The sequence below is a fragment of the Eurosta solidaginis genome, chromosome 2 (genome assembly GCF_040869045.1).
Source record: "Eurosta solidaginis isolate ZX-2024a chromosome 2, ASM4086904v1, whole genome shotgun sequence".
NCBI classification, from domain to species: domain Eukaryota; kingdom Metazoa; phylum Arthropoda; class Insecta; order Diptera; family Tephritidae; genus Eurosta; species Eurosta solidaginis.
In genome coordinates this window covers 279332803-279621160 of record NC_090320.1, presented here as the reverse complement: position 1 = coordinate 279621160, position 288358 = coordinate 279332803, and the positions used below count along the sequence as shown (strand labels likewise).

The following is a 288358-nucleotide window of genomic DNA, read 5'->3' as shown; positions in this document are numbered from 1 at the left end:
AGTGCTCTTTGAAAGTTAACTTAGAGTCAACGTGCATTTCTAAGTATTTTAGATAATTCTTTGAGGTGATTTGATGATCCCCAATAGTTAAGACGAACTCGTTCGCCGACCGTTTGTAGTTTACTAAGACCAGTTCTGTCTTTTGGCTAGCCAAATCCAGTCCCGTATTGGCCAGCCATTCCTTTATTCTTCCTACGGCGAATATTGTGCCTAGTTGCATATGTATATATGTATGTATGTATTTATGTATTCATAAACCCTCTCGAACCTCTAAGGTGCGTAACTTCACGCATATCCTTTTCACGCTTTCCACCTACTTGTTCATAACCATTCATTAGGTCAATGCTCAATGTGTTAGAATGACGAAGCGTGTGAATTTGATTAATTATGAAATTTCATGCAACAACTGGCCCATTGTGTGGTTTCCAGTTAAAATGAGAAAATGCAAACAATTGGAATAAGGATTATAAATGCATTTAGGAAACGTTATATATGCATCTATGTGAATAAATAAGGTACGTCCATATGTAAGTATATAACAAAATAGGAAACTCAATTAATAATGAAGAATAATTTTTATTAACTCTAACGCCACCGCGGAAATTCTAAAAAAAGTAATGAGAGGAAAACAAGTAAGGAAGGCTAAGTTCGGGTGTAACCGAACATTACGTACTCAGCTGAGAGCTTTGGAGACAAAATAAGGGAAAATCACCATGTAGGAAAATGAACCTAGGGTAACCCTGGAATGTGTTTGTAGGACATGCGTTTCAAATGAAAGGTAATAAAGAGTATTTTAAAAGAGAGTGGGCCATAGTTTTATAGGTGGACGCCTTTTCGAGATATCGCTATAAAGGTAGACCAGGGGTGGCTCTAGAATGTGTTTGTAGGATATGGGAATCAAACTAAAATGAGAGTTTTAAAAGAGAGTGGCCCTTAGTTGTATATGTGAAGGCGTTTTCGAGATATCGACCAAAATGTGGACAAGGGTGACCCAGAACATCATCTGTCGGGTACCGCTAATTTATTTGTATATGTAATACCACGAACAGTATTACTGCCATGATTCCAAAGGCTTTTCATTTCGCCCTGCAGAACTTTTTCATTTTCTTCTACTTAATATGGCGTGGTCATAGTCGGATGTCGTCCATTTTTAATACCAAGATAAAGTGAGTTTAGATAAGTACGTGAACTAAGTTTAGTAAAGATATAACGATTTTGCTCAAGTTATCGTGTTAACAGCCGAGCGGAAGGACAGACGGTCGACTGTGTATAAAAACTGGGCGTGGCTTCAACCGATTTCGCACATTTTCACAGAAAACAGTTATAGTCATAGAAGCTATGCCCTTACAAACTTTCACAAGGATTGGTAAATTTTTGTTCGACTTGTGGCATTAAAAGTATTCTAGACAAATTAAATGAAAAAGGGCGGATCCACGCCTATTTGAAATTTTCTTTTATTTTTGTATTTGCTTGCACCATATAATTACTGGAGTTGAATGTTGACATAACTTAGTTAGGTATATACTGTAACAATATTAAATTTTTTGTTAAAATTTGACTCCAAAAAATATTTTTTTTAAAGTGGGCGTGTTCGTTATCCGATTTTGCTAATTTTTATTTACAACACTTATAGGAATAGGAGTACGTTCCTGCCACATTTCATCATGATATCTTTTAAAAGTGGGCGGTGCCATGCCCACTGTCCTAAATTTTACCAATTTTCTACTCTGCGTCTTAAGGTCAACCCACCTAACAAGTTTCATCGCTTTATCCGTCTTTGGTAATGAATTATCGCACTTTTTCGGTTTTTCGAAATTTCCATATCGAAAAGGTGGGCGTTGTTATAGTCCGATTTTGTTTCATTTTAAATAGCGATCTGAGATGAGTGCCCAGCAACCTACATACCAAATTTTATCAAGATAGCTCCAAATTTACTCAAGTTATCGAGTCGGCCACCGTGGTGTGATGGTAGCGTGCTCCGCCTACCACACCGCCTGCCCTGGGTTCACACCCCGGGCAAAGCAACATCAAAATTTTAGAAATAAGGTTTTTCAATTAGAAGAAAATTTGTCTAAACGGGGTCGCCCCTCGGCAGTGTTTGACAAGCGCTCCGGTTGTATTTCTGCCATGAAAAGCTCTCAGTGAAAACTCATCTGCCTTGCAGATGCCGTTCGGAGTCGGCATAAAATTTGTAGGGAAAATCAAGAGGAGGACGACGCAAATTGGAAGAGAAGCTCGGCCTTAGATCTCTTCGGAGGCTAGCGCGCCTTACATTTATTTTTTATTTTTATCGTGTTAACGGACAGACGGACGGACGGACATGGCTAAATAAATTTTTTTTTTTCGTCCAAATCATTTTGATATATAGAAGTCTATATCTATCTCGATTAGTTTATGCCGTTACGGGGTACCGTTATGCGAACAAAATTAATATACTCTGTGAGCTCTGCTCCGATAAGAATGAAGAAGTGAGAAGAATTGGGAGTAAACAAATTTGTAAAAAAACATTTGAGTTTTCGACACAACATATCCAGGTCGAACCAGAATATTGAAAGTCTCAAGGGATTTTTATGTAAGATCCTTCAAACGTGAATGTGTTAGACTAAAATAGAGGAAAGGAGAGATTCGTCTGTTTCGGATTGCTCTGTTTTGCCAGGTAAAAGTACCAATCAAACCTCCTCGGTGATCGGGTTGTGCGCTGAGCTTTGGAGCCGCCGCATAAAACCAAACTCCAATGAAGAGCAACAACAAGCCTCTGATAAAAAGACAATGCTTACAGATGACGACCATTGCAAACGTTTAAAGGACTATGATTTGAGGGCATGCACCTGAAATCTCCGTTTCCTTAATGGGATTGATGCAGATTCCCGGCTGGTTGATGCCTTCGTGAAGTCAAAAGCTGACTTCATTGCCGTCCATGAAAGATTTTGTGTCGGATTCGTGGTGGGAGAGAGACTTCGTTTCCAAGTACTGTAGTTCACACATATGGACGAACGTCTCACCGCTCTCTGATTAAAAGCGAATTTTTTTAAAAATCATTCATTTACACCCATGCACGGACGGAGGAGAAGAAGGAGATGAAAGATGCATTATATGAACGCTTTTATCGCATGTACAAAAGCATAAAATACGAGTTGACGACTTTAACACTAGTATGGGCAGAGCAAGTGTTTTTGGCCCCTCGGTCGGAAAGTTCAGCCCCCACAATGAAACCTCTTATATTGGTCTGAGGCTTCTCGACTTCGTCGGTGCTCGAAACATGGTCATATCCAGCACGAGGTGAATTGGTAAAAATATTAATCAATGGAAATACAAGCTGTCACATCGGCCACGTTGTGATAGATGGACGGTCTACCTTCAGTGTTTTAGATGTGTGCACGATTTGAAGACCTAACATCGACTCGGATAAGAATCTCGTTGTAGCCAAACTACGTACCCGCTTCTGCGCAGCTAAAGTAAGAAACAAATATACAAAGAAAGCTAGACGTCGAATAGCTGCAACCGGAACATACGTTCAGTGATTTCGCAACTCGACTGGCAAGTGCTCTCTGAGAGCAAAACTCAACCCAATGGAATTTAGAAGCAGTGGAAGCATATCTCTAAAGAACTTCCTATCGCCGCCGAGGAAAAAATTGGTTACCGGCGACCACGAAAAAAGAAATGGAACAATGAAGAGAGCCGCGTTGCAACGAAAGAAAGGACGCTACCTTCAGGGCTACGTTAAAATAAAACGCAATAAGAATAATACTTAATTGCAGAGTATTTCGGTTTCAACAATTTGCTACCAAAAAGTACTTACTATTTTGTCGCATTTCCTTATCGGTCGCCCAATTCGAGGCGGTCGTTTTGCAAGGCAATTAATTGTAGCCTAATTTTGAACAAACAAAAACTGGTATAAAAAGATGCAAATGTATAGATTTAGACATGTATATACATATATGCTTTAGTGATGTTCATTTCCGAGTTTTTTAAGGATCCGGGTTTGAAAAATTTGGTTATAAGAGGTGCATTCGAAGCTGAAAGGCAGACGAAGGAAAGCGAAAGAGTGGTGATAAAGCAACAACAGAAAGTATTGAATGGGAACTAAGCCATACGGAAGTAACTCTAGCTTTCACGGTGAGTTCAAAACAGTCGACTGTGCAATCCAACAGATGACAACCGACAGGTGGAGATCAGTAGCAAGATAGATTCGAGCTTCATGATCAAGATATTGAGGGATGAAATGTCGAAGCAGCTATCATCTCTTAATTCGTCTGCGTGGTACGATTGGGCTCAGTTGATATGATGCACACCAACGCGACTTTTAGATGGCTAAAGCAAGGTATTGCAAATCTCCTAAGGCAAGTCAAAAGCGCACAGTATACCGACAAAGGATTAGAAGGTACATCGTGTATCTCTGACTACGGATTGAGTAATACGTCCTCCAATGAAAAATGTTGGATCAGCATACTACATAGGTAAAACTAAACAAATTTCCTCTGTGCAGGACCGAATTTTCTTATCTGTCAGGAAAATTCACGGAGACGGTAAAAATTCAAATGCTTTGGAGTCTAAGAATATATTCCACTGCGCTTCTATTGGCATCTTAGAGGCTTTCGATAACACGACACATCCAGCTGGGAGGGACAACTTAATCAATTGTGGCAAACAGGGGATGCCTTCAAGGCATCTCTCCTTTTTTGTGGACTCTAGTCTTATATGACCTCTTTCAGTTACTGAAATCAAATGGATTTTTCATACACGGGTATGCAGATCACTGAGCAACCTGCATCACAGGGATTCACGAGGAAACAATAACCAATTGCCCTGCGCATCATGAAAGGATTCTCTATCAATCCCAACAATCCCAACTGGCCTTGTTCCTTTTACGTAGAAAGTTTCTGGATGGCACCGAAATCCCATTTATAATGGAATAAAATAACAAGGGTTACAATGTACAGAATCCTCACGTCGAATGCTGAACTAGATACTACCTTAAACAAAGCAACATGAGCTTTCTTTCCTTCCACTCGACTCTATGGAAAGATGCGGGATATTTCCCAAAATAAAATATACTGGACATTTAATACCGTTGTAATAGTAACCTATGTTTCTGTAGGGCAGGCCACGCAAACAACAGCTGCAACAAAACTAGGCAAACTGCATCGGCTAGATTGGGATAACGGGTGCGATGAGAACGTCCTAACTGATGCGCTTAACGCCTTAGCAGGATTCCTATTTCCCTATTTTAATTTAAAAAGAGGCAAGACTTGCTGCACTTAGACTTTAAAATATCTCTGAGCTAAAGAGCGGAAACATGACAGGGCATATGAAAGTAATAAGAAAATTCATAGAAAATCCCATGTTGCAACCACGTAATGCTACGTTCAGAATCTCACGGAATTTTATGGTGTACATTGTGGCGGAACTCTTTGGGAAACAGGGAATCCATATACGGACGCTAACCTCAGAGCTCCGGGTCACCGGTGGATTCAAATTTGATGACGGAAAATGGGAGCTGGCGTCTATGAGCCCAAATTCAAGAAATCAACACCAATGGGATGCTACCTCACCATTTTTCAGGCAGAAATCCATGCAATAGAAGTTTGCGGTAGAGCATATATACGAAGAGGATTATCCTCGAGAAGTATCCTCATTATCAGTCAGCCTTACGTCCTTTGCAGTCTTACACAATTATTTCTAAGCTAGTAGATGAATGCATTGAATACTTAATTGGTTTGGGAGCCAAAAATAGGGCTTTATTAGGATTGGTTCCCTGTCATCAGGGACATGAAGGTAATAAACAGGCAGACTATCCAGCCAAGCAGAGTACTTTGGCAGCATTGGCTCTGGACTCACAGAAATGTGGACCCATTCATAGAAGAACACACTAGGGAAACCATTAGTAACTAAGAAACGAAGATGTTAAGACGACACTGAATTAAGTGCCCAGGGCATATATAGGCCAAATTATTCACGCTCTCAGTTACGAGAGTATCAGCCAAACTCATTTAACAACGAGGATCTATGAAATCTTACTTGGTACTATACGGGATACCGTAATCTAAGATATCATCTAAGTAAGGTAAATCCAACCGTTAGAGAAATCTATAGCTTTTGTGAGCTAAGGGATGAAACGCCGGTTCAAAATCTCTGTGAATGCGTCGCTAAGGTAAACAGAGACTCTCCCATCTAGATGGCGTGACTCTTAATCCCTTAGTGACATGGAGAGTTATTTAAATACATTACAAGCCTGCACACACACACAGTAATAGGCTGAAATCTTAAGCACAATAAATCTAAATAAAGGTTGTAGTGCATATATACTGAATAAGTCTGTAGTGTTGCCAGGAGTTTGTTTTAACGACCAAACTGAAAAACCCTATCAAAAACTAGGACCTATGTTATAATATAACTCCGTCCTCTTGCCAAATACCAGAAGCTTCCTAGGACTTAAGCAACTTGCTGCTTCTAGATCTGACAGCTGTATCACTACTAATAGCTGGAGTCTTAGCCTGGCAAGCGCAGGGCACAAGCACAAAACGTGATCGATCGTTTCCTCCGAAAACCCGCACTTCCTACATTTGTTATCACCGACCAAGCCTAATTTAAAGGCATGTGATGCCAGAAGGCAGTGTGCAATCAGATGATGATGGAAGCAACTTTGTTAGTCCAAGGTTGTAAGACGTACACATAATCTTCGACACTTTACAGCCCCGCGCTTTAACCCACGCCTTTCCTGCTTGGTCGATCATGTGCACCTCTCGCCTTCGCTTGATCTCGCCCAGTCTAATTGGGACGTCTACGGAGCAAGCTTCAAGGGATGCACCCTTTTTAGCTAGTTCATCCGCTTTTTCATTCCCATCTATTCCCATATGATCTGGGACTCAATATAAATGTATGCTTCTCCCTGTCCCGATTCTCTCCAGGGACTGCTTACACTCTAACACGCATTTAGATGCGCGAGATTATTGCCTTAATTGCTGTTTGACTGTCAATATAAAAGTTAACACGATTGCAGCTTATACTGTTTTCACACAGAAACTTAATTATCTCATTTCACCTGCTACTGAAATCGTAAATTTTTTGGTTTCACACAGAAGTAACTGCTCGATTAGTATGAAGGATGAGACAGACAATCATGGCGGAACGATACAAGGTGGGAGCATGGTGACATATCTACAAACAAAAAAAATTCCATGTACTTGTAAATTCGATGGACAAATGTCAAAATCGTACTGCGCCGGTAGTTGATGTATCAAATCAAATAAAAAAGGTTATAATCAGCTGTTCGATGCGGCCACCTTGTATCGTTCCGCCATGCAGACAATGACATTTGCTTTGAAAACTACACTCAGAGAAAAAATCGTTCTAAAACGAACGAAACAAGTTCAAAATTAAGAACATTCGTTGACAAAAGTCTGTTAAGTACGTTTTTTCTTAACTTGTGACCGATGGGCTTGTTTTAAGAACAGTTTTTCCAAGCACACCGTTCGTATTTTATGACCACTTTGGTATTGATGTGTGAACCTTCTGTGCTCATTTCAAGCACTACTTGGGCTTGATTTAGGATTTTTCGTTCTCACGCTTCGAGAACGATTTGGGGCCGATTTAACATTTTTCGGTCTCAATTTAAGAACGGTTCGTGCTTGATCTTTGATGGGAGGGAAAGTATTTTTTTACATATATTTATTTAATTTTTATTAATAATAATAATTTTGTCATAAATAAAGAATATTTACAACAAAAAAATTGTTATTAAAATTCAAAAGTTTAAGAAAAAATGCATAATAAGCATTTTCTCATACATTTCTCTTATTGAGAAATTATTCTTATTTAAAGATGTAATCTGCATATATACTTAAAACATTTCATAACAAGTTATAGAATTACCTGTGGATATGTGAATGTAACTGAACGAAAAATAAGAGTTAAAAAAATAGAACAAAAAAAAATTGTTTTAAAAAATTCAGAGTTTGGCGGTGATCGAACTCGCGCAACACGATCGCAAGCGCAACATCATAGCCGCTGGGCCACTACAACTGCTTGATAGCTGGTGCCAAATGGTGTATTTAACATTGTAGTGCACACGAATTGTACCGTTTTTTTTTCTTGGGCTTGATTTAAGAACATCGTTCTCATTAATAGAACATTTGTTCATATTTTAAGACCGGCCGTTCTTTTTTCAAGAAAATGGTGTCAGTTCAAGAACAAGGTTGTTGTTTTAAGAACAGGTCGTTCGTTTTTCAAGAACAAAAAAGTAAGAACATGAAAAGCTTGAGTTGAGTCCGGTGGTGCTGGATTTTAGAACGGCGTTTTTCTCTGAGTGTAAGAAGCAAAAACGGAAGCGGAACGCTGCCAACAGAGTTGCATTGTGCTTTTGACTTCATTAGGGATTCGATTAGCTACTAATGAAATAATAATAGATTCCAATTTTGTAGGGGAGATTGAGCTCAATAAGCGTCTTAATGTAGAAAACTGCCTTCATTATTCAATAAGCCGTCTGTGTGAAAACAGTATTAGGCTATTCTCTTCCAGGGTTTCTACTACTTTGGTTACGGCTACTATTTCCGCTTGGAAAACGCTACAGTAATCCGGCAGCCTGTGGGATCTGTTTATTTCCGGATCAGCACAGTATAACGCAGACCCTACTCCTTCCACTACTTTGGAACCATATGTGTACACATGTATCGCCTCGTGCGCCATTTGAGCACCCTTGCGCCAACCGTCCACCCCTATTGTGGTCTTAAGATCGCCCTCGAAAACGGTGGTGAACTTTTTCTTTGATTTTTCGGTAATCACGTTTGGATCTTTTGCGGAAGTCGTTGCCTTGCTTTAGAACCCTCTTACGGTTTCTGTGTAACCTACTACCGTGGGTTTTTCAAAGTAACGGGTTACCCCGGCTCTGGTTATGTGCATCACCAATATCACGCCCCTTAACTTTGACGTATGTAAGTATATGACTCCGTTGCGTTGTGTGGCTCACAAGCACATAAAATAAATAAACAAAAAAAAAAAAAACAAAAAAATATTTACATACATAAATTTTAATGATATTAGAAAATGTAATGGAAAAAGAGAAGGAAAATATTTCAATGCTTGCGATTGGCTGTCAGTAGTGCTGTGTTGAAAAAAACTAACTCAAACTACTGGTGGCATATTTTACCTGCCTGACAGCAATGGCGGGCATCTTGAAGAAATTTTACCTACCACCAGCACCACCAGCACCTCCACAAACCATCAACACCACCAACGCAATTGATGTTTGACTTCAACCGGTTTTTTTTGCTTTATTCCTTGCCTCAAAGTACTCTCTGTACATTTGGTTGTTTGTATGTATGTTGTTGTTGGTATCACCCTTAACTCTCCAGCAACCTGCACATGCAGACAGTCGATGATCTTGGCAAAAGATCGACGTGTTTCGTCAGTTATGAAGTTGCAGCAAGACGGATAGCACAACATACGCAACGAATTGAGTTCGTTTCGCAAATTTGCAAATTTTTATTCGCCCGTCAATCTTATTTTTATTTTAGTGCTTAATAAACAAACAAAAAATCATAAACAATGCAAAAAAATATTTCATTAAAAAGTGCTAAGTCGTGTTTAAAAATTGTTGTCTCTATAAAGTGTAATAAATAAAATTTAAACTTTTGGACAAAAAAAAAAATTTTATAAATTTGTTGCTAATTAGCAAATCTTAGTGAATTGAAAACACATTTTTGAGATCAAGTTGGAAACTAAGCATAAAATGACTGTAACTGCATTTGCTGCCGCAATGCATAGACCCTTCTTCAATGGCTATACCACAATGCAAGGTAAGGAAAATGTATGTACTAGACAATTTTTAACAAATTAAAAAAAAAAAATTATTAAATAAATTATAAATTAAAAATTGCTTCAAATAAACTCATACAAATAGACAACATTGATTAATTCGTTGTAGTTCTCTTGTGTTATTGTAGTACTTGCTGTTTCAACAGGGGTGGACCATAGTGAGAGGGGTGTTAGAGGCGTTGGTTCCACATTACAATTCAAGAGATGGTTGGTCTCATGTGGGGATAAATGTCCTCTAATGTGAGTTCAAGGGAACTTGCTGTTTCAACAGGGGTGGACCATAGTGAGAGAGCTGTTAGAGGCGTTGGTTCCACATTACAATTCAAGAGATGGTTGGTGTCATGTGGGGAAACATTGCAAGCAGGGCATACATTTAGTATTTCCGGGTTGATTCTGGATAGGTAAGAGTTTAACCTGTTACACTACCTATACTAGATCGAAGTTGAGCTAGAGTGACACGTTTCCCTAGCGAGAGTGAGTTCCTCTTCTGCTAGTTCTGGGTATTTTTCTATATTAAGTACTGGATTCGCCGGGCAATACCCGGCATAGAGTTCCGACGCTTGTTTGTGGATATCACTGAGGACCTGATTGTGCTTTTTAGCTTCATACAGTTGTGTCCTCTGGAGCCGTATTTCCTCATAATGCTTATGGAGATGATCCCTTAAACCCCTGGGAGGTGTAGCCTCATCAATCAGATGTCTGTTGGGATGCCCAGGTTTCTGGGTATTCAATAGAAACTGTTTGTTCAGCATTTCATTTCGCTCCTTTATGGGGAGTACTTTCACCTCATTGTGTAGGTGGTGTTCGGGGGACGTAAGAAGACAGCCCGTAGCGGTTTTGAGGGCAGTATTTTGGCAGGCCTGTATTTTCTTCCAGTGCGTAACCTTTAGGCTTGGCGACCATATCGGGGACGCGTAGCATGCAATCGAACGGTTAATTGTTTTGTAAGCTGCAATGAGGGTTTCTTTATCTTTATCCCAAGTGCTGTCGGCAAGAAGTTTTAGGATAGTCTTTTATAGAAGTTTTTGATGTGACGAATATTGATATACTCTTGAAACGATAAGCGACAGTTGGGATGAGTTTATTATTATTTAATATTAATTAACATATTTCAAATTGCTAAAATCTCATTCTTTCATAATTGGGCTCTAAATCGCCTATATAATTTTGGCTATATCTCAATAAAGCTTGCCTGTCCTTTCCGCACGTTAACCGCCGTCAATAAGAAATACAAATAAAGCCCAAGTCATCCTCGATTGGTATGACGTCTAAGCCGGTGCAGTTTCATTCATTATTGTTATTATAAGCCTTTAGATCTATTGTGCTTAACCTTTCAGCCCATTACTGTATGTGGAGGCTTTTATTGTATTTAGGTAACTCTCCATATCATGAAGGGATTCAGAGTAACGCCACCTAGTTGGGGGAGTTTCTGCTTTGCCAGAGCGACGCATTCTCAGAGAATGTGAACCGGCGTTTCATCCTCTAGCTCATAAAAGCGTTAGGTTCCTGCATATAATAGATTTAACTTACATACCTTGGTGTTATAGCAGACTACCCTGTCCAGTTTACCACCCAGTGAGAGTTTGTAGATTCTCTCTGCTTAGATTAAAGAAATTGGCTTATAGTATCGTTGCTGGGAGCATAAACAACTAGACGTGTCTTTGGCCTGGGCAGTCTATTCTAATGTTGTCTGAACTGTTTTGCTTGCAAGTTATCTATGGTTTCCCTAGTGTGTACCTTTGAGAGTTCACAGAAGGGCTCTGGGCCAAAGAACGATGCTATATAACCGGGCTCACTAGTTAATCGGCCTGTTCATTCCCTTCATGTCCCTGATGCCCGGGAACTCTACATAAAAAACCTTGTTTTTGGTTCCCAGATAATTAATGATTGAAATGCATTCATACACTAGCTTAGAAGCAATTTTGTAACACTGCAAGGCACGTAAGGCTGCCTGGCTGTCTGACATAATGAAGATACTCATCGAGCATAAGCCTCTTCGTAGACATTCTCTACCGCAAACTTCTATTGCATGGAAATTCTGCTTGAAAAATGTTGGGGTATCATCCCATTAGTAACGATTTCTTCAAGTTCGGCCCATAAATACCAGCTCCCGTTTTTCTGTCATCAAACTTCGATCCATCCGCGAACCAGACCTCTGAATTAGTAGTATATGGATTCCCTGTTTCACAAAGAATTCTGGACACAAAGAATGGACACCTTAATATTCCGTGAGATTCTAAGAGTAAGAGCTATTGCATCACGTAGTTGCAAAACGAGAGTTCCTATAAAATGTCTTATTACTTTCATATTCCCTATCATGCTTCCGCTCTTTAGCTGAGAGATATTTTGTAGTCTTAGTGCTACCTCCTCGTCTATTTGAATAAATAGATAGATATGTTGTGAGGTTAAGCACTGCGACCTATTGGTCTATTTTGCCCTCTATTAGAATATGGAAGGGTGGTATTTCTACTTAAGCACTAAGCGCATCAGCAGGGGACATTCTCATCGCACCCGTTATGCCAATACAAGCTATACGATGCAATTAGCTTAGTTTTGTTATTGCTGTTCTTTGCATGGTATTCGCCCACAAAGCGTAGGAGAGCATTGGCTTCACAACAGTATTAAATCTAGATATTTTGCTTCCATTTAAACTCTGATTTCGGTGCCACCCAATAATGGCTATGGGTATAGAAAGTTATCTTCTCCGGATAAAAGGCTATACTAGGACAGTTTTATTAGGATTGATAGACAATTCTTTCGTATCACACCACCTTTCTAGGATGCGCAATGCTTCTTGCATTTTTAAATTTAGAAACATGAAAATTTAAAAATGCCATATCTCAACGAAGCATTTGAGCAAACTCAACGCCATTTGAAAGAAGAAGACTTGTATTTAAATATGCCATCCTTTAATTTTGGTGAAGGAAAACATCTGCAAGGCTACATAACCTCAAATATGGGCAAAAACGGTGTTTTTGCACTTTTAGGTTAGGATATCTCGAAAACCAGAGTTGCTGGAGCAATTTTGAGGCCAGATTTCGATTCATCGCATCAAAATCATTCGAAAATATATAGTGCGGTTTCTGGGTCTGAGATGCTGTCGGTCTGTGTCAAATCCACTGGTTTTCAGAACTGCAAGTCGGTAACTGACTAAGGTCCACAAGAGAGGTTACCGAAATTGACTCAGCTGTCCCTCACACTACAATTGCTTGGCCTTGGTTAGCATTATTGCTGAATTTTTTTTCGACCAAGGTCTGTTATTTAATCATAATCCTGTTTGGTTTGTGCCATACCTCGTCCCATATCATTAAAGGAATAACCAAGGCTCAATATTTTCTCAACGCTTAGTGCATCGGATAACATAACTTTTATTAAAATTACGACGGCTAACCAATTCTTTGTTAACTCCTCATGTTTCCTTGGCTACCAAAACATCCTCTCAACAAAACAGCATGTTGGCTCATGCGCTGGCTCGCTTTCTTGCTAGTTTAAGATTTTGTCTCACCTATTAAAACCATTAACAGTCACAGTTAGCAGAGTTTCAGTGCTGAGTGTGATCGATCTTTGTGTGAGCTTGTACCGTTCCAAAACAGTATTTCACTACCAACTTTCGTAGAAGTCAATTGTTATCTTTTGGTTTTGTTTTTGTCATAAACGCTTGTAGTCATTCAAAAATGACTAAGCGAGGGCGTGCGCATACGCACTAAATACTAAAAATCTACTTGATGGGTCTATTTTACCTGATTTAGTATTTGCTGTTTGAAACAATCTTGAGCATATCTATGTATCCAGTAGAAGCATTCCTGCAGTTTTTCGCGCAATTGGGAAATTTGTTTTTATTACATACTGTGCTTTTGTTGTGAGTTCCAACAATTATTCTTAAGGTTTTTTTTTAATGTGCACTCAGATATAAAGTCATGGACAGCGAAATGGCACTATTCTCTAACAAAAAAAAAAAAAAAAAAAAAAAAAAAAACAAGTAAGGAAGGCTAAGTTCGGGTGTAACCGAACATTACATACTCAGCCGAGAGCTTTGGAGCAAAAATAAGGGAAAATCACCATGTAGGAAAATGGACCTAGGGTAACCCTGGAATGTGTTTGTCTTACATTGGCATCAAATGGAATGTAATAAAGAGTATTTTAAAAGGGAGTGGGCCATAGTTCTATAGGTGGACGCCTTTTCGAGAAATCGCCATAAAGATGGACCAGGGGTGACTCTAGAATGTGTTTTATGATATGTGTATCAAATTAAAGGTATTAATGAGGGTTTTAAAAGGGGGTGACCCTTAGTTGTATATGTGAAGGCGTTTTCGAGATAGCGACCTAGGACCAGGGTGACCCAGAACATCATCTGTCGGGTACCGCCAATTTATTTATATATGTAATACCACGAACAGTATTCCTGCCAAGACTCCAAGGGCTTTTGATTTCGCCCTGCAGAACTTTTTCATTTTCTTCTACTTAATATGGTACCCATTTTATAAAGTTTTTTCTAAAGTTATATTTTGCGTCAAAAAACCAATCTAATCACAATGTTTCATCCCTTTTTTCGTATTTGGTATAGAATTATGGCATGTTTTTCATTTTTTGAAATTTTCGATATCAAAAAAATGGGCGTGGTCATAGTCGGATTTCGCCCATTTTTAATACAAAGATAAAGTGAGCTCAGATAAATACGTGAACTAAGTTTAGTAAAGATATATCGATTTTTGCTCAAGTTATTGTGTTAAAGGCCGAGCGGAAGGATAGACGGTCGACTGTGTATTAAAACTGGGCTTGGCATCAACCGATTTCACCCGTTTTCACAGAAATAAGTTATTGTCCTAGAATCTAAGCCCCTACAAAATTTCACAAGTATTGGTAAATTTTTGTTCGACTTATGGCATTAAAAGTATCCTAGACAAATAAAACGAAAAAGGGCGGAGCCACGCCAATTTTAAAATTTTCTTTTATTTTTGTATTTTGTAGCACTATATCGTTACTGGAGTTGAATGTTGGCACAATTTACTTATATACTCGAAAGATATTCAATTTTTTGTTAAAATTTGACTTTTGCTAATTTTTATTTTTATTTATTTGACTTTTAAAGTTATTTTTTTTTTAAAATGGGCGTGTTCGTTATCCGATTTTGCTAATTTTTATTTAGCATATACATATATATTAATAGGAGTAACGCTCCTGTCAAATTTCATCATGATATCTTCAACGACTGCCAAATAACAGCTTGAACAACTTTTAAATTGCCTTCTTTTAAAAGTGGGCGGTATCACGCCCATTGTCCAAAATTTTACTAATTTTCTACTTCATCCAAGTTTCATCGCTTTATCCGTCTCTGGTAATGAATTATCACACTTTTTCGGTTTTTCGAAATTTTCGATATCGAAAAAGTCGGCGTGGTTATAGTCCTTTTTCGTTCATTTGAAATAGCGAGCTGAGATGAGGGCCCAGGAGCTTACATACCAAATTTCATTAAGATACCTCCAAAGTTTACTCAAGTTGTCATGTTTACGGACAGACGGACGGACGGACATGGCTAAATGAATTTCTTTTTTCGCCCAGATCGTTTTGATATATAGAAATCTATATCTATCTCGATTAGTTTATGCCGTTGCTGGGTGTCGTTATGCGAACAAAATTAATATACTCTGTGATCTCTGCTCAGCTGAGTATAATAAGCAAAATTTTCATGATCCATTTTTAAGTTCTGTTGTATTACCAAAACCAAAATTCGTTACAGAATAAACAGAAACTTTAAAATTAAAAAAAATTTTTTGTATCTCAAATTAGTTCCGCGATGATCCTGAAAACATTCCCAAATTCAAATATAATTCCAAAATCATCCAAAGACTATTCTGAAGCTATCCCAAAATGGGCCCCAAATCACCCAAAATTAGTATCAAAATGAAGCTGAAAAATTCCTGAAACGCTCCCAAAAAAAAAATCGCAAAATTACTCCGAAACTGTCCCTAAGCATTCACGAAATCATTTAACAAAACCAAAGCAATCTCAAATTTGTCCCGAAAGCATCCCCAAATAATCACAAAATGAAACCAAATACAATCCTAAAATGGCCTCGAAGCTATCCCAAAAATATCCCGAAATGAAACCCAAAAACAATTCTTAAACGGTCTCGAAGTAATCCAGAAAGAGCCCCAGTCATTGTAGTATTAGACGTAAAACTATTGCGAAAACGATCACCAAAATTATGCCGAAAGCATTCAATCAATGACACCGAAACGGTCCCATACTCTCATTCCTCAAAACAAGCACGATACAGTACCGAAGCTGTTGCGGTATATATAGGAGTTTTCGGGAATAAGGGAGGTATTCATGATAGAGCGTTAGTAGGAAAGGGAGAGGGGCCGGAGGTAGAAAGAGTGGGAGATTATATGGGAATGGAAGGCTTAACAAAGAAAGGAAGGAGGAGAATGTGTAGAATATGGCAAAAAAGATGGAAAAATGGGAGGAAAATAGGCGAGATTCTCTAAGATTTTTAACACATGCAAGGCAAATAGAGTGCAAGAGAAGGATAGTAAGCGCGAATGAAAGAAAAGGGTGGCAGAAGAAAATGAACTGAGAGATGGTGAGTGAGAATAAGAGGAAATGTGGGAGTAGAGAAAGTTAAGAGCGGACATTTTATTACAAATATCTCATACAACCGATTCTACAGATAAGGGGACGATTTTCGTCAATATTCTTAGTAGGACGGCGACATCAGAAAAACTTACTAGTAAAACATTAAACATCCACCATACGCAAAATTAAGACTGATATGGATTAAGGTGCAGAGTGCTCGTCTTCGATCTGAAAAACACAATTAAGTTACAGCTAAGTTGCATTTATGAAGGGTATAAGACCTTCGGCACGACGCAAACGAACTGAATCTCTGTACAGTCGAACTGTCCGGGCGAGGGGATAACCCTCTCGTTCCCAAATCGTGACTTCATTTCTTTATCGTACTCTACTGACACTACCTGGACCGTTGTAAAGCTTCCAAGTCTGCAATGCGCGAATTTAATTTGTATATTCTGTATTAGTGCGGGCCGTATTGGCTGGGTAGTTGGAAAGCCCTAGTTTCCAATCCATGAACTAACTACTTTGCCTGAAGATATAGAAGTTGAAGTACTTTCAGGTGAACTTATTTCTGTCGACAATCAGAGTGTCTAATCCAAAATATTTCAGACCAAGTATATTCCAGTTCTTATTAGCAAACTTGAAGGCTGGTACTAAATTTTTTTCAATCCGTATCTATGCGTACTAGGTTAGATTTGTTCTGACAGCTTTTATTACTATTCATAATCGGCGTCGTAATTATTCGCCACTAGTCGTGATCAGCCCAACAGCGTGATCCGTACGTTTGGAAAGGTCCGCGGTCTCTGATTTGCACCAGTTCTTAAACATCATATAATAACACAGCTCATCATAGATTGGCCAAAACTGCGAACTACGTCGTCCGTGGTCTGGTAGGTTTGAAATTAGGGTAGCAGCGAAAGAGCTCGCTCAGTAGCATTTACTGAGTGCTGACAGTATGCTGGAACTAGGTTCTCATGTTTTCAACAAAATACTAGCAATGACCAGTCTTTTCGTGTTTGAATCGATGTAGGTAGTGACCAAGTCAACCAAATAAATCTGGGTGTGATCTATTTATCTTTTGACATATATTTTTATTTTTATATATTGGAGACATCCCATTCAGACAGCGTATGAAGATTTGCCTTCAATCGATTACTGAAAAAACTATGCATCGCTAGCAGCATTGAGACATGGTTTTAGAAGATTAATTAGGTATAAACCCGCTACCACCAGTGCAGCATCGTAGGAGACTATGTCGAGTCCAGAACACATTTGAATTGTACACAAAGTTGCGCTTTAGTAAACATTTACTTAATCCCGTCGCCTTCCCTATTACGGATCCAAAACAATAGGTTCTATTTCTGCCTGTGACCGAAAGCTCCACACGGCTTGTAGAAGCGGAGACTTAAGTGTCGAGATTAAGAATGGACAACCAGAAGGTCAGTTAAACTACATTGAAAGTGCGCTTCAAATACTCTTCCCCAGGACTCTGCCACGTAGTAGAAAGGGTCACGCTATTTGGAAAATTTTATAGAGATTTTAATGCTAAACTTAAAACTAAAAGCATAACTATTGCTTAGATCATAGCTGTCTGTAATAGCACATATGCTTCGAAAATGCCTAACATTGCCATAAGTTTTAAAAAATTTCCCAAATTTTTCCTCTTTCACAGATGCCGGTCAAGGACGCGTTAATCAATTAGGTGGAGTATTCATCAATGGACGCCCATTACCCAATAATATACGCTTGAAAATCGTCGAAATGGCTGCCGAGGGAATACGACCATGCGTTATATCGCGACAGTTACGTGTCTCACACGGTTGTGTTTCAAAGATACTTAATCGCTATCAAGAGACCGGCTCTATACGGCCGGGGGTAATTGGAGGCTCAAAACCGCGCATAGCAACACCAGAAATCGAGAACCGCATAGAAGAGTATAAACGTCAAAATCCGAGTATTTTCTCATGGGAAATACGTGATAAATTGATTCGTGATGGCATTTGCGATCGCACTACAGCACCCTCCGTCTCGGCGATATCGCGTTTGGTACGTGGACGTGATGCACCATCCGACGAGGAAGGACAAAAAACCAACTCAAGCTCTGAACATTCACACAAACCATCCGATGAGGATGCTTCCGATTGTGAAAGTGAACCTGGTATCGCTTTGAAACGTAAGCAACGACGCAGTCGCACCACATTCACGGCAATGCAGTTGGAAGAGTTGGAACGTTCTTTTGAGCGCACACAATACCCAGATATTTATACACGCGAAGAATTAGCGCAACGCACAAATTTGTCAGAAGCTCGTATACAGGTGTGGTTTAGTAATAGACGTGCACGCTTACGCAAGCAAAACACTTCGGGACCAACAACGTCGGGTGGCAGCGGTACTAATGGTTTAACCGGTGGTTATGCGCCACTTCCGCCAGTGGCAGCGGCTGCTGCTGCAGTTGCAAATAACTATGCTGCAGCAGCTGCTGCTGCTGGCATGATGCCGCCGGTGTCGTCAGAAGCTACCGCAATGGCTGCAGCTTATCAGCAGCAAGTCTACGATTTTTATGCCGGACATCCCACAGCACCACCGCCGTTAGCCACGAATCTAACACCAAGTTCGGCTGCTGTAGCAGCAAGTGCGGGTGCAGTGATAACTCCACCACATCAGTTTTACAGTTCGAACGGTGCTGGGTATACTTTACCAACGGCGCATAGCTTACTGGGCGCTAATGCGGGTGCGAATGACGCTCATCAGCAACATAGCGATGATATTGGCGCGTCACTGCATGCACAATATCAAACGATGTCGCCGCTAATGCGCCACAACAACGGCAGTAATATGCACACATGCCAAAGTAGCACTAATAACAACAACAACGCCAACAATCACAATCTCACCTACACACCTGACTCTGTTACAGACTCATCGCCGCCACAGTTGCTTACACAAAGTGATGAAAGTCCCAATGCATCATCAGTCTCACCAACTTTTAGCGCTACGAACATTAATAACGGCGTACAATTACCACCTACCCCTAATAGCTTAACAGCAGTCATTGCTAGCGGTGAGCACAACAGTGTAAGCAACAACAACAACAGCAGTAGCGCTTCAAATCATACTACCAACGATCTTGATGAATTACAGAGTACACTGAAATCAGAGCCACAACAACAAATGCAAGATCTCTATACCAGCTGGAATGCCACAATGACACATCACAATGAATCTGCAACGATGTCTTCGATTGGCGCTACACGACCCAATGCACCGCTCTCACCCGAAGATTCATTGAACTCGAGCTCATCACACCTAACAGATGCGGCAGGTTATAATAGCGCCACTAGCTCTTCCGCGGCGCATATGATGTTTCATCATCAACGCGCTGACTTTACCACACATCACAATCACCCACAATATGCTGCACCCTCATCTTTTCATACACCAACAGCGCATCCACATGCACATCATCATGTTACTGCAGCTGCACAATACGCGTCATCACATTTGAGTTACCATCATCATCATGGTTCATCGGCGGCGGGGAATATGAGCTCTGCGTCAGCTGGCAGCTCGGCACATTTTATGCAGCAAAATTTTGCTAGTACAGGTTTTAGTACACCATCCAAGATGAACTATCCCACTGTGCCGCAGCCATTCTATCATTCGTGGTACTAAGTGAATGTAGGCGGGCGAAAATCCAATTTTATTATTTCGATATCATTGGTTTGGTTTCTTTGAGCACCTGGAGTGCTTGAAATGAGTTGACAGTTGACTGGAACAGCTGATAGATAGCTTTGCCCTGCGACTGCTGAGAGCTATTTTTGAGAGAACATATCGACTGATGGGTGGAATATCACACTATCTCTGTTGTCGCTTCTAAAATATCCTATCTCAGAAAAATCTTGAAAAACGTCCTGATTCAGAACTTGTTTGAAGAAAACCCTTTTCAAAAACGCATGATTTGTTTAAAAAACGCCCTAACCAGCATATGCTCAATACATTTCGAGCTGAGATAGGGCGTTTATGGTCAAAACTCTGAGGTTGGACGTTCTTCAACGGATAGCGATAGGGGGTTCTTGAAACAATTTCTGATAAGGAGAGTTTTTAAAGAAATTTCTAAAAGATAGCAGTTGATGTAACGTATGTAATTCTAATTCAGGTTATTATGAGGCTTTTTTTTATTAGAAATAGGAATTGAAATAAATTGTCATTAAAGTAAGTAAATAAACGAAGTTATGGTAAAAAGAAAATTGTATACCCAAAGCATATTTAATTTTTGCTATGAATAATTTGACGACTGTTTCTATTCGCGGTAAGATTTCAGCGATTCCATACAAGTTTATAGCAAATCCAGTTCAGCCCAATTCGCAGTACAGAATGGCCACTACAAAGGACTTTGCGTCGCGTTTTACAGACATTCTGCTGTACCAATGCGGTGCGTGGAAAATATTAAGAAGAAGCAATCAGCTGATGGGATAATACCATCTTGTACCGAATTCGCCTTTGTATAAAATTTTCCGGGTTTTATTCTTGCCAAGGTGGCAAAGCGAATTCAACCAATTTGCCGTGCAGAAGAATGTCAAGCCAAAACAAAATTTTTATTGATTTAGATTAACTAATATATTCGAGTACAAGGCATTGTATGGGATGTAATCAAGAAGAAGCAATCAGCTGTTGGGATAACAACACCTGGTACCAAGGCGAATTCAGTACCAGGTGTTGTTATCCCAATAAGCGCAAAACAAACTGCCATATAAGCTAATATTTTCCAGTAAGTTTTATCCTTTTTGTATATTCTAAATATGAAAATGCACTTAAACGTAATCTATTTAGACTTTTAAATTTATTTTCGTTTAGTGATATTAATTTTTAATGAGTTTGGAAATATAATTTGAAATTTAACTTAAGTCGCCGTACGGGGTTGCCAGATAGATTTAACTGCACATTTGTCTGCAAAACAAAAGTGCAGCGCCAAATCTAGCAGAACTTCTGCACACATGTATATTTTGGGCTTTGGGCACAATTAGCCAAAATCAGACAGATTATATCAAGTCGAATACATAAATAAAAAAATTGTGCGATTTTTTAGATATTTAACAATTGGTAAATTGATAAGGTCTTGAAGAATCAAGTTCAGACTATAACATTCTGAATTCAAATTACCTATGTACATTAGACTGGGTCGGTTTATCAACCGATATCGCGCCATCGATTTTTCGATAGGATTTGGGCTCAGGAAAAAAAGTTCCACTACGCATACCTAAAAAAATTATTTTCCAGCCTGCGAAATTTAATTTTGTTGACTTTTTTTCGACTTTGATTTTTAAGGTTTTTTTTTATGACCTACTAAAAAAATTTTCATTTCGTTGTAAAATTTTCATGTATACCCTGTCCGATTCAAAAATGTCCGCTAAAAAGTTTGGCGATAACATTTTTTGAAAAAAAAAAAAAAAAAATACATATGAAAATTTTTTTAGTAGGTCATGAAAACAATTTTAAAAATTGAAGTCGAAAAAAAGTTGAAAAAATTAAATTTCGCAGGCTCGAAAATTATTTTTTTGGGTATTCGTAGTGGAACTTTTTTTCCTGAGGTTAACTTTCGTCCATACAAATCGACCCACCCTAATGTAATATATATGCACCTGGTCTAGCGCATTATCCACATCATAAGAAAACGCTCAAGAGAAATTTCGTATACACATTTTTTTTGTCTGAAAAGTAGTAGCAGCCAATTAATTTTCTACATTTCCTTTATCTCATCTCTAAAGTCAGACTCAGCAATGAATTAGAAGCAAATTTGTAAAAATAAACATTGTATGCGAAAAATTTGTGCATTTGTGCTCAAATTGAATTGAAACTCATAAATACATTCGCTGTTAGCCCTGACGGCGTTCTTACACGGTCGTTACTTCAGAAATAATGAGGCGCACATATATTTTTGTTGGCGGAACCAGGGTCTCCCTGTGCACGTTTGCTAAAAAATCTTTAGAAAAATGCAGCAGAAAGCGTATGAGTTTTCTTGAGAGGTGGATACTACTTGACAAACGAAATTTGTGTTGCGCATTTCTCGAGTGTTTTTTGTATGGAATTTTTCATTTTTTGCGATGCGGATACCGCACTTATACAAAATTTAAATATGTATATTAGAAATTAGAATTAGTATAAATAGCGTTTAATTGTAAATAAATGTTTATAAAAATAAGAAACGAAATAAAAGTCTCTAAGCTTTATTCTCTTGAACTTTGCACGTTTAATAAATTAATATATTTAATAAATAAATATCTGAAATAATATTTTGTTTTCATCTTCTTAATTAGTGTTTAAATTCAGAGAGTTTAGGTTCGTAAGAACTGGAAGACCTCGCATAGACTAAATTTGTTCAAAGTGTTACCAGAATCGATTTGACAACCAAATGGAAACCCTATTCAGTACCATAACTTATTCATAATTTTTTTGAGGAGCTCCCTGAAGAAGATATGAGCAGTACAGAAACACGTAGAAAGATGAAAGCTTACAAATATTGCCACACAAAAAAACAGAACTGAAATAATATGACTTATGTTATAAAATGTGTCCGCCTTCTTTGCAAATACCTATTATGAGCTTTCTAGGACTAAACATACCTGCCAAGCATGGATAACACTGTGCTGCGAGGCGCAATTGCGTTAAACCCATACCCAGCGCAAGCGCAAAGCGAGAATAGGACAATAGATTCAAATTTTGCAACTCACAAAATGGCACTCCGTCAATAGTGAAACAAGAAATGACTACACTATCGATGAGTTGCTAAAAAAGAGTTGTTATTAGTTAACAGCGCTAGCAGCGATGTTGCGCTGGAGCTTGGCGCTAACACCACAAATTGCTTATTACTTGCTGAAGTGCAGATCAGAATGATCCTATTTTAGTTTAGTATTTAACGTTAAGCTAATCGTTTATCAAAAAATTTCCACCGTTTCCGTTGAAACACTTCGAAATATTATCGATAAAGAAATTATCAAGATAAATTGTATCTCGTTTTTAACAGAAACGAAAAGCCTTCGTTAACGTTAAAAACGTTAACAAAAACGTGATACTTTATGTTTGAACTGTGCTGGCAATGCTATAGCCATGGTGAAGCCGTAAGGTGGTTACAGCGAGCGGACATACACACACAAACTCCATGTAATTTGTTTGTGTAGTTCGTTGGTGGTAATGTCAAAAATACTATGAGAAATGTTCGTACTGTCAAAATTCATGAGAAAAGTTGCAATCAGCTTGGCTAATGCTTTCACCTTTAATGACTCCGCCATTAATCAGCTTTGCCAGCATAGTTTGAAATTAATAATCAACATAACGATTTGATTTCGTTTTGTTATGGCAGAAAACGAAACAAAATCATTTAGTTAATTTGACGTTCTTAACGTTAATAAACGAAACGAAATGACTTTGTTTCGTTTATTAACGTTAATTATCTTAACGAAATGATATCGGTTCGTTGGTTAAGTATGCCTGGTTTGTACATACATATGTCTACCTGGTATGATTCCGCAACGGGATACCTATGTATGTTACCCACTGTCCGTCAGTAGTGACAAATTAAAAGGAATACCGTGCAAAAACTTTAAAGACAGATCCTGGTGTTTAAAATAATGTATAGCACGTACATTTTTTTATTATGTGCTAGATGACCGGGGTTGTGTAAGGCTCCGCCGCACATGCAACCAAAACTATGCAGACCGCATCAGCAGTTAAAAGGAACCTAAATCTTTTTGTACTCAGCGTGCTTTGCACACAGAGTATATTAACTTTGATGGGATAACGGTTGGTTTTACAGGTATAAAGGAAAGGATATAGACTTCCATATATCAAAATCATTAGTATCGAAAAAAAATTTGATTGGGCCATGTCCGTCCGCATGTCCGTCCGTTTGTCCGTCTGTCCGTTAGCACGATAACTTGAGTAAATTTTGAGGTATCTTGATGAAATTTGGTATGTAGGTTCCTGGGCATCTCAAATCGCTAATTAAAATGACCGATATCGGACTATAACCACGGCCACTTTTTCGATATCGAAAATTTCGAAAAACCGAAAAAATGCGATAATTCATTGCCAAAGACGTATAAAGCGATTAAACATGGTGGGTGGGTTGAACTTGTGACGCAGAATAGAAAATTTGTAAACTTTTGGACAATCGGCTTGGCACCGCCCGATTTTAAAAGAAGGTATTTTAAAAGTTTTGGAAGCTGTAATTTGGCAGTCGTTGAAGGTTACATGATGAAATTTGGCAGGAACGTTACTCCGGTTACTATATCTGTTCTAAATAAAAACTAGCAAAATCGGATGAAGAACATGCCCACTTTTTAAAAAAAAAATTTTAAAAGTCAAATTTTAACAAAAAATTGAATATCTTTACTGTATATAAGTAAATTATGTCAACATTCAACTCCAGTAATGATATGGTGCAACAAAATACAAAAATAAAATAAAATTTCAAAATGGGCGTGGCTCCGTCCTTTTTCATTTAGTTTGTCTAGAATACTTTTAATGCCATAAGTCGAAAAAAAATTTACCAATCCTTCTGAAATTTGGTAGGGGCATAGATTCTATGACGATAACTGTTTTCCGTGAAATGGGCGAAATCAGTTGAAGCCACGCCCAGTTTTTATACACAGTCGACCGTCTGTCCTTCCGCTCTGCCGTTAACACGATAACTTGAGCAAAAACCGATATATCTTTACTAGACTTAGTCCACGTACTTATCTGAACTCATTTTATCTTGGTATAAAAAATGGGCGAAATCCGACTATGACCACGCCCACGGTATCGAAAATTACGAAAAATGAAAAAATGCCAATATTCTATACCAAATACGAAAAAAGGGATGAAACATGGTAATTGGTTTGGTTTATTGACGCAAAATATAACTTTAGAAAAAACTTTGTAAAATGGGTGTGACACCTACCATATTCAGTAGAACAAAATGAAAAAGTTCTGCAGAGCGAAATCAAAAGCCCTTAGAATCTTGGCAGGAATACTTTTCTTGGTATTACATATATAAATAAATTAGCGGTACTCGACAGATGATGTTCTGGGTCAACTTGGTCCACATTTTGGTCGATAATTCGAAAACGCCTTCACATATAAAACTACGGGCCACTCCCTTTTAAACCCCTCATTAACGCCTTTAATTTGATATCCATATCGCACAAACACATTCTTGAGTCACCCCTGGTCCACCTTTATGGCGATATCCCGAAATGGCGTCCACCTACAGAACTATGGCCCACTCCCTTTTAAAATATTCTTTATTACCTTCCATTTGATACCCATGTCATACAAACACATTCCAGGGTTACCCTAGGTTCATTTTCCTACATGGTGATTTTCCCTTATTTCGTCTCCAAAGATCTCAGCTGAGTATGTAATGTTCGGTTACACCCGAACTTAGCCTTCCTTACTGGTTATTATTATGAAATGTAGACCTTTTTTCCGCTGAGTAGTTTTTTAGTGTTTGACGGAGACTTGCATAACCTCGGGTAACTAGTACATACTAGACTGGGTCGATTTATTAACCTATATCGCGCCATCGATTTTTCGATAGGATTTAGGCTCAGGAAAAAAAGTTCCAATAAGTATACCCAAAAAAATAATTTTTGAGCCTGCAAAATTTCAACGATTTTTTCGATTTTTTATGCATTTTTTCATTTTCAAGGCTCCAAATCATTTTTTATGTATTTTTTTCGTGTCAATTGGCAAATGCGAATTTGGTAAATGCAGTTTTAAAAAAAATTTCTTTTATGGAGATTTAGAAGAATTTTCAAGATATTTCTTTGAATATTTTTGCAAATGTTTACATTTACGTATTAGGGATAAACGATACTAGTAAATACAGGTAGGTATCGATACTTTTGATCCGATACCAAACAAATTTGTAGTCCATACTTTTGTACCGAGTACTGAGTAGGTATCCGAAAAAAGTAGTTGTATCGAAATAGCTCTGGTTGGGCTCAATAAAGGCTAAGCGATTTCTTTACAGAATACTTTTCCGATATGGCCCGGCTTTACATTATGCAAACTTCGTGTAGCAAGATACACATACGCCATACATTGAACTCATCTGTCATGCTAAGCAACACAGCAAAGCATTCTAGTTAAAATCCCTTGTAAAAGTAAAGGGCCTGGCAAAGTTGACATAGTCAAAACCACATTCTTACTTATCCATATCAATTGGCATCAGTTATTGGCGCCTTAAGCTAAAAATCGTATAATTTTCATAAAAATGAAGAAAACGCAAAAAATTACAAACATAAACAAAAAAAAAAAACAAGTAAGGAAGGCAAAGTTCGGGTGTAACCGAACATTATATACTCAGTTGAGAGCTGTGGAGACAAAGTAAGGGAAATCACCATGTTGTAAAAGGAACCTAGGTTAACCCTGGAATGTGTTTGTATGACATGTGTATCAAATGGAAGGTATTAAAGAGTATTTTAAGAGGAAGTGGGCCATAGATCTATAGATGGACGCCATTTAGGGATATCGCCATAAAGGTGGACCAGGCCTGACTCGAGAATTTTTTTGTACGATATGGGTATCAAATGAAATGTGTTAATGATAATTTTAAAAGGGAGTGGGCCTAAGTTCTATAGGTGGACGTCTTTTCGAGATATCGCCTTAAAGGTGGACCAGGGGTGACTCTAGAATTTATTTTGTACGATATGGGTATCAAATAAAAGGTATTAATGAGTATTTTAAAAGAGCGTGGACCTAAGTTCTATAGATGGACGCCTTTTCGAGATATCGCCATAAAGATGGACCAGGAGTGACTCTAGAATTTGTTTGTACGATATGAGTATCAAATGAAAGGTGTTAATGAGTATTTTAAGAGGGCGTTGGCCTTAGTTCTATATGTGGACGCCTTTTCGAGATATCGCCATAAACGTGGACCAGGGGTGACTATAGAATTTGTTTGTACTATATGGGTATCAAATGAAAGGTGTTAATGAGTATTTTAAAAGGGAGTCGGCCTTAGTTCTATAGGTGGACGCCTTTTCGGGATATCGCCATAAACATGTACCAGGGGTGACTCTAGAATGCGTTTGTACAATATGGGTATCAAATGAAAGGTGCTAATGAGTATTTTAAAAGGGTGTGGGCCTTAGTTCTCTAGGTGGACGCCGTTTCGAGATATCGCCATAAAGGTGGACCAGGGGTAACTCTAGAATTTGTTTGTACGATATGGGTATCAAATGAAAGGTGTTAATGAGTATTTTAAAAGGGCGTGGGTCTTAGTTCTATAGGTGAACGCCTTTTCGAGATATCTCCATAAAGGTAGACCAGGGGTGACTCTAGAATTTGTTTGTACGATATGGGTATCAAATGAAAGGTGTTAATGAGTATTTTAAAAGGCAGTGGGCCTTAGTTCTATAGGTGGATGCCTTTTCGAGATATCGCCATAAAGGTGGACCAGGGGTGACTCTAGAATTTGTTTGTACGATATGGGTATCAAATGAAAGGTGTTAATGAGTATTTTAAAAGGGTGTGGGCCTTAGTTCTATAGGTGGACGCCTTTTCGAGATATCGCCATAAAGGTGGGCCAGGGGTGAATCTACAATTTGTTTGTACTATATGGGTGTCAAATGAAAGGTGTTAATTAGTATTTTAAAAGGGCGTGGGCCTTAGTTCTATAGGTGGATGCCTTTTCGAGATATCGACATAAAGGTAGACCAGGGGTGACTCTAAAATTTGTTTGTACGATATGGGTATCAAATGAAAGGTGTTAATGAGTATTTTAAAAGGCGGTGGGCCTTAGTTCTATAGGTGGATGCCTTTTCGAGATATCGCCATAAAGGTGGGCCAGGGGTGACTCTAGAACTTTTGCGTACGATATGGATATCAAATGAAAGGTGTTAATGAGTATTTTAAAAGGGTGTGGGCCTTAGTTCTATAGGTGGACGCCTTTTCGAGATATCGCCATAAAGGTGGACCAGGGGTGACTCTACAATTTGTTTGTACGATATGGGTGTCAAATGAAAGGTGTTAATGAGTATTTTAAAAAGGCGTGGGCCTTAGTTCTATAGGTGGACGCCTTTTCGAGATATCGACATAAAGGTGGACCAGGGGTGACTCTAGAATTTGTTTGTACGATATGGGTATCAAATGAAAGGTGTTAATGAGTATTTTAAAAATGAGTGGGCCTTAGTTCTATATGTGAATGCCTTTTCGAGATATCGCCATAAACGTGGATCAGGGGTGACTCTAGAATGTGTTTGTACGATATGGGTATCAAATTAAAGGTATTAATGAGGGTTTTAAAAGGGAGTGGCCCTTAGTTGTATATGTGAAGGCGTTTTCGAGATATCTACAAAAATGTGGACCAGGGTGATCCAGAACATCATCTGTCGGGTACCGCTAGTTTATTTATATATGTAATACCACGTACAGTATTCCTTCCAAGATTCCAAGGGCTTTTGATTTCGCCCTGCAAAACTTTTTCATTTTCTTCTACTTAATATGGTAGGTGTCACACCCATTTTTCCAAGTTTTTTTCTAAAGTTATATTTTGCGTCAATAGACCATTACAATTACCATGTTTCATAAATTTTTTCGTATTTGGTATATAATTATGGCATTTTTTTCATTTTTCGTAATTTTCGATATCGAAAAAGTGGGCGTGGTCATAGTCGGATTTCGGCAATTTTTTACACCAATACAAAGTGAGTTCAGATAAATACGTGAACTGAGTTTAGTAAGGATATATCAATTTTTGCTCAAGTTATCGTGTTAACGGCCGAGCGGAAGGACAGACGGTCGACTGTGTATAAAAACTGGGCGTGGCTTCAACCGATTTCGGCCTTTTTCACATAAAACAGTTACCGTCCTAGAAGCTAAACCTCTACCAAATTTCACAAGGATTGGTTAATTTTTGTTCGACTTATGGCATTACAAGCATCCTAGACAAATTAAATGAAAAAGGGCGCCACGCCCATTTTGAAATTTTCTTTTATTTTTGTATTTTGTTGCACCATATCATTACTAGAGTTGAATGTTGGCATAATTTACTTATATGCTGTAAAGGTATAACTTTTCTTTTAAAATTTGAATTAAAAAAAAAAAAATTTTTAAAAAGTGGGCGTGTTCGTTCTCCGATTTTGCTAATTTTTATTGAGCAGACATAAAGTAATAAGAGTAACGTTCCTGCCAAATTTCATCATGATATCTTCAACCAATGCCAAATTACAGCTTGCAAAACTTCTAAATTACCTTCATTTAAAAGTGGGCGGTGCCACGCCCATTGTCCAAAATTTTACTAGTTTTATATTCTGCGTCATAAGCTCAACTCACGTACCAAGTTTCATCGCTTAATGCGTGTTTGGTAATGAATTATCGCACTTTTTCGATTTTTCGAAATTTTCGATATCGAAAAAGTGGGCGTGGTTATTGTCCGATATCGTTCATTTTAAATAGCGATCTGAGATGAGTGCCCAGGAACCTACGTACCAAATTTCATCAAGATACCTCAAAATTTACTCAAGTTATCGTGTTAACGGGCGGACGACGGACGGACGGACATGGCTAAATCGAATTTTTTTTCGATATTGATGATTTTGATATATGGAAGTCTATATCTATCTCGATTCCTTTATACCTCTACAACCAACCGTTATGCAATCAAAGTTAATATACTCTGTGAGCTCTGCTCAACTGAGTATAAAAACAAGTAAGGAAGGTTAAGTTCGGGTGTAACCGAACATTACATACTCAGTTGAGAGCTATGGTGACAACATAAGGGAAAATAACCATGTAGGAAAATGAACCGAGGGAAACCCTGGAATGTGTATCAAATGAAAGGCATTAAAGAGTATTTTATGAGGGAGTGGCCATAGTTCTATAGGTGGACGCCATTTAGGGATATAGCCATAAAGGTGGATCAGGGTTGACTCTAGAATGCGTTTGTACGATATGGGTATCAAATGAAATGTGTTAATGATAATTTTAAAAGGGAGTGGGCCTAAGTTCTATAGGTGGACGCCTTTTCGAGATATCGCCATAAAGGTGGACCAGGGGTGACTCTAGAATTTATTTTGTACGATATGGGTATCAAATGAAAGGTATTAATGAGTATTTTAAAAGGGAGCGGTGGTTGTTATTATAGGTGGTCGCATTTTCGAGATATCGCCATAAAGGTGGACCAGGGGTGACCCTAGAATTTGTTTGTACAATATGGGTATCAAAAGAAAGGTGTTAATGAGTATTTTAAAAGGGAGTAATCCTTAGTTCCATAGGTGGACGCCGTTTCGAGATATCGCCATAAAGGTGGACCAGGGGTGACTCTAGAATATGTTTGTACGATATGGGTATCAAATTAAAGGTATTAATGAGGGTTTTAAAAGTGAGCGGTGGTTGTTATATAGGTGGTCGCATTTTCGAGATATCGCCATAAAGGTGGACCAGGGGTGACCCTAGAATTTGTTTGTACAATATGGGTATCAAAAGAAAGGTGTTAATGAGTAGTTTAAAAGGGAGTAATCCTTAGTTCCATAGGTGGACGCCGTTTCGAGATATCGCCATAAAGGTGGACCAGGGGTGACCCTAGAATTTGTTTGTACAATATGGGTATCAAAAGAAAGGTTTTAATGAGTATTTTAAAAGGGAGTAATCCTTAGTTCCATAGGTGGACGCCGTTTCGAGATATCGCCATAAAGGTGGACCAGGGGTGACTCTAGAATATGTTTGTACGATATGGGTATCAAATTAAAGGTATTAATGAGGGTTTTAAAAGGGAGCGGTGGTTGTTATATAGGTGATCGCATTTTCGAGATATCGCCATAAAGGTGGACCAGGGGTGACCCTAGAATTTGTTTGTACAATATGGGTATCAAAAGAAAGGTGTTAATGAGTATTTTAAAAGAGAGTAATCCTTAGTTCCATAAGTGGACGCCGTTTCGAGATATCGCCATAAAGGTGGACCAGGGGTGACCCTAGAATTTATTTGTACGATATGGGTATCAAAAGAAAGGTGTTAATGAGTATTTTAAAAGGGAGTAATCCTTAGTTCCATAGGTGGACGCCGTTTCGAGATATCGCCATAAAGGTGGATCAGGGGTGACCCTAGAATTTGTTTGCACGATATGGGTATCAAATGAAATGGGTTAATGAGCATTTTAAAAGGGAGTGGGGCTTAGTTCTATAGGTGGACTTTCGAGATATCGCCATAAAGGTGGACCAGGGGTGACTCTAGAATGAGTTTGTACGATATGGGTATCAAATTGTACGATATGGGTATTAATGAGAGTTTTAAAAGGGAGTGGTGTGAAGGCGTTTTCCAGATATCGACCAAAATGTGGACCAGGGTGACCCAGAACATCATCTGTTGGATACCGCTAATTTAAAAAAAAAATAAATAAATGTAAGGCGCGATAACCTCCGAAGAGATCTAAGGCCGAGCTTCTCTTCCAATTTGCGTCGTGCTCCTCTTGATTTTTCCCTACAAATTGGCCGGACGGGACCTACATGTTTTATGCCGACTCCGAACGGCATCTGCAAGGCAGGTGAGTTTTCACTGAGAGCTTTTCATGGCAGAAATACAATCGGAGCGCTTGCCAGACACTGCCGAGGGGCGACCCCGCTTAGAAAAATTTTCTTCTAATTGAAAAATCTTATTTCTAAAATTTTGATGTTGCTTTGCCCGGGAGTTGAACCCAGGGCATACGGTGTGATAGGCGGAGCACGCTACCATCACACCACGGTGACCGCTAATTTATTTATATAAATAATACCTGCCAAGATTTTAAGGGTTTTTTATTTCGCCCTGCAAAACTTTTTCATTTTCTTCTACTTAATATGGTAGGTGTCACAACCATTTTATAAAGTTTTTTCTAAAGTTATATTTCGCGTCAATAAAACAATCCAATTACCTTACCATGTTTCATCCCTTTTTTCGTATTTGGTATAAAATTATGGCATTTTTTCATTTTTCGTAATTTTCGATATCGAAAAAGTGGGCGTGGTCATAGTCGGATTTCGTTCATTTTTCATACCAAGATAAAGTGAGTTCAAGTAAGCACGTTAACTAAGTTCATTAAAGATATGTAGATTTTTGCTCAAGTTATCGTGTTAACGGCCATGAGGAAGGACAGACGGTCGACTGTGTATAAAAACTGGGCGTGGCATCAACCGATTTCGCCCATTTTCACAGAAAACAGTTAATGTCATAAAATCTATGCCCCTACCAAATTTCAAAAGGATTGGTTAATTTTTGTTCGACTTATGGCGTTAAAAGTATCCTAGACAAATTAAATGAAAAAGGGCGGAGCCACGCCCATTTTGAAATTTTCTTTTATTTTTGTATTTTGTTGCACCATATTATTGCTGGAGTTGAATGTTGACATAATTTACTTATATACTGTAAAGATATTAAATTTTTTGTTAAAATTTTACTTAAAAAAATTTTTTTTTTTAAAGTGGGCGTGGTCCTTCTCCGATTTTGCTAATTTTTATTAAGCGAACATATAGTAAGAGGAGTCACGTTCCTGCCAAATTTTATCATGATATCTTCAACGACTGCCAAATTACAGCTTGCAAAAGTTTTAAATTACCTTCCTTTAAAAGTGGGCGGTGCCACGCCCATTGTCCAAGATTTTGCTAATTTTCTTTTCCGCGTCATAAGTTCAACTCATCTACCAAGTTTCGTCGCTTTAGCTGTCTTTTGTAATGAATTATAGCACTTTTTCGGTTTTTCGAAATTTTCGATATCGAAAAAGTTGGCGTGGTTATAGTCCGATATCGTTCATTTTAAATAGCGATCTGAGATGAGTGCTCAGGAACCTACATACCAAATTTCATCAAGATACCTCAAAATTTACTCAAGTTATCGTGTTAACGGACGGACGGACGGACGGACGGACATGGCTCAATCAAATTTTTTTTCGATCCTGATTATTTTGATATATGGAAGTCTATATCTATCTCGATTCCTTTATATATGTACAACCAACCGTTATCCAATCAAACTCAATATACTCTGTGAGCTCTGCTCAACTGAGTATAATAAGTCTCTTAGTCAAAACGTATCCAAAACAATAAATAAAATCTACAAAGAGTTAATAAATTTTCCAACTCAAATATTTTTAGGTTATGAATATGGCGAAAAACCAAAAACGAATTGGTTGGCTTTGATATGGTTATGGCTTTAGCGTTATGGTATGGCACCATTAATCGATTACTTACATTGATTTCCAGAAGGTTGGTTCGATCAGCTGTTTTATATGGTTATGGTTAAGGCCCGGTTTGTCAATACAGTTCAACTCAGTTTGTCAGTTAAACTACGCTCAAACTTAATCTGCAGTTTTTCAGTATACTTTAACTGAAGTTTAAGCTGAGCTTAAGCGGCCAATCAGGCAGGTTTTAACTCTAGTTAACATATTGGTGATTTGCGTTCGTTCGAAATGGCGTCGAATATACCCAACAAGCATTTGGGCTTGAGTACCATTAGAGGTCATGTTGATAACTAGCATACTTCTAAAATCTCAAGAGTTGCTAAGAAACAGTGAATAAACTTGAGAATCATTGTGTACTCAGCAAAAGAGGGAATTTTTTATAAAGCGAAAAATGCTATTAAGTTGAAAAAATAATAGTTCCCACCCAACTTGTGGTCCTTTGACTGGACTCAAGTGTAAGATCCCAATACTACAGTATTTTCACGAAAATAAAATAAAATATATATAATTTATTTTTGATAAATTACGCTTCATTACTGCTATCAGGTGTTTATTTTTCAAAATAAATAGCTGTTGGCTTTGATGGTACCACCTTGGAGATTATTTTTCAACTTCACCTCAACTCGATATCCAATTTAGGATATCAACTGAAGAAACGTGTTGAATATTCATTTGAGAACTGTACATTTCTCAAAATCTCTCAAAGCTGGGATAATAATTATGAAAATGCTAAAGTCGTTGGAGATCAAGTTGAGAACTATAAATTTTCCAAAAATTCTCAAAGGTTGGATAGTGATTGGGGAATGAAGTTTTATATCAACTTGAGAACTATCTTGTTCAAGAATAACTAGATAATGATGTTGGACATGACCTCTGGAACTAGATATATATATCGCTGGAGAAAGCAAAATCCAGCTGTTGCCGTATCTATAAATTATCTAGATAATAAAAAACCAATGTTGCCGTACAAAAAAGCCTACCCTAAAGACGGCCTTAAACTGTGACTGAAAAACTTCTCAGTAGTTTAACTGGAGTTTAAATTTGACTAGAGTTTAAGCAAACTTAGTTTAAGCTTAGCTTAACCAACTACACTGAAAGAAATGGTGCCAGTAAAATCAACAAATCGGTTTTGTTGTTCCTGACTCTTGATTCTGTGAAACTGATCGAATTATGTTTAATTCGACCGAGTTCTTTATCAAGCGAACAAATTAGTATAGTCATTTCAACAGAAGAGAAATTGTCGCTCTTAAGTTAACAAAATTCTGTAAAATTGACAGATTCCTGATCAATCTAACTGATTTTTTTGTTAACACAACTGCACTCACTGGTCATTCCAAAAGGGATCAACACTCAATACATGAGCAAATTTCAAAGAGAATTTTACGCTCACTGCGCTCTCTACTTTGTACTTATGTATGCTGTGTACTAAATGTATGCACATATTTACGTATGTATATAGCGGCCGCCGTGGTGTGATGGTAGCGTGCTCCGCCTACCACACCGAAGACCCTGGGTTCACACCCGGGCAAAGCAACATAAAAATTTTAGAAATAATGTTTTTCAATTAGAAGAAAATTTTCATAAGCGGGGTCGCGCCTCGGCACTGTTCGGTAAGCACTCCGAGTGTATTTCTGCCATGAAACCATCTCAGTGAAAGCTCATCTGCCTTGCAAATGCCGCAACATAGGTACTTTCGTACAAAGCTATCGCAACAACTTTTTTTGTTCATTTGACTACTAGAACGGCCAATTACGAATCAACGATTTGTGCGCAGTTGATTCAACATCTTGTTGCGATGGATAAAAATTGAGAGAAATTTCGGTTGAATTGACCCGTATTTCGGTTGATTTTACCAGTCTTTTTCTTTCTGTGTACTGAAAAACCAGGCCTAAGTCACCATTAACTGGCCCTTTAAGCTCATTGAATACGTGCACCCCACTGAAAAGTTGAGCACCTTGACTGGAAACCCACGGTCGTGATAGCAACACAATTTAAATTTGATGTTGCTTTGTCCAGGGCTCGAAGCCAGGTATCTTCGGTGTGGTAGGCGGAGCACGCTACCACCACACCACGCCGGCCATCATAACTATAGCGAAATATCATATACTATTTGCCCTTATTTTAATAGTTTTTTTTTCCTTTTTTCCTCGAACCTAACCTCATAACTACCACAAAACAAACCAAACTTTTCAAATCTACCAAATAACAAAAACTAATAAAACGGTAGCATATAAACATGATTTGCAAAATTTATCTCTTTTTGCAAATTTTGATACTTTCAAACCCTAAAATAGATCATCTTTTGTGATATGGAACTCGCTGAGCGTTTAAGGCGCCAGATTGGATAAAAGACAGAGTTAAAATGTAAGTAAATTTGCACTGTCAACTAACTTATCCTAGTAAAACCTCAAAGTCAATATTTATTTAAGTGGTGAAATTGGAAATCTTTTCCAAAAATCAAAAGTCGTTCTTAGCTGTGCACAAGTGGTGCTATTGCTCCCAGGAATTGTGCGCAGCAGTAGCAGTAACATCACCAACCCACGCACATCCAACGCTGCTAATAAGTGCCAATTCTGTTTAAATACAAATCGTTTTACCTACAAGATTTTTTTTGTGTTTCTTCCTTCATTGGAAAAATAAAATAAAATACGAAAAGGTCATTGTAGATATAAATCAAATCTTAAGACATTTTTATACAATAGAGGTGTACTTAGAGCGTATTTATGTTGTTATTGTTGTTGTATACATGTACCTACTCTATTATTAAGAATGTTGTTTACAAAGTGTGAACATTTAGAATTGCTCAATTAGCAGATAATGAATCAATTACATTAAAATCGTTGAGATAAATATTTTAGGGATTAGAAAATTCACACTTTTCATTGGCCTTTTTTATAGGTTTTATTTGAACAGCGAGTTTTTAGGATTTATTTTAGGTTAGGTAGAATTGGCTGGTCCGTGAGGACCTCACATAGACTGAATGAGTTCAGGAAGTTTGCCAAACAACCAAACTCAAAAAATTTATGAGAAATCAGGACCTAATATCTATTATGAAATTTGTAACTTCATCCTCTTAGCAGATATAAGAATATTTCTAGAACCCATGGCCTTGTTGCAGTTGCTTGCGCTATATGTATATTTGGTCATTAGGTATGCAGGTGGAATGTGCGGAATGGCATGCAACGCTGCTGTCGGGGTACTTTCCAGGGATATCGTTATATTAGTTATTAACAGGGGCGGATTAACAAGTAAGCAGAATAGGCAGTTGCCTGGGGCTCCCGATTTTAGGGGGCCCCGAAAAGTGAAAAAGACTTCTAAAAATTTCTTACAAACATAAAATTCTAGAGAGTGAAAGAAAAATATAATCAGAACTGAAGATAAATTATCCTCAAATAAATAAAACTCAATCTACCGCATTCAAAAGGCGACGACCGATGAACTAGACAAGGTTCCTAAAAAGGACATTTCCGACACATTTGACAAATTGTATGAGCGTGCAAAGAAGTGTGTCGAAGTGAAAGGAGAGTATATTGAATAATAAAAGCGAATTATTTCAAAATGTACACTGGTTGTTTTTATTTTGAAAAATTTCGGTTATTTTTGGAACAGAGAGCGTAGAAGCCTTCAAGCGGAAATTTCAACTAGAATGATGAATGTGTGAATGATTAATGATGGATAACAAATAAATGAATAACAAATTTGGAGATTTCCTCATATATTGCACCTTCTGCTAAGGTTCGTATGGCTGAACTCTCGAATAAATAACTCCAATATTCAGTATTGTAATATGGTCTTTATTTGGTCTACTTTGGGACAATTATACTTCAATGTCGCGTACTTGACAAAAGCGTAGTTAAATCAAACTGATTACTGATTCCTCAGCTTGCGCTGCTTTTACGCTCTCGGTTTTCTCGTTCACCTATCTCTCCTAAGGTCTAGTAATTTCGCGAACAATTGTAAGGCATGCTTGGTTACTAGCTGTATACATGTATATTTGTAGTTTATGCGTGTGTATGTGTGAGTAACTATTTTGGCTGATGACTCCATGTGCGTGCGTGAGATATCTTTTCACTTCAAGCGGCTGGTTATATTTGTGGAATGTTCTTCGGTGACTTGTACATAAGTGTCGGTGCTTGCTGTGTTTTGTTGTTGCGATTATTACTAACAGCTTATCCAAATAAAAAGAATCAAAGTTGCTGGAAGAGCTACAATGCGACAAGAGCGACTCGAGGTGTTAGGTATACTTTGCACTGAGTCAGATTTATTGAACAAAATCGAAATTTTTGATATAATTGATGAATTTGCCGAAAACAAATACAGAAAGCGACATGTTTAAGATGTCGATAGTGATTTTATTGATATTATTACATTGTGACAATCAAATTTTTATTAAAGATATAAGTTTGTATTTTTTAATCGCAAAAAGAAGGGAACGCACGTGAAAAAACGGCCCCCAAATTGATGGTTGCCTAGGGCCCCGTTGAGGGTTAATGCGGCCCTGGTTATTAATAACACTGTTTGACACAGGTTCTGTTGCAGGCGACTTTATGCATGATTCTTAAAGTACTTTGTACCCTAATCACAAATGTAGAAGCCGATTTTTCCTATCAGGTCCAGTAGTAATCAGCTAACATATGCGCGTTCAAGTGTCATTGATATCGCTCTTCCATAGTGCGGAACTCCTGGGGAAAACGCTTGCCTTGCTCCTCACTGAGATCGGAAAACGTTCCAGATGGCTATGTAGAAAGGGCATTTTGGTAATATGCACTTGGACTATATGCTCAGAGAAGTTAGGTAGCTTCCTGTTTCCTAAAAAGTTTTTTGCTGTCCAAGCGAATTCGTCGCATGCATATTTTTCAGCCGCTTCATGCGCCCAGTGAACTCTGGATCACAAATTAATATCTAAGCTGTGGGCCATGGAAAATATAAGCTTTCACCTTTTCAGAACTCAGTTTTGGTAATGATTTAGAAATGTATTTGAAATATTCACTACTTTTTTCTAAGGCCTTTTCATATTGTTTCATAAGACCCAATATTATATTATATTAAGTACTAGCCCAATTATAATATTATCTAGTCAGCGAAGTCCTTGGGCTTTATTCGCTGCACTATCGTCATGTCCCGAAATGCCCGAGCTCATCATTATACCTCCTTCGATACTTGCCATTGGCAACACGGACAGGACCATCGGAGATCTCTTCTCTCAAACACTCCAAGATCCATCGCATATTCTCCCTGCACCGTCCATGACTCCGAGCCATACACCAGGACAGATATGATGAGCGAGATGTAGAGCCTTGTTTTTGTTCGTCGAGAGAGGACTTCGCTTCTCAACTTTTGCCTGCTCCGTCCAAAATGGCACTTGTTGTCAAGAGTTATGCTCTGTTTGATTTTTAAGCTGATATTATTTTTGCTATTAACGCTGGTTCCCAAGTAGCCTAAATCCTTCATAGTGTCGAATTTATATTCGTCAATAGTGACGTGGCTTCCAATGTGCGAATGCGCCGATTCCTTCTTGGATGACAGCAAGTACTACGTCTTGTTCTCATTTACCACAAGACACACCTTTTTTACTTCTTGACCTCATGACCTTATATTTCCTACTAAATAATACTATATAGGGGATTTCCCAGTTAGTGGATAACTCTACGCCAGATTCCCAGGCGTATACATCCCGAAATGCCCGATCCATCACAGAGCTGATTTTGGATAGACATCTACCGCTTATGTTTTATTGGTCCTCTGTCAAACCGTCTAAGAAATTGGTTATTGACGTGCGTCCACGGCATTGGTGATAGTACCCAACCTGCAGTATTTCTTTGTTTGAGGATTTTGTGGTCATCGTTTTGCAGCTTAACATGGACCCGATCCAATTTGTTAGGGACATATGTACTTCAATCGAGTTGAAACAGTCGATGAATGCTCATCTCAAGGCATTGTTGAAAGCCAAGGCAATATCCAGAAAAACACCTATGGCATATTTCAGTTGTACCAGAGCTTTCTCTAAATATTTATGACTACCCCATGCAATGCACTATCATCCTACTTGCCTTTGGTGTAAGCATTAGACTGGGTCGATTTATTAACCGATAGGATTTGGGCCCAGGAAATAAAGTTCCACTACGCATACCCAAAAAAAAATTTTTCGAGCCTGGGAAATTTAATTTTTTTGGCTTTTTTCGATTTTGATTTTTAAGGTTTTTTTTTAATTTTCGAGCCTTCGAAATGTAATTTTTGTGACTTTTTTCGAGTTTGATTTTTAAGGTTTTTTTCATGACCTACTAAAAAATGTTTCATTTCATTGTAACATTTTCATGTATACCCTGTCCGACCCAAAAATTTCGCTAAAAACGTTGTCGTTATATATATTTTTTTTTTCAAAAAACTGTTATCGGCAACGTTTTTAGCGGACATTTTTCTGTCCGACAGGGTATACATATGAAAATTTTTTTAGTAGGTCATGAAAAAAACCTTAAAAATCAAAGTCGAAAAAAAGACAAAAAAAATTAAATTTCCCAGGCTCGAAAATTATTTTTGGGGTATGCGTAGTGGAACTTTTTTTCTTGAGCCCAAATCCTATCGAAAAATCTATGGCGCGATATCGGTTAACTTTCGTCCATACATATCGACCCACCCTAGTAAGCATGTTGTGCTGAGTTGATAATGCCATAGATCCCGCATTAAAAACTGAGAGAGCACAAAAATCATAGTTGGCTGGGAAATAAATGTTTTCGGCGTGACGTCACGCTTTTGACAACATATTTCATTACTGACGCAGTGTTCAGACTTTATTCCAATCGGAGTATTTTGCTCCACTCTTACCTCCTATTAATAAATAGTATTACTACCTAATATCTTTTGGTTGAAGTTTTCATAACATACGTATGAAAAGTTGATTGTTTACAAGTGACGATTAGATGGAGTGACGCGAAATCATTGTTCGTTGTTAAGACATGTTTGTCATATATTACTTACAGTTTTTGTATTTTTTTCGTACGGAATGAGAATGGAAGGCGTAAAATGTAAGCAAAATATGTGTCCGGACGCGATCTGTAAAGTCTACTAAAATTCAACATACAGCACTTATTGAAGTTTTATATAAAAATGAAGTACGTTGAGTCAGTGAGGTCAGCTAACCCTGTTTTGCGACCCAATTTCTCTCTCCCAACTCAGTGAAAGTCGTCTCTTTCCTCTGTTTACAAACTGCCGTTCATCCGCATAACATGACCTAGCTAGCGAAGCTTTCTGTTTTTATTCGATGCACTATCGTCATATCTGCGAAAAGCTCATATAGCCTATCATTATACTTTCTTCAATACTCGCCGTCGACATCACGGATAGGACTATAAATCTTCCAAAGAACTTTTCCCTCGAATACTCCAAGAGCCATCTCATCTTCTCTCGACACCTTCCATGATTCCGAGCCATGCATCAGGACAGGTATGATGAGTGACTTGTAGAGCGAGAATTTTGTTCGTCGAGAGAACACTTTATTTTCAATTGCTTAAGTTTTTTTTCTCCGTTTGATTTCTAGGGCGACATTGTTTTTGCTTTTAATGCTGCTTCCCAAATAGACGAAATCCTTCACAGTCTTGAATTCATATCCGTCAACAGTGACGTGGCTAAAAAGGCCACGATAACAGAAAGTACTTCGTCACATTTAGTGCAAGACCCACATTTTTTGCTTCTTTATCTTATACCAACTTTTCGCCTCCGTGTTTGAACAGCCCGGCAGTTGTCCCGTCATTACTTGGCACCTTGTGATTTTTTAGCCGTGATGGATGCCGGAGCGTGTTTCTCATCATCGGCGATCGGGGTATCGGTTTCGTCTTCCCCACACTCTGTACGTCAGCTACCAGGTCGCCATTATCGTTCCTACAGGAATCTGCCCCGGTCTTCATACCTTTTGTCATTAAAAGAGCATGAAATATGTATGGTAGAGCGATAAATATCGGGAGATAGAGCCCACTTTTCTTCTAGAATGGGGTGTGCTTATGGGAGCATTAATTAGTCATCCTCCACGTTTTAGGCCTACTCCATGTGCATCTGATAAGGCAGATAACTTTTTTGCTGAGAAACATTTCATGGAAAAAGCACAATCGAAGGGTTTGCCAAGCCACCAAATCCATTTGATGTTAGTTGTTCGGCCCCTTTCAAAAAGGAAGAAAAAATATACTCCGAAAATTTAATGTTTTCTCCGGCGTAGTCGTTTACTCAGGTAATAATTTTAAATACTCCAAATACTGGTAGTGAAATATGAGAGAAATGTAATAAATCGAAAAACTTCAAAAGCGCTACGTCATCAAACTTTTTTTTCAAACTCGATTAAAAGTACAACAATTCCGGAATGCGAGATCTTGGCTCATTTGTTTATGTGATAATGCTCCGTTAATATTCGATTTTATATAAACATCTTTAAATCTCTCTAGAGGTTTGAGCAGAAAGCAGTTATGTAAGGAAATTAAAAATTTTATTCAACCGCATTTTGATAATTAACCATTTAAAATTTCTTCAAAAATAATTAAAAATGCATTTACTGCAAACACAGCAAAATTGGCAACAACAGCGCATCCCAGTTTTCCAATATTCATGCTTCTTCAACAATTTAGCTCATACTGCTACTGGATTTTGTTTTCCAAAAAAAAAAGTTAGTTTGTTAGTTTCTTCGATTTATTTTTTATCGTAATTATGTGTCTTAAATCGACTTGGTAATTAATGAATTGTCTATTATGTATGTATGTATACGCATCCCTAAAGCATGCTGAGATTAAGTACCGTCTATCACTAATGGACACAAGTACACACTTACATATATTAACAACAAATATAATTCGTAATACATTGTTTAGGCGGTTACAGCAGATCAGATTGGGCTTGTAAGGTAGCAAAATGCGCCCACTGTGCTTAGACCATAGGCCAAACGCAGTAAAACTCGAGTAAAGCTTGCAATTGTAATGTTTTAGTATTTTGTTTTATATCTCTGTTGTTGTTTCTTTTTCATTTATTCCTCAAGCTCGAGCAAGCTCAGTGGGGCAGTTAATAAGTCGCCGCATCATAAATAATCAGTGGTCAGTTAATTTTCGGTAGCGTAAAAAAATTAACAACAAAAAAATTTAATGTTAGTACGAAAATAAAAATTGTTATTCTTCTCCCGATGATTAATAATGATGCGTGAGAGTGTGCTTATTGTTCCAGAGCGTGGCGTGATCGAGCTTTTCTTCTTTTATGTTTTTAAACCGCTATTCGGAGGTGTTTTACATTGTAAATTGAATAACCGATGCAAAATTTGATACGAATTCATATTTTATGTTTGAAAAAATAAAAAAATAAAAATATGCAGAGGAGTGCCAGTCTGTCTACTTATTGGTTAAACTAATGAAGCTCCTCTAAAAAAATTTTTAAATTTAAAAATTTAACTCAAACTTGGAAATTATACGCCCATATTCTAAACTGGTAACAACATTCTTCTAACCCGTTACGAAAGTAACAAACAATTTCTGATTGCGGATAATAACGTTGCCAATAAAACCCCCTTCACAACATTGGTTAAACCCTTATTAGAGTATGGCTGAATAGTCTGGAACCCGCGTTTTCAAGTCCACACAGACAGGCTCAGAGCCGGATTAACAAGTAGGCAGAATAGGCAGTTGCCTGAGGTTCCCGATTTTAGGGGGCCTCCGAAAAATGGAAAAGACTTCTAAAATTTTCTTACAAACATAAAATTCTAGAGAGTGAAAGAAAAATATAATCAGAACTGAAAATAAACTTTACTCAAATAAATAAAACTCAATTGACCGCATTCAAAAGGCGACGACCGACGAACTAGGCAATGTTCCTAAAAAGGACATTTCCAACTAATTTGACAAATTTTATTAGCGTGCAAAGAAGCGTATCGAAGTGAAAGGAGAGTATATTGAATAATAAAAAAGAATTATCTCAAAATGTACACTGGCTGTTTTTATTTTAAAAAATTTCGGTTATTTTTGGAACAGGGGTGTAGAAGCCTTCAACTCTATTTTGACTGCTATGCGTTCAGTGAGTAAAGGGCCAATTAATGGTGACTTACCATAACCAGATAAAACAGCTGATCGAACCAACCTTATGTAAATCAATGTTATCGATTAATGGTGCCATACCATAACACTAACGCCATAACCATACCATAGTCAACCAATTGGTTTTTGGCTTCTCGCCATATCTATAACCTAAAAATATTTGAGTTGGAGAATTGAATAACTTTTTGTAGATTTTAGTCATTGTTTTGGATACGTTATGACTAAGAGACTTATTTTTTGTGGAATATGTTTGTAATATTTTGTGTTTTCTTCATTTCTATGATATTTTCACGATTTTTAGGTTAAGGCACCACTAATCGATCTCGTTGGAGATGGTTATGGATATGGCGTTAGGGTTAAGGAAGTTTAATTGGCACTTAAGTCATTGCAAAGTGAAATAGCAGATTTCCAAACGTGTTCTTTTTTGTACGGATCGTTAGAAGAGAGCTTAGTTTCATTTCGCGAAAAGTTCAATGAAAAAACAAAACAATTATTACCTGGTGTAGGTTATACAGAAATCGTAAAACGTACTCGTCTTAGAAAAAAACAACCTAATGACGGAAATACTCGAGAAGTAGAATTTTCGCCTCGCGATGATTTTAGGTTAAACGGTTTCTTCGAAATCATCGACAATCTTTACAGTGAAAGTATATGGAAGTTCAGAGATATTTGCATTTCTCATCAACGATTTCAAGCCCATTTCTTCTGAACGAAGTGAACTTTAGTGTTCCCTCTCGAACTACGAAACACTACAAACATCTTCTTTTAAAATAATGTTGAATGAATTTCGAACTCAGCGAACCTTTCCCGTGTTTGTGCCAATATTATAAAAAATCACTCAAACACAGTAGATAGGTCGCACTCCCTTTTTAAACGGTTTCATTTAGTTTGACTTGACAGGCTGCACGGCCGTTGTGAACGAATTTTGTAATTAAAATGTATGTAACTTTCCTATAAGCTACAAGCTTGAAACTTGGAATATAGTTGAGAACCCGATGACAATGCAATAATATGAAAAAAATCGTATTTGTAGACTGATTTGGCTTATATTTGGAACACATAATACATACATGAATAGAAAGCGACATATGAAAAAAATCGGCGCCAGGTGGCGCAAGAATCGAGATATTCAAAAAAATCGTATTTGTGGTCTGATAAGGCTCATATTTGGAACACATATTACATACATGAATAGAAAGCAACATATGGAAAAAAATCGCCACCAGGTGGCGCCAACATCGACATATTAAAAGAAATCGTATTTTTTGTCGGATTTGGCTCATACTTGGAACACATATTACATACAGAAATAGAAATCACTTCATGAAAAAAAATCCCGCTAGGTGTGGCAAGGATCGAGGTATTAAAAATACTCGTATTTGTGGTCCGATTTGGCTCATATTTAGAACAGGTATTCCAGACGGTCCGGTAGAAGTGACATCCAAATATTTTGGAGTTCGAGGAGGGACAAACATACGTGGCGCCGAGTAGAGTATTTGGAAGGATTATGTGACCTAGATTGTAACAAAATGTCAGGAAAGAGCCTTTGTAATAAAGAGTCACTAAATGAACTAAATAGAATGAGAAATAATAGGCAATTAAATAAAGACCAAAAACTTGAAAATAAAATAATTAAAAAAAATTTTAAGTTAAACGGTTTTATTGAAAACAATATTTACATGAAGTAATAATAATACCAAAAGGTAGAAAATAATTAGGTAGGTCCTAGGTACTAGTCATCACACTCCTCCTCAATCTAGAGCGGGTTGGGCTCGAAATCCAAGAACACAAAATCCCCAAATCAAAATCCCCAAATTCAAAATCCCCAAACACAAAATCCCCAAATACGAAATCCCCAAACTCAAAATCCCCAATTTCACATTTCTTACATTTGATTTATTTCATTGCAGTTCCAAACAAAAGTTTTTTGTTTTTATTAATTAACAACACATATCTAACATAAAAATAACATATTATGATTAAAGGATACAGAATTCAAGTTAATTAAAACGAATTTAACAAGAAAGTAAAATATTATTTGCAACAGCTCGTAAATAATTAATTTTATCTAGTTTGGTACGATTTTTTACAATATTTTTTATTTTTTGCGACGTTTCAAATTTTTTTTTTTACAGGTATTTCTATTCCTGACTGGAGCTTTTCCAAATTTGTCTTTATTAAAATCATTTCTTTTCCCAGCTCTCGTATTATTGCGTACAGACCACAACAGTTCTTTCTGCCAACAATAACTTTAAGTCTTCGGTGCCAGGCCTCTATGGAGTTTTCGGTCCGTGGAAAGTTTTCTTTGAAGGTATCTGCTACACTCCAAAACTCAGGATCATATTTCGGATTGCTAGATCCGGGTTTTCCGGTTAAATAGTTAACCCTAAACCAAGCACCAATTTTTTTAAAGTCATAATCTTCAGTATTAGGAACCAGCTCTTTAAAATACACCAACACCTCCTCTGTAGGTACAAATGCCAGGCTTTTTAGCATACTGAAATTGCAATCATTCCCATATTTTCGAGTTAATCTCTCTTTTTGTGTGCGTCTCCACATTATCTGGCCAAAGTGAAATAAACAGCCTTTGTACTTCGCATCAGGAAAATATTCCTTTGCAGCAGATGCTATAGTTTTTTCAAAATCGGAAATAATTCTAGTGGGATTTAAGCATATATTTTTTGAAGCAGCCAAGAAATATAACCGATGAAAAAACTCTTCGTATGCTTGCTTTGATTTTTTGCTCATTAAGCAAAAAATTAGGGGCACAAACTGACCATCGATTAGGCCTTGAATTGTGAAAAGCTGTCGGAATATAGTTGGCACCACATAAAATGTACAAACCATTACCCAGCACTGCGAACTACCCAAGGCTGTTAATGAGTACGTTGTACCCAATATTATGGTTTTCTCATCACCGAAACAGCATTCACTTAAAAAAAATGGTTCACCTTCTAAATTTCTTAATTCTTCGGGTATGTTTATGTCTTGCAAACTAATTGGCTCGCTACATACGCCATGCAATTTTCGAATACGTCGCACTTTAAGCTTTCGTGCTCGTTTTGAAGGAAGGTACACCCTACACTCTGGCTCACAATTTACTACAGTTTCCCCTTATGATTTGGGAAGGTTGAAGTCCTGAAGAACTGGCCAATTCTTTTAATTTAGCGTTGGCATTTGTCGTGGCCAAATGAAAGCTTCAGGGATCGTGAGAGTGTTCGGTGGCGCTTTTTTTAATTGCATGTTCTTGATTATTCCATGATGTCACTACCACACTTTTACACAATAGAGACTTCCTTTCCGCACACGACCAACAATATTGCTCTTTATTTCTGGAATGCAGATGGAAAGTATATCCATCAACAAATAACAAATCTTTCCCTTTGTTGGACTTTTGTATTTTGATTTCCATTTTATTTATTAATTAAAAAGTTTTTTCAAGCACTAATTGCTAACACACGCACAAGCGAAGGATACTCGTATAATACTTCAAATGTAACTATTTTTTTTTAAATATGTATGCACACATTCATGCATATGTTCAAAGTTGACTATGATCTTTCTATTTCCTAAACAGCAAGTTCAGAAAGAAATTTTGAAACACCGGCTTCGCAATCCCCAGTATTTCTGTGCAGAGCCCCCTTTTGAGGAGGTGGCCCACGGCCATGCTTCATAAAAATAACCCTTAGCCGATCCAACTCCGGCTACGCGATCCCCAGTATTTCCGTATTAAAAAACCTTTCTGCGTACGGCCACGCTTATAAAAAATAACCGTGGGCTACGCCATGCCAATTCCGGACGTGTGCACTAACCGTGGCTACCGCCACGGTGACGTCCTTCTGCGTAGTACCCCCTTCTGCGTAGGCCTTCGGACGGGCTTCATAAAAATAACTCTTGGCCGATCCGACACTGGCTACGCGATCCCCAGTATTTCTGTTCTACGTAGGCGGCCCATGACCGCGCTTACAAAAAATAACCCACGGCCGATCCTACACTGGAAGGATTCGGTATTTGGGGATTATGCACTTGGGGATTTTGAATTTGGGGATTTTGTGTTTGGGGATTTTGAATTTGGGGATATTTTTTGGGGGGAATTTTGTGTTTGGGGATTTTGTTTTTGGGGATTTTGAGCCTCTCCCACCTAGGGCGTTGATCAGACAATTAAATAAAAGCGTTGGACGCGTGAAATTTCTATAAATTCTTATTAGGGTCCTGTTAGTCTTATATATGACTATAAATAGAAATTTGATAGTAAGTATTGTTTTCAATAAAACCGTTGAACTTAAAATTTTTTTTTAATACATTTTTTTTTCAAGTTTTTAGTCTTTATTTAATTGCCTATTATTTCTCATTCTATTTAGTTCATTTAGTAACTCTTTGTTAGAAGGACTCTTTCCTGACAATTTGTTGCAATCTAAGTCCTCAATACATAATCCTTACAAAGACTTTACTCGACTCTGCGCCATGTATGCTCCAAAATATTTTGATGCCACTTCTACCGGACTATATGTAATATTTGTTCCAAGTATGAGCTAAATCGGACATCATAGGTCGCTTTCTATTCATGTATGTGTGTATTATGTTTTCCAGATTTGGACCAAATCGGATCAAAAATACGATTTTTTGAAATATTTCGATCCATGTGCCACCTATCGGATTTTTTTCTTATTATTGCATTGCCATCGGGTTCTGAGCTATATTCCAAGTTTCAAGCTTGTATTTTGTCGGGAAGTTACTTAAGTTTTAATTACAAAATTCGTTCACAACGGCCGTGCGGCCGGCTGGCCTGTCAAGTCAAGCTAATTAAAACCGTTTAAAAAACTATCCGGCCAAAAGAGGAGTCTGCCTAATTGAAGTGTCCGTTAGGAGAGGTTTCTCTGTAGTTGGTTTGATTGCAGGCTAGCTATAAGTATGTACAATACAACTTCATATCTAAAAAACAACTCTAGCCAGAAACAGTTATCCTTGACTTAGAGACTTTCAGAAATTTCAACGCAAATCTATTGTTCGAAAGGTTTGCTTTCATAAACAGAGGATAATCTACTGTTCAATACATTAAACACATGTTGTAAACATACATGAAGGCAAACCCATATATAAAACAATAAATAATAATAACAATAACATTCAGTTGTTGTAAAGATAAGCGAAGGTATGAACTTAGTACGTAGGGAGACAATTTACCTAGTAATATCAGTCATATAAGCCTTTGGTCACATATATTTGTATGTTAGTATGTATGCAATCCGTTGAGTTGACGTGATGAACTGTCGCCATACAGTAGAATATCCTTTCGTACTTTTGACTATCTGCTGTTTGTATTTGTTTTATGTTAATTGACCTTATTTTTTCTGAACAATTATTTGGGTAAATGTTGGATTTAGTTTGTAAACGCCCATTTTCAGAGATTAATTCTACTATGCAGCGGCTTAGGTTTGGTCCTGTTTACTAGCAGAGCACGAGGGGTATTAGGAGGTTGTAGTTCGAATATAGAATTGAATCTTTTCGTTCGGTTGAACGCTTTATACTGCCAACTCTGTAAACTTTTTTTTTCTTGGACGTACTGCCTTCAAGTGGCGCAATGAAACTAGGCTAATCCTGTTCATGAGTGCACAATCCGTAGGGCCGTGGTTTGGTATAGCGTCATAAGGAGGGAAAGGCGATTAAAGAGCTACATGGCTAGGCTACGTTGAAAGGAGGACAAGAAGTCTACTAGATAGATCTAGTACCGATACCCATAAACTTAAAGCGGTATGCACCGTCCATTGCGCTTTAGGCATGCATACATAAAAGATGGATTACCGCACAATGAACGGCTGTAGAAGTTGTAAAGACGTAACTGCAAAAGAGAATGTTGAGCATTTTCTCTCTAAATGCCTGGCGTTTGGTAGAATGTTAAAAAGCCTTCGAAATCCCCTTATTGAAGAATCTGTGCTGATTTTCGGGACTAGGGATTCCAAATATTTTTGATTTTATAAACAACTCGGACTGGTTGTCATATACACAAGTATATCCCAAAACGGCTTTACATTAGCTAATTGTATGACCAGGGTCGTAGCTTTATACCTACCTGCCTACTGACTGACTTCACCTGTCTGGTTTTATTGCACCATGGCTCAACCAAAATTTGAACAAATTTGAACATTTTATTTTGTTTATTCTTTGATTTCTTTTTGTTCTTAGATGGATTTTTAAATATTAAATTGCGCAAAAACTAAAAAAAAAGGACGCCCAGAAAAAAGGTTATATCTTTTAAGTGCATTTATCATGGTACCACAAAAAAATACATTCTCATAGCCAGATCTCCCTATCTCTCTCGACTTCATATCATTTCAGCCATGTTTGATAGTTTTGAGAAAATTATATTTATCAATTTGAGAACTTCTCGAAATCTCATATTTAAAACGCGCTTTTTCATTTCGAGAACACCCCCAACGATTATTTGACAACAATGAAAAGAATCTGAAAATAATCTCAAATTGAGATTGAAAAAACAAAAAATGTTTATTGGGTATGCATTAGAGATATATGTACGCCAGCGATAAACGCCGCCGCCGATTTTCGTCATTTATCGCACGGCGCCGCCGAATATAAAAATATCGGCGCGGCGGCGGCAGCGTTCGGCGCGTTACTAGCCGTGTTTTTTAACACGCGCGTATACGTTTCGTTTGCGCGTGTTAAAAAACGCCTATCTTCGCTTAGATAATGCTTAGGAGACCCATCTAGCGGCTGTGGTAAAACAACTAGCTACAGCAACAGGGTGTAGCGAAAAGCGGAGACGCAACGCTCTGATGGCCATAGGGTATAACATATAGCTGAATCAGTTGCGATGAATTGTGGACACACATATAATACATAGAATTAGTGTACAGGGTGAAACAAAGACACATATTTCAGTTACATCTGAGTATAATGCGTATTGAAATTTAGTAGGACAAAATTTATGCGCAGCAATTTCAGAGGTGTATTTATAGTTTGTCTCTTAGCAGTCAATATAAAGTTTAAGCGTAAACGGATATACGCGTGTTAAAAAACACGGCTACTATATTTTCTACTCATTTACGATTGTCTGTGATCGAAAGGGGTATCAAGGGATGCGCGTCACTGCCAGTTATGAAAATCTAATTGCGAAATTTAACACTTTCTAACCGTTCAAAAGTTATTTGAGAAAACAGGCGTTTTCAATGCCAGCTTAAGACTGCATCACCGAATTCACCAAATTATTAAAACAAAACACTACACAAAGAGTTATATAATACATTTATGTGCTCACTTCGCACAATTTTTACAAAAAATTAATAAAGAACAATGAATTTAAATAAAATTGTCGTCAATTTGTTAAAAAAGCAAGTTACCCGAAAAAGGTGCCGATTTTTTCAAAAATTCTTTATCCCGATTGGCTAAAAAGAATAAGTGAAATCAGTGATGTAAAATCCATTAGTAGGCTCCAAGGGTTTAAATACTCCTTTGAAATGATTCTCAACTAATACTTAAGTCGAAGATATATACACGTTTGAGAAGGGTTTAAAAATACCTTTACTTACTTAATTATAAATATCGTCTCAAACGCCAATTTGGATTTTCACACTTCATCAATCAACACCCAAATCTCCCGGTTTGACATTCCCCAAAGTTGGCGGTCAAATCCCCTACTAGTCGTTGGAGTGAATCACATTGGATATAGCCTATCAACCATGTTTAAATATCACCTACACGTTACGGCTCCTGTTACAAATGTGAATACGAAGGCACATATTTTAATGAGGTTAGGCTTTGTCCATCGGTAGAACACTTTTGTGTAGCTAGGCAGCCTAACGCGACAAAACCATACGTCAGAAAGTTTTCGGAGCTAATTTTAGGAAAGTGACGTCGACGAAAGTGTGAGTTCAAAGTCGCAGTGCTATAGATTCTGTGCTGGCATATGGTATAAGGGCCAGTATGCGTGGTAGCGACTGCTATTGTTCGCACGTCGGGAATTGTAGCTCTTAGAAATAGCCGCAAAAACTGAAGACGCTCTTTGGCGCGATCAACAATAAGCCAGCATTGATGCTAATCGTTAAAACTGTGCCACGAGAGTCGAGACTATTAGTAGAATAATTGATAGCAACCGTAAATCGCCTTTGTGTGTGACCAGCATGGAGCCACAAATGATTTAAAGAAATCGTGCCGACGACGAGTATAAAAAGTTGGGCCAGATCATCTCCTTCGTTCAAACTACGCTGCAAAGGTGTGACCATTTTAAGTATTTCTCCCTCCCTCCGCAAGAAGTTACTCCTGAAATTTTTTGAATGAGTAGTGCGATTTCGAGCCAAACCCCCGAATATTTTCGAAATGGCCGAAACGTCGATTTCCTTAAATACATATTAGCAAAACATTTCCAAATATTATTTTTTTAAATTTTCATTTAAATTACAAGCCTTTCAGATACTCGTCCACAACTTTATGATATTGTGGCGAATTTTTACATCACTAACTGATACTCACATCACTAAGGCTATTAAATAAAGGCACACCAACAATAAAACAAGCTGCCACTTCTGTGTAAGTAAACAGTTTAGCCGTCATTTACTCACATACATACAAGGCAACGGACAGATACGCACAAACACTTATAATCATCAGCCGAGGTGGTGCTCACATGTACACACGCATATGGCTATATGAGAGACTATAAACTACAAATATACATGTACATATGTGGCTGGTAACCAGGCATGAGATTCTCGAAGTTACTAGACCTTACGAAAAATGGGTGAACGAGGCAACAGAGAGTATAAAAGCAGCAAAAGCTGAGTAGTCAGTGATCAGTTTGATTTAAGCACGCTATTGGGCGCGAAGTATAAGTGTTATTGTGAGGTACTTTCAAAGTAGTCTAATAAAGACCATTTTGCATTATTGAATATTGGAGTTATTTATGGGCAATATGTTTCCATATTCATTAGTTGTGGAAAATGTGATACTCTGAAGTACAGCCCCACCGCCGGTATATAATAGAGCCTACGCCGCCGCCGCCGTCGATAAAGTGATCGGCGTAAACCTCTAGTATGCATGAGTTCTCTCATTGAGTATTCGAGTAGAGGTAAAAAAAAGGTAACGGCTCATAGTTACCTCTTTGCCACACGCTGAGACTTTAATGGCACAAACGACATGCACTCGCCATGTTGTACCCAAACAGTTTCCAGGCGCTGTTTCAAAACATTTCGGTTTGCAGCAGTCGCTATCTTCACATTCAACGTTTTTTTTTTCTTATTCCATTCCTGCGATTCTATGCGTATTTATTATATGTGCTTATGTACATTACAATGTCCTTGTATACTTGGGCATTATTTATTTTATTTTGTGTCTTTCTTTCGTCGGTCTTGGTTTTGTCTTTGTCACATTGTTGCTATTCACTTAAGATGTGAAATTAAATTGTGAGGATGAGAATGACAAGGCCATTGCGATCATTAACAGATGATCGATACAGTAACAGTAAGCGCATGCCGTGCAACCCAATTGACGAAGGTCACAGACACAGTTGGTGTTAACAACAGAATTGTCAACACTCAAAAAACACCCACTGACTTGTCGGTCGAAACGACTTTTTTTGCACATTCTAGCATATTTATGAGCAAATGTTTGGACTGATCCTCGTATCGTATACACATCCTATCGCAATATTGTTCTATTAACACCAACCATTTTATACTCTTCGCCTGATTTTGGATTTGTATCCGGTGGTCAATTTACTCTGCTTTTTTGTTTTTGTTTGCTTTATTTGTTTGCCGCTAACTCAGTTAGATTTCCATTTAACAGGTCGTAGGTTCATTTGAGATTTTCGATTTTGAATTACTCTAATCGATTATAAATGCTTAGTGGGATTGATCGTTTTTCACTGGATTCGCTGTGATCTGCTAGTGGAGCGTTATTGTGGTATGTTTCTGTTTGGGCGTTATTTTCAGCTTCCTTATGGATAGTAAAATAAAAGATTTAAGTTCTTGTGAAGTAAAAGGTAGAAGTACATAGATTTCCGTGCAGTTGGATACGCTGTTGGGCGGGATGGTTTCGAAATTTAATTTGAAATGGTTGATAAGAATGTTATGTGGTTTCCACTGAAATTTTATTCGGTATTTAGATGACATGAAATTAAGAAAAACAAGTAAGGCAGGCTAAGTTCGAGTGTAACCGAACATTACATACTCAGCTGAGAGCTTTGGAGGCAAAATAAGGGAAAATCACCATGTAGGAAAATGAACCTAGGGTAACCCTGGAATGTGTTTATATGACATGGGTATCAAATGGAAGGTATTAAAGAGTATTTTAGAAAGGAGTGCGCCATAGCTCTATAGGTGGACGCCTTTTCGAGATATCACCATAAAGGTGCACCGGGGGTGACTCTAGAATGTGTTTGTACGATATGGGTATCAAATTAAAGGTATTGAGGGTTTTAAAAGGGAGTGGCCCTCAGTTGTATATGTGAAGGCGTATTCGAGATATCGACCAAAATGTGGATCAGGGTGACCCAGAACATCATCTGTCGGGTATCACTAATTATTTATATGTGATCCGGCCTATGAAAAGGTGGCTTATAACTCAAAAAATAATTTGCGAAAAAGAGCAGTTAACACCACGAACAGTATTCCTGCCATGATTCCAAGGGCTTTTGATAGGTGACACACCCATTTTACAAAGTTTTTTCTAAAGTTATATTTTGCGTCAAAAAACCAATCCAAACACCACGTTTCATCCCTTTTTTCGTTTTTGGTATTGAATTATGGCATTTTTTCATTTTTCGAAATTTTCAATTTAGGAAAAGTGGGCGTGGTCATAGTCGGATGTCACCCATTTTTAATATCAAGGTAAAGTGAGTTCAGATAAGTACGTGGTCTAAGTTTAGTAAAGATATGTCGATTTTTGCTCAAGTTATCGTTTTAACGGCCAAGAGGAAAGACAGACGGTCGATTGTGTATAAAAACTGGGCGTGGCTTCAACCGATTTCGCCCATTTTGACGGAAAAAAGTTACCGGCGTATAAACTATACTCTTACCAAATTTCACAGGTATTGGTACATTTTTATTCGACTTATGGCATTAAAAGTATTCTAAACAAATTAAATGAAAAAGGACGGAGCCACGCCCATTTCGAAATTTTCTTTTATTTTTGTATTTTGTTGCACCATATCATTACTGGAGTTGAGTGTTGACATGATTTACTTATATACTGTAAAGATATTAAATTTTTTGTTAAATTTGGACTTTAAAAACTCTATGACGATAACTGTTTTCTGTGAAAATGGGCGAAATCGATTGAAGCCACGCCCAGTTTTTATACACAGTGGACCGTCTGTCCTTCCGCTCGGCCGTTAACACGATAACTTGAGCAAAAATCGACATATCTTTACTAAACTTAGACCACGTACTTATCTGAACTCACTTTAACCTGATATTAAAAAAGGGCGACATCCGACTATGACCACGCCCACTTTTCCTATATTGAAAATTTCGAAAAATGAAAAAATGCCATAAGTCAATACCAAATACGAAAAAAGGGATAAAACGTGATGTTTGGATTGGTTTTTTGACGCAAAATATAACTTTAGAAAAACTTTGTAAAATGGGTGTGTCACCTACCATATTAATTAGAAGAAAATGTTCTACAGGGCGAAATCAAAAGCCCTTGGAATCTTGGCAGGAATACTGTTCGTGGTGTGACATATATAAATAAATTAGCGGTACCCGACAAATGATGTTCTGGGTCACCCTGGTGCAAATTTGGTCGATATATCGAAAACGCCTTCACATATACAACTAAGGGCCACTCCCTTTTAAAACCCTCATTAATACCGTTAATTTGATACCCATATCGTACAAACACATTTTCGAGTCACCCCTGGTCCACCTTTATGGCGATATCTCGAAAAGGCGTTCACCTATAGAACTAAAACCCACTCCATTTTAAAATACTCTTTAATACCTTCTATTTTATACCCATGTCATACAAACACATTCCAGGGTTACCCTAGGTTCATTTTTCGACATGGTAATTTTCCCTTATTTTGCCTCGAAAGCTCTCAGCTGAGTATGTAATGTTCGGTTACACCCGAACTTAGCCTTCCTTACTTGTTTTTATTTAGCACACATATATTAATAGGAGCAACGCTCCTGTCAAATTTCATCATGATATCTTCAACGACTGCCAAATTACAGCTTGCAAAACTTTTAAATTACCTTCTTTTAAAAGTGGGCGGTGCCACGCCCACTGTCCAACATTTTAATAATTTTCTATTCTGCGTCATAAGGTCAACATACCTACCAAGTTTCATCGCTTTATCCGTCTTTGGTAATGAATTTTCGCACTTTTTCGGTTTTTCGAAATTTTCGATATCGAAAAAGTGGGCTTGGTTATAGTTCGATTTCGTTCATTTTTAATAGCGATCTGAGATGAGTGCCCTTACGTACAAGATTTCATCAAGATACCTCAAAATTTACTCAAGTTATCGTGTTTACGGACGGACGGGCGGACGGACATGGCTAAATGAATTTCTTTTTTTGCCCAGATCATTTTGATATATAGAAGTCTATATCAATCTCGATTAGTTTATGCCGTTACAGGGTAACGTGATGCGAACAAAATTAATATACTCTGTGAGCTTTGCTCAGATGAGTATAAAAATAGTTTTCTTTCAACGATTTTTTCGGTCAGTTGTCAGAGGAATTTGAAGTCCAGCGGAGAATCACTTTTGTTCAATCACTCTTGCTAATAAATGCTACTTTGGACTCGATAGGCAAATGGAAAAGAGTGCTTTCTCGGCAAACGAAAATCATGCTCTATAAGTCACTTATCGTACGCGTCCTGATAGATAGGTGGCTCTGGGAGTGTTCGAAAGAAAAGTTCAAAAAAAAAAAAAATGTATGGACCTCTACGCGTTGTCCACGGCGAGTACCGAAGAAAATTTAGTTATGAGCTGTACTAGCTTTGCACAGACGACGTTAACATAGTCCAGCGAATTAAAACACATCGGATATGGTGGTTAGGCTATGTTTGGCTCATATGAGACGCGAAAAAATGCCTTTAGGAATAAATTCATCTCTGACTCACACTTTTTTGGCCATCGTACCCACGATTTTTTGTTACTGAGCATCTGGGTATGATGAACTCGATGTACGCTCTACACAATACCTGGCTAGATCCCTGCGTTCCCTCAATATTGTTATGTAAACATAACTTTAATTGTATAGCCTACAAGCTCACCTTTACGGTACTACATTAAAGATGATACGACTGAAAACAATTTGCGCTGGGCCTGGCCACCCTCTGTGTGATTATAATGAGTAATTGTGGTAGGAGTGTTCGCGTCCTGCCCTTGCGACGTCAAGTTTCCGGCTACTAGAAGCGGTATAGTTATCACATCAGGCGCGGTCCTAGAAAACTTCTGGTGTTTGTTAAGATGACGGAGATGTTTTGTGACATTAACCCTCGTTACCCGTTTTTGTGAGGAATGGTAACGTGTCGGGGTTCAAGAGGTTGATAAGCGCAATACAAAGCTTTATAGCTTCAAAGCTTCCGCAACCCAACTGTCAACCTCACCTATGCGAGGGGGTAAGGTTAGGTTACAAATATGAATGTATCATATACATGTTTAGCAGGCGAGGCTCTGGCGACCCCAATTTCCCCATGGAACTAGGGGGGGGGGGGGGGGGAGGGCGGTCTGACCTCTAAGGTTTAATGTGGTCATATATGTAAATCATTCCCGAGATTGTCGGAATAGTACCTTAATGGTGCTTTGGTACCGCAACGTACCGAATCTATAGCCAGAAAACGACCATCAACATCGATACCACTTCCCAAAGCCTTCGGGAGTATCTTTATCGTTAATACACCAACAACAACAACATTAACATGATAACGTGTCTCTTTACAAACATTTTCACTTTTCCCCAAACAGTTTGGCGAGCACGATGCTAGACGCTGGGTTTCCACCCAGCTACCGCTGGCTCGATTCTCGAATGCGTTGTCGCACACCAAACTTTAAATGGTTTGCCTGCTGGACCCTATTGTAAACTGGATAAGGACGGCTCTGCGGTGCAGAATGATAAGCGCTAAACTGGGGGCTAGTGAGGTCACGGCATATCCGTGGAAAGTGGCCCCTCAGGGCGGAGTCTTATCACCACTGCTCTGGCTTTGCGTTATAGACAACATACTTCGTAAACTCAACAGGGATGAGGTTAAAGTGGTGGCCTACGTGGATGACGTAGTAATACTGGTATCTGGTCTGTGTCCCAATGTGATTAGTGGGATTATGCAGGGATCACTGAGGAAGCTGAGCAGTTGGGCGGAGATCGCCGGACTAAGCGTTAACCCCTCAAAGACATAACTAATGCTATTCACCACTAGGACGAAAGTCCCAATTTTGAACCTTCCCACTCTTGATGGCTAGGAGTTGTATCTTTCTAATAGGGCCAAATACCTAGGAGTCTTTTTAACACAAAAACTGAACTGGAGGCTTAACTCAGAGTACAGAGTCAAACGAGTCTACGGGGCTATGTATGCATGCAAAGGAATGCTAGGTAAAAAGTGGGGTCGGAGGCCAGACCTCTTGGCATGGATGTATAAGGCAGTTATTCGACCAATTCTGATATATGGGGCACTCGTATGGTGGAAGGCGGTAGAGGTGAAATACATAATTAACAAGCTAGGGAAAGTTCAACGATCTGCCTGCGGAGCGATCACGGGGGCAATTAGGTTGTGCCCCTCGGAAGCTTTAAACGTGATATGTAATGTTTCCCCGGTAGATCTCTTTATCAAGTAAACGGCATCTCAAGGGGCCCTAAAGCTTCGGGAGTTGGGCCTTTGGAGGGAGCGTACAGACGGGCACCGCCGTATCCTGCTCAATATTAACGACTCCCGCATCTTGTCAAAAACGGACTACATATGTCCAAGGAAAGTCTTCGACCCAAACTACACAATTCTCTTCCCCACAAGGAAAGATTGGAAAGATGGGGGATCACTCAGATATTCGACATCTCGGTTTTCACCGACGGATCTAAAATGGCTTGCGGAGTCGGAGCGGGAGTATTTGCGACTGTCCCGCCCACGTCCTTATATATGCTGCTTCCCGACTCGGCAAGCGTGTTTCAAGCTGAGATTTTCGCTATCCAAGAGGCGTGTAAAGCGTTAATGGATATCAATGGTAACGGTAACAGGGTAGCCATTTTCTCCGATAGCCAGACGGTTCTTGGGGCCCTCGGGTCAAAGGCGATATCATCCAACCTGGTTGGGTAGTGTAAGGAGAACGTCATGATTCTGGCGAGCCGGAAGATCGTTACCCTGATATATGTGCCGGAGCATCGAAACATACAGGGTAACGAGATAGCGGATGAGCTGACACGGCGTGGAGCGGCTCTTGAGCGAAGGAGGTCTTTGCACCCCTGGGATTCATCAAGAGTCGCATCTCCCAGCACTGTCAACCAGTGTGAGGCCAACAATAGGTGGAATCGGCTGCGGACCTGTAGAGTTTCCAAGAGCATGTGGCCATTATATAACGAAAAACGATCTGTAGCTGTCCTTAAGGTGAACAGAAGGGATATTTCCAGAGCAGTTGCGGTGCTCACGGGGCAATGGAAACGGATGGGACTGGAACACAATACCTCCTGTCGCAGCTGCAAGCGTCCCGAGGCGGAGGAAACGGTTGAGCATCTGCTGTGCGAATGCCCAGCACACTGTCGAAGCAGAATAAAGTTTCTTGGAAAGCCCTTTTTCGAAAGCCTCCCAGAACTCAAGGATGTTAGGCCGGGAGAGCTTCTTAAATTTATAAACTCCACGGGATGGATATAGGGGACGGGGTTTCCCTGAGGCGTGTGAAAATGTTTATCAGTCTTCTTGCAACACCTTTTCATTGGTTGACTCACGAGTTTGTGGTATCAAAACGGCGCATGAGCGCTAATTGAAGACAGTTGGGACTCACCACTCCAACCAACCCTTAAAAACACTGATACCGCACCAAATAAATTAATGTTTCTTCTCTATCGAAGTTACTTTCTGAACTATTCTCATATTGAGGTGATGCTTTCGCGTTACAATTGACTATTCTCATTTTCATATGACGCATTCGGAATTACACCTCATGATTTCTCATTACCAACTGACTGTTTTAATTTAACGCTCTCTCGTTTACAAATGCCTCTTCTCATATCGAAGTGAAACCTTCGTATTTACATATCACGCTTTCCAATTTACAGTTGATTAGTCTTATTTACAACTGAGAAATCTTATTTCCAAATGAGACTTTCTCACTTACAACCGGAAATGTAGGTAAACCTAACCTTATTGTAGTAGGAGGATCGGATCGATACCATTTTAATGAAAAGAAACAAAATTAAAACTATGTATTAGAAAATGTATTTTTAGGTAACACCCTAACATAGAACAAAAATTAATATAGAAATTAATAAATTCAAACATAACCCACTAACTGATGAAAATGTTCCTTTGTGTCGCTCCTGTAATAGCGATGTGTATTGGCGATAGCGCGACTACCATTATGGACACGTCTCCGGCCGATTTCAACGCTAATGATTTTCTATTGCGTCAAAAAGCCCAAGAGTCCAATAGTTATTCGTACAAACATTTTTAGTTTATCTACGCCCAATGCCTCAACTGTGGTCAGTCGGTTAACTTTACTTATAATTTACGTATAATTATAAAAATAAATACATATACATATATTTGTTTTAGGGTCGTGTCGAATAAAAAATATTGCCGTAGAAGCGGAAATTGGCATATTCGGGAATTTTAAATATTGTGGCGAATGTTGACATCACTAGGCTGTTAGTAAATAATCACGCAACAATAAAAACATGAAGCAGCCACTCTTATATACATGTACACCTTAAAGCTAGCAACACATAAACTTCAATTATACATGTACCAAGCAGGAGATTCTAGAAGGTGAAACGTCTAGACCTTTGGAGAAATATGCAGACGAGGCAACAGCACCGTAAGCTGAGGAATCAGTTATCAGTTTGATTTAAATACGCAGTTGGTTGTGAAGTATAAAGGGCCAATTAAACTTCCTTAACCCTAACGCCATAGTCGTAACCATACCATACCCATAACCATCTGCAATGTGATCGATTAATGGTGCCTTAACCTAAAAATCGTGAAAATTTCATAAAAATGAAGAAAACGCAAAAAATTACAAAAATATTCCACAAAAAATAAGTCTCTTAGTCATAATGTATCCAAAACAAAGAATAAAATCTACAAAAAATTATTAAATTCACCAACTCAAATATTTTTAGGTTACGGATATGAAAACCAATTGGTTGGCTATGATATGGTTATGGCTTTAGCGTTAAGACCACCATTAATCGATTACTTTGATTTCCATAAGGTTGGTTCGATCAGTTGTTTTATCTGGTTATGGATAAATCACCATTAATTGGCCATTAAGAGTTATTGTGTAGTACTCTCAAAGTAGTCTAATAAAGACCATTTTGCATTTCAGAATAAATAGCAGAAATTTTATACAAATGTTTGAAAGACTTATAACCAAAAATGGTATTTTGCCAGCCTGGTAGCCTTGGAAACTTTGATTTTCCCTTGTATTATATTCGATGCCAAGCGCGCGTCACTGATATGATGTTATTGGATTCCTCCAGTTCCTTTACAGTGGCAACCTCTTTCGTTGTTCAAATCTTAGCGCTGCAGTGTTGACCGACCTTCGTCGTTATTATATGTCCAAGGTAATCATTTCCATATCGGTATACAACATATGTATGCCCCACCTTCTTGTTTATTTGGTGGACGTAGTGCTGACTCTCCTCCATAGGTTGAGACATGCTAAGTAGCTTCCAATTTCGTTTCGGTGTATTCGAGTTCCGTCGCTGCAGAGAGAGCAATTCAAATCGTTGTGCCTTACCATTGTAGATTCAAAACACTCCCTCTAGCCATATCTATATGTCGATATTGTTGCGCCCTATCAACTTAACCCCATTGTATCACCCCGTTGAATCGCAAAATGGAGTCGGTTTACTTGGCAGGCACTTTTCTACAGATATTCACCTTTCGGTAGATGGCTGTCCAAAGAGATTGCAATGATGAGTTAGCACCACAGTAGGAGACCACTTCGCCAAAACATTCATTCTTTCGAGGAGAGCCAGATTCATAGTCTCTCCGCCAGATCCGAAATCTTGATTTTACTTCTCTTTGGTTTATCACCCACTTCGTCCGTTCTTAAATTTTTGGGGAGTTTTATCGATGTTTTTGGTACTTTGCCATATAATGATCTGGTGCGTTCCAGAAAATATCAACTTAAAGTACCAGCCCAACGATCTCGAACATAATTTGATATGACCGCGAAACCTGACATTATCACCGACTAATCATCGGCGACCTTATTTACAACATGGACGTCCCAAATGTCGACCATTTGGAACATCCACGTCAATGGCAACACGCTACCGACTGACTTACACCACAAAATAGTGGGTGTGACGTTTGATCAGAATTTAAATTTTGTTGAGCATGCAGCCGCAATTGTACCGAAAATTCAGAGGCGTAATAACATCCTCAAATCTCTTGCTGGCAGTACTTGGGGAAAAGATAAAGAAACGCTCATTACAACTTGCAAACCAATTAGCCAACCGATTGCATGCTGCGCATCCCCAACCAAGCAGTTCCTGTTGAATACCCAGAAACCTGGGCATCCCAACAGACATCTGATTGATGAGCCAACACCGCCTAGGGGCTTAAGGAGTCATCTCCGTAAGCATTATGAGGAAATACGGCACCTGAGAACCCAGCCGTATGAAGCCAAAAAACACAAGCAGGTCCTCGTAAACTCCACCAACAGTCGTCGGACCTCCATGCCAGGAATTGCCCGGTGAATCCTGTACTCAAAGAACAATACCCTAAACTTTCAGAAGAGGAACGCATACTCCCTTGGGAAACGCGAGTCACTCTAGCTCAACTTCAATCTGGATACTGCAACAGGTTAAAATCTTACCTATCCAGAATCAACCCCGACATACAAAACATATGTCCTGCTTGTAACGGATCCCCACATAACACCAAACATCTCTTCAACTGTATTGTGGAAGCAACGCCTCTAACTAACACACCTCTCATTATGGTCCGCCCCTGTTGAAACAGCAAGTTTCCTTGGACTCCCGTTAGAGGATATTGATGACAATTTGTGATCGATCACACCTATTGGATGGGGCGAAGCACTGCTACAACAACAACAATCGTCTTGGTAATCTAACGCCGTCCTGCGAGGTCTCAAGAGCCTTGTCTGCTAAATAATAGAGAAGTTGCTGAAAGTTGGATTGGTGAATCTATAAAATGCGCTGGCAAACCCTTGAAAGTGTTGACCTACACAACACTTTGAACTCCCTTTGCCGGGTATAGATCCGGCACGTTCCCGTTATAAGCACCATTAAGGTACTAGCCCGACCATCTCAGGGAACGATTAATATTACCACATTTAACCTTCAGCAAAAAAAAAAAGATTTTATATTTATGTTAAATACAAGTCCTTTTTTATCTTGTATACCAAGTAAATCCGGACTCTGGATACCTATCGCACATCCGGTACAACCCTAATTCGTATGCTAGGTCATTGGATGGTCGTTGCATTGGGACGGCTCCTTTATTACGGACTGACGCCTAGCGTGACGATCGCAATTGCCTTTAAATGTATTGTTGTTATTGTTGTTTGTTTGTTTGATTGTGTGGCGCTCAACGGTTACGGTTACGCTTTTACGCCAAAATAAAAAAAATAATAATAAATAATAATCAACAAGAAGAGGTTAAATACATATGTATGTAAATAACTCACAAAAACTACACATGCAAGGTGTACAAAAACAATAAAAACATATTCCATTTTGAACGCTGAACTTTGTTGCGGCAATGTTATCTTAAAACAAAATAGAACTCGGGTTTGGTATGTGGGAGTAGGGCAAATGGCATACGTGTTGTAAGAATCTTGAACAATACAAGGGATATACATATGTATGTTAGTATGTAAGCAGTTGCATGGGCGTATGAAGGGGTTTGTTTTAAGTTAATTTTATTTCGCTTATGAAGTATATGCTTATTTTTTTAACTCGTTGCCAACTAGCTTCCCAAGAAGTAGCGCAAGAAGCACCCTCCCTAGAGGTTTGCGCTTTGTCGATGTTTTTTTGCAGTTGTTCTCCCTGAGTGGGAAATGTGTGTCGAGAAGCACCTCGACAGACTCTTCACTACTACGCGCCCATTCCTCGCTCTCTTTTATTATCAGTTCCTGGACTACGCCTACCCTTGATGGGAATTTCCTCAAGCTTGTAGACCTGATATGTACCTATAGCACAGTTGATAACCTCTTTTAGACTACTCTGGAGCTATCGTCACCTGCCCACACATTGTGAAACGCATTCGCTCTACCTGGCTTTTGAACTCTTCTGATGAAGCTTGCACTTTGTGGGCGCTCACTCTTCCCTGCGCTTTCGCGAACTTCTCGGCGAATTCGCGCGCATTGAGTCCAGACACCTTTTTTTTTAGCTGAAAAATATAGTTCCTGTTTCAGCGTCACATCGAAAAAAACCTCTTCCAGTGTCAGGAGTAGCCGACGTTACTTTATTTTGTTGGAGGTTTTGATATACGACTCGCAGCATAGATGCAATGTGTATCCCCCATCAATGCAATTTTTCTCCCCTTCTTCTAGCGCATTACTACTTCTCTTTGCGAGACTCAGATTAATACAACCCATGCTCCAGGACATTATACCCAATATCTGCGTACAACATATCTTCCGCCTTCTTGATAATCTGGAGCTTTTAGTGCTTATCTCCTCTGTGGTTTTAGATACTCGAAGTTTCTTGCAATTACGTCCGGTCTATTTGAGTTATGCAAGGGACCTATAATTTGACCTTTGATATAGTGGCGATCAACGCTCTGCCCACCACCTCAAATCAAATAAAAAAAATTACTCCAAAGAGATTTAAGCCGAGCTTCTCTTCCAATATCTGTCGTGCTCCTTCTTAATTTTTCCAACAAATTGGCGGGACGGGGCCTACCTGTTATATATTGACTCAAAACGGCAGCTGAATGGCAGATGAATTTTGCCGCCATAATCATTAGCCATTTCAAGTTCTCGTTATTGGTGCACCATATTTGTTTGTCCCATATCATTAAGATAATAACACTTGGGCGCTACCTTTCTTCACGCTTTGGTAAAAGTCTGCTCATAAAGATTGCTGCGATCTTTTAACGCCACAGTTAAGTACTGGTTCAGCGCTTCATTCATATTTTTGTGAATAACTGGGTTAGCTCCCTTGGAAATCAATGAGTATGCTGGAGTAACAACGTCACCTACCTTTAGCTTATCAACTTCGTCTTTTCTTGGCATACTACCACCAGTTTTCATCCATTTCTACTTAACAGCCTTAGAGGAACATGGCATCATGGTCCCGCGACTGGCATGGATCCCCCCACAGTCCAATGTAGAAGAATTATTCTCCGTTTAATTTCTAAGCTGGGCTCTGTTTTCGCTGTTTCCCAGATAGACGAAGTTATATCCGTCAACAGTGACGTGGCTGCCAACGCGCTAATGGGCGGATTCTTCCTTAGATGACAGCAAGTACTTCGCCTCGCCCTCACTGCAGCACCCACTTTTTTGTCTCTTTTTCTAAACTCACGGCGCGTTTGTTAAGGCAATTATAGCAATATCATCAGCTTTCGACAGTAATTGTACGTTCTTATAATAGATTTTGCCATTACGTATTACTTTTGCTGCTAGAATTATCTTCTCTAGCATTCGGTTAGAGAAATCGTAAGAAAGAGAGTCACCTTGTCTGAAGCCTCATTTTTGTTTTGAATCGCTCGGAGAGATCCTTCCCAATTCTTACGGAACTTGCAGTTTTGTTCCCCTCCCCTTTCTGCTTTTTGAAAGCAGACTAATGGTCTTCAACCCATCGCTGCCTCTTCTATCCACCACAATCCGTTCACAGAATCGAGTACATTGGTGGTGGTAAATTGCTTCTTTGCTAAGGCGTGAGTGGAGCACCTTGGACGGATATAATTTACATTCCAAAGAATATTTGCGAAAAATTATGAACATATTCTGGGATTCTGAGTTCATTCTCCGAAATAAAGCGAAAATTGCTACTCTCTACTCATAAGAGAGGCTGTCAAAATTATGTTGTTGTTGTTGTTGTTGTAGCGATAAGGTTACTCCCCGAAGGCTTTGGGGAGTGTTATCGATGTGATGGTCCTTTGCCACAGCACCATTAAGGTGCTAGCCCGGCCATCTCGGGAACGATGGCCACATTAAACCTTCAGGCCATCCCTCCCTCCCCACCCCCAAGTTCCATGAGGCGCTTGGGGTCGCCAGAGCCTCATTTGTTAGTGAAACGGTATTCGCCGCTCGAAGGTGAGGTTGACAATTGAGTTGGAGAAGCTATATATTGCGCTACACAACCCCTTGAATCCCTCAAATTATGTCATATATATCAACTCTTTCCCAACCCTTGGTGGACGTTTGACTACGCCCCTATAGTACCTATGCATATTCGTATGTATGAACCGGTATGTATTTACTAAATTGGCAACCTGAGCAAATACTAGTTGTAGGCTCAAGAAATTTGTTTTGAACCGAAATATCGTTGGCAGGTAATAACTTTTTTTATATTCTAATTAGCTCTATACATATTTTTTTTATAGTTTTTATACGTTTCATCATGGGCAGTAGGTATATTAGCGTTTAGTTGGCGCAAACGGTCGACGACGAGGTAAAATAAAATATTGCATGCCATGCAATCAAAGGAGTAACGAACGACATTGCCCGATATTTAAGAACTAAAATACGTTGAAAGGCTAAGTACATGTTGTACTTATGTAAATACTTTGTTGCATGACGACGTCGTACATGTACCTATGTTATGTACCTTGATTTGCACACTGTAGCAGGCATTTCTCCTTCACCTCAGTTGGCAAGGACTTTTGTATTGTACGACTGAAATGATATGTATGTTCGGCGAAAATGGAAACGGGTGCTTATTTAGTGTATGAATAACATATTCATGAGTTTACCGGCATTCCCGCGGCCGCCGGGTTGGCAAATGTGCATCTGATCTGATTTTGTTACTGAGGCTGAAATATTTAAGGGCTAATTAAACTTCCTAACGCCATAGTCATAACCATATTTTTACTTATCCATATCAAATTGACATCAGTTATTGGTGCCTTAACCTAAAAATCGTGAAAATTTTATAAAAATGAAGAAAACGCAAAAATTATAAACACATACCACAAAAAATAAGTCTCTTAGTCAAAACGTATCCAAAACAATAAATAAAATCTACAAAAAGTTAATAAATTCTCCAACTCAAATATTTTTAGGTTATGGATATGGCGAAAAACCAGAAACCAATTGGTTGGCTATGATATGGTTATGGCTTTAGCGTTATGGTATGGCACCATTAATCGATTACATTGATTTCCATAAGGTTGGTTCGATCAGCTGTTTTATCTGGTTATGGATAAGTCACCATTAATTGGCCCTTTAACTACCGGCTGACTGCAACGGCATTTACCACTCGTTCTCAATCACGATTACATATACCCTGCAAAAATTGTTGGATTACGTGTTCCATTTTCTTCATGTTGGAGTACTCTAACAATACTCCTTTGCAATGCGTTTGCGGGTCACCATTAGCCGATCATTGCTCGTTTTTTAACGACCGTGATCACAACACGATGACGATCGAACAGAGTTGCCAAAAGTAAAATATTGCATACAAATAACTGATAATAAAATTTTACTTTGGCAACTCTGATAAAATGCAACAGCGCACTGGTTTTATGTATACATGCTATAGTATAGAGAAATATTAGTTTATTTATTCATGCAAATGCTAAATGACATAACAATATTCGTAGTGTAAAATATAAGAGTTGTATTGCCCCTCTTCATTTACTTTCATTTTAAATTAAATTCACTCCGATAATTCTTTCCGACAACACAATTCCTCTTTAGTACTTTGGCATATGATCCTCTGTGGGTGCTCCATGGAGTACTACAGTGAAAGTACTTTGGAATGTACTCTCACGTATGTACTCTATGGAATACTCACAAACAAAGCGAGAGTGGGATTACCTACTCCTCTCCTAGGACATCGCAATGTTAATTGGAGCACATTTTTTGTATGAATACAGATTAGATTTGGAGCAGTCCTATACTCCCAAAGGAGTATTCCTTACATTATTTATAGAGTACTCGCGTTTTTTGAAGGGTAACAGTTCCCTAAAGCGATATTTAATGACCACTCTTTAAATAACTAAGGGGTTACTTTACCTTCAAATTAAGCCATTTTACAAAGCGCTAGGTTATCTAGTTCAAAAGGGTAACATTTTTTTCCAGAAAAGAAGCGCCTTAAATTCATAACACGTCAGTAACAAATCAATAACATGCTGATAACAATTACTTTTTGTATTTAAAAATTAATTTTTCCGAAATTTTTCTTAAATGGTTCCAACATAGTACCGCATTAGTTACCGAATAGTCGCTAACATCCCGAAATTTTCCCCTATTATGAAACAAATTCGATCTTCGACTGTGTTCGAAAGAGCTGATCGAAGGAATTTTCATTCGGTATAGTGAGACCAGTGTTATTGTTGGATAATTCGATAAATTCAACCGTTCAGAAAAGCACGTTCCCATCAGCTGTCAAATAAAATAAAAGTTAAATTATTTCCCAGCAAAACACAGTTTCTAACGTTAGAGAAATATTGTAATTTTACATTAGAATTCTAATGTAGTCTCTAATACATTTCGAACCGAGGTTAGAGAACTAGGTTAGAATTCGAATGTGAAACGATTCGAATAACACTAGAAATGCGATGTTATGATTATTATTGTCACATTTATCGATTATTTGCACGATATGATCATTCATTTTTAGTGTTATACAAACAAAACAAGTAAGGAAGGCTAAGTTCGGGTGTAACCAAACATTACATACTCAGCTGAGAGCTTTGGAGATAAAATAAGGGAAAATCACCATTTAACATTTGTATGACATGTGTATCAAATGAAAGGTGTTAATGATTATTTAAAACGTAGTGGGCCTTAGTTCTATAGGTGGACGCCTTTTCGAGATATCGCAATAAGGGTGGACCAGGGGTGACTCTAGAATGTGTTTTTACGATATGGGTATCAAATTAAAGTTATTAATGAGGGTTTAAAAGGGAGTAGCCCTTAGTTGTATATGTGAAGGCGTTTTCGAGATATCGACCAAAATGTGGACCAGTGTGACCCAGAACATCTTCTGTCGGGTACCGCTAATTTATTTATATAAGTCATACCACGAACAGTATTCCTGCCAAGATTCCAAGGGCTTTTGATTTCGCCCTGCAGAACTTTTTCATTTTCTTCCACTTAATATGGTAGGTGTCACACCCATTTTACAAAGTTTTTCCTAAAGTTATATTTTGCGTCAATAAACCAATCCAATTACCACGTTTCATCTCTTTTTTCATATTTGGTACAGAATTATGGCATTTTTATCATTTTTCGTAATTTTCGATATCGGAAAAGTGGGCGTGGTCATAGTCGGATTTCGGCCATATTTTATACCAAGATAAAGTGACTTCAGATAAGTATTTGAACTTCGTTTAGTTAAGATATATCGTTTTTTGCGCAAGTTATCGTGTTAACGGCCGAGCGGAAGGACAGACGGTCGACTGTGTATAAAAACTGAGCGTGGCTTCAACCGATTTCGCCCATTTTCACAGAAAACAGTTATCGTCATAGAATCTATGTCCCTACCAAATTTCACAATGATTGGTAATTTGACGTTAGAATTCGATTAGAATTCTAACCCTTTTCTCAATATCGAGAACTAAGTCCCCTTTTTGTCGAGAATGCTATAATCCGCGACAGTTTCGCAAATCGTCTTCTAACCTTCTACCTTAGATAAATACATTAGAATTCGAGTCTTCTAATCGTTTTCTAACCTAAATGTTTGTTGGGTTATTATGAAGAAAAAAGCTTAAGTACTGGAACTAGCCAGACTCTTTAATCTACTCTCTTTGGTAAAATACAATTTTTGCTGTTTGGGTTTTAATGGAAATCAGACAGTATAAAAGGCAGCAACAGTACCCTGCAAAAATCGTTGGATCATGTGGTCCACTGGAGTACTTACCATTATACTCCACTGTAATGCAGCAATGGACCAACTCATGTTTCTACACGAACATATTGTAAGCCGATCATTGCTCGTTTTTAACGATTGCAATCACTACACGATGTTTATTGAACTGTGGGTACTCCATGGATTACTCTGATGTAATGCGGAGCTGGAGTATATGGTCCAGTCCTAGGACATCGCAATGTTAATTGGACCATATTTTTTGTATGAATTGTGGTTAATTTTGGAGCACTCGCTTGGTCCATAGCGAGTACTCCATACATGCATGCATTGAGTACTCGCGATTTTTGCAGGGTAGAGGCACGACAATCAGTTTGATTTAAGACGCTATGTGGCGAGCAATAGTAGTGTTATTGTGAAGTACTTTAATAAAGGCCATTTTGCATTATTGAATAGTGGATTTATTTATTCAACATTTTAGTGAAAGAGTCGAACGTTAGCAAAAGGTTGCAAATAAGAGGAATTACACTAAATTCGTTACAATATCTAAAACCAGTCCAACACCAAAATCATTTCGACAGCATTTTTGATAGCTTAGGGGTACAGCCTGCCCTCGAAAGCGTTTGCGGAAATGGTCCTTAATTTTGTTTAGTAATGAGCAAAATGCTTCCTTTCAAATCTGAAAATAACTTCATTTGAAGCTCATCATTTGTCACTTAAACGTTTTCTTACTTGGTGCTTGGTAGTTCCAATGTTCCATGTTTTCCGTATTCGCGATATGTCAATCACCAACATTTTCGCCATTATAAAATATATTTCATATCATATAATATCTTATAATAACAAAATCAATTTTGCAAATGCTTAAATTTCCGCCACAAATTGATCAGCTGTTCATTTATCTGTCAAATCATCACTTACTGAGGTTGGCAACACCAATTCAATTTCAACTGAAATAAGTTGTAATTCGTAATACCAAACAGGAGTTGAGTTGTCTGAAAGTTGAGTTGTTTTAATTACAACCCAACTAAGTTGAGTTGTATACCGTAATAGAGGCATAAACTTCATAGTGACCATAGAAGCGTACATGGAGTTGCTATCCAGTAAAGATGAATGGCTGTAACAATGCACAAGAGCCAAGTCTATTCCAACCATTTTGAAAATGGCAACAATTCTCAGATTTTGCGCTAGGGATTGTCTGAACTGAGTATCGGGTACGAGAATGCACTCGAAATTTTTTCCACCAGCTCCTTTCTGCAAGTTACTTTTGTTATAAACGGATTTTGTCCAATTTTTGAAATATGTAAGTCTTCCGAGCAGAGCCCACTTTATCGATGAAACTTGGTAGGTGCGTGGACCTTATGAAGAAAAATAGAAAATTAGTAAAATTTTGGACAATGGGCGTGGCACCGCCCACTTTTTAAAGGTAATTTAAAAGTTTTGCAAGCTGTAATTTCGCAGTCGTTGAAGATATCATGATGAAATTTGGCAGGCACCTTCCTTCTATTACTATATGTGTGCTAAATAAAAATTAGCAAAATCCGGTGACGAACACGCCCACTTTAAAAAAAATTTTTTTTAAGTCAAATTTTAACAAAAAATTTAATATCTTTACAGTATATAAGTAAATTATATCAACATTCAACTCCAGTATTGATATGGTGCAACAAAATACAAAATAAAAGAAAATTTCAAAATGGGCGTGGCTCCGCCCTTTTTCATTTAATTCGTCTAGAATACTTTTAAGGCCATAAGTCGAACAAAAATTTACCAATCCTTGTGAAAAATCGGTTGAAGCCACGTCCAGTTTTTATACACAGTCGACCGTCTGTCCTTCCGCTGGCCGTTAACACGATAACTTGAGCACAAATCGATATATCTTTACTAAACTTAGTTCACGTACTTATCTGAACTCACTTTATCTTGGTATAAAAAATGGCCGAAATCCGACTATGACCATGCCCACTTTTAGATATCGAAAATTACGAAAAATGAAGAAAATGCCATAATTCTGTACCAAAAATGAAAAAGGAGATGAAACGTGGTAATTGGATTGGTTTATTGACGCAAAATATAACTTTAGAAAAAACTTTCTAAAATGGGTGTGACACCTACCATATTAAGTAGAAGAAAATGAAAAGTTCTGGAGGTCGAAATCAAAAGCCCTTGGAATCTTGGCAGGAATACCGTTCGTGGTATGACATATATAAATAAATTAGCGGTACCCGACAGATGATTTTCTGGGTCACACTGGTCCACATTTTGGTCAATATCTCGAAAACGCCTTCATATATACAACTAAGGGCCACTCCCTTTTAAACCCTCATTAATAACTTTAATTTGATACCCATATCGTAAAAACACATTCTAGAGTCACCCCTGGTCCACCCTTATTGCGATATCTCGAAAAGGCGTCCACCTATAGAACTAAGGCCCACTACGTTTTAAATAATCATTAACACATTTCATTTGATACCCATATCGTACAAACGCATTCTAGATTCACCTCTGGTCCACCTTTATGGCGATATCCCGAAATGGCGTCCACCTATAGAACTATGGCCCACTCTCTTTTAAAATACTCTTTAATACCTTCCATTTGATACACATGTCACACAAACACATTACAGGTTTACCCTAGGTTCATTTTCTCTTATTTTGTCTCCAAAGCTCTCAGCTGAGTATGTAATGTTCGGTTACACCCGAACTTAGCCTTCCTTACTTGTTTTTATTTAACTTTGTTATTATGTTACTTTGAACTTTGTAATTTTAATATGTCTTACAATATTTTAGTTTGATTTTGCTATTTTAAAAAATTTTCATTATTATTCAATTTTGCATCGTGAAAATATAACATTTGCTTTTAAATAATTTTTATGTGGATATTAATTTTAATAAAAATAAAGCATCCTACACTATATACGATTAATACAAATAGTTTGAAATTACTATTAGGTAGCATAAAAGTCGAAGATAAACACAAAAAACTTACGCTTCAAACAATTTTCTTGTAATTCGATACAGGGTCGTCAACAAATTTCTATTCGCTTCAAAATCAGATACACAACGAAAATTTCGACAGAGATTAGATGTCATAATACCTATTTCAAATTCGATTTTCGTTCTTCGATAGCCAGCGAAGATAGAAGATCGAAAAATGCTCATAATTGGGGCCAATGGCGCCGGAATAATTCCACGCTGCAAATAATCCCGAAAAGTTTACTGACCCTTTCCTAAAACAATCACGAAAAACAGGAAAATAGTCCCGGAACGCTCCCAGGTCTGGAAATTATCAAAAAATTAACCACGAACACTCCAGCAATGATTTGAAAATGTTCATATAGATAGTACCTGCAGAGAATTTGTACTGAATTTGTGATTTGTACTCAGTACAAATTCTCTGGTTTTTCGGTCGTAAAATGAAAGTTTTAAAAAACCTCAGTCAGCCACGGCGATTTTTTCGAAGCCATCATTGCGATTTACTGTGATAAATCAATCAATCAATCGCTGTAAAATAATCCGGGGTGGACGTGAGCTTAGCATCTGCTAAGCGACCATATATGTATACGATAAGCGAGAGCACAATGGCTACTTCGTCAAAATCAAGGACAGTTCTTTTAGTTTGATTTCGATGGTCGTACACTAAAGAAGTGTCGCACGCATGCTTAAAACAGAGTACCAAAGAGTGCGTGTGACACGTGTTAACCATTCAAGCATTGAAATCATTGTAAATTTTACCAAGTAGCGCAACTAACAGCTGATCGGTGAAAATTCGCACATCCACACGCACAGTTCTCGACTCAGTTCCAAAAAAAAACTTTAGATTATTTAATTCAAATTTTAAAGTGAGATACTCCTTATAAATTTATGTATACAGAATATATATGGCGTTTTTGTTGTTATTAAAACAATAGTTTTATTTATATTATAGTTGTTATCATTTTTTTTTTAACTTTGAAAAAACTCCGAACACCATTCCTTCATTATATGACATTCGACTGCCTAGTCCACTGCCTTCCACTCTATTCGCAACAAAACCTCTACTTAAGCTGCCAAACTATATAGTAAACAATGATTGAAATCAAACTAAATAAATAATTGAATTTGCTTCCGTGCTCGCTACGCGTTCGTGTTTACAAACACATTCTCAATTTGGTAACCGTGTAAATATAGTGGTGCCCACCGCTGGAAATAATCTTCGTGAGAGAAATATTTGCCAACTCTAATGCTTTCCAGTTGTAAATGTATGTATGAAACGTCGATATTTGAGGCATGAGTTGGATTTATGTATGCATGCCAGTATAAATGCATGTTTATTTCTTTTTAACACGTTCAGTTTCTCACGGAGAATGCATACTCCATATTACACCCTTTGTACTACTTCTGTATGCATTTACTGGTATTAATGCTGAATGCATACAAAAACTGTAGAAAAACATGTATACATCCACATGTATGTTTCATCTATCATCACTATCTTACATACTTTTTTATACATTTAGCATACATACCTCGGTGCACTACAATAACGCCGAAAGTTCGGGTGGTCGGATGTCTGTCGGTTCTTTAAATTTTCAAGATAAAACTACGTAACTCAATTTTCCCTATTTTAATTACAAATATATCATACCCTACATACATATTTACAGTTATAATCACAACCTCCGTTTCTTAATCCTCTATCACAATGAGCTTTTATTTGGGGAGTTGTTAAAATGTAGCCGAATGGCAACGTCTCCATTTGCAGGACGCCGCCGCGTTCGTCGCTGCATCATTTCGGTTATGACCACAATGCGGACACGGCTCATCAGGTGGCTTTTTCCAACGTACAAAATATGTTTTATAAACCACTGCATGTATCTTTGATTTCGGTTTCGACCCCCTTGGACGTTTGAAGAGCCAATTAAAAATAGCACTACGCCTTTTAATCTTCTTCTTCTCCTTGTTATCGCTGAAAGATGGAGGCTTATCTTTGGCTATGTAAGAAGTCTCATCATTCATCCAAGCGGTATGTTGCTCTAACGTAACTATTTCATGGAGTGAAGTTTGCAGTGGAGCTCGAATCACAGTATGAGGCTCAAGTTTGTTTGGTGAGTGCAAGGGCGTACCAAAAACTTCTGCATCTATTTGATTATTACTTAGTTTGACTGCTGGAACTGTTACTTGGGAGTGGCGTTCGGATTTCAAGCGTAAATCGAGTGCTCCAACAACATCAGCTTTGCTCGGTTGGATTGTTATAACTTGACCAGGAAGTTTTTGTTTCCAAAACCTACCAAAGAGCTTTGTATGCCCTTCAAATACTTCGGGTTTTTCATTTAAACGCCAGCAATGCGCAAGTGGACATTTCAAGAGTGAACGTGTTTTATTCGCGTTGCCGCTGTCAAAAGATTCCGCGGACCTCATTGTTGTCAATGACGCTGCTGGTAATATGCGTCGATTTCTTTGGCATGGAAAGCAACGAAAAAACTCTCTACGCGCTTGCCTATCACCCGCAGCAGTTATTGTACTGCTCTCCTCTTCCATTATCGGTTCCATGTGCAGGTCGCGGTCCTTACGAATTTCTGGAACTTTCACCAAAATATAATGATCATTAACTAAGCAAATTTCGGATATACGTTGTGGCCTTTGATTGTACGTATTGTTGAAAAAATCGGTAACATTGCCGCTTTGATAAGCAATAAAATCGCCACGTGCCAAGAGATCCTCTGGCAAACGATAAAAGCTTTGGTTGGGAGCTAACGTCGCATCGGGCGGTGTGTTTAAAGTGGAGTAACTAGAGCTACTCAAAATGTGCGATGTGTAACTTGGCTCCAGGCTCTCATTGGTATCTTCTCGACGCATTGTTGGCCAAGTCTTGCACTCTTCGTCTTCACATCTCCGTTTCGGCTCATCGCTTCGGATTTCTCGGAAATGTATATGTCTCTCGCGTGTTGAATTGGTAGGAGCTGATGATACGAGTCGATATTTTTGTTTATTTGGCTGCATTGACATTTTTTGCTGAAAAAATAAATTGAAAGTTTGCTATAAAATAAAAATGATAGAAAAATAGAGAATAATAATAGGGTGAGTTTGTGCTTAGCTGCAAAAAAATTAAAGGATTTCTTATAGCTCTTATTTACACCAACTATCTGAGGTTGGCCTTTGTCCCAAACTTTTCGAACATTTTAACCTTCGAAAGGCGGTAAAACATTTTCACTTGCACAGGGTGCCTTTATTCACAACAAAGCAACTTTCACCAATGTTCTACCAGCGGCTCAAAAAAAATTGACAATGGGTACGCCACAGGTTGGTACTATTTCAACTTAGCTCGCTTAGCAAACGGAGGACGGACGCTGTCTCATAGAGGGTAGGGAGACCCTTCTGTCCGTATTTGGATGGCAGACGGTCTGTCGGAATCATTGGTTTCATTGCGAAGTATACTTTGTAATTGGCTTTCTTAAAGGTCACTGGAAACTAGGAGTCCATGAGGTATGTTTCAACATACTGGAAACCCCATTCTGCAACAGCTGTCTGGAAGATGATGAGCTGGATACCGTCGCTAAGCAGCAATTCTCAAATTAATTAGTTAAGGCCCTCCAAATAGCCGTAATGAGCTTCTCCTAGCGGAATATGTATCTCTCAAACAAACCAACATTAAAACCACAAACCCATATATTTTTATAAATTTCCACAGCCCCGTGCTTTAGCAATAAAAAACAAGTAAAGACGGGACTGTCTTCGGATGTGCCGAAGACTGCATACCTTTCATGAATGGGGATGAACAATAATCTTATCCCGTTCGTAATCTCCAAATAATCGGATGTATAAGATAAGAAATATATAGTGAAAAGTTGTATATACCTAAACGATGTTTAAGATAAATATAAAATAAAAAATGGCAAAAACCCCTTATCTGAACGATCGGAATGGGATATATATTATATATAGCTCCGATCGAAATGATTTTTACAGGAAATCTTCTATGATATATTAGAATATATCACCAAGTTTCACGTTTTTATATTCGAAACTAAGGGAGAAATGGCCAAAAATCTTTCTATCTGAACGATCGGATATACTATATACATATAGCTCCGATCAAAGTGATTTTTTCAGGAAATCTTCTATGATATATTAGAATAAATATCACCAAGTTTAACGTTTTTATATTGGAAATTAAGGGAGAAATTGCCAAACATCTTTCTAACTGAACAATCGGTTGTATGGGATATATACTATATATAGCTCCGATCAAACTGATTTTCCAAAAAATGTTCTATGATATATTAAAAACTATATCACCAAGTTTCACGTTTACACTTTCTAAATTAAGGGAGAAATTGCCAAAAATCTTTCCATCTGAACGATCGGTTGTATGGGATATATATTATATATATCTCCGATCGAAATGATTTTTTCATGAAATCTTCTATGATATATTAGAATAAATATCACCAAGTTTAACGTTTTTATATTGGAAATTAAGGGAGAAATTTCCAAAAATCTTTCTATCTGAACGATCGGTTGTATGGTATATATACTATATATAGCTCCGATGAAAGTGATTTTTTCAGGATATCTTCTAAGGTATATTAGAATATATATCGCCGAGTGTCACGTTTATACTTTGTAAATTGCGGCTGGAATGACCAAAATCGTTTTATCTGAACGATCGGTTGTATGGGAGATATATGTTATAGTGGTCCGATCCTACCGGATCCGACAAATGTCTAATATAATACAAAAATACATCCTTGTGCCAAATTTCATTGAGATATCTCAAAATTTTAGGGACTAGTTTGCGTTCAAACAGACAGACGGACGGACAGACGGACATGGCTATATCAACTCAGTTCGTCGCCCTGATCAATTCGGTATACTTAATGGTGAGTCTATCTTCTATATTTTTCAAAGTTACAAACATCGGACCAAATTTAATATACCATTTCATGTTCATGAAAGGTATAAAAATAAAGGCATCGTCCGCCATTGAATAGCTGCAATGAGGTGGGCGGTCTTGTTCTGAACAGATACATTTCTCTTTAGTTGTTCAATGTAAAATTAACAGGTTTAACACGTTTCGCCATTGAAAGAGGAGGAGTTCTAAAACTAAACACATTCACGCTTCTAAAAATACATCAATTCATTCATTACTTATATTAGGGATGAAAGTTCCGGGACGCGATCTTTTTTAAGTCTCGAAAATCCTGGGATGCTGTTAATATCCGTGTTTTTTTTTATACGCGTATACGTTTCGTTTAAAAAAAAAAAAATGTAAGGCGCGATAACCTCCGAAGAGATCTAAGGCCGAGCTTCTCTTCCAATGTGCGTCGTGCTCCTCTTGATTTGTCCCTACAAATTGGCCGGACGGGACCTACATGTTTTATGCCGACTCCGAACGGCATCTGCAAGTCAGATGAGTTTTCACTGAGAGCCTTTCATGGCAGAAACACAATCGGAACGCTTGCCAGACACTGCCGAGGGACGACCCCGCTTAGAAAAATTTTCTTCTAATTGAAAAATTTTATTTCTAAAATTTTGATGTTGCTTTGCCCGGGAGTTGAACCCAGGGCATACGGTGTGATAGGCGGAGCACGCTACCATCACACCACGGTGGCCGCCAACGTTACGTTTCGTTTGCGCGTGAAAAAAACGCCTATCCTCGCTTAGATAATGCTTAGGAGACCCATCTAGCGGCAGTGGTTAAACAACTAGCTACAGCACAGGGTGTACCGAAAAGTGGAGACTCGGTGTATAACATATAGCTGAATCAGTTGTGATAAATAGTGGACGCGCATAGAATTAGTGCAGAGGGTGAAACATACACACATATTTCAGTTACATCTGAGTATAATGCGTATTGAAATTTAGTAGTACTAATTTTATGCGTAGCAATTTCAGAGGTGTATTTAAAGTTTGTCGCTTAGCAGTCCATATAAAGTTTATGCGTAAACGTATATAGATGTGAAAAAAACACAGCTAATTTAATACTGGGATCTTCGGGATTTGTGACGTTTTATGGAATATAAGAAATGTAGGCAGCATTGATTCACGTTTAACAAGTTAAGCTGCTGCAAAATAATGAATGTCTAAATCCCGGTACTGATCCTGGGATTGTAATAAGTACATCCCGAAAATCCCTTGGTTTTAAAATAGAAAAAATACACATCCCTAATGAATATTTTATCTGTGCTCATTGCATATTGAATATGCAGTGCATTTCAGATAAAACTCAACTCAATACCACGCCTACAATTATAAAACACTCGAAGAAAAATTAAAATAAAATTGTAAATCTGTAACATACTTATAGGCGCACACATGCTGCACTGCTTACAATCCAATAACAATTTGCATGTAAAATCTTGCGATTCTCCATGTTTCCGCAAATTTATATTAACTTAACATGTCGCAAGACGTTACAGAAAATTCTCTTAAGCGGAAGTTACCCACGAACGGACGTAGAAAAAACATGTCAGCAGACACGACCTATCTTATGAATGTGCAATGTAAACGAAAACTCACCGACGTGCAACGCCCGTACGTACGTAGCCCGGAACGTAGAAATCAAAACAATTTTAATTTTTTCCGTAAGAACGTGTCAGCTGATCGCTCCCTTACTAGACAGAGTTGCCTAGTAAACTTTTGTGCGCTAATTTTTGACCGCCCTGCAAAAATCGCGAGTACTCCATGACTGCATGTATGGAGTACTCGCTATGGACCAACCGAGTGCTCCAAAATTAAGCACAATTCATACAAAAAATATGGTCCAATTAACATTGCGATGTTCTAGGACTGGACCATATACTCCGCATTACATCAGAGTAATCCATGGAGTACCCACAGTCCAATAAACATCGTGTAGTGATTACAATCGTTAAAAACGAGCAATGATCGGCTTACAATATGTTTGTGTAGAAACATGAGTTGGTCCATTGCTGCATTACAGTGGAGTATAATGGTAAGTACTTCAGTGGACCACATGATCCAACGATTTTTGCAGGGCGTTTGCAGTTTTATGCAAAAAGACCTAATTAAAGTTTGAAAAATTGTGAAAATAATTCGAAATATTTATGTGAAAGTGCAGCTTATAAATATGCAATCTATTTGTATTTATTTTATATTATTTTCAGCCTTTTACAAAATCAAAAATTAAAATGGAAAAAGTTGATGTTTCCATAAGCATGCATGCAAACTGGTCAATGGCAACAGTGCTTTGCTCTAAACAATACACACCCAAATATGTTATGACGCAGTGACCAGTACGTTTTTGTATCTATTTATTAGGCGTATGGGCCTTATCACACATTTATGTGTTTTGATTTGCCTGCGTTTGCATTAGATAAGCATTTCGTCGCTGCGCTCACAAAAACAGTTATGTGGTTTTTCAGTAACTTTTCAGGAGGTCAAAAAAACTTATTTCTGGTGTCCATTTGCAAAATTTTGCAAATGTCGTATTTTTGGAATATTCTTTGGAAAGTATGTTATTGATGTGTGAAGGAAAAAATCATGTTTTTTAACCCATTACGACTTGATAAATATTTGCGCCGTTTTATAGCACATAGCTGCTTTCAAACACGATTCAAATTTGCTTATGGCGGTAGGGAAATGTATGAAATTTTTGCCGTATTTCCTAATAATGCTTACGGAGATGACCCCTTAAGCCACAGGGAGGTGTAGCTTCATCAATCAGATGTTTGTTGGGTTGCCCAGGTTTCTGGGTATTCAACAGAAACTGTTTGTTTAGCATTTCATTTCTCTCCCTAATAGGGAGTACCCTCGCCTCATTGTGTACGTGGTGTTTTGCGGACAGAATTTTGGCAGGCCTGTATTTTCTTCCAGTGAGTATAACCTTTAGGCTTGGCGACCATATCGCGAACGCGTAGCATGCAATCGGCCGGCCAATTGCTTTGTAAGTAGCGTTCGCTAGTGTCGAGCAGAGGGTGAGAAGAAAACGGGGCGGGACTGATGCTCGGAATTGCTACCGACTCTACTAAGGAGATTGTACTTATGAGGAGGAACGGCCGTATGAGCTGGTGGCTCCGTAGGGCGCGAGAAGCAGCAGGCACTTGTTGTGTCTTGCTGAGCAGTGAGGCTGCTAGCAGGTAGTGGGGGCGCTAAGGCGCAGACTACGGGACGCCCTTGGGCGTGAACAGCAAGGAGCCACAAAAGATGTATAAAAGTTACGAGGACGTCGGGTTTTGGGGTCTAGCCCAGAACATCCTGTCCGATTCAACCATCCCTTGCACGTGACACACTGACAAGAGTGTGACCGTCCTAAAAATATTCTTTTCCGGCAGATGCAGCAAAACCATTTCTCTGGGCCGGGGTCAGGTACAGGTCCCGGATTGAATTCGATACCCTCTCGGAGCAGGAGAATATAGCGCAGTCCCGCTGCAAGAATCTGCTGGGAGGATGAAAATTTGTAGGAGGGACGCAACAAGTTAAATGGAATTACACTGAAATGACAGCCCTTGGTCGGGAAAAATTCCGAGTAGCTCCGGCTTATAGAACCGGCTGCCTTGGAAAGCGAGATGGTTTGTAATTATTTTTACATTGAAATCAAAGGACTTTCGCTAGCGATAAAAAAAAAATTATAAGCAAGTAAGTACATAACCGTTTTTCAGAGTACTTCTAGTACTACGAGCACATAGCTGTTTTCGATCACTTCTAAACCAAAAGAGATATAAAAAAAACGGCATATGCAGAAATGTGGGCTCTATGTAGTGATAATAAAATTTGCAATAAAAAAAAATTAAAAAAAAAAACACATAACTGTTTTCGTTAGCGCAGCGACGATTTTCTAATTTAGGTTAAATAGTTCTTTATTAAGAAAGGCGAGTCTGAAATATCGAAATTGATGTAGTGCTTGTTGAAATCCAGACACAAACAACGAGAAGCTTCGTGCATTTCAAAATTAGATCTGCATGTACTCAGGAAGAGTGGTTGAAAATGTCTAGATTGCCTCATAGGGACATTAATCTTTATCTTACTAAGTAAAAATGGGCTATTCACAATCCCTCCCAATAATTTCACCATGAAAAATACACACAACATTTCCCTGCGGTTCTCAAGGGAAGGAAGGTTAATAAGCTTCAACCGGCTATTATAGAATGGAAGGTTCCTTGTTGGATCCCACGATAAGTGACTTAACGCAAAAAGCAGGAACTGTTTTTGAACCGATTTCAGCTTGTCACGATAAATCTCATACCGTGGGTTCCAAACAATTGGCGCGTATTATAGTATCGGTCGAACTAAGGCAGTAACGAGTGCTTTTGTGACGTAATGGTCCATAAATTCGTTTGACCATCGTTTAATGAAAGCTAACACACCTCTAGATCGAGTCACACAAGTTTCAATATGATATTTGAAGTCTAGTTTGGGGTCCATTGTGACACCGAGATCGATGAAGGTAGTAACTTGCTCAAGCTGGTAGTGACCTATCGAATAATTATGTACTTTTAGCTCCAAAAATTCCGGTTTAGCCCCTAGCTCTTTTTTTGGCCCTCTTCAAAATGTCTGCCGCTAAATCTCTTTCGACAATACGTATTGTGAAATTTGTAATGTATTTTATGTGTGTCGAAGTTTTATTTTATTTGTTTCGTTATATATGATGTTGCAACTCGGTATTCAACTGCTAGCAAAAATTTTAATCGATGAACTGTGTCATGAGGTTGCATATTTGCTTTCCAGATTGTGCAACAGCATAGTGTCACCTTCTAACAGTTTCGACCATTTAACTTTAGATTATAGTACATTTTTGCCTCCCTACCATATTTTCATTATACCTTTGAAGAATATATACGAATTAAAAATTAAGATAAATTTATAGACGAATTCATTGAAAGAAAGATACGTAATATATGTCGCGACTACATAATTAAATTAATAAAGTGTTTAAGAAAACGCTTGCCGCACAATATAGAAACGCTTAGCAAAATAGATTTCTTTTCAGTTGAAAGCACATTGAGAATTGTAAAACCTCAAAGGTTTCCATATTTCACAAATGAAAAACAAGTATAGCACTGATGGAATAACGATATTACAAATGCAGTGGAAAAATATCTATCTCCAAAATTGGAAAAATGTAACTTCAACATTAAGTTTTTGGTTTGAATTTAAACAGTATAATTCCAAAAGCTTGTCGATTTTGTCCTGCCACTAAGTAATGCTGAAGTTGCAAGAACGTTTTCAAACATGTGTTTGATTAAAAGCAAACAGAAATAATATGAGTTTAGTTATGTTGAGTTCGCTTCTGACAATAAGAAGTGATCTTAACGAATGGAAGGTATTAAAGAGTATTTTAAAAGGGAGTGGGCCATAGTTCTATAGGTGGACGCCATTTACAGATATCGCCATAAAGGTGGACCAGGGGTGAATCTAGAATTTATTTTGTAAGATATGGGTATCAAATGAAAGGTGTTAATGAGTATTTTAAAAGGGAGTGTGCCTTAGTTCTATTGGTGGACGCCTTTTCGAGATATCGCCATAAAGGTGGACCAGGGGTGGCTATAATGTGTTTGTACGATATGGGTATCAAATAAATGTATTAATGAGTATTTTAAAAGGGAGTAGCCCTAAGTTGTATATGTGAAGGCGTTTTCGAGATCGACCAAAATGTTGTCCAGGGTGACCCAGAACATCATCTGTCGGGTACCGCTAATTTATTTATATATGTAATACCACGAACAGTATTCCTGCCAAGATTCCAAGGGATTTTGATTTCGCCCTGCAGAACTTTTTCATTTTCTTCTACTTAATATGGTCGGTGTCACACCCATTTTACAAAGTTTTTTCTAAAGTTATATTTTGCGTCAATAAACCAATCCAATTACCATGTTTCATTCCTTTTTTCATTTTTCGTAATTTCGGATTTCGCCCATTTTTAATACCAAAGATATAACATTTTTTGTTAAAATTCGACTTTAAAAAACATTTTTTTAAATGGGGGTGGTCGTTCTCCGATTTTGCAAATTTTTATTAAGCATACATATAGAAATAGGAGTAATGTTTCTGCCGAACTTCGTCATGATATCTTCAACGACTGCCAGATTACAGCTTGCAAAACTTTTAAATTACCTTCTTTTAAAAGTTTGCGGTGCCACGCCCACTGTCCAAAATTTTACTAATTTTCTATTCTGCGTCATAAGTTCAACTCACCTACCAAATTTCATCGCTTTATCAGTCTTCGGTAATGAATTATCGCACTTTTTCGGTTTTTCGAAATTTTCGATATCGAAAAAGTGGGCGTGGTTGTAGTCCGATATCATTCATTTTAAATAGCAATCTGAGATAAGTTCCCGGGAACCTACATACCAAATTTAATCAAGAAACCTCAAAATTTACTCAAGTTATCGTGTTAACGGGCGGACGGACATGGCTCAATCAAATTTTTTTTCGAAACTGATGATTTTGATATATGGAAGTCTATATCTATCTCGATTCCTTTATACCTGTACAACCAACCGTTATCCAATCAAATATACTCTGTGAGCTATGTTTAACTGAGTATAAAACAAGTCAGGAAGGCTAAGTTCGGGTGTAACCGAACATTACATACTCAGTTGAGAGCTATGGAGACAAAATAAGGGAAAATCACCTTGTAGCAAAATGAACATAGGGTAACCATGGAATGTGTTTGTATGACATGCGTATCAAATGGCAGGTATTAAAGAGTATTTTAAGAGGTAATGGGCCATAGTTCTATAGGTGGACACCTTTTCGAGATATCGCCATAAAGGTGGACCAGGGGTGACTCTGGAATTTGTTTGTACGATATGGGTATCAAATGAAAGGTGTTAATGAGTATTTTAAAAGTGGGTGGGCCTTAGTTCTATGGGTGGACGCCTTTTCGAGATATCGCCATAAAGGTGGACCAGGGATGACTCTAGAATGCGTTTGTAGAATATGGGTATCAAACGAAAGGTGTTAATGAGTATTTTAAAAGGGAGTGGGCCTTAGTTCTATGGGTGGACGCCATAAAGGTGGGCCAGGGATGACTCTAGAATGCGTTTGTAGAATATGGGTATCAAACGAAAGGTGTTAATGAGTATTTTAAAAGGGAGTGGGCCTTAGTTCTATGGGTGGACGCCTTTTCGAGATATCGATATAAAGGTGGACCAGGGGTGACTCTAGAATTTGTTTGTACGATATGGGTATCAAATGAAAGGTGTTAATGAGTATTTTAAAAGGGAGTGGGCCTTAGTTCTATAGGTGGACGCTTTTTCGAGATATCGCCATAAAGGTGGACCAGGGGTGACTTTAAAATTTTTTTACGATGTGGGTATCAAATGAAAGGTGTTAAAGAGTGTGTTAAAAGGGAGTGGGCCTTAATTCTATAGGTGGACGCCTTTTCGGGATATCGCCATAAAGGTGGACCAGGGGTGACTCTATAATGTGTTTGTACAATATGGGTGTCAAATTAAAGGTATTAATAAGAATTTTAAAAGGGAGTGGTGGTAGTTGTATATGTGAAGGCGTTTTCGAGATATCGACCAAAATGTGGACCAGGGTGACCCAGAACATCATCTGTCGGTACCGCTAATTTATTTATATATGTAATACCACGAACAGTATTCCTGCCTTGATTCCAAAGGCTTTTGATTTCGCCCTGCAGAACTCTTTCATTTTCTTCTACTTAATATGGTAGGTGTCTCACCTATTTTACAAAGTTTTTTTCTGCGTCAATAAACCAATCTAATTACCATGTTTCAACCCTTTTTTCGTATTTGGTATAGAATTATGGCACTTTTTTCATTTTTCGTAATTTTCAATATCGAAAAAGTGGGCGTGGTCATAGTCAGATTTCGGCCATTTTTTATACCAATAGAAAGTGAGTTCAGATAATTATGTGAACTGAGTTTAGTAAAGGTATATCGATTTTTGCTCAAATTATCGTGTTAATGGCCGAGCGGAAGGACAGACGGTCGACTGTGTATAAAAACTGGGCGTGGCTTCAACCGATTTCGCCTTTTTTCACAGAAAACAGTTATCGTCCTAGAATCTATGCCGCTACCAAATTTCACAAGGATTGGTAAATTTTTGTTCGACTTATGGCATTAAATGTATCCTAGACAAATCAAATGAAAAAGGGCGGAGCCACGCCCATTTTGAAATTTTCTTTTATTTTTGTATTTTGTTGCACCATGTCATTACTGGAGTTGATGTTGACATCATTTACTTATATACTGTAAAGATATTAAATTTTTTGTAAAAATTTCACTTTAAAAAAAATTTTTTTTTTAAAAGTGGGCGTGGTTGTTCTCCGATTTTGCTAATTTTTATTAGGCATACATATAGTACTAGGAGTAACGCTCCTGCCAAATTTCATTATGATATCTTCAACGACTGCCAAATTACAGCCTGCAAAACTTCTAAATTTCCTTCTTTTAAAAGTGGGCGGTGCCACGCCCAATGTCCAAAATTTTACTTAATTTCTATTCTGCGTCATAAGTTCAACCCACCTACCAAGCTTCATCGCTTTATCCCTCTTTGGTAATGAATTATCGCAATTTTTCAATTTTTCGAAATTTTAAATATCGAAAAAGTGGGCGTGGTTATAGTCCGATATCTTTCATTTTAAATAGCGATCTGAGACGAGCGCCCAAGAACCTACATACCAAATTTCGTCAAGATAGCTCAAAATTTACTCAAGTTATCGTGTTAACGGGCAGATGGACGGACGGACGGACGGACATGGCTTAATCAAATTTTTTTTCGATACTGATGATTTTGATATATGGAAGTATATATCTATCTCGATTCCTTTATAACTGTACAACCAACCGTTATCCAATCAAAGTTAATATACTCTGTGAGCTCTGCTCAACTGAGTATAAACAGTGTTATTTATGTATCTCTCTTGTACCTTATGTTTATACTCAGTTGAGCAGAGCTCACAGAGTATATTAACTTTGATTGGATAACGGTTGGTTGTACAGGTATAAAGGAATCGAGATAGATATAGACTTCCATATATCAAAATCATCAGGACCGAAAAAAAAATTGATTGAGCCATGTCCGTCCGTCCGTCCGTCCCTTAACACGATAACTTGAGTAAAGTTTGAGGTATCTTGATGAAATTTGGTACTCATCTCAGATCGCTATTTAAAATGAACGATATCGGACTATAACCACGCCCACTTTTTCGATATCGAAAATTTCGAAAAACAGAAAAAGTGCGATAATTCATTGCCAAAAACAGATAATGGACAATGGGCGTGGCACCGCCCACTTTTAAAAGAAAGCAATTTAAAATTTTTGCAAGCTGTAATTTGGCAGTCGTTGAAGATATCATGATGAAATTCGGCAGGAACGTTATTCCTAGTACTATATTTATGCTTAATAAAAATGAGCAAAATCGGAGAAGGAACACGCCCACTTTTAAAAAAATTTTTTTAAAGTAAAATTTTAACAAAAAATTTAATATCTTTACAGTATATAAGTAAATTATGTCATCATTCAACTCCAGTAATGATATGGTGCAACAAAATACAAAAATAAAAGAAAATTTCAAAATGGGCGTGGCTCCGCCCTTTTCATTTAATTTGTCTAGGATACTTTTAATGCCATATGTCGAACAAAACATTACCAATCCTTGTGAAATTTGGTAGAGGCTTAGATTCTAGGACGGTAACTGTTTTCTGTGAAATAGGGCGAAATCGGTTGAAGCCACGCCCAGTTTTTATACACAGTCGACCGTCTGTCCTTCCGCTCGGCCGTTACCACGATAACTTGAGCAAAAATCGATATATCTCTACTAAACTCAGTTCACGTACTTATCTGAACTCACTTTATATTGGTGTAAAAAATGGCCGAAATCCGACTATGACCACGCCCACTTTTTCGATATCGAAAATTACTAAAAATGAAAAAAATGCCATAATAATATACCAAATACGAGAAGAGGGATGAAACATGGTAATTGGATTGGTTTATTGACGCGAAATATAACTTTAGAAAAAACTTTGTAAAATAGGTGTGACACCTACCATATTAAGTAGAAGAAAATGAAAAAGTTTTGCAGAGCGAAATCAAAAGCCCTTGGAATCTTGGAAGGATATTTGTTCGTGGTATTACATATATAAATAAATTAGCGGTACGCGACAGATGATGTTCTGGGTCACCCTGGTCCACATTTTGTTCGAAATCTCGAAAACGCCTTCATATATACAACTACCACCACTCCCTATTCAAACCCTCATTAATACCTTTAGTTTGATACCCGTATCGTACAAACAAATTATAGAGTCACCCTGGTCCACCTTTCTGGCGATATCTCGAAAAGGTGTCCACCTATAGAACTAAGGCCCACTCCCTTTTAAAATACTCATTAGCACCTTTCGTTTGATACCCATATCGTACAAAAAAATTCTAGTCACCCCTGGTCTACCTTTATGGCGATATCTCGAAAAGGCGTTCACCTATAGAACTAAGGCCCACTTCCTTTTAGAATACTTACTAACACCTTTCATTTGATACCCATATCGTACAAACAAATTCTAGAGTCAGCCCTGGTCCACCTCTATGGCGATATCTCGAAAAGGCGTCCACACATAGAAATAAGGCCCACTTCGTTTTAAAATACTCATCAACACCTTTCATTTGATACCCATATCGTACAAACAAATTATAGAGTCACCCGTGGTCCACCTTTATGGCGATATCTCGAAAAGGCGTCCACCTATAGAACTAAGGCCCACGCCCTTTTAAAATACTCATTAAGACCTTTCATTTGATACCCATATTGTACAAACGCATTCTGGAGTCACCCCTGGTCCACGTTTATGGTGATATCCCGAAAAGGCGTCCACCCATAGAACTAAGGCCCACACCCTTTAAAAATACTCATTAACACCTTTCGTTTGATACCCATATTGTACAAACACATTCTAGAGTCACCCCTAGAGAGTCACATTCTAGAGTCACCTCCCCCCAGCGGGTTAGGGGATCAGAATATATCCGCGGTAGGTATGCCTGTCGTAAGAGGCGACTAAAATACCAGATTCAAGGGGCTGTGTAGCGCAACCCTTCAGGTTGCCAGCGCAATATATAGCTTCTCCAAACCCAATTATCAACCTCACCTATCCGCGGCGAATCCTGTTTCACTAACAGACAAGGCTCTGGCGACCCCAAGCTCCTCATGGAACTTGGGGGTAGGGAGGGAGGGAATGGCCTGAAGGTTTAATGTGGCCACATAAGTCGTTCCCGAGATGGTCGGGCTAGTACCTTAATGATGCTATGGTACCGGAGCGTACCGGATTTGTATCCGGCAAAGGACCATCACATCGATGACACTCCCCAAAGCCTTCGGGGAGCAACTTTATCGCTACAACAACAACAACAACAGAGTCACCCCTGGTCCACCTTTATGGGGATATATCGAAAAGGTGTCCACATATAGAACTAAGGCCCACGCCCTTTAAAAATACTCATTAACACCTTTCGTTTGATACTCGTATCGTACAAAATAAATTCTAGAGTCACCCCTGGTCCACCTTTATGGCGATATCTCGAAAAGGCGTCCACCTATAGAACTAAGGCCCACGCCCTTTTAAAATACTCATTAAGACCTTTCATTTGATACCCATATTGTACAAACGCATTCTGGAGTCACCCCTGGTCCACGTTTATGGTGATATCCCGAAAAGGCGTCCACCCATAGAACTAAGGCCCACACCCTTTAAAAATACTCATTAACACCTTTCGTTTGATACCCATATTGTACAAACACATTCTAGAGTCACCCCTAGAGAGTCACATTCTAGAGTCACCTCCCCCCAGCGGGTTAGGGGATCAGAATATATCCGCGGTAGGTATGCCTGTCGTAAGAGGCGACTAAAATACCAGATTCAAGGGGCTGTGTAGCGCAACCCTTCAGGTTGCCAGCGCAATATATAGCTTCTCCAAACCCAATTATCAACCTCACCTATCCGCGGCGAATCCTGTTTCACTAACAGACAAGGCTCTGGCGACCCCAAGCTCCTCATGGAACTTGGGGGTAGGGAGGGAGGGAATGGCCTGAAGGTTTAATGTGGCCACATAAGTCGTTCCCGAGATGGTCGGGCTAGTACCTTAATGATGCTATGGTACCGGAGCGTACCGGATTTGTATCCGGCAAAGGACCATCACATCGATGACACTCCCCAAAGCCTTCGGGGAGCAACTTTATCGCTACAACAACAACAACAACAGAGTCACCCCTGGTCCACCTTTATGGGGATATATCGAAAAGGTGTCCACCTATAGAACTTAGGCCCACTCCCTTTTAAAATTATCATTAACACCATTCATTTGATACCCATATTGTACAAAATAAATTCTAGATTCACCCCTGGCCCACCTTTATGGCGATATCTCGAAAAGGCGTCCACCTATAGAACTTAGGCCCACGCCCTTTTAAAATTATCATTAACACCTTTCGTTTGATACTCGTATCGTACAAACAAATTCTAGAGTCACCCCTGGTCCACCTTTATGGCGATATCTCGAAAAGGCGCCCACCTATAGAACTTAGGCCCACTCCCTTTTAAAATTATCATTAACACCTTTCATTTGATACCCATATTGTACAAAATAAATTCTAGAGTCACCCCTGTCCCACCTTTATGGCGACATCTCGAAAAGGCGTCCACCTATAGAACTTAGGCCCACTCCCTTTTAAAATTATCATTAACACCATTCATTTGATACCCATATCGTACAAAATAAATTCTAGAGTTACCCCTGGCTCACCTTTATGGCGATATCTCGAAAAGGCGTCCACCTACAGAACTAAGGCCCACGCCCTTTAAAAATACTCATTAACACCTTTCATTTGATACCCATATCGTACAAACAAATTATAGAGTCACCCGTGGTCCACCTTTATGGCGATATATCGAAAAGGAGTCCACCTATAGAACTAAGGCCCACGCCCTTTTAAAATACTCATTAACACCTTTCATTTTATACCCATATTGTACAAACGCATTCTAGAGTCACCCCTGGTCCACGTTTATGGTGATATCCCGAAAAGGCGTCCACCCATAGAACTAAGGCCCACGCCCTTTAAAAATACTCATTAACACCTTTCGTTTGATACCCATATTGTACAAACACATTCTAGAGTCAACCCTGGTCCATCTTTATGGCGATATCTTGAAAAGGCGTCCATCTATAGAACTTAGGCCCACACCCTTTTAAAATACTCATTAATACCTTTCATTTGATACACATGTCATACAAACACATTCCAGGGTTACCCTAGGTTCTTTTTACAACATTGTGATTTTCCCTTACTTTGCCTCCAGAGCTCTCAACTGAGTATGTAATGTTCGGTTGCACCCGAACTTAGCCTTCCTTACTTGTTTTTTTAGTTTACTGTACCTTTTATTTGAAATAAATGTGAAAACTTACATTGAACAAGTAAGGAAGGTTAAGTTCGGGTGCAACCGAACATTACATACTCAGTTGAGACCTATGGTGCCAGCATAATAATATACATGGTATATTGAACCGAACCTGGAAAATGAACCGAGGGAAACCCTGGAATGTGTTTGTATGACATGTGTATCAAACGAAAGGCATTAAAGAGTATTTTATGAGGGAGTGGGCCACAGTTCTATAGGTGGACGCCATTTAGGGATACCGCCATAAAGGTTGATCAGGGTTGACTCTAGAATTTGTTTGTACCATATGGGTATCAAATGAAAAGTGTTAATGAGTATTTTAAAAGGGAGGAATTTTTAGTTCCATAGGTGGACGCCGTTTCGAGATATCTCCATAAAGGTGGACCAGGGGTGACCCTAGAATTTGTTTGTACAATATGGGTATCAAGAAAAAAAAAGGTGATAATGAGTATTTTAAAATGGAGTGATCCTTAGTTCTATAGGTGGACGCCGTTTCGAGATATCGCCATAAAGGTGGACCGGAGTGACCCTAGAATTTGTTTGTACAATATGGCTATCAAATTAAAGGTATTAATGAAGGTTTTAAAAGGGAGTGGTGGTAGTTGTATAGGTGGTCGCCTTTTCGAGATATCGCCATAAAGGTGGACCAGTGGTGACTCTAGAATACGTTTGTACAATATGGGTATCAAATGAAAGGTGTTAATGAGTATTTTTAAAAGGGAGTCGGCCTTCGTTCTATAGGTGGTCACCTCTTCGAGATATCGCCATAAAGGTGGACCAGGGGTGACTCTAGAATATGTTTGTACGATATGGGTATCAAATGAAAGTGTTAATGAGTATTTTAAAAGGGCGTGGGGCTTAGTTCTATAGGTGGACGCCTTTTTGAGATATCGCCATAAAGGTGGACCAGGGGTGACTCTAGAATGTGTGACTCTAGAAAGCTGAACATTTCTTATGAACATTGATATTGAATCGCGTTCGTGCTATTTTTTTAAGGGTATGCAGAGTTGTATTTACGGATTTGGGGTTGAAGGACCATGGAGGGTTGTTGGGAACTACACTTTTTCTTAAATTTGATGGTATATCTATTTTTTCACTTAGACTGATAATTCGGCCTATAGCTGGTTGAAATTTGGGGATACTCTTTCTTTTTTTTAAGTTGCTAGACATCCCACAAAGTGGGTTATCTTGCCCGGGTATAAGAGTTTTAAAAAAGTTTGGCTGTGCTTGGTCTCTTTGATTTGTAAAATTATGAATGCCTGACTCAAAATATAAATTTCCGACGGGTGTAGAATGTAACGCACCCATTGTAGCTCTGATTGCCCCGTTTAGAATTACTTTAACTTTATTTGTAACATGGTTAGGTGCGTAACCATACATGAAAATTCCATAAGTAATTCTGGGTATAATGAGGGCTTTAACTACTGCTAATATAGATTGGGTATCGGAGTTGAACTTAGGTGTAGGAAGACATTTTACGATATGTAGTCGCGAGACTAAGGACGTGTTAAGATAATTGGTGTGAGAATTCCAAATGTATCTATTTTTAAAGATTATTTCTAAAATTTTGATTTCCTTGCAGGGTGTAATGTTTATATTTTGGGACAACACAGTGCAATGGTAGTTTCGTTTACGACAGATGTGGATGTACTTACTTTTTGCTTGGGATAGTTTTGCGCCTGAGTACTCGCACCATACCGATACGTCTTGGAGAATATTGTTCAAGTCGATTATAGGGCACTTTTCTTTCTTTGCGTTTATTATAATGTTGAAATCATCAGCATAAGCACAGAAATCAATTTCTTTGTGTAAAGTAATTATCGAGCAAAGTTTTTCGAATGCGATAAGGAACAGAATAACCGACAGTGGCGATCCTTGCGGAATGCCATTGTTTATTGCCCAGAAATCTGAAAGGTGGTTTCCTACTCGTGTTACGATCTAGCGATTATACATGAAGTTAATGATGTAATGGATACTCTTGGGGCCTATTTTCCATTTGACCAGTTGTTCAATTACGGTGTGTAAGCCTATTCTGTTGTACGCTTTCTCGAAATCCAGGGAAATGATTGTTAGGTGTCCTTTAGAAGAGAGCTTGCTTGCAGCTAGATAGTCTAACATTAATAGAGTATCTGCTGTAGATTTACCTCTCTTAAAACCCATTTGGCGACTGTTTAATAGCTTGTTTTTTTCAACAAACCACCAAAGTCGATCTGCAATTATTTTTTCAGAGAACTTTAGAAAAACATATATTTAGTGATATTGGTCTGTATGATTTTGTTTGTGTTTTGTCTGAATTCGATTTATGTGTAGGTATTATAAGGCTATGTTTAAATACTTGTGGAATGATTTTATTTTGCAGGATAGAGTTGTATAATTGTAGGAGCCGATTTTTCAAGGTGACTGGTAAGTTTCGGATCATTGGATAAGATATCCTATCTAAGCCTGGCGTTTTCACTTTCAGTTTTTTGAGTGCACACATCAATTCTAAATGGGTTATGTCATGTTCCAGAAACATAGCTTCTTTGCTGGGCTGTACATTTACTAGCGATTGCAGTACTGATTTTTTCTTATCTTGGAAAAGGTTCGGGAAATTATGGTCTGCTGACATATCGCTTCAATATTTGGATAATTCTTTGGCAATCAATTTCTGATCAGTGTGGGGTACACTGGGATGCAATGATGATTGCAAGGCGTGTATGCCATAGGATACTTTGTATCCACAGGGACGTCTGATATTCATCCAAATTTGTTTGGAGGGTGTGAAATTCTGGATTGAGCGTTGCTTCGAAATTCTAATCTCGCGCTTTCGGGCTGCGTTTGCCTTTTTGTATTCCATTAGGTTTGATTCTGTCATATTTCTCTTAAATTTGTTAAATTTTCGGTTTTTATCGGCTTTTAATTTACCAAGATCTTGATTCCACCATGGCACTGACTTTTTCTTTTTACTGTTAGTTTGTTTAGGCATGGATTCGTTGGCAGATTTGATCATGATTTTCTTAAGATTATTTGCTTCTACCTTAACATTATAACTAAAGGGTCGGGTTGATTCATAAAGCACACATTTTTTTTCAAAGAGTTCCCAGTTAGCAAGGTAATTTTTGAATAATGGTTTAGTTGATGCTATTGAAAAAATTTCAGAGGGAAATAGGGAAATAACGATCGGATAATGGTCGCTTCCGTTTAAGTCGCTATGGGTTCTCCTCACAGCATGCATTGCAAGTTCTGAAGAACAAAAGCTTAAGTCCAAGCACGTAAAAGTATTACGAGTGGAAAAGTGAGTTGGCGATTTGTCATAAGAGTATAAACGGTGATAATGCTTGGATACATATTTTCAGTAAAAACATTCTCTAAGTTATGGTTAGTGAAGTTGGCGGATGGAGGGATGTAAGCTGATGTAATTCTGAACTTTTTAGTTGAATGTACCTCTAAAGCGATATTGTCAAAGTCCTTTTCAGTCGAAAGTAATTTATGTTGAATAGAATTATGTATAAGAATTGCTACTCCGCCTTAGGGTGGTTTGTATTGTAGGAGTAGAGGGAGAAATTGATGGGTATTGGGATATTATGGAATTGAGTTGGGAGATGACTTTCCTGGAGGGAGATTATTTTGGGTTTGTATATATTTATGAGAATTTGAAGTTCACTATAGTTGTTATATCCATTTATGTTCCATAGTATTATTGTTAGTGTCATAGTTATCTATTGTAATAATTGTTTGCGGTGTATTGATATATATGTAATTTGTTTATATGTACTAAAAACAAGTAAGGAAGGCTAAGTTCGGGTGTAACCGAACATTACATACTCAGCTGAGAGCTATGGCGAAAAAATAAGGGAAAATCACCTCATAGTAAAATGAACCTAGGGTAACCCTGGAATGTGTTTGTATGTCATGTGTATCAAATGGAAGGTATTAAAGAGTATTTTAAGAGGGAGTGGACCATAGTTCTATAGATGGACGCCATTTAGGGATATCGCCATAACGGTGGACCAGGGCTGACTCTAGAATTTGTTTGTACGATATGGGTATCAAATGAAAGGTGTTAATGAGTATTTTAAAAGGGAGTGGGCCTTAGTTCTATGGGTGGACGCCTTTTCGAGATATCGCCATAAAGGTGGACCAGGGGTGACTCTAGAATTTGTTTGTACGATATGGGTATCAAATGAAAGGTGTTAATGAGTATTTTAAAAGGGGGTGGGTCTTAGTTCTATAGGTGGACGCCTTTTCGAGATATCGCCATAAAGGTGGACCAGGGGTGTCTCTAGAATTTGTTTGTACGAGATGGGTATCAAATGAAAGGTGTTAATGAGTGTTTTAAAAGGGCGTGGGCCTTAGTTCTATAGGAGGACGCCTTTTCGAGATATCGCCATAAAGGTGGACCAGGGGTGACTCAAGAATTTGCTTGTACGATATGGGTGTCAAATGAAAAGTGTTAATGAGTATTTTAAAAGGGAGTGGGCCTTAGTTCTATAGGTGGACGCCTTTTCGAAATATCGTTATAAAGGTGGACCAGGGTTGACTCTAGAGTGGTTTTGTACAATATGAGTATCAAACGAAAGGTGTTAATAAGTATTTTAAAGGGGTATGGGCCTTAGTTCTATGGGTGGACGCCTTTCGGGATATCGCCATAAACGTGGACCAGGGGTGACTCTAGAATGCGTTTGTACAATATGGGTATCAAATGAAAGGTGTTAATGAGTATTTTAAAAGGGCGTGGGCCTTAGTTCTATGGGTGGACGCCTTTTCGAGATATCGCCATAAAGGTGGACCAGGGGTGACTCTAGAATTTGTTTGTACGATATGGGTATCAAATGAAAGGTGTTAATGAATATTTTAAAAGGGCGTGGGCCTTAGTTCTATAGGTGGACGCCTTTTCGAGATATCGCCATAAAGGTGGACCAGGGGTGACTATAGAATTTGTTTGTACGATATGGGTATCAAAAGAAAGATGTTAATGAGTTTTTTAAAAGGGCGTTGGCCTCAGTTCTATAGGTGGACGCCTTTTCGAAATATCGTTATAAAGGTGGACCAGGGTTGACTCTAGAATGGTGTTAATAAGTATTTTAAAGGGGTATGGGCCTTAGTTCTATGGGTGGACGCCTTTTCGGGATATCGTCATAAACGTGGACCAGGGGTGACTCTAGAATGCGTTTGTACAATATGGGTATCAAATGAAAGGTGTTAATGAGTATTTTAAAAGGGCGTGGGCCTTAGTTCTATAGGTGGAGGCCTTTTCGAGATATTGTCATAAAGGTGGACCGGGGGTGACTCTAGAATGCTTTTGTACAATATGGGTATCAAACGAAAGGTGTTAATAAATGTTTTAAAAGGGAGTGGGCCTTAGTTCTATGGGTGGACGCCTTTTCGAGATATCGCCATAAAGGTAGGCCAGGGGTGACTCTAGAATTTTTTTGTACGATATGGGTATCAAATGAAAGGTGTTAATGAGTATTTTAAAAGGGAGTGGACCTTAAATCTATAAGTGGACGCCTTTTCGAGATATCGCCATAAACGTGGACCAGGGGTGACACTAGAATGCGTTTGTACAATATGGGTATCAAACGAAAGGTGTTGATGAGTATTTTAAAACTGAGTGGGCCTTAGCTCTATGTGTGGACGCCTTTTCGAGATATCGCCATAGAGGTGGACCAGGGCGGACTCTAGAATTTGTTTGTACGATACGGGTATCAAATGAAAGGTGTTAATAAGTATTTTAAAAGGGAATGGGCCTTAGTTCTATAGGTGGACGTCTTTTCGAGATATCGCCATAAAGGTAGACCAGGGGTGACTCTAGAATTTTTTTGTACGATACGGGTATCAAATTAAAGGTATTAATGAGGGTTTTAATAGGGAGTGGTGGTAGTTGTATATATGAAGGCGTTTTCGAGATATCGAACAAAATGTGGACCAGGGTGACCCAGAACATCATCTGTCGCGTACCGCTAATTTATTTATATATGTAGTACCACGAACAAATATCCTTCCATTATTCCAAAGGCTTTTGATTTCGCCCTGCAAAACTTTTTCATTTTCTTCTACTTAATATGGTAGGTGTCACACCCATTTTACAAAGTTTTTTTCTAAAGTTATATTTTGCGTCAATAGACCAATCCAATTACCATGTTTCATCCCTTTTCTCGTATTTGGTATATTATTATGGCATTTTTTTCATTTTTAGTAATTTTCGATATCGAAAAAGTGGGCGTGGTCATAGTCGGATTTCGGCCATTTTTTACACCAATATAAAGTGAGTTCAGATAAGTACGTGAACTAAGTTTAGTAGAGATGTATCGATTTTTGCTCAAGTTATCGTGTTAACGGCCGAGCGGAAGGACAGACGGTCGACTGTGTATAAAAACTGGGCGTGGCTTCAACCGATTTCGCCCTATTTCACAGAAAACAGTTCCCGTCCTAGAATCTAAGCCTCTACCAAATTTCACAAGGATTGGTAATGTTTTGTTCGACATATGGCATTAAAAGTATCCTAGACAAATTAAATGAAAAAGGGGGGAGCCACGCCCATTTTGAAAATTTCTTTTATTTTTGTATTTTGTTGCACCATACCATTACTGGAGTTGAATGTTGACATAATTTACTTATATACTGTAAAGATATTAACTTTTCTTTTAAAATTTGACTTAAAAAATTTTTTTTTAAAAAAGTGGGCGTGGTCGTTTTCCGATTTTGCTAGTTTTTATTAAGCGTACATACAGTGGTAAGGGTAACGTTCCTGCCAAATTTCATCATGATATCTTCAACGACTGCCAAATTACAACTTGCAAAACTTGTAAATTACCATCTTTTAAAAGTGGGCGGTGTCACGCCCGTTGTCTAAAATTTTACTAGTTTTCTATTCTGCGTCATAAGTTTAACTCACCTGCCAAGTTTCATCGCTTTATCCATATTTGGTAATGAATTATCGCACTTTTTCGATTTTACGAAATTTTCGATATCGAAAAAGTGGGCGTGGTTACAGTCCGATATCGTTCATTTTAAATAGCGATCTGAGATGAGTGCCCAGGAACCTACATACCAAGTTTCATCAAGATACCTCAAAATTTACTCAAGTTATCGTGTCAACGGACGGACGGACGGACGGACGGACATCGCTCAATCGAATTTTTTTTCGATACTGATGATTTTGATATATGGAAGTCTATAACTATCTCGATTCCTTTATACCTGTACAACCAACCGTTATCCAATCAAAGTTAATATACTCTGTGAGCTCTGCTCAACTGAGTGTAAAAAAAATAACTAAAAACGTATGATATGTTTTGCGACCGCTTATTAGTCGGTAAGCATTGACTCCAATGAGTCGGAGTCAGAGATTTCTCTTATATGAGAAGGCTGAACGTTCTTAGTATCCGATTTACGGTTATCTTTGAGCTTGTTGATTTGGTTTAAGATTTTCCTTTTCCTCTTTGAGGTTTTTCTGGGTAAAATTTTTGGTTTGCTATCTTTTGACAGTTTGTGTAAATTGTTTTTGGGTTGGTTTGATCCGTTGTGAGTGACTTCGGAATAGTCTTTTAGCTCTCTTTGGTTGCTAGTTGATAAGTCTGGTACGTCCGTTGTTTGTTGTTGCGTGTTAGGGCCGATTGTGAGCGGCAGATTTATCTTATTGCTATGTGAGGCGCGTTGATAGTCTGATGATATGGTTTTCGGTACTACTCGTGAGCCGAGGGATGGGTGAGGAGATACTGCTCTCTTGTTAGAATGGTTGGCACGGTTATAGTTAACTTCTGTAGTTGTACTTGCTGTTTTTGCTGAGTAGGTATTTGATGAGAGTGGGTGACGTTCTCCGTATGTAGTTATTGCTCTTCTTCTGTCGACTTTTTCTAGAGTGATAATTGCTTTTCTTTTATAAATACTGGACACTTTCTGTCAAGTGAATTATGCTTTTGGGTTTCATCTCCGTTGTTATCGGGATCGACGTGGGATGCTTGTCCGCAATTTGCGCAAATTTTGGTGTCTTTGAATATTTTTGCTGAGTGACCGTTTTTTAAGCAATTTATACATCTGAGTGGGAGAGGTATATAGGGTCTTGTTTTAACTTTTTCATATCCAATTAATATATCGTTGGGTAGTGTAGGGTTATCGAAGGTTATAATGTGTAAACAGGTTTCCACTAAGCCGTTTTCAGACTTTTTCTTTATTTTCTTATTTCAAGTACACCTTGCGCTTTCAGTTAGTTCCCTTATTATTGTTTCTTCTGTTATGCCTATTAATTCACATGAGAACACGACATCTTTAGAGTTATTTACCATATTATGTTCAGACACTTCTACTTTAATAGCAGGGGTTAAAGAGGTTAAGGTTACAAGTTTGCTTGCTTGAGCGAAAGATTTTGTTTTAATAAGAATGTTTCCGTTTCTCTACTTTTTACATAATTCAACTTCACCACCACACACTGAGTCAATTACTCTTTTTAGTAAGAAGGGAGACACTTTTGATAGATTTTCTGAGCTTTCAGTTCTTGACATAAGCAGGTATTTGGCAGTCTTAGAATTACTGGTTAATGTTTTTAGTTTACTCGTCTCGTAAGTAAGCTGACCTTCAGCCTTGTCTCGATCCGTTGGATCAGCCATGATTAATTGTTCGGTTAAAGTTTGTTTCTTCACCAGGTTTGCACTCGAATTCAGCGATAGAACTGTTCCGCACGATAGTCAGACGAACACTGTGACTTGCCCTATTAAGTAAGGTCTTTGGAGGCATTTAACCAATATTAATTATATTTAAATTTTATTATTTGTACCAAAATGTTTGCATGTTTTATGTTTTAATATGAATTTGATTAAAATACATTAAAATAATTTACAATTTTTGTTTTTACGTATATTTCAATAATCCATTCTATTTAAATATTTTTTATTGAAACAATGCGACATAAGTTTATTTATTTCATTATAATTTTATATAAATAAATATATTTTTGAACTAAATTTCATTAATTTTTTTGGTTTACTTTATTTCGTTGCTGTTTGGTTTTATATATTTTATCCTTTTATATTTAAGTTTTTTATACTCAGCGTGCTTTGCATACAGAGTATATTAACTTTGAAGGGATGACGGTTGGTTGTACAGGTATAACGGAATCGAGATATAGACTTCCATATATCAAAATCATCAGTGTCGAAAAAATATTTGATTGAGCCATGTCCGTCCGTCTGTCTGTTAACACGATAACTTGAGTAAATTATTAGGAATCTTGATGAAATTTGGTATGTAGGTTCTTGGGCGCTCATCTCAGATCGCTATTTAAAATGAACGAAATGGGACTTTAACCACACCCACTTTTTCGATATCGAAAATTTCGAAAAATTTAAAAAGTGCGATAATTCATTACCCAAAATGGATAAAGCGGTGAAGCTTGGTAGGTGGGTTTACCTTATGATGCAGAATGCAAAATTAGTAAAATTTGGGACAATGGGCGTGGCACCGCCCACGTTTAAAAGAAGGCAATTTAAAAGTTTTGCAAGCTGTAATTTGGCATTCGTTGAAGCTATTATGATGAAATTTGGCAGGAACGTTACTCCTATTACTATATGTGTGTTAAATAAAAATTAGCAAAATCGGATGACGAACACGCCACCCACTTTTTCGATATCGAAAATTTCGAAAAATTTTAAAAAAATTCCATAATTTTACACCAAATATGAAAAAGGGATTAAACATGGTGATTGGATTGGTTATTTGACGCAAAATATAACTTTAGAAAAAACTTTGTAAAATGGATGTGACACCTACCATGTTAAGTAGAAGAAAATGAAAAAGCTCTGCAGGGCGAAATCAGAAGCCCTTGGAATCTTGGCAGGAATAGTGTTCGTGGTATTACATATATAAATAAATTAGCGGTGGCCGACAGATGATGTTCTGGGTCACCCTGGTCCACATTTTGGTCGATATCTCGAATACGCCTTCACATATACAACTACCACCACTCCCTTTTAAAACCCTCATTAATACCTTTAATTTGATACCCATATCGTACAGACAAATTCTAGAGTCAGCGCTGTTCCACCTTTATGGCGATATCCCTAAGTGGCGTCCACCTATAGAACTATGGCCCACTCCCTTTTAAAATACTCTTTAATACCTTCCATTTGATACACATGTCATACAAACACATTCCAGGGTTACCCTAGGTTCATTTTCCTACATGGTGATTTTCCCTTATTTTGTCTCCAAAGCTCTCAGCTGAGTATTTAATGTTCGGTTACACGTTCCTTACTTGTTATTATATATAGCCACATAGAATAGATAATAAAAATCCTACAATTTGTATTTTATATTTTTATTGTTGTTTATTGCTGTCACTGCAGTTGAATATTTCATGTAAATAAACCAAATATCGCAGCGACATTGAAGTGAAGGTACCAAGTACCAATGCCAAAAGAGTACGAAGACAGTCGCAGACACACACATATTGTATGTACGCATACACATTTGGTGACGTTAAATTTCTACCCACCAAAAAATTTACTCCCCACATCTTTATAATCATAATATGTATAGAGAGTTATACACATGTGACTTTTAGGCTGGGTTTATTCTTCAAGTTGTTGTTGTTTTTGTTGTTATTGCTGTAGCGATTAAGTTACTCCCCGAAGAATTTGGGGAGCGTTATCGATGTGATGGTCCTTTCACATGGCCGGATACATTAAACCTTCTTCAAGTCGAGATGAGCTACTTTCAATATATTGTTACGAATATTAGCAACACTAAGGGGTACTGCCATCTCTGTGCCAATACTAAGCAGTGACTCGATGCACATCAATAATTCAATCATTATGTCTACACATATGTACGTACACGCAGCGGAGAAGCAACGCACAAACACATGCCGATATCTCATCTGAGATATGCAATATAATTGTGGAAGTGTCGCTCACATGGCTGAGAAACTTATAGCAGATAACCAGCTAGTAGATTCTAGAACAGAACCGCCTAGAACGAGTAAACCAAACAGTATAAAAGGCGACACCAGTAGAGGCGCGAGAGTCAGTTTCGATTAAGCACGCTATCTGTCGAGCAATAGCAGTATTATTTTGAAAATCAGTTGTAGTGTTATTGTAAAGAACTTGAATAAAGGCCATTTTGCATTATTAAATATTGGAGTTATTTATTCAACAGTTTAGTGATTCGAACTTAGCAGAATGTTGCAAATAAAAGGATGCAGTAAATTTGTTACAATATTTTATTGTAGGTCTAAATTTATTACTGGCACACTTTTCGACACTTTCGATATCACTAGTAGTCAAAATTTGAAAAAAGGACAGAACCAGAAATGAGCTCATACTTTTAGCAAGGACTTCGGTTCGTTACCTCAGCGGGTTAAAGGTTAGAATATACCCGCGGTAGGTATGCGTGTTGTAAGAGGCGACTAAAATACCAAATAGATTCAAGGCGTTGTGTAGCGCAAACCTTTCAAGGGGCTGCCAGCGCAATATATAGCTTCTCCAACCCCATTGTCAATCTCATTAACAGGAACTCTTCATGGATCTAGGAGGTGGGAAAGCGGCATGGCCAGAAGGTCGAATGTGGTCATACCAAATCGTTCCCGGGATGGTCGGGTTTGGTACCGGAACGCACCCGATCTGCTTTCGGCAAAGGACCATCAACATCGATAACACTCCCCAAAGCCTTCGAGGAATATCCTTATCGCTACAACAACAACAGCAACAACTTCGGTTCGTTACAAGCGAATATCGAACCAGGGCCCGTATTACGAAACTAATTTTTAAAATCTCAATAGCTCTGAAATGGTGGATCGGATTAATGACTCATTTGAACTAGTAACAAAAGTACTCGTTAGATCCATAATTTGATATAAATTTTAGAAAAAGTTTGACAGTTGCATAGTTACCGCTTGAGTAAAAATGGTTTTCAGTCACTGATCGTAATACGTAATACGGGCCCTGATTTTAAATTTTGCTTCTTTTTTCGAGATATTCTTACATAAAAGTCCGAAAGTCACGTTTTGCGGATTCATTAAATACTTAATTTTGCTACGAAATCTAATCAGTCATTTTCCTCACAAAAGCTTAGTATTTTTTCCGATATTAAAACAAGTAAGGGTGTCTAAGTTCGGGTGTAACCGAACATTGTATACTCAGCGTGAGCTTCAATTGTTCATTTCATTTCAGATAAATTACTTTTCCACATAACACGTGGCACCGCCCGTTTAAAAAAAATTCTCCCCATTTCCTCTTACAGTAAAACTTGATAAGTGAAATATCATTGATTCAAAACTATTTTTTGCTAAGTTATATCTTATTATTCTAGTCTACCACCCTTTTAAACTTGTTTTATATCTAAGTTGCCGTGGTCTTTAAACGATCCCGTCCATTTTTCTTAGAAATATTTTCTGCTATAAGGAAAATTTGTGTACCAAATTTTATTACGATCAGTTAATTATTCTTCGAGTTATGGCTCTTGAAACATAGAAAATTGCTTAGTCATAAAAGGGGCGGTGCCACGCCTATTTTCAAAAATTTTTGTATTTTCCAATTTAATGTTATAATTCAATTTAGAAAGTAAAATTTTATTGATACAAAGATTTTTTCGCTAAGATATAGCTTATTATTTTCGTCTATGTCCCTTTTAAAAATCTTTTATATAAAAGTGGGCGTGGTCTTTAACCGATATCGTCCATTTTTACTAGAAATATTTTCTGCTATAAGGGAAATATGTGTACATAATTTCATTACGATATGTTAATTTTTCTTCGATTTATGGCTCCCGAAACATAGAAAATTGTTTAGTGATAAAAGGGGCGGTGCCACGACCTTTTCTTTAATTTGAAGTTTTTCCTATTTATTGTTATAAATCCACTTGGGAAATGAAATACCATCGATATAAAGCTCTTTTTTGCAGAGATAACTTATTTGATTTGTCCGCGACCCTTTTAAAAATCTTTTATATACAAGTGGGCGTGGTCCTGAACCGATTTCGTTAATTTTGCTTCAAAGCATTCCTTATAGTAAAAGAAACCTCTCTGGATATGGGTATCAAACGAAAGGGGTTAATGAACAATACAAAAGGAAGTGGGCCTTAGTTCTATAGGTGGACCAGGGTTGACTCTAGAATTTGTTTGTACAATATGGGTATCAAATGAAAGGTGTTAATGAGTATTTTAAAAGGGAGTGATCCTCAGTTCCATAGGTTGACGCAGTTTCGAGATATCGCCATAAAGGTGGACCAGGGGTGACCCTAGAATTTGTTTGTAGGATATGGATATCAAATGAAAGGGTTTAATGAACATTTTAAAAGGGAGTGGGCCTTAGTTCTATATGTGGATCAGGGTTGACTCTAGAATTTGTTTGTACAATATGGGTATCAAATGAAAGGTGTTAATGAGTATTTAAAAGGGAGTGATCCTTAGTTCCATAGGTGGACGCCGTTTCGAGATATCGCCATAAAGGTGGACCAGGGGTGACCCTAGAATTTGTTTGTGCGATATGGGTACCAAATGAAAGGGGTTAATGAACATTTTAAGAGGGAGTGGGCCTTAGTTCTATAGGTGGATCAGGGTTGACTCTAGAATTTGTTTGTACAATATTGGTATCAAATGAAAGGTGTTAATGAGTTTTTTAAAAGGGAGTGATCCTTAGTTACATAGGTGAACGCCGTTTCGAGATATCGCCATAAAGGTGGATCAGGGGTGACCCTAGAATTTGTTTGTACGATATGGGTACCAAATGAAAGGGGTTAATGAACATTTTAAAAGGGAGTGGGCCTTAGTTCTATAGGTGGATCAGGGTTGACTCTAGAATTTGTTTGTACAATATGGGTATCAAATGAAAGATGTTAATGAGTATTTTAAAAGGGAGTGATCCTTAGCTCCATAGGTGGACGCCGTTTCGAGATATCGCCATAAAGGTGGACCAGGGGGGACCTTAGAATTTGTTTGCACGATATGGGTATCAAATGAAAGGGGTTAATGAACATTTTAAAAGGGAGTGGGCCTTAGTTTTATAGGTGGATCAGGGGTGACTCTAGAATTTGTTTGTACAAAAAGGGTATCAAATGAAAGGTGTTAATGAGTATTTTAAAAGGGAGTGATCCTTAGTTCCATAGGTGGACGCCGTTTCGAGATATCGGCATAAAGGTGAACCAGGGGTGACTCTAGAATTTGTTTGTACGATATGGGTATCAAATGAAAGGTGTTAATGAGTTTTTTAAAAGGGCGTGGGGCTTAGTTCTATAGGTTAACGCCTTTTCGAGATATCGCCATAAAGGTGGACTAGGGGTGACTCTAGAATATGTTTGTACGATATGGGTATCAAATTAAAGGTATTAATGAGGGTTTTAAAAGGGAGTGGTGGTAGTTGTATAGGTGGTCGCGTTTTCGGGTTATCGGCATAACGGTGGACCAGGGGTGACTCTAGAATGTGTGTGTACAATATGGGTATCAAACGAAAGGTGTTAATGAGTATTTTAAAAGGGCATGGGGCTTAGTTCTATAGGTGGACGCCTTTTCGAGATGTCGCCATAAAGGTGGACCAGGGGTGACTCTAGAATGTGTTTGTACGATATGGGTATCAAATTATAGGTATTAATGAGGGTTTTAAAAGGGAGTGGTGGTAGTTGTATAGGTGGTCGCCTTTTCGGGATATCGGCATACAGGTGGACCAGGGGTGACTCTAGAATGCGTTTGTACAATATGTCTATCAAACGAAAAGTGTTAATGTGTATTTTAAAGGGAGTGGCCCTTAGTTCTATAGGTGGACGCCTTTTCGAGATATCGCCATAAATGTGGACCGGGGGTGACTCTAGAATGTGTTTGTACAATATGGGTATCAAACGAAAGGTGTTAATGAGTATTTTAAAAGGGCGTGTGGCTTAGTTCTATAGGTTAGCGCCTTTTCGAGATATCGCCATAAAGGTGGACCAGGGGTGACTCTAGAATGTGTTTGTACGATATGGGTATCAAATTAAAGGTATTAATGAGGGTTTTAAAGGGGAAATACCATCGATATAAAGCTCTTTTTTGCAGAGATAACTTATTTGATTTGTCCGCGACCCTTTTAAAAATCTTTTATATACAAGTGGGCGTGGTCCTGAACCGATTTCGTTAATTTTGCTTCAAAGCATTCCTTATAGTAAAAGAAACCTCTCTGCTGAATTTTGTTACGATAGGTTTAACAATTTTTGATTTATGATTAATAATATTTGTAATTTTAATTGATTTCAACCTTAATTGATTTTATCACAAGTGGGCCGTGGCACGCCCATTTTAAGACTTTTTTTTAATTTTTATCAAGAGTCTCAATATCAGTCCACATGTCAAGTTTCAACATTCTAGGTGTATTATTTACTAAATAATCAGGTCTTTTGTGTTTTCCAAAATGTATTTATATAAAAAGTGGGCGTGGTTATCGTCCGATATCGCTCATTTTCTATACCAATCTATTCTGGGTCCAGATAAGCTCGTATATGAAATGCGGTGAAGATATCTCTATATTTATTCAAGTTATTATGTTATAATTAAGTAAGTAAGTATTATGTTAACGGACAGAAGGACGGACGGACATGGCTGAATAAATTTTTTTTCGATACTGATGATTTTGATATATGGAAGTCTATATCTATCTCGATTCCCTTATACCTGTACAACCAACGGTTATCCAATCAAAGTGTGCAAAGCACACTGAGTATAATAACAACATATTGCCCAATGAACCCATTGCAAAAAAAAGTTTTAAGGTCAGTGACTAAAGTTGAAAGGGTTTCGGAACATTATTTTATTTTTTTTTTGTATCCTCCGACTGATCCCTTTCTTGTTTATAACTTAAACCTTTACTATACGAATGAATTAGGTATATTAACTTCCTGACAACGCACATTCGTATGGACTACCCGCAATCTTGCATTGTTTCAAGGCTCACACAGAAATGGGATTTGCGTCTTGCCATATATTTATGAAATTAATTAAATAAATAAATTAAGAGAATTATTATTTTTCACCAAATAAAAATGTTTGCAGTGTTAAATAGGAAGAGAAGACCAAACCTATCTGCAAAAGCTTGAAGAACTTTGCATAAAAGCCCTGGCAAAGTTGACGTATCCACATCCATATAAAACAGCTGATCGAACCAACCTTATGGAGATCAATGTAATTGGTCAATGGTGCCATACCATAACGCTCTAACCATAACCATACGATAGCCAACCAATTGGTTTTTGGTTTTTGGCCATATAATAAGATGTGTTTCAATCAATTGGAAATTAATCTAAAAAGTATTATTCCATCCGCCACTAAATCTCGAAGTTTAAATTTCCAAGCAATACTTCTTCGTTTACTTTTGAACAGGTGAAAAATATCTTTAAAAATGTTTTTTTTTTTTTCAAGTAAATTTCATAATTGAAACCTTAATTAATGTGCTTTGTTTGCTTTGTATAAACAAATGGCAAAAAATAGAAAAATAATAACTTAACAAGTAAGGAAGGTTAAGTTCGGGTGTAACCGAACATTACATACTCAGTTGAGAGATATGGTGACAACATAAGGGAAAATCGCCATCTAGGAAAATGAACCTAGGGTAATCCTGGAATGTGTTTGTATGACATGTGTATCAAATGAAAGGTATTAAAGAGTATTTTATGAGGGAGTGGGCCATAGTTTTATAGGATATCGCCATAAAGGTGGATCAGGGTTGACTCTAGAATTTGTTTGTACAATATGGGTATCAAATGAAAGGTGTTAATGAGTATTTTAAAAGGGAGTGATCCTTAGTTCCATAGGTGGACGCCGTTTCGAGATATCGTCATAAAGGTGGACCAGGGGTGACCCTAGAATTTGTTTGTACGATATGGGTATCAAATGAAAGGGGTTAATGAACATTTTAAAAGGGAGTGGGCTTTAGTTCTATAGGTGGATCAGGGTTGACGCTAGAATTTGTTTGTACAATATGGGTATCAAATGAAAGGTGTTAATGATTATTTTAAAAGGGAGTGATCCTTAGTTCCATAGGTGGACGCCGTTTCGAGATATCGCCATAAAGGTGGACCAGGGGTGACCCTAGAATTTGTTTGTACGATATGGGTATCAAATGAAAGGGGTTATGAACAATATAAAAGGGAGTGGGCCTTAGTTCTATAGGTGGACCAGGGTTGACTCTAGAATTTGTTTGTACAATATGGGTATCAAATGAAAGGTGTTAATGAGTATTTTAAAAGGGAGTGATCCTTAGTTCCATAGGTGGACGCCGTTTCGAGATATCGGCATAAAGGTGGATCAGGGTTGACTCTAGAATTTGTTTGTACGATATGGGTATCAAATGAAAGGGATTAATGAACAATATAAAAGGGAGTGGGCCTTAGTTCTATAGGTGGACCAGGGTTGACTCTGAAATTTGTTTGTACAATATGGGTATCAAATGAAAGGTGTTAATGAGTATTTTAAAAGGGAGTGATCCTTAGTTCCATAGGTGGACGCCGTTTCGAGATATCGCCATAAAGGTGGACCAGGGGTGACCCTAGTATTTGTTTGTACGATATGGGTATCAAATGAAAGGGGTTAATGAACAATATAAGAGGGAGTGGGCCTTAGTTCTATAGGTGGACCAGGGTTCAGTCTAGAATTTGTTTGTACAATATGGGTATCAAATGAAAGGTGTTAATGAGTATTTTAAAAGGGAGTGATCCTTAGTTCCATAGGTTGACGCCGTTTCGAGATATCGCCATAAAGGTTGACCAGGGGTGACCCTAGAATTTGTTTGTAGGATATGGGTATCAAATGAAAGGGTTTAATGAACATTTTAAAAGGGAGTGGGCCTTAGGTCTATAGGTGGATCAGGGTTGACTCTAGAATTTGTTTTTACAATATGGGTATCAAATGAAAGGTGTTAATGAGTATTTTAAAAGGGAGTGATCCTTAGTTCCATAGGTGGACGCCGTTTCGAGATATCGCCATAAAGGTGGACCAGGGGTGACCCTAGAATTTGTTTGTACGATATGGGTATCAAACGAAAGGGGTTAATGAACAATACAAAAGGAAGTGGGCCTTAGTTCTATAGGTGGACCAGGGTTGACTCTAGAATTTGTTTGTACAATATGGGTATCAAATGAAAGGTGTTAATGAGTATTTTAAAAGGGAGTGATCCTCAGTTCCATAGGTTGACGCAGTTTCGAGATATCGCCATAAAGGTGGACCAGGGGTGACCCTAGAATTTGTTTGTAGGATATGGATATCAAATGAAAGGGTTTAATGAACATTTTAAAAGGGAGTGGGCCTTAGTTCTATATGTGGATCAGGGTTGACTCTAGAATTTGTTTGTACAATATGGGTATCAAATGAAAGGTGTTAATGAGTATTTAAAAGGGAGTGATCCTTAGTTCCATAGGTGGACGCCGTTTCGAGATATCGCCATAAAGGTGGACCAGGGGTGACCCTAGAATTTGTTTGTGCGATATGGGTACCAAATGAAAGGGGTTAATGAACATTTTAAGAGGGAGTGGGCCTTAGTTCTATAGGTGGATCAGGGTTGACTCTAGAATTTGTTTGTACAATATTGGTATCAAATGAAAGGTGTTAATGAGTTTTTTAAAAGGGAGTGATCCTTAGTTACATAGGTGAACGCCGTTTCGAGATATCGCCATAAAGGTGGATCAGGGGTGACCCTAGAATTTGTTTGTACGATATGGGTACCAAATGAAAGGGGTTAATGAACATTTTAAAAGGGAGTGGGCCTTAGTTCTATAGGTGGATCAGGGTTGACTCTAGAATTTGTTTGTACAATATGGGTATCAAATGAAAGATGTTAATGAGTATTTTAAAAGGGAGTGATCCTTAGCTCCATAGGTGGACGCCGTTTCGAGATATCGCCATAAAGGTGGACCAGGGGGGACCTTAGAATTTGTTTGCACGATATGGGTATCAAATGAAAGGGGTTAATGAACATTTTAAAAGGGAGTGGGCCTTAGTTTTATAGGTGGATCAGGGGTGACTCTAGAATTTGTTTGTACAAAAAGGGTATCAAATGAAAGGTGTTAATGAGTATTTTAAAAGGGAGTGATCCTTAGTTCCATAGGTGGACGCCGTTTCGAGATATCGGCATAAAGGTGAACCAGGGGTGACTCTAGAATTTGTTTGTACGATATGGGTATCAAATGAAAGGTGTTAATGAGTTTTTTAAAAGGGCGTGGGGCTTAGTTCTATAGGTTAACGCCTTTTCGAGATATCGCCATAAAGGTGGACTAGGGGTGACTCTAGAATATGTTTGTACGATATGGGTATCAAATTAAAGGTATTAATGAGGGTTTTAAAAGGGAGTGGTGGTAGTTGTATAGGTGGTCGCGTTTTCGGGTTATCGGCATAACGGTGGACCAGGGGTGACTCTAGAATGTGTGTGTACAATATGGGTATCAAACGAAAGGTGTTAATGAGTATTTTAAAAGGGCGTGGGGCTTAGTTCTATAGGTGGACGCCTTTTCGAGATGTCGCCATAAAGGTGGACCAGGGGTGACTCTAGAATGTGTTTGTACGATATGGGTATCAAATTATAGGTATTAATGAGGGTTTTAAAAGGGAGTGGTGGTAGTTGTATAGGTGGTCGCCTTTTCGGGATATCGGCATACAGGTGGACCAGGGGTGACTCTAGAATGCGTTTGTACAATATGTCTATCAAACGAAAAGTGTTAATGTGTATTTTAAAGGGAGTGGCCCTTAGTTCTATAGGTGGACGCCTTTTCGAGATATCGCCATAAATGTGGACCGGGGGTGACTCTAGAATGTGTTTGTACAATATGGGTATCAAACGAAAGGTGTTAATGAGTATTTTAAAAGGGCGTGTGGCTTAGTTCTATAGGTTAGCGCCTTTTCGAGATATCGCCATAAAGGTGGACCAGGGGTGACTCTAGAATGTGTTTGTACGATATGGGTATCAAATTAAAGGTATTAATGAGGGTTTTAAAGGGGAGTGTTGGTAGTTGTATAGTTGGTCGCTTTTTCGAGATATCGGCATAAAGGTGGACCAGGGGTGACGTTAGAATTTGTTTGTACGATATGGGTATAAAATAAAAGGTGTTAATGAGTATTTTAAAAGGGAGTGATCCTTAGTTCCATAGGTGGACGCCGTTTCGAGATATCGCCATAAAGGTGGACCAGGAGTTACCCTAGAATTTGTTTCTACGATATGGGTATCAAATGAAAGGGGTTAATGACCATTTTAAAACGGAGTGGGCCTTAGTTCTATAGGTGGACGCCTTTTCGAGATATCGCCATAAAGGTGGACCCAGGGTGACTCTAGAATGCGTTTGTACGATATGGGTATCAAATGAAAGGTGTTAATGAGTATTTTAGAAGGGCGTGGGGCTTAGTTCTATAGGTGGACGCCTTTTCGATATATCGCCATAAAGGTGACCAGGGGTGACTCTAGAATGGGTTTGTACGATATGGGTATCAAATTAAAGGTATAAATGAGGCTTTTAAAAGGGAGTGGTGGTAGTTGTATATGTGAAGGCGTTTTCCAGATATCGACAAAAGTGTGGACCAGGGTGACCCAGAACATCATATGTTGGATACCCCTAAGTTATTTATATATATAATACCACGAACAGTATTCCTGCCAAGATTTCAAGGGTTTTTTATTTGGCCCTGCATAACTTTTTTATTTCATTCTACTTAATATGGTAGGTGTCACACCCATTTTACAAAGTTTTTTTCTAAAGTTATATTTGGCGTCAACAAACCAATCCCAATACCATGTTTCATCCTTTTTTTTGTATTTGGTATAGAATTATGGCATTTTTTTCGTTTTTGGTAATTTTCGATATCGAAAAAGTGGGCGTGGTCATAGTCGGATTTCGGCCATTTTTTATATCAATACAAAGTGAGTTCAGATAAGTAAGTGAACCGAGTTTAGTAAAGATATATCGATTTTTGCTGAAGTTATCGTGTTAACGGCCGAGCGGAAGGACAGACGGTCGACTGTGTATAAAAACTGAGCGTGGCTTCAGCCGATTTCGCCCTTTTTCACAGAAATAAGTTATTGTCCTAGAATCTAAGCCCCTACAAAATTTCACAAGTATTGGTAAATTTTTGTTAGACTTATGGCATTAAAAGTATCCTAGACAAATTAAATGAAAAAGGGCGGAGCCACGCCCGTTTTGAAATTTTCTTTCATTTTTGCATTTTGTAGCACCATATCATTAATGGAGTTGAATGTTGACATAATTTACTTATATACTGTAAAGATATTAAATTTTTTGTTAAAATTTGACTTAAAAAAATTTTTTTTTTTTAAGTGGGCGTGGTCGTTCTCCGATTTTGCTAATTTTTATTAAGCATACATATAGTAATAGGTGTAATGTTCCTGCCAAATTTCATCATAATATCTTCTACGACTGCCAAATTACAGCTTGCAAAAATTTTAAAATACCTTCTTTTAAAAGTGGGCGGTGCCACGCCCATTGTCCAAAATTTTACTAGTTTTCTATTCAGTGTCATCAGTTCAACTCACCTACCAAATTTCATCGCTTTATCCGTCTTTGGTAATAAATTATCGCACTTTTTCGGTTTTTCGAAATTTTCGATATCGAAAAAGTGGGCGTGGTTATAGTCCGATATTGCTCATTTTAAATAGCGATCTGAGATGAGTGCTCAGGAACCTATATACCAAATTTCATCAAGATACCTCAAAATTTACTCAAGTTATCGTGTTAAGGGACAGACGGACGGACGGACTGACGGACGGACATGGCTCAATCAAATTTTTTTTCGATCCTGATGATTTTGATATATGGAAGTCTATATCTATCTCGATTCATTTATACCTGTACAACCAACCGTTATCCAATCAAAGTTAATATACTCTGTGAGCTCTGCTCAACTGAGTATAAAAATAACAAGTAAGGAAGGTTAAGTTCGGGTGTACCCGAACATTACATACTCAGTTGAGAGCTATGGTGACAACATAAGGAAAAATAACCATGTAGGAAAATGAACCGAGGGAAACCCTGGAATGTGTTTGTATGACATGTGTATCAAATGAAAGACATTAAAGAGTATTTTATGAGGGAGTGAGCCATAGTTCTATAGGTGGACGCCATTTAGGGATATCGCCATAAAGGTGGATCAGGGTTGACTCTAGAATTTGTTTGTACGATATGGGTATCAAATGAAAGGTGTTAATGAGTATTTTAAAAGGGAGTAATACTTAGTTCCATAGGTGGACGCCGTTTCGAGATATCTCCATAAAGGTGGATCAGGGGTGACTCTAGAATTTGTTTGTACAATATGGGTATCAAACGAAAGGTGTTACTGAGTATTTTAAAAGGGAGCGGGCCTTAGTTCTATAGGTGGACGCCGTCTCGAAATATCGCCATAAAGGTGGACCAGGGGTGACTCTAGAATGTGTTTGTACGATATTGGTATCAAATTAAAGGTATTAATGAGAGCTTTAAAAGGGATTGGTGGTAGTTGTATATGTGAAGGCGTTTTCCAGATATCGACCAAAATGTGGATCTGGGTGACCCAGAACAACATCTATTGGATACCGCTAATTTATTTATATATGTAATACCTGCCAAGATTTCAAGGGTTCTTTATTTCGCCCTGCAGAACTTTTTCATTTTCTTCTACTTAATATGGTAGGTTTCACAACCATTTTACAAAATTTTTTCTAAAGTTAGATTTCGCGTCAATAAACCAATCCAATTACCAAGTTTCATCCCTCTTTTCGTATTTGGTATAGAATTATGGCATTTTTTTCATTTTTCCTAATTTTCGATATCGAAAAAGTGTCCGTGGTCATAGTCGGATTTCGTTCATTTTTTATACCAAGATAAAGTGAGTTCAGATAAGTACGTGAACTAAGTTCAGTAAATATATGTCGATTTTTGCTCAAGTTATCATGTTAACGGCCATGCGGAAGGACAGACGGACGACTGTGTATAAAAACTGGGCGTGGCTTCAACCGATTTCGCCCATTTTCACAGAAAACAGTTAACGTAATAATATCTATGCCCCTACCAAATTTCAAAAGGATTGATATATTTTTGTTCGACTTATGGCATTAAAAGTATCCTAGACAAATTAAATGAAAAAGGGCGGAGCCACGCCCATTTTGAAATTTTCTTTTATTTTTGTATTTTGTTGCACCATATCATTACTGGAGTTGAATGTTGACATAATTTACTTATATACTGTAAAGATATTAAATTTTTTGTTAAAATTTTACTTAAAAAATTTTTTTTTTAAAAGTGGGCGTGGTCCTTCTCCGATTTTGCCAATTTTTATTAAGCGTACATATAGTAATAGTAGTAACGTTACTGCCAAATTTCATCATGATATCTTCAACGACTGCCAAATTACAGCTTGCAAAATTTTAAATTACCTTCTTTTAAAAGTGGGCGGTGCCACGCCCATTGTCCAAAATTTTACTAGTTTTCTATTCTGTGTCATAAGGTCAATCCATCTACCAAGTTTCATCGTTTTAGCTTTCTTTCCTAATGAATTATCGCACTTTTTCGGTTTTTCGAAAATTTCGATATCGAAAAAGTGGGCGTGGTTATGGTCCGATTTCGTTCATTTTAAATAGTGATCTGAGATGAGTGCTCAGGAACCTACGTACCAAATTTCATCAATTTACCTCAAAATTTACTCAAGTTATCGTGTTGACGGACGGACGGACGGACGGACATGGCTCAATCAAATTTTTTTTCGATCCTGATTATTTTGATATATGGAAGTCTATATCTATATCGATTCCTTTATACCTGTACAACCAACCGTTATCCAATCAAACTTAATATACTCTGTGAGCTCTGCTCAACTGAGTATAACAAAATATTGCCCAATGAACCCATATCAAAAAAAAAAAGTTTTAAGGTCAGTGACTAAAGTTGAAAGGGTTTCGGAATATTCTTTTATTTTTTTTTTGTATCCTCCGACTGATCCCTTTCATGTTTATCTACTCTACCTGTGGGTGTTGATAATAATTCTATTGGTGTTATCTCTCAAATATTTGCTGATGCCGCTGCCTCTGCTGCTGATCGTTTTCCATCGAATGATGTTGGAATACAGGGACAGAGAGAAACTGCGTTTAAATCAAACGCTGATAAGTCATATAATGTTCTTAGTGGTACTAATGCGAATGTTGATTTGGATGTTTTTGTGCGATACAGATGGCTTCACTTATGTTCTTTTAGGCCGTCTGTTAAAGAAGATAACATTATTCCATATATTTCTCAAGATACCAACATCGATCCATCAAGAATTGCTTGCTTTAAACTGACAAAGAGAGATGCTGATTTTAACTCTCTTGTAAGAGTTTCTTTCAAATTACGTGTTTTATCTACTGACTATAGTAATGTTTTTGATGCTTCTCTGTGGCCAACAAATGTTTCTGTTAGACCTTTTAGGTTTTTTCCAAAGCGAGACCAAAATATGCAGGAAACATAGATACAATTGAGACCCTACAAGTTATTCATAATAAGCGAATTCGTAATATGCATCTTAATCAAAACCTCAAAATTGATTATCAAAATATGTCTGGTATGAGAACAAAAGCCAATTCTATTTATGCTGCTACATCTCAATGTGATTATGACGTCATCCTGTTGGTAGAGATATGGCTTAATACTGATTTCTGCAGCGAGGAGTTCTTTAATAGGAGCTTTTATTCTGTTTTTCGAAGAGACAGAGATGGTGTGGCAACGAATACTATGCGTGGGATGGGGGGAGGGGGGGTGTTTTGATAGCAGTTAAGTCTATTCTATGTGCTGCTGAAGTAACTTTAAGTAATATTGATTCCTGTATTGAACAATTGTGTTTGTCAATTTCGAGTGGTGATGATTTGCTTTTCTTTTGTGTTCCTTATATTCCTCCTAATAGCTCTGATAATTTGTATTTTGATCATATTGATAATATTTTAAATTTAAATCTCCCGAATGATAATGCGCAACTTTGTGTTTTGGGTGATTTTAATTTAAATAAGATTGCGTGGTCTACTATTGCTGATGAAGATATGCTTATTCCAAGTAATGTGAATAGTTGTAGTGAAATATGCGTAATTGATGGGTTATTTGGTATACAATTAATGGCTTTCTAAATGAGTTGAGCAGGATTTTGGATCTTATTTTCATTAGTGCTGATTTAAAATTTCAATTGTATAAGTCCGTAGTTCCTTTATCTGTAACTGATAAACACCACATTCCACTTATCTTGGAACTTGAGTTTTATAAATATCCAAATCTTTGCACTGACTCGATGCTAAAATTCGATTACTCGCGGTGTAATTTTGATCTTGTTAATGATCTAATATTAAGTGAGAATTGGCCAACCTTATTTGCAGATCTGTCTCTAACTGATTGTTTTGACCATTTTAAGTGTAAAATAAGTAGTATATCTTTCGGAAATATTCCACGTTTATCGCCAAGGGTCCATAAACACCCTGGCATAATCAGAGCTTAAAAAAATTAAAGAATCTACCCAATAAATTTCATAAGCTTTATAAATGTTCGCAGCACAAAGTAATGTATGAGAAATACTTGACTGAGTTTAACTGTCTAAATAAATGTCTTTATAAAAATTTTTTACTCGGGTTTGAAATTAATATTAAATCTAATCCCAAGGCTTTTTGGAGTTTTGTAAATTCAAAACGTTCTTCGTCAATTATTCCGTCCATAGTGTCTTACAATGACATAAGTGCAAGCAAGCACAAGGGCAAATTTGTTAATTGTTTCCTGTGAAAATGGGGGAAATCGGTTGAAGCCACGCCCAGTTTTTATAGACAGTCGTCCGTCTGTCCTTCCGCATGGCCGTTAACACGATAACTTGAGCAAAAATCGATATATCTTTACTAAACTTAGTTCACGTAATTATGTGACCTCACTTTACCTTGGCATGAAAAATGGTTGCAATCCGACTATGACCTCGCCCACTTTTTCGATATCGAAAATTACGAAAAATAAAAAAATGCCATAATTCTATACCAAATATGAAAAAAGGGATAAAACATTGTAATTCGATTGGTTTATTGAGGCAAAATATAACTTTAGAAAAAACTTTTGTAAAATGGGCGTGACACCTCCCATATTAAGTAGAATAAAATGAAAACGTTCTGCAGGGCGAAATCAAAAGCCCTTGGAATCTTGGCAGGAATACTTTTCGTGATATTACATATATAAATAAATTAGCGGTACCCGACAGATGATGTTCTGGGTCACCCCGGTTCACATTTTGGTCGATATCTTGAAAATGCCTTCACATGTACAACTAAGGGCCATTCCCTTTTAAAACCCTCATTAATACCTTTAATTTTATACCCATATCGTACAAACACATTCTAGAGTCACCCCTGGTCCACCTTTATGGCGATATCTCGAAAAGGTGTACACCTATAGAACTAAGGCCCACTCCCCTTTAAAATACTCATTAACACCTTTCGTTTGATACCCAAAAGTTGTTCACCGATAGAACTAAGGCCCACTATTCCCACTGATTCCCTATCGTAAAAGCACATTCTAGAGTCACCCCTGTTCCACCTTTATGGCGATATCCCGAAATGGCGTCCTCCTATAGAACTATGGCCCACTCGCTTTTAAAATACTCTTTAATACCTTACATTTGATACCAATGTCATACGAACACATTGCAGAGTTACCCTAGGTTCATTTTCCTACATGGTGATTTTCCCTTATTTTGTCTCCAAAGCTCTGAGCTGAGTATGTAATGTTCGGTTACACCCGAACTTAGCCTTCCTTACTTGTTTAAATCTAATTTTGTTGATAATTGTGTTCAGAGTGATACTTCTAGTATTGGGCAATTAGCTTCTTCGCTTGCTTTTGGCTCCCTAGTTTTATTTGAGGAAGACATTTTCGCAGCAAAAAAGACTTAAACTGCTCCAAGCAATTAGATGCTCATAATATCTCTGCTTTTTTTCTCAAACAATGCACGTCATCTATAGTGTATCCGCTACTTTTGTTGTTTACCTTGTCTCTTAGGTCACGTTATTTTTTGGATGAACGGAAAGTGACTTCTGTTCCTCCAGTTTTTAAGAGTGTGAGTAAGAATCTGGTTTCGAACTATCGTCCTATCTCTAAAAATTACTAATATTGCTAAATTCTTTAAAAAAAATCATTAGCTCTAAAATATCATTTGCTATCAAGCCCTATATTTCATATACTCAGCATGGTTTTATACCGGGCAGATCTACGGTCACTGTTTTCTCAAATTTTTGTATTTCAGCCTTTGTGGATGGCTTTCAAGTAGATACAATCTATACTGATTTGTCAAATGCTTTTGATAGAGTGTCTCACGACTTTTTAATTAAAAAACTTTAAAATTTTGGCTTTCATTCTACTTTCTTGGCATGTGTAAAATCATATCTAATATAGAATCAACTATGTTGTTGTTGATGGTGTAAACTCATTTTCATATAGAGCTACCTCTGGGGTTCCTCAAGGTCCTCTATTTTTTGTTATTTTCATCAATGATTGCTCAGAATGTTTTTCCTTGTGTGAACATCTACTTTATGACGATAATTTAAAAATTAAGAAGAAAAAAAAAATAACAAGCTGCTCTGATATTGAAATTATGCTAAATGAGGTTAACAAATCCCAGGAATGGTGTGATCGAAATATGCTAATAATCAATTTCGAAAAATGCTGCTCGGTCACCTTCAACAAAAATTAGATTGCCACTCATATCTTCGTACTCTATTTCTGGCTCCGTCCTCAGTTCTAGTTATAAAATCAAAGACCCTGGGGTTGCTTTTGACTCGAATTTCACGTTTATTGATCACTTGAATTACATCATACTTAAAGCATATTCCTCTCTAGCTTTCATTAAACGAAATAGCTGAGGATTTAAGGATCCTTATTCTAAAGAAATACTGTTAAGTACATTTCTAAGGTCCAAATTGGAATATGCTTCTATAATCTGGAATCCGGAAAAGTTTCTAAAATTTGCATTATCCAGTATTAGGTTTAAAATGCCTATTCCGTCTTATGTTCCGCGGTGCAGAGTGATCAGTCTGCATACTCTTGCCAGTAGGCGATTGATATCTGGCTTAGTTTTTATTCGAGATGTTCTCAATGGGACTATTGATTGTCCGTTCTTGTTGCTTTGTATTAAACTCAATGTTCCAGCTAGAAACTTGCGACATCATGATTTATTTGCTATTGACCTCTGCAAAACCAGGTATGCTCAAAATGAACTAATTATCAGCTACTAGCGGAATTTAATTTGTTATGTAGAGAAATGAATTTAGATATGCTTGTAAATCGCAATGTATTTAATATAAACACCTTGTATGTACTATTTTTAATATAATTAAAACCTATGTACGTCTTAGTCTGTAAGGTTTCTAAACCATAGACTTAATAAATAAATAAATAGAAAACCCTTTACTGTACGACGAATGAATTAGGTATATTAACTTCTCTGACAACGTACATTCGTATGGACTACCCGCTATCTTGCATTGTTTCACGGCTCACACAGAAATGAGATTTGCGTCTTGCCATTGAGGTAGTGCCTATGCATATATTTATGAAATTAATTAAATAAATAAATTAAGAGAAGAATTATTTTTCACCAAATAAAAATGTTTGCCGTTTTAAATTGGAAGAGAAGACCAAACCTATTTGCAAAAACTTGAAGAACTTTGCATAAAAGCCCTGGCAAAGTTGGCAAAGAGCTGATCCAACCAACCTTATAGAGATCAATGGTGCCATACCATAACGCTCTAACCATAACCATACGATAGCCAACCAATTGGTTTTTGGTTTTTCGCCATAGAATAAGACGAGTTTCAATTAATTGGAAATTAATCTAAAAATTATTATTCCATCCGCCACTAAATCTCGAAGTTTAAATTTCCAAGAAATACTTCTTCGTTTACTTTTGAACAGGTGAAAAATGTCTTCAAAACAGGTTTTTTTCAAGTAAATTTCATAATTGAAACCTTAATTAATGTGCTTTGTTTGCTTTGCATAAACAAATGGCAAAAACAAGAAAAATAATAACTTAAAAATAACAAAATATTGCCCAATGAACCCAATGCAAAAAAAAGTTTTCAGGTCAGTGACTAAAGTTAAAAGGGTTTCGAAACATTCTTTTATATTTTTTTGTGTCCTCCGACTGATCCCTTTCATGTTTATAACTAAACCCTTTAGTGTAAGAATGAATTAGGTATATTAACTTCTTTGACCACGCACATTTGTATGGACTACCCGTAATCTTGCATTGTTTCACGGCTCACACAGAAATGGGATTTGCGTCTTGCCATATATTTATGAAATTAATTAAATAAATAAATTTTACCAAATAAAAATGATTTCCTTGTTAAATGGGAAGAGAAGACCAAACCTATCTGCAAAAGCATGAAGAACTTTGCATAAAGCCCTTGTTCGAGCCCCTTTAGCCTCTTCCTTAGGATGAGCTTGCCTAGCGTGTTGGTAAAAGTGGTGTGTGCAATGGAATTAATGCCGGAGCTTCAGCCTGGGGAGGGTTCGAAACACATTTAACGGAACGAGCCATCATCTGTCAGCTTGGGGGCCGAACAAGAACATTAACTTTGCACACTAACGAAAAGCTACCGTGCAGCGCGTATCTTATTTTAGCGGCTGTTCTTCACCCACCCTACCATGACTTTAAAGTTGTTAATAAAGCCCCAAAAGACCAACCACACTAATATGGAATCAGACCAACACAATCAAATTTACAATTTCATGTTTACAAATTTTTATTACGATTCAGCTCACTCTCTTTATAGGTTAAAGAAATCTAAACGTATGAAGGACTTAATATATATGGCAATCTAATTGTGAAGCTAGTCACAAAGATCTTAATTATAACAAGTAAGAACTAACCTTTATTTTTCTTGGGTATTGATCAGAAAGAAAAATTAACCTACCTCAACAATATATATATTTTGCTAGAAGACCCGGCAGACGTTGGCCTGGCTTAAATTTGGCCTATCTGCATATATTTTAATAAGCTTTTCCGTCTGACTCTGCCCTCCCCCTCTTCACTTTTTCCTAATCCTTCTATTCACTCCCCCTCCGTCTTTTTCGCTTCATCTATCTCCATCTTCGTCTCATTCTATCTCTTTCTCAATCTCCTTCTCATTCTCTCTTTGCTCTTCTCTCAATTTCTTCTCATTCTTCTGCATCCCTTATTGCTTATCCCAGAGGGTATATTTTATTCCAGTCCCAGTCCCATTCCCACTCCGAGTCTCAGTCCCAGTCCTAGTCCTAATCCCAGTCCCAGTCCGTCTCTGGATATGTTACTCTGTACTAAAGCACTCATCAACTACTTTCATTTGATATCTACATATATTGTATAAACACTGTCTAGGCATTCACTGGCCCACGTTTTGGCCTATATCTCGAGACCCTAGTCAGCCAGGGGTATGAAAATTACCCTCTACACAACTAAATACTCTCCTGATTTAAAAAAAATTGGCATAGTACCTCTAAATCGCGGGCCTCCTCAGAAAAAATTCAAAATCGGTTCAGTAGTTTAGGAGTCCATCGCGGCCAAAAATGTTGTGACACGTGTTTTTTATATATTGTAACGAATTTTCTGCAAATCCTCTTATTTGCAACCCTCTGCTAAGTTCGTATCGCTAACCTGTTGAATAAATAACTCCAATATGTAATAATGCAAAATGGCCTTTATTCAAGTACTTCACAATAACACTTATACTTTGCAACGAATATCTTGCTTATTAACCAAACTGATTTACAGCTCAAATGAAACTCTACTATTCAAAATAATACTGCTATAGCTCGCTAGATAGCGCTTAATCCAAATCTCAAATCAAGCTGAATTACATTTTACTCGCTTGTGCCGCTTTTATAGTTTACGCTGCATACATCTAGGCTCTTCTATTTCCAGAACTTACCAACTATTTCGAGTGTTTATAGTTCTCATATAGTTTCTACTTGTTTACAATTTTCTACTTTTCAGCGTCTCTCAGATGTATGTGAGTTTGTAGTTTACAGTCTCTCGCACACACATAGGCGTATAAGTAAATGCATCTGTGTGTGACATCTCTCGGCTGCCTTATATATGTGTATACATGATTTGATTATTGACGTGAACATCGCTTAGCATCGCCTTAGTGATGGTATAGCTTAGGGATGCTAATATCCGTGACACTGCCCTCCACCTAAGTCTGATCGTCCCGATCAGACAAATCTCTCGATCTAAACGCTGCTAGCATCGCCAAATGTACCATTCTTCTACTCCGTGGTTTCTCAATGCTTTGTATGCGGTAGATAGTATCACTGATCTTCTTCACAACCTTGTACGGGCCTTCCCCACTGCACCGAAATTTGGATGGAACACCTTTCCGCCGGTGAGGGTTGTATAACAGTACCAAATCTCCCGCCAAGAAACCTTTCGAATTATTTTCCTTGTCGTACCTGTGTTTCATCTTACTACTCATTATCCTGAATCGTTCCCTCGCACTCTGTTGCTTGACCAATGAAGAACTACTTCGCAGAGCTTGCGCTGGACGGATTTCCTTTGCATAATTAGTATCGTTCCGACGCTTCACAACAGTAGTGTGCCTTGGCTTGAAACCACCCTTGCATTCTTTCTTCGTTTCAGTCCGTTAGGGCTTTTTAATGCCAGTGTTTTTCTCACAGGTACCTTCGGTTTTGATTTGTTTGGCCCATTTTTTCCATCAACCTTTACCTTTGAATTTCGTGGCCTTCGTCGAGTCTTCTCCACCAGTACCCGATTACTGCTGAACCCTTTTTCCAAACTAAAGTTAAGTGGTATGTCCTGGTTCTTATGGCGCATAATTTTTCTCCGCATATCGATCCTGACGTCATGGTCAACCAAGAAGTCCACTCCCAATATGACTTCATCAACGATCTCCGCCACAACTAATTTGTGTAGAACCATGACTTTTCCAATTAATACCTCACATACCACTTCGCCTTGGACTTGATTATATTCGGCTGTTACCGTATGCAACCTTGCTCCAGGTAATGACTTTACTCTCCTGTAGACCAAATCAGATCGAATCAAGGAATGAGATGCCCCCGTATCTACAGTCAGTACACGCTCTTTACCATCCACATTACCTCTGACGGTAAGACTGCTTGATTTCCTTCCAATTTGCGACACAGATATCATAGGACATTCAACAGCCGGGGCAAGTTTTCGTTCTTTACATTCGACACGCTCTTGCTCATTTCCGCCAGCTTTGCGTTTACGGCCACCCACATTGTTGGAACTATTAGGACCAAGACCGCAATGAGGTGCAATGTGACCTGGGTTGCCGCACTTGAAACATTTAATAACTCCGGCATTCTTCTGCTGAGATCCCTTCAGTGCTTCCAAAATTGTGTCTACCCAATCTGGCCTTTCTACTTCCACACGGCGTGCTTTGAAAACTGGCTTACACAGAAGCGACGCTGTTTCCTGAATCAGAGCATGCGATACCGTTTCAGCAAATGTTAGTTTTGGATTCGCATATGTAGCTCGCTTCGTTTCCACATCTCGTATGCCATTTATAAAGCTCTGAATCTTTACCCTCTCGGTGTATTCCACGGGTGCGTCCGCATTTGCGAGATGAGCCAACTTTTCAACATCTGAAGCAAACTCCTGCAATGTCTCATTTGCTTTTTGGTAGCGGTTTTGCAACTCAATTTGGAATATCTGTTTCCTATGCTCGCTTCCGTAACGTCTCTCGACAGCGGCCATCAACGCTTCATAGTTGTTCCGCTCTCCTTCGGGAATCGTCTGTAGGATTTCGGCTGCTGGCCCTTTCAATGCCACGAACAGAGCTGCAACTTTATCTTCATCATTCCAGTTGTTCGCTGTCGACGTCTTCTCAAATTGGAGCTTAAATACCTGGAATGGAACAGAACCATCAAACGTTGCGGATTTTACCTTCAGAGTAGACGTTGAAGTGATTGGACAGTTCAATTGAAACTCCTGAATCCGATCTTTCAAAGCATCCATCTCGGCCTCCACTTTATTTTGTCGTTCACTAACAGCCTCCAGCTGCGATGAGAATTTTTTTTCCTGTGCCTCCAGCTTTGTTGAGATACGTTCTTCTTGTGCTTCGAGCTGTAATGTTATGCGTGCCTCTTGTTCTTTTAATTGTTCTGCAATTTGTGACGCCATGTGTGTTTTCTGTTCTTCCAATTGTGATGCCATATATGTCTTCTGTTCTTCCAGTTGAGTTTCCATCTTGGATGATATCTGTGTCGACATTTCTGAAATACGTGTATCTTGTGCTTCAATTTTCGATGTTACTGTCGACGTTTGTGCAGATATTGCAGCCAATATCACGTTCAAGTCTGTGCTGGTAACCGTTTGCGATGTTTCGTTTTTCTCTTCAATTTTTGTTGTCTCCTCGCCATCAAGATGAAAGACATACTCTTCCACATCAATTCCTTCTGCTTCCATTGCCTCTCGTAGCCGTGCCTGAAGTTCAAGTTTAACGCCGCTTGTATTCAATCCACGGCTCTCCAACTCCTTCTTTAGTTGCTGGATCTCTAATTCACTGAACTTTGCCATGTCCAAGTTGTATTCCCAATCTTCGGAATTTATTCAACAATTCCTCTTCTGACACCAATTGTAACGAATTTTCTGCAAATCCTCTTATTTGCAACCCTCTGCTAAGTTCGTATTGCTAAACTGTTGAATAAATAACTCCAATATGTAATAATGCAAAATAGCCTTTATTCAAGTACTTCACAATAACACTTATACTTTGCAACGAATATCTTGCTTATTAACCAAACTGATTTACAGCTCAAATGAAACTCTACTATTCAAAATAATACTGCTATAGCTCGCTAGATAGCGCTTAATCCAAATCTCAAATCAAACTGAATTACATTTTACTCGCTTGTGCCGCTTTTATAGTTTACGCTGCATACATCTAGGCTCTTCTATTTCCAGAACTTACCAACTATTTCGAGTGTTTATAGTTCTCATATAGTTTCTACTTGTTTACAATTTTCTACTTTTCAGCGTCTCTCAGATGTATGTGAGTTTGTAGTTTACAGTCTCTCGCACACACATAGGCGTATAAGTAAATGCATCTGTGTGTGACATCTCTCGGCTGCCTTATATATGTGTATACATGATTTGATTATTGACGTGAACATCGCTTAGCATCGCCTTAGTGATGGTATAGCTTAGGGATGCTAATATCCGTGACAATATTAAGATGAGTTCGACGACCTTGCCGCTCACGAGAACTTGGAGTTTAAATAGGAAGATTAAGAAACCAAAAAAAAAATTATTACTCTAATTCTCTTGGTTTTGCAAAGAGATGATTCAAACTCCCTAGGGATGATGTTTATCCATATGTATGTATGAAGGTACGTACAGAGAAATGATGCGATCAACAAAAAAGAAAGCTTGCATCCATTTGCATATATATACGTACATACATAATTTGGTTATGTATGTAAGTACATGTCAATTATGTTCTCTATCGTAGTATTTATGTATACTAAGTACGTTGGTGGATAAAATGGAATAAGTGAACTTACTTACATGTTTTCCAGTTGTAATGGTTTGCTTACTCCAACGCTGTCCCACGAAGCGAAGAAGGCCTTCCTTGTTTTGTACGTAGCTGCTGGTATACGTTCATATGCTTACATATTATGATAAATTTTATCCAACCAAAATTACATTAGTAGTTATGTGGGGTTATTTCTATGGCCAATATTGTATATATGGTTTGCGAAGGTGGCATAAAAGGGGTTAAAGAATAACCGCCGCCGATAGGAGCGCCAGCAGGAAAAAAGTGAATGGTGAGCAATTGGAGTTAAGAGAGTCTCCCAAACATTGGCAAATTCAAAGTTTTGGTTTTTGATTTCTTCGATCTTTTTCTCAAAAGAGCGATCAGGAAATTAAACAAATGGATGACGATTTACAACAGTTTGTGGAACTAGGCCAGTTTTAACAGCTGATCATATGGTTTTCTTTTATGTTAATGTACATCGATTAGTTATGTTGCTAAAATGCAATAACATGGTTACAATAAAATGATCCTAATGTTCATGGTTCAAAGGTAAGTATAACGATTTTACAAAAGGTGTGAGTAACTAATTAGAAGTTATTACAAATGTTAACATTATTTAGATATGTAGGAACCTAGGAAGATGGTTCTATTATAGTTTCTTCAAAAAAAATTCTTTTCATTAGGATGTTCTTCTTCTTCCCTTCCTTGCAGTGGTATAATTATTTGAAGTGAAGTTAAGTAATAATAAATATTTGCTTACTCTATTTAAAAGGTTACATAAGGGTAAGAATTAAGCTAAAATATTGAAAGTAGGTATTATGGCAACTTCATTCCTTTGTGCTTAGGTATGTTTTCTATAATTATTTAGACTAAAAGGTAAATCTAAAGGTAAGTGTAAATTTATGTTTTCTGGAGACCAATATTCAGGAACTAAAGGTAAGTTTGGTAGTGAGTATTAATTGAAGATGTTCATTGTAGGTTAGGACAAGGTAAGTACGTGCATGTACATTTACATGTAACTGGAATCAAAATCCATTGTTTTTATTTTTACATTATAACGCGGGTCTTCTAGATAATTAATTGAGGATCGCACTGCGACCATCGGTCTATTGTGCCCTCAACTGCTTCACAGCACCTCATCCAAGCCGACTTCTCTGATGAACCCTAGCAGTTCACCTGGTTTGAGGGATTTGATATGAGAATTCTCTGGCCATGGTGAGCCCAAAAGCTTAGCCCTACGTCTTGAGATTGCGTCACATTTCAGGAGTATATGTTCCGCCGTCTCCGCTGATCGATCACAAAATCGGCATGTGTTGTTCGATAGTATGCCCAGCTTCTGCATGTGGCTGTTCAGTCTGCAGTGTCCTGTAAGATTAGCTGTTAGGATCCTCAGGTTATCTTTCGACAGGCCCATTAATGCCCTATATCGAGTTGTGTTGTAGCCCCCCATCAGTAACTTAGATTGCCTCAGGCCTGGCATATTGCGCCAGTGTTCTTCTCTCTTTTCCCTTTCTTCTAATAGTAGATGCCCTCTGATTTCCTGCGGGCCTACTGGCAGGAACGGCTCAGGACCAATAGGTCGTGTTGTTGCTGCCTCCCTTGCCAGGCTGTCCGCCTGCTCATTGCCCTCCACTCCCCTGTGGCCAGGAACCCAGGCCAACAACAGTTTGTTGTATGCTCCTAGTTGATTTAGCTTTTCAACGCACTCAAGGACTAGTGCTGATTTTATTTCAGACGCCGAGATCGCCTTGAGGGCGGCCTGACTGTCACTGAGTATGGCAATTGCCTCGTTGGAGTATTCGCGCTGAAGGTTCAGGTCAGCACACTGGCTTATAGCGAATACTTCCGCTTGAAAAATGCTCGGGTGTGCTCCCAGAGGCGTTGATATCTTGGCTCTGGGTCCAATGACTCCAGATCCAATCCCCTTTGGCGTCTTCGAGCCATCTGTATACCATACTATTCTATTTAGCTGATGAATGTACACAATTCTGCTTTCCTCCCACGTACCCTTGTCTCCCAGTTCTACTTTGTACCTTCTCTCATAGACTATCTGCCTGAGGGTATCATCCCTCGGGAGTTGAGAGATTGGGATCTTCTCTCTCAATTCCTCCGTGTTTCGGGACGATATGACTTTACCTATGCCCGAGCCCTCCTTAGCAATATTCAGGAGGGTTCGCTTGGCTGACTGCTCTATTGATATATGCAGCGGGACCAGATCGAGGATAGCCTCCAGCGCTGCTGTAGGGCATGTGCGCATAGCTCCCGTGATGCATACACATGCCAGTCGCTGAAGTTTTGACAGTGCTTGCCTCGTCGTCGCCCGAGCTGTTTTCGATGCCCAGGCTATCGAACCGTATGTTATCATAGGTTTTACTATCATGGTATACATCCATCTTAGCACATGCGGGCTACAGCCCCATGATTTGCCTGCTAAACGTTTGCATATCATGATGGACCTCGTGGCCTTAGCTCTCATGGAGTCGAAGTGCTGTTTCCATGGGAGCTTGGTGTCAAAAATGACCCCCAAGTATTTCACCGCGGTTCCATGTTCTAGTGCCATGTCATCTATTGTAATTGCTCTCAGGGCTGGTAGGGCCCTTCTTCTGGTGAAAGGGATGATGGTCGTTTTAGATGGGTTGATGTTAAGCCCCACACTGGTACACCATCCCTTTGTAATATTCAATGCTCTCTGTATTATGTCACAGAGCGTACTCTTGAATTTACCCCTTGCAATTATAACGATGTCGTCAGCATATCCCTGGCATCTTATGCTACTGTCAGATAGCTTTTGCAGGAGTTCGTCCACTACTAGGCTCCACAGAAGGGGTGATAGAACACCTCCTTGAGGGCACCCCACTCGTGGTATTAACCTTAACTGCGCTGTTGTCTACATGGACTCCAGCGATTCTTGTGCGGAGTAGATTGTCAATCCATCTGTGGATAGGCATCTGAATTCCTCTTCTCTGCAGTGCTATGTTTACGCTTTCATGAGATGTGTTGTCAAAGGCACCCTCAATGTCAAGGAAAGCGCAAATCACTGTTTCCTCTGTTTCGAACGCCCTCTGTATTTCAGATGTTAATTGGTACAGAGCTGTGTCCGTGGACCTACCCGCTCTGAACGCATGCTGGCTTTGATGTAGGGGCCAGCTCTTGAGGGCGTTCGACCTAATTTCTTGGTCCAATATCTTTTCCATTGCCTTCAAGACAAAGGAAGTTAGACTTATTGGTCTGAAGGACTTTGCCTGCGAATAGTCCTTTTTCCTACTTTTGGCATGAAAACCACTTTTGCTCTTCTCCACATCATGAGTATGTATCCCAGTGCCAGGCTATCTCTCATGATCCTGGCCAGATGTGGGATAATCTGTGTCCCTTGCTGCATTAGCACCGGGAAGATGCCATCCACCCCCGGAGATTTGTATTTCTCAAACGATTCCACTGCCCATCTGACTCTGGCCTCACTGAAGAGGGAGTTGGCCAGTTGCCACTCTGATGGTTTCACTCTGGGGAACACAGGTTCCGGTACTTGCGGAGAGGCACCCGGAAAATGCGTATGTAGCAGGGCCCTCGCTCGCTCCTCCACCGTTCCGGTATAGGTACAGTCTGGAAGCCTAATCGCTAAGTTAATCTCCCTCTGCTCTTCGGCTAGGGCCTTGTGGAGCCTTGCCGCTGCAGGTGTGCTAGAAATTCCCTCACAGAAATTTCTGAAACTTTCCCTCTTAGATTTCCTTATCTCTTTATTGTACTTTGTTAGATTTTGAGTGTATTCCTCCCAGTTGCCGGTTCTTCTTGCCCCGTTAAAAAGTTTCCTGACTTCCTTCCTTAGTAGTGTCAGGTCATGCGACCACCAGGGGGTTGCCTTATTACCCTTAACTAGGGAGACTCGGCAACTGGAGTTGTAGGCATCTATCATTATCTGATTTGCTCTATCCACTCTGCCCTCTAACTCAGTACAGTTAGTGCTTCTGCTCTTATTTCTGAGACTATCCGCGTTAGCCTCAATGATACTTCTGTAGCTGCCCCAGTCTGTTTTCCTGGGATTTCTTTTAGGGCTGGATTGCCCCGATACAACACCCAGCTCAAACCTTATAATCCTATGATCCGATAAGAAGGGTTCTTCTGAGACTCTCCATTTCGAGATCATATTCTCAGTGTTATATCTAGGACCTCTGCCCTGACTCTCGTGACAAACGTCGGTTTGCTCCCGACGTTATATATATTCAAATCGTTGCTGACTATATATTCTAGTAAACACTCACCCCTTTGGTTGGTATCATTGCTGCCCCACTCCATGTTGTGGGAGTTAGCATCGCTTCCTATGATCAACGGAAGTTTCGCTCTTCTGCAGTGCTCCACTAGCTTCTGTACGTTAACTGGAGGGACTGTGCTGTCATCCCCCGGGAAGTAGGCTGCGGCCAGCACAATGCTGGTGTTGTCTCCATTCACCTTTGCCTCGATCTGCACCGCCACCAGATCCCGGCTTAAAAATTCTGTAATGCAAAAATAGTTAATGTTCGACTTAAGTATTACACATGCTCTTGGTCTCTGCTGTGAGAGATCCCAAATAACTTTGTCATTACTTACATTAAGGCCCCTCTCCTGTCCCATGTAAGCCCAAGGTTCTTGTATGAGGGCGATGACCAGATCATCCGAGGCGAACCTCCTCACCAGTACAGCCGAGGCTGCAATGACGTGATGGAGGTTGATCTGGGCTATTTTTATGCTTGTGCCGGTAATTTTGGCCCGGCCGTCCTCATCGGATCATCGTCATCCGACAATCCGCTCTCGCTTTCGTCCCGCCTATTCAGCTCCAGCTCCTGGAGGTCGAGGCCCTCGATGAGCTCTTGTGTGGTGGGGATTTCTTTTTCATCCGCAGGCTGCACGATTTTGTCTTTCTTGCTTGCTGCTGTGTGAAGGTTTGTGGTCTCGCGAGCTCTGATGGTATCGGTGCTCGCGTCCATCATGTTCTCGTCCGACAGCTCGCCTCTGTCGGTGCCCTCTGCCTCCGCCTTGTCTTCCGGCTGCTCACTATTCCCTGGTTGCCTCTGCCTCCAGGGTCTCACTATGACCAGGCCGCACCTATAGTGCAGCTTAAGTCCGTTCCTGCGTATAATTTGATACGATTCCTCGTCTATGCCCACGTCGAGACGTAGGCCTGTTTCCTCTGCGCTACAATTAATGACGCGCCATCTCTGCGTCCTGAGCAGCCGTAACGCAAACTCTTTGGGGCGTTCCGCACTTCTGGGGAGGAACATAGTCACATTATGCGTTGGCGGTATTTCATCCCCGCGTCTCGTGCATAATTGTGGCCCTGTCCACCCCTCAAGCGTCGGTATCACTTCAACGAGCCACTTAACCGTTTTTTCGTCCTCGCAGTCCACGAGGAGGAGCCCTGCTCGGAAGTATACCTCGCAAAAAACTAGGGCATGCCCACATCCCCTGTACACTCCGTCCATTATGAGCTCTTGGAGATTCGTCAGGTCCTCTTGACTTAGGGCCTCCGCCGGGTAGTTACTGGGCAGAACAGCCATTCGGATACCCCAAAGGGCTTCCGAATAGCTCTGCTGTCTTGGTGCCATCTCAGCGGATACCCCAGTCGCCCTGGCTTGTATCTCCCTGCCCGTGGGTGCAGTGTTCCTGGGAGCGTGGGCCCGTTGCCTCTTTGAGCTTAGAGTTTCCTCCGGCGTAATTTGCCCGATCCTGCGCTTTTCAGCGGGAGCGGGCGCACGCTGGTCAGCTGCCGCTGGCTGTGCTCTTCTTCCTTCTCTGCTTCCTCTTTGACCATTGGCTTTTCTCTGCCCATCTGCCCTGGCTCTTGCCTCCCTGGGCGACAGGCCTTCCTCTAGATATCGGAGGTATCTTTTTACCCCAGCCCCACTTAGTCCAAAGCGCTTCTTATCATCCAGCGCTCCTGGACTGCCCCGTGGTGGAAGTGCAGGTTGCCTGCCTCTGTTGTGCCTTCTGTTAGGCCGCTTCCACTCCTCCGGGTTCCGCTCTTTATTTTTCCCTTCCTGGGACCTTCCATAGGTGCTCTGTGAGCTGCAACTTGAGTCATGCTCCGATGGTGAGCACCTAGACTTACTAGTCCCTCTAGAGGGACTGCTAGGGTGGTGGTTTTCGTGCTTGGATGCACCGTCGTAGCCTCTCTTTTCTCCCTTTTGCTTTCTCTTGCGGCCCGCGCTGCGCAATGGAGGTACGGGGCCCTCCATGGATCGCGGGTTTGTTGCCTGCCGCCGCCTTCTGCTCTCCTTGTTTGCCTTGCCCGCGCTGCTCACCAGTGGATAGGGGTCCACTGGGGATCGCGGGTTCCTCTGCTTCCTCGTTGGAGTTCTCTTCGGGCCCGCGCTGATCTCCTTGGGTTTTGGTGTTGCCCTTGGGGTTCGCGGTTTTAAGAGCCGGTTCTCTGTATACTCCAGTGCTTGTGGAGGGGGATTCATCCCTCTGATGCTCTAAGAAGAGCATTGCCTCCTCTCTCGTGAGGCTTTCCAGGAATTGCCTGGATTACGTGCGTGGCCTGCTGCTTCTTTGCCCGCTGCTCTTCTTGGAGCCCGTTTTTTTGTTGTGCTTTTATTGTTGTGTTTGTTGGTTTTTTTGTTGTTGTTGTTCATCATTTTATCTTACGACAACTTGCTTGACATGGCAAGCGTTGTTGTCGCTGCTTTAATTTGGGGAACTGGGTTGGTCCGCCGCCGCAGAGCCCCTTGACGCGGTAAGGCCATGGTTACTCCCCAAGGCGGCCCGGTGTTGGGGAGGCGCCGTTATAATACAGCCGGTGTTGTGGACCTCCTGGCTGCAAACCAGTCCAATGGGCACGGTGACGCATGACACCCTGGATTAGGAGGTGACAGTTCCTGGTTACCGATTGCATTCGACCACATCTGTCAGGTGAGCGCGGTTGCCCCGCTCCCATCTGACCAATTAGTATCATATGCGATCGGCGTAAGCCCCTGCACCGCTACAAGGTGACTGTCTTCGCAGGAGGCGGGTCTTCTAACTCTGGTCTTTAGTGATTTCGGATCTGAAGTTGAAAACCGCCTTTTCCACTATCGGGTAAAACCGTGCTGGTTATAAATTTAACTTTTACATGTTTAGGGTTTACAATTATAAAAGTTAAAACTTTCTTAAAAATTCATAATCAAAATGGTTGCATATAAATTTTTGCCGGATCTGTGTAGGTCGAGAGGTTATGGTTTTGTTGGCTTCAGGAGTACCACCGCAGCAACACCAGCTTCACATTTATATTTGCAGACCACTGTACGATAGGTGCACGACAGTCAAATCACTGTAGGAATTGTTATGCCGGTAACTGAATGCGGTGCCTATGAGGCTAGGACTTTTCGAAGCCAGGCGCATTATTTCGGTTAGTTAAAACACACTACTACTTTATAGAACCGCACTTAAAAAACTTTAACTTTTTACTAGAGTTGATTAATGTGTTCGTCAAGGAAGTTATTCAAGAAAAGCACGCTCTTAAGCCCGGATATGAGCTCGAAGCCTATATGGTGCTTATGCAAAATAGATTCTCGATACATTTTGTTATCAAAGATCATATGCTAACAGTCACAGACTGACGGAAGTTGCATTTAGGCTAGTGTTAGATAGTACAAGGTGTAGCAACATCATCAAATATTGTATATAAGCGGAAATGTAAGAAATTAAAAAAAAGGTATATGAAAACTATGTGTATGGCTGGTAGACGTTGGCAAAGTTGACGTATCTACATCCACATAAAACAGCCTTTTGGAAATCAGTGTAATTGGTCAATGGTGCCATATCATAACGCCTTAACCATAACCATACCATAGCCAACCAATTGGTTTTTGGTTTTTCGCCATATTCATAACCTAATTGGATACGTTTTGACCAAGAGACTTATTTTTTGTGGAATGTGTTTGTAATTTTTGTCGTTTTCTTCATTTTTTTTTTTTTGAAAATTTTTCGATTTTTAGGTTAAGGCACCAATAACTGATGCCAATTGATATGTATAAGTAACAATTTGGTTATGACCAGAGACGTAAATCTATAGAGAATAGTCAACGATGTACAGCTATAGAAATTGTCAAACCTGGTAGGTAATTCACCACATTACCTACTTGAAAATTAGCAAAAGACGCGTGTTTTCGTTGAAATTTCACAAAAAAATAGTTAAAATTTAGTTAGCTTGTGGTTATTGTACCAAAACAAGTTTTTCTAGCGTTGGAATTGACGAATTTCGTGCCACATTTCCGCAATGGTTAATGACCTACCCACCATTTGATGGTTTACTGTTTCCCACTATTCGTTCTGTTGGCGGTTCTCTATCGTTATATGTTCTCTGGTTATGACTATGGCGCTATGACTAAATCAGCTTTGTCAGGCGCTTAAATGCTAACGTCAAAACGTGCAGCTTGTGTGACCATTACTTAATGTGCCACATTTGCTTTTGTGATTTTACTAGGATATTTGATGGCCAGGTAGCTAAATAGAGGGAATTTGAAAGTAATAATATCAACAAATTTTATTACATTGACTTTGGGTAAAATTTGCACAGTAGTACTAAATAAATGTGCAAAAACACATATACTTAATTCAAAGTTGTATATTGGAAGACAGATTGCTTCGATCATAAACACGGATGAAGTTGAACTCCACGTACAGGTAGCCGAGGAGCGCGATAAAGCCATTGAGTCAATTTGAAACCATTTGCAGCAAGAAGAAGTAAGAGATTACGACTTAGGAGATGGACTTGTTTATAAGAAAAATCCGAAAAGCAAAAGTACTCTCTACGTACCTTATAAGATGGAGAAGAATGTTATAAAATTGATACATAAAAATATAAGTCATCTGTCAGTGGACAAAACACTGAGCAAACTGTGCCTGTATTATTGGTTCACAAACATGCGGGCAATAGTAGAGAAGTTTATCAGAAATTGTCTGAAATGTATAGCGTACGTTATACCACCACAAGCGAGGGATAAGACATTGTTTGCTTCCCCAAAAATCCTCTGCTGTTCGACACAGTTCATATAGATCACTTTGGACCACAGCCGTCTATTAAGTCAAAGGGAAAGCACATTTTAGTTGTAGTAGATGCCTTCACTAAATTTGTAAAGCTCTATCCCACCAATTCTACAATACTCGAGAAGTCATTGTTGCTTTAGATCGAGAAGAACTATTAGTGATAGGGGAACCTGCTTTATCTCCTTAGAGTTTGGTGTTTTCTTATTAAAGTCAAATATAGGTCATATATAAGATGTTGTCTGCTTTCCACAAGCCAACGGACAAGTGGAGAGAGTGAGTAAGGTATAAAAGTCTATTCTAGGTAAACTTACGGACGAAGTGAGCCATGACGACTGAATCAAAAAGCTACTTGAGGTGGAATATGTAGGTCAGGGAAACAGACTCTTAGTCCCTACCTGCCTTTGCACCGTTTCCAGCACATAATATATACGTTTGCGACATCCGCCCAATGCAGCTCCTACCATGGACGGTGCCACTTTCCTAGATGTTTTGGTCTCCGCGACGGCAACGCCCCGACGGCTTTCATTGCGCCATGTTGCCAGGCCGCATACCCAAATACACCGGATACCCCAATGCCTACCCAAGGACGTCCAGTCCCAGGGCCTCAACAGCAATCGCGTTCTGGCCTTCCACAACCCAGGCGTAGTCACCCGTCACTTACTCCCAGAGTGACGACGTCTCCCCCTATGCACTTCAGAATTCTGCAGTTAAACTGTAATGGATTAACTGGGAAGATCACGGAGATAGTCGACTTCATGTAGCGGCACAACATCCGCATTGCTGCAATTCAAGAGACTAAACTCACAGCAAGATCTGCATTGCAGACATGTTCTGGGTATAATGTCCACAGAAAAGATCGCGAGAGCGGAAATGGAGGCGGCCTCGCGTTTTTCATACACCACACTGTGCAATATCATATATTTGATCCCGACATCGACCGCAGGTACAGTGTCTTGGAACGTCAAGGATTATCTGTCCGGTCAGGCGATGCAAATTTAGAAATCATCAACATCTACATCCCTCCTGTCACCTGTTGCCCCAGTGGATACCGCCCTGATATCAGCGGCATACTCACTGGAAACAATCGCATTATCTTAGGCGATTTCAATGCCCATCACGATCAATGCCATTAAAACTTGCGGGTCGACAGTAGGGGTGAGATGTTAGCGGATCAAATAGAAGAAACGGCGTTCTGCACTATAAACGGAGACGCCCCCACACGTATGTTAGGAAGCTGTCACAGTTCGCCGGATATTTCAATCGTGAGCGCAGAACTCGTAAACTGCGTCAACTGGCAGGCGATGGTAACATTTGCATCCGACCACCTGCCTATACTTATTTCGGTCGAGCGTCCCGCCAACTTCATCGTAGCAGGAAAACGCACTTTCATTAAATTTAAAAAAGGAAAGTGGGACGAATACAAATCCTTTACAGACAGCCGCTTTGCTGCCCTCCCTATCCCAACTGATGCCCGCCAAGGGGAGCGTGCTTTCTGCAAGGTCATTGAATCCGCCACGACTCGTTTCATTCCCGCCGGTAGAATTCCCGAAATTCGGCCCACTCCACGGCGGAGGCCGCAAGTTTAGCGAGAGAACGTGACCTTATAAGACAGCTCGATCCCGGCGATCCCCAAATAAGCGATATAAACCAACGCATCAGATTGCTTGTGGATGAAAAAAAGGGGGCGAAATGGGAGGAGCACCTAAGCGGTTGTATCCTCTCTGCCGGTGTACGTAAACTTTGGTCCACTGTAAAGTCCCTATCGAATCCGTCTAGGCACAATGACAAAGTTTCCATCGCCTTTGGCGACAAAGTGCTGTCGGATGCGAAAAAATGCGCGAGCGCTTTCTGCCGACAATACATAAAGCATTCTACGGTCGACAAAAATATACGGAGGGCCAACAGACACGCACGTAAACATAAGTTCAGCGCGTCACCAATTACCATCACCGCCAAAGAGGTTGAGGATGCCATCGGTCATGCTAAACCATCCAAAGCAGTGGGCCCAGATGGCATAGCCATGCCGATGCTTAAACGCTTAGGGAAAGAGGGTTTCAAATATTTAGCACATGTCTTCAACCTGTCTCTTTCCACCTTTGTCATACCCGAAAAATGGAAAATGGCCAAGGTGGTACCGCTACTAAAGCCTGGGAAACCAGCTAACATAGGAGAGTCATATCGCCCGATATCTCTCCTATCGCCAGTAGCTAAGACACTTGAAGCCATTTTGCTCCCCCACTTCAAAGCAAATTTGCAGCTAGCCTGTCATCAGCATGGCTTTAGAAAACTCCATAGCCCATAGCCCACCATCGCGCTGAATGCCAGTAGCACCCAGATAAATTGTGGTTTAAATCATAAGCCCCACCATAGAACAGTACTCGTAGCGCTAGACCTATCAAAAGCTTTTGATACGGTCAACCATGGCACGTTACTGCAAGACTTGGAAGGGTCTACCCTTCCCTCATGTCTTAAAAGGTGGACCGCAAATTATCTGGGTGGTCGGCAGGCATCGGTGCAATTCAGAAACGAAATAGCAAAGCCAAGAAGAATTAAACAAGGGGTACCTCAGGGTGGTGTTCTATCCTCACTTTTGTTTCATTTTTACATATCAAAACTACCTTCGCCACCAGAAGGAGTTACTATCGTTTCTTACGCACAACTGACTGCACAATAATGGCCACAGGCCCGGGCCCAAAGATCGATGAGCAACAAAATAAACGGCTACCCCCCTGATCTCTCCAGTTTTTTCGCCTCGCGAAACCTGGCATTATCGCCGCTAAATCATCCGCGACCCTATTTACAACTTGGACGTCCCAAATGTCAACCATTTTGAACATCCACGTCGATGGCACTACGCTACCGACTGTCCTACACCCCAAAATCTTGGGTGTGACGTTTGATCAGGATCTAAATTTTGGTGAGCAGGCAGCCGCAATTGTTCCGAAAATCCAGAGCCGTAATAAAATCCTCAAATCCCTTGCTGGCAGTACTTGGGGAAAGGACAAAGAAACGCTCATTACCACATATAAAGCCTTAAAACTACCCACTGGAAGAAGCTACAGGCCTGCCAAAATACTACGCTCAGAACCGACATGGACTCTCTTCTTATGTCCCCAGAACACCATCTACATAATGAGGCGAGAATACTCCCCATCAGGGAGAGAAATGAGATGCTAACCAAACAGTTCCTGTTGAATACCCAGAAACCTGGGCATCCCAACAGACATCTGATTGATGAGCCAGCACCGCCTAGGGACTTAAGGAGTCATCTCCGTAAGCATTTTGAGGAAATACGGCACCTGAGAACTCAGCCGTATGAAGCAAAAAAACACAACCAGGTCCTTGGTGAACTCCACAAACAGGCGTCGGACCTTTATGCCCGGTGAATCCAGTACTCGGGGAACAGTACCCAAAACTTGAGGAAGAGGAACGCATACTCCCCAGGGAAACGCGAGTCACTCTGGCTCAACTTCGTTCTGGATACTGTAACAGGTTAAACTCTTACATATCCAGAATCAACCCCGACATACAAAATGTATGCCCCGCTTGCAATGTGTCCCACATGACACCAACCATCTCTTTAATTGTAATGTGGAACCAAGGTCTCTAACACCCCTTTCATTATGGTCCACCCCTGTCGAAACAGCAAGTTTCCTTGGACACCCGTTAGAGGATATTGATGACAATTTGTGATCGGTCGCAGCTATTAGGTGGGGCGAAATATTGGTACAACAACAACAACAGGTGAAATTTGCCATAAATAACTCAAAACATAGCACTTGTCAGGATGCACCAAGTCGACTTCTATTCGGTGTCGAGTAGAGAGGTGTAATAATAGACGATTTTACCGAATTTTTCCAAAGCAAAATATTTCCGGATGAGGACCGAGACTTGGTACAAATTCGTAATAAAGCTGACTTGATTAAAGCTAGGCAAGAATACGAATCCGAGCGGTCCCGTAAGGGCCATTCTAGGACTAAGATATACAAAGTTGTCGTGGGAAATGTCGATACTACTGTCGGGAGTAATAATAAGTTTGTACCACGCTATAAGGGTCCTTATGTGATAAATAGAACTCTAGGGAACGATAGGTAGGGAACAATTGCCAGTTGACTCAGCTGCCCTATGACGGGGTTATTGAGGTCCACCAAATCTGTGAATTGCGGCAGGTACCTGGGCAGTGTGTTGCCGAATCAGAATGTGATCCTCTGACTGGTTGTTGTGATTGACTAGTTATTTGTGTTATCTATGATCGAGGTCGATCCTTATTAGATTTGGCCGAGTTGTAAAGCTGTATATGCAACAATGCGTAGGTCTTAAGTAAATACCATGAACACATCCATGTAAATGTAAACATGTATGCATGAAGAATAATGAATAAAGACGAAATGGGTAACTTCCGGAGAGGTATCAAAAATAATAAGACGTGTTTCAATCATTTGGAAATTAATCTAAAAAGTATTATTCCATCCGCAACTAATTCTCGAAGTTTAAATTTCCAAGAAATACTTCTTCGTTTACTTTTGAACAGGTGAAAAATATCTTAAAAACAGTTTTTTTTTTTCAAATAAATAGGTGATTAATTTTAAAACCTCATAATTGAAACCTTAATTAATGTGCTTTGTTTGCTTTGTATAAACAAATGGCAGAAACTAGAAAAATAATAACTGAAAAATTACAAAATATTGCCCAATGAACCCCTAGCAAAAAAAAGTTTTAAGGTCAGTGACTAAAGTTGAAAGGGTTTCGGAACATTCTCTTATTTTTTTTTTGTATCCTTCGAATGACCCCTTCCATGTTTATAACTAAACCCTTTACTGTACGAATGAATTAGGTATATTAACTAAACAAACGTAAGCTTTAGATACTAAGGCATCGGGCCCCGGGAATTCCCATCCCTTCACAGCCTACTTTAGACCTTACACAACTCAATAATAGATACATAAATGTGTAACGTAGCAAATGCTACGCCACAATATCTATTTCCTATTTAGCGCCCACCCCTAACATCATATTTTCCATTTACTGCCCACCCCTAGTAGTGTATGTACCGACATACATATATACATACATACCGGCCCGACAACCATCGCGCAAGCACAAAGCAAGCCAGCGATGGTGAACGCACAATGCTTGGGAATTTTCATTCGTGGCGCGCTGTGCGCGACAATGCGAGCATAATTCCCAACGTGTTCATAGCTACCTATGAATAAAATGATTGGCCGGAATACACCAGGCACACTTCGCCGTAGGTACCATCATCATCGCGATCCCGATCCACGGACATCCCATCCCGAAGCCTAGCCACCCGTTGTCATAGCTATTTGGTGAGAGCCACCGTCATCCAGTACTCTCTCTCTGGGCGTGATCCTAACTACCGCCGTCACTACTACCGCCGTTAGCACCCCTTAGCGAGAGCCACCGTCGTCTCCACCATCTCGGCCACCGCTAGCTAGCACTCTATCTCTCTCTGCGGAGAGCCGTCGTCCTTGGATTATAATATCAGCGATACTACTTAGTGAACATCTCTCTCTCTCTCTCTCTCTCCCGGATTCAAGGTTGTGGATATTTTAGCCTGAGAGCCGCGTGTGTGTGTGTTCGAAATCAACACTAATTTACTGTGTATTTATTTAGGTGGGGGAAGTGGGACCTCCATCCGACTCTGGATTGACTTGAGCATACCTCAGCCTTTGACCAAACCCACCTCATAAATGAGTCAACAGAAAATCGTTTGAGAGAGGTAGAGATGGAGATCGCCGCCGAAGAGGCCCGGCCAGTCACATCTACGCAAAACACCACGCCGGCCGTCACAATTAAAGCAATATCCCCCCAGCGTGAGCAGAGCGGCATAAGTAACACGGAGGTTATGAATACAATCCGCCGCTGGGATGTACATTACGCTGGAGGCGACACATTATACGACTTCCTGGAAAGGATTGAGGAACTGGCAGAATGCTATCTGATTAAGCCAGATCAACTCCTCCTAACCATTCCAGAGATACTGCGTGGCAAAGCCCTTCAATGGTTCCGCCTGCGAAAACAACAACTACACACATGGGCTGACTTCCGCTCCGAAGCCGGAAAATTCTTTTTGCCGAAGCGACACATTAGCCAGCTAGAGGACGCTATCCGCCAAAGAAAACAGACGAGCAGAGAAAAGGCCAAGGACTATATCCTCGCCCTCCAGACGATGATTCGCCGCCACCCGACTTTGTGCAAAGAAGATCATCTAGAACGCATATACGACGGACTACGGGTGGAGTATCGACTTTTTGTGAAGCGGGGCGAGTTCCAAACGATAGAACAGCTTATGGAGCTCACCGACGAGTACGAACTACTGCGGAGCGAAGAAGCCAAACAGAGCCGACTGTTAGCACATAGCTTAAGCACAGTAATAATCGAGGAGCTGGAGGAGCAGAATGATCAAATAACAAACTCCCTGTCCACACTCACTGACCCTTACGATGCAAGAAACACCTGCTGGCGATGCAAGAAACGCGGCCACCGCCGCTCCCATTGCAACAACAAAAGACGACTTTTTTATTCTAGATGCGGCAGAGATGGAACGCTCTCCAGGGATTGTGCATGCTACGGAATGAACCGAAATAATCCGATAACACCCGCACTATTATCATCCGTAGCCAAAGGGAAAGGGAACGACGGACGTTTTTACATACAGGTGTCCATCGAAGGATTGATGTGCCGCGCCCTGATCGACACGGGGGCCACCGTGACATACATCAATGAAGCCGTAAGAAGGCATCTGGAACGACGAAAGATTCCACCGTTATCCAATCGTCGCAACGTGCAACTCGCCAACCAATCATGCATTGCGAGCACCCACTCCTACCCGGACAAGGTCAAATACAATGATCAAACAGCCAGTACGTTGGTGTCTGTTATCCCTAATTTGGCCGAGAGTGTTATCCTGGGTATGGACTTTTTGGCAAAGCGCAACGTTACCGTCTCACTGGATGGAAAGCCCCTTACCACATCCGGTGCAACCAAAGCAAACGCACCCGTAACCCTGCATTACATAAGAGAAGCGGAACACCTCAACAAAGATCGAAAGAGAGAACACCTAGAGCTCATAGAAAAACATCAAAAAGCATCCACATACCTAAAAGGGCCAAACACTGCCGCAGAACACAGGCACAACACAACATTAAAACAACGTTATTACCCGGCCATCCTCCTCAGCGATAATGGCAAGCAACTCGTCACTAACGCTCCGGCAACGATCCTGAAGGATCATAACATCACCCACCGATTTACCAAACCGTGTGCCCCCCACAAAAATCCTACCGAACGCGTTAATCGCGTTATCAAAACAAGGGTGGCCCAACGTACGAAACAAGACCATCGGAACTGGCAACGGGAATTACCAGGAAAAGCGTTCGCCATAAATACGACCCAACACAAATCAACCGCCGAAATAAATTTTAACCGCAACTTCGTTGGGCCGAGAGAAGCACGAACAAAATATGCCATGCCCGAAGAACCGCCTCCATTCGACGCAGTACCGTGGCCAGCAAATAAGCCACGAATACTGGACGCTAAGATATTCTGGAACCCGCCATTAATAGCCGGCCATCTAAACGCCATCGTATGCGGCAAACCAACCGCTGGTGACACTATACCGTATGCACCAAACCGAGAGTAACACGATACTATTAATGGAAACCACGCCCAGACTTCTTTGCCCGGACTATGGCTAAATCGCAAAAGGGTGTAACACGGCGCGTAGGGTGGACGAATATCACGTCATAATCAAGCTGAAAGAACACTACAAGATGGTACGATTCGCTGGCTGATAAGTTTTCTATACATGAAATGTAAATACCTTAATTTTGAAATGTAAATTTAAAATGTAATATAAAAATGTACATATGTATATACCTTAATCTTGAAATGTAAATTTAAAATGAATTTCTACTTGCAATGTAAATTTAAACACAAATGAAATGTACACATTATTGTTGAAAAAAAAGAAGAAAAAAAAAAATCAATCAATCATAATAATAAAAACATCAACGAACACATATACACACATGTCGGCCGAGCCATCGGATTCAACCGATGATAAAACATACCTGGGCTCTGCCCATGGTAGTTCAGGCCTCCGCGCAAAAACCCTAGAATAAGACAACCTTTCGTCCGCCGAAGTGGGAGGGGGACTGTAACGTAGCAAATGCTACGCCACAATATCTATTTCCTATTTAGCGCCCCCCTAACATCATATTTTCCATTTACTGCCCACCCCTAGTAGTGTATGTACCGACATACATATATACATACATACCGGCCCAACAACCATCGCGCAAGCACAAAGCAAGCCAGCGATGGTGAACGCACAATGCTTGGGAATTTTCATTCGTGGCGCGCTGTGCGCGACAATGCGAGCATAATTCCCAACGTGTTCATAGTTACCTATGAATAAAATGATTGGCCGGAATACACCAGGCACACTTCGCCGTAGGTAAGTGAAGTGCGTGTCGGCCGCCACTGGCGGTCGACAAGGGGTGCCCTTTGGGTTAGGAGGGTGCGTTACAAGGTCGGTTCCACCGATGGTACGCCCCCCCTGCTTATCGGACATCCCGCAGGTTTACCCACATTTCTGGTGAGTAAGACGGGATTCACACCCCTTATTACTCATCGGAAAGGTAATGCACGAGCAGCCTTCTCGGGTAGGAAGGAAACCCGTCCCAACGCCATTGGCGGGGCGGATTTCCATCACTACTCTGGTAGACTGCTCGAGCCAATATAAATACATTGTAGGGGCTCCCTTTGGGTCGACGGGGGGTAAAGTTACAAGGTCGGCTCTGCCAATGGTACTTCCCCCCAGGCCTATTGGGCAGCCTTACCCATATTCCAGGGACTCCCTTTGGGTCGAGGGGGGTAAAGTTACAAGGTCGGTTCTGCCGATGGTACTTCCCCCCGCCTATTGGGCAACCCTAATATTTTGCTATCATCTCCTCTGAGTAAGACGGGACTCACCCCCCCTATTACTTAGAGGAAAGATAATGCACGGATATACGGCTCAGGTAAGAGGGGAACACTTCCCAACGCCTGCGGCGGGACAAACTCCCCTACTACCCTAGCCGAATACCCGAGCCAATATATTGTAGTTAGGTAGCCTCATACTAATATAGACACACTTCGCCGTAGGTACAATCATCGCCATCCCGATCCTTGGACATCCCATCCCGCAGTCTAGCCACCACCGTCATCATAGCTATTTGGTGAGAGCCACCGTCACTCAGTACTCTCTCTTCGGGCGTGATCCTAACTACCGCCGTCATTACTACCGCCGTTAGCACCCCTTAGCGAGAGCCACCGTCGTCTTCACCATCTCAGCCACCGCTTAGCTAGCACTTTATCTCCCTCTCTCTGTGGAGAGCCGTCGTCCTTGGGTTACACTATATTGTCAGCGACACTACCTAGTGAACATCTCTCTCTCTCCTGGATTCAAGGTTGTGGATATTTTAGCCTGAGAGCCGCGTGTGTGTGTGTGTTCGAAATAAAAACACTAATTTACTGTGTATTTATTTAGGTGGGGGAAGTGGGACCTCCATCCGACTCTGGATTGACTTGAGCATACCTCAGCCTTTGACCAAAACCCACCTCATAAATGGCGCCCGAGCAGGGACCCGTCTCCTCAGGCGACTGTGCCAAAACCAACGAGAGCACCAACACTGCAGGAACGGGTTCACCGAACACACAACCAACAATTGACACAAAAATAAGCGAAACCACCACCACCACGCTCAACGTCGACTCTCTAGGCTGGATTTACCGGCTGAAGAAGGAGAGGCTAATCGAAGAATGCAAACGCTACCGAATCTACACCGAAGGATATACCGTCGCCGAATTACGCAGCATACTCAGCGCATACGTCCGAGACCAACGAAAGCGTAAGTCAACAGAAAATCTTTTGAGAGAGGTAGAGATGGAGATCGCCGCCGAAGAGGCCCGGCCAGTCACATCTACGCAAAACACCACGCCGGCCGTCACAATTAAAGCAATATCCCCCCAGCGTGAGCAGAGCGGCATAAGTAACACGGAGGTTATGAATACAATCCGCCGCTGGGATGTAAATTACGCTGGAGGCGACACATTATACGACTTCCTGGAAAGGATTGAGGAACTGGCAGAATGCTATCTGATTAAGCCAGATCAACTCCTCCCAACCCTTCCAGAGATACTGCGTGGCAAAGCCCTTCAATGGTTCCGCCTGCGAAAACAACAACTACACACATGGGCTGACTTCCGCTCCGAAGCCGGAAAATTCTTTTTGCCGAAGCGACACATTAGCCAGCTAGAGGACGCTATCCGCCAAAGAAAACAGACGAGCAGAGAAAAGGCCAAGGACTATATCCTCGCCCTCCAGACGATGATTCGCCGCCACCCGACTTTGTGCAAAGAAGATCATCTAGAACGCATATACGACGGACTACGGGTGGAGTATCGAGTTTTTGTGAAGCGGGGCGAGTTCCAAACGATAGAGCAGCTTATGGAGCTCACCGACGAGTACGAACTACTGCGGAGCGAAGAAGCCAAACAGAGCCGACTGTTAGCACATAGCTTAAGCACAGTAATAATCGAAGAGCTGGAGGAGCAGAATGATCAAATAACAAACTCCCTGTCCACACTCACTGACCGTTACGATGCAAGAAACACCTGCTGGCGATGCAAGAAACGCGGCCACCGCCGCTCCCATTGCAACAACAAAAGACGACTTTTTTGTTCTAGATGCGGCAGAGATGGAACGCTCTCCAGGGATTGTGCATGCTACGGAATGAACCGAAATAATCCGATAACACCCGCACTATTATCATCCGTAGCCAAAGGGAAAGGGAACGACGGACGTTTTTACATACAGGTGTCCATCGAAGGATTGATGTGCCGCGCCCTGATCGACACGGGGGCCACCGTGACATACATCAATGAAGCCGTAAGAAGGCATCTGGAACGACGAAAGATTCCACCGTTATCCAATCGTCGCAACGTGCAACTCGCCAACCAATCATGCATTGCGAGCACCCACTCCTACCCGGACAAGGTCAAATACAATGATCAAACAGCCAGTACGTTGGTGTCTGTTATCCCTAATTTGGCCGAGGGTGTTATCCTGGGTATGGACTTTTTGGCAAAGCGCAACGTTACCGTCTCACTGGATGGAAAGCCCCTTACCACATCCGGTGCAACCAAAGCAAACGCACCCGTAACCCTGCATTACATAAGAGAAGCGGAACACCTCAACAAAGATCGAAAGAGAGAACACCTAGAGCTCATAGAAACACATCAAAAAGCATCCACATACCTAAAAGGGCCAAACACTGCCGCAGAACACAGGCACAACACAACATTAAAACAACGTTATTACCCGGCCATCCTCCTCAGCGATAATGGCAAGCAACTCGTCACTAACGCTCCGGCAACGATCCTGAAGGATCATAACATCACCCACCGATTTACCAAACCGTGTGCCCCCCACAAAAATCCTACCGAACGCGTTAATCGCGTTATCAAAACAAGGGTGGCCCAACGTACGAAACAAGACCATCGGAACTGGCAACGGGAATTACCAGGAAAAGCGTTCGCCATAAATACGACCCAACACAAATCAACCGCCGAAATAAATTTTAACCGCAACTTCGTTGGGCCGAGAGAAGCACGAACAAAATATGCCATGCCCGAAGAACCGCCTCCATTCGACGCAGTACCGTGGCCAGCAAATAAGCCACGAATACTGGACGCTAAGATATTCTGGAACCCGCCATTAATAGCCGGCCATCTAAACGCATTCGTATGCGACAAACCAACCGCTGGTGACACTATACCGTATGCACCAAACCGAGAGCCACACGATACTATTAATGGAAACCACGCCCAGACTTCTTTGCCCGGACTATGGCTAAATCGCAAAAGGGTGTAACACGGCGCGTAGGGTGGACGAATATCACGCCATAATCAAGCTGAAAGAACACTACAAGATGGTACGATTCGCTGGCTGATAAGTTTTCTATACATGAAATATAAATACCTTAATTTTGAAATGTAAATTTAAAATGTAATATAAAAATGTACATATGTATATACCTTAATCTTGAAATGTAAATTTAAAATGAATTTCTACTTGCAATGTAAATTTAAACACAAATGAAATGTACACATTATAGTTGAAAAAAAAGAAGAAAAAAAAAAAAAATCAATCAATCATAATAATAACAAGTAAGGAAGGTTAAGTTCGGGTGTAACCGAACATTACATACTCAGTTGAGAGCTATGGTGACAACATAAGGGAAAATAACCATGTAGGAAAATGAACCGAGGGAAACCCTGGAATGTGTTTGTATGACATGTGTATCAAATGAAAGGCATTAAAGAGTATTTTATGAGGGAGTGCGCCATAGTTCTATAGGTGGACGCCATTTAGGGATATAGCCATAAAGGTGGATCAGGGTTGACTCTAGAATGCGTTTGTACGATATGGGTATCAAATGAAAGGTATTAATGAGTATTTTAAAAGGGCGTGGACCTAAGTTTTATAGATGGACGCCTTTTCGAGATATCGCCGTAAAGATGGACCAGGGGTGACTCTAGAATGCGTTTGCACAATATGGGCATCAAACGAAAGGTGTTAATGAGTATTTTAAAAGGGAGTGGGCCTTAGTTCTATAGGTGGACGCCGTTTCGAGATATCGCCATAAAGGTGGACCAGGGGTGACCATAGAATTTGTTTGTACAATATGGGTATCAAAAGAAAGGTGTTAATGAGTATTTTAAAAGGGAGTAATCCTTAGTTCCATAGGTGGACGCCGTTTCGAGATATCGCCATAAAGGTGGACCAGGGGTGACCCTAGAATTTGTTTGTACAATATGGGTATCAAAAGAAAGGTGTTAATGAGTATTTTAAAAGGGTGTGGGGCTTAGTTCTATAGGTGGACACCTTTTCGGAATATCGCCACAAAGGTGGACCAGGGGTGACTCTAGAATGTGTTTGTACGATATGGGTATCAAATTAAAGGTGTTAATGAGGGTTTTAAAAGGGAGTGGTGGTTGTTGTATAGGTGGTCGCATTTTCGAGATATCGCCATAAAGGTGGACCAGGGGTGACCCTAGAATTTGTTTGTACAATATGGGCATCAAAAGAAAGGTGATAATGAGTATTTTAAAAGGGAGTATTCCTTAGTTCCATAGGTGGACGCCGTTTCGAGATATCGCCATAAAGGTGGAGCAGGGGTGACCCTAGAATTTGTTTGTACAATATGGGTATCAAAAGAAAGGTGTTAATGAGTATTTTAAAAGGGTGTGGGGCTTAGTTCTATAGGTGGACGCCTTTTCGAGATATCGCCATAAAGGTGGACCAGGGGTGACTCTAGAATGAGTTTGTACGATATGGGTATCAAATTAAAGGTATTAATGAGAGTTTTAAAAGGGAGTGGTGGTAGTTGTATATGTGAAGGCGTTTTCCAGATATCGACCAAAATGTGGACTAGGGTGACCCAGAACAATATCGGTTGGATACCGCTAATTTATTTATATATGTAATACCTGGCAAGATTTTAAGGGTGTTTTATTTCGCCCTGCAGAACTTTTTCATTTTCTTCTACTTAATATGGTAGGTGTCACAACCATTTTATAAAGTTTTTTCTAAAGTTATATTTCGCGTCAATAAAACAATCCAATTACCTTACCATGTTTCATCCCTTTTTTCGTATTTGGTATAGAATTATGGCATTTTTTTCATTTTTCGCAATTTTCGATATCGAAAAAGTGGGCGTGGTCATAGTCGGATTTCGTTCATTTTTCATACCAAGGTAAAGTGGGTTCAGATAAGTACGTGAACTGAGTTTAGTAAAGATATATCGATTTTTGCTCAAGTTATCGTGTTAACGGCAATGCGGAAGGACAGACGGACGACTGTGTATAAAAACTGGGCGTGGCATCAACCGATTTCGCCCATTTTCACAGAAAACAGTTAACGCCATAAAATCTATGCCCCTACTAAATTTCAAAAGGATTGGTTAATTTTTGTTCGATTTATGGCATTAAAAGTATCCTAGACAAATTAAATGAAAAAGGGCGGAGCCACGCCCATTTTTAAATTTTCTTTTATTTTTGTATTTTGTTGCACCATATCATTACCGGAGTTGAATCTTGGCATAATTTACTTATATACTGTAAAGATATTATATTTTTTGTTAAAATTTTACTTTAAAAAAAATTTTTTTTTAAAAGTGGGCGTGGTCCTTCTCCGATTTTGCTAATTTTTATTAAGCGTACATACAGTAATAAGAGTAACGTTCCTGCCAAATTTCATAATGATATCTTCAACGACTGCCAAATTACAGCTTGCAAAAGTTTTAAATTACCTTCTTTAAAAAGTGGGCGGTGCCACGCCCATTGTCCAAAATTTTACTAATTTTATATTTTGCGTCATAAGTTCAACTCATCTACCGAGTTTCGTCGCTTTATCGGTCTTTTGTAATGAATTATCGCACTTTTTCGGTTTTTCGAAATTTTCGATATCGAAAAAGTGGGCGTGGTTATAGTCCGATATCGTTCATTTTAAATAGCGATCTGAGATAAGTGCTCAGGAAGCTACATACCAAATTTCATCAAGATACCTCAAAATTTACTCAAGTTATCGTGTTAACGGACGGACGGACGGACGGACGGACGGAAGGACATGGCTCAATCAAATTTTTTTTCGATCCTGATTATTTTCATATATGGAAGTCTATATCTATCTCGATTCCTTTATATATGTACAACCAACCGTTATCCAATCAAACTTAATATACTCTGTGAGCTCTGCTCAACTGAGTATAAAAACATCAACGAACACATATACACACATGTCGGCCGAGCCATCGGATTCAACCGATGATAAAACATACCTGGGCTCTGCCCATGGTAGTTCAGGCCTCCGCGCAAAAACCCTAGAATACCACAACCTTTCGTCCGCCGAAGTAGGAGGGGGACTGTAACGTAGCAAATGCTACACCACAATATCTATTTCCTATTTAGCGCCCCCCCTAACATCATATTTTCCATTTACTGCCCACCCCTAGTAGTGTATGTACCGACATACATATATACATACATACCGGCCCAACAACCATCGCGCAAGCACAAAGCAAGCCAGCGATGGTGAACGCACAATGCTTGGGAATTTTCATTCGTGGCGCGCTGTGCGCGACAATGCGTGCATAATTCCCAACGTGTTCATAGTTACCTATGAATAAAATGATTGGCCGGAATACACCAGGCACACTTCGCCGTAGGTAAGTGAAGTGCGTGTCGGCCGCCACTGGCGGTCGACAAGGGGTGCCCTTTGGGTTAGGAGGGTGCGTTACAAGGTCGGTTCCACCGATGGTACGCCCCCCCCCCTGCTTATCGGACACCCCGCAGGTTTACCCACATTTCTGGTGAGTAAGACGGGATTCACACCCCTTATTACTCATCGGAAAGGTAATGCACGAGCAGCCTTCTCGGGTAGGAAGGAAACCCGTCCCAACGCCATTGGCGGGGCGGATTTCCCCCACTACTCTGGTAGACTGCTCGAGCCAATATAAATACATTGTAGGGGCTCCCTTTGGGTCGACGGGGGGTAAAGTTACAAGGTCGGCTCTGCCGATGGTACTTCCCACCCCCCGCCTATTGGGCAACCCTAATATTTTGCTATCATCTCCTCTGAGTAAGACGGGACTCACCCCCCCTATTACTCAGAGGAAGGGTAATGCACGGATATACGGCTCAGGTAAGAGGGGAACACTTCCCAACGCCTGCGGCGGGACAAACTCCCCTACTACCCTAGCCGAATACCCGAGCCAATATATTGTAGTTAGGTAGCCTCACACTTCGCCGTAGGTACAATCATCGCCATCCCGATCCTTGGACATCCCATCCCGCAGTCTAGCCACCACCGTCATCATAGCTATTTGGTGAGAGCCACCGTCACTCAGTACTCTCTCTTCGGGCGTGATCCTAACTACCGCCGTCATTACTACCGCCGTTAGCACCCCTTAGCGAGAGCCACCGTCGTCTTCACCATCTCAGCCACCGCTTAGCTAGCACTTTATCTCCCTCTCTCTGTGGAGAGCCGTCGTCCTTGGGTTACACTATATTGTCAGCGACACTACCTAGTGAACATCTCTCTCTCTCCTGGATTCAAGGTTGTGGATATTTTAGCTTGAGAGCCGCGTGTGTGTGTGTGTTCGAAATAAAAACACAAATTTACTGTGTATTTATTTAGGTGGGGGAAGTGGGACCTCCATCCGACTCTGGATTGACTTGAGCATACCTCAGCCTTTGACCAAAACCCACCTCATAAATGGATCTTTAAATAGCACTCATACGAAACAGCATTATAGTTTTTATACTCAGTTGAGCAGAGCTCACAGAGTATATTAAGTTTGATTGGATAACGGTTGGTTGTACAGGTATAAGGGAATCGAGATAGATTTAGGCTTCCATATATCAAAATCATCAGGATCGAAAAAAAAAATGATTGAGCCATGTCCGTCCGTCCGTCCGTCTGTCTGCCCGTTAACACGATAACTTGAGTAAATTTTGAGGTATCTTGATGAAATTTGGGGTGTAGGTTCCTGAGCTCTTAATTAAAATGAACAATATCGGACTGTAACCACGCCCACTTCTTCGATATCGAAAATTTCGAAAAACCGAAAAAGTGCGATAATTTATTACCAAAGACGGATAAAGCGATGAAATTTGGTAGGTGAGTTGAACTGATGACGCTGAATAGAAAATTAGTAAATTTTTTTAAAGTAAAATTTTAACAAAAAATTTAATATCTTTACAGTATATAAGTAAATTATGTCAACATTCAACTCCAGTAATGATATGGTGTAACAAAATACAAAAATAAATGAAAATGGGCATGGCTCCGCCCTTTTTCATTTAATTTGTCTAGGATACTTTTAATGCCATAAGTCGAACAAAAATTTACCAATCCTTTTGAAATTTGGTCGGGGCATAGATTTTATTACGATAACTGTTTTCTGTGAAAATGGGCGAAATCGGTTGAAGCCACGCGCAGTTTTTATACACAGTCGTCCGTCTGTCCTTCCGCATGGCCGTTAACACGATAACTAGAGCAAAAATCGACATATCTTTACTGAGCTTAGTTCACGTACTTATCTGAACGCACTTTATCTTGGTATAAAAAATGAACGAAATCCGACTATAACCACGCCCACTTTTTTGATATCGAAAATTACGAAAAATGAAAAAATGCCATAATTATATACCAAATACGAAAAAATGGATGACACATGGTAATTGTATTGGTCTATTGACGCAAAATATAACTTTAGAAAAAAACTTGGTAAAATGGGTGTGACACCTACCATATTAAGTAGAAGAAAATGAAAATGTTTTGCAGGGCGAAATCAAAAGCCCTTGGAATCTTGGAAGGAATACTGTACGTGGTATTACATATATAAATAAACTAGCGGTACCCGACAGATGATGTTCTGGATCACCCTGGTCCACATTTTGGTAGATATCTCGAAAAAGCCTTCACATATACAACTAAGGACCACTCCCTTTTAAAACCCTCATTAATACCTTTAATTTGATACCCATATCGTACAAACACATTCTAGAGTCACCCCTGGTCCACGTTTATGGCGATATGTCGAAACGGCGTCCACCTATAGAACTAAAGCCCATGCCCTTTTAAAATACTCATCAACACCTTTCATTTGATACCTATATCGTACAAACAAATTCTAGAGTCAACCCTGGTCCACCTTTATGGCGATATCTCGAAAAGGCGTCCACCTATAGATCTAAGGCCTACTCCCTCTTAAAATGCTCAGTAACACCTTTCATTTGATACCCATTTCGTACAAACACATTCTAGAGTCACCCCTGGTTCACCTTTATGGCGATATTTCGAAAACGCCTTCACATATACAACTAAGGCACACTTCCTTTTAAAATACTCATTAACACCTTTTATTTGATACATATATCGTACAAACAAATTCTAGAGTCAGCCCTGGTCCACCTTTATGGCGATATCCCTAAATGGTGTCCATCCATAGAACTATGGCCTACTCTCTCTTAAAATACTCTTTAATACCTTCCATTTGATACACATGTCATACAACCATATTCCAGGATTACCCTAGGTTCATTTTCCTAGATGGTGATTTTCCCTTATTTTGTCTCCATAGCTCTCAACTGAGTATGTAATGTTCGGTTACACCCGAACTTATACTTCCTTACTTGTTTGATTGAACCTTCGGTGACAACGCACATTCGTATGGACTACCCGCAATCTTGCATTGTTGCATTGTTTCGTGGCTGACACAGAAATGGGATTTGCGTCTTGCCATTGCGGTATTGCCTATGCATATATTTATGAAATTAATTAAATAAATAAATTAAGAGAAGTATTATTTTTCACCAAATAAATATGTTTGCCGTGTTAAATTGGAAGAGAAGACCAAACCTATCTGCAAAAACTTGATAAACTTTGCATAAAAGCCCTGGCAAAGTTGACGTATCCACATCCATATAAAACAGCTGATCCAACCAACCTTATGGAAATCAATGTAATTGGTCGATGATGCCATACCATAACGCTCTAACCATAACCATACGATAACTAACCAATTGGTTTTTGGTTTTTCGCCATAGAATAAGACGTGTTTCAATCAATTGGAAATTTATCTAAAAAGTATTATTCCGTCCGCCACTAAATCTCGAAGTTTAAATTTCCAAGAAATACTTCTTCGTTTACTTTTGAACAGGTGAAAAATATCTTTAAAAATGTTTTTTTCAAGTAAATTTAATAATTGAAGCCTTAATTAATGTGCTTTGTTTGCTTTGTATAAACAAATGGCAGAAACTAGAAAAATAATAACTTAAAATAACAAAATATTGACCAATGAACCCATAGCAAAAAAGTTTCAAGATCAGTGACTAAAGTTGAAAGGGTTTCGGAACATTCTTTTATTTTATTTTTTGTATCCTTCGACTGGATCAAAGGCGTTTCATTCTGTCACATCGACGGTAAAATTTTGTGCTCATTTATTTCACAACCCATTTCATTATTTCCTATTGTTTTACACGCTGTGTCATTATATTTGTATGTTGGTGGGACGACGGCCGACTGGCGACGAAAATAAAATGTCAACATGTTAGCACATGAAATTTTAATGATAAATGGGCAATTGTCATTTTCATTTATCGGTAAACTTAGTAGTTGTCACTTGGTTGTCAAAATGGACGGAAACCATTTGACGTTATATGAACAACCGTTTTTAGGCTTTATTTTCGTGAATAACTTCACTGCTACCCAACCGCTCATGAAAACCTTTAGTGACTTTTTAAGTTCAAAGGCGGTCTTTATAATATTTCGGAATTCGATATTTTTTTGTTTTTATTTTAACTTTTTTTGTACCAAAGTGGATTATGTCATATTTTAGCGTTGTCGTCTGTCTAGACGAGCGTATTTTTAAGCCTATAAGACCTCATAGTTCGTATTCATTTCAAAATTTATCAGTAAAAATTTAAACTTTTTTCTGGGTAATCTCAGTGTGCGACGAGTTTTTTTTCAAAATTTAAATAGTTGTGGATAAAGATCAAAGTGTCAAATTTAGTCTGGCCAGACGGCAACGCTAAGATGTGTTCATAGTGTACAAGTACAAGTGTGTTGACTTATCTGTCAAGCATTCTGACAGGCACTCGCTGGATTCGGAATGACAGCGAATTCAAAATGGATACCATTACCGAATGCGCCGAAGGATTGAAAAATTGAAAAAGTCGAGACGATTGGTAGTCAAAAATGTTGTCGTTGAGACCAAAAATGCGACTCTAGACCTGATATTTCCATCAGGTGAGCGAGGCTGTTTGTAGTTTTGACGTTTATCGCTTAGTGAACACACTTGTATAGGTACACTATGGATGTGTTGAATTTATTCACCGTTAATCGGAGGGATATAGCCATTTCCGATATGATTTGAAGGTATAATTATATGGGCGTGGAAAATTTCCAAAATGTGAGGTTAACACAACGTAAATGGTTAAAAGTTCATCAACACTTTTTCGTAAAAAAATTTTAACAGTTCGTTAAAATTCTTAAACAAAACTTCTATTTTTTTGGAATGTTTGTGCACTAAGGAGATTTAATCTTTCTATCAATACACATATAAAGAAGGTTGTATATTTGCATGCAGCTATGGACTCGGAAATCACTCTCCGATTTTGATCAAATTCGCAGGGTCGCTTCATGGGGAGCCCGCAGAGAATTCCTAATAAATCGCTTCCTGGAAAGGAGACCCCGGTACGATCTATTCGAACAAACTCTATTCACAGTTTGATTTGCCTGAAATTAGATATTTAGGCACCCCTTTGACTGGATTAGTATTTACGAGACTTTTTTTCCGGGAAACGGACCAGGGACCAACTGGGATTAGGGGAGGAACTGGGCTGGGACTTGGACTTTGACTTGGGACTTTTGGCCTGGGAATAAGGGATGGAGAGGAGAGAGAAAATAGTGACGGAGAAAGCGATGAAGTTAGACGAAGACCGAGAGGGAGAAAAACTTCTTAAAACTTTTGTAGATTGACCAAAGTTACGGTAGAAAAACCGCTGGTGGGTCTGCTTATATTGATAGATAAAAGAAATGAAAATTGATTTTTTCACTTTGTGGAAAGTTTTATGTTCCGTTAGCTTGGCTCACTTTCAATATATGCAAAAAAGTGTACGAATGAGATAAATTAAACAATACGTGTCTCTTAATAGTAAATAATTTATTTTTGAAGCTTATAATTGCCAATAGGTTTTAGAACAAAAAACAGTTCCAAGATAGGTAGGGACTTGATTTCGATTATGAATACCCAGCAGAAAAAACGAACGGTGCTGAACGGGTACAAATCGGATGAAGAGCGGGACATTTAGTACTCACACTTGTACCAATTGCGCTTAGGTTCGGGCTAATATATATATATTTTAATAAATTAATCAAAGGCTGCGATTATTTCAAAACCAACTGCGATTGAATTAGTTAACGACGCCTTCAAAGGGCGAGTTCAGTGTAGACTTTTTTAAAGCGTTCCTAATTGGTTCAGTCTTAGGTGGTTCTGAAATAGTCGCAAACTTTTATTAATTAATTTAAATACATATTGCTCAGACTTCAGCTTTGTTGATACAAGTGTGGCTACCCATGAATCCGATTAGCACCAGTTCGGAGGTAGTCATTAAGGGCCGTTTTACCATCTCCAGTTAAGTTAGATTTTATCTACAGGATAGCTACCTATCAGATTGGTTCATTTGACACTTGACAGTTTTCACCAACACGGAGTGACCAATCAAGGGTTAAATCGATAAGTAGGACAATTGTGACGAACAAAACATTTTTGTGAATACACGAAAATTGGCCAAACATCTTACTTTTGTTTACACTTTGTTAGGACATGCACATAACAGAGACGCTAGTATGTAGGAAATTAAAATTACTATATCTTGGAAAAAAGTGGGGGACCTAAACCTATATGGCGAAGCTGTCGCTTTGCGTGACTGTCTCTAATTTTTTTCTGTAGGGTATTGTTTTTGTTTTTATACTCAGTTGAGCAGAGCTCACAGAGTATAATAACTTTGATTGGATAACGGTTGGTTGTACAGGTATAAAGGAATCGAGATAGATATAAACTTCCATATATCAAAATCATCAGTATCGAAAAAATTCGATTGAGCCATGTCCGTCCGTCCGTCCGTCTGCCCGTTAACACGATAACTTGAGTAAATTTTGAGGTATCTTGATGAAATTTAGTATGTAGGTTCCTGGGCACTCTTCTCAGATCGCTATTTAAAATTCACGGTATCGGACAATAACCACGCCCACTTTTTCGATATCGAAAATTTCGAAAAATCGAAAAAGTGCGATAATTCATTACCAAATACGGATTAAGCGATAAAACTTGGTAGGTGAGTTGAACTTATGACACAGAATATAAAACTAGTAAAATTTTAGACAATAGGCGTGGCACCGCCCACTTTTAAAAGAAGGTAATTTAGAAGTTTTGCAAGCTGTAATTTGGCAGTCGTTGAAGATATCATAATAAAATTTGGCAGGAACGTTACTCTTATTACTATATGTATGCTTAGGAAAACTTAGCAAAATCGGAGAACGACCACGCCCACTTTTTAAAAAAAAAATTTTTTTTTAAGTCAAATTTTAAAAGAAAAGTAAATATCTTTACAGTATATAAGTAAATTATGTCAACATTCAACTCCAGTAATGACATGGTGCAACAAAATACAAAAATAAAAGAAAATTTCAAAATCGGCGTGGCTCCGCCCTTTTTCATTTAATTTGTTTAGTATACTTTTAATGCCATAAGTCAAACAAAAATTTACCAATCCTAGTGGAATTTGGTAGAGGCTTAGATTCTAGGACGATAATTGTTTTCTGGGAAAAAGGGCGAAATCGGTTGAAGCCACGCCCTGTTTTTATACACAGTCGACCGTCTGTCCTTCCGCTCGACCGTTAACACGATAACTTGAGCAAAAATCGATATATCTTTACTAAACTCAGTTCACGTACTTATCTGAACTCTTTTTATATTGGTGTAAAAAATGGCCGAAATCCGACTATGACCACGCCCACTTTTTCGATATCGAAAATTACGAACAATGAAAAAAATGCCATAATTATATACCAAATACGAAAAAAGGGATGAAACATAGTAGTTGTATTAGTCTATTGACGCAAAATATAACTTTAGAAAAAAACTTGGTAAAATGGGTGTGACACCTGCCATAATAAGTAGAAGAAAATGAAAAAGTTTTGCAGAGCGAAATCAAAAGCCCTTGTAATCTTGGAAAGAATACTGTTCGTGGTATTACATATATAAATAAATTAGCGGCACCCGACAGATGATGTTCTGTCGATATCTGGAAAACGCCTTCACATATACAACTACCACCACTCCCTTTTAAAACCCTCATTAATACCTTTAATTTAATACCCATATCGTACAAGCACATTCTAGAGTCACCCCTGATCCACGTTTATGGCGATATCTCGAAAAGGCGTCCACATATAGAACTAAGGCCCACTCCCTTTTAAAATACTCATTAACGCCTTTCATTTGATACCCATATAGTACAAAGAAATTCTAGAGTCACCCCTGATCCACGTTTATGGCGATATCTCGAAAAGGCGTCCACCTATAGAACTAAGGCCCACGCCCTTTTCAAATACTCATTAACACCTTTCATTTGATACCCATATCGTACAAAAAAATTATATAGAGTCACCCCTGGCCGACCTTTATGGCAATATCTCGAAAAGGCGTCCACCTATAGAACTAAGGCCCACTCCCTTTTAAAATACTCATTAACACCTTTCATTTGATACCCATATCGTACAAAGAAATTCTAGAGTCACCCCTGGTCCATCTTTATGGCGATATCTCGAAAAGGCGTCCACCTATAGAACTAAGGTCCACTCCCTTTTAAAATACTTATTAACACCTTTCATTTATTTATTTATTTATTTTATTTATTTGATACCCATATCGTACAAAGAAATTCTAGAGTCACCCCTGGTCCACCTTTATGGCGATATCTTGAAAAGGCGTCGACCTATAGAACTAAGGCCCACTATCCCACAGATTCCCTATCGTAAAAGCACATTCTAGAGTCACCCCTGTTCCACCTCTATGGCGATATCCCGAAATGGCGTCCACCTATAGAACTATGGCCCACTCGCTTTTAAAATACTCTTTAATACCTTCTATTTGATACCAATGTCATACAAACACATTGCAGAGTTACCCTAGGTTCATTTTCCTACATGGTGATTTTCCCTTATTTTATCTCCAAAGCTCTCAGCTGAGTATGTAATGTTCGGTTACACCCGAACTTAGCCTTCCTTACTTGTTTAAATCTAATTTTGTTGATAATTGTGTTCAGAGTGATACTTCTAGTGTTGGGCAATTAGTTTCTTCGCTTGATTTTGGCTCCCTAGTTTTATTTGAGGAAGACATTTTCACAGCTATAAAGACCTAAACTACTCCAAGCAATTAGATGCTCATAGTATCTCTGCTTTTTTTCTCAAACCATGCACGTCATCTATAGTGTATCCGCTACTTTTGTTGTTTACCTTGTCTCTTAGGTCACGTTATTTTTTGGATGAATGGAAAGTGACTTCTGCTGCTCGGTCACCTTCAACAAAAATTAGATTGCCACTCATATCTTCGTACTCTATTTCTGGCTCTGTCTTCAGTTCTACTTATAAAATCAAAGACTTTGGGGTTGTTATTAACTCGAATTTCACGTTTATTGATCACTTGAATTACATCATAGCTAAAGCATATTCCTCTCTAGCATTCATTAAACGAAATAGCTGAGGATTTAAGGATCCTTATTCTAAAGAAATACTGTTATGTACATTTGTAAGGTCCAAATTGGAATATGCTTCTATAATCTGGAATCCATTTAGTGAAGTGCATTCCAATATACTTGAACGTATACAAAAAAAGTTTCTAAAATTTGCATTATCCAGTATTAGGTTTAATATGCCTATTCCGTCTTATGTTCCGCGGTGCAGACTGATCAGTCTGCATACTCTTGCCAGTAGGCGATTGATATCTGGCTTAGTTTTTATTCGAGATGTTCTCAATGGGACTATTGATTGTTCGTTCTTATTGCTTTGTATTAAACTCAATGTTCCAGCTAGAAACTTGCGACATCATGATTTATTTGCTATTGACCTCTGCAAAACCAGGAAATGAATTTAGATATGCTTGCAAATAGCAATGTATTTAATAGAAACACCTTGTATGTACTATTTTTAATATAATTAAAACCTATGTACGTCGTAGTCTGTAAGGTTTCTAAACCATAGACTTAATAAATAAATAAATAGAAAACCCTTTACTGTACGACGAATGAATTAGGTATATTAACTTCTCTGACAACGCACATTTGTATGGACTACTCGCTATCTTGCATTGTTTCACGGCTCACACAGAAATGAGATTTGCGTCTTGCCATTGAGGTAGTGCCTATGCATATATTTATGAAATTAATTAAATAAATAAATTAAGAGCAGTATTATTTTTCACCAAATAAAAATGTTTGCCGTGTTAAATTGGAAGAGAAGAGCAAACCTATCTGCAAAAGCTTGAAGAACTTTGCATAAAAGCCATTGTTACGAGCGCCTTCAGCATCTTCCTTAAGATGAGCTTGCCTAGCGTGTTGGTAAAAGTGGTGCGTGCACTGGCATTAATGCCGGAGCTTTAGCCTTCAGGGTTCGAAACACTTTTACCGAAACGAGCCATCATCTGTCAGCTTGGGGGCCGAACAAGAACATTAACTTTGCACACTAACGAAAAGCTACCGGAAAGCCCGAGTACCACCAATTAGGCCTGGAAAATCCTATACCTAGCAGCGCGTATCTTATTTTAGCGGCTGCTCTTAACCCACCCTCCTATGGCTTTAAAGCTGTTAATAAATCCCCAAAAGACCACCCACACTAATATGGAATCAGACCAAAACAATTAAATTTACAATTTCATATTTACAAATTTTTATTACGATTCAGCTCATTCTCTTTATAGGTTAAAGAAATCTAAACGTATGAAGGACTTAATATATATGGCAATCTAATTGTGAAGCTAGTCACAAAGATCTTTATTATAAGAAGTAAAAACTAACCTTTATTTTTCTTAGGTATTGATCAGAAAGAAAAACTAATACTAGGTTCAAACACACACCAAATTGGCAATTTATACTATTTGGACAATTTATTACGCAATTTGTCATATAATAAATTGTAATAATAAATTGCCAATTTAAAAAAAATTGCGTAATAAATTGTTTCAAACTGCAAATGCAACATTGTAAAGTATGTTTATTGAGTATATTTAAACGTCAGTTACGCATGGCTGAACTATATGGTTGGCGCATCTCATCAGCTGATTTTATGTCTTTCATTTCACTGGAGTAGGAATTGTCAAAAGAAGATGGCAAACTCAAAATGAAACCAAAACATTGAACACATTTTCTTACAACACACAAAAATTTCAAAGTTTTATGTTTTCATTCCATTTCATTCGCCTAATAATGTGCGTGTTCATTTTGACAGTCTGAACAAAGGTATGTTCTTGCTGTAGAGATGAGCCAACCATCTATCAAATTACTATTGTGTAAGCTAAATCGAGTTGTATGAACAGCACTCAATTCAAGTCGAAATTTCCTCAATTTATTTTTCTGTTTGAACATAGTATAACCTACCTCAACAATATCTACATTATATATTTTACTAGAAGACCCGACAGACATTGTCCTGCCCTAAATTTGGCCTATCTGCATATATTTTAATAAGCTTTTTCCGTCTGACTCTATCCTCCCCCCTCTTCACTTTTTCCTAATCCTTCTATTGACTCCCCCCTCCGTCTTTTTCGCTTCATCTATCTCCATCTTCGTCTCATTCTATCTCTTTATCATTCTCTCTTTTCTCTTATCTCAATTTCTTCTCATTCTTCTGCATCCCTTATTGCCTGTTCCAAAGGTTGGTATGTATTTTATTCCAGTACCAGTCCCAGTCCCATTCCGAGTCTCAGTCTCAGTCCCACTCCGAGTCTCAGTACCAGTCCTAGTCCTAATCCCAGTCCCAGTCCGTCTCTGGATATATTACTCTGTACTAAAGCACTCATCAACAGCTTTCATATGATATCCATATTGTATAAACACTGTCTAGGCATTCACTGGCCCACGTTTTGGCCTATATCTCGAGACCCTAGTCATCCAGGGGTATCAAAATTACCCTCTACACAACTAAAAACTCTCCTGAATTAAAAAAAGATGTCATAGTACCTCTAAATCGCGGGCCCCCTCAGAAATCCCCCTCCCCCCTATCGGCGGGCCTGATGATGTGCTATACTTGATATCATTCGCTATAATATTTTTTATTGATAAGCAGGTTGCTTAATTAAACACCAAGCAATTACACGGAAGTATATCCGTATCACCTGAAAATATGAGTGCCACTGCGTATACGTAACATTTTATTATTAAGTATAAACAAATAAAAAAGTATGCAATAAAATAATACTGCGACTATAAACTGAGATATAAACTATCCTATCTGTCAAGTTAGGTCAAACTACACACGGGGTGCAAAACAAATTCAAAAACGGTTCAGTAGTTTAGGAGTCCATCGCGGCCAAAAATGTTCTCACACGTGTTTTTTATATATTAAGATGAGTTCGACGACCTTGCCGCTAACGAGAACTTGGAGTTTAAATAGGAAGATTAAGAAATCAAAAAAAAAAAATATTCCTCTAATTCTCTTGGTTTTGCAAAGGGATGATTCAAACTCCCTAGGGATGAACAAGTCCCGATCAGACAAATCTCTCGATCTAAACGCCGATAGCATCTCCAAATGTACCACTCTTCTACTTCGTGGTTTCCCAATGGTTTGTATGCGGTAGATGGTGTCACTGATCTTCCTCACAACTTTGTACCGGCCTTCCCAATTGCACCGAAATTTGGATGGAACACCTTTCCGCCGGTGAGGGTTGTATAGCAGTACCAAATCTCCCTCAAAGAAACCTTCCGAATTATTGTTCTCATCGTACCGGCGTTTCATCTTACTACTTTATTATTCTTGATCGTTCCCTCTCACTCTGCTGTTTGTCCAATGTACTACTTTGTAGACGGATTGGCTTCACATACTCAGTATCATTCCGACGTTCCCCAGCAGAAGTGCGCGCTGGCTTGAAACCACCCTTGCATTCTTTCTGGAAAATTCTTTCAGTCATTTTAGTGCGTCCATTAGGTTTTGTCAATTCCAGTGTTTCTCTCGCAGGAACTTTTAATTTCGCTTTATTTGGCCCATTCGATCCATCAGCCTTTACCTTTGACTTTCGTGGTCGTTGTCGAGTCTTCTCCACCAGTACTCGATTACTGCTGAACCCTTTCTCCAAACTGAAATTAAGTGGTATATCCTGGTTCGCATAACGCATCACCCTTCTCTGCATATCAATCTTGATGTCATGGTCAACCAAGAAATCCACTCCCAATATAACTTCATCAACAATCTCCGCCACAACGAATTTGTGTAAAACCATGACCTTCCCAATTACGACTTCACAGATCACTTCTCCCCGGACTTGGTTATACTCGCCAGTGACCGTACGCAACCTTGCTCCAGGTAATGACTTTACTCTCCTGTAAATCAAATCAGATCGAATCAAGGAATGAGATGCGCCCGTATCTACAGTCAGTACACGTTCTTTGCCATCCACATTCCCTCTGACGGTAAGACTGCTCGATTTTCTACCAATTTGCGACACAGATATCACAGGACATTTAATAGCTGGAGCTAGCTCTCGATCTCTACATCTTACCCGCTCTTGCTCATCCCTTCCAGCTTTGTTATTAAGACCACCCATGATGTTGAATCCACTAGGATCAAGATCGCAATGACGTGGATTGTGACCGGGCTTCCCGCATTTGAAGCATTTGATAACTCTTTCACTCCCCTTTTGCGATCCTCTCAGCGCCTCCAATATTGCTTCCACACGGCGTGCTTTGAAAACTGGCTTACACAGAAGCGACGCTGTTTCCTGAATCAGAGCTTGTAACACCGTTTCTGCGAATGTTGGCTTTGGGTTTGCGTATGTAGGTCGCTTTGTTTCGACGTCCCGTATGCCATTTATAAAGCTCTGAATCTTTACCCTTTCAGTGTATTCCACGGGTGCGTAAGCATTTGCCAAATGAGCGGACCTTTCAACATCTGAAGCAAACTCCTGCAATGTGTCATTTGCTTTTTGGTAACGGTTTTGCAACTCTATTTGATACATCTATTTCCTGTGTTCGCTTCCGTACCGTCGTTCTACAGCAGCCATCAATGCCTCATAACTGTTCCGTCCGTACTCTGGAATAGTCTGTAAGATTTCGGCAGTTGGTCCTTTCAATGCTACGAAGAGTGCAGCAACTTTATCTTCAATAAAAGTAAGATGTTTGGCCAATTTTCGTGTTTTCACAAAAGATGTTTTTGTTCTACACATTTGTCCTACTTATCGATTTAACCCTTGATTGGTCACTCTGTGTTGGTGAAAACTTAAGTGTCAAATGAACATATCTGATAGGTAGCTATCCTCTAGATAAAATCTAACATAACTGAAGAAAACGGCCCTTAATGACTACCTCCGAACTGGTGCTAATCGGATTCATGGGTAGTCACACTTGTATCAACAACGCTGAAGTCTGAGCAATATGTATTTAAATTAATTAATAAAAGTTTGCGACTATTTCAGAACCACCTAAGACTTTACCAATTAGGAACGCTTTAAAAAAGTCTACACTGAACTCGCCCTTTGAATGCGTCGTTAACTAATTCAATCGCAGATGGTTTTGAAATAGTCGCAGTCTTTGATTAATTTATTAAAATATATATATATTAGCTCGAACCTAAGCGCTATTGGTACAAGTGTGAGTACTAAATGTCCCGCTCTTCATCCGATTTGTACCCGTTCAGCACCGTTCGTTTTGTCTGCTGGGTATTCATAATCGAAATCAAGTCCCTACCTATATGATTCTTGGAATTGTTCTTTGTTCTAAAACCTATTGGCAATTATAAGCTTCAAAAATTAATTATTTACTATTAAGAGACACGTATTGTTTAATTTATCTCATTCGTACACTTTTTGCATATATTGAAAGTGAGCCAAGCTAACGGAACATAAAACGTTCCAAAAAGTGGAAAAATCAATTTTCATTTCTTTTATCTATCAATATAAGCAGACCCACCAGACGTTGTTCTACCGAACTTTGGTCAATCTACAAAAGTTTTAAGAAGTTTTTCTCCTTCTCGGTCTTTCGTCTAACTTCATCGCTTTCTCCGTCACTATTTTATCTCTCTAGTTCTTATTCGTAAATACTAATCCAGTCAAAGCGCTGCCTAAATACCTAATTTCAAGCAAATCGAACTGTGAATTGAATTTGTTCGAATAGATCGTACCGGGGTCTCCTTTCCAGGAAGCGATTTATTAGGAATTCTCTACGGGCTCCCCGTGAAGCGACCCTGCGAATTTGATCAAAATCGGAAAGTGATTTCCGAGTCCATAGCTGCATGCAAATATACAACCTTCTTTATATGTATGTATATTGATAGATAGATTAAATTTCCTTAGTGCACAAACATTCCAAAAAAATAGAAGTTTTGTTTAAGAATTTTATCGAACTGTTAAAATTTTTTTACGAAAAAGTATTTTTCAAATTATGATTAAATTTTCCACGCCCATATAATTATACCTTCAAATCAGGCATGCTAAACCAACGAAACGATATCATTTCGTTACGATAATTAACGTTAATAAACGAAACAAAGTCATTTCGTTTCGTTTATTAACGTTAAGAACGTCAAATTAACGAAATGATTTTGTTTCGTTTTCTGCCTTATCAAAACGAAATGAAATCGTTTATGTTCATAATTAATTTCAAACTATGCTGGCAAAGCTGATTGATAGCAGAATCATTAAAGGTGAAAGCATTAGCCAAGCTGATTGCAACTTTTCTCATGAATTTTGACAGTACGAACATTTCTCAGAGTATTTTTGACATTACCACCAACGAATCACACAAACAAATTACAAGGAGTTTGTGTGTATGTCCGCTCGCTGTTACCACCTTACGGCTTCACCATGGCTATAGCATTGCCAGCACAATTCAAACATAAAATATCACGTTTTTGTTAACGTTTTTAACGTTAACGAAAGCTTTTCGTTTCGACTAAAAACGAGATACAATTTATCTTGATAATTTCTCTATCGATAATATTTCGAAGTGTTTCAACGGAAACGGTGGAAATTTTTTGATAAACGATTAGCTTAACGTTAAGGTGCATCCCTGCTTCAAATCATATCGGAAATGGCTATATCCCTCCGATTAGCGGTGAATAAATTCAACACATCTTAGCGTTGCCGTCTGGCCAGACTAAATTTGACACTTTGAACTTTATCCACAAATATTTAAATTTTGAAAAAAAAAACTCGTCGCACACTGAGATTACCCAGAAAAAAGTTTCAATTTTTACTGATAAATTTTTAAATGAATACGAACTATGAGGTCTTATAGGCTTAAAAATATGTTCGTCTAGACAGACGACAACGCTAAAATGTGACATAATCCATTTTGGTACAAAAAAAGGTAAAATAAAAACAAAAAAATATCGAATTCCGAATTATTATAAAGAGCGCCTATGAACTTAAAAAGTCACTAAAGGTTTTCATGATCGGTTGGGTAGCAGTGAAGTTATTCACGAAAATAAAGCCTAAAAACGGTTGTTCATATAACGTCAAATGGTCGCCGTCCATTTTGACAACAAAGTGACAACTAAGTTTACCGATAAATGAAAATGACAATTGCCCATTTACCATTAAAATTTCATTTGCTAACATGTTGGCATTTTATTTTCGTCGCCAGTCGGCCGTCGTCCCACCAACATACATATACTGACTCAGCGTGTAAAATAACGGGAAATAATGAAATGGGTTGTGAAATATATGAGCACAAGACAGAATGAAAGGCATTTGATCCAGTCGAAGGATACAAAAAATAAAATAAAAGAATGTTCCGAAACCCTTTCAACTGATCTTGAAACTTTTTTTGCTATGGGTTGATTGGGCAATATTTTGTTATTTTGCAGTTATTATTTTTCTAGTTTCTGCCATTTGTTTATACAAAGCAAACAAAGCACATTAATTAAGGTTTCAATTATGAAATTTACTTTAAAAAAAAAAAAACAGTTTTAAAGGTATTTTTCACCTGTTCAACTAAACAACATTCTAAGCAAAAATAATTATCCAAAAAGTTTAATACGCGAATTTATAGACCAGGAGCTCATGAAAAGAAACTGCTACAACCAAATAATAACAAATTCGGAACCACAAACACAAAAGAAATTCTTCAGCGCAACATACATACCACGACTCACCGAAAATGTTTACCACAGCATAGCAAAAACACCTAACACAGTACTAGCTTACAGGTCAAACCACACCATGTCCACAATATATACAAGAACAAAGCATCCCTTAGAACACCAACAACAAAACAATGTTATATACGAGGTAACATGCAAAGGCGATGAAAACGACGAATGTAGAATGGTATCTATATCTGGTACTACAAAACGACCTTTTTCAGTTAGACTAGGCGAGCATGAAGCGGATATCAGAAAACAAAAAATAAGTACAGCACTAGCGCAACATATATTAACAAGTGGACACTCAGCTGACTTTACCAACACGAAAATTATTGATAAGGAAAACAGAGAAGCAACAAGATATACACTTGAGAGCCTGAGAATTATGGAAAGACGAGAAAAGACGATTAATAAACGCGAAGATACGGAAAACATAGCGGCCGCTTACATTGTTTGTGTACAAAACAATAATTTTTAGTATTGACAAAGCTACCCTGATCATAGTACAAGTCTACAAGTGGGATATGTAGAAGGACGCACATACACAGCCACGCTCACCTGATAAAATGCTTGTTCTTGTTCGTTTTTTTTGTGGATGCTATTTGGCACTGTTGTACTTCTTAGCAACAAAAAAAATTTAGTAGTTGCTATCGAAAACTGCTTAAAATTTTTATTGTTTTATTACAAAGAAATATACTTATTTACTTTCAAACGAGCACTTAATTACATCTTTCTTTAATATCCATATATTTTGGACAATTTTATTTAACAAATTGTGATACTTTATTACCGGGGAAGATTGCTAAAACACCACCAAAACCGTCGGGGGAGGTATTAATAGACGCGTTTTTGCCTCGCTTCCAATAATTCGAATACTTTTCCGCCTTTGGACTATTGATAACAGGACAAAACGCGTATTTTCATTTTTTTCCGCTTTTTTGGACGGGTTATTGCAGTCGACCTCGGTTTCAAACTGTTTTTCGCGGAGAACTTTTGAACGGGTAGAAAAACTTAACTCCCGTGTTTGTATTCTTAATACTGGAATAACTACGCGTCCTCAGATACCCCAATTGAAGACTTTTTTTATAATTTTCTATGGGTGCACTTAAAATTTCCTACTAAATTCGTTCAAAAAAATTTACCATCACAGCAACACATATCTAATATTCCGATCCCTTTTTTGCTTCCCTGTGTCGCTTTCGACGAAGCAACCCCGGTAATTTTGACACTTCGTTCAGTGTCAAAACTCATGTTTCACGCTAGTTCCACTGGGTTCCACGCTAGTTCCACTGGGTTCCACGCTAGTTTGACACTGACCGAAGTGTCAAACTGCCGTGTGTTAGAAAGGGAAAGAAATTGTTTCCCTCTCATACATATCATACTTGTAAACCTGTACAATGACCCTGATAGTCAGATGGTAATGATTATATTGTGATGATGTATGTTTTTAATGTTTTTATACTCAGTTGAGCAGAGCTCACAGAGTATATTAAGTTTGATTGGATAACGGTTGGTTGTACATATATAAAGGAATCGAGATAGATATAGACTTCCATATATCAAAATAATCAGGATCGAAAAAAATTTGATTGAGCCATGCCCGTCCGTCCGTCCGTCCGTCCGTTAACTCGATAACTTGAGTAAATTTTGAGGTATCTTGATGAAATTTGGTATGTAGGTTCCTGAGCACTCATCTCAGATCGCTATTTAAAATGAACGATATCGGACTATAACCACGTCCACTTTTTCGATATCGAAAATTTCGAAAAACCCAAAAAGTGCGATAATTCATTACAAAAGACAGATAAAGCGACGAAACTTGGTAGATGAGTTGAAATTATGACGCAGAATAGAAAATTAGTAAAATTTTGGACAATGGGCGTGGCACCGCCCACTTTTAAGAGAAGGTAATTTAAAATTTTGCAAGCTGTAATTTGGCAGTCGTTGAAGATATCATGATGAAATTTGGTAGGAACGTTACTCCTATTACTATATGTACGCTTAATAAAAATTAGCAAAATCGGAGAAGGACCATGCCCACTTTAAAAAAAAAATTTTTTTAAAGTAAAATTTTTACAAAAAATTTAATATCTTTACAGTATATAAGTACATTATGTCAACATACAACTCCAGTAATGATATGGTGCAACAAAATACAAAAATAAAAGAAAATTTCAAAATGGGCGTGGCTCCGCCCTTTTTCATTTAATTTGTCTAGGATACTTTTAACGCCAAAAGTCGAACAAAAATTAACCAATCCTTTTGAAATTTGGTGGGGGCATAGATTTTATGACGTTAACTGTTTTCTGTGAAAATGGGCGAAATTGGTCGATGCCACGCCCAGTTTTTATACACAGTCGTCCGTCTGTCCTTCCGCATGGCCGTTAACACGATAACTTGAGCAAAAATCGACATATCTTTAATGAACTTAGGTCACGTGCTTACTTGAACTCACTTTATCTTGGTATGAAAAATGAACGAAATCCGACTATGACCACGCCCACTTTTTCGATATCGAAAATTACGAAAAATTAAAAAAATGCCATAATTCTATACTAAATACGAAAAAGGGATGAAACATGGTAATTAGGTTGGCTTATTGACGCGAAATATAACTTTAGAAAAAACTTTGTAAAATGGTTGTGACACCTACCATATTAAGTAGAAGAAAATGAAAAAGTTCTGCAGGGCGAAATAAAAAAACCCTTGAAATCTTGGCAGGTATTACATATATATAAATAAATTAGCGGTATCCCACAGATGATGTTCTGGGTCACCCTGGTCCACATTTTGGTCGATATCTGGAAAACGCCTTCACATATACAACTACCACCACTCCCTTTTAAAACTCTCATTAACACCTTTCATTTGATACCCGTATCGTACAAACATATTCTAGAGTCACCCCTGGTCCACCTTTATGGCGATATCTCGAAAAGGCTACCAACTATAGAACTCAGCCCCACGCCCTTTTAAAATACTCATTAACACCTTTCATTTGATACCCGTATCGTACAAACATATTCTAGAGTCACCCCTGGTCCACCTTTATGGCGATATCTCGAAAAGGCGACCACCTATAGAACGAAAGCCCGTCCCTTTTAAAAATACTCATTAACACCTTTCATTTGATACCCATATCGTACAAACAAAGTCTAGAGTCACCCCTGGTCCACCTTTATTGCGATACCTCGAAAAGGCGTCCACCTATAGAACTAAGGCCCACTCCCTTTTAAAATACCCATTAACACCTTTCGTTTGATACCCATATCGTACAAACGTATTCTAGGGTCACTCCTGGTCCACCCTTATGGCGATATCTTGAAACGGCGTCCACCTAGGGAACTAAGGATCACTCCCTTTTAAAATACTCATTAGCACCTTTCATTTGATACCCATATCGTACAAACAAAGTCTAGAGTCACCCCTGGTCCACCTTTATTGCGATACCTCGAAAAGGCGTCCACCTATAGAACTATGGCCCACCCCTCTTAAAATACTCTTTAATGCCTTTCATTTGACACACATGTCATACAAACACATTCCAGGGTTCACTTTCCTACATGGTTATTTTCCCTTATGTTGTCACCATAGCTCTCAACTGAGTACATTACATACTCGGTTACACCCGAACTTAACCTTCCTTACTTTTTTTTATACTAAGTTGAGCAGAGCTAACAGAGTATAATAACTTTGATTGGATAACGGTTGGTTGTACAGGTATAAAGGAATCGAGATAGATATAGACTTCCATATATCAAAATCATCAGTATTGAAAAAAAATTTGATTGAGCCATGTCCGTCCGTCCGTCTGCCTTTAACTCGATAACTTGAGTAAATTTTGAGGTATCTTGATGAAATTTGGTACGCAGATTCCTGGGCACTCATCTCAGATCGCTGTTTGAAATGAACGATATCGGACTTTAACCACGCCCATTTTTTCGATATCGAAAATTTCGAAAAACAGAAAAAATGCGATAATTCATTGCCAAAGGCGGATAAAGCGATGAAACTTGGTAGATGGGCGTGGCACCGCCCACTTTTACAAGAAGGTATTTTAAAAGTTTTGCAAGCTGTAATTTGCCAGTCGTTGTAGATATCATGATGAAATTTGGCAGGAACGTTACTACTATTACTATATATGTGCTAAATAAAAATTAGCGAAATTGGATAAAGAACACGCCCACTTTTTAAAAAAAATTTTTTTTAAATTCAAATTTTATCAAAAAATTTAATATCTTTATTGTATGTAAGTAAATTAAGTCAAAATTCAACTCCAGCAATGATATGATGCAACAAAATACAAAAATAAAAGAAAATTTCAAAATGGGAGTGGCTCCGCCCATTTTCATTTAGTTTGTCTAGAATACTTTTAATGCCATAAGTCGAACAAAAATTTACCAATCCTTCCTAAATTTGGTAGGGGTATAGATTCAATGACGGTAACTGTTTTCTGTGAAAATGGGCAAAATCAGTGGAAGCCACGCCCAGTTTTTATACACAGTCCCCTGTCTGGCCTTCCGCTCGGCTGTTAACGCAATAACTTGAGCAAAAACCGATATATCTTTACTAAACTTAGTCCGCGTACTTATCTGAACTCAGTTTATCTTGGTATAAAAAATGGCCGAAATCCGACCATAACCACGCCCACTTTACCGATATCGGGAATTACGAAAAATGAAAAATGCCATAATTCTATACCAAATACGAAAAAAGGGATGAAACATGGTAATTGGATTGGTATATTGACGCAAAATATAACTTTGGAAAAAACCTTGTAAAATGGGTGTGACACCTACCATATTAAGTAGAAGAAAATGAAAAAGTTCTACAAGACGAAATCAACAGCGTTTGGAATCTTGGCAGGAATACTGTTAGCGGTATTGCATATATAAATAAATTAGCAGTACCCGACAGATGATTTTCTTAATCACCTGGTCCACATTTTGGTCGATATCGCGAAAACGCCTTCACATATACATCTAAGGGCCACTGGCTTTTAAAATCCTCATTAATACCTTTAATTTGATATCCATATCGTACAAAAACATTCCAGAGTCACCCCTGGCCCACCCTGATGGCGATATCTCGAAAAGGCGTCCACCTATAGACCTAATGCCCACTCCCTCTTAAAATGCTCAGTAACACCTTTCGTTTGATATCCATATCGTACAAACATTCTAGAGTCAACCTTGGTCCACCTTTATGGCGATATCTCGAAAAGGCGTCCACCTATAGAACTAAGGATTACTCCCTTTTAAAATACTCATTACAACCTTTCATTTGATACCCATATCGTACAAACACATTCTAGAGTCACCCTGGCCCACCCTAATGGCGATATCTCGAAAAGGCGTCCACCTATAGACCTAATGCCCACTCCCTCTTAAAATGCTCAGTAACACCTTTCGTTTGATACCTATATCGTACAAACATTCTAGAGTCACCCCTGGCCCACCCTAATGGCGATATCTCGAAAAGGCGTCCACCTATAGACCTAATGCCCACTCCCTCTTAAAATGCTCAGTAACACCTTTCGTTTGATACCCATATCATACAAACCCATTCTAGAGTCACCCCTGGCCCACACCAATGGCGATATCTCGAAAAGGCGTCCACCTATATACCTAATGCCCACTCCCTCTTAAAATGCTCAGTAACACCTTTCGCTTGATACACATATCGTACAAACATTCTAGAGTCACCCTTGGTCCACCTTTATGGCGATATCTCGAAAAGCCTTCCACCTATAGAACTAAGGATTATTCCCTTTTAAAATACTCATTATCACCTTTCATTTGATACCCATATCGTACAAACACATTCTAGAGTCACCCCTGGCCCACCCTAATGGCGATATTTCGAAAAGGCGTCCACCTATAGACCTAATGCCCGCTCCCTCTTAAAATGCTCAGTAACACCTTTCATTTGATACCCATATCGTACAAACAAATTCTAGAGTCAGCCCTGGTCCACCTTTATGGCGATATCCCTAAATGGTGTCCATCCATAGAACTATGGCCTACTCTCTCTTAAAATACTCTTTAATACCTTCCATTTGATACACATGTCATACAACCATATTCCAGGATTACCCTAGGTTCATTTTCCTAGATGGTGATTTTCCCTTATTTTGTCTCCATAGCTCTCAACTGAGTATGTAATGTTCGGTTACACCCGAACTTATACTTCCTTACTTGTTTGATTGAACCTTCGGTGACAACGCACATTCGTATGGACTACCCGCAATCTTGCATTGTTGCATTGTTTCGTGGCTGACACAGAAATGGGATTTGCGTCTTGCCATTGCGGTATTGCCTATGCATATATTTATGAAATTAATTAAATAAATAAATTAAGAGAAGTATTATTTTTCACCAAATAAATATGTTTGCCGTGTTAAATTGGAAGAGAAGACCAAACCTATCTGCAAAAACTTGATAAACTTTGCATAAAAGCCCTGGCAAAGTTGACGTATCCACATCCATATAAAACAGCTGATCCAACCAACCTTATGGAAATCAATGTAATTGGTCGATGATGCCATACCATAACGCTCTAACCATAACCATACGATAACTAACCAATTGGTTTTTGGTTTTTCGCCATAGAATAAGACGTGTTTCAATCAATTGGAAATTTATCTAAAAAGTATTATTCCGTCCGCCACTAAATCTCGAAGTTTAAATTTCCAAGAAATACTTCTTCGTTTACTTTTGAACAGGTGAAAAATATCTTTAAAAATGTTTTTTTCAAGTAAATTTAATAATTGAAGCCTTAATTAATGTGCTTTGTTTGCTTTGTATAAACAAATGGCAGAAACTAGAAAAATAATAACTTAAAATAACAAAATATTGACCAATGAACCCATAGCAAAAAAGTTTCAAGATCAGTGACTAAAGTTGAAAGGGTTTCGGAACATTCTTTTATTTTATTTTTTGTATCCTTCGACTGGATCAAAGGCGTTTCATTCTGTCACATCGACGGTAAAATTTTGTGCTCATTTATTTCACAACCCATTTCATTATTTCCTATTGTTTTACACGCTGTGTCATTATATTTGTATGTTGGTGGGACGACGGCCGACTGGCGACGAAAATAAAATGTCAACATGTTAGCACATGAAATTTTAATGATAAATGGGCAATTGTCATTTTCATTTATCGGTAAACTTAGTAGTTGTCACTTGGTTGTCAAAATGGACGGAAACCATTTGACGTTATATGAACAACCGTTTTTAGGCTTTATTTTCGTGAATAACTTCACTGCTACCCAACCGCTCATGAAAACCTTTAGTGACTTTTTAAGTTCAAAGGCGGTCTTTGTAATATTTCGGAATTCGATATTTTTTTGTTTTTATTTTACCTTTTTTTGTACCAAAGTGGATTATGTCACATTTTAGCGTTGTCGTCTGTCTAGACGAACATATTTTTAAGCCTATAAGACCTCATAGTTCGTATTAATTTCAAAATTTATCAGTAAAAATTCAAACTTTTTTCTGGGTAATCTCAGTGGGCGACGAGTTTTTATACTCAGTTGAGCAGAGCTCACAGAGTATATTAACTTTGATTGCATAACGGTTGGTTGTACAGGTATAAAGGAATCAAGATAGATATAGACTTCCATATATCAAAATCATCAGTATCGAAAAAAAATTCGATTGAGCCATGTCCGTCCGTCCGTACGTCCGTCTGTCCGTTAACACGATAACTTGAGTAAATTTTGAGGTATATTGATTAAATTTGGTGTGTAGGTTCCTGGGCACTCATCTCAGATCTCTATTTAAAATGAACGATATCGGACAATAACCACGCCCACTTTTTGATATCGGAAATATCGAAAAATCGAAAAAGTGCGATAATTCATTACCAAATATGCATTAAGCGATGAAACTTGGTAGGTGAGTTGAGCTTATGACGCAGAATATAAAACTAGTAAAATTTTGGACAATGGGCGTGGCACCGCCCACTTTTAAATGAAGGTAATTTAGAAGTTTTGCAAGCTGTAATTTGGCAGTCGTTGAAGATATCATGATGAAATTTGGCAGGAACGTTACACTTATTACTTTATGTCTGCTTAATAAAAATTAGCAAAATCGGAGAACGACCACGCCCACTTTTTAAAAAAATTTTTTTTTTAAATTCAAATTTTAAAAGAAAAGTTAATATCTTTACAGCATATAAGTAAATTATGCCAACATTCAACTCCAGTAATGATATGGTGCAACAAAATACAAAAATAAAAGAAAATTTTAAAATGGGCGTGGCTCCGCTATTTTTCATTTAATTTGTCTAGGATGCTTTTAATGCCATAAGTCGAACAAAAATTAACCAATCCTTGTTAGCTCCTAGGACGATAACTGTTTTCTGTGAAAAAGGGCGAAATCGGTTGAAGCCACGCCCAGTTTTTATACACAGTCGACCGTCTGTCCTTCCGCTCGGCCGTTAACACGATAACTTGAGCAAAAATCGATATATCTTTACTAAACTCAGTTCACGTACTTATCTGAACTCACTTTGTATTGGTGTAAAAATGGCCGAAATCCGACTATGACCACGCCCACTTTTTCGATATCGAAAATTACGAAAAATGAAAAAAAATGCCATAATTATATACCAAATACGAAAAAAGGGATGAAGCATGGTAATTGGATTGGCTTATTGACACGAAATATAACTTTGGAAAAAACTTTGCAAAATGGTTGTGACACCTACCATATTAAGTAGAAGAAAATGAAAAAGTTTTGCAGGGCGAAATCAAAAGGCGATATCTCGAAAAGGCATCCACGTATAGTACTAAGGCCCACTTCCTTTTAAAATACTCATTAACACCTTTCATTTGATACCCATATCGTACAAACGCATTCTAGAGTCAACCCAGTTCCACTTTTATAACGATATTCCGAAATGCGTCCACCTATTGAACTTAGGCCCACTCCCTTTTAAAATACTCATTAACACCTTTAATTTGATACCCATATAGTACAAACAAATTCAAGAGTCACCCCTGGTCCACGTTTATGGCGATATCTCAAAGAGGCGTCCACATATAGAACTAAGGCCCACGCCCTCTTAAAATACTCATTAACACCTTTCATTTGATACTCATATCGTACAAACAAATTCTAGAGTCAGCCCTGGTCCATCTTTATGGCGATATCTCGAAAAGGCGTACATCTATATATCTATGGCCCACTTCCTCTTAAAATACTCCTTAATACCTTCCATTTGATACATGTGTCATACAAACACATTCCAGGGTTACCCTAGGTTCCTTTTACAACATGGCGATTTCCCTTACTTTGTCTCCACAGCTCTCAACTGAGTATGTAATGTTCGGTTACACCCGAACTTAGCCTTCCTTACTTGTTTATACTCAGTTGAGCAGAGCTCACAGAGTATATTAACTTTGATTGGATAACGGTTGGTTGTACAGGTATAAAGGAATCGAGATAGATATAGACTTCCATATATCAAAATCATCAGTATCGAAAAAAAATTCGATTGAGCCATGTCCGTCCGTCCGTCCGTCCGTCCGTCCGTCTGTCCGTTAACACGATAACTTGAGTAAATTTTGAGGTATCTTGATGAAATTTGGTATGTAGATTCCTGGGCACTCATCTCAGATAGCTATTTAAAATGAACGATATCGGATAATAACCATGCCCACTTTTTCGATATCGAAAATTTCGAAAAATCGAAAAAGTGCGATAATTCATTACCAAATATGGATTAAGCGAGAAACTCGGTAAGTTAGTTGAACTTATGACGCAGAATAGAAAAGTGGTAAAATTTTGGACAATGGGAGTGGCACCGCCCACTTTTAACAGAAGGTAATTTAGAAGTTTTGCAAGCTGTTATTTGGCAGTCGTTGAAGATATCATGATGAAATTTGGCAGGAACGTTACTCTTATTACTGTATGTGTGCTTACTAAAAATTAGCAAAATCGGAGAACGACCACGCCCACTTTTTAAAAACAATTTTTTTTAAATTCAAATTTTAAAAGAAAAGTTAATATTTTTACTGTATATAAGTAAATTATGCCAACATTCAGCTCAAGTAATGATATGGTGCAACTAAATACAAAAATAAAAGAAAATTTCAAAATGGGCGTGGCTCCGCCCTTTTTCATTTAATTTGTCTAGGATACTTTTAATGCCATAAGTCGAACAACAATTTACCAATCCTTGTGAAATTTGGTAGATGCTTAGATTCTAGGGCGGTAACTGTTTTCTGTGAAAAAGGGCGAAATCGGTTGAAGCCGCGCCCAGTTTTTATACACAGTCGACCGTCTGTCCTTCCGCTCGGCCTTTAACACGATAACTTGAGCAAAAATCGATATATCTTTACTAAAATCAGTTCACGTACTTACCTGAACTTACTTTGTATTGGTGTAAAAAGTGGCCGAAATCCGAATATGACCACGCCCACTTTTTCGATATCGAAAATTACGAAAAATGAAAAAAATGCCATAATTATATACCAAATACGAAAAAAGAGATGAAACATGGTAATTGTATTGGTCTATTGACGCAAAATATAGCTTTAGAAAAAAACTTGGTAAAATGGGTGTGACACCTACCATATTAAGTAGAAGAAAATGAAAAAGTTTTGCAGGGCGAAATCAAAAGCCCTTGGAATCTTGGAAGGAATGCTGTTCGTGGTATTACATATATAAATAAATTAGCGGTACCCGACAGATGAAGTTCTGGATCACCCTGGTCCACATTCCACATTTTGGTCGATATCTCGAAAACGCCTTCACATATACAACTAAGGGTCACTCCCTTTTAGAACCCTCATTAATACCTTTAATTTGATACCCATATCGTACAAACGCATTCTAGAGTCACCCCTGGTCCACGTTTATGGCGATATCTCGAAAAGGCGTCCACATATAGAACTAAGGCCAACTCCTTTTTAAAATACTCATTAACACCTTTCATTTGATACCCATATCGTACAAAAAAATTCTAGAGTCACCCCTGGCCCACTTTTATGGCGATATCACGAAAAGGCATCCACCTATGGAACTAAGGCCCACTCCCTTTTAAAATACTCATTAATACCTTTAATTTGATACCCATATCGTACAAACAAATTCTAGAGTCACCCCTGGTCCACCTTTATGGCGATATCTCGAAAAGGCGTCCACCTATAGAACTAAGGCCCACGCTCTTTTAAAATACTCATTAACACCTTTCATTTGAAACCCGTATCGTACAAACAAATTCTAGAGTCAACCCTGATCCACCTTTATGGCGATATCCCTAAATGGCGTCCACCTATAGAACTATGGCCCACTCCCTCTTAAAATACTCTTTAATACCTTTCATTTGATACACATGTCATACAAACACATTCCAGGGTTACCCTCGGTTCATTTTCCTACATGATTATTTTCCCTTATATTGCCACCATAGCTCTCAACTGAGTATGTAATGTTCGGTTACACCCGAACTTAACCTTCCTTACTTGTTTTTTTCAAAATTTAAATAGTTGTGGATAAAGATCAAAGTTTAAAATTTAGTCTGGCCAGACGCCAACGCTAAGATGTGTTGAATTTATTCACCGCTAATCGGAGGGATATAGCCATTTCCGATATGATTTGAAGGTATAATTATATGGGCGTGGAAAATTTCCAAAATATGAGGTTAACACAACGTAAATGGTTAAAAGCTCATCATAATTTGAAAAACACTTTTTCGTAAAAAAATTTTAACAGTTCGTTAAAATTCTTAAACAAAACTTCTATTTTTTTGGAATGTTTGTGCACTAAGGAAATTTAATCTATCTATCAATATACATATAAAGAAGGTTGTATATTTGCATGCAGCTATGGACTCGGAAATCACTCTCCGATTTTGATCAAATTCGCAGGGTCGCTTCATGGGGAGCCCGCAGAGAATTCCTAATAAATCGCTTCCTGGAAAGGAGACCCCGGTACGATCTATTCGAACAAACTCTATTCACAGTTCGATTTGCTTGAAATTAGGTATTTAGGCAGCGCTTTGACTGGATTAGTATTTACGAGAATTTTTTTCCGGGAAACGGACCAGGGACCAACTGGGATTAGGGGAGGAACTGGGCTGGGACTTGGACTTTTGGGCTGGGACTGTAACTGTATCTGGGACTGGGAATAAGGGATAGAGAGGAATAAGAACTAGAGAGAGAAAATAGTGACGGAGAAAGCGATGAAGTTAGACGAAAGATCGAGAAGGAGAAAAACTTCTTAAAACTTTTGTAGATTGACCAAAGTTCGGTAGAACAACGTCTGGTGGGTCTGCTTTTATTGATAGATAAAAGAAATGAAAATTGATTTTTTCCCTTGTTGGAACGTTTTATGTTCCGTTAGCTTGGCTCACTTTCAATATATGCAAAAAAGTGTACGAATGAGATAAATTAAACAATACGTGTCTCTTAATAGTAAATAATTTATTTTTGAAGCTTATAATTGCCAATAGGTTTTAGAACAAAAAACAGTTCCAAGATAGGTAGGGACTTGATTTCGATTATGAATACCCAGCAGAAAAAACGAACGGTGCTGAACGGGTACAAATCGGATGAAGAGCGGGACATTTAGTACTCACACTTGTACCAATAGCGCTTAGGTTCGAGCTAAAAACAAGGAACAAAAAACACAAGGAAAGCTAGACGTCGAAAAGCTTCAATCACAACAGACTGCCAATGATTTCGCAACTCGACTCTCACACCTGCTCTCTGAGGGCACAACTCATCCTGAAGGAATGCAGGAGCAGTGGGAGCATATCTCCAAAGCACTTCATACTGCCGCCGAGGAAAAAATTGGTTACAAGCGGCCACGAAAAAACAACTGGTATGATGAAGAATGCCGCGTTGCAACCGAAAGAAAAGACGCTGCCTACAGGGCTACGTTAAAAGCGAGCGCGACAAGAGGAGTGTGTGAACGCTATCGTGAGTTGAAAAGGGAAGCGAGACGCCTTTTCAGGAAGAAAAAAGCAGAAGCAGAAAGGCGTGAGTGCGAGGAGCTTGAGCTGCTAGCCACCAGGAATAACGCCCGAAAATTCTACCAAAAAATACGGCGACAGACGGAAGGTTTTAAAACCGGGGCAAACTCCTGTAGGAATGAAAACGGCGACCTTGTAACTGAGGTCCAGAGAGTGCTTAGATTATGGAGGGAACACTTCTCTGCTCTCCTAAATGGAGGCAGCAATTCACCGCGCAGAGATGAAGAACCCGATCCCGCAATCGATGATGATGGAATATATGTCCCCCCGCCCGATTATGACGAAGTTAGAATAGCAATAACTAGATTGAAAAACAACAAGGCCGTGGGCGCTGATGGATTGCCTGCGGAGCTATTCAAGTTCGGCGGCGAGGAGTTGGTAAGGCGCATGCAGCAGCTTCTTAGCAAAATATGGGCGGACGAAAGCATGCCCGACGGTTGGAATCTAAGTGTTCTTTGCCCAGTCCACAAGAAGGGGGATACTGCAAAATGCACCAACTATAGTGGAATCAGCCTTCTTAATATCGCATATAAGGTCCTTTCAAGTGTATTGTGCGAAAGATTGAAGCCCACCGTGAACCGGCTGATTGGACCTTATCAGTGCGGCTTCAGACCTGGTAAATCTACCATCGACCAGATTTTCACAATGCGCCAAATCTTGGAAAAAACCCGTGAAAAGAGAATCGACACACATCACCTCTTCGTCGACTTTAAAGCCGCCTTCGACAGCACGAAAAGGAGCTGCCTAAATGCCGCTATGTCTGAATTTGGTTTCCCCGCAAAACTTATACGGCTGTGCAAAATGACGTTGAGCAACACCATCAGCTCAGTCAGAATTGGGAAGGACCTCTCCGAGCCGTTCGAAACTAAATGAGGTTTCAGACAGGGTGACCCCCTATCGTGCGATTTCTTTAATTTGATGCTGGAGAAAATTATACTAGCTGCAGAACTTAACCGCACTGGAACAATATACTATAAAAGCGTGCAATTACTGGCATATGCTGATGACATTGATATCATCGGCCTAAACACCCGCGCTGTTAGTTCTGCTTACTCCAAGCTGGAAAAAGAAGCGGTAAAGATGGGTTTGTTGGTGAATGAGGACAAAACGAAGTACCTGCTGTCATCGAGCAAAGAGTCAGCGCATATGCGCCTTGGCAACCACGCTACTGTTGGCAGCCATAATTTCGAAATAGTAAAAGACTTCGTTTATTTGGGAACCAGCATCAACACTAGCAACAACATCAGCACTGAAATCCAGCGAAGAATCAATCTTGCCAATAAATGCTACTTTGGACTAGGTAGGCAATTGAAAAGTAAAGTCCTCTCTCGGCGAACGAAAATCATACTCTACAAGTCACTTATCGTACCCGTCCTGCTATATGGGGCAGAAGCATGGACCATGACAACAGCAGATGAAGCGGCTTTGGGAGTGTTCGAGAGAAAAGTTCTTCGAAAGATTTATGGACCTCTACGCGTTGGCGATGGCGAGTACCGAAGAAGATTTAATGATGAGCTGTACGAGCTATACGCAGACATCAACATAGTCCAGCGAATTAAAACGCAGCGGCTGCGCTGGCTAGGCCATGTTATGCGAATGAAAGATGATGCTCCGGCCAAGAAAGTGTTTCTATCGGAACCCGCCTATGGAAGCAGAGGTAGAGGGCGGCCCCCACTCCGTTGGAAGGACCAGGTGGAAAACGATTTAAACTCCCTTGGTGTGACCAATGGGCGCCAGTTGGCGGAGCGAAGGAGCGACTGGCGCGCCTTGTTGGACGGCCATAACCGTTTAGACGGTTAAGCGCCAATTAAATAAGTAAGTAAGTAATTGGTAAAGTCTTAGGTGGTTCTGAAATAGTCGCAAACTTTTATTAATTAATTTAAATACATATTGCTCAGACTTCAGCGTTGTTGATACAAGTGTGACTACCCATGAATCCGATTAGCACCAGTTCGGAGGTAGTCATTAAGGCCCGTTTTACCATCTCCAGTTATGTTAGATTTTATCTACAGGATAGATACCTATCAGATAGGTTCATTTGACACTTAAGTTTTCACCAACACAGAGTGACCAATCAAGGGTTAAATCGATAAGTAGGACAATTGTGAAGAACAAAAACATTTTTGTGAATACACGAAAATTGGCCAAACATCTTACTTTTGTTTACACTTTGTTAGGACATGCACATAACAGAGACGCTAGTATGTAGGAAATTAAAATTACTATATCTTGGAAAAAAGTGGGGGACCTAAACCTATATGGCGAAGCTGTCGCTTTGCGTGACTGTCTCTAATTTTTTTCTGTAGGGTATTGTTTTTGTTTTTATACTCAGTTGAGCAGAGCTCACAGAGTATACTAACTTTGATTGGATAACGGTTGGTTGTACAGGTATAAAGGAATCAGGAATCGAGATAGATATAGACTTCCATATATCAAAATCATCAGTGCGATAATTCATTACCAAATACGGATTAAGCGATGAAACTTGGTAGGTGAGTTGAACTTATGACGCAGAATATAAAACTAGTAAAATTTTGGACAATAGGCGTGGTACCGCCCACTTTTAAAAGAAGGTAATTTAGAAGTTTTGCAAGCTGTAATTTGGCAGTCGTTGAAGATATCATGATGAAATTTGGCAGGAACGTTACTATATGTATGCTTAGTAAAACTTAGCAAAATCGGAGAACGACCACGCCCACTTTTAAAAAAAAATTTTTTTTATGTCAAATTTTAAAAGAAAAGTTAATATCTTTACAGTATATAAGTAAATTATGTCAACATTCAACTCCAGTAATGAAATGGTGCAACAAAATACAAAAATAAAAGAAAATTTCAAAATGGGCGTGGCTCCGCCCTTTTTCATTTATTTTGTCTAGGATACTTTTAATGCCATAAGTTGAACAAAAATTTACCAATCCTATTGAATTTGGTTGAGGCTAAGATTCTAGGACGATAACTGTTTTCTGTGAAAAAGGGCGAAATCGGTTGAAGCCGCGCCCAGTTTTTATACACAGTCGACCGTCTGTCCTTCCGCTCGACCGTTAACACGATAACTTGAGCAAAAATCGACATATCTTTACTAAACTTAGTTCACGTACTTACCTGAACTCACTTTATCTTGGTATAAAAAATGGCCGAAATCCGACTATGACCACGCCCACTTTTTCGATATCGAAAATTACGAACAATGAAAAAAATGCCATAATTATATACCAAATGCGAAAAAAGGGATGAAACATAGTAGTTGTATTAGTCTATTGACGCAAAATATAACTTTAGAAAAAAACTTGGTAAAATGGGTGTGACACCTGCCATAATAAGTAGAAGAAAATGAAAAAGTTTTGCAGAGCGATATCAAAAGCCCTTGGAATCTTGGAAGGAATACTGTTCGTGGTATTACATATATAAATAAATTAGCGGTACCCGACAGATGATGTTCTGGGTCACCCTGGTCCACATTGTGGTCGATATCTGGAAAACGCCTTCACATATACAACTACCACCACTCCCTTTTAAAACCCTCATTAATACCTTTAATTTAATACCCATATCGTACAAGCACATTCTAGAGTCATCCCTGATCCACGTTTATGGCGATATCTCGAAAAGGCGTCCACATATAGAACTAAGGCCCACTCCCTTTTAAAATACTCATTAACACCTTTCATTTGATACCCATATAGTACAAACAAATTATAGAGTCACCCCGGGTCACCTTTATGGCGAAATCTCGAAATGGCGTCCAGCTATAGAACTATAGCCCACTCGCTTTTAAAATACTCTTTAATACCTTACATTTGATACCAATGTCATACAAACACATTGCAGAGTTACCCTAGGTTCATTTTCCTACATGGTGATTTTCCCTTATTTTGTCTCCAAAGCTCTGAGCTGAGTATGTTATGTTCGGTTACACCCTAAATTAGCCTTCCTTACTTGTTTAAATCTAATTTTGTTGATAATTGTGTTCAGAGTGATACTTCTAGTGTTGGGCAATTAGCTTCTTCGGTTGATTTTGGTTCCCTAGTTTTATTTGAGGAAGACATTTTCGCAGCTATAAAAGACTTAAACTGCTCCAAGTAATTAGATGCTCATAATATCTCTGCTTTTTTTCTCAAACAATGCACGTCATCTATAGTGTATCCGCTACTTTTGTTGTTTACCTTGTCTCTTAGGTCACGTTATTTTTTGGATGAATGGAAAGTGACTTCTGTTCCTCCAGTTTTTAAGAGTGTGAGTAAGAATCTGGTTTCGAACTATCGTCCTATCTCTAAAATTACTAATATTGCTAAATTCTTTAAAAAAAAATCATTAGCTCTAAAATATCATTTGCTATCAATCCCTATATTTCATATACTCAACATGGTTTTATACCGGGCAGATCTACGGTCACTGTTTTCTCTAATTTTTGTATTTCAGCCTTTGTGGATGGCTTTCAGGTAGATACAATCTATACTGATTTGTCAAATGCTTTTGATAAAGTGTCTCACGACTTTCTAATTAAAAAACTTGAAAATTTTGGCTTTCATTCTACTTTCTTGGCATGTGTAAAATCATATCTAATATAGAATCAACTATGTTGTTGTTGATGGTGTAAAATCATTTTCATATAGAGCTACCTCTGGGGTTCCTCAAGGTCCTCTATTTTTTGTTATTTTCATCAATGATTGCTCAGAATGTTTTTCCTTGTGTGAACATCTACTTTATGCCGATAATTTAAAAAAATAATAATAATAATAATAATAATAACAAGCTGCTCTGATATTGAACTTATGCAAAATGAGGTTAACAAATCCCAGGAATGGTGTGATCGAAATATGCTAATAATCAATTTCGAAAAATGCTGATCGGTCACCTTGAACAAAAAATTAGATTGCCACTCATATCTTCGTACTCTATTTCTGGCTCTGTCCTCAGTTCTAGTTATAAAATCAAAGACCTTGGGGTTGTTTTTGACTCGAATTTCACGTTTATTGATCACTTGAATTACATCATACCTAAAGCATATTCCTCTCTAGCTTTCATTAAACGAAATAGCTGAAGATTTAAGGATCCTTATTCTAAAGAAATACTGTTATGTACATTTGTAAGGTCCAAATTGGAATATGCTTATCTGGAATCCGTTTAATGAAGTGCATTCCAATATACTTGAACGTATACAAAAAAAGTTTCTAAAATTTGCATTATCCAGTATTAGGTTTAATATGCCTATTCCGTCTTATGTTCCGCGGTGCAGACTGATCAGTCTGCATACTCTTGCCAGTAGGCGATTGATATCTGGCTTAGTTTTTATTCGAGATGTTCTCAATGGGACTATTGATTGTTCGTTCTTATTGCTTTGTATTAAACTCAATGTTCCAGCTAGAAACTTGCGACATCATGATTTATTTGCTATTGACCTCTGCAAAACCAGGAAATGAATTTAGATATGCTTGTAAATCGCAATGTATTTAATAGAAACACCTTGTATGTACTATTTTTAATATAATTAAAACCTATGTACGTCTTAGTCTGTAAGGTTTCTAAACCATAGACTTAATAAATAAATAAATAGAAAACCCTTTACTGTACGAGGAATGAATTAGGTATATTAACTTCTCTGACAACGCACATTTGTGTGGACTACTCGCTATCTTGCATTGTTTCACGGCTCACACAGAAATAAGATTTGCGTCTTGCCATTGAGGTAGTGCCTATGCATATATTTATGAACTTAATTAAATAAATAAATTAAGAGAAGTATTATTTTTCACCAAATAAAAATTTTTCCAATCAAATTTACAATTTCATATTTACAAATTTTTATTACGATTCAGCTCACTCTCTTTATAGGTTAAAGAAATCTAAACGTATGAAAGACTTAATATATATGGCAATCTAATTGTAAAGCTAGTCACAAAGATCTTAATTATAACAAGTAAGAACTAACCTTTATTTTTCTTGGGTATTGATCAGAAAGAAAAAATAACCTACCTCAACAATATCTACATTATATATTTTACTAGAAGACCCGGCAGACATTGTCCTGCCCTAAATTTGGCCTATCTGCATATATTTTAATAAGCTTTTTCCGTCTGACTCTATCCTCCCCCCTTTTCACTTTTTCCTAATCCTTCTATTCACTCCCCCCTCCGCCTTTTTCGCTTCATCTATCTCCATCTTCGTTTCATTCTATCTCTTTCTCAATCTCCTTCTCATTCTCATTCTCTCTTTTCTCTTATCTCAATTTCTTCTCATTCTTCTGCATCCCTTATTGCCTGTCCCAAAGGGTGGTATGTATTTTATTCCAGTCCCAGTCCCAGTCCCACTCCGAGTCTCAGTCCCAGTCCGTGGTATGTATTTTATTCCAGTCCCAGTCCCAGTCCCACTCCGAGTCTCAGTCCCAGTCCGTCTCTGGATATATTACTCTGTACTAAAGCACTCTTCAACAGCTTTCATATGATATCCATATTGTATAAACACTGTCTAGACATTCAATGGCCCACGTTTTGGCCTATATCTCGAGACCCTAGTCACCCAGGGGTATGAAAATTACCCTCTACACAACTAAAAACTCTCCTGAATTAAAAAAAAATTTCATAGTACCTCTAAATCGCGGGCCCCCTCAGAAATCCCCCTCCCCCCTCTCGGCGGGCCTGATGATGTGCTATACTTGATATCATTCCCTATAATATTTTTTATTGATAAGCAGGTTGCTTAATTAAACACGAAGCAATTACACGGAAATATATCCGTATCACCTGAAAATATGAGTGCCACTGCGTATACGTAACATTTTATTATTACGTATAAACAAATAAAAAAATATGCAATAAAATAATATTGCGACTATAAACTGAGATATAAACTATCCTATCTGTCAAGTTAGATCAAACTACACACGGGGTGCAAAACAAATTCAAAATCGGTTCAGTAGTTTAGAAGTCCATCGCGGCCAAAAATGTTTTGACACGTGTTTTTTATATATTAAGATGAGTTCGACGACCTTGCCGCTAACGAGAACTTGGAGTTTAAATAGGAAGATTAAGAAACCAAAAAAAAAATTATTCCTCTAATTCTCTTGGTTTTGCAAAGGGATGATTCAAACTCCCTAGGGATGAACAAGTCCCGATCAGACAAATCTCTCGATCTAAACGCCGCTAGCATCTCCAAATGTACCACTCTTCTACTTCGTGGTTTCCCAATGGTTTGTATGCGGTAGATGGTGTCACTGATCTTCCTCACAACTTTGCACGGGCCTTCCCAATTGCACCGAAATTTAGATGGAACACCTTTCCACCGGTGAGGGTTGTATAGCAGTACCAAATCTCCCTCAAAGAAACCTTCCTAATTATTGTTCTCAACGTACCGGCGTTTCATCTTACTACTTTATTATTCTTGTTCGTTCCCTCTCACTCTGTTGTTTGTCCAATGTACTACTTTGTAGAGCTTGCTCTTGACGGATTGGCTTCACATACTCAGTATCATTCCGACGTTTCCCAGCAGAAGTGCGCGCTGGCTTGAAACCACCCTTGCATTCTTTCTGGAAAATTCGTTCAGTCATTTTAGTGCTTCCATTAGATTTTGTCAATGCCAGTGTTTCTCTCGCAGGTACTTTTGATTTTGCTTTATTTGGCCCATTCGATCCATCAACCTTTACCTTTGACTTTCGTGGTCTTTGTCGAGTCTTCTCCACCAGTACTCGATTACTGCTGAACCCTTTCTCCAAACTGAAGTTAAGTGGTATATCCTGGTTCGCATAACGCATCAACCTTCATCAACAATCTCCGCCACAATGAATTTGTGTAAATCCATGACCTTCCCAATTAAGACTTTACAGATCACTTCTCCCCGGACTTGGTTATACTCGCCAGTGACCGTACGCAACCTTGCTCCAGGTAATGAATTTACTCTCCTGTAAACCAAATCAAATCGAATCAAGGAATGAGATGCGCCCGTATCTACAGTCAGTACACGTTCTTTGCCATCCACATTCCCTCTGACGGCAAGACTGCTCGATTTTCTACCAATTTGCGACACAGATATCACAGGACATTCAATAGCTGGAGCTAGCTCTCGATCTCTACATCTCACTCGCTCTTGCTCATCCCCTCCAGCTTTGTTATTAAGACCACCCATGATGTTGAATCTACTAGGATCAAGATCGCAATGACGTGCAATGTGACCGGGCTTCCCGCATTTGAAGTATTTGATAACTCTTTCACTCCGCTTTTGCGATCCTTTCAGCGCCTCCAATATTGCGTCTACCCACTCTGGCCTTTCTACTTCCACACGGCGAGATTTGAAAACTGGCTTACACAGAAGCGACGCTGTTTCCTGAATCAGAGCTTGTAACACCGTTTCTGCGAATGTTGGCTTTGGGTTTGCGTATGTAGCTCGCTTTGTTTCGACGTCCCGTATGCCATTTATAAAGCTCTGAATCTTTACCCTTTCAGTGTATTCCACGGGTGCGTCCGCATTTGCCAAATGAGCGGACCTTTCAACATCTGAAGCAAACTCCTGCAATGTGTCATTTGCTTTTTGGTAACGGTTTTGCAACTCTATTTGATATATCTATTTCCTGTGTTCGCTTCCGTACCGTCGTTCTACAGCAGCCATCAATGCCTCATAACTGTTCCGTCCGTACTCTGGAATAGTCTGTAAGATTTCGGCAGTTGGTCCTTTCAATGCTACGAAGAGTGCAGCAACTTTATCTTCAACAAAAGTAAGATGTTTGGCCAATTTTCGTGTATTCACAAAAGATGTTTTTGTTCTACACATTTGTCCTACTTATCGATTTAACCCTTGATTGGTCACTCTGTGTTGGTGAAAACTTAAGTGTCAAATGAACCTATCTGATAGGTAGCTATCCTCTAGATAAAATCTAACATAACTGGAGAAAACGGCCCTTAATGACTACCTCCGAACTGGTGCTAATCGGATTCATGGGTAGTCACACTTGTATCAACAACGCTGAAGTCTGAGCAATATGTATTTAAATTAATTAATAAAAGTTTGCGACTATTTCAGAACCACCTAAGACTTTACCAATTAGGAACGCTTTAAAAAGTCTACACTGAACTCGCCCTTTGAATGCGTCGTTAACTAATTCAATCGCAGATGGTTTTGAAATAGTCGCAGCCTTTGATTAATTTATTAATATATATATTAGCTCGAACCTAAGCGCTATTGGTACAAGTGTGAGTACTAAATGTCCCGCTCTTCATCCGATTTGTACCCGTTCAGCACCGTTCGTTTTTTCTGCTAGGTATTCATAATCGAAATCAAGTCCCTACCTATATGATTCTTGGAATTGTTCTTTGTTCTAAAACCTATTGGCAATTATAAGCTTCAAAAATAAATTATTTACTATTAAGAGACACGTATTGTTTAATTTATGTCATTCGTACACTTTTTTGCATATATTGAAAGTGAGCCAAGCTAACGGAACATAAAACGTTCCAAAAAGTGGAAAAATCAATTTTCATTTCTTTTATCTATCAATATAAGCAGACCCACCATACGTTGTTCTACCGAACTTTGGTCAATCTACAAAAGTTTTAAGAAGTTTTTCTCCTTCTCGGTCTTTCGTCTAACTTCATCGCTTTCTCCGTCACTATTTTATCTCTCTAGTTCTTATTCCTCTCTATCCCTTATTCCCATTCCCAGATCCAGTTACAGTCCCAGCCCCAAAGTCCAAGTCCCAGCCCAGTTCCTCCCCTGATCCCAGTTGGTCCCTGGTCCGTTTCCCGGAAAAAAGTCTCGTAAATACTAATCCAGTCAAAGCGCTGCCTAAATACCTAATTTCAAGCAAGTCGAACTGTGAATAGAATTTGTTCGAATAGATCGTACCGGGGTCTCCTTTCCAGGAAGCGATTTATTAGGAATTCTCTACGGGCTCCCCATGAAGCGACCCTGCGAATTTGATCAAAATCGGAAAGTGATTTCCGAGTCCATAGCTGCATGCAAATATACAACCTTCTTTATATGTATATTGATAGATAGATTAAATTTCCTTAGTGCACAAACATTTCAAATAAATAGAAGTTTTGTTTAAGAATTTTAACGAACTGTTAAAATTTTTTTACGAAAAAGTATTTTTCAAATTATGATTAAATTTTCCACGCCCATATAATTATACCTTCAAATCAGGCATGCTAAACCAACGAAACGATATCATTTCGTTACGATAATTAACGTTAATAAACGAAACAAAGTCATTTCGTTTCGTTTATTAACGTTAAGAACGTCAAATTAACGAAATGATTTTGTTTCGTTTTCTGCCTTATCAAAACGAAATGAAATCGTTTATGTTCATAATTAATTTCAAACTATGCTGGCAAAGCTGATTGATAGCAGAATCATTAAAGGTGAAAGCATTAGCCAAGCTGATTGCAACTTTTCTCATGAATTTTGACAGTACGAACATTTCTCAGAGTATTTTTGACATTACCACCAACGAATCACACAAACAAATTACATGGAGTTTGTGTGTATGTCCGCTCGCTGTTACCACCTTACGGCTTCACCATGGCTATAGCATTGCCAGCACAATTCAAACATAAAGTATCACGTTTTTGTTAACGTTTTTAACGTTAACGAAAGCTTTTCGTTTCGACTAAAAACGAGATACAATTTATCTTGATAATTTCTTTATCGATAATATTTCGAAGTGTTTCAACGGAAACGGTGGAAATTTTTTGATAAACGATTAGCTTAACGTTAAGGTGCATCCCTGCTTCAAATCATATCGGAAATGGCTATATCCCTCCGATTAGCGGTGAATAAATTCAACACATCTTAGCGTTGCCGTCTGGCCAGACTAAATTTGACACTTTGAACTTTATCCACAAATATTTAAATTTTGAAAAAAAAACTCGTCGCACACTGAGATTACCCAGAAAAAAGTTTCAATTTTTACTGATAAATTTTGAAATGAATACGAACTATGAGGTCTTATAGGCTTAAAAATATGTTCGACAACGACAAAATGTGACATAATCCATTTTGGTACAAAAAAAGGTAAAATAAAAACAAAAAAATATCGAATTCCGAATTATTATAAAGAGCGCCTATGAACTTAAAAAGTCACTAAAGGTTTTCATGATCGGTTGGGTAGCAGTGAAGTTATTCACGAAAATAAAGCCTAAAAACGGTTGTTCATATAACGTCAAATGGTTGCCGTCCATTTTGACAACAAAGTGACAACTAAGTTTACCGATAAATGAAAATGACAATTGCCCATTTACCATTAAAATTTCATTTGCTAACATGTTGGCATTTTATTTTCGTCGCCAGTCGGCCGTCGTCCCACCAACATACATATACTGACTCAGCGTGTAAAATAACGGGAAATAATGAAATGGGTTGTGAAATATATGAGCACAAGACAGAATGAAAGGCATTTGATCCAGTCGAAGGATACAAAAAATAAAATAAAAGAATGTTCCGAAACCCTTTCAACTGATCTTGAAACTTTTTTTGCTATGGGTTGATTGGGCAATATTTTGTTATTTTGCAGTTATTATTTTTCTAGTTTCTGCCATTTGTTTATACAAAGCAAACAAAGCACATTAATTAAGGTTTCAATTATGAAATTTACTTTAAAAAAAAAAAAACAGTTTTAAAGGTATTTTTCACCTGTTCAACTAAACAACATTCTAAGCAAAAATAATTATCCAAAAAGTTTAATACGCGAATTTATAGACCAGGAGCTCATGAAAAGAAACTGCTACAACCAAATAATAACAAATTCGGAACCACAAACACAAAAGAAATTCTTCAGCGCAACATACATACCACGACTCACCGAAAATGTTTACCACAGCATAGCAAAAACACCTAACACAGTACTAGCTTACAGGTCAAACCACACCATGTCCACAATATATACAAGAACAAAGCATCCCTTAGAACACCAACAACAAAACAATGTTATATACGAGGTAACATGCAAAGGCGATGAAAACGACGAATGTAGAATGGTATCTATATCTGGTACTACAAAACGACCTTTTTCAGTTAGACTAGGCGAGCATGAAGCGGATATCAGAAAACAAAAAATAAGTACAGCACTAGCGCAACATATATTAACAAGTGGACACTCAGCTGACTTTACCAACACGAAAATTATTGATAAGGAAAAGAGAGAAGCAACAAGATATACACTTGAGAGCCTGAGAATTATGGAAAGACGATTAATAAACGCGAAGATACGGAAAACATAGCGGCCGCTTACATTGTTTGTTTACAAAACAATAATTTTTCGTATTGACAAAGCTACCCTGATAGTCAGATGGTAATGATTATATTGTGATGATGTATGTTTTTAATGTTTTTATACTCAGTTGAGCAGAGCTCACAGAGTATATTAAGTTTGATTGGATAACGGTTGGTTGTACATATATAAAGGAATCGAGATAGATATAGACTTCCATATATCAAAATAATCAGGATCGAAAAAAAATTTGATTGAGCCATGTCCGTCCGTCCGTCCGTCCGTTAACACGATAACTTGAGTAAATATTGAGGTATCTTGATGAAATTTGGTATGTAGGTTCCTGAGCACTCATCTCAGATCGCTATTTAAAATGACCGATATCGGACTATAACCACGTCCACTTTTTCGATATGGAAAATTTCGAAAAACCTAAAAAGTGCGATAATTCATTACAAAAGACAGATAAAGCGACGAAACTTGGTAGATGAGTTGAAATTATGACGCGGAATAGAAAATTAGTAAAATTTTGGACAATGGGCGTGGCACCGCCCACTTTTAAAAGAAGGTAATTTAAAATTTTGCAAGCTGTAATTTGGCAGTCGTTGAAGATATCATGATGAAATTTGGTAGGAACGTTACTCATATTACTATATGTACGCTTAATAAAAATTAGCAAAATCGGAGAAGGACCATGCCCTTTTACACATGTCTTTTTACACTTTAAAATTATGAATATTTAAATGGTAATTCCAATATTTTAATGAAAAATCGCTAATTTTTCTTCTGACTAACTCCGATGTGAAAACTGCATGTGCAAATGCCAAAATCGGGAGTCATCCGTTATACCAATTTATCTGTAATCTTAGGCAAAACGAAGATAATATTACAAGGTGGGTGCACATCTAAATAGTTTTGTTATAAAAGTCGTAGCAAAGTTTTAGGCATGGCTTGTATTGGTGTCGTTTATATAGTACAGAGAGCGCAAATGGGTTAAATGCTAACGTCAAAACGTGCAGCTTGTGTGATCATTGCTTAATGTGCCACATTCACTTTTGTGATTTTACTATGATATTTGATGGCCAGGTAGCTAAATAGAGGGGATTTGAAAGTAATAATATCAACAAATTTTATTACATTGACCTTGGGTAAAATTTGCACAGTAGTACTAAATAAATGTGCAAAAAACACATATACTTAATTCAAAGTTGTATATTGGAAGACAGATTGCTTCGATCATAAACACGGATGAAGTTGAACTCCACGTACAGGTAGCCGAGGAGCGCGATAAACCATTTGGAGCAAGAAGAAGTAAGAGATTACGACTTAGGAGATGGACTTGTTTATAAGAAAAATCCGAAAAGCAAAAGTACTCTCTACGTACCTTATAAGAAGGAGAAGAATGTTATAAAATTGATACATAACAAGTAAGGAAGGCTAAGTTCGGGTGTAACCGAGTATGTAATGTACTCAGTTGAGAGCTATGGTGACAACATAAGGGAAAATAACCATGTAGGAAAATGAACCGAGGGAAACCCTGGAATGTGTATCAAATGAAAGGCATTAAAGAGTATTTTATGAGGGAGTGGGCCATAGTTCTGTAGGTGGACGCCATTTAGGGATATAGCCATAAAGGTGGATCAGGGTTGACTCTAGAATAAAAATAAATAAAAGTAAGGCGCGATAACCTCCGAAGAGATCTAAGGCCGAGCTTCTATTCCAATTTGCGTCGTGCTCCTCTTGATTTTCCCTACAAATTGGCCGGACGGGACCTACATGTTTTATGCCGACTCCGAACGGCATCTGCAAGGCAGATGAGTTTTCACTGAGAGCTTTTCATGGCAGAAATACACCCGGAGCGCTTGCCAAACACTGCCGAGGGGCGACCCCGCTTAGAAAAATTTTCTTCTAATTGAAAAACCTTATTTCTAAAATTTTGATGTTGCTTTGCCCTGGAGTTGAACCCGAGGCATACGGTGTGATAGGCGGAGCACGCTACCATCACACCACGGTGGCCGCCGACTCTAGAATACGTTTGTACAATATGGGTATCAAATGAAAGGTGTTAATGAGTATTTTAAAAGGGAGTAATCCTTAGTTCCATAGGTGGACGCCGTTACGAGATATCGCCACAAAGGTGGACCAGGGGTGACCCTAGAATTTGTTTGTACAATATGGGCATCAAACGAATGGTGTTAATGAGTATTTTAAAAGGGAGCGGGCCTTAGTTCTATAGGTGGATGCCGTTTCGAAATATCGCCATAAAGGTGGAACAGGGGTGACTCTAGAATGTGTTTGTACGATATGGGTATCAAATTAAAGGTATTAATGAGGGTTTTAAAAGGGAGTGGTGGTTGTTGTATAGGTGGTCGCCTTTTCGAGATATCGCCATAAAGGTTGACCAGGGGTGACTATAGAACGCGTTTGTACGTTATGGGTATCAAATGAAAGGTGTTAATGAGTATTTTAAAAGGGAGTAATCCTTAGTTCCATAGGTGGACGTCGTTTCGAGATATCGCCATAAAGGTGGACCAGGGGTGACCCTAGAATTTGTTTGTACAATATGGGTATCAAAAGATAGGTGTTAATGAGTATTTTAAAAGGGAGTAATCCTTAGTTCCATAGGTGGACGCCGTTTCGAGATATCGCCATAAAGGTGGACCAGGGGTGACCCTAGAATTTGGTTGTACAATATGGGCATCAAACGAAAGGTGTTAATGAGTATTTTAAAATGGAGTGGGCCTTAGTTCTATAAGTGGACGCCGTTTCGAAATATCGCCATAAAGGTGGGCCAGGGGTGACTCTAGAATATGTTTGTACGATATGGGTATCAAATTAAAGGTATTAATGAGGGTTTTAAAAGGGAGTGGTGGTTGTTGTATAGGTGGTCGCATTTTCGAGATATCGCCATAAAGGTGGACCAGGGGTGACCCTAGAATTTGTTTGTACAATATGGGTATCAAAAGAAAGGTGTTAATGAGTATTTTAAAAGGGAGTAATCCTTAGTTCCATAGGTGGACGCCGTTTCGAGATATCGCCATAAAGGTGGGCCAGGGGTGACTCTAGAACTCGTTTGTGCAATATGGGTATCAAACGAAAGGAGTTAATGAGTATTTTAAAAGGGAGTGGGCCTTAGTTCTATAGGTGGACGCCTTTTCGAGGTATCGCAATAAAGGTGGACAAGGGATGACTCTAGAATTTGTTTGTACGATATGGGTATCAAACGAAAGGTGTTAATGAGTCATTTTAAAAGGGAGAGGGCCTTGGTTCGTTGGCGTTTTCCAGATATCGACCAAAATGTGGACCAGGGTGACCCAGAACATCATCTGTTGGGTACCGCTAATTTATTTATATATGTAATACCGGCCAAGATTTTAAGGGTTTTTTATTTCGCCCTGCAGAACTTTTTCATTTTCTTCTACTTAATATGGTAGGTGTCAAAACCATTTTATACAGTTTTTTCTAAAGTTATATTTCGCGTCAATAAAACAATCCAATTACCTTACCATGTTTCATCCCTTTTTGGTATTAGATTTATGGCATTTTTTCATTTTTCGTAATTTCGATATCGAAAAAGTGGGCGTGGTCATAGTCGGATTTCGTTCATTTTTCATACCAAGAAAAGGGAGTTTAGGTAAGCACGTGAACTAAGTTTATTAAAGATATGTCGATTTTTGCTCAAGTTATCGTGTTAACGGCCATGCGGAAGGACAGACGGACGACTGTGTATAAAAACTGGGCGTCGCATCAACCGATTTCGCCCATTTTCACAGAAAACAATTAACGTCATAAAATCTATGCCCCTACCAAATTTCAAAAGGATTGGTTAATTTTTGTTCGACTTATGGCGTTAAAAGTATTCTAGACAAATTAAATGAAAAAGGGCGGAGCCACGCCCATTTTGAAATTTTCTTTTATTTTTGAATTTTGTTGCACCATATTATTACTGGAGTTGAATGTTGACATAATTTACTTATATACTTTAAAGATATTACATTTTTTGTTAAAATTTTACTTTAAAAAATTTTTTTTTTTAAAAGTGGGCGTGGTCCGTCTCCGATTTTGCTAATTTTTATTAAGCGTACATATAGTAATAGGGGTAACGTGCCTGCCAAATTTCATCATGATATCTTCAACGACTGCCAAATTACAGCTTGCAAAAATTTTAAATTACCTTCTATTAAAGTGGGCGGTGCCACGCCCATTGTCCAAAATTTTACTAATTTTCTATTCTGCGTCATAAGTTCAACTCATCTACCAAGTTTCGTCGCTTTAGCTGTCTTTTGTAATGAATTATTGCACTTTTTCGGTTTTTCGAAATTTTCGATATCGAAAAAGTGGGCGTGGTTATAGTCCGATATCGTTCATTTTAAATAGCGATCTGAGATGAGTGCTCAGGAACCTACATGCAAATTTCATCAAGATACCTCAAAATTTACTCAAGTTATCGTGTTAACGGACGGACGGACAGACGGACGGACATGGCTCAATCAAATTTTTTTTCGATCCTGATTACGTGCAAACGTCAAGCTGTATAGTTTGTTTTGTATCTGTGCTCTTGTCTTTTTTGATAAACAAATTGTTTAATATTGTTAAAGATAGTTTTATTGTTGACATAAGTAGTGAAGTGAATTCATTAAGTGTGCTAATTAAAGAAATTCAATTAATTTCAGTTGTTTTAGTTAAATATTTAATATAAAAACTAATTTTTCATTAATTTGCATATACACACACTTATTTACATACAATTGATTTGCCGAGTGTTTTCTGCATTGCATTGTGTTGTTGCTGTTGATAGGCATCAGTTTTAATAGTGTAATTGTTTTTATTTTTGATTTTGCGCGCACACTTCATTTCTCTTTCTTAGTGTCACAGCTGTTTGCGCGGTTTGTTCAGTGTTATCACAGTGCATCTCAAACTGCTCATACAGTGCATCCAAACTGTTTTTTTTTTATTTTTTCTATATAACCCGCTGTGTTATTTTTCAATTAATCAACTTACTCTCACTATTTTATTAATTTCTTTTTTCTGTCTCTTAATTTTTATTAAAATATCTTGCCTATATGCGAACTGCTTGATAAAAAGTGATTCCCATCCCTTCGTGTCATGCTGGCTTTGCGATGGGCTCGCCCATATGAAATGTGCCGGTTTGTCAGCAAGAGTGGTTGACGCTCTCAACGATAGTGATAAGGGAGTTCGTTGGGCTTGTTTGAAATGTAGACCAACTGAGATTGATCTTTTCAAAGTTTTCAAACAGGCTCGTGATGGGTTCTCTGAAATAGGCAGGGAAATTGACGCACTGTCCAAGAAATTCATCCAGTATGAAAACTTATTTAAGTCTTTCAAATATCCGGATGACTTAACTAACGTAAACCAACATAGAAATTGTAATGACTCCTCAAGTGCTCCGACACTCAATGCCGTTGCTGAAGTTCCTCCACCCGTAGTTACAGCACCCGCAACTATCGAATTAATAAATCTGGCATCTCCAAATCCCTTACCAGCTCAGCCATCTTCATCCAAGGTTTCTTTAACAAAACCTAAAAAATATTCTGCAAAAGATAATCAAGATCCACAAAACCCTTCTACGGAATCCGAACCGCCGTCTAACAATCTTATTGTTGTCCCTATTAAAAAATCTGTTTTTGTGTCAAGATTTGATAAAGACACCACAGAAGAGGGCCTAAAGTCGTACATCATCGCTAAGCTTAAATTTGAAAACGTGACAGTTCGAAAATTCAATTTTAACTATCCTAGGGATATTTCGTCTTTTAGGATTGATGTACCCGCACAACATTTTGATACTATATTAAATAATTCTTTTTGGCCGCCCGGTGCTTTTGTGCGGGAATTCGAGCGTAGGCGTAATACTAATATTTCAAATCTTGCTACACTTCCACATAACAATATTGCATCAAAAAACTGAATGTTAAATCGGTCCTAAATTTGTTTTATCAAAATGTTAGAGGTTTAAACACTAAACTAACTGAATTGTATTTGAAATCGTTTAACTGCAATTACAACATTAACTGAAACTTGGCTAAAACCTCATGTATTTAATTCAGAGATTCTTTGCCATGATTACCAAATATACAGAAATGACCGCTTGAACAGAATTGGAGGTGGAGTTTTGCTTGCGGTACATTCTTCTGTACCTTCAGCTGAGGTTAATTTACCCATTATTGATTCTACAGAATTCAAATGCATTAGAATCAATCTCGGAATGGGTTGTGTCTATATCGCGGTCTGCTATATCCCACCATCTTCTGATCCTTCGGTGTATATGGATCATATTTCCCTGCTCAAAATTGTTAATTCATTGATGAAGCCCATTGATTCGATGATAGTCCTGGGTGACTTTAATATCCCGCATGTATTATGGACCATATCTGATCAGAATATTGTACCTATTTCTTCTAACCTGTCCAACAACGAATTTTTAGCCGAAATAACTGAACTTTGCCTTAAACAGATAAATATAATTCCTAACATGTTCGGGAGGACCCTTGATTTGGTATTTGTCGATGATACATCAAAATATACTCTAAGCCGGGGTGAACCTCTTACTGTACCTGAAGACCCTTACCATCCTTCCCTGGAAATAGCATACGAATTCGAAAGAAATTCTCCGAGTAGCATTGCTACTAAATACGACTCTAGTTTCAGATTTCAATTCGCGAAGGCTAATTTTAGTAAACTTAATCAAACTTTATCTACAGTGGCTTGGCCCAAATATGGTGTTGATATTGACAAAAATGTTTCTGACTTTTATACCACCATTTACGGTATTTTGGAAAAACACGTACCTAAGCGAAAACGTGTGTCTACCGAATCAGTCCAAATATGGTTCACTAAAGAGCTGAAGTCCTTAAAAAACAGAAAATCTCGCTTCTTCAAATTATACAAAAGGTCGGGCTCTCACTCCGATTACTTGCATTACTCTATTTTGCGTCATAAATATTTTGAATTAAACAAAAAGTGCTATAATACGTACATCTGTAAGATGAAAAGGAAAATAACTTGCAATCCGAAAGCTTTCTATAATTTCGTGAACTCTAAACGTAGGGTTAAAGGGTTTCCCTCTGCTTTAAAATACCAGGGTGATTTGTCTAGCGACGATCAAAATATTGCTAACTTCTTTGCACAATTTTTCAAGTCCAACTATTCCAATGAATTTAATACTTTTTCAAATGAATATCCATTTCAGCTTAACTCACTTAACACCATTAATATTCCAGAAATATATCGGATGAAGTTTTTTCATATTTAACGTCTTTGAAAGAATCTTACAAGTACGGTCCTGATTTAATTCCTACTTGTTTTCTTAAAAAATGCGCTGAGCACATTTATCAGCCACTAACTGATTTATTCAATATGTCCCTAAGAAGTGGAGTCTTTCCTTCTGCTTGGAAGGAATCTTTTCTCATACCCCTTCACAAAAGTGGTAGTAGGTCGTGTGTAGAGAACTATCGAGGAATAGCAAAGTTGTCGGCCATCCCAAAGTGGTTTGAAGCTATCGTTACCAATCAGCTAACATTTTCCATTTCTACTTTGATTGCAGAACCGCAACACGGATTCTGTAAAGGCAAATCTACCATTACTAATCTACTTGAATTCACAACTCATGTTTCTAAGGGATTTAGAGAAAATCTTCACACAGATGTTATTTATACTGATTTCAGTAAAGCATTTGACAAAGTATCCCACTCCTTACTTATCTACAAGCTGGATCGGCTTGGCTTCCAACCTGGTCTCACCCAGTGGATCTCGTCGTATCTCTGCGGTCGAACGCAAAAAGTTATTTTTAAAAATACTTTTTCAAATGTCATCGATGTTCCCTCTGGCGTCCCACAAGGCAGCCACCTTGGTCCAATTCTGTTCTTGCTATTTATTAATGATATCTGTACCACTATAAAATATTCCAAAATCTTAATGTATGCTGATGATGTAAAACTTTTTAGGTCTTATGCGTCTATCGAAGAACGTCCCTTGCTTCAAGGGGATTTAAACTGCCTAGTTACTTGGTGCAACGTAAATTCAATGCCGCTGAACCTCAATAAATGCAAATTCATGTGCCTATCTCGAAGATCTTTGCCAGCAGCCTCTTACGTAATTAATAATTTTTGTCTTCTATCAGTAAACTATTTTGAGGACTTGGGAGTCACGATAGATGCTAAACTTAGTTTCAACCTTCATATTAATGCTACTGTCAATAAGGCAAGAGGTGTTCTTTCATACGTGAAACGGTGGTCCAAAGAATTTGGTGACCCTTATGTAACTACTGCGCAACATTTTGAAACAATTTTGAATAATTCATTTTGGCCACCCGGAGCCTTTGTACGTGAATTCGAGCATAGACGCAACGTTAATATTCGTAATCTTGCTACCGTTCCTCAAACCAATAATGCTGCAAAAAACTAAATAGTAAACCTGTCCTTAATATATTTTATCAAAATGTAAGAGGCCTAAACACAAAACTAACTGATCTATACTTGAGATCATTTAACTGTAATTACAATATCATCGCTTTTACTGAAACTTGGTTAAAGCCTCATATTTTTAATTCGGAGATTCTTTGCAATGATTACAAAATATATAGAAATGACCGCTTGAACAGAGTTGGAGGTGGAGTTTTGCTCGCGGTACATTCTTCTATACCTTCCGCTGAGGTAAATTTACCTGTTACTGAAGCTACGGAATTTAAGTGCATTAGAACCCAGCTGGGAATAGGTTTTACCTATATTGCCATTTGCTATATCCCACCATCATCAGATCCCTCGGTGTATATGAACCATACTTCGTTACTGAAAGATATCAGTTCATTGTTGAAGCCTATTGACTCGATAATTATCTTGGGTGATTTTAATCTTCCGCACGTATCATGGACCACATCCGACCATGGTATTGTACCGGTTTCTTCAAAATTCTCCAGCATCGACTTTTTAGCAGAAATAACTGAACTTTGCCTAAGACAGATAAATATAGTTCCAAACATGTACGGGAGGGTACTTGATCTGGTATTTGTTGATGATACTTCAAAATCCATTCTTAGGAGGGGTGAACCTCTTACTGTACCTGAGGATCCTTACCATCCTTCGCTGGAAATAGTTTACGAATTGGAAGAAAGTTCTCGGAGTTGCACTACCACAGAAACCAACTCTAGTTTTAGATTCGAATTCGCGAAGGCTAATTTTAATAAACTCAACCAAATTTTATCTACAATAGTTTGGCCCAAATACGGTGCAGATATTGACAAAAACGTTTCTGACTTCAACGCCGTCATTCACGCTATTCTGGACAGACATGTACCTAAGCGTAAACGTGTTTTCACTGAACTAGTCCAAATATGGTACACCAAAGAACTGAAATCTTTAAAAAACAAAAAAACGCGTTCCTTCAAGCTGTACAAGAAGACGGGGTCACACTCCGACTACTTGAAGTACTCTATATTGCGTCATAAATATTTTGAATTAAATAAAAAGTGTTACAATACCTATCTCTGTGCCATGAAAAAGAAAATAACTTGCAATCCGAAAGCTTTCTATAATTTCGTGAACTCTAAACGTAGGGTTAAAGGCTTTCCTTCTGGTATGAAATACCGTGATGATTTCTCTAGCGACGATCAAGTTATTGCTAATTTATTTGCACAATTTTTCAAATCTAACTATTCCGCTGAATTAATTTCTTTGTCTAGTGAATACCCGTATGAACTTGACTCACTTAACGCAATTAATATTCCATCAATATCTCCAGAAGAGGTTCTTACATATTTAACTTCTTTGAAGGAATCTTATAAATACGGTCCTGATCTAATTCCCACATGTTTTCTCAAAAGATGTGCAGAACACATTTATCTGCCCCTAACTGATTTATTCAACATGTCCCTAAAACATGGAGTTTTTCCTTTTGCTTGGAAGGAATCTTTTCTAATACCCCTCCACAAAAACGGCAGTAGGTCATGTGTAGAAAATTATCGAGGAATTGCAAAATTGTCTGCCATCCCAAAGGTGTTTGAAGCCATTGTTACTAATCAGCTAACATTTTCCATTTCTGCATTGATTGCAAACTCTCAACATGGATTCTGTAGAGGCAAATCTACCATTACCAACCTACTTGAATTCACAACGCATGTTTCTAATGGATTTAGAGAAAATCTTCACACCGATGTTATTTACACTGATTTCAGTAAAGCATTTGACAAAGTTTCCCATTCATTGCTTATCCACAAGCTGGATCGACTTGGTTTCCAACCAGGTCTCACTCAGTGTATATCTTCTTATCTCTGCGGTAGAACGCAACAAGTAATTTTTAAAAATACTCTTTCAGAGGTCATTAATGTTCCCTCTGGCGTCCCACAGGGCAGTCATCTCGGTCCAATTCTGTTCTTGCTATTTATTAATGATATTTGTACCATAATAAAATATTCCAAAATTTTAATGTATGCTGATGATGTAAAACTTTTTAGGTATTATGAGTCTATTGAAGAACGTCCATTGCTTCAAGCGGATTTAAACTGCTTAGTTGCTTGGTGCAACGCGAATTCAATGCCGCTGAACATCAATAAATGTAAGTTCATGTGCTTCTCTCGGAGATCTTTGCCAGCAGCCTCTTACGTAATTGATAATTTTTGTCTTGCATCAGTAAATTATTTTGTTGACTTGGGAGTTACGATGGATGCTAAACTTAGTTTCAACCTTCATATTATGACTACTGCCAATAAGGCTAGAGGTGTTCTATCATTCGTGAAGAGATGGTCTAAAGAATTTAGTGACCCTTATGTAACCAAAGCCCTTTTTACCACATTGGTTAGGCCGATACTAGAATACGGATCAGTAGTCTGGAATCCGCGATATCAAGTTCATGCAGATAGGCTTGAGTCAATACAGAAGCAATTTTTACTTTTTTCTTTAAGGAATTTTCATTGGGACTCTGCATATAATCTTCCACCTTATACTAGTCGGTTAAGGCTTATCAATCTTCCAACTCTCGCTAGCCGTAGAGAAATGCTAGGAGTATTATTTATGGCTAAACTACTGAATGGACTAATTTTTAGCCCCTTTCTTTTGAACGAAGTAAACTTCAATATCCCATCACGAGCGTCAAGACATTACAAACCTCTTCTTTTGAGGCAGTGTAGAACTAACTTCGAATTAAATGAACCTTTCCGGTGTTTGTGTTATGATTTTAACTCTCACTCGAATTCATTTGATATAACGGATTCACTTTTTACTATAAGGAAAACTGTCCTATCCTATCTTAACTCGTAACAAAATAAAAATAAAAATAAAAAATAAAAATCTTTATATGCTAAATCCTTAACTTATTTAACAATTTACTATATGTATAATTTTCTACTGTTATGTATATAATACTCAGCTGATGATTTTTATTCTGTAGCTGAGCAGTTTTAGATCTCGACGCTTAACAAACCTCCGCCTATCAACAACTCGGCAAAAACAAAAACAAATCCGTGCGTCATGCGGATGCGCCCCTCGTGTCGGTTGGGCGGGCTTTGGAGGGTATTAATCCGTTGGGTTTATTATTATTATTATTATTAAAGCCCTTTTCATCACCTTAGTTAGACCGATACTAGAATACGGATCAATAGTCTGAAATCCACAATATCGAGTTCATGCAGATAGACTTGAATCAATACAAAAGCAATTTCTACTTTTCTCTTTAAGGAATTTTCAGTGGGACTCTGCGTATAATCTTCCACCTTATACTAGTCGGTTAAAGCTTATCAATCTTCCAACTCTTGCAAGTCGTAGAGAAATGCTAGGCGTTATATTTATGGCTAAACTCCTGAATGGACTGATTTCTAGTCCAATTCTTTTGAACGAAGTAAATTTCAACGTCCCATCACGGGTGTCAAGACATTACAAACCTCTTCTTTTGAGTCAGTGTAGAACTAATTTCGAATTAAATGAATCTTTTCGGTGTTTGTGTCATGATTTTAACACTCATTCTAATTCATTTGATATAACGGATTCACTTTTTACCATAAAGAAAACTGTCTTATCCTATCTTAACTCTTAACAAAAAAAAAAAAAAAAAAAATCAAATAAATTAAAAATGTTCACTTATTTAACAATGTAGTATATATATGTATAATTTGTATGTAATTTCTAACTGTTATGTATAGTACTCAGCTGATGATTTTTATTCTGTAGCTGAGCAGTTTTAGATCTCGACGCTTAACAAACCTCCGCCTATCAACAACTCGGCAATAACAAATCCGTGCGTCATGCGGATGCGCCCCTCGCGCCGGTCGGGCGGGCTTTGGAGGGTTTAATCCGTTGGGTATTATTATTATTATTATATGGAAGTCTATATCTATCTCGATTCTTTTATATATGTACAACCAACCGTTATCCAATCAAACTTAATATACTCTGTGAGCTCTGCTCAACTGAGTATAAAAATATAGGTCATCTGTCAGTGGACAAAACACTGAGCAAACTGTGCCTGTATTATTGGTTCCCAAACATGCGGGCAATAGTAGAGAAGTTTATCAGAAATTGTCTGAAATGTATAGCGTACGTTATACCACCACAAGCGAGGGATAAGACATTATTTGCTTCCCCAAAACTCCTCTGCCGTTCGACACAGTTCATATAGATCACTTTGGACCACTGCCGTATATTAAGTCAAAGCGAAGTAGATGCCTTCACTAAATTTGTAAAACTCTATCCCACCAATTCTACAATACTCCAGAAGTCATTGTTGCTTTAGAAAAATACTTCATAGACCGAGAAGAACTATTAGTGATAGGGGAACCTGCTTTATCTCCTTAGAGTTTGGTGTTTTCTTATTAAAGCCAAATATAGGTCATATATAAGTTGTTGTCTGCTCTCCACAAGCCAACGGACAAGTGGAGAGAGTGAGTAAGGTATAAAAGTCTATGCTAGGTAAACTTACGGACGAGGTGAGCCATGACGACTGAATTAAAAAGCTACTTGAGGTGAAATATGTAGGTCAGGGAAACATACTCTTAGTCCCTACCTCCCTTTGCACCGTTTGCCACCACATAATATATACGTTTGCGACATCCGCCCAATGCAGCTCCTGCCATGGACGATGCCACTTTCCTAGATGTTCTGGTCTTCGCGACGGCAACCCCCGACGCCTTTCATTGCGCCATGTTGCCAGGCCGCATACCCAAATACACCGGGTACCCCAATGCCTACCCAAAGACGTCCAGTCCCAGGGCCTCAACAGCAATCGCGTGCTGGCCTTCCACAACCCAGTAGTCACCCGTCACTTACTCCCAGAGTGAATTCTGCAGTTAAACTGTAATGGATTAACTGGGAAGATCACGGAGATAGTCGACTTCATGTAGCGGCACAACATCCGCATTGCTGCAATTCAAGAGACTTAAACTCACAGCAAGATCTGCATTGCAGACCTGTTCTGTGTATAATGTCCACAGAAAAGATCGCGAGAGCGGAAATGGAGGCGGCCTCGCGTTTATCATACACCACACTGTGCAATATCATATATTTGATCCCGACATCGACCGCAGGTACAGTGTCTTGGAACGTCAAGGATTATCTGTCCGGTCAGGCGATGCAAATCTAGAAATCATCAACATCTACATCCCTCCTGTCACCTGTTGCCCCAGTGGATACCGCCCTGATATCAGCGGCATACTCACTGGAAACAATCGCATTATCTTAGGCGATTTCAATGCCCATCACGATCAATGGCATTCAAACTTGCGGGTCGACAGTAGGGGTGAGATGTTAGCGGATCAAATAGAAGAAACGGCGTTCTGCACTATAAACGGAGACGCCCCCACACGTATGGTAGGAAGCTGTCACAGTTCGCCGGATATTTCAATCGTGAGCGCAGAACTCGTAAACTGCGTCAACTGGCAGGTGATGGTAACATTGGCATCCGACCACCTGCCTATACTTATTTCGCTCGAGCGTCCCGCCGACTTCATCGTAGCAGGAAAAAGCACTTTCATTAAATTTAAAAAAGGAAAGTGGGACGAATACAAATCCTTTACAGACAGCCGCTTTCCTGCCCTCCCTATCCCAACTGATGCCCGCCAAGGGGAGCGTGCTTTCCGCAAGGTCATTGAATCCGCCATGGCTCGTTTCATTCCCGCCGGTAGAATTCCCGAAATTCGGCCCCACTCCCCGTCGGAGGCCGCAAGTTTAGCGAGAGAACGTGACCTTATAAGACAGCTCGATCCCGGCGATCCCCAAATAAGGGATAAAACCAACGCATCAGATTGCTTGTGGATAAACACAAGCGAGCGAATCGGGAGGAGCACCTAAGCGGTTGCAACATCTCTGCCGGTGTAGGTAAACTTTGGTCCACTGTAAAGTCCCTATCGAATCCGCTTAGGCACAATGACAAAGTTTCCATCGCCTTTGGCGACAAAGTGCTGTCGGATGAAAAAATTGCGCGAGCGCTTTCTGCCGACAATACATAATGCATTCTACGGTCGACAAAAATAGACGGAGGGCCAACAGCCACGCACGTAAACATAAGTTCAGCGCGTCACCAATTACGATCACCGCCAAAGAGGTTGAGGATACCATCGGTCATGCTAAACCATCCAAAGCAGTGGGCCCAGACGGCATAGCCATGCCGATGCATAAAAGCCTAAGGAAAGAGGGTTTCAAATATTTAGCACATGTCTTCAACCTGTCTCTTTCCACCTTTGTCATACCCAAAAAACGGAAAATGGCCAAGGTGGTACCGCTACTAAAGCCTGGGAAACCAGCTAACATAGGAGAGTCATATCGCCCGATATCTCTCCTATCGCCAGTAGCTAAGACGCTTGAAGCCATTTTGCCCCCCCCCTTCAAAGCAAATTTGCAGCTAGCCTGTCATCAGCATGGCTTTAGAAAACTCCATAGCACCACCACCGCGCTGCATGCCATTAGCACCCAGATAAATTGGGGTTTAAATCAGACGCCCCACCATAGAACAGTACTCGTAGCGCTAGACCTATCAAAAGCTTTTGATACGGTCAACCATGGCACGTTACTGCAAGACTTGGAAGGGTCTACCCTTCCCTCATGTCTTTAAAGGTGGACCGCAAATTATCTCGGTGGTCGGCAGGCATCGGTGCAATTCAGAAACGAAATATCAAAGCCAAGAAGAATTAAACAAGGGGTGCCTCAGGGTGGTGTTCTATCCCCACTTTTGTTTAATTTTTACATATCAAAACTACCTTCGCCACCAGAAGGAGTTACTATCGTTTCTTATGCACAACTGACTGCACAATAATGGCCACAGGCCCGGGCCCAAAGATCGATGAGCTTTGCAACAAAATAAACAGCTACCTCCCTGATCTCTCCAGTTTTTTCGCCTCGTGAAACCTGGAATTATCACCGACTAAATCATCCGCGAGCCTATTTACAACTTGGACGTACCAAATGTCGACCATTTTGAACATCCACGTCGATGGCACTACGCTACCGACTGTCCTACACCCCAAAATCTTGGGTGTGACGTTCGATCAGGATCTATATTTTAGTGAGCACGCAGCCGCAAATGTTCCGAAAATCCAGAGCCGTAATAAAATCTTCAAATCCCTTGCTGGCAGTACTTGGGGAAAAGACAAAGAAACGCTCATTACCACATACAAAGCAATTGGCCAGCCGCTTGCGTGCTACGCGTCCCTTATATGGTCGCCAAACCTAAAAACTACCCACTGGAAGAAGCTACAGGCCTGCCAAAATACTGCGCTCAGAACCGCAACGGGCTGTCTTCTTATATCCCCAGAACACCATCTACATAATGAGGCGAGAATACTCCCCATCAGGGAGAGAAATGAGATGCTAACCAAACAGTTCCTGCTGAATACCCAGAAACCTGGGCATCCCAACAGACATCTGATTGATGAGCCAACACCGCCTAGGGACTTAAGGAGTCAATTCCGTAAGCATTTTGAGGAAATACGGCACCTGAGAACTCAGCCGTATGAAGCAAAAAAACACAAGCAGGTCCTTGGTGAACTCCACAAACAGGCGTCGGACCTTTTTGCCAGGAATTGCACGGTGAATCCAGTACTCGAGGAACAGTACCCAAAACTTGCGGAAGAGGAACGCATACTACCCTGGGAAACGAGAGTCACTCTGGCTCAACTTCGTTCTGGATACTGTAACAGGTTAAACTCTTACATATCCAGAATCAACCCCGACATACAAAATGTATGCCCCGCTTGCAATGTGTCCCCACATGACACCAACCATCTCTTTAATTGTAATGTGGAACCAAGGCCTCTAACACCCCTTTCATTATGGTCCACCCCTGTCGAAACAGCAAGTTTCCTTGGACTCCCGTTAGAGGATATTTATGACAATTTGTGATCGGTCGCAGCTATTAGGTGGGGCGAAAAATTGCTACAACAACAACAGGTGGAGTATGCCATAAATAACTCAAAACATAGCACTTGTCAGGATACACCAATTCGACTTCTATTCGGTGTCGAGTAGATAGGTGTAATAATAGACGATTTTACCGAATTTTTCCAAAGCAAAATATCTCCGGATGAGGACCGAGACTTGGTACAAATTCGTAATAAAGCTGACTTGATTAAAGCTAGGCAAGAATACGAATCCGAGCGGTCCCGTAAGGCCCATTCTAGGACTAAGATATACAAAGTAGGCGACTACGTTGTCGTGGGAAATGTCGATACTACTGTCGGGAGTAATAAGAAGTTTGTACCACGCTATAAGGGTCCTTATGTGATAAATAGAACTCTAGAGAACGATAGGTAGGGAACAATTGCCAGTTGACTCAGCTGCCCTCTGGTTTTTGTGATTGACTAGTTATTTGTGTTATCTATGATCGAGGTCGATCCTTATTAGGTTTGGCCGAGTTGTAAAGCTGTAAATGCAACAATGCGTAGTTCTTAAGTATATACCATCAACACATCCATGTAAATGTAAACATGTATGCATGAAGAATAATGAATAAAGACGAAATGGGTAACTTCCGGAGAGGTATCCAAAATAATAAGACGTGTTTCAATCAATTGGAAATTAATCTAAAAAGTATTATTCCATCCGCCAATAAATCTCGAAGTTAAAATTTCCAAGAAATACCTTGTTTACTTTTGGACAGGTGAAAAATATCTTAAAAACAGTTTTTTTTCAAATAAATAGGTGATTAATTTTAAAACCTCATAATTGAAACCTTAATTAATGTGCTTTGTTTGCTTTGTATAAACAAATGGCAGAAACTAGAAAAATAATAACTGAAAAATAACAAAATATTGCCCAATGAACCAATAGCAAAAAAAAAGTTTTAAGGTCAGTGACGAAAATTGAAAGTGTTTCGGAACATTCTTTTATTTTTTTTTTTTTTGTATCCTTCCACTGATCCCTTCCATGTTTATAACTAAACCCTTTACTGTACGAATGAATTAGGTATATTAACTAAACAAACGTAAGCCCTAGCTACTAAGGCATCGGGCCCCGGGAATGCCCATCCCTTCACAGCCTTCTTTAGACCTTACACAACTCAATAATAGATACATAAATGGATCTTTAAATAGCACTCATACGAAACAGCATTACCGATTTTTTTTTTTTTTTTTTTTTTTTTGATTGAACCTTTGGTGACAACGCACATTCGTATGGACTACCCGCAGTCTTGCATTGTTTCGTGGCTGACACAGAAAGCGGATTTGCGTCTTGCCATTGCGGTATTGCCTATGCATATATTTATGAAATTAATTAAATAAATAAATAGAGCAGTATTATTTTTCACCAAATAAAAATGTTTGCCGTGTTAAATTGGAAGAGAAGCCCAAACCATCTGCAAAAAGTTGATGAACTTTGCATAAAAGCCCTGGCAAAGTTGACGTATCCACATCCATATAAAACAGCTGATCCAACCAACCTTATGGAAATCAATGTAATTGGTCAATGGTGCCATACCATAACACTCTAACCATAACCATACGATAACCAACCAATTGGTTTTTGGTTTTTCGCCATAGAATATAAGACGTGTTTCAATCAATTGGAAATTAATCTAAAAAGTATTATTCCATCCGCCACTAAATCTCGAAGTTTAAATTTCCAAGAAATACTTCTTCGTTTACTTTTGAACAGGTGAAAAATATCTTTAAAAATGTTTTTTTTTCAAGTAAATTTCATAATTGAAACCTTAATTAATGTGCTTTGTTTGCTTTGCATAAACAAATGGCAGAAACTAGAAAAATAATAACTTAAAACAACAAAATATTGCCCAATCAACCCATAGCACAAAAGTTTCAAGATCAGTGACTAAAGTTGAAAGGGTTTCGGAACATTCTTTTTTTTTTTTTTTGTATCCTTCGCCTGGATCAAAGGCGTTTCATTCTGTCACATCGACGCTAAAATTTTGTGCACAACCCATATCATTATTTCCCGTTGTTTTACACGCTGTGTTATTATATGTATGTTGGTGGGACGACGGCCGACTGGCGACGAAAATAAAATGCCAACATGTTAGCAGAGAATTTATACACAATGAGAAGGAGGTTTTTGGCATCCACTGCTTACGATCCGCGATCCGTTTGCATGTGACACGTCTTGCACTTCACCTCTATTCCCAAAATTCATGTTAACTTAACAGGGTGCAAGACGTAACAGAAAATTCTCTTAACGATTTTCTCTGTTCGTCTGTTACTAAAAAATTCTCTGATCAGAGGAAATATATTGCAAATTTTAATTCTCTGATTTTTTGTAAATAAATTATGATGATTGGTATTGTTTCATTAATCAATTATTTAATAGCATATTTGGTGCAGGTGTAAAGCACTTGTATCAATTTATTTTTTTCTTTTTCCAACTTGTGGTTCAAATGCCGCTCGTTGTTTTATTATTTTATTTTTTATTTATTATTGGTCCTATCCATTTTACATGAATCAGGAAAGGTGCCCATTTTTCCCAAAACAGCCGATTTTACCAGGCCATCAGAAAAAGGGAACAACATATTTGCTCGAATAATATTACCACAAATTCCCCATCTTCAACTAACTTTTGAATATCGAATTTCCATATTGTCATCTTCCTCACCTACAGACAATTCATATTACCGTCTTACTCATTTGCATACAATCTGATTCAATTTTATTCATATCGAATTTCCTCATTTCATTTAGCATAGTATTTAGGCAGCGCTTTGACTGGATTAGTATTTACGAGACTTTTTTTCCGGGAAACGGACCAGGGACCAACTGGGATTAGGGGAGGAACTAGGCTGTGACTTGGCCTTTTGGGCTGGGACTGTAACTGGATCTGGGACTGGGAATAAGGGATAGAGAGGAATAAGAACTAGAGAGAGAAAATAGTGACGGAGAAAGCGATGAAGTTAGACGAAAGACCGAGAAGGAGAAAAACTTCTTAAAACTTTTGTAGATTGACCAAAGTTCGGTAGAACAACGTCTGGTGGGTCTGCTTATATTGATAGATAAAAGAAATGAAAATTGATTTTTTCCCTTTTTGGAACGTTTTGTGTTCCGTTAGCTTGGCTCACTTTCAATATATGCAAAAAAGTGTACGAATGAGATAAATTAAACAATACGTGTCTCTTAATAGTAAATAATTTATTTTTGAAGCTTATAATTGCCAATAGGTTTTAGAACAAAGAACAATTCCAAGAATCATATAGGTAGGGACTTGATTTCGATTATGAATACCCAGCAGAAAAAAAGAACGGTGCTGAACGGGTACAAATCGGATGAAGAGCGTGACATTTAGTACTCACACTTGTACCAATTGCGCTTATACGCCAATTACACGGCTAAAGTATCCTTGTGCCAATTACCAATTTGCGCAAGTATTTGCCCGGTGTGTGCACTGGTTGCGCTATTTGCGCAGAGAACTGTGCTAAAATCAAAACGATTTTGATATTTACGCATGTCTGCAAATATTGCACATGCTTTTTTCTTCGTGTGTGGTGAATGTGACACAGTTTACCTGTGGTTTCTGATAATACAACATCAGTAATTGTTGCTTAAAAATGTTAATATCGAAGGCGTAAGGACCATCTCTAGCTTGTAACAGGAATTCACACAAATTCAATAATACATAATAATTTTTTATACAATTATAACAATGTTTCATTTGTTGCGCTAGTTGAAAAATGAATATTGCGCAGTGCTGCAATGAGTTGAGCTGGTCTTGCAACTAAAATATATATATTATAAATACAATGGAAAATAAACGCTTCTGGTGCGAGTTTTTCGACTTATACTGTGAATTACCAGCACTGTGGAAAATAAATAGTGTTTTTTTATACAATTAGTGCCTTTTTTATACAATTAAAACACATGTTTCATTTGTTGCGCTACATTAAAAATGAATATTGCGCAGTGTTTTTGAGCCGTGTATGTCAAAATTTTTATTTGCACAAATTCCGTCGTTTTATATTTGCGCATGGCTTTTGTGTCATGTATGGGCCGTCTTAGGTTCGAGCTAATATATGTATATATATTTTAATAAATTAATCAAAGGCTGCGACTATTTCAAAACCATCTGCGATTGAATTAGTTAACGACGCATTCAAAGGGCGAGTTCAGTGTAGACTTTTTTAAAGCGTTCCTAATTGGTAAAGTCTTAGGTGGTTCTGAAATAGCCGCAAACTTTTATTAATTAATTTAAATACATATTGCTCAGACTTCAGCGTTGTTGGTACAAGTGTGGCTACCCATGAATCCGATTAGCACCAGTTCGGAGGTAGTCATTAAGGGCCGTTTTACCATCTCCAGTTATGTTAAATTTTATCTACAGGATAGATACCTATCAGATAGGTTCATTTGACACTTAAGTTTTCACCAACACAGAGTGACCAATCAAGGGTTAAATCGATAAGTAGGACAATTGTGACGAACAAAACATTTTTGTGAATACACGAAAATTGGCCAAACATCTTACTTTTATTTACAGTTTGTTAGGACATGCACATAACAGAGACGCTAGTATGTAGAAAATTAAAATTACTATATCTTAGAAAAAAGTGGGGGACCTAAACCTATATGGCGAAGCTGTCGCTTTGCGTGACTGTCTCTAATTTTTTCTGTAGGGTACTGTTTTTGTTTTTTATTTGGAATGGTATAATGTGTTTTGTGTGTGTGTGAAATTTTCGCTGAAAAAATCGGTAAAGAGGTACAAGTATAAAAGGCATGAAAAATTTTAATATCACATTGCCAGTTTTAGTGTCGAAGAAGTGATATTTGCTTGTGATCGTTTCAAGATAATACTATACAAAATGCTTAATCATCAGTTTGCTATGTAAGTAACTAAATTAGAGTTATCCTTTCAGAATTATTGAAAAAGCAATAGTGTTGTAAATTAAAAGATATTTAAGGGTAAACTACATACTGCTATATGTCTTTTTGGTATAAATTCAAAGAAACATATATATCCTGTTCTTGAACATTTCCTGTGTTTAAATCACATCTAGAAACAGCTAGTGGCATAGGTCCTAGAAAGAATTACCAAAAGGACGGAGTTATTTTGCAAGAAAGGTCCTGTATTTAAACAGGGGTTTTCACTTTTCTTTAAACAAACGCTATGATAACACTTTGGACTCATTAAGTCAATAGATGTCATCGCGGACCAGACAGTTCAACCTAGCATAATCAAATTGAGCCCGATGAATCTAATTTATAATTTGCAGTACCTATGCGCTCACACTCAAAAAAATTTAAAAAATACAAAGCGGTTCGATTCGGCCACGTTATCAAATCGGTAGTTTATTTCTGCAGTCGGTTGAAAAACATATCTATGTATGCCTTTTCAAAGATTCCATGCCAGCAATTATTAGATAATTTTATCGTCTATCACCAGGAAGTAACTAAATCGATAAGTTTTGCAGTTACTACGGCGATATAAACTCATTTCATAAATAATTTACAGGAATTTCTTCAGAAATATTGTATCGAATAAGTGACTTGTGCGAAAGAAAAAGCTGGCAGAGTCTTAACTTTATTTCCAAGTATCTCCAACAGACAACATAAATATCAGTTGTATTGTGAAAGTAGTATATTTTCTCTGTTTTATTGTCAAAATATGTTTTGATGTCAAAATACATATATGAAATGTGCCTAACTCCACAGATGGCATTCTTACAAGTGTTTCGTGTATTATACATTAGTCGATCCAATCAAAAGTGGTAAATAAAAACAAGTAAGGAAGGCTAAGTGCGGGTGAAACCGAACATTACATACTCAGCTGAGAGCTTTGGAGGCAAAATAAGGGAAAATCAGCATGTAGGAAAATGAACCTAGGGTAACCCTGGAATGTGTTTGTATGACATGGGTATCTAATGGAAAGTATTGAAGAGTATTTTAAAAGGGAGTGATCCTTAGTTCTTTAGGTGGACGCCTTTTCGAGACATCGCCATAAAGGTGGACCAGGGGTGACTCTATAATGTGTTTGTACGATATGGGTATCAAATGAAAGGTGGTAATTAGTATTTTAAAAGCGAGGGATCCTGAGTTCTATAGGTGGACGCCTTTTCGAGATATCGTCATAAAGGTGGACCAGGGGTGACTCTATAATGTGTTTGTACGATATGGGTATCAAATGAAAGGTGGTAATTAGTATTTTAAAAGGGAGTGATCCTTAGTTCTATAGGTGGACGCCCTTTCGAGATATCGCCATAAAGGTGGATCAGGGGTGACTCTATAATATGTTTGTACGATATGGGTATCAAATGAAAGGTGCTAATGAGTATTTTAAAAGCGAGTGATCCTGAGTTCTATAGGTGGACGCCTTTTCGAGATATCGTCATAAAGGTGGACCAGGGGTGACTCTATAATGTGTTTGTACGATATGGGTATCAAATGAAAGGTGGTAATTAGTATTTTAAACGGGAGTGATCCTTAGTTCTATAGGTGGACTCCCTTTCGAGATATCGCCATAAAGGTGGACCAGGGGTTACTCTATAATGTGTTTGTACGATATGGGTATCAAATGAAAGGTGGTAATTAGTATTTTAAAAGGGAGTGATCCTTAGTTCTATAGGTGGACGCCTTTTCGAGATATCGCCATAAAGGTGGATCAGGGGTGACTCTATAATATGTTTGTACGATATGGGTATCAAATGAAAGGTGCTAATGAGTATTTTAAAAGCGAGTGATCCTGAGTTCTATAGGTGGACGCCTTTTCGAGATATCGTCATAAAGGTGGACCAGGGGTGACTCTATAATGTGTTTGTACGATATGGGTATCAAATGAAAGGTGGTAATTAGTATTTTAAAAGGGAGTGATCCTTAGTTCTATAGGTGGACTCCCTTTCGAGATATCGCCATAAAGGTGGACCAGGGGTTACTCTATAATGTGTTTGTACGATATGGGTATCAAATGAAAGGTGGTAATTAGTATTTTAAAAGGGAGTGATCCTTAGTTCTATAGGTGGACGCCTTTTCGAGATATCGCCATAAAGGTGGATCAGGGGTGACTCTATAATATGTTTGTACGATATGGGTATCAAATGAAAGGTGCTAATGAGTATTTTAAAAGCGAGTGATCCTGAGTTCTATAGGTGGACGCCTTTTCGAGATATCGTCATAAAGGTGGACCAGGGGTGACTCTATAATGTGTTTGTACGATATGGGTATCAAATGAAAGGTGGTAATTAGTATTTTAAAAGGGAGTGATCCTTAGTTCTATAGGTGAACTCCCTTTCGAGATATCGCCATAAAGGTGGACCAGGGGTTACTCTATAATGTGTTTGTACGATATGGGTATCAAATGAAAGGTGGTAATTAGTATTTTAAAAGGGAGTGGGTCTTAGTTCTATAGATGAACGCCTTTTTGAGATATCGCCATAAAGGTGGACCAGGGGTGACTCTATAATGTGTTTGTACGATATGGGTATCAAATGAAAGGTGCTAATGAGTATTTTAAAAGCGAGTGATCCTGAGTTCTATAGCTGGACGCCTTTTCGAGATATCGTCATAAAGGTGGACCAGGGGTGACTCTATAATGTGTTTGTACCATATGTTTGTACCATATGGGTTTTAAAAGGGAGTGGCCCTTAAATGTATATGTGAAAGCGTTTTCGAGATATCGATCAAAATGTGGACCAGGGTGACCCAGAACATCATCTGTCGGGTACCGCTAATTTATTTATATATGTAACTAGTCATATGATATATTGTCCACTGCCATAAAACCAGAATTGGAACACTTCTCGAAGCTAAGTGGGCTAACATAATCAACATCTTGTGTTAAGCATAAGTGAGGCGTTAATTTGTTAGGGCTTTAAGGGTATGTTCACCTATCACATATTCACAAAATTTAATGATTACTAGGCAGAGCTGTAAAATGATTCAATCAATACAGTTATAAATCAAGATTGATTCAGTTTACAAATATGATTGCTTGATTCAAATATATAAGCTAAGTTTGAATGCGATTTCTTTTTTCCATTCAAAAATTCCGCTAGTGATTGCATGACTGTAAAAAAAGCATTCAGATTAATTGTGAATGTATCGAGAGCACCAGAGCTGACGAAAAATGAACTCATTTGATTTTTGAAATTAGAGCTTTTCTACAATCAGTATTTCAAAATTTTTTCGTCATTCGGAATGATGCTTTCGTTTTTTTTAATTCTTCAATCATGCAGAGAAATAAGGATTCAGCACCGCATGCAATTGAAAAGAATACTAAATCAGACTGCAGAAATAAATATACTGAAATCAATGAGTGCACTCAGGTGATTTCACATTTTTGGTGTGTGAACTCATGCATTCAGTACCAATCACTTACTACAAAAATGCACAAATAGTACCTAAAATAGTACGAAAAAAATTTTAAGTTCCTTTTTATGAAAGCTTAGTTTTAAAAATTGGTTGAAAAAGTTTTTGTGAAGATAATTAGCATTAGAAGAGTTAAAACAACTTGCTCAAGAGCATTAAGCATGACAATTTTAAAAATTTCGAGTTATATGGAAAAAAAGTATCATTCCGGCAAGTTAAACATTGCTGTCTTTCATACTAAATTTTTTATTGGAGTTGCTGATGTAGTGATTTTTTTACTTGGCCATATTTAATTAACCCTCGGAGCATATTTGGTGATTCATTTTGTCATGTTTTCTTAACAAATTTTCCTCGCTTTTTTCGAAGGAGCTCTTTAAATTCGCTGTCACAGCTTTAAAAAAAAAAAATAAAGCTGAATGGAAAATAAATGTTTATCAACATTTTTTTTTTTGGAAATTGTCATAGACAAGTGCAAAACCACCCAAATAACACAAATCGCAAACGTAAGATTTTACAGCTCTGAACCCCAGACACCCCGCTCATAAATTTTTTATATGAACCTTAATTTTGAAAAATACCGGTTGAATAATATGTTGTTTTCACAAATGCAATAGACTCTTTCAGTAAGCAGAAGCATTTTTAAATTTAGAAAAATGATTACTTACCTTCTCATGGTAAAAATTGGAGAAGAAAAAGTTGCCTACAGTGAGTTTTCTACCCACCTGTAAAGTTTCATCATAGGTTTCAATAATTTTTTTTCCCCGTGATCATATTGATACATGTAAATCTTTATTTATCTCGATTAGTTTATGCCATTACGATGCAGAGTGACAGATGAAACCAATAACATTATTATCTTGGGTAGAATAAAGTAAAATGGATATATCCAAAATTTTACATCATTTGCGCGCCATACAACAACATATGGCATATTTATGTAAAAATCTGTGAAAATCGGCGTGATATCGAGCAATCCATTCAAGCGTGCGTGCTTTGGGTCTAAACTATTTACTTTACTGTAAAATTTCTAAACTGTACCTCGCTAAGAACCATGGAACTTACTTATCTTGGTATTCTTTATTTACCTTGTTTTTATACTCAGTTGAGCAGAGCTCACAGAGTATATTAACTTTGATTGGAAAACGGTTGGTTGTACAGGTATAAAGGAATCGAGATAGATATAGACTTCCATATATCAAAATCATCAGGATCGAAAAAAAATTTGATTGAGCCATGTCCGTCCGTCCGTCCGTCCGTTAACACGATAACTTGAGTAAATTTTGAGGTATCTTGCTGAAATTTGGTATGCAGGTTCCTGAGCACTCATCTCAGATCGCTATTTAAAATGAACGATATCGGACTATAATCACGCCCACTTTTTCGCTATAGAAAATTTCGAAAAACCGAAAAAGTGCGATAATTCATAGGTGAGTTGAACATATGAAGTAGAATAGAAAATTGGTAAAATTTTGGGCAATGGGCGTGGCACCGCCCACTTTTAAAAGAAGGTAATTTAAAATTTTGCAAGCTGTAATTTGGCAGTCGTTGAAGATATCATGATAAAATTTGGCAGGAACGTTACTCCTATTACTGTATGTATGCTTAATAAAAATTAGCAAAATCGGAGAACGAACACGACCACTTAAAAAAAAAAATTTTTTTCTTTAAGTCAAATTTTAACAAAAAATGTAATATCTTTACAGTATATAAGTAAATTATGTCAACATTCAACTCCAGTAATGATATGGTGCAACAAACTACAAAAATAAAAGAAAATTTCAAAATCGGCGTGGCTCCGCCCTTTTTCATTTAATTTGTCTAGGATACTTTTAATGCCATAAGTCAAACAAAAATTTACCATTCCTTGTGAAATTTGGTAGGGGGTTAGATTCTGGGACGATAATTTATTTCTGTGAAAAAGGGCGAAATTGGTTGAAGCCACGCCCAGTTTTTATATACAGTCGAACGTCTGTCCTTCCGCTCGGCCGTTAACACGATAACTTGAGCAAAAATCGCTCATGATAAAATCAATTTTGCAAATATTATTAATCATAAATCAAAAATCGTTAAACCTATCGTAACAAAATTCGGCAGAGAGGTTGTCCTTACTATAAGGAATGTTTTGAAGAAAAATTAACGAAATCGGTTAAGGATCACGCCCACTTTTATATATAAAAGATTTTTAAAAGGGTAGTGGACGAATAAAATAAGCTATATCTTTGCAAAAAAGAGCTTTATATCAATGGTATTTCATTTTCGAAGTGGATTTATAACAATAAATAGGAAAAACTTCATTTAAAAAAATGGGCGTGGCACCGTCCCTTTTATGACTAAGCAATTTTCTATGTTTCGGAAGCCATAACTCGAAGAAAAATTTACATATTGTAACAAAATTGGGTACACATATTTTCCTTATAGCAGGAAATATTTCTTGAAAAAATGGGCGAGATCGGTTAAAGACCACGCCCACTTTTATATGAAAGATTTTTAGAAGGGTATCTTAGTGAAAAAGAGCTTTGTATCAATAGAATTTTACCTTTTAAATTGAATTATAGCACTAGATTGGAAAACACTATAATTTTTTAAAATGGGCGTAGCACCGCCCCTTTTATGACTAAGCAATTTTCTATGTTTCGGAAGCCATAACTCGAAGAAAAATTTACATATCGTAACAAAATTGGGTACACATATTTTCCCTATAGCATAAAATAGTTCTAGTAGAAATGGACGGGATCGGTTAAAGACCACAGCAACTTAGATATAAAACAAGTTTAAAAGGGTGGTAGATTAGAATAATAAGCCATAACAATGATAATTCACTTATCAAGTTTTACTGTAAGAGGAAATGGGGAGACATTTTTCTTTTAAACGGGCTATGCCACGTGTTATGTAGAAAAGTAATTTATCTGAAATGAAATGTACAATTGAAGCTCCCGCTGAGTATATGATGTTCGGTTACACCCGAACTTAGACACCTTTACTTGTTTAATTGTGGTTTTGTGGAAATGTTCGCATGTGTTCCAGAAGAAATCATAAGCTCTATATAAAAGAGCCAATGAATCGATTAAAGTGATTGTCGAGAAGCTCTCGAGCCTTACGAGTAATTCGAGATTCGAGAATCTCGCGAGAAGGCGAGACTCGCGAGAAATCTCTTCTCGAACAAGTTCGTAAGCTCTATGGAAAAAGCACTACCACTCACGATGATTGCAAAATTTGTTGACTGCAATCACTTTTTCATTCAGTTCCATTGAAATATCCGTTTTCAGGGTTAATACTTTCGTACTTTTGATGGCTAACATACCTGTGATTGGTTTGAAGTTGCCAAAATAGTTATAAGTAACTGGGCTGCCATATTTCATTTAGAACATTATGTTTGATTCTAAAAAGTTTTATTCGGGGAATTTTACTTTTTAATAATGAATGGAATTAAATTTTACATGCTTCAGTTCTGATTTAAATAAATAAGAAACACGAATAAATGAGTTATTACATTCATAAAACATAATTGGAATGAAATATTATTTCCAATAAAATAATTTCCAATCATAAATCCCAAATGTAGTTCTCGCATTAAATAGCGACGGTAACTCTGACTCAATGTTTTGACATTTTATATTGTAAAACTGTATTTTGGTATTTTCTACAAATATAAGCATACTTTTTTTAAAAGTTAAGTAGAAATCAATTGCCACATAAATAAGGAATATAATGAAGTGCTTCTTGTAGATTATAGTGCGGTGAAGGTGGAGAAAAATGCGTTTAAAATCCTGAAACGGTAGACGTCAAATAGTTGTGCACAGTATTCCTCTTTATATCAAAAACACATAAAATGTGATTGTATTATTCAAAGGCCCGGCATTTCTTGATCTTCCCCAAATATACTCAGACCGCTGTAGAATACATATATGGCATTAAAACTTTATATTTTCAACACGTTGGCAATTCTCCTTTGCCAACTGACGTTACATCAATTTAAAATGCCACAGCATGTGAAATAAAGGGAAACTGGGAAACAAATGGAAATTGTGAAACGGGTTTGTAAATAAATGAACACAAAATTTTAGCTCTGGTTTTCATCACACACTGTTTTATCGACTCATTTCAAATATCGAACATAATGGAAACTCCTTTGACCATTAATAAGCGTATCAGATTCGGGGAGTTTTGATGTCAGTCATTTTGATCTAATAAAAACCAAGCAGTAACTTATGAAAATAAATACAGTTTGTAGCGTGGACACAATAATGAAAGAAATTAAAACTTGGCGCGATTTACCTTCGAGTAGATTTAGGCGACGGAGAGTTTGAAAAACTTACGATTGGTTTTCCTTAGGTCAAAAGGAATGCCATCAAAAACTGCTTCAACCTGACCCGCTGGAGGGTTAGGGTCAAAAGCCATTAGGTCACAATCCATCTCATTATTTCTCGATTCACACGCTTTGGCATTATTTATTGGTAGGAGGGCTCAGGGGAAACGAAAATTAATTGGCAATATGTTAGTAAAGGAAATTTGAAGGTCAAAATTCCACACCTTTGGGCAATAGCTCTAAGCCATATAAAAAGCAATATCAAAAGCTTTAGATACGAGTTTTTTTAAATTATAAAACAATTTCTTTTTTGTTGCTTTGATTGTTGAAACACTTAATTCAGAATCAACAACTCGTGCGAAGTTGGTTCAAGATGATAATAAAAATGTACAACTATATCGGTTGCATGAAGGTGTAACTCGGTTGATTTTACCAGCTGTTTCTTCAATAAAACTTCTTTGATCAGTGTTGCCGTTGTCACACACATTTATAATTTCCCTACGTTTTCTTCTAAATTTTGTATTCGGTGCCTTGAGTACTTTTTTCCTAAAGAGCTGTCAATTTTGAGACCTACTTTCTATTTTAAATAGTTTTTTTAAAAAGTATTAGTAATTTAAAATGTTTAACATTCTAGTAAAAAAAAAAATGTGGTCAAACCGATTCTGCTCTATGGAGTGCTGGTCTGGTGGAAAGCACTGGATACGGCGAGCACCTCCAAAATGTTAGTGTCAGTGCAACGGACAGCGCTGATTGGTATCAGTGGCGCTCTGAAAACAACACCTACCTTGGCACTGAATGTAATGCTGAACATACATCCATTAGATATTGCGGGAAAGGCAGCCGCGGCACGGTCGTTGGTCAGGCTTCGTCATATGGGTTATGGGCTTTCTGACTTCGGACACTCTAGCCTTCTTACTAGTTTCGACTTTATCCCGGACAGGACGAACTATTGTATGCCGATGACCGCTCCCAATGCAACCTTCACCCCAGTCATTCCCCCGAGGGAGGAGTGGGGAAGAGGAATTATCTGGGACATGGGACCGGTTAAATTGTTCACGGATGGGTCGAAGTTGGACGGAAAGGTTGGCGGGGGCGGGGGGTCTTTTGTCAAGAGCTAAATGTAAGCCGCAAGGTTAAGTTGGCTGATCACTGCAGTGTATTCCAAGCGGAAGTTGCTGCGATGAAGCATGCGGTGGATGAAATGCTATCCAGTGCTACTACGGTTAGGGAATTTAACATCTACTCTGATAGCCAAGCAGCTATAAAGGCCTTGAGCTCAACTACAGTGCGATCGAGGGTGGTCTGGGAGTGCCTTACCTCACTTGCGATTGCATCGAATTATTTTACAATTAAGATTATTTGGGTCCCGGGCCATAGTGATATTCCGGTAACTGTGAAGCGGATCTCTTAGCCCGAACCGGTACAACTGAACCGGATGAAGATGGCTGTAGAGATTTGGGGATTCCGATAGCCACCTGTGGATTGCTCCTCCATAGCTGGGCTTTGAGTCAGCTCAGCAAACGTTGGGCGGACACTACGTCTTGCAGGCTAGCAAGATCTTTCTGGCCGAAAGTGGATGACAGGAGGTCTGCTGAAATAATTGGGTTCACTAAGGCTCACCTATCAATGGTCATTGGGGTTTTGACAGGTCACTGTCCCATGGGTATCCATGCCGTACGACTCAATATATTGGAAACACCATCCTGCTGCAGCTGTATGGAGGATGATGAGGTGGAATCACCAAATCACTTTATGCTTGATTGCCCAGCTTTTGCCATAACTAGGCGAATGTATTTTGGTCACGACTCACTTGGATCTCCCGAGGAGCTATCCAAGGTTGAGATCGGGATCATTCGGAACTTTATCGTTGCTACCCAACGATTCTCTAAGCAGTTATATCTACGTGACCGTTAGTTTATTATATGTGGTATCACAACGGACCCTCATGTTGTCCAAGTGACCTTCCCCTATCAGGGAAGTTACCACCCAACCTAACCTAGTAAAAAAAATACGCAAACTGTTATTAATGCCAGGTCAAGTTTCATTAATATTTGAAAAAATCCAAAATTCACCTCTGGTATTATTTGGATCAAGGTCTTATAAAATAAAAAATAAACAAAAAATAAATTAATTGTGTTTATTATATTTTATTGTTTGACTTTTAATTTAAGCTCTCTTTTTGTTCCTATACCATTTTTTTTTTCAGAATATCTTTTTTCTTAAGGTTTTTCGGCAAAAATTAACGATTTTCCATGAAATGCTCGAATAATTTTAGATGGTAGCTCGCTTCAAACGTATTCCACTGACATGAAAGAGGATATAAAGATAATGAGTTATCCAAATATGTTAAGCAATTCTTGTTTATTAAATAAACAAACTTCAAAATTATCAGACAAACATTCAAAAAAGTTAATACTTTACCAAAATTCGCAAAGCAGATTTATTTTTTTAAGAAATAGTTTAGGGATTATATATGTAAATCAACTTGGTTTTATGTGTTTTTCGTTACATAAATAAATAACGCGCAACATGCCTTCGCGAAGATTTAGGCCGAGCTTTACTTCGTGGTTGTGTCGTGTTACTTTTAAATTTTTTTATACAAGTTGGCAGATCCGTCCCTACATGCCTTGTGCCGACTCCTAAAGGCATTTGCAAGCAGATGAATTTTCGCTCAGAATCTTTTCATGGCAAAAATACCAAATTTCTGCCAAGGGGTTCAACCGATTGTTTCTAGAAAAATCACTTTTTTTTAAGATTGGGAAGCTGCATTTTACTGTCGTTAACCACAGGATCTTCGATGTGGTAGGTTAGCACGTTACCATCACACCACGGCGTCCGCCATTACATTGGGTGCTTATTCAACCTGAACTATTATCTACGTGAACTACAGAAAAATCTACTATTCCTTATTTTTTGTTAGAAGTTTATCGGAGTCTGACGCAAAGTTCAATACAACCGCCGAAACAAAATTGAGAAAACAATATAAATAAAAACAAGTAAGGAAGGCTAAGTTCGGGTGCAACCGAACATTGCATACTCAGTTGAGAGCTATGGAGACAAAATAAGGAAAATCACCATGTAGGAAAATGAACCTAGGGTAACCTTGGAATGTGGTTGTATGACATGTGTATCAAATGGAAGGTATTAAAGAGTATTTTAAGAGAGAGTAGGCCATAGTTCTATGGATGGACGCCTTTAGGGATATCGCCATAAAGGTGGACCAGGGCTGACTCTAGAATTTGTTTGTACGATATGGGTATCAAATGAAAGGTGTTACTGAGCATTTTAAGAGGGAGCGGGCCTTAGGTCTATCGGTGGACGCCTTTTCGAGATATCGCCATTAAGGTGGGCCAGGGGTGACTCTAGAATGTGTTTGTACGATACGGGTATCAAATGAAAGGTGGTAATGAGTATTTTAAAAGGGAATGGGCTTTAGTTCTATAAGTGGACGCCTTTTCGAGAAATCGCCATAAAGGTGGACCAGGGGTGACTCTAGAATATGTTTGTACGATATGGGTATCAAATGAAAGGTGTTAATGAGTATTTTCAAAGGGAGTGATCCTTAGTTCCATAGGTGGACTCCGTTTCGAGATATCGCCATAAAGGTGGACCAGGGGTGACTCTAGAATGTGTTTGTACGATATGGGAATCAAATGAAAGGTGTTACTGAGCATTTTAAGAGGGAGTGGGCATTAGGTCTATAGGTGGACGCCTTTTCGAGATGTCGCCATTAGGGTGGGCCAGAGGTGACTCTAGAATATTTGTACGATATGGGTATCAAACGAAAGGTGTTACTGAGCATTTTAAAAGGGAGTGGGCATTAGGTCTACAGGTGGACGCCTTTTCGAAATATCGCCATTAGGGTGGGCCAGGGGTGACTCTAGAATGTGTTTGTACGATATGGGTATCAAATAAGCATATAAAGCGTCTTGAGTCAGTTCAAAAGCTATTGATATTTGCATTGCGCGGCCTTAATTGGGACTCAAGTCTCCACCTTCCTCCATACAGAAGTAGACTTCTTCTTATTAACTTACCCACTCTGGAAAATCGGAGAATATTACTGGGGGTATTATTCATCCATAAGCTCATTATTGGAGAAATTGATTCCGCGGACCTCCTCAGGCGCTTGTTTTTTGCGGTTCCACCTAGAGTATCCAGACACTACGTTCCTTTCTATTTACCCGTTTGTCGACGAAACTTTGCTAAAAATAATCCTCTTCTTATCTGGTGCGCGCACTACAATGACTTGTATAGCTGCATCAGTCTTGAATGTACTTTTGCCACTATACGTAATGCAGTACTTGCCTATCTAATTTAAGAGATACAAGCTTATTTAATTTGCCGGCATTTTATTCCTTCGATAAAAAACAGGAACTATCTCGCTTAAGGATGGAGGAACATTTATCAACATGTATCATTAAGAAGGAACAAGACAGTACTGTGTTGATTGGAATCTGGTGCATTCCAACAACGTAAAAAACATGCTTTTTCATGAGTCACTGACCGGAATCGTATGCATTCCGGCAGTATAATCTTATGGGTCAGGCATCGAGCTGATTGGAATCCGGTGCATTCCAACAACACAGGTCATGTTACTTTTTTATGCCTTGTGATGGCGTATCCTCATTACACTACTCTTAGCACTGCCTGATTCCCATGACATGCTGATTGGAATCTTGTAGCATTCCAACAGGGAGATTGGAATCCACTGCATTCCGAAATCATGCTGAGCGGAATCCGCCAGTATAAGATTTCGGCATAAGATCTTATTTCTACTCATATTTCTTATTATTATTATATTTTAAAGTTAAATAGTAATGTTCATTAATATTTCTTTGTTTGTAATATAACATTGTTGAAATCTCGATATATCTTAAATTTTATCTTTTGAGTTGTATATTTATATATCTTTTATATTATGCAGTCGACCATAGTTTGTCGTCGACTTTAAATAATAAATAAATAAATAAATGAAAGGTGGTAATGAGTATTTTAAAAGGGAGTAATCCTTAGTTCTATAGGTGGAAGCCTTTTCGAGATATCGCCATAAAGGTGGACCAAGGGTGACTCTAGAATGTTTGTACGATATGGGTATCAAACGAAAGGTGTGACTGGGCATTTTAAGAGGGAGTGGGCATTAGGTCTATAGGTGGACGCCTTTTCGAGATATCGCCATTAGGGTGGGCCAGGGGTGACTCTAGAATGTGTTTGTACGATATGGGTATCAAACGAAAGGTGTTATATTTATATTTTATATTTTATAAATTCCAAACACAACAACCTTAAGTTTTATTTACAGTGTTTGGTGTTAAAGTAACATAATATTAAATGTGTTTATGTAAAAATTGTAGAGAGAAAAATATAAGATTTAAGATTTGAAAGGAGAGAAAAGTATTTCAACATGCTAAGCAAGATGACTCAATAGTTTCCTTTTGAAGTGCATTATGTTAGAAATGCTTCTGATCTCCAAAGGCAAAACATTCCAGAGACGTACTGTTATAACAAAAAATTTACGCTCAGAAATTCGTGAGCCAAATCTTGTGTGCAGTAGTTGAGATGATCGCACGGACCGTGCTAGCTGAAGTCTTTCGTATAGATAGGCAGGCTCCTTAAACAACACTATTCTATGAAGGAGTGAAATGCATCTAAATTTAAGCAGATTGTCGAATGTTATATTGTATATCTTATGAGCATATTCGGAAATATGTTCATAAGGACGTATACCATAAATATAGCGGGCTATGTTATTGTAAATTACATTAAGTTTTTTAATACACTCACTGTCACAATAGGCAAAAACTTCGCAGCCATACAGCAATGATGGTATCAAGTAAGACTTTGCCAGAAGCAATCTGATTTTAATTGGTGTGAAGTGCTGTGTGGTCCATAGTGTTCGTAACCTGCCATATACTTTGCCTATTGTAGGAAGGATATGATTATTCCAAGTTAATGTTCTGTTAAAAATGACACCAAGATTTTTTGCCGTGTCGACAAAGTTTATCGGAGCATTGTTAAGTGTTATTTTGGGGCACTGATCTATGTTAATAGTTTTTTTATAAATAGCGATGCATTTAGACTTACTTGGGTTTAAGACTAGCCCGTTATCACTAGCCCATTTATTTATGAGACATAGATCGGAATTTAAATTTCGTACGCTGTTATTAATGGAGGCTGAGGGCCCGCCTAAATATACTTGAACGTCATCTGCATAAACGTGCACTTTACTATATTTAAGAATTTCTGGCAGGTCATTTATATATAGAACGAATAACAAGGGTCCAAGTATAGATCCTTGGGGGACTCCCTTGGCTACACTTAGAAAGTTTGACATGGAGCTACCGACGCTTACTGCTTGATATCTCTCAAGAAGATACGTATTTACTAGCTCCAAGGTTGGAGCTGAGAAGTTGAAAAGCGTTTTAAGCTTTAAGCATAGTAAAGTATGGTCAACTGAGTCAAATGCCTTCGAGTGGTCCAAAAGTGTGAGAAACGTTACTTGGTCCATATCCATATTTCTTCTAATGTCATCTGAAACGCTTAATAGCGTTGTGATACAGCTCCTGCTTGTTCTGAATCCCGACTGATGTGGGCTTATCAGGGAGTTTTTATGGACAAAAATATTTATCTGTCGATGCATCACGCGTTCGAAAACCTTAGAAAGAAAAGGCAGAATAGCAATAGGTCGAAAGTCACCATTGGTTTCTGGACAGGAATAATTTTAGCTTTTTTCCAGCATTTAGGATAAACTGATGTAGTAAAGATGGAGTTGAAAGCGTAAACGATATATGAAAGAATTTTTGGCAGGATGCATTATACGAGCTTAGGATGGACAATATCAAGGCCAACGGCGCTTGACTTGATTGAGAGAATGGACTCGACCACATCGCATTCATCGACGCATTTACTGAGCATTTTAAGAGGGAGTGGGCATTAGGTCTATAGGTGGACGCCTTTTCGAGATATCGCCATTAGGGTGGGCCAGGGGTGACTCTAGAATGTTTGTACGATATGGGTATCAAACGAAAGGTGTTACTGAGCATTTTAAGAGGGAGTGGGCATTAGGTCTATAGGTGGACGCCTTTTCGAGATATCGCCATTAGGATGGGCAGGGGTGACTCTAGAATGTGTTTGTACGATATGGGTATCAAATGAAAGGTGGTAATGAGTATTTTAAAAGGGAGTAATCCTTAGTTCTATAGGTGGACGCCTTTTCGAGATATCGCCATAAAGGTGGACCAAGGGTGACTCTAGAATGTTTGTACGATATGGGTATCAAACGAAAGGTGTTACTGAGCATTTTAAGAGGGAGTGGGCATTAGGTCTATAGGTGGACGCCTTTTCGAGATATCGCCATTAGGGTGGGCCAGGGTGACTCTAGAATGTGTTTGTACGATATGGGTATCAAATGAAAGGTGGTAATGAGTATTTTAAAAGGGAGTAATCCTTAGTTCTATAGGTGGACGCCTTTTCGAGATATCGCCATAAAGGTGGACCAAGGGTGACTCTAGAATGTTTGTACGATATGGGTATCAAACGAAAGGTGTTACTGAGCATTTTAAGAGGGAGTGGGCATTATGTCTATAGGTGGACACCTTTTCGAGATATCGCCATTAGGGTGGGCCAGGGGTGACTCTAGAATGTTTGTACGATATGGGTATCAAACGAAAGGTGTTACTGAGCATTTTAGGAAGGAGTGGGCATTAGGTTTATAGGTGGACGCCTTTTCGAGATATCGCCATAAAGGTGGACCAGGGGTGACTCTAGAATGTGTTTGTACGATATTGGTATCAAATTAAAGGTATTAATGAGAGTTTTAAAAGGGAGTGGTGGTAGTTGTATATGTGAAGGCGTTTTCCAGATATCGACCAAAATGTGGACCAGGGTGACCCAGAACATCATCTGTTGGATACCGCTAATTTATTTATATATGTAATACCTGCAAAGATTTCAAGGTTTTTTTATTTCGCCCTGAAGAACATTTTCATTTTATTCTACTTAATATGGTAGGTGTCACAACCATTTTGCAAAGTTTTTTCCAACGTTATATTTCGTGTCAATAAGCCAATCCAATTACCATGCTTCATCCCTTTTTTCGTATTTGGTATAGAATTATGGCATTTTTTCATTTTTCGGAATTTTCGATATCGAAAAAGTGGGCGTGGTCATAGTCGGATCTCGTTCATTTTTTACACCAAGATAAAGTGCGTTCAGATAAGTACGTGAACTAAGTTCAGTAAAGATACATATGTCGATTTTTGCTGTAGCATTTAAAGTATCCTAGACAAATTAAATGAAAAAGGGCGGAGCCACGCCCGTTTTGAAATTTTCTTTTATTTTTGTATTTTGTTGCACCATATCATTACTGGAGTAGAATGTTGACATAATTTACTTATATACTGTAAAGATATTAAATTTTTTGTTAAAATTTTACTTTAAAAAATTTTTTTTTTAAAAGTGGTCGTGGTCCTTCTCCGATTTTGCTAAATTTTATTAAGCGTACATATAGTAATAGGAGTAACGTTCCTGTCAATTTCATCATGATATCTTCAACGACTGCCAAATTACAGCTCGCAAAAGTTTTAAATTACCTTCTTTTAAAAGTGGGCGGTGCCACGCCCATTGTATAAAATTTTACTTATTTTCAATTCTGCGTCATAAGTTCAATTCACCTACCAAATTTCATCGCTTTATCTGCCTTTGGTAATGAATTATTGCACTTTTTCGGTTTTTCGAAATTTTCGATATCGAAAAAGTGGGCGTGGTTATAGTCCGATATCGTTCATTTTAAATAGCGATCAGAGATGAGTACTCAGGAACCTACATTCCAAATTTCATCAAGATACCTCAAAATTTACTCAAGTTATCGTGTTAACGGACGGACGGACGGACGGACGGACATGGCTAAATCAAACTTTTTTCGATCCTGATGATTTTGATATATGGAAGTCTATATCTATCTCGATTCCTTTATACCTGTACAACCAACCGTTATGCAATCAAACTTAATATACTCTGTGAGCTCTGCTCAATTGAGTATAAACAAGTAAGGAAGGCTAAGTTCGGGTGTAACCGAACATTACATACTCAGTTGAGAGCTGTGGAGACAAAGTAAGGGAAATCACCATGTTGTAAAAGGAACCTAGGGTAACCCTGGAATGTGTTTGTATGACATGTGTATCAAATGGAAGGTATTAAAGAGTATTTTAAGAGGAAGTGGGCCACAGATCTATAGATGGACGCCATTTAGGGATATCGCCATAAAGGTGGACCAGGCCTGACTCGAGAATTTGTTTGTACGATATGGGTATCAAATGAAATGTGTCAATGATAATTTTAAAAGGGAGTGGGCCTAAGTACTATAGATGGACGCCTTTTCGAGATATCGCCATAAAGATGGACCAGGAGTGACTCTAGAATTTGTTTGTACGATATGAGTATCAAATGAAAGGTGTTAATGAGTATTTTAAAAGGGAGTGGGCCGTAGTTCTATAGGTGGACGCCTTTTCGGAATATCGTTATAAAAGTGGACCTGGGTTGACTCTAGAATGCGTTTGTACAATATGGGTGTCAAACGAAAAGTGTAATAAGTTTTTTAAAAGGGAGTGGGCCTTTGTTCTATGGGTGGACGCCTTTTCGGGATATCGCCATAAACGTGGACCAGGGGTGACTCTAGAATTTGTTTGTACAATATGGGTATCAAATGAAAGGTGCTAATGAGTATTTTAAAAGGGTGTGGGCCTTAGTTCTATAGGTGGACGCCTTTTCGAGATATCGCCATAAAGGTGGACCAGGGGTGACTCTAGAATTTGTTTGTACGATATGGGTATCAAACGAAAGGTGTTAATGACTATTTTAAAAGGGCGTGGGTCTTAGTTCTATAGGTGGACGCCTTTTCAAGATATCTCCATAAAGGTAGACCAGGGGTGACTTTAGAATTTGTTTGTACGATATGGGTATCAAATGAAAGATGTTAATGAGTATTTTAAAAGGGAGTGGGCTTTAGTTCTATAGGTGGATGCCTTTTCGAGATATCGCCATAAAGGTGGGCCTGGGGTGACTCTAGAATTTGTTTATACGATATGGGTATCAAATGAAAGGTGTTAATGAGTATTTTAAAAGGGTGTGGACCTTAGTTCTATAGGTGGATGCATTTTCGAGATATCGCCATAAAGGTGGGCCAGGGGTGACTCTAGAATTTTTTTGTACGATATGAGTATCAAATGAAAGGTGTTAATGAGTATTTTAAAAAGGCGTGGGCCTTAGTTCCATAGGTGGATGCCTTTTCGAGATATCGACATAAAGGTGGACCAGGGGTGACTCTAGAATTTGTTTGTACGATATGGGTATCAAATGAAAGGTTTTAATGAGTATTTTAAAAAGGAGTGGGCCTTAGTTCTATATGTGAACGCCTTTTCGAGATATCGCCATAAACGTGGACCAGGGATGACTCTAGAATGTGTTTGTACGATATGGGTATCAAATTAAAGGTATTAATGAGGGTTTTAAAAGGGAGTGGCCCTTAGTTGTATATGTGAAGGCTTTTTCGAGATATCTACCAAAATTTGGGCCAGGGTGATCCAGAACATCATCTGTCGGGTACCGCTAGTTTATTTATATATGCAATACCACGTACAGTATTCCTTCCAAGATTCCAAGGGCTTTTGATATCGCCCTGCAAAACTTTTTCATTTTCTTCTACTTAATATGGTAGGTGTCACACCCATTTTACCAAGTATTTTTCTAAAGTTATATTTTGCGTCAATAGACCAATACAATTACCATGTTTCATCCATTTTTTCGTATTTGGTATATAATTATGGCATTTTTTTTCATTTTTCGTAATTTTCGATATCGAAAAAGTGGGCGTGGTCATAGTCGGATTTCGGCCATTTTTTATACCAATACAAAGTGAGTTCAGATAAGTACGTGAACAGAGTTTAGCATATAAATGAAAAAGGGCGAAGCCACGCCCATTTTGAAATTTTCTTTTATTTTTGTATTTTTTTGCACCATATTATTACTGGAGTTGAATGTTGGCATAATTTACTTATATGCTGTAAAGATATTAACTTTTCTTTTAAAATTTGAATTAAAAAAATTTTTTTTTAAAAAGTGGGCGTGGTCGTTCTCCGATTTTGCTAATTTTTATTAAGCGTACATATAGTAATAGGAGTAACGTTCCTGCCAATTTCATCATGATATCTTCAACGACTGCCAAATTACAGCTTGCAAAACTTCTAAATTACCTTCATTTAAAAGTGGGCGGTGCCACGCCCATTGTCCAAAATTTTACTAGTTTTCTATTCTGCGTCATAAGCTCAACTCACCTACCAAGTTTCATCGCTTAATGCGTATTTGGTAATGAATTATCGCACTTTTTCGATTTTTCGAAATTTTCGATATCGAAAAAGTGGGCGTTGTTATTGTCCGATATCGTTCATTTTAAATAGCGATCTGAGATGAGTGCCCAGGAACCTACATACCAAATTTCATCAAGATACCTCAAAATTTACTCAAGTTATCGTGTTAACGGACAGACGGACGGACGGACGGACGGACGGACGCACATGGCTAAATCGAATTTTTTTCGATACTGATGATTTTGATATATGGAAGTCTATATCTATCTCGATTCCTTTATACCTGTACAACCAACCGTTAAATCAATCAATGTTAATATACTCTGTGAGCTCTGCTCAACTGAGTATAAAAAGATCAAATTAAGTTAAAAAAAAAAAACAATTTTTAAAATGAAAAGCACAAAAATTAAATGCATTAAATTAGTATACTCAGCCCACCAAGTTTCTTTTAACAATATAATAATATTTTTTAATTACCTTCACCTTTTTTTTCAGTGCCCCTCTGTCAATTTTAATTTTTTTTACATCATCATGTTTGGTGGCCGGACAAGTTGAAAGATCCGGTTCGTGTCGAAATGATATAAGCTTAGTGTCAAGCGTGGACTCATCAACAGTTAAGTTCTATATAGTTAATTTATTTAAGTGTCAGCTCTATAAAGCTAGGCCAATTTTATAGTACTATGCATAGACTTTAACGCCATTTTAACATTTAAAACATAAGCCTTTTTTAATTGTTTTCAGTTCCAAGGTATCTGGCATATGCATAGTAGATATACCTTCAATCCCGATAAGGGTTATCGCTGCCAGAAAACTCAATACACTGCTATATCCGACAATCTTTATGAAGTAAAAGACTTCAAAATAAGTAATGCAAAGTAAGTAGTTTTAATTGCAAGCAAAGTTTTTGGTTTTACACTGAAATCCACAAATCTGTTCTGTTGTTTTTGACTTAACGGAGATTCGGTGAAATTGATCGAATTATGTTTGTTTGTTTTTAATGGTGTGTTGGTGTGTTCAATTTATACTTATTATTAAGAATTCATTCTAAGAGAAACTAAATTTGAATGAACGACTTATGGGTTATTCGACCGAGTTCTTTGTCAAGTTTAGTCATTTCAACAGAGGAGAAATTGTCGCTCTTAAGTTAACAAAATTCAGTAAAATTGACAGATTCCTAATCAATCTAACTGATTTTTTTGTTAACGCAACTGATCTGACTAGTCATTTCAACAGCAATCAACAATCAATACATGAGCAAATTTCAAAAAAGAATTTTACGCTCACTGCGCTCTCTACTTTGTACTTATGTATGCTGTGTACTATATGTATGCACATATTTACGTATGTATATGGTGGCCGCCATGATGGTAGCGTGCTCCGCCTACCACACCCAATACCCTGGGTTCACACCCCGGGCAAAGCAACATATAAATTTTAGAAATAAGGTTTTTCAATCAGAAAAAAATTTTCCTAAGAGGGGTCGCCCCTCGGCACTGTTCGGCAAGCACTCCGAGTGTATTTCTGCCATGAAAAGATCTCAGTGAAATCTCATCTGCCTTGCAAATGCCGCAACAGAGGTACTTTCATACAAAGCTGTCGCAACAACTTTTTTTTTGTTCATTTGACTACCAAAACGGTCAATTACGAATCAACGAGTTGTGCGCAGTTGGTTCAACATTTTGTTGCAATGGATAAAAATTGACAGACATTTTGATTGAATTGACCCGTAGTTCGGTTGATTTTACCTGTCTTTTTCTTTCAGTGTAGGTAAAAGTTATGTTGTCATTTGTGTTGTTGATTTTTCGACAGGGTGTGAAAGGGAAGACTTTTGTGTCAAAAGAAACTTGTTTCAAATTCCAAGTACATCAATTACTTGAATTGGAACCATTTTCCGCCATTCCTTGTAAAGTTTGGCTTAAAGACAAACCGGTGTTGGCGTTGTGCCATCTATAGCGCAATTTATCGAGAACAAAACAAGAAAAACAAGTTAACTATAAAGTTTGGTTTTGAAAAAAATTTCTTTCAACCCAAATGACTACACTTTTCTTTATATTATAGATACGGCCCGAATTGGAACCAATAATTTTCAATGCAAGACAATTGTCGCAGCAGAGAATGGTGAGAGTAGAGTCACGCCAAAGCAGTGTACAGTATGCTCTACACTGGGACCTCGAAAACAATTGCTGCCAAGTGTTTGCCTGCATAGATGACGTAGACATGCTGGTTAGGGGTAAATTTCTTGTAAAGTTAAAAATTAAGCCACAAATCAGCCAAGTAAACACTGGACTGGAGAGCTGGTCGGCCGAAATGATTGATCTCAAAAAGGCTCATGCAGCAGTGGTGATTAGGGTTCCGAAAATATTGGTTAGGGATCTGACGAATACTCAAAACCTCTTCGTGTTGAAGCTGCGTTTAGGACGATGAGATTAAATCATGTTGCCCCTACATGCTTTAAGGGTTCAGAACTTTTTTAGGCGCTAAGTGGTATTTTGGACTCAGTTTAGTCACATCTCTGGAGGATATACATATCCTTGGTCTAATTTAGGGGTATTTGAAAACACATCGTCGCTACAAATGAAATCTACAAGTGGAATTTACTACTCCGAGGTTTTTCTAACTTAATTCGTGCTCAACCGATTTAATGGCTTTGGCCGTTCAAAAAGTTGCTCCAGTCGATTCCTTATTTAACTGACGGGTGCCAATTTTAACACCAAAGGAATTTAAACCGTTTCCCATCTGGTCCTTCCAGCGGAGAGAGCAGCCCTGTCTGAAATTTCGTTTAGTTTTGAGCCGCTGTCCTTCCCGATTCTAGCTAAGCTGAATGTGTTGCTCAACGTCATTTTGCACAGCCAGAAAAATTTTGCGGGGAAACCAAATGCAGAAATAACGTATATGGGTTGCTCGTTTTCAAGCTGCCGAAAGCGGTTTTAAAACTGACGAAGAGGTAATGTGTCTCAATGCTTTTTTTGCGACTTTTTTCCAATATTTGGCGTATAGTCAAAATCTGGTCGATTGGGGATTTACCAGGTGTGAAGCTGAAGTTTGCAGTATCCCACTTTGTGTAGGCTGGGCAAAGAACACTTGGATTCCAAGCGTCAGGCATGCACTCGTCCGATCATATTTCGCATATCGGATCGTATTTTGCACAAAGGCTGATACATGCGCCTTTGATCAACTCGTCGGCGCCGTATTTGAATAGCTCTGCAGGAGGTACATCGCTGTCTCCATTTGGAAGGTTAGACAAGTGTTCCCTACATAATCTAAGTACTCTCTGAACATCGATTAAAAGGTCACCGTCTTCATTCTGACAGTATTTCACCCCGGACTAAGAACATTTCCTCTGTCGTCGAATTTTTTTGTTAAAATTTTCAGGCGTCATTCCCGGTGCTAACAGCTCATGCTCCTCGCACTCATGCCTTTCTGTCTATGCTATTTTCCTCCTGCAAAGGCGTCTCGCTTCCTATCTCAGCTCGCCGTAGCGTTCACATACTCTTCTTGTTGTTTACTTTCAAAATATACACAGCAGTTGAACACATTTTTTTCACATTTCTCAGCAACTGCGTAAAGGTTAAGGCCGCAACAATTAAATCCCTTCCGGATGGACGAATTCAAGTTCGAGGGGATGAACCAGGTGGTAAGTTATTATAATCATATCTTTCTAAGAAATTTAAACTATAACTTTTATTTATATTTTGCAGCTCAAGCTGTATATTACAACATTCTAACATATTGCAACGACTATTTTATCGGTTATATCTGCCAGAATTTAGCAGGGAGTAAATACAAGGGTTAGTAATTTTTATATTGAGTAATCATTTCGATTTGTGTCTGTGTTCGAACTCCGCCAGATCAGGTCCCAATTATGCATGTTCGTCACCGAAAGCGAATGGTCTGCAAGATCATTTGAGCGATATAAGTATAAATAGAAGCGGTTTTCTTATTGGTGGAAAATCAGTACCAGTGAAAACCTTTTCGAATCCTAAGTTTTTTGGGTCTTATTTTACTAAAAGTTATTTCAGCCGACTTATTCCCATGCTCTATGCTATAAAGGCAGTAAAGAAGATATAGGAGCACTCGCTAATACGACTCTCTCGCATACATGACACGTATCTTAAAATGTGTCGTAATTTATAGTTGATCTGGCCGGTCCGTGAGACCGTCAAATATGATGAATGAGTCCATAGTGCCGTGCAATGTTTGGACTAAAAAAATGTTTTTACTTATTATTGTTTCAATTTTATTTAAGAAACATTTTGCAAACTTTTTCACTGATTTCTTTTACTAATTATTTTTAATTTTATAAGTTTCTTTCTAAATTATTTCTTTCTGTTTTGAAATATTTTTTTTTTACCAATATTCTTTACTAATTTTAATGAAATCAATTTTCTATTTTCTTACAAATTTTATGAATTTTTAAAATTTGTTTGTCCTTGTTACTAATTACTTATTTTTATACTCAGCGTGCTTTGCACACAGAGTATATTAACTTTGATTGGATACCGGTTGGTTGTACAGGTACAAAGGAATCGAGATAGATATAGACTTCCATATATCAAAATCATCAGTATCGAAAAAAATTTGATTGAGCCATGTCCGTCCGTCCGTCCTTCCGTCCGTCCATCCGTTAACACGATAACTTGAGTAAATTTTGAGGTATCTTGACGAAATTTGGTATGTAGGTTCCTGGGCACTCATCTCAGATCGCTGTTTAAAATGAACGATATCGGACTATAACCACGCCCACTTTTTCGATATCGAAAATTTCGAAAAATCGAAAAAGTGCGATAATTCATTACCAAAGACGGATAAAGCGATGAAACTTGGTAGGTGGGTTGGACTTATGACGCAGATTTGAAAATAAGTAAAATTTTGGACAATGGGCGTGGCACCGCCCACTTTTAAAAGAAGGTAATTTAGAAGTTTTGCAAGCTGTAATTTGGCAGTCGTTGAAGATATCATAATGAAATTTCGCAGGAACGTTACTTGTATTACTATATGTATGCTTAATAAAAATTAGCAAAATCGGAGAACGACCACGCCCACTTAAAAAAAATTTTTTTAAAGTGAAATTTTTACAAAAAATTTAATATCTTTACAGTATATAAGTAAATTATGTCAACATTCAACTCCAGTAATGATATGGTGCAATAAAATACAAAAATAAAAGAAAATTTCAAAATGGGCGTGGCTCCGCCCTTTTTCATTTGATTTGTCTAGGATACATTTAATGCCATAAGTCGAACAAATATTTACCAATCCTTGGTAGGCGCTTAGATTCTATGACGTTAACTGTTTTCTGTGAAAAAGGGCGAAATCGGTTTAAGCGACGCCCAGTTTTTATACACAGTAGATCGTCTGTCCTTCCGCTCGGCCGTTAACACGATAACTTGAGCAAAAATCGATACATCTTTACTAAACTCAGTTCACATTATTATCTGAACACACTTTGTATTCGTATAAAAAATTACCGAAATCCGACTATAACCACGTCCACTTTTTCGATTTCGAAAATTACGAAAAATGAAAAAAATGCCATAATTCTATACCAAATACGAAAAAAGGGATGAAACATGGTAATTGCATTGGTTTATTGACGCAAAATATAACTTTAGAAAAAATTGGTGTGACACCTGCCATATTAAGAAGAAGAAAATGAAAAAGTTCTGCAGGGCGAAATCGAAAGCCCTTGGAATCATGGCAGGAATACTGTTCGTGGTATTACATATATAAATAAATTAGCGGTACCCGACAGATGATGTTCTGGGTCACCCTGGTCCACATTTTGGTCGAAATCTCGAAAACGTCTTCACATATACAACTACCACAATTCCTTTTTAAAATTCTTATTAATACCTTTAATTTGACACCCATATTGTACACTCAGAGAAAAAATCGTTCTAAAACGAACGAAACAAGTTCAAAATTAAGAACATTCGTTGAAAAAAGTCTGTTAAATACGTTTTTTCTTAACTTGTGACCGATGGGCTTGTTTTAAGAGCAGTTTTTCCAAGCACACCGTTCATATTTTATGACCACTTTGGTATTGATGTGTGAACCTTCTGTGCTCATTTCAAGCACTACTTGGGCTTGATTTAGGATTTTTTCGTTCTCACGCTTCGAGAACGATTTGTGGCCGATTTAACATTTTTCGGTCTCAACTTAAGAACGGTTCGTGCTTGGTCTTTGGTGGGAGGGAAAGTATTTTTTTAAATATATTTATTTAATTTTTATTAATAATAATATTTTTGTCATAAATAAAGAATATTTACAACAAAAAAATTGTTATTGAAATTCAAAACTTTAAGAAAAAATGCATAATAAGCATTTTCTCATACATTTCTCTTATTGAGAAATTATTCTTATTTAAAGATGTAATCTGCATATATACTTAATACATTTCATAACAAGTTTGAGAATTACCTGCGGATATGTGAATGGAATTGAAAGAAAAATAAGAGTTAAAAAAATAGAACAAAAAAAATTGTTTTAAAAAATTCAGAGTTTGGCGGTGATCGAACTCGCGCAACACGATCGCAAGCGCAACATCATAGCCGCTGGGCCACTACAACTGCCTGATAGCTGGTGCCAAATGGTGTATTTAACATTGTAGTGCACACGAATTGTACCGTTTTTTTTTCTTGGGCTTGATTTAAGAACATCGTTCTCATTAATAGAACATTTGTTCATATTTTAAGACCGGCCGTTCTTTTTTCAAGAAAATGGTGTCAGTTCAAGAACAAGGTTGTTGTTTTAAGAACAGGTCGTTCGTTTTTCAAGAACAAAAAAGTAAGAACATGAAAAGCTTGAGTTGAGTCCGGTGGTGCTGGATTTTAGAACGGCGTTTTTCTCTGAGTGTACAAACACATTACAGAGTCAACCCTGGTCCACCTTTATGGCGATATATCGAAAAGGCGCCCACCTATAGAACTAAGGCCCACTCCCTTTTAAAATACTCATTATCACCTTTCGTTTGATACTCATAATGTACAAACGCATTCTAGAGTCAACCCTGGTCCACCTTTATAACGATATCCCGAAAAGGCGTCCACCTATAGAACTAAGGCCCACTCCCTTTTAAAATACTCATTAACACCTTTCATTTGACACCCATATCGTACAAACAAATTCTAGAGTCACCCCTGGTCCACCTTTATATCGATATTTCGAAAAGCCGTCCACCCATAGAACTAAGGCCCACTCCCTTTTAAAATACTCATTAACACCTTTCATTTGATACCCATATCGTACAAACAAATTCTATAGTCACCCCTGGTCCACCTTTATGGCGATATCTCGAAAAGGCATCCACCCATAGAACTTAAGGCCCACTCCCTTTTAAAATACTCATTAACACCTTTCATTTGATACCCATATCGTACAAACAAATTCTAGAGTCACCCCTGGTCCACCTTTATGGCGATATCTCGAAAAGGCATCCACCCATAGAACTAAGGCCCACTACCTTTTAAAATACTCATTAACACCTTTCATTTGATACCCATATCGTACAAACACATTACAGAGTCACCCCTGGTCCACCTTTATGGCGATATATCGAAAAGGCGCCCACCGATAGAACTAAGGCCCACTCCCTTTTAAAATACTCATTATCACCTTTCGTTTGATACTCATAATGTACAAACGCATTCTAGAGTCAACCATGGTCCACCTTTATAATGATATCCCGAAAAGGCGTCCACCTATAGAACTAAGTCCACGCCTTTTAAAATTCTCATTAACATCTTTCATTTGATACCCATATCGTACAAACAAATTCTAGAGTCAGCCTTGGTCCACCTTTATGGCGATATCCCTAAATGGCGTCCACCTATAGAACTATGGCCCACTCCCTCATAAAATACTCTTTAATACCTTTCGTTTGATACACATGTCATATAAACACATTCCAGGGTTACCCTCGGTTCATTTTCCTACATGGTTATTTTCCCTTATGTTGTCACCATAGCTCTCAACTGAGTATGTAATGTTCGGTTACACCCGAACTTAGCCTTCCTTACTTGTTTATACTCACTTCAAAAAAATTCTTAGTTTTCTTCACTAGTTATTTTCAAAAATTTTCTTTGCTTATTTTTTTTAATAGTTCTAAGTAAAACAGTTGTTTTCGAATTCTTTTTTTTTCAAACTTCTGTACTAGTTTTAATTAAATCAAGATTTTATCATCTATTTTCTATTTTTCTTTTTATTAACCATTTTTATAAGTTTTTAAATTTTTTTTTTTACTTCTTTACCAATTGACTCATAAACTCTTTTTAACATTCATTAAAAACGTTTATATCAATAATTTATTAATTTATTTGCTAATTTTCTTACAAATTTTTTAATTTGATTTAAATAATTTTTTTTTTATTATTTTTTAATTAAATTTTTTAATTACTAATTTCTTATCAAAAAATTTTTTTATAAAATATTTTTATTAATTTTTTAAGATTATTTCTACTTAGTTTTATCAAATACATTTTTAATAATTTTTCACACTACTAACTATTTTTCATTGCAATCAATGATCAAATTGATAGGCAAAGATTAAATTTATTTTGTGGAAGCCATCGGTAGCATAGCAGAAAAGAGAAAAGTTCAATAGCGTCAATACTACCTATTACAGTAAGTTTCAATTGGCAATTTTTTCCGAGGAAGCAACAAAACAGAAAATTGTCAAAAGTTGTAGAAAAATTTAGTTCCCAATTTGATTTTCTGCATTGTTCATCTTATGAGACCGAAGACTTTTTGAAAAATGTTTAAACTTCACTACAACTTAAGAAACATATAAGAAAATCGTCTTGATTCCACACTTTTCCGGCAATGTTAGTGATGGAATTGAGAATTCTAATTGAAAATCCCAAATTAACGTTAGCCTTGTTCTCAAACCTGCAACGTTAGCTCTAGAAAGAATCGCAAACAATAATTGGTAGGCAAGTTTTTAATATGGGCTTTTCACCAACTCTCAAATTAAGATCCGTTAAGCATTAAACAAACGACAGCTGTTTTCTTAGGCTTCGTGTATTTGTATTTGCAATAGGTTTTAGCTTTTTTTTCTGCAAAACATGTACATTTGCCGATATCACGAAGATAAGAGATCACTGCATCCGATGATGAAGAGATGATTAATACAGTTGTTTTTATACACGGTGGAAAGCAGAGAAAACACAATGACACTAAAGATGGCCCAACATCGTAATTATTTCGTTAACAAACGAAATTCCAAAAGGGATGTGGGTAAATCATGCCCACACATATCTTCAACATAGTCCCTGAACCAAAAGTATAAGTAATGGATTAAAGGTCAACAATCCATTTGTACCTTTAACAAACTTCGAAAAATGCAGGAAAAATTTACGAACGTAATCACTCTTTTACATGTCATTCAAAAATTACATATAAACATATTTATAATATTATTTTCTCTTCCACAATTTAGAATTCCTTTGGATTAATACAAGACACCCTACACCACCCGATAATGTTAAAAATGCTTACATTAAAGATCTAGAAGACCAAGGGATTTCCACATCTGAGATCGAATGGATGAATCATCGCGATTGCAATTATTAAGGAAGTCGCACAGGAGCAGAGTTAAGGGAATGAGAAACGTTTGAAATGGTTTTGATTAATATTTAATTTTAATTTGCATATACTTTTTGTATATTATAAACAACTAATTATCATAATAAATTGTCAAACATTTTATTATTATACTTAAAATTTGTCTCATTCTTGTAATTGAATCTGAATACCAAATATAGACAAGTTAATATTTTTGCAATAGGTTATGGGCCTGAAATTTTTTAAATTTGTAATTTGTTTGTTCGGTAATTCTATGGATACTTTACGATATGGCTGATCTAAATTTGGCGATTGCGAAATTGTATCGCGATAACTACGAGCTGTGGAAATATAGAATGCAGCTTATTATGAAAAAGGAAGATGTTAGGGATGTCACTGAAGGTCCTGTTCCTGAATCTCCAGATGCCTCATGGAAGCAGAGAGACACGGATGCTTCAATTATTATTGGATTGGCGGTTGAAGATACGGAAATGTTTCGGATAAGCAGCTGTAAGTATGCAAAGGATGCTTGGGCTGTCTTGCGACAATATCATGAGAAAGCAACGTTGAGCAATAAGGTGAAGTGACAAGTTCAATATGTAATTTAAAGCTACAACCTGGTTATAATATTGAAAAACATATCGCTCAAATGAAGCTACTTTTTGCCCGGCCTCCATCTTTAGGAGAAAACATTGCGGAAACTTGGATAATTTCAATGCTTATATATGAAGAATCAATATATTTATATTTACCGGCTCTAGGTCAATTAAAATAAAAGAAAAACATCAGATTTCTTGAAAAAATCTGATATATTTCGGTTACTCGGCGGTAACCGTCGTGAAATATAAACTGCAAAATTTATATAAACAAATAACATTCTTTAAACAATGTATTTATATAAACAGGTAATAATAAATAACATTCTTTAATTTATACGTCCACTTGCTTAGGTGTGGAGGTTAGTACCAATTTATTTGTAATTAAATGTCTGTAAAGGTGCGCGACGTTATCCGTGTCAGTCTTATACTTTAGTCCTACATTTGGCAGAGTGTTTATAATATTGTAACGAACTTAGTGCAATTTCGCTTATTTGCAACCTTGTACTAACGCTCGAATCACTAAATTGTTGAATAAATAACTCCACTATTCAATAATGCAAAATGGCCTTTATTAAAGTACTTCAAAATAACACTTATACTGCTCAACAGATAGCGTGCTTAAATCAAACTCAATCGTCGTGCCTCAGCTGCTGCTTTTATACTCTTTGGTTTCCTCGTTGACATATTTCCAGGCGTTTCTATTTCTAGCATTTGCTATTTGTTTACCAGCTATAAATTTCTCAGCTATAACTACAGATGCACGATTTTTATAGCTACTCGCATAGCCCATGCGCGTGCAGATGTGAGTGATACTTCCACAGACGATTGGATACTTTTGGGAGTATCTCAGATAAGATATATGCATGTGTTTGTGCGTCTTTCTCAGCTGCGTGTACGTACATATGTGTAGACATAATGATTGATTCGTTAATGTAGATACAAGTGACTGCCTGCTCTATTGTTGTTGTGGCTTCATTTATCCATGCCATAACGCAGTTTTATGTGTCCATAAATTTGGGCACTGTTTGACGTTTGAATTATGCTATGCCAATCGCGTTTTTATACCTTTCATGAAAATTAAATAATATATTAACTTTGTCACAAATCTCAAAATTGTTAGTCCTTAAAGGATAATGGATATACACCCATCAATAATTATACCGAAATGATCAGAATGAAGAGCTGAGTTGATTTAGACATGTCCATCTGTCTGTTTGTATTTAGTATTTAGTATTTATTTATTAAGCCAATAGGGGGACTTATTTAACCTTATAAATGCCTTATAAATTGTGTAAACGTATAAATTTATCTAGTGCGTAAACGAACTGTCAAATTTTGTATGAAAAATCGTTTACAAAACTTATATACATTTACGCGCACATTTCATGGTGTAGACGCGGTAAACTCAGGTGAATGCAACCTTGCAAACATAAGTTTATCAAGAATATTACTAGGTGCGTTCATATAACAGCGTGTGTAAATGGACATAATTTTACACCTCATAAATTTATACGCTTTAATGAGTCCCCCTAATTAGAATACAAAATCTTACAGGCTAAGTAGAAATATGTGGTAACAGTAGGCAAATTAGTTTAGGTTAGGTTAGGGTGGCTGCCCGAGGGCACACTTAGGCCAGTAGTATTAGGCCCGTTGTGATACCACGAAAACCACCGTTAACTTCCTCTTCGAACCATTTTGAGGACCTGATGAAAGCTACCAGGTCCTTGACGTCATGCTCCACGACCTGGCTCAGATTATCAAGAAATCAAGCTCCCAGAAAGCGCTGCCGTGCTCCGCTTAGTGCTGGGCAGTTGCAAATAAGGTGAACCACCGTTTCCTCCTCCTCATCCTCTTTACAACTCCTACAGCAACGACGATAAGGCGCTCCTAACCTTTCTGCATGCCTACCTATGAGGCAATGACCCGTTAGTGCCCCCACAAGTGTGGAAATTGTATCCCTTCTTAGGTTGTACACGTGACGGGATCTTTTAGGATCCCATTTAGGCCAGGCTTCTTTCGATGTTCGACACCCCGGTGTTTGTAGCCATCTTTCGTCGGCTTGACGGTAGATGTGCTCTTTTAGCATTAGCTTGCATGTGGACAGGGGCATACCTAAGCGTTCTTGTCCAGGAAGAACCTGCCTGGTTGTACCCTGCCTAGCGAGTTTTACTGCAATGCAGTTTCCCTCGATATCCCTATGTCCAGGGACCCATGTAAGGTGTACACGGTTCTGTTGAGCCATCTCTTGAAGAGATCGGCGACAGTTTAGTGAGTAGGCAAATTACTAGTATAAATAAATGGCTTACTTATAAAAAGGGTTTATTTTACTTAAAAAGCGCTCTTGAGCAAGAAAATCTATTTCCAAATAATTTAAAATTATATTAAGCTCAATCAGGGTTCTAGTAATTGGTTTGCATAAAGAGCTTTGAAAAGACGAATATTGAAGAAATCAGAGTTCCTACGCGCTCTGGCAGGAATGTTTATGAAAATCCTCTCAAGTCAGTCGCACCGCGAAAAACGTCAAAAATAAATGACAGCGACAAAATTATTCTCCTGTTCTGCAGTGACTTTAAACTAATCAATAGGCATCTAGCTTCATAACTCGGAATGGGTTAAGAGAAGCGTAAGCTGCGCAAAGAAAAATATAAGAATACTTTCTGGATCCGCTCGATTCTTGCAATGTGGTACTGATAATACGGCGACCAAATGAAACAGGCATACTCAAGTTTAGAGCGCAAAAACGCTGTATACAAAAGCTTTAGCATATAAGGGTCAGTAAACTCCGAGCTATGACGCCTAAGAAATGCAAGCATAGCATACGATTTCGAGATGCGAAGGTTAATATGGTTTGCGAAATTAAATTTGGAGTCAAAAGTTACTCCCAGATCTTTTATTTCACTAACCCTTGTAAGGGGCGAGTTAGATAAATGGTATGAGGTATCCATGACATTAACGCGTTTTGAAAAAGTTATATGAAAATATTTTTTCAAGTTAAGTTTTAACCGATTGCTGTTACACCACGTACTTAAATTATCCAAATCTAATTACATCAATTCAGAGTCATGCTGACTGTGAATAATGAATAGATTTTTAAATCATCAGCATATAGTAGAAACCTAACTGCAGAGAAGCAAGAGCGAATGTCATTAATGAACAATATGAAGAAAAGTGGTCCTAGGATGCTTTCTTGTGGGACACCAGAACAGGCAACGAAAGGCGAAGACCTCATATTGTCCACAACAACCCTACAGCTGCGGTTTTTTAGGTGTGATTCAATCCATTTTAGAAATACTGAGTGGAGACCCATACAGGCCAGCTTCTTAACCATGACTACATGAGAAACCCGATCAAAAGCTTTAGAAAAGTCCGCATATACTGTGTCAACCTGACACCCAGACTGAAAAGCTGCGATGCAGTCATCAGAAAAAATAGCTAAGTTAGTCAAAGTTGAGCGTCCAGGAAGGAAGCCATGTTGCTCTGGACACACAATATTCCTAACGAAAAAAATTAATTTTTCTTGGATTATGCATTCAAAAAGCTTTGACGTGGCGGAAAGTTTTGAAATGGGTATGTAGTTGCTAATGTCATTTTTATTGCCATTCTTAAAAATAGGTGTAATAAAAGCCAGTTTCCACGCGTCAATGAAAGTACCCGAGGAAAGGGAAATTTTAAATATTAATAAAGGGGGATAAACCAGATCTTCGCACTGCTTAAATAAAATTGCTGAAAGACTATCAACATCGGTATTTCATGACTGTTTAAGTCGAGAGATGCCACAAACTACATCATCAAAAGACAGTACAAGATTTCCAAAATTTATCGATGGTTGTATGTTGAAACTAATGTCATCACTATTATCAGGGTCGGACGCGAAGTTGGCCATGAAAAACTCAGCGAACAGCTATAGTATCAACAGCTAGAGTATCAACAGCTTTATTGCCAAGGAAGAGAGAGGAGGGAATATTCGACTCAGATTTTTTCGAGTTAACAAAATTCCAAACCGATTTTGGATTTGTTTTTAAGTTTTCTTCAAAACTTAAAATGTAATTTCTGTGCAAAAATTTATCTAGGCACGTGAACTTCCTTTCAAAGTCTTTATACTTGTCGAAGAACACCATATTTTTACTATTCTTAAACTTGCGATAAAATGTAAATGTATTCCTCCTATTGAATTTTCATCAAGGCTGCGTTATGCCAAGGAACTTTATACTCCTTTTTGGAAACCAAAGGAATAGACCGTTTACAGATGTCCACAATAGTAGTTTTAAATATCTCGAAAGAATTGTTAGTGTCTGAGTTGTGAAACAGGCTACCCCAATTAATTTCCAGAAATAGATTGTTCAGGTCAAAAAAGTTGCGTCGCTTAAAATTAAAAGAAAAATTTTATTTATCATTACTGATTTTGGAAAATCTATAAAATTCAAAAGTTATGACTAACGGAACATGATGCATGTCAGACTTTGTAATAGGTGAGTCGCATTAAGCAGTGTAAAATTTAAATTATTATTCAAAAATACTAAATCTAAGGTGCGACCAAGTCGATTTGGGTAACAATTAATTTACTTTAAATCAATGCTTAAAAAGCTATCAATCACATATATTTCAATGAAGAACTGGAAGTATCTTGAGACCAATTTATGTTAGGAAGGTTGAAATCACCTAGCACGCAGAGATGATCGCCACCAATTTTATTCAGAGCCAAGGAAACAATATTGTCAACATGAGCTGGCTACTGTTGGGCGGAATATATGATGTATGCAAACTTGTCTCTCAATTTTTGAGATATCTTGATAAAATTTGGTGAGCGGGTATATTTAGGTGTCCGATTAGACATTTGTCGGAACCGGCGGGATCGGACTACTATAGCATATATCTTCCTTACAACCGATTTTTCAAAAAAAGCGGATTTTGGCATACTTCCTCAATTTATCAGATTGAAGCTTGAAACTTCACCATATGCTTTCGTATATTGCACACACTGTTGTCTGAAAAAATGGATGTGATCTGTGGTATATGTAGCATATGCCCTCCATAACCGATTGTTGAATAAGCTTTTCGTAATTACTGCTCCATTTTTACAGCTAGAGGCTTAAAATTTCACCGAATGCTTACTTATAGAGCATTCATTGTTGTCTGAACAATTTGCATATATCGGGGGTATATATAGTATCATACAACCGATTATTTAGATAAGAAACGTTGCGTAATTTCTGCCCCATTTTAACAGCTAGAACCCTCAAAATTCACCATATGCTTTCGTATATCTAATATCTAATCTAATATATATTATAAACTAGCTTTTACCCGCGGCCCCGTCAGCAAAGAGAAAACTAAATATATGGCCTATTCACGTTAGCCTGCTTATCAAGTTATCTGTTTAAAATTTTTGTCTAATGCATTTTTTTTTTGTAATTGAATAAAAAAATAAATAAATGAGCTGATAACCTGATAGGATCCCCAAATGATGCAGAAATTATCCAGAAAAAGCCACGAAGTAACCCCGTCGCTATGGCGAACGGATCCCGAAAACCGCCCAGAAATGCTCGGGAAGGGTCTCCAAAAGTTCCCGGAATAGTTCCAAATAAAACCCGAAATGCCAACGACACGTTTCTAGACTTATCCAGAGAACCACACAGAAATGATCCCTAAAGGGTACCAAAATGATCCCGAAATAGTCCCGAAAAAGTTCCGAAATTACCCTGACGGGCTCCCAGACGGATCTCAAAAACCATCCAGAAAATATCCAGGAGGGGCCCCTAAATTATCCCCACATGGTCAAGAAAAAGTACCGAAATCTCCACGAGGGGATCCAATACAGATCGCGAAAACCATACAGAAATGATTCCGCAAGGGTCCCAAAATGATCCCGAAATAGTTCGGAAATGACCCCGATGGGATCCCGCACGGATCCAGAAATGATCCCGGAAGCGTCCCAAAACTATCTCGAAAAAGTAACAAAAAAATCCCGAAATGACTCCTACGGCATCCCGGACAGATCCAGAAATGATTTGGGAAGGGTCCCCAAATGATCCCAAAATGGTCCCGAAATGACCCTGATGGATCCGGCAAACCATCAAGATATGATGCCGGAAGGGTCCCCAAATTATCCTGAAATAATACAGAAAAAGTCACGAAATTACCCCCTAAGGGTCCTCAAATGATCCCGAAATAGTCCCGAAAAAGTCTCGAAATTACCCTGATGGGTTCCCGTACAGATACCGAAATTCATCCAGAAAAGTTGCCGGAAGGATCCCCAAATGATCCCGTATTAGCCTCGAAAAAGTCCCGAAATGACCCCGACGGGATCCCGAGCTGATACCGAAAACCATCCAGAAGTGATGCCGGAAAGGTCCTCAAATGATCACCTAATAGTCCCCAAATGACCCTGACGTGATGCCAAAAATCATCCAGAAATGATGCCGAAAGGGTCCCCAAATGATCCCATATTAGTCGAGAAAAAGTCCCGAAATGACCCCGACGGGATCCCGGACGAATCCCGAAAACCATCCAGAAATGATGCCGGAAGGGACCCCAAATGATCCCGAAAAAGTCCCGAAACGATCCTGACGTGATCCCAGACGGATCCCAAAAACCATTTAGAAATGATGCCGGAAGGTACCCCAAATGATCCCGAAATAGTCCCGAAATGACCCCGACGGGATCCCGAACGAATCCCGAAAACCATCCAGAAATGACGTCGGAAGGGACCCCAAATGATCCCGAAAAAGTCCCGAAACGATCCTGACGGGATCCCAGACGGATCCCAAAAACCATTCAGAAATGATGCCGAAAGGGACCCCAAATGATCGCGAAAAAGTCCCGAAATGACCCCGACGGGATCCCGGACGGATCCCACAAACTATTAAGAAATGATGCCGGAAGGGACCCCAAATGATCCCCAAAAAGGCCCGAAATGACTTCGACGGGATCCCGAACGGATACCGAAAACCATCCAGAAATGATGCCGGAAAGGTCTCCATATGACCCTAACGGGATTACAAATAAGGTGAAGCTAACTATAAAACCCTGTTAATAAGGCAGAAGGCGCGTTGGAGCGAATGAAGAGTTACAAAGAAACATACAGGTAAAGCTAATAAAAGCGTGCTAATAAAAACAATTGAAGGAGGGCGGATGGCGAGAGGAGAAGGCGAGCACCACCGATCGTTTTTTCAAAATTGTTTAGATCTCGATCTGTATGAGCCAGATACCAAAAATTATTGATTTAGGAGGAAATTTATATTGTTATAACAATTTATAGATTTAGCACCAGAGGGGTAGAGGAGGGGGCGGGGGGCAATTCACGTTAGCCTGCTTATCAAGTTATCTGTTTAAAACTTTTTTTCTGTCTAATGCATTTTATTTTTGTAATTGAGTACAAAAAAGAAATAAATGAGCTGATAACCTGATAGGATCCCCAAATGATCCCGAAATTATCCAGAAAAGCCACGAAATGACCCCGACGCTATCGCGGACGGATCCCGAAAACCATCCAGAAATGCCCCGGAAAGGTCTCCAAAAGTTCCCGGAATAGTCCCAAAAAAACCCGAAATGACAACGACATGATTCTAGACTTATCCAGAGAACACAGAAATCATCCCTGAAGGGTACCAAAATGATCCCGAAATAGTCCCGAAATAGTTTTAAAATGACCCTGACGGGCTCCCGGACGGATCTCAAAAACCATCCTGAAAATATCCGGGAAGGGTCCCTCAATTATCCCAACATACTCCATATAAAGTGCCGAAATGACTCCGAGGGGATCCACAACGGATCGCGAAAACCATACAGAAATGATTCCGGAAGGGTCCCCTAAAATGATGCCGAAATAATCCGGAAATTACCCTGATGGAATCCTGCACGGATCCAGAAATGATCGCTCGGAAAAATCCAGAAATTACCCTGACGGGATCCCGAACGAATCATGAAAACCATCCCGATACCGAAAAATCCAGAAATGATGCCGGAAAGTCCTCAAATTATCCCCGAATAGTCCCGAAATGATCCTTACGGGATCCTGAAATGATGCCGAAATGGTTCCCAATTAATCCCGTATCAGTCGAAAAACGTCCCGAAATTACGCCGACGGGATCCCGAAAACCATCTAGAAATGATGCCGGAACGTACCTCAAATGATCCGGAAATAGTCCCAAAATGACGCGACGTGATCCTGGACGGATTCCGAAAATTAAAAATGCCAAATTTCATCCAAATCCGTCCAACCGTTCTTGCGTGATTGAGGCACAAAGACAAACGTCTGGACATGCAAACATCCAAACTCCCATTTATAATATATATTAGATATTAGATTAGACTAGCCTTTACCCGCGGCACCGTCCGCAAGGAGAAAATGAAATATATGGGCTATTGACGTTAGCCTGCTTATCAAGTTATCTGTTTAAAAATTTTTTTCTGTCTAATGCAATTTATTTTTGTAATTGAGTAAAAAAACGAACTAAATGAGCTGATAACCTGATAGGATACCCAAATGATCCCGAAATTATCCAGAAAAAGCCATGAAATGACCCCGACGTATCGCGGACGGATCCCGAAAACCAACCATAAATGGCCCGGAAGGGTCCCAAAACTTCCCGGAATAGTCCCAAAAAGACCCCGAAAAAGTTCCGAAAGGACCCTGACGGGCTCCCAAACGGATCTCAAAAACCATACAGAGGGAAGAGTCCCTAAATTATCCCGACATAGTCCAGAAAAAGTTCCGAAATGACCCCGAGGGGATCCACGACGGATCGCGAAAATTATACAGAAATGATTCCGGAAGGGTCCCAAAATGATCCCGAAATAGTCCGGAAATGACACCGATTCAGATCTGAATTCGTAAGGGCTCCAAAGTTATCCCGAAAAAGTAACAAAAAAATCTCGAAATGACTCCTACGGCATCACGGACGGATGCAGAAATGATCTCGGAAGGGTCCCAAAACAATCCCGAAAAAGTAAAAAAAAAATCCCGAAATTACTCCTAGTGCATCCCGGACGGATCCAGTCCCGAATGACCCTGATGGATCCAGCAAACGATCAAGAATTGATGCCGGAAGGGTCCCGAAATGATCCCGAAATAATACAGAAAAAGTCACGAAAATACCCCTAAAGAGTCGCGAATTGATCCCGAAATAGCCCCGAAAAAGTGCCGAAATATCCCGAAATCCATCCAGATCCGGGAGGGTTCCCAAATGATCCCAAAATGGTCCCGAAATGACCCTGATGGATCCAGCAAACCATCTAGAAATGATGCCGAAAGGGTACCCAAATGATCCCGTATTAGTCGCGAAAAAGTCCCGAAATGACCCGGACGGGATCCCGGACGGATCCCCAAAACCATCTAGAAATGACGCCGGAAGGTACCCCAAATGATCCCGAAAAATTTCTGAAATTACCCCAACGCCATCCCGGACAAATCCCTAAAACCATCCGGAAATGGTGCCGGAAGGGACCCCAAATGATCCCGAAATAGTCGCGAAATTACCCCGACTAGATCCCGGACGGATACCGAAAACCATCCAGATATGATGCCGGAAAGGTCCTCAAATGATCCCCTAATAGTCCCGAAATGACCCTGACGGGATCCCGGAGGGATCCCGAAAACCATCTAGAAATGATGCCAGAAGGTACACCAAATGGTCGCGAAATAGTCCGGAAATGACCCTGACGGGATCCCGGTTGGATCCCGAAAGCCATCTAGAAATGATGATGATATAGAAATGATGCCGGAAGGTACACCAAATGTTCCCGAAATAGTCCCGAAATGACCCCGACGGGATCCCGGACGGATCCCGAAAACCATCTAGAAATGATGCCAGAAGGTACACCAAATGATCCCGAAATAGTCCCGAAATGACCCCGAAGGGATCCCGGATGGATCCCGAAAACCATTTAGAAATGATGTCGGAAGGTACACCAAATGATCCCGAAATGACTCCGACGGGATCCCGGATGGATACCGAAAACCATCCAGAAATGATGCCGAAAGGGTCCCCAAATAATGGATGCTTACTATGAGCTCCCATATGTTCAAATCCCCCTTCCAGAGACAACTCCTGCGCACGCAGCTATATTATAGCTGGTAACCAAGCAGAAGATTCTAGGAGGTGAAACATCTAGACCTTTGGAGAAATATGGGGACAAGGCAACAGAGGGTATAAAAGCAGCGCAAACTGAAGAATGACTAATTAGTTTGATTTAAACACGCTGTTGTGAAGTACGTGATATTGAAGTATAATTGTTCTACTACAAGTAGACTAAATAAAGACCATATTGCAATACTCAATATTAGAGTGATTTATTCAACAGTTTAGCGGTTCGAACGTTAGAACGTTTTAGAAGGTTTCTAAAATTCGTTACAGTATATTGGACATTTAATACTGTTGTAAGGCCAATAGTCACCTATGCTTCCTTAGTTTTGTGGCAGAAGGCCACGCAAAGAACGGCAACAGCTAAACTAAGCAAACTGCATCGACTAGTTTGCGTTGGCATAACGGGTGCTATGAGAACCGCCCCTGCTGATGTACTTAGTGCTATAGTTGGAATACCTCCCTTCCCTATTCTGATGGAGGAAGAGGCAACACTAGGCGTAAACATTCATAGGAAATCCCTCATTACAACTGCGTTACGTAACGTCCCCAAGCTCAGAATCTCACGGAACTTTGAAGTGTCCATTGTGGACAGGACCCACTGGGAAATAGGGAATCCTTATAACGACCCTGACTCAGAGGTCTGGTTCACGGATGGATCGAAGAATGGGAGCATCTATGGGCCGAACTTCAGGAAATCGATACAAATGGGATACTACCCCACCATATTTCAGGCAGAAATTCATGCAATAGAAGTATGTGGTTGAGAATATCTGCGGATAGATGTGGCGGACAGCCAGGCGGCCCTGCGTGTTTGCAATCCTACACAGTTACATCTAAGCTGGTGGATGAATGCACTGAAATCCTTAATGCCCTGGGAGCAAAAAACAAGGTATTGTTAGGATGGGTTCCCGGACATCAGGGGCATGAAGGTAATGAACATGCAGATTACCTAGCAAAGCAGGGTGCTACAGCAGCATTATATGGTCCAGAGCCATTTTGTGGACTTACAAAAGCACACACCAGGGAAACTATTAGTAACTGGAAAACTAAACAATTCAGATGTCACTGGATTGACTGCCCAGGGCAAAGGCAGGCCAAACTGTTTATACTTCCGGCAACGGAAGTATCAGCCGAACTCATTAATCTAAGCAAGGAGGACCTAGGAACTCTCACTGGGTACTATACGAGACACTGCGGTCTACGATATCACCTAAGTAATTAAATCTAACCGATACCCAAATTTGTCGTTTCTGTGAGCTGGATGATGAAATGCCTGTTCACATTCTCTGCGAATGTGTCGCTCTAGCTAGGCAGAGATTATCCCATCTAGATGGTGGGACTCTTAATGCCTATGTGATATGGAGTAAAAAGCCTGAAGAAGTACTTAGATACATCAAAAGCCTCTAGATACAAAATTAGGCTGAAAGGTCTTACACAATAGATCTGCACAAAGTTCGTAGTGTTTCCAGACCTATTAATAATAATAATAACAAAATGCATTAGACAATTTTTCTAAAACCGGGTTGCCCTTCGGCAGAGATTTGACAAGCTTATAGGCTGCAATTTATTAATTAATTATAATTACTATCTTTTTGATAATTATTGTTGTACTAGAAAATATCTCAACATCTTATTTTACTAATATATTCTTTAACAAATACAAATACAAATACAAAATATTTCTGCCATGAAAAGCTGTTTAGCACAAATTTGTCTGCCTTTCGGCATAAAGCATGCAGCTTCCCAATGTTATAGAAAAATCAAAAACTATCACAAGTTGAAAGACAGGATCTGGCTCAATCTCCCCTGAGGAATAGTGTGCAAAAATGTTATTAGCAGTTTTTTTTTACACGCATATACGTTTACGTTTGCGCGTAAGAAAACGCTTATCCTCGCATAGATAATGCTTAGGAGACCCATCTAGCAGCAACTAGCTACAGAACATGGTGTACCGAAAAGCGGAGACACAAACTGTATATCTGTGTATAACCTATAGCTGAATCGCTTGCGATGAATAGTGGGCACACACCATGTTAAGAGGTGATACATAGACACATATTTCGGTTGCATTTGAGTATAATGCGTATTGAAATTTAGTAGTACGTAGCACTAATTTTATGCGCAGCTATTTCAGAAAAGTAGATAATAGAATAGTAGATAGATGCTTGGCACTAAATATAAAGTTTAAGCGTAAACGTCTATAGATGTAAAAAAAAAAAAAACAAAGCTTTTATTAGCCGTGTTTTTTTCTATACGCGTATACGTTTACGTTTGCGTTTAAAAAAACGATTATCCTAGCTTAGATAATGCTTAGGAGACCCATCTAGCGGCATTGGTTAAACAACTAGCTACAGCAAAGGGTGTACCGAAAAGCGGAGACAAAACCCTCTGTTGTATGTCTGTGTATAACATAGCTGCGATGAATTGTGGATACACACCATTTTTAGAGGTGAAACATAGACAAATATTTCAGTTACATCTGAGTATAATGCGTATTAAAAACACGTTCAAAATTAAGAACATTCGTTGACAAAAGTCTGTTAAGTATGTTTTTTCTTAACTCGTGACCGATGGGCTTGTTTTAAGAACAGTTTTTCCAAGCACACCGTTCGTATTTTATGACCACTTTGGTATTGATGTGTGAACCTTCTGCGCTCATTTCAAGCACTACTTGGGCTTGATTTAAGATTTTTCGTTCTCACGCTTCGAGAATAATTTGTCGTCGATTTAACATTTTTCGGTGTCAGTTCAAGAACGGTTTGCGCTTCATATTTGGGGGAGTGGGGAAGGTTGTCGTTGTTGTTGTTGTTGTTGTAGCGATGTGGTTGCTCCCCGAAGGCTTTGGGGAGTGTTATCGATGTGATGGTCCTTTGCCGGATACAGATCCGGTACGCTCCGGTACCACAACACCATTAAGGTGCTGGCCCGACCATCTCGGGAACGATTTATGTGGCCACATTAAACCTTCAGGCCATCCCCTCCCTCCCCAACCCCAAGTTCCATAAGGAGCTTAGGGTCGCCAGAGCCTCGTCTGTTAGTGAAACAGGATTCGCCGCGGATAGGTGAGGTTGACAATTGGGTTTGGAGAAGCTATATATTGCGCTGGCAACCTGCAGGGTTGCGCTACACAGCCCCTTGAATCTGGTATTTTAGTCGCCTCTTACGACAGGCGTACCTACCGCAGGTATATTCTGACCCCCTAACCAGCTGGGGGGAGTGGGAAAGGTAATTTTTTCAAGTAGGTACCCATTCATTTATTTTTTTATTAATAAATATTTTTTTTGTCATTAATAAAAAATATTAATAACAAAACAAATTATTATTAAAATTCCAAAAAGGTTTGAAAAAACGCATAATATGCATTTTTCATATATTTCTCCTATCGAGAAATTTTTCTTATTTGATAATGCAATCTGAATATATATTTAAAGCATTGCATAACAAGATTGAGAATTACCTGTGCATATGTGAAGGGAGGTGAACGAAAAATAAGAGTTAAAAAAATAGAATATAAAAAAATTATTTTAAAAAACTTCAGAGTTTGGCGCCGATCGAACTCGCGCCACACGATCGAAACCGCAACATCATAGCCGCTGGGCCACTACAACTGCCTGATAGCTTGTGCCAAATGGTGTATTTAACATTGTAGTGTACACGAATTATACCGTTTGTTTTTTCTAGAACTTAATTTAAGAACATTGATCTCATTAAAGAACATTTGTTCATATTTTAAGAGCAGTAGTTCTCTTTTCAAGAAAATGTTGTCAGTTCAAGAACAAGGTTGTTGTTTTGAGAATAGGTCGTTCGTTTTACAAGAACAAACAAGTAAGGACAGGACTGTCTTCGGCTGTGACGAAGACTTCATACCTTTCATGAATGGGGCTGAACAATAATCTTACGCCGTTCGTAATCTCCGAATAATCGGAAGTAAAAGATAAGAAATATATAATGAACAGATCTACATACCTAAAAGATTTTTAAGATAAATATAAAATAAAAAATAGGTAGGTACTTTGTGTGAGGATGCAAAGTTGCAGGTTTTTTGTGGTCTGCGTGTAAAAACTATGACTACGAATCACGTATTTCAACAATACATGACGTAAACGTAACTATTTGATGAAATTTGATGAATTTTGAAGCTTCTAGCCGTAAAAAAGGGGCAAAAATGACAGTTTATATGAAGTATATAATATATATACCACCGATCTCTATGATTTTTTCAGACAACAATATATGCTATATACGTAAGCATTTGGTGAAATTTGAAGTTTCTAGCTGTTAAAACGGGGCAGAAATTGCGCAAAGTTTCTTATCTGAACAATCGGTTGTATGAGATATATATTATGTATACCACCGATCTCAATGATTTTTTCAGACAACAATATATGCTATATACGTAAGCATTTGGTGAAATTTGAAGCTTCTAGCTGTTAAAATGGGGAAGAAATTGCGCAAAGTTTCTTATCTGAACAATCGGTTGTATGAGATATATATTATGTATACCACCGATCTCAATGATTTTTTCAGACAACAATATATGCTATACACGTAAGCATTTGGTGAAATTTGAAGCTTCTAGCTGTTAAAATGGGGAAGAAATTGCGCAAAGTTTCTTATCTCAACAATCGGTTGTATGAGATATATACTATATATACCACCGGTCTCTATGATTTTTTCAGACAACAGTATATGCTATACACGTAAACATTTGGTGAAATTTGAACATATCTAAACAATTTTTAAGATAAATATAAAATAAAAAATAGGTAGGTACTTTGTGTGAGGATGCAAAGTTTCAGGTTTTTTGTGGTCTGCGTGTAAAAACTATGACTACGAATCACGTATTTCAATAATATATGACGTAAACGTAACTATTTGATGAAATTTGATGAATTTTGAAGCTTCTAACCGTAAAAAAGGGGCAAAAATGACAGTTTATATGAAGTATATAATATATATACCACCGATCTCTTTGATTTTTTCAGACAACAATATATGCTATATACGTAAGCATTTTGTGCAATTTGAAGCTTCTAGCTGTTAAAACGGGGCAGAAATTGCGCAAAGTTTCTTATCTGAACAATCGGTTGTATGAGATATATACTATGTATACCACCGATCTCAATGATTTTTTCAGACATTAATATATGCTATACACGTAAGCATTTGGTGAAATTTGAAGCTTCTAGCTGTTAAAATGGGGCCGAAATCGCAAAAAAAATATATATATACTATATATATACTATATATACCATCATATATATATTATATATATCACCGATCTCTATGTTTTTTGACACAACAATACATACTATATACGTAAGGAATCGGTGAAATTTGAAGCTTATAGCTGTTAAAGTGGGGTAGAAATTGCGAAAAGTTTCTTATCTGAACAATCGGTTGTATGAGATATATACTATATATACAACCGATCTCTATGATTTTTTAAGACAACAATATATGCTATATACGTAAGCAATCGGTGAAATTTGAAGCTTATAGCTGTTAAAATGGGGTAGAAATTGCGAAAAGTTTCTTATCTGAACAATCGGTTGTATGAGATATATACTATATATACAACCGATCTCTATGATTTTTTCAGACAACAATATATGCTATATACGTAAGCAATCGGTGAAATTTGAAGCTTCTAGCTGTTAAAATGGGGTAGAAATTGCGAAAAGTTTCTTATCTGAACAATCGGTTGTATGAGATATATACTATATATACAACCGATCTCTATGATTTTTACAGACAACAATATATGCTATATACGTAAGCAATCGGTGAAATTTGAAGCTTATAGCTGTTAAAATGGGGTAGAAATTGCGAAAAGTTTCTTATCTGAACAATCGGTTGTATGAGATATATACTATATATACAACCGATCTCTATGATTTTTTCAGACAACAATATATGCTATATACGTAAGCAATCGGTGAAATTTGAAGCTTATAGCTGTTAAAATGGGGTAGAAATTGCGATAAGTTTCTTATCTGAACAATCGGTTGTATGAGATATATACTATATATACAACCGATCTCTTTGATTTTTCAGACAACAATATATGCTATATACGTAAGCAATTGGTAAAATTTGAAGCTTATAGCTGTTAAAATGGGGTAGAAATTGCGAAATGTTTCTTATCTGAACAATCGGTTGTATGAGATATATACTATATATACAACCGATCTCTATGATTTTTTCAGACAACAATACATGCTATTTACGTAAGCAATCGGTGAAATTTGAAGCTTATAGCTGTTAAAATGGGGTAGAAATTGCGAAAAGTTTCTTATCTGAACAATCGGTTGTATGAGATATATACTATATATACAACCGATCTCTATGATTTTTTCAGACAACAATATATGCTATATACGTAAGCAATCGGTGAAATTGGAAGCTTATAGCTGTTAAAATGGGGTAGAAATTGCGAAAAGTTTCTTATCTGAACAATCGGTTGTATGAGATATATAATATATATACAACCGATCTCTATGATTTTTTCAGACAACAATATATGCTATATACGTAAGTATTCGGTGAAATTTGAAGCTTCTAGCTGTTAAAATGGGGCTAAAATTTGCGAAAATATATATCTATATATATACCGATCTTTATGATTTTTTCAGACAACAATATATGCTATATACGTAAGCATTCGTTGAAATTTGAAGCCTCTAGCTCTTAAAATAGGGCAGTAAATACGAAAAGTTCCTTATGTGAACAATCGGTTGTGGGGGATATATACTATATATACGACCGATCTCATCAATTTTTTCAGGCAACAATCTGTTAAATTGGGTAAGATATTACAAAAATCCTCTTTTTCTGAAAAATCGATTGTATGGAGGATCCGGTCGGTTCCGACAAATGTCTAATGGGACACCCAAATACAACCGCTCACCAAATTTTATCAAGATGTCTCAAAAATTGAGGGACTAGTTTGCATACAAACAGACAGACGGACAGACGGACATGGCTAAATCAACTCAGCTCTTCAACCTGATTATTTCGGTATACTATCTATCTATCTATCTATTTTCCTTTAAGGACTTACAATTTTCGGTTTCGTGACGAAATTAATATGACATTTCATTTTCATGAAAGGTATAAAAATTGAGAACATGAAAAGCTTTAATTAAGTCCGGTGGTGCTGGATTTTAGAACGGCGTTTTTCTCTGAGTGTACATACTAATTTTATGCGCAGCAATTTCAGAGGTGTATTTAAAGTTTGACGCTTAGCAGTCCATATAAAGTTTAAGCGTAAACGTCTATAGATGTAAAAAAAAACAAATAAGGAAGGCTAAGTTCGGGTGTAACCGAACATTACATACTCAGCTGAAAGCTTTGAAGACAAAATAAGGGGAAATAACCATGTAGGAAAATGAACCTCGGGTAACCCTGGAATGTGTTTGTATGACATGTGTATCAAATGGAAGGTATTAAAGAGTATTTTAAGAGGGACTGGGCCATAGTTCTATAGGTGGACGCCTTTTCGAGATATCGCCATAAAGGTGGACCAGGGGTGACTCTGGAATTTGTTTGTACGATATAGGTATCAAATGAAAGGTGTTAATGAGTATTTTAAAAGGGAGTGGACCTTAGTTCTATAGGTAGACGCCTTTTCGAGATATCGCCATAAAGGTGGACCAGAGGTGACTCTAGAATGCGTTTGTACAATATGGGTATCAAACGAAAGTGTTAATGAGTATTTTAAAAGGGAGTGGGCCTTGGTTCTATGGGTGGACGCCTTTACGAGATATCACCATAAAGGTGGACCAGGGGTGACTCTAGAATTTGTTTGTACGATATGGGTATCAAATGAAAGGTGTTAATGAGTATTTTAAAAGGGAGTGTGCCTTAGTTCTATAGGTGGACGCCTTTTTGAGATATCGCCATAAAAGTGGACCAGGGGTGACTCTAGAATTTGTTTGTACGATATAGGTCAAATGGAAGGTGTTAATGAGTATTTTAAAAGGGCATGGGCCTTAGTTCTATAGGTGGACGCCTTTTCGAGATATCGTCATAAAGGTGGACCAGGGGTGACTCTGGAATTTGTTTGTACGATATAGGTATCAAATGAAAGGTGTTAATGAGTATTTTAAAAGGGAGTGGGCCTTAGTTCTATAGGTAGACGCCTTTTCGAGATATCGCCATAAAGGTGGACCAGAGGTGACTCTAGAATGCGTTTGTACAATATGGGTATCAAACGAAAGGTGTTAATGAGTATTTTAAAAGGGAGTGGGCCTTGGTTCTATGGGTGGACGCCTTTACGAGATATCAACATAAAGGTGGACCAGGGGTGACTCTAGAATTTGTTTGTACGATATGGGTATCAAATGAAAGGTGTTAATGAGTATTTTAAAAGGGAGTGTGCCTTAGTTCTATAGGTGGACGCCTTTTTGAGATATCGCCATAAAAGTGGACCAGGGTTGACTCTAGAATTTGTTTGTATGATATGGGTATCAAATGAAAGGTGTTAATGAGTATTTTGAAAGGGAGTGGGCCTTAGTTTTATAGGTGGACACCTTTTCGAGATATTGTTATAAAGGTGGACCAGAGTTGACTCTAGAATGCGTTTGTACAATATGTGTATCAAACGAAAGGTGATAATGAGTATTTTAAAAGGGAGTGGGCCTTAGTTCTATAGGTGGACTCCTTTTCAAGATATCGCCATAAAGGTGGACCAGGGGTGACTCTAGAATGTGTTTTGTGATATGGGTATCAAGTTAAAGGTATTAATGAGGGTTTTAAAAGAGAGTGGTGGTAGTTGTATATGTGAAGGTGTTTTCGATATATCGACCAAAATGTGGACCACGGTGACCCAGAACATCATTTGTCGGGTACCGGTAATTTATTTATATATGTAATACCACGAACAGTATTCCTGACCAGATTACAAGGGCTTTTGATTTCGCCGTGCAGAATTTTTTCATTTTCTTCTGCTTAATATGGTAGGTGTCACACCCATATTAGAAAAAAAATTTTCTAAAGTTATATTTTGCGTCAATAAACCAATCCAGTTACCATGTTTCATCCCTTTTCTCGTATTTGGTATAGAATTATGGCATTTTTTCATTTTTCGTAACTTTCGATATCGAAAAAGTGGGCGTGGTCATAGCCGGATTTCGGCCATTTTTCACACCAATACAAAGTGAGTTCATATAAGTACGTGAACTAAGTTTAGTAAAGATATATCGATGTTTGCTCAAGTTATCGTGTTAACGACTTAGCGGAAGGACAGACGGTAAACTGTGTATAAAAACTGGGCGTGGCTTCAACCAATTTCGCCCATTTTCACAGAAAGCAGTTATCGTCCTAGAATCTAAACCCCTACCAAATTTCACAAGGATTGGTAAATTTTTGTTCGACTTATGGCATTAAAAGTATCCTAGACAAATTAAATGAAAAAGGCGGAGCCACGCCCATTTTGAAATTTTCTTTTACATGGCTAAATGAATTTCTTTTTTCGCCCATATCATTTTGATATATAGAAGTCTATATCTATCTCGATTAGTTTTTGCCGTTACGGGGTACCGTTATGCGAACAAAGTTAATATACTCTGTGAGTTCTGTTCAGCTGAGTATAAAAAACACAGCTATTATTATTACACAAAGAGCTAATTTTTATGTGGGTATTTACCCATATGTACACATTTTAGCTTTGTACGGCTATTTGGAATGACTTTACAACCGCATATTGACTCCGTTGGCACTATTTTGTTATTAAAGATTGTTTCGTCTCTGTATGCCGTTGAGTTCTTTAAATGCCTTTTACTGCATTTTGCTAAACGATTTCACTTCACTATTTATTTTGCCCAACTTGTGAAAGAACTTTTACTGCGGCTATATATCGTTATAAAAGCACTCATTTGTTGAACTCACGAAACTCGACTAAAATTTTTTGAATTCTTAACGCTTTGCATAGCTCATAATATTTGTGCACAAAAAACATATTCACACACATTTAGGTCCAGTTTTTCAGTGCGGGTTAAATTTTATGTTGGCACACAAAGTGGCAGGGTTAAACTCTAATCAACTTTAACTGGAGTTTAAACGCGCACTAAAATACCGGCCCCTTACATATTAGTTGCTGTAACTAACTTTTATGTAGTCAAGTTTTAGGCTGCATTGCTGTACATAAACAAACTTCAAGGCGCCAGTTGCACGTGCATCAGGGCTGTCACTTACATTTTTTTTTTCGTACCAAAAGGATTCGAGAGTACCAAAAAAAATGTTTCGCAGTAATAAAACACGGCGGTTGCCGTGGTGTGATGGTAGCGTGCTCCGCCTGTCACACCGAGGGTCCTGGGTTCATGCCCCGGGCAAAGCAACATTAAAATTTTAGAAACATGGTTTTTAAATTAGAAAAAATTTTTTTCTAAGCGGGGTCGCCCCTCGGCAGTGTTTGGGAAGCACTCCGAGTGTATTACTGCCATGAAAAGCTCTCAGTGAAAACTCATCGGCCTTGCAGATGCCGTTCGGAGTCGGCATAAAACAAGTAGGTCCCGTCCCGCCAATTTGTAGGAACAACTAAAAGGAGCACGACGCAAATTGGAAGAGAAGCTCGGCGTAAAATCTCTTCGGAGTTTATCGCGCCTTACATTTTTATTTTTTTAGTAATAAAAGACAAATGGTTTTTTTAATCAGTTATTATTTTCAATAAGGAAACAAAACATATACAACTTGAATTAATATTCAATACATATACAACTGAAATTCTATAAAATCGTATACTCTCTTAGGACTATGCGAAAAAAAACCGTAAATATTTCGATATAGCCACTCTATATCCTGTGGCAATTTTTTGCAAGCATATGTTGTACAGAGATGGAGTGAGTGACATGTACATTTTAATTAACTAAAATATCTGCTTCCGCTTCAAATAAAGTTCTTACACTCTTTAAATGTCCCGCCATCACGTTTGCTTCGTCAGTAGCCAAACCAACAACATTTTTAGTTGGAATCTCATGTGTATAAAAAAATTCCTTAATAGCTGCAAAAATTGAATTTGCATCACATTTTGGCAATTCGATTAAAGCAAGAAAACGATCGCGAACAATTAGATTGGTGACATACCTAACCGCTAACACCAAGCACTTTTTTGCGGAAACATCTGTTGTTTCGTCGATAATTCGAGAACTAACAAAGTAACTTCCGAAACTCAGGGTGGGTGCGAGTTCGCCTAAATTTTAGGTACCTAAACTAATATTCCACTGGAACTTTCCAGCACTGCAATAATTTAGGAAAAAGCTGTAAAAACCATGGCGGAACGATATACAAGGTGGCAGCATGGGACAGCTGATTATAAACTTGTTTTATTTGATTTGATACATCAACTTCCGATACAGTACGATTTTGACATTTGTCCATCGAATTTACAAAAACAAAGTACATGGACTTTTTATTTATGTTTGTATGTATGTCACCATGCTGCCACCTTATATCGTTCCGTCATGGTAAAAACTGTGCGAGTTGATTTGAAAACCTAAATTGTTTATTTCTGCTAAGTAAATAATAACAATACTGGGAGTTTTGTATTTTTGATGCGTTTTCACGCTTAAAAAGAACAGAGGTCAATTAGGGTCCGCGGTAAGTACCTATCCTAAGATAGCAGTTCCAGAAAACGCAGTGCCTCCGTTTTATAAGGCTTTTTTTCGGACATAGTTGAGCATGTGCACAATGACCTTTTCCACTATCTCGAATTCAATACTGTGATTTTGGTACGCCTCCAATAACTTCTTTAGGCCAATTAGTGCTCTTGGCTGTTAAATATGTCCATATTTGAGAAGGATCCATTTTTTGTGTCGCCAACATCAACTTGAAAAAAATTGAGCTCACCATCACGTACAATCGATCGCATCTTAATCGCAGCAGGGATCATCGCTGTATGATCTATGATTTACTTAAATTGAATCTACAAGAGCCATTTATTTGCATACACAATATTGAAAAATCAATATTTTTGTTTTTGAAATTTGAATTTAGGTTGAAAAGTATGCTCATAAAAATTTTTATTTTTATTTTGCACTGCCTTACCGACAGTTTCCAGTGATTTAGGCTTTTTCTCTATTTAGGTAGGAATTTAGTTCAACTCGCACTCAGCCTAAGTCTTTCATTGTACTAAAACAAATTGTTTCCGTTAATCCCATAGCTTTAGTTCCTGCAAGTTTCAAATGCTTTGCCACTTCTGAGTCAGGACAGCATTCAGCGAGCAACTGAGGCAAGTAATTCATCAATGTGAATGGTAAAGTATGTGTTGTCAGGAACATTGCTAATGTAAGCTCAGCGCTTTGTACCATTTTACTTATTTGCCTCTTATTTGCATCTAAAAAGGAGTCCATTGATATCTGCTCCTTTTTTGCTTCCATACTTTGAATATGGGCAGTAACAGTATCGTGCCTTTTCAAATGAGTGAGGTGGTGGATTAAGCATTTAGCATGCCTTACAAAAGGCTGAACCATCTTTTTTAGAGAACTATTCAAAATTGGTGAGCCACTCTGGTCTAAATTTTCTTTTGTTTTCAGCACTGAAAAATATTTGACATTACATAAAAAATTTCAGATACAAAAATGCACAAACATTTACGTCTCAGGAAAATTTTCTTCATTTGAAGCATCTTGAAATGAACTATTGCAACTTTCTTTTTGTCTTTTGATCACGAACCTGCAAACAATCCACAAATTTAATCAACTTATTGCACTTTAAATTAATTAAGGGTTCCTACTTATCCATCACTATATTTCTATGAAATGCCAGCTGATTTCTACAAATGCTTATTTATTACGTAGTGAAAAACAATTTTAAAGATGCGCAGTTCGCACTGAGAGTCGACGTTTTCGAACATCAATGGCTTTGCGATAACTTTGACAGTGTTGTCGATTTAAATGTGTTAACGTTCCCGTTCCGGTTTACATCTCAGTACTTCTAATGACTAACAAAAGTAGTATATGAAAAAATAGATTAAAATAAGTAAATAATCGCTATCTAGGAAAAAGTACCAAAATCAAAAACAACGAACCAACGTACCAAATCGTTTTTAAAGTACCAGTTTTGGTACGAAAGTACCAATTCCGGCAGCCCTGACGTGCATATGTGGGGTAAACCCCCTTCCTCCCCCTATATGTAGTATAACTGTTGGAAAAAAATTGTTAAAGTTTATTCAATAATTATACAAATACATACATGCAGAAATGAAAATGTACATATGTACGTACATATCTACGTGCTCAAATGCAGTAAGGCTTCGATTATCAGTTTCTGTTGCTTCAATATTGACTTCTGCTACTGTTGTTTACTTTTCAAACTTTTAATGCTCTAACTTTGGCCCAACAGTTTTTCGTATGGAACTGAAAATCGAATTGCAATGCACTAATAAAGGTCGAATATGTGAAACTATGTTAATATTTCAAATAATACATTCATTAATTTCACTCTGACAACAGCCGCAAATTGTTTGTTATTAGCAGGGACGAAAAATAATAATTTTTTTTTTCGGAGTCGAAAAAGTCAGGGTCAAAAAATTCTCCTAGGTGAGAATAGTTGAGTTCTCAGGTATCCCTATAGCAATATCATGTCGAATCATGTATCCATTTTATTTTTCGAACTTTTTCCATAAAAGTCCACATATAAAAGTACTTTTATTTTTTGAGTCCGATAGAACTAGTTAAACTCGGACTTTTAAAAATAAAAGTCCAGAAATAAAAGTTAAATCCGGACTTTTATTTTTTAAGGCCAAAATAAAAGTTCGGCTTGATAACAAAGAAACGGCTTTTCCGAATTAAAAAAATTTTCTTTGTTATAAAGCCGGACTTTTATTTTGGCCTTAAAAAAGTCCGGATTTAACTTTTATTTCCGGACTTTTATTTTTAAAAGTCCGAGTTTAAATAGTTCTATCGGACTCAGGTAATAAAAAATGTTACCCAATTTTACGAACGCACATCTAATACTATGTTCAAACAGAAAAATAAATTGAGCCAATTTTGATTTAAATTGAGTGGTGTTCATACAACTCAATTTAGCTTACACAATAGTAATCTGATAGCTGGTTGGCTCATCTCTACAGCAACAACATACCTTTGTTCAGACTGTCAAAATGTTCATGTTGGTATTAGGCGAATGGAATGGAATGAACATATCAAACTTTGAAATGTTTGTGTGTTGAAAGAAAATGTGTTCAATATTTTGGTTTAGTTTTGAGTTTGCCATCTTCTTTTGACAATCCCACCTCCAGTGAAATGGAAAAAATAAAATAATCTGATGGGATAGGCCAACCATATAGTTGAGCAAGCGTAACTGACGTTTAAATCTACTCAATAAACACACCTTACAAGGTTGCATTTGCAGTTTGAAACAATTTATTACACAATTTTTTTTAAATTGGCAATTTATTATATCATAGATTGTGTAATAAATTGGCCAAATGGCATAAATTGCCAATTTGCTGTGAGTTTGTACTTGGTATAAAGCAAATCAAACAAGGTAGAAGTGGCAACTGAAATTTTTTTTGTAGGAGTAAAAACTTAAAAAAAATTGTAAACAACCTTTGTGATCTATGCGTATTTTTGGGTACTTTGTATATTTAATTCAAAATTAAATTTTTAGAGAACAATAAATTATAGCACGGTTGTTTATTTAATTTACTTTTTTTATGCAAGTAGCAAGGACTTCGCCTCCTTATTTTATCGCTCAAATTTCGTCTTCTTGGGATTCACGCAATGCAAAACTTTATAGCTTCAAAGCTTCCGCAACCCAATTACACAGCACCACAGAAAAAAAGGTGGGATGTACAAGGGGGGAGACAGGTCAATTCTTATGAATTTTTGGTAGCTGAACACGAATCAGTTGTCAGAATTCAAAAATTAGCTCCTGTTTTTTTCTAACCTCAAAAAACTGCCGTTTTTCGAGTTTTAGAGACGAAAAACTGGAGTTTTTAAAAAAACAAGAGCTAAATTTTGAATTCTGACAACGGATTCATGTTCAGCGACCAAGGCGGTCATCTTGCCCCGGGCGCTACTCACTTGGTTCGATAACAAAACTTCCTGTATAATTTGTATTTTTATTATAACTGATTTCTGGAAAATATTACTTAGTAGTAGAAAAGAAATTGAACCTAAAACTCCACTACAAACAAGTAAGGAAGGTTAAGTTCGGGTGTAATCGAACATTACATACTCAGTTGAGAGCTATGGTGGCAACATAAGGGAAAATAACCATGTAGGAAAATGAACCGAGGGAAACCCTGGAATGTGTTTGTATGACATGTGTATCAAATGAAAGGCATTAAAGAGTATTTTATGAGGGAGTGGGCCATAGTTCTATAGGTGGACGCCATTTAGGGATATGCCATAAAGGTGTACCAGGGGTGACTCTAGAATGTGTTTGTACGATATGGGTATCAAATTAAAGGTATTAATGAGGGTTTTAAAAGGGAGTGGTGGTTGTTGTATAGGTGGTCGCCTTTTCGAGATATCGCCATAAAGGTGGACCAGGGGTGACTCTAGAATGCGTTTGTACGATATGAGTATCATATGAAAGGTGTTAATGAGTATTTTAAAAGGGAGTAATCCTTAGTTCCATAGGTGGACGCCGTTTTGAGATATCGCCACAAAGGTGGACGAGGGGTGACCCTAGAATTTGTTTGTACAATATGGGTATCAAAAGAAAGGTGTTAATGAGTATTTTAAGAGGGAGTAATCCTTAGTTCCATAGGTGGACGCCGTTTTGAGATATCGCCATAAAGGTGTTACAGGGGTGACCCTAGAATGTGTTTGTACGATATGGGTATCAAATTAAAGGTATTAATGAGGGTTTTAAAAGGGAGTGGTGGTTGTTGTATAGGTGGTCGCCTTTTCGAGATATCGCCATAAAGGTGGACCAGGGGTGACTCTAGAATGCGTTTGTACGATATGAGTATCAAATGAAAGGTGTTAATGAGTATTTTAAAAGGGAGTAATCCTTAGTTCCATAGGTGGACGCCGTTTCGAGATATCGTCATAAAGGTGTTACAGGGGTGACCCTAGAATTTGTTTGTACAATTTGGATATCAAAAGAAAGGTGTTAATGAGTATTTTAAAAGGGAGTAATCCTTAGTTCCATAGGTGGACGCCGTTTTGAGATATCGCCACAAAGGTGGACCAGGGGTGACCTTAGAATTTGTTTGTACGATATGGGCATCAAACGAAAGGCGTTAATGAGTATTTTAAAAGGGAGTGGGCCTTAGTTCTATAGGTGGGCCCCGTTTCGAAATATCGCCATAAAGGTGGACCAGGGGTGACTCTAGAATTCGTTTGGGCAATATGGGTATCAAACGAAAGGAGTTAATGAGTATTTTAAAAGGGAGTGGGCCTTAGTTCTATAGGTGGACGCCTTTTCGAGGTATCGCAATAAAGGTGGACCAGGGGTGACTCTAGACTTTGTTTGTACGATATGGGTATCAAATGAAATTTGCTAATAAGTATTTTTAAAAGGGAGTGGGCCTTCGTTCTATAGGTGTTCGTCTTTTCGAGATATCGCCATTAAGGTGGACCAGGGGTGACTCTAGAATGAGTTTGTACGATATGGGTATCAAATTAAAGGTATTAATGAGAGTTTTAAAAGGGAGTGGTGGTAGTTGTATATATGAAGGCGTTTTTCAGATATCGGCCAAAATGTGGACCAGGGTGACCCAGAACATCATCTGTTGGATACCGCTAATTTATTTATATATGTAATACCTGCCAAGATTTTAAGGGTTTTTTATTTCGCCCTGCAGAACTTTTTCATTTATGGTAGGTGCCACAACCATTTTATAAAGTTTTTTCTAAAGTTATATTTCGCGTCAATAAAACAATCCAATTACCTTACCATGTTTCATCCCTTTTTTCGTATTTGGTATAGAATTATGGCATTTTGTCATTTTTCGTAATTTTCGATATCGAAAAAGTGGGCGTGGTTATAGTCGGACTTCGTTCATTTTTCATACCAAGATAAAGTGAGTTCAAGTAAGTACGTGAACTAAGTTCATTAAATATATGTCGATTTTTGCTCAAGTTATCGTGTTAACGGCCATGCAGAAGGACAGATGGACGACTGTGTATAAAAACTGGGCGTGGCATCAACCGATTTCGCCCATTTTCACAGAAACCAGTTAACGTCATAAAATCTATGCCCCTACCAAATTTCAAAAGGATTGGTTAATTTTTGTTCGACTTATGGCGTTAAAAGTATCCTAGACAAATTGAATGAAAAAGGGCGGAGCCACGCCCATTTTGAAATTGTCTTTTATTTTTGTATTTTGTTGCGCCATATCATTACTGGAGTTGAATGTTGACATAATTTACTTATATACTGTAAAGATATTAAATTTTTTGTTAAAATTTTACTTTAAAAAAAAATTTTTTTTAAAAGTGGGCGTGGTCCTTCTCCGATTTTTCTAATTTTTATTAAGCGTACATATAGTAATAGGAGTAACGTTCATGCCAAATTTCGTCATGATATCTTCAACGGCTGCCAAATTACAGCTTGCAAAAGTTTTAAATTACCTTCTTTTAAAAGTGGGCGGTGCCACGCCCATTGTCCAAAATTTTACTAGTTTTCTATTCTACGTCATAAGTTCAACTCACCTACTAAGTTTCGTCGCTTTATCTGTCTTTTGTAATGAATTATCGCACTTTTTCGGTTTTTCGAAATTTTCGATGTCGAAAAAGTGGGCGTGGTTATAGTCCGATATCGTTCATTTTAAATAGCGATCTGAGATGAGTGCTCAGGAACCCACATACCAAATTTCATGAAGATACCTCAAAATTTACTCAAGTTATCGTGTTCACGGACGGACGGACATGGCTCAATCAAATTTTTGTTCGATCCTGATTATTTTGATATATGGAAGTCTATATCTATCTCGATTCCTTTATATATGTACAACCAACCGTTATCCAATCAAACTTAATATACTCTGTGAGCTCTGCTCAACTGAGTATAAAAATATTTTACTCCGGGTGAAAGTAAACCTCACTACGCCACTGGCATAGACGTCAAATTTACAAATAAAATCAATCACTTGATTTTTAATTGACTATCGTGGTCTTATTCTGTATCTCTTTCCATCACCCGCTGACTACAGAGAAATTGAACATCCTGTGAAAACGCCATAAAGTAGCCATCTTGAACATCCTGACCGGCAGTAGATGGATAAGATATCACACTTCTTTTATCCAGTAGTAGTTTTTAAAAACAGCAGTTGTCTTCTCGTGAACGTGAAAAGGAAACGTTAATTTAAAATATCAAAAAATATGTATCGTTAGCTTATTAAAACATACAAGTAAATACCCATTAGTTTTAAAATAAATATATCAATGTAATAATGTAACACAAACAATTAATGAAAAATAAAATGAATTGCAATAAAAATAAAATAAAAAAATGTTAAGCACTTCTTTTATATAAATGGACAAAAACCAGCGAAAATGTCTCCTTATATAAAGACATATTCTTGCTAAACTTTGATTTCTAAAATGCAAAAATATTTATGAGAAATAAAAATATAAAAAAATATATCTCATCTCTCACGGCGTCTTAAGCTATCTGTGAAGTTTCATGTTTATAGCTCAATCGGAAGCTACGTAAAAATCGACCTCAAAACTCCAAATTTCCAAATTCTTATCTAAATATTTCGATACGTGCGCGATCTAACGGAATTTTTTCTCCTTTTCTTACATTCTTTCGGTGTCTTAACCTATCTGTTAAGTTTTACGCTTGTTGCTCAATAAGAACTTACATAAAAATCAATCCCAAAATTCCCTGCGTTCCGTTTGATTTTTCTAAATATCTCAGTCCGTGCGCCCCCTAGCGAAACTTTTTGTATTGTGTCATCGGCTGTCATCGACCTCTGAATTACACTCTAAATTTTAAGCCTCTAGCTAATCGAGAAGTTACTTAAAACCCGGTTTCAAATTTCCAAATTATTATCTAATTTTTTGGATCCGTGCGCCACCTAAAGGAATTTTTTTCTCCTTTTGTTCCCATGTCACGGTGTCGTAACCTGTATCTGAGGTTTCATGTTTGTAGCTCAATGAGAACTTACATACAAATCAATCCCGAAATTCACTCCGTTTCGTACAATTTTTTTAAATATCTCATCCCGTGCGCCCCTGTATCATGTCATCGGCTGTCATCGACCTCTGAATTAAGTTTGAAATTTCAAGTCTCTAGCTCATCAAGAAGTTACTTAAAAGCTAGTTTGAAATTTTTCAATTTCTGATATAATTATTTCTATCCGTGCGCCACCTAACGGATTTTTTCCTTTTGTTGCATTGTCACGGTGTTCTAACCTATGTGTAAAGTTTCACGTTTTTAGCTCAATGAGAAGTTACTTAAAAATCGATTGCAAGATTTGTATGAAAAGCGAACAAACATTCAACCGACCTAATATAGAGGAAGTAAAATTGTGAAAAATAAATCATTTTTTGTGTAAACCCACATACATATATGACAAAGAAAAACGGGATACTACCCACAAATCCCGAGAGTGCCATGGTCTGGGTAACATTGACTATCCTAGTAAATGCTTAAACGTGACATACAAACTCCTACCTACTAACACTAATATGAAGCAACACGAGTAGCTAATGGAATTGTTGTTTTAGTTTATGACTTTTTTCTTTATTGCGTTGTTTTGTTACCAAATATCAATAATCAAAATAAGAGCTTAAAATGTTTTATTAAATGAAGTGCTCCCCCACTCCTGGAATTAAGGAGTAATCATTGATTAAAAAGTCACAGTGTCTTGTGTGATGGGTGATGGTAGGCTAAGGGAAATTTTTGTTTAAATAGTGAAAGCCAACAAAATGACTTGCTTTCTATTTATGATTCGCACCAAATAAAAAAATAATTATCATATATATTATTTCTAATTGCTGTTTTTATGTACGGTTCCCTTGTTCGCTCTTATTTGGAATCCAAATCTATAAATAAAGTTTTGGTTGTAAAGATGGAGATTCGGGCTACTAGCGAGCTTTGGGCAATTTTGGTCGTAGTGCTTTTGTTTAGCTTTATTTTATTAAAATAATTTGTTAAAAATAAACGATTGTGAGCACACGAAGAAATCTATTTGTACTATGAATATTTGTACTGTGAATATTTGCACTGCATTACCGGTAGTTGTTTCCATACGCTAGATGGCAGCGCAAACTGTAAGTTTTAATTGATTGATAGAACAGCTGATTTCTGTTGATATTTGATAAGAGACTTTTATATTGGTTGCGCAAGATGCGCACGGGTCCGGCTCGTTTAGAAATATTATGAATATGTTACACTAGGGTGGTTACAAGGTATATGGTGAATTTTAATTTTTGTTCTCTTTCGGGGCACCCTCCTAAAATATGCCAATAGATCAGAAAATAATTATTGCAAAGTTTCGGGCCAATCCGATAATGTTAACACGTGCCTCATTGAGGTCAAAGTTAGGAAAAACAGCGATTTTTCAGAAAAAAATTTAGTGTTTCGTCAGTAAAAGCGAAACCATTTATGCCAGGAACTTCACTCGTATATCATTCGATAGGTAATTTTATTATACTTAGTTGAGCAGAGCTCACAGAGTTTTTATCAACTTTGATTGGATAACGGTTGGTTGTACAGGTTTAAAGGAATCGAGATAGAAATAGACTTCCATATATCAAAATCATCAGGATCGAAAAAAAATTTTATTGAGCCATGTCCATCCGTTAACACGATAACTTGAGTAAATTTTGAGGTATCTTGATGAAATTTGGTATGTAGGTTCCTGAGCACTCATATCAGATCGCTATTTAAAATGAACGATATCGGACTATAACCACGCCCACTTTTTCGAGATCGAAAATTTCGAAAAACAGAAAAAGTGCGATAATTCATTGCCAAAGATGGATAAAGCGATGAAACTTGGTAGGTGAGTTGAACTTATGACGCAGAATAGAAAATTAGCAAAATTTTGGACAATGGGCGTGGCACCGCCCACTTTTAAAAGAAGGTAATTTAAAAGTTTTGCAAGCTGTAATTTGGCAGTCGTTGAAGATATCATGATGAAATTTGTTAGGCACGTTACTCCATTACTATATGTATGCTTAATAAAAATTAGCAAAATCGGAGAACGACCACGATTTTAACAAAAAAATATAATATCTTTATTGTCAACATTCAACTCCAGTAATGATATGGTGCAATCAAATACAAAAAAAAAAGAAATTTTCAAAATGGGCGTGCCTCCGCCCTTTTTCATTTAATTTGTCTAGGATACTTTTAATGCCATAAGTCGAACAAAAATTTACCAATCCTTGTGAAATTTGGTAGGGGCTTAGATTCTAGGACGATAACTTATTTCTGTGAAAAAGGGCGAAATCGGTTGAAGCCACGCCCAGTTTATATACACAGTCGACCGTCTGTCCTTCCGCTCGGCCGTTAACACGAGAACTTTAGCAAAAATCGATATATCTTTAATAAACTCAGTTCACTTTTTCGATATCGAAAATTACGAAAAATGAAAAAAATGCCATATTTGTATACCAAATACGAAAAAACGGATGAAACATGGTAGTTGGATTGGTTTATTGACGCAAAATATAACTTTAGAAAAAAACTTTGTAAAATGGGTGTGACACCTACCATATTAAGTAGAAGAAAAAGAAAAAGTTCTGCAAGGCGAAATAAAAAACCCTTGAAATCTTGGCAGGAATACTGTTCGTGGTATCTATAAATCTTATAAAATAAAGTCGCTCAATGCCATGTAAGCACATAACTTCACACAGAATGCTCCGATTTTAAAACGGTTTTTTGCATTTGAAAGCTTAGCTACGTGAGATGGTATAGTTAACATAATTTGAAGATATATATTATAAGGGTGTGGCAAGGATGGATTTAAAAAATTCTAATTTTCAGTAAAACTTTGAAATATTTACCTTCGATCTGCATCAAAAAAAATACTTGATTCATTTCTTATATCAGCCAAATTGTTTAAACAAAAGTGAAATTTTTACCAAAAAATGTGTTTGTGTGGTTGTTCACTGCGAACTGCCCAGCCAGCATTTTTCGAAAATTTTGATCAAAAAATATTCAAATATCACACCCTAAGATGATTAAAAACGTTCAAATTTAAAAGCATTTTCTGTTCGAAAATTATCGTATCGTCGGGAGAAAATGTACCATAAATATGATTATTCTTGAATAATCATTTATGATTCATATATCGAAACACTTTTTATTCATATCTGATATCATTGTAAAATTGAGCTTTAATTGTTTTAGAGTAATATTTGACTGCTTTTCACAGTCATTTTCTGATAATATTCGTGAATATATTTCAATCGTTTTGGTTTAGATTTTTGACTCATTTTTGAATGCGATTATGATGCATTTATTCTTCATATCTCATTCAAAATAATATACTACATAATAATCTTATTTCATCAGGGGAAGAAAGCATGCGGAAGTGAGCTATTTGAACCACAGGTCACTCGCAAACAAACTTGACCGATATTCACTTGCGACTACAACATCCTACATCAGTTATGATCGTCAACATCTTAAAATACGATGCGGTACGGGATGTTGAAGACATATCCAGGTTCATATGTCAAGAGAGTTTCACTTACCTGGTCAAGTAGCTCACAACTTTTGTATTGTCCAACTATTATGTATTATCTGGGAAGCCGAAGGTGGAGAAATGGTTGGGGAAATCTTCGGGCATGAGCAGCATTTGCATTAAATTGTCTTGAAGAATGTCTTAATAATAAAAATTTTACATATATATGTACATATTTTTTCTGAACTTCATGATTGAAAAAATGTGTGTATGTGAAAAAAATAAGATTTTCAATGAAAAGTAAAATTTTAACAAGTATAAAACTCATTATTCAGTTAACAAATATAGTCAGAAAAGATTCAGAAAGCTGAATTAAAAATGATTATAAATGTTTGATCACCTAAAGTAAACACATTTGATTCAAATATGATTCCAAAATGTAATTGAAAAACTATATTCAGTTTTTGTTCATCGAAAGGTAATACTAGGTACAAACACACACAAAATTGGCAATTTATACCATTTGGGCGATTCCTTACGCAATTTATCATATAATAAATTGTAATGATAAATTGTCAATTTAAAAAAAATTGCGTAATAAATTGTTTCAAACTGCAAATCCAACCTTGTAAAGTGTGTTTATTGAGTAGATCTAAACGTCAGTTACGCATGGCTCAACTATATGTTTGGCTCATCTTATCAGCTGATTTTATTTTTTTCATTTCACTGGAGTAGGGATTTTCAAAAGAAGATGGCAAACTCAAAATTAAACCAAAACATTGAACACATTTTCTTACAACACACAAAAATTTCAAAGTTTTATGTTTTCATTCCATTACATTCGCCTAATACCTACACGCACATTTTGACAGTCTGAACAAAGGTATGTTGTTGCTGTAGAGATGAGCCAGCTATGAAATTACTATTGTGTAAGCTAAATTGAGTTGTATGAACACCACTCAATTTAAATCGAAATTGTCTCAATTTATTTTTCTGTTTGAACATAGTATAAGCATATTTGATTATTCTTTTTGTTGACTTTTATGAAATATTAAAATTAATCATCAAAGGACTTCAAAAATGATTCCAAAACGTGATCGAAAAATGATTTTCAGTTTTTTAATCATCAAAGGTATTCATATTTGATTATTTCTTTTCTTCAATTGTATGATAACTCATTATTTAGTCAGAAAGAAGAATCAAATTGTATTTATATGTAGGGAAATTCAAAATTTAATCATCTGCCGAGTGGGTGTGCGCGCTAATTGCTTTTGAGTGAGGCATGATGCGACACATACATACGTACGTATATAGCATTCGTTGCGTTATTTAACTTTGGGCGTAGGTTTATAGGTATGTGTGGATGTACACCACTACATAGTATAAAACAAAGTCGCTTTTTCTGTCCCTATGTCCCTTTTTTTTTTTTATTTATTTATTTATTATTTAAAGTCGACGACAAACTATGGTCGACTGCATAATATAAAAGATATATAAATATACAACTCAAAAGATAAAATTTAAGATATATCGAGCTTTCAACAATGTTATATTACAAACAAAGAAATATTAATGAACATTACTATTTAATTTCAGAATATAATAATAATAAGAAATATGAGCAGAAATAAGATCTTATGCCGAAATCTTATACTGGCGGAATGCATCAGATTCCGCTCAGCATGATTTCGGAATGCAGTGGATTCCAATCTCCCTGTTGGAATGCAACAAGATTCCAATCAGCATGTCATGGGAATCCGGCAGTGCTAAGAGTAGTGTAATGAGGATACGCCATCACAAGGCATAAACAAGTAACATGACCTGTGTTGTTGGAATGCACCGAATTCCAATCAGCTCGACGCCTGACCCATAAGATTATACTGCCGGAATGCATACGATTCCGGTCAGTGACTCTTGAAAAAGCATGTTTTTTACGTTGTTGGAATGCACCAGATTCCAATCAACACAGTACTGTCTTGTTCCTTCTTAATGAGACATGTTGATAAATGTTCCTCCATCCTTAAGCGAGATAGTTTCTGTTTTTTTTATCGAAGGAATAAAATGCCGGCAAATTAAATTAGCTTGTATCTCTTAAATTAGATAGGCAAGTATTGCATTACGTATAGTGGCAAAAGTACATTCAAGACTGATGCAGCTATACAAGTCATTGTAGTGCGCGCACCAGATAAGAAGAGGATTATTTTTAGCAAAGTTTCGTCGACAAAGGGGTAAATAGAAAGGAACGTAGTGTCTGGATACTCTAGGGGTAACCGCAAAAAACAAGCGGCTGAGGAGGTCCGCGGAATCAATTTCTCCAATAATGAGCTTGAATCCTTAAACCTTTAAAAATACGCAACGGATTTTGATGCGCTTTTTTTAATAGATAAAGAGTGATTGAAGAGAAAGGAACGGATGAACATATTTGGCTGAAAATTGGTGGAGGGGTAGCTTAGAACCAGGAGACAGACATAGGATAATTTGTATCCCGTTCTGAGATCAAACCGTGAACCTGGGTAATCCTGGCATATGTTTGTACAATATGGGTATCAAATGGAAGCTGTTTATGAGTACTTTAATACGGGGTATTTTTCGTACCTGTGGGTAACTAGGGTCTCGAGATATAAGCGAAAACGTGGACGCGGGTACCCCTAGAATGTGTTTATAGAATATGGATAACAAATGAAAGCTGTTGATGAGTGCTTTAGTACAGGATAGTTTTCATACCTATTTGTGAAGGGTCTCGAGATATAGACCAAAACGTGGATCACGGTAACACTAGGATGAGGATGTGTTTTTACATTATGGCTATCAAATTGAAGCTGTTGATGGGTGCTATAGTACATAGTAATTTGTATACCGCTGGGTGACTAGGGTCTCAAGATATAGGCCAAAACCTGGACCCGGATACCCCTAGAATGTGCGTGTAATAGGGATATCAAATGGAAGCTGTTGCTGAGAGCATTAAAGTAATTTTCATTGTGATATTCGATTTAGTCGCATCAACCTGGCAAAACTGATTAATATGCATGCGAAGACGAAATAAAGACATGAATTAATAATACCCACATAACTATTTACATACTATTCCTATTCGATTTGCCTGGCAATGAGGGATGAAGAAGAATGGGAAAAACTTGAGAGAAGAGAAAAGATGGAAGGAGAAGGAGACTGAGAAAGATATAGAGTGAGACGAAGATAGAGATAGAGTGAGACGAAGATAGAGATAGATGAAGCGAAAAGACGGAGGGAGGAGTGAATAAAAGGATTAAGAATAAGTGAGGGGGGGAGGGGGAGGGGGGGCAAAGTTAGACCGAAAAAGCTTATTAAAATTTATGTAGATAGACCAACTTTAGGGCAGAACAACGTCTGACGGGTCTGCTAGTTACATATATAAATAAATTAGCGGTATCCAACAGATGATATTCTGGGTCACCCTGGTCCACATTTTGGTCGATATCTGGAAAACGCCTTCACATATACAAATACCACCACTCCCTTTTAAAACCCTCATTAATACCTTTAATTTGATACCCATATCGTGCAAACACATTCTAGAGTCACCCCTGGTCCACCTTTATGGCGATATCTCGAAAAGGTGTCCACCTATAGAACTAAGCCCCATGCCCTTTTAAAATACTCATTAACACTTTTCGTTTGATATCCATATTGTACAAACGCATTCTAGAGTTATCCCTGGCTACCCAGCGGGTTAGGGGGTCAGAATATTCCCGCGGTAGGTATGCCTGTCGTAAGAGGAGACTAAAATACCAGATTCAAGGGGCTGTGTAGTGCAACCCTTCAGGTTGCCAGCGCAATATATAGCTTCTCCAAACCCAATTGTCAACCTCACCTATCCGCGGCGAATCCTGTTTCACTAACAGACGAGGCTCTGGCGACCCCAAGCTCCTCATGGAACTTGGGGGTGGGGGGGGGGAGGGAATGACCTGAAGGTTTAGTGTGGCTACATAAATCGTTCCCGAAATGGTCGGGCTAGCACCTTAATGGTGCTGTGGTACCGGAGCGTACCGGATCTGTATTCGACAAAGGCTCATTACATCGATAACACTCCCCAAAGCCTTCGGGGAGCAACCTTATCGCTACAACAACAACAACAAGAGTCACCCCTGGTCCACCTTTATGGCGATATCTCGAAAAGGCGCCCACCTGTATAACTAAGCCCACGCCTTTTAAAACTCTCACTAACCCCTTTCATTTGATACCCATATCGTACAAACACATTCTAGAATCACCTCTGGTCCACCTTTATGGCGATATCCCTAAATGGCGTCCATCTATAGAACTATGGCCCACTTCCGAATAAAATACCCTTTAATACCTTTCATTTGATACACATGTCATACAAACAATCCAGGGTTACCCTCGGTTCATTTTCCTACATGGTTATTTTCCCTGATGTTGTCACCATAGCTCTCAACTGAGTATGTAATGTTCGGTTACACCCGAACTTAGCCTTCCTTACTTGTTTGTATTAATTTTGATTTTAATAATATTTTTATAAAACGGTTATATTTAGCAGTAATTAGCAGTTCCTGGCATAAATGGTTTTGCTTTTACTGACGAAACACTAAAATTTTTTCTGAAAAATCGCTGTTTCTCCTAACTTTGACCTCAATAAGGCACGTGTTAACATTATCGGATTGGACGGAAACTTTGCAATAATCATTTTCTGATCTATTGGCATATTTTATGAGTGTGTCCCGAAAGATAGAACAAAAATTAAAATTCACCATATACCTTGTTACCACCCTAATGTTACACACCATTAAACATTGTCTAGATAACAAGTGGAGCATACTTAAGCCCGGTTTTTCAGTAGAAGTTCAACGCAGTTTGTCAATTAAAAATGCTATTAATTAAGTTGAGAAAAAATATAATTACCAACTTGTATTTATGTGTGGTTTTCTCACTGGACTCAAATGTTAGAATACAATGGAAGATTTTTTTTCTACCCAGCGGAGAAATGTGTCGGATGTACATTTGAAAGCTGTTCATTGCTCAAAATCTCTCAAATGCCCGAAAATAATTTGAGAATAACGTTGCAGATGAACTTTAGAAATAGATATCGACTAGAGTACTATATATTTTACAAAATTTCTCAAAGATTAGAGAGTGATTGGAGAGTTGGGTATCAGCTTGATAACTATCTGGTTTAAGAATAATTAGAGCGTGATGTTGGATATCAGTTCCGAAACTAAATATATATTTCTCTAAGGCTGGAGAAATATTTTTTCCATGTTTGTTGGGTAAACACGCACATTATACAAAATTTTACTAATTTTCTATTCTGCGTCATAAGGTCAACCCACCTACCAAGTTTCATCGCTTTATCCGTCTTTGGTAATGAATTATCGCACTTTTTCGGTTTTTCGAAATTTTCGATATCGAAAAAGTGGGCGTGGTTATAGTACAATTTCGTTCATTTTAAATAGCGATCTGAGATGAGTACCCAGGAACTTACATGCCAAATTTCATTCAGATACCTCAAAAGATTACTCAAGCTATCGTGTTTACGGATAGACGGACGGACGGACGGACAGACATGAATAAATGAATTTCTTTTTTCTCCCAGAACATTTTGATATATCTATATCTATCTCGAATAGTATATGGCGCTACGGGGCACCGTTATGCGAACAAAATTAGTATACTCTGTGAGTTCTGCTCAGCTGAGTATAAAAACAGTGTTGTCGTAAAAAAAAAGCCTACCCCAAAGGCGGCCTTAAACTGTGACAGAATAACTGCGCAGTAGTTTAACTGGAGTTCAAATTTGACTAGAGTTTAAGCAAACTTAATTTAAGCTTAGCTTAACCAACTACTGAAAAACCGACCCTTAAAGAAGTAACCCTGCCATAAATGCGATTAGTATAGTATGAATCCAGGATGAGTCGGAAAGGAATATGCGACTATAGCCAGGTCTGATCTCTTTATATGGGTTGGAGTGATCCCATTTGTTTGAGCATGTCCTATGGAGAGACCAGTTTTATCTGTTTATGCCTGAACGGGTAGTGTCGGACTGGTCACCGAAGAAATAACAGTAGTTTAATCAACAAATTGGTTTTATTGTTCCTGAATGTGCAGGGTTGTTTGTCAAAAGAATACATTTGTTTAGTCATTTCAACAGAGTAGAAACTGTTGGTCTCATGTCAAGAAAAATCTGTAAAAATTACAAAACTGACCAAATAATAATTTCAACAGCGAACAGCTGTCAATATTATGCAAAGGCATCAGCTTATTTTACCGGGAAGCTTACACTCACGGCGGTCAGCACTTTGTTCTTAGGATCATGCTGCCACAGAAATCTATGTCAAGTCAACAACCTCACTGTTATTCATAATCTGTATTTTGAATGTTTTGGTCGATATTCTTAGGATGACAGTAATATTTGTTAAGTTAATAGAGTTTTTACGTACGATGCCAAATTTTTTTTTTTTTCAATTTAGAATCAACAGTTTATGCGATAAAAATTTACAGAAATTCGGTTGAATTGACTCGTAACTCGGTTGATTTTGTCAGCTTTTTTCTTTCAGTGTAGAACTAAGAATCTTGCCATGGTTGCGGTTCTCATTAAAGCCACATTAAATATTTTAGAAAAGGTTTTTCTAAGCGGGATGCCATCGGTTCGCTATGAAAAGCTGCTCAACTTCATCTGCCTAACAGATGTCGCTCGGAGTCTGTATTAAACACATATGTCCTTTCCCGCCATAGTTCCAAGGTACACCATTATGACTTTGGACTCATACTGCTACCGTCGACGAAGTGATTCTACCATGGATTGCTTCGATCGCTGCATGACTTAGATAGCACACCCAGAAGAGTCTTCATTGTGGCTGTTAACTCCGTCTGAAACGCGATACAATGGCTCGACAGTCCAATACTCTAGAAGAATGAAAAGTCGTTTTAGGCACCGTTGCCCACATTTCCATTTAGTATAGAAACATTAGCAGGGGCACCATGAACCCTGAGTATAGCGTATAGATATCGTTTCTTCCGTTCATGTCTCGGATACTGATGCAGAACTGTTGGCTATAGAAAAGGTCGGCGTAGCATAATATAGTTAACGTAAGATCCTGGGTTCAAGTCCCGGGCAAGGCAACATCAAAAATTAAGAGACAAGTTTTGTCAAATAAAAAAAAGTTGAGTGCATTCTGCCATGAAAAGCTTCTCAGTGCAAACTGGCAGATGGCGTTCGGAGTAGGCGTAAAACATGTAGGTCATGTCCCAGGCGGGAGATATTTAAAGAAACACGACGGAAAAATCTCTTCGCAGCTACTTCGTGCCTTGTATTTACTTTTTAAGTTATCAAAATGGTTCGAAGCAGGATTGGTATGGCCAACACTGATGTCGCTCTGGGGCAGGACTGCATTTAGTTTAGGATACATGGGTATTAGAAGTATTCCGAGTATAACCACTGCCTTTGAGGCTACTTAGTGAAGTGCCCGTAACGTAGGACTCACGTGACCGGCCCTCACGAGGTTCAATGCATTCTGTAACAGGCCACCTAAATTCATTTCATACGTATGCAATGACTTAGCAGTCCTATACAATTTCATTAGTAAGTATTTAGCAATAGATCTTATAGGTTCTCGAATTCCACAAAGAGGCACATATAATGCCAAATGCAGTGTCTGAATCTCAATTTGAGGTCTTATAAATTCTGAAAAAGTTTATGAAGAAACCGACAATCCCGAAAATGGGTGTTTACTATCCAAAACTTGATATTTTTAATCAATGAAGCATACGGAAACGGCTCCGGCATCTTATTGTATTTGTGCTGGAAATGTAATTCTGAGTTGGTTGGCCTCTACGGCGGTTTCCAGATCGTCATTATTGCTATTACAGGATTACGGCACGTTTTTTTTTTTTTCCTATCGACCTGCGTCCTAAGCTCCTCGGACTCATTTTTGTGGGTCTCGTGCGTTGTTATGTATTCTGCTCCTACCTCTGCGTTTTAGTTCATTCAGGGGCTAGGATTGTATAAGTAGTTCTTTTTCTCCCTGAGCTTTGCGCCCCTTGCTTTTCTTTGTTCTCTCTTCAGGACTAATTAGTGCAAACTTTCGCTTTCAGTGGTAGCTCGATTAAAGTTGACTTTCCGAGCCCAGTTTGGGGGAAATAGGTAAGTCCTCTTTTCTTCAAAACGCGCTCCTCTGAATTATTGCTGGGTACTTTAGTTATGGCTGGGCCGCCATAATCCATGACCCTGCCACCAAAGCGTCTTAAGAACAGGTAATTTTCTTATAACTAATTGCGTGTAGTACTTATGTAACATAATAATTGAAAAATAAGTATTGATAATTTCGTTGAGGTACCAGTCCAAATATCCGGTCATGCTTGGAACCGTACTTAATTGATCGAGATGATTGAATACTCGGAGCTCTACATCACTACTCTGCTATGTACTTTTCTCACCTTGAAAAGTTCAAAAGTGTTCACGGTAAGTAACAGTTCGGTAAACAGAAAATCTGAAATGTGCGACAATGATGTTACCAGCAACTTTTATGCGAATATTTACTTTGTTTACGAACTGTTACAAAAGATAATACGGAAAAGAAAACCATAATAAACATAGGTACATACTAAGGCACAATAACCCACTACAAAAAATGAAATTAATAGTAGTCTGAGCTTATAAACAGGATGTCTTGAAAGTCATAAATAACCTCTCAACTGGTGATGTGAAACTTGATGATCTATCACATCAAAAGAAGACAAGTAAGGGAGTCTAAATTCGGGTGGAGCTCAACATCATATATGTATGGGTATACTCAGCTGTGACCTTCAATTTTAGTTGGCAAGATATTGCTTTTCTTACTTTACTAAGACACACACTTTGGTTTTTTCTTAAATATCCCGGTTTTTCTTAAGTATTCCGGTTTTTCTTAAGTATCCCGGTTTTTCTTAAGTGTTCCGGGTTCTGTTAAGTATCTCGGGTTTTCTTAAGTATCCCGGTTTTTATTAAGTATCCCGGTTTTTCTTAACTATTCCGGTTCTCCTTAAGTATCCCGGTTTTCGTAAGTATTTCGGTTTGTCTTAACTATCCCGGTTCTTCTTAAGTATCCCGGTTTTTCTTAACTATTCCGGTTCTTCTTAAGTATCTCGGTTTTCGTAAGTATTTCGGTTTGTCTTAACTATCCAGGTTCTTCTTAAGTATCCCCGTTTTTCTTAACTATTCCGGTTCTTCTTAAGTATCCCGGTTTTTCTTAAATATTCCGGTTTGTCTTAACTATCCCGGTTCTTCTTAAGTATCCCGGTTTTTCTTAACTATTCCAGTTCTTCCTAAGTATCCCGGTTTTTCTTAAGTATTCAAGTTTGTCTTAACTATCCCGGTTCTTCTTAAGTATCCCGGTTTTTCTTAAGTACTCTAGTTTGTCTTAACTATCCCGGTTCTTCTTAAGTATGCCGGTTTTTCTTAACTATTCCGGTTCTTCTTAAGTATCCCGGTTTTTCTTAAGTATTCCGGTTTTTCTTAACTATCCCTGTTCTTCTTAAGTAAGCCGGTTTTTCGTAACTATTCCGGTTCTTCTTAACTATCCCGGTTCTTCTTAAGTATTCCGGTTTTTCTAAATTTTTTTTAAGTATTATATCTTAATTACTCCGGTTTTTCTTAAGTATCCCGGGTTTTCTTAAGTATTCCGGTTTTTCTAAATTATTTTTAAGTATTATATCTTAAGTACTCTAGTTTTTTTTAGCTATTCCGGTTCTTCTTAAGTATTCCGGTTTTTCTTAAGTATTCCGGTTTTTCTAAATTTTTTTTTAAATATTGTATCTTAAGTACTCCGGTTTTTCTTAACTATTCCGGTTCTTCTTAAGTATCCCGGTTCTTCTTAAGTATCCCGGTTCTTCTTAAGTATCCCGGTTTTTCTTAAGTATTCCGGTTTTTCTAAATTATTTTTAAGTATTATATCTTAAGTACTCCGGTTTTTCTTAACTATTCCGGTTCTTCTTAAGTATCCCGGTTCTTCTTAAGTATTCCGGTCTTTCTAAATTTTTTTTTAAGTATTATATCTTAAGTACTCCGGTTTTTCTTAAGTATCCCGGTTCTTCTTAAGTATCCCGCTTTTTCTTAAGTATTCCGGTCTTTCTAAATTTTTTTTAATTATTATATCTTAAGTAATCCGGTTTTTCTTAAGTATCCCGATTTTTCTTAAGTATCCCGGTTCTTCTTAAGTATCCCGGTTTTTCTTAAGTATTCCGGTCTTTCTAAATTTTTTTTAAGTATTATATCTTAAGTACTCCGGTTTTTCTTAAGCATCCCGGTTTTTCTTAAGTAACCCGGTTCTTCTTAAGTATTTTTCTTAAGTATTCCGGTCTTTCTAAATTTTTTTTTAAGTATTATATCTTAAGTACTCCGGTTTTTCTTAAGTATCCCGGTTTTTCTTAAGTAACCCGGTTCTTCTTAAGTATTTTTCTTAAGTATTCCGGTCTTTCTAAATTTTTTTTTAAGTATTATATCTTAAGTACTCCGGTTTTTCTTAAGTATCCCGGTTTTTCTTAAGTAACCCGGTTCTTCTTAAGTATTTTTCTTAAGTATTCCGGTCTTTCTAAATTTTTTTTTAAGTATTATATCTTAAGTACTCCGGTTTTTCTTAAGTATCCCGGTTTTTCTTAAGTATTCCGGGTTTTCTGGCGGCCACCGTGGTGTGATGGTAGCGTGCTCCGCCTATTACACCGTATGCACTGGGTTCGCACCCCGGGCAAAACAACATCAAAATTTTAGAAATAAGGTTTTTCAATTAGAAGGAAATTTTTCTAAGCGGGGTCGTCCCTCGGCAGTGTTTGGCAAGCGCTCCGGGTGTATTTCTGCATGAAAAGCTCTCAGTGAAAACTCATCTGCCTTGCAGATGCCGTTCGGAGTCGGCATAAAGCATGTAGTTCCCGTCCGGCCAATTTGTAGGGAAAATCAAGAGGAGCATGACGCAAATTGGAAGAGAAGCTCGGCCTTAGATCTCTTCGGAGGTTATCGCGCCTTACATTTATTTTTTTTTTTTATTCCGGTTTTTCTAAATTATTGTTAAGTATTATATCTTAAGTACTCCGGTTTTTCTTAACTATTCCGGTTCTTCTTAAGTATCCCGCTTTTTCTTAAGTATTCCGGTTTTTCTAAATTATTTTTAAGTATTATATCTTAAGTACTCCGGTTTTTCTTAACTATTCCGGTTCTTCTTAAGTATCCCGGTTTTTCTTAAGTATTCCGGTTTCTCAAAATTTTTTTTTAAGTATTATATCTTAAGTACTCCGTTTTTTCTTTACTTTTCCGGTTCTTCTTAAGTATCCCGGTTTTTCTTAAGTATTCCGGTTTTTCTAAATTATTTTTAAGTATTGTATCATAAGTACTCCGGTTTTTCTTAAGTATTTGGCTTTTATAATTTTTTTTTTAAGTATTATAACTTAAGTACTCCGGTTTTTTCATAAGTATGCCTGTTTTTCCTTAAGTTTGCTTTAAGTACCTCGTTTTTTTTTTAAGTACCTCATTTTTTTGATAAGTATCCCGATTTTTTCTTAACCATCCCCTTTTCTCAAAACTACCCCATTTTCTTTTAACTCCATAGGTCTGTATATAATACAAAATCAATAATAGATAGAAACTGTCCCTACAGTCCAAACCAAATTCCTGTAACTGACTCCAATTGAGAGCACCAAAGGAGAGGAAGTCTTCTGCACCTACCTCTTCCAACTTAGTGCAAGTCTCCCCTTTCCCCTGCTTCCAAACTGCGTTGTCGACTGAAATACTTTCTTGGCCGGAGCATATTGACCTAGGGGATAAAAATATGCTCACAGTCAATTTTTGCTTCAGTTAAGCTCACCCCATCGGGTTAGGGGGCTTTGAATATATTTGCTGCAGGTATGCCTGTCGTAAAAGGCGACTAAAATACCAAATTGATTAAAGGGGTTGTGTAGCGCAACCCTTTCAAGGGGTAGCCAGCGCAATATAAAGCTTCTCCAACCCAATTGTCAACCTCACCTATCCGTCGCGAATCCTGTTTCTTTAACATCCGCAAAATACCATAAACATCGATAACACTCCCCAAGGCCTTCGGGGAATATCTTTAGCGCTACAACAGCAACAACAACAAGAGCCAGTCAAGCTCTCTGATGGATCAAGCGCTATGGTATTTGCATAGCTGGGAATCTAACGTTGGCCCATGCGCTCTAGCGGAAATTAATTTAAATTATTTTTAAATATTGCAGAAATAGAAATGAACATGTTTGCTGGGAAGCAATGTAAACAAAAGAAACAATGTGTTAAAGTTGTGCGATGCTACATTCTACCGTTGTTGCTGGTTTGTTGATAAAATGATACAGAGTCTGGTTTTGGTTGGAAATGTTTTGGAAAGGTATGCTAATTAAAGTTGGGCATCGTTGACTTTGGGCAAGGTCAGTACTGAGCGCGGCATCTGCTAAAATTGCATACATGGATATGTATGTACATTAGACTGTGTCGATTTTTTTTATGGACGAAAGTTAACCCATATCTCGCATCGATTTTTCGATAGGATTAGGCTCAGGAAAAAAATTTCCACTACGCATACGCAAAACAATAATTTTCGAGCCGGCGAAATTTAATTTTTGTGACCCTTTTCGACTGTGATTATTAAGGTTTTCTTCATGACCTACTAAACAAATTTTCATTTAATTGTAAAATCTTCATGTCCGACCCAAAAATGTCCGCTAAAAACGTTGGCGATAACAGTTTTTTGAAAAAAAACACATATCGATATAGGTTAACTTTCTTCCATACAAATGGGCCCACCCTAGTATACATGAAAATTTTACAATCAAATGAAAATTTTTTTAGTAGGTCATGAAGAAACCTTAATAATCACAGTCGAAAAGAGTCACAAAAATTAAATTTCGCCGGCTCGAAAATTATTGTTTTGCGTATGCGTAGTGGAAATTTTTTTCCTGAGCCCAAATTCTATCGAAAAATCGATGGCGCGATATCGGTTACTAAATCGACCCACGCTAATATACATATATACAAAGCTATGCTGGCACACTAGCAAATACATTTGTGATGTATTGTCCAAAAAAGGCATAGCTAAGACCAATAGCGGTACTATAGAAAAGTGCGGTCTGCATTTGATCTTGACTCTTCAGGCTAGAGTTTTCGATATTGAGGAAAACGAGACCCTTTCAAGTATTCAAAGTATTCTCTCTTTAGAGATATGAGGAACTTTGTAAGTGTAATATTCTAGAATTTACACATGATCTTAAAAATGTTGCAGTCCCGCGCTTCTTTCCACGCCTTTCCTGCTTAATGGATCATATGCAACTCCTGACTCCTTTTGATTTCTTCTAAGTGATTTGGGCCGTCTATCGTCTGTTCATCGAGTGCCGGATCCTCATTTGCCAACTCATCTACCTTTTTGTTACCTTCTATCCGTTTATGGCCGCAAACCCAGTATAAGATTATTGCCGTAATGGCCGCCTAA

General features: G+C 38.3%; 3 protein-coding genes across 9 annotated transcripts; 2 read left to right on the top strand and 1 right to left on the bottom strand.

Moving 5' to 3' along the window:
* The first annotated feature begins 9433 nt into the window (after positions 1-9433).
* Positions 9434-21037, top strand: prd (paired). The gene is made up of 2 exons (XM_067770081.1): positions 9434-9794; positions 18059-21037. Exons 1-2 carry the CDS (start codon positions 9728-9730, stop codon positions 20056-20058), a joined length of 2067 nt encoding a protein of 688 aa, XP_067626182.1. The 5' UTR covers positions 9434-9727; the 3' UTR covers positions 20059-21037.
* A 53034-nt stretch (positions 21038-74071) lies between these two features.
* On the bottom strand, positions 74072-262256 carry LOC137242818 (uncharacterized). Of its 7 annotated transcripts, none has more exons than XM_067770077.1 (2): positions 262017-262256; positions 74072-75741 (listed from the first exon to the last, which is right to left on the bottom strand). In XM_067770077.1, exon 2 carries the CDS (start codon positions 75733-75735, stop codon positions 74455-74457), a length of 1281 nt encoding a protein of 426 aa, XP_067626178.1. In that variant the 5' UTR covers positions 75736-75741; positions 262017-262256; the 3' UTR covers positions 74072-74454. The 7 variants fall into 7 exon arrangements, 4 of the variants coding, with proteins under 4 accessions (XP_067626178.1, XP_067626179.1, XP_067626177.1 ...); XM_067770078.1 differs by lacking the exon at positions 262017-262256 and adding an exon at positions 232606-232931; XM_067770076.1 differs by lacking the exon at positions 262017-262256 and adding an exon at positions 129823-129992.
* LOC137242819 (uncharacterized) lies at positions 212800-241825 on the top strand. The gene is made up of 7 exons (XM_067770080.1): positions 212800-212846; positions 212906-212980; positions 232618-232735; positions 232864-232997; positions 235677-235756; positions 235821-235910; positions 241559-241825. The coding sequence occupies exons 2-7, from the start codon at positions 212958-212960 to the stop codon at positions 241690-241692; spliced, it is 579 nt and encodes a 192-aa protein (XP_067626181.1). The 5' UTR covers positions 212800-212846; positions 212906-212957; the 3' UTR covers positions 241693-241825.
* Positions 262257-288358: the final 26102 nt, after the last annotated feature.

Excerpts from the sequence above, each read along its gene's own strand:
- prd (XM_067770081.1), top strand. The coding sequence starts at position 9,728 with ATGACTGTAACTGCATTTGCTGCCGCAATGCATAGACCCTTCTTCAAT. Across the intron at positions 9,795-18,058 it reads TGGCTATACCACAATGCAAG|ATGCCGGTCAAGGACGCGTT; the intron begins GTAAGGAAAATG and ends CCTCTTTCACAG.
- LOC137242818 (XM_067770076.1), bottom strand. The coding sequence starts at position 129,873 with ATGCTAACTCCCACAACATGGAGTGGGGCAGCAATGATACCAACCAAA. Across the intron at positions 75,742-129,822 it reads CAATGATACCAACCAAAGGG|CAAAAAATGTCAATGCAGCC; the intron begins GTGAGTGTTTAC and ends TTATTTTTTCAG.
- LOC137242819 (XM_067770080.1), top strand. The coding sequence starts at position 212,958 with ATGCTTAATCATCAGTTTGCTAT. Across the intron at positions 232,736-232,863 it reads CAAGCGTGGACTCATCAACA|TTCCAAGGTATCTGGCATAT; the intron begins GTTAAGTTCTAT and ends AATTGTTTTCAG. Across the intron at positions 232,998-235,676 it reads TTCAAAATAAGTAATGCAAA|CAACTGCGTAAAGGTTAAGG; the intron begins GTAAGTAGTTTT and ends CACATTTCTCAG.